Below are 288,358 nucleotides of genomic sequence, written 5' to 3' on the forward strand. Positions count from 1 at the left end.
AGTAACCTACCACTTACCTCCTGGTTGCACACAGCGTCTGCCCTCTCTCTTGGGATTCTACTCCGAGTTTTAATGCCTAAACTCAAATACAGGCCCAACAGTTTGCTTTTGTGGGGTTGCTCTGTGGAAGAGATGGTAAGAGGTCTTTTGGGAATGAACTGAATTGTACAGCAGCCAGAACTGTGAAACTGTTTCGTTTTCTTTTTTGAAAACTGCTACTCTCCTTTATGCAGCTGGCAGGTAACCATGTTCTTTAAAGTTCCCCATGCCCAAGGACAACACAGAGACAGAAAAAAACCCTGAAACAGCAGAGCTCACTACTGGTTCTAAAATAAAAGGTGGACAAGCGATTAGGGAGGAACAGACCACACTGAGAAAAACCCAAAATTGAGTTAATCCCAGTATTAAAGAAAAAAGAGTGTTATTTCCCCAACATTCTGGATGTTCTGAGCTACACCTTGGACTTCCCACTGCAATCACGGGGATTACTTACTGTACTACATGAGTAAGTATTCACCAGAGTAAATAATTATTTGGCATAAAATCGAAAGATCAGGCTTTTTACCAGACTGTGAAGGTATCTGCTTCAAAAATGCTTGCAGAGGAATATTCAGATTAGAAGTTATAAAGCATCAATAACATGGGCATGCACCTACGTGCCCTACTCAACTGATCTGTGTCTGCACATCCATTTAATCAGATGAGTATAGGGGTTCAATGCCAACGACAGCTGGGGAAGAAGAAATTCATTTCAGCCCCTGCCTGCAATCAAGCTCAGTTTGGAAATGGCACCTGTAACCTGGCAGTTGCCAAAAACTTCATCAGATGGGGCTTCTTCAGAAACAGGTCACATGGAGATCTCAAAGCTCAATTCCAAACACTCCAATACCTTTCGGAACACAACGACAGCTCTGGATTTGTGACAGTGTCTTGATAAAATGAAACAAAGTTTGTGGAGAAACATACAACCAATACTGAAAACCATGAACAGAACTTCAGCGTTTAGATTTGACAAATAAAAACTGTAACTACATTCATAAACCCCTAAATAGTAGGGTAAACATCTAATGCCATTGATATTGTGAGAATAGCAGAAAGTTGTGTTCTGCAGCTATGGGGTTTCCCATATCCATCTAATTTGTTATAACACTTATGACTGTTTCTGTACATTAATAATTTATTGATGATAATTCAAATTTTTCAGTTAACCTTTCAAAGTTTTTTCAGCTATTTTGGTCAGAAAATAGAAGATTCAACAATCTGTAGTCACATAATGAAAAAGACTAGTTTAATTTCAGATTTTCAAAAGGGTTCAAGCACAACTCATAAAAAGCCCGTTATTCTATTTGGATCCCAAATTTTTAGTCCACCTACCTGAGTAAAAAAATAATAAACCGGACTGGTAAGCAAACAACTCTGAAAGAGAATTACCTGTCTGTATCGTGGGACATTTTTTTTTTCCCATTCTTGGATCCCTGCTCAAAAAGACTTTGCTACAGAGCAAGTTATGCTGGAAAGTCAGAAGTTATCCCGATCAAGGCCCAACTCACACCGTTCTTTCATTTACCCAGAACAACATTTGAAATCTCTTGACACTGCAGACTGCAGCCACGACACACACACTACAGTCACCCTTCAGGAAGGGATGCTTCACCTTGGGCTTCCTTTTTTGGACTGAAGAACACCGGATAGCGAAATGCCGTTCTCTCGAAACCTACGTGTTACGTGGGGTTTCCTTTTTGTCAATTGAAAAAAAATAAATCACAAACTGTCTGAGGCGTTTTTCTCTGATAAAGACGACAAGCTGAATGAGGTATCATCAGGCTCTGGGGACGCGTGATTGAAATCCATTTCTTCTAGTTCAGGAGGTAAGTCTGAGAGCAGTGCCTGTAAGTGAAAAATATTACAACGCAATATTAATATGTGTTTTGCATCAGCATTAAACATCTGTTAAACATATAGTGAAAAAACTTTGTTGAGCTTTTCAGTGTTAGTATTGGATGGGAAAAAAAAAAAAAGTCAGTATTGATAGAAACTGAAAGGAAAAACATCGTCCAATATGACATATCTTATAACAACAATTCCAGAAGTAACTTATTTTAGAAACAGCTCAAAACAATTTTTCCCCCCTAAACTGGATGAAACCAAATGATCTATATTCATTTATTTTACTCAGATATTTTTAACATGCAAAAGCTTTAAAACATCTATACCCATGCTATACTGCGATCATGCAGGAGACAGAACTAGATGCTGCATACCAGTGACTTACTTATTTATCTCAAAAATTTCAAGTTTACTTTATATGCAGTTCACATGGTTTTATGAAAAAATTATGGAAAACAACCATAAGCCCAATTTACTTTGGATGTAGAAGTATTCTAAGTTTCTTTCTTGCAAGTTAGTTTCTACTTTTACCCCTTGAAAAATTGCAGATTGTAAAGGCAAAAGGAAAAACATAAAAGCAACAAAATCTCTTCCTAAATAAACGACAGAATGTTACTCATCCAAGGCACGATCCGCCCAAGCATTAAAAGAAGCGCTACGCATCAAATGCAGTGCAGCGAAACTGCAGAAGCCTGGCTTTTTTTCCAAGATCTCACATCTGAGATCTCCCGACAGACAAATCCCAGTCCCTCCGTGCACCCTGGTGCTCTGGTTGTCCTTGGATCAAAGTCACACTTCTCTGTCCCTGTCACCGCCTGTCTAGATGGCAAGACCTTCCCTTGTTTAAAGTTCAGCTTTTCTTTGTCTGTAAGATGTTCTGCTCTAATCAGAATTTGAGCCTCTGGGCACTATGAACAAAATCAAGGGAGTGACAGAGCACAAAATGACAAACACTTCAAGATTTACCTGCTGCTGCTCTTTATCATCTGATTTAATAGCAAGTATCAAACTCCGAGTGAACGTCTGTAGTTCAAAATACTTCTGTTTGTGGTTCTCCAACTCATTCTCAATGAACCGGACTTCTTCATTCTGTGGGGGAAAATTACATAAAATTCTGGAAATTATAAACAGTGCTGCATCACTTTAATGCCACCTGAACACACCTGTGTTAAAACTAAATGGTTTTAGTGAAAATGAGTACAAAGGTGTTTATTATGATTCCTGCCAAAACCAGTTATTACGTAAAGCCAGAAATTCTACAATTGTAGAATTACAGAACAGTTCACGTAGACTTTGGATATGAATAGAGGTTTTTGATAAAAGTAGCATCACGCTAAACTTGCAAATGTATTATATGACATCTAATTTCTCATTATCCTCCACAAGAAACATGTAACAGCAAATTATGTTACATGCAGACAAGGCATTTCAGAATTACTGACCATCATTAAAGCATTACAGACTTGAGCCAAAGTTTACACGAACCTTCTAAAAAAAAGCCCTGCTTTTTATTTTACAAGGGTGACCTCTAATTCCACTTTAAAAGAAAGAAAAACAAAGCCCAGGACTCTTCCTAGAAGTGATCTTGAACAGGCAGACAGCAACTAAATTCCTTTATTACAGCAGGACACTTGACAGAAGAAACAGGGAAAACCTGGTAATTCCTCAAAACTGCCACAAATTAAAATACAACACCCTCTAGTGCAGCTGACATGTATCTTGAAGTGCCAGCTCACCAACCTCCCCAACATCTTTCAGCTGTGGAATAAATAGGAATGTATTTACAAAATGAAGAAATATCAATAATGTGCAGGCTGTGGCTAAAAAGGCATTTTTCTAACCTTTGCATAAATACGTGTTACTGTACTTGCAAATCACTTAAGATAAAAATAACAAACTTCTTAATTAAAAATTCAGATTTGATAAGTACTTCAGTTTATTCCAAATATCTCCTCTCCAAAATTACTGATTAGCATGCAAGATCAAAACGCTAAATCTGTTGATCAGTGTAGAGCTAAAATTAACTTTCTCTGGTTATTTACCTTTGCAAAGATCATGTAACCTAAATAAACAGTTTGCTTTTCAAGATCAAAGTCATGGTGCATTTTTGCAAAAGGTGTCTGCATAGCAGCACCAAATGTGCATCCTTCATAAGATGATAATAATAATAATAATAATAATAATAATAATAACAACAATAATAACAATAATAATAATAATGATGTACACATACAGAAGTTGTTAGCAATGCACAATGCACACAGAAAATGAGCATGTAGGTTCACAGGTATTTCATGTGAAGTGTTGCATTTGCCAAGGGATATCAGAGGCAAGAAAAAAACCCACCCTTGCTTATGCAACCATATGATTAAATAGGTTAGCAGTTTTGCATACAAAACATTCCTTGATGGCTCGTTTTGGTGGCAGCAAATAATTACATAAGCAAATTTCAATAGTGAACTTATAAGATGGCATTTTGGTTTAATGGTGAAAATATATTTTTTTAATAACATAGAACTATGCTCTGATATTCGTGCTAACATCTGCTAGACTGGCTGTAATTCAACTTTAGTTGAAAAGGTGAGACTACATGATGAACTGGAAGGTCTGCAACAAGACTTTAAAAAATTTTTTTTTTTTAATTTCTTCCCCAGAAAATTTACATTTCTTCAGCCAAAGCATTGCTCACCATATTGTTTTAGGTTATAATAGCTCAGAGAATAAGAGAGAAATATTTGGGCTTTCATAAGAAAATTAACAATGCATTTCTTTCAGACAGAGACTTAAAAGTTGCCCATTTAGCAATGCATTATGCTCATCCAAAGAAGAAATTAAGATTTACACAGAACACACATAGGCACAAAGACTAATCACTAATGTCAAACAACAAACCAACAACCAAGGCTCTGCAGGACATGCTGCCACAACAAGCCTTTCACTGTGGTGACAGGTGACATTAAGAAAAGGTCATTCTCTCTCTGTATTTATCCCCCGCTGTCCTTACCAGGAAAACACCGCTTGAAGGAGTATTTTTTTGTTCTGAAAAGATGATCTATTTATGATTTTGGGAACTGATTATCATTAGTAGGACATACCTGTTTTCTAAGATAAAAAACCCATCAGCTACATAGGTAAAAACATGCTCAATATATAACACAAGACAGCAGCTGTCAGGTGTCCAACTTTCCTCCCTCCTACAACTCCTGCTTCGAGACACGACTTCTCAGATCCCCCGTTTTATAATATTCAAGGATTCCAGCTGTCATGTCCCTTCCCAGAGCTGGCAGCATCACACTGCACATCCAAGTGTGCTGTAACGCTCCCAAGAACACTTCTTGCACAAGAAAGAAGTTTTGGTTTAGAGGTGAAATAAGTTGTTCTGGGACACGTGGTAGGAGCTGCAGATGGCTCCAGCGAGAGGAATGTAACTGCTCTGTAAAAATGGGATTTTTCCTGCCTCCCTCTGGGTTGAAATACGGGTGATGTGTCTGTAAATAGGATGAGGAGACGTGACGGAGGGTGTGACGTGCCGTGCCGCACCACGGTGAGAGCAGAGCTGCAGGCTCCCACACGCCTTTGCTGAATTCCTCGCAGTTGCACCTGTCTGCGCTTTGTGGGAAGGATTATCTTGCTTAACATGATATAGCCTAATTACTCACCTTATAATCCAAAAGAGAACTCATTTGATCCACTTCAGAATTACTTATCATATCACTTTCTTCATCATCTATAATTTCTATTTTCTGAAACAGAAGTAAACGGTTCATTCCAAATATTTAAATGCATAGATTAGACAAACAAAAACCAGTCTGTATCTCAAACCAGCATGAAAAGGATGAAGGTAACAGGACCTTTTCCTTGCTCATGAGAAGTTCTGCCTCGTGGAGCCCCCGTTAGATGGCAATCATGCACCTCAGCCACGTGATCCAGGAGGAATCCACGGAAACCCTCCCTGCTCAGAGCTGCTGCCATGCTGACCGGGGCCGTTTACAGAGGAGCAGCTCTATCTCAGCCCACTTTTGGCATTAAGTTGCACATTAAATCTCATTACAGCCTGCAAAAAAGCTGCATTTCATCCTGTAAGGCTTTTGTTGAAGATCTCCTGCAGGGCGAAGGAGGCTGGGGAAGTTTATTCCTCTGGAGCAAAACAGACCCAGGCAAGTCCTGACCAACCTGCTTCTTTCGTAAAAAAAAAAGACATTTCCTAAAAAAAAAAAAAAAAAAAAGAGGTTTCCTTTGGCCTTCTCTGGCCATAGAGCAAGTCAAATGCCCTAACGAGAAGAGGACGCTGATATTAAGAACAGTTCCAAATGCGTCCATAGGGATATTTTCACTCAATTCTCAAAAAATTCTCAGGACCTTTTTATATTGGGTTTCTAAAGGCATCTCAAGCACAGTGTTAAAGGCAAAACTTAGTTGCTGTTTAGAACTTACAACCTCAAGTTTTAAAACATTCACTTTTAAGTATTTACAACTTGCGTGTTCTGTTTTCCTTCCCAACGGAAAGCCTTCTCATGTAAGAAAATGATCTTAAAAGATTATTCTGATAGGAGAAAACAAAAGTTTACACATTTTTAGTGCACCTATGAGATTTTAATTTTTATTCATACCTAAGCTAGATCTCAAAGGGATGGAATAAATCTGAATTAGATAGTGATAAGAACAGCATTTGGTTTACCAAGAACTCAAAAAGATAACTGCACAGATGAAACGAGAGATTTCACTAGAGTTTTGAGAGGGAAGCAGTGGTTGTGTAAGAAGAGAGGTGGTTTTGTTTTGGGTTTTTTTAACTATTTTTCTTTGTTTTGGCAGTCGTAAACATTTATGAGAGTGTATAATAAGTTAAAGCAATTTTAGTATGTTTTTTAGTATAATGTTTAATACAATGCAAGCAAGGTCACACACTGACAAGACATTTTGATGGTTAGTTCTTGACGTGTTATTTTAGAGGTTTCTTCTCTGCAGCCTGTGTGTGTGTCCTGTCAGCCTGCAGACCAGTCATCAGAAATTTCCTCCTAATCACCACGGAGAAACCCTTCAGGAGAGGGTAAAGTCTCTCACTTGTAGTACCCATCAAAATCACAAGTATGTGTTGAGGGTAGGAAGGGGAAACCACATTTTCTGTGTTTCAGTGCCTGACAAGCCAGCTGAAGTGATAATATTTCAAAGGCTTAATGTCATGAGGATCTGCTGCTGTATCGTACCCTGAGTAACACTGTGATTCAAATATTTTTGGTTTTAGACTCAGCTTGAGGAAAGAGTCTCTAAATAAATGCCAAACATTCACACTATCTTTCTTATAATGATACATTTTAAGACAGTAGGGAAGAGATTAGAATTTCAAATAAGAAAAGGGTATCTCTTATGCAAGTCCAATGTATGTTAGCCCAATTTTAACTGCATACATTTTAAAAATTTTGTTACAGTGTTTTCAGAACGGAGTATGAAAAAACTACTCTTATTTCGCCCCCCTCTTATTATATCAAATTCTACAATGCTGGAGTTTGGGCAGACTGGAGAACTGAATTTCTCAGGCATCCTCTTTGCAAACCTTTTACCTTTTGCCATTTTCCATTCTGCATCTCCACGGTACGTGCATCACCAGCCTGAGACTCCGCGTGACGGTATCTAAGGTCACAGCAGGCCACTCAGGTAAACAAAGGAAAGAGGCAGCTGCTCCTATTCAGGCAACCACAGAAAATATGGCCACGGGATTCCAGTTTACGCAAAAGATGCTCATGTATTACCAAAAGAAAGAAAATATTCTCTATATATAGAGGGAAGAGAATCTCCTGTTCGCTTTCCCACTTCAGGTTGTGTATGATTAATTAACACAAATGTTCTCGTTATGTTCTGAGCTATTGTTTAACCTCTGACTGCAAGAAGAGTGCAACTGGGAACTGGAACCATCACCTGTTCATTCTGCAGATAACTTTTAAGATAAAAATTACCCTACCACTTGGGGTCTTCTCTCCTCTTGCTCCTCTCCTTTCTTCTAATTTGAGAGAAGGCAGGCTAAACAAAGGGGATATATTGCATTATTTGCCGTGACTCCTCCCTCTGTCTTTCCTTCCTTGTCTCACCACAGGCAATTAAAAATAGCAAGAACAACTGTGTTTGACTCAATGTGAGTGAGAAAACAAGAAACACCTAAATAAGAAGATACCTGACTTTCTTAACAGTATACAAAACCATTTTCAATTATTATTCTGGGGGTTTTACTCTTGTTGTTTTGCTGTATCAGGTACTTAGAGAGCACTACCCAAGCATTGTGCTTTGCACTCCAGAAGAAGAACACTGGATTGTTGTAATACAGAAATCTGTATAATTCAGTTTCTACCAAATGTGCATAACTCTGTGGTTTAGTATTTTAGTACAGTTTCTTTTAGTGCTCAGCACACTCAGCCAAAGTTCTCACCTAGTAAAAAACACCAGTGTCAGACAATAACCGCAACAGTAGCAACTACGGAGGGTCACGTTAGTGGAAAAGGTATACGTACCACATTATCGGTAGATACTGGATTCTGGTCATCATCTTTGTGACCAATTTCTTCATTTTGAAGAGATTCATTTGTCTCTTCTGCAGAAATAAGTTAGTTTTTCAGATTTCATTAAACTTTTATGCTGAAGAAACATTAGTAGTCTTTACCACTAAATCTGTCACATCTACTAGATACAAAAGCAAAATCATATTATCAATGTCTATTCATAAAAAATACTTTATGTCTTATTAAAAAAGACATCATATCGCAAGTATTTCACGGCAAAGTCATGCCAATTGTTACTTGAAACAACAGAAAAACTATCAGTTACTGTACTGCAATATAACAAAACCTTCCTATTTTTAGGTTCAGGTCGGAATATTCAAAAGTGATGACCTTCACATCAGAGGTGTGCAGAACTTTTTTTTTTTTAATTAAAATAAATTACTACACAAAACATCCTGCATGCCCTGAAGTTATAGGGTACATATCAGAATCCCACCTCCTTGCAGACACCAATTAGTTTTAAACCAAAAGCTGATGGAGCAGATTATTTCATTCCTATACAGCAAAATATTTATTCCTAGTGAACCTCAGCTGCTGTCTTATGTATAAACAAAGTACACACTTGAGAACAGAGCCAATCTCATCCTAAAGTTTAAACCACAAGTACTAGATGATTCCATCAGGCCTATGGGCACTGTGAAAAAACCAAGAACGAAAACCCTATTCCTCCCTGTGATTGTGTTTCTCAGATTTACTTTAATATTCCACATTAATATACTGTTACGAAGAAAATGGTTGATAGAAACAGCAAATCAGGAAATAGAACACAGAGGCAAGACAGCTGTGATAAAAAACTTAATGTCATTAACAGTTAGGCTATTAATTGGAAAGAAACTCCTCCTAAGTTCTAGTAAAATTAGTTCTGAGGGCAGAGCTTGCACTGCAAGGGTCCAACACCTGAAGTGGAAAGGAGGAGCGCGGAGCGAAAGGGCAGGTGTTCACGTGGGACACTGACAGCGGGGACAGATACTGCAGGGGGATGAGATTTAACTGGGGATGACCAACACTTGCAAAGAGAGGATAATATTCAGGCCAGACTATACAGAGACAGTTAATAGTTTTAAATAACTTTTCTACCAGTTAAACACCTCTAAACTGAGCAAATTTGATCTCAAGTTTTTTCAAATAAATTTAATCTGCCACTGGTCATGACTTCAGAGGAAAATTTCTGCTGGCAGCAAAAGCAAATGGGTCCAAATGGGAAAACTGTAAAGGAGGGAGCAAAATACAACCCCGTCGTTATTCTGGGAGAGATGGAAGATGCTCCTCAGGGACTCCGCGACAGCCTGAAGCTCCAGCCACCAGTAACTCTGACTAGCACCACACGACTCCCTACAGCCCCTTCAACTCTTTACATACTCGTCCTCAGCTGATAGAAACTGGCACAGCCATAATGGCCTATACAGAGCTGTGTTCTTTTACACAAAGTATGCATTCAGTTAACATATATTTAAAAAAGATAAGGCATTATGAGAACTTTAATGCTTAATTTTGCATCAGAGTACAGCTTTTTTTTTTTAATATTTACACACTACATTTTAAAAGCAAGTGCCATCAACACTTTAATTAGGTGACTAAAAATATCCTTTCCTTGTCTTTGAGAGTGTGTGGTTTTTTGTGTTTTGTTTTTTTAATAAACTAGGACCAAAAGTTATAGTTCTCAAACATTAAAACAATCACATATCTGTGGCTGAATAGTCCACGTGATTACTGGTGGAAGTATTTTCCAGGAAGTTCACAATAAGCTGAGCTGCAGCAGTGAAACCTACTCCTTTGAACGGGAGAAAGGCATAGAAACAATTCTTGTAGTAGAATAAAGGAGTGAAAGTGGGATTCCTGGACGCTGTGGAAATTCTGTAGTTTTCTTGTACTTTCTTAAGCTTTGACTCTAATGTACTCAGTCTTACAGCCTTATTTCATGAAAGCCTCGTTGAATAAATGAGGTGTTATTCCTCACTTGAAGCTACAGAGACTTCTGACTCTTCCCCTGTCACCATTTTCTTTCAAGCAGATGTGACTAAATCAGTTCCTTCCACACCTCAGGCAAATTGAGGACTCTTAGATTCCGCATCTCACTTGGCTTTCAATCACTTGACCCATTTCTTTATCATCTTATTATCTTTACAGTAGAACATGACAAAGCTATCACGAATTCGTACCCAGCAGTTCTCCATTTTTCTAGTTCTTTAAATTGTTCAGACAAAATGACAAAATCAAGTCTGGCATATTAAGCTGCAACAGCATGCACTAGATCAGACTTTCTTTTAGTTTTGAGAGCAAAGGCTTTATTGATCTTTTCTAATCAGAAGCACTGGGAGCAATTAGCTGAGCTTGCGAGGCTGGTGAACATGCTGAACAGCAGCTCGTTGGCCCTGGGCCCCGAGCACTAACGAACCAGAGGGAAAGGGAGAGATCAATTTAATGTGGTCATGCGGTTCTGGGAGGTGGAGCGAAAGGGAATTAAGTCTGAGACAATTATCACCCAAGAACATGCAATTGACTGAGAACACCCAGGCACCCTGTATGCGCAGTTCTAAGGCTCCGCACGCTCCCCTGCTACTGACTTTGATCTTTTCTGTTGGTTTGTTCTCACTGGTCACAGACCAGACACGCAGCGCAGGCAGCTGATGGCAGGAGTTCTACTGCACTCTGACGTACTGCGGAGCTCTTTTAGCTCAAGACTAAGTCTGAGCTAATACATCTTCTGAATGTCTCTCATCAGTTTAATATCAGGAAAACTAACTACATAGCTCTGCTCAGCTCAAGGAGGGTTTGCACACATTTAGATGGGAATTGTTGGTGTGATTCAGGCAAACGGTAATGGATATTCACGCTGGCTGTGTAGAAATGGCTGGTTAACAGAGAGCATTTTTTAAAACCTGGGAAGTGAGACTCAGACATTTGTACTGTCTGTCCATCTCCCAGCTGCACTAGCAAATTGTCAACTTGTCATTTAACTTTGGATGAATCTGGCAGAAACAGAGGTCTTAAGATAAAAGGTTTCTGCAAACTTTGTGATAACAAAACCAAGAAGAATTCATACAGAGAGAAGAAAAAGACCAAACAGTACCTTCCATGTGGCCAAGGTAGATAATTGTGACTGGTAGACACTCTTTCAGATGTTTTTGAATGTGTACAACAGAGAATCCAAAGCATGCACACTGCACAAAATTAAAAATATATGCACAGTAGTAACTGCATTTTCAAATACCTTGTGAGCTTCCTTCAGATAAGCAGATTGATACTTCATCATTCCTATCATTATCATCCCCCACTTCAGTAGCAGTTTCCTCTCCTGGATTAAGTGCTGATTTAGAAACAAATTCAGATTGATCAGAGAAATCAGCAGGACCTCCTCTAGGGGGTGGGACCTCAATCCCCATTAAACGATATTTCCGTCTTCGATTCCCAATCCAAGTCTTGTAAGAGAAATAAACAGGAATGATATCAGAAACTATAACAAAGCAACAGGCCCACAACCAAGTGACATTAGCACATATATACTACAGGGACAAGAGTGTAGGCAGCAGTTCAAGGGAGGTGTTTCAAGTCTCAGCAAGAGAAGCTCTGACTGGATTCAAGAAAAAAAGAAAAAATAACGCTTTATAGTGAGGCACTGAGACAGTTTGTCCACAGGAGTCTTGGCATCTCCAGCCTTGGAGGTACTCAGCATTTTACTGGATAACATCCTGAGAAACTTGACCTAAGTCTGAAGCCAATCCTGCTCTAAATAAAGAGTGGGACTAGGTGACTTTGTCAGGTCTCTCCACACCTAAATTATTCAACGAATTTAAGATAAGATCTTGGATCCAGGTTCTGCCACTCTGCAGCTTCCACAAGAGGACTAAAGCATCCCGTAACGCAAGGAGCCCACCTGTTCTAGGACTGCCTACAGCAGGGAGGACATCATCCAGGGTGGCAGCTCTACATCACTACACTTTGATGACACAACATAACTTGGCAGAATTAAGTTCAGAGCAATATTATCCTTCAGCCCTCTTGGGTTGGAAGACAAGTCTTTAAGAAACGTTCCTTGCAGTGAGGTATATAAGAGCATTCCGTAAACAGCGGTGGGAGATGAAACAGGTCCAGGAAGGACCAAGGAACTTGGAAACCTGTTCATGATCAGATGGGTATGGATGCTTGAAGTTCATTTTACATCAATAAAACAGTCAGTCTCAAAAAGAGAAAAAAAAAATTCACATTCAAAATTCTCCAAGTGGATCTGTATAACTGTTAACTAACTTGTTTTGTCTGATAAAGAAAAGTCTACACTAAAAATTATTAAAAACTCAAACCAGAGTTTAAAATAATGTAGTGAGAATTGTCTGCAACTCTTCACCTCCTTCCTCCTTCCCTTCCTTTGCATTCCTCAGGCATTTGACTTCTCATCCAATTTCAATTCTCCTGAACAGCTCTTGTACCCAGACACTTTGTTCCATCCAAGTCAGTTCTCCACTGACACCCAAAATTCCTTCTCAAAGCCAGGAATTAATTTCTCTGCCAAGTGCTCTCCTCCCCTTCCACACCGCCTGAACCGCGGCAGGAGCGGCGCTGACAGCGCCGGCGGGACCATCCTCCTTGTGCCGGGACCTGACCACGTGCTGGCCCAGGAGGGAGAACGGTGGCCTTTGGTCACGGAAGGTGTCACCACCCAGAGCGGGCTGGTTACTGGGGTGACAAGTGTGTGCACCCCATGGTTGTTACTGGGTTCTGATGTACGCTCAGGGCTGCAATTTCTGCATTGCTGCAAATCCAACACATCTCTAAAAAGCACGGGCAGTTCCTGGTTTTGAAAACACACGATCATGGCATGGCAAAATGCACAGCCCTTCCAAAAGGTCTGTGTTCCATCAGAGTTTAGCAAAGACATTAAAATATTATAGCATTTTTTCTTTAAAGATACACTAAACAACATTACTCCGGCTTTATTTCAGAAATACCCGTGTTGTTTCTCTTCCCTATCACACTTTCTTTAACTACAGTTCTGACAGCACGAAAAAGTTTAGTAAAAAAGGTTTTGCTTATAATACCTTGATTATCAAATTAAAAAATTAAGACATTAACAGCAGTCCCAGCTACTAAAGACAGGTTCATGCTGTGCCAGCTTTGAAAAACAAAATATTTTTTAAAGCTGAATCTTTTTAACTAGCTAAAAGATGACATGCTTAACACTGTTTTTGGCATATCATTTTCACTGGGTGATATTTGCTTTTCCAGCTCGTTGACTCTCCTCTTTGAAGAATGCAAAACAGGTACAGAGAGAGCTACCTAGATAGTTTTGTGTGTTTTTTATACTTTGGGAAAAAAAAAAGAAAAAAACCCCACACAAGTGGCCCCTTCCAGACCCTTCATTTGTAGTTCTAGAAAAGCAGCATTTATCTGGACAAATCATGAATTTCCTTTAGGAAAGATAATAATAGGGAAAAATGAGGACATATATTTAATTGAATTAAAACAAGTGACGTGATATGTATATATAAATATTTTGCACAGTTATATAAGCTTACATAGATATAAAATGTTATTCTTTATATATTATATATATTTGTTCAAGTGTATTATCTGATGTATATATATTAATATATACTTATAGCTATTTCACATATGCTACTTTTTTTTTTTTACAGCACAAATGGAGGAAGAGTTGCTAGTTGCACACTACCCAGAATTCAAGGCACAGTGAAATCCAAAGGCAAGAAAGCACAAGAATTGCATGTGAAGAGCTGTTTACAGAAGCGTCCATCAGCCAAGCTGCCCTGGCTGTGCAGCAATGCTGCCCTTCACCGGAGCCTCCCTGCCGACTGCACCACTGCTGCGTCCTCACACTGACCTCCAGAGATCAGCCTTTCCTACTGAAGAAAATGCAGGTTGGCAGGTAAGGAGAGAGGCACGTTAAGCTGTGCCTATATAGATCCCAAAACAAATTTAGGACAGATCCCCCAGAGCACATGACAGAAAATCCCTGTCCTACAGCAGGGACACGCACACTGTGCCTCAGAGAAAGGACACCAGAGCACTGATGGTCACACACATCCTGTAACATTAATTCACCCTTACAGAGCAGCGGCTGGTGCTGGACCAACCTCCACCTAATTCTTGCTACAATTCCCACATCTGCCATGTAGCAGAACCAGAGGCAGAACAGATACTGGTAACACCACCAGCTACTATGAAGAAAATAATCTTCTTGTTCATTTGCGTGTGTATGTTCTAACATAGGTAATGCCAGAGAGTCTTCAGGAGTCGATCAGAGCCTAGTACACCTGCCCTGAAAACAAAAGCGTTTCAAGCAGATGCTATTGAAAGACGTGTATGGAACTTCACACTGTCATCCTGCGTGTGCCAATACAGGTGTTCTTAAGGGAACCAAGTAAGGGAGGTGAAGCACGAGCAGTCTTACTGTCCTGTGAATAGAGTATTTCACATCCAGGAGTCCACTTTGAGGTGCTGTCAGTGGAAACAGCTTCACCTTTCAGAAAGATAACTGAAGAGCTTGGAACATGTGGAGAAGCTTTGTTCTCTACAGAGAAAAGAGCAATTCTTTTCAGCCTCCAAAACTACAGTTTCGTTTTTTCATAATTCACATTTCTCAAGAAAACAAGCAAGTAAATAACCTGACTAGTGTTCAATACTGAAAGTAACTTTGGTCCCATTTATATATACTAATCCAAGAGAGACCTTCACAAAAGAAGAGTTCCAAATAAGGGCTCCACTTCCGTAGCAATGTCAGAATGGAAAGAAAGAGGTGGAAAAAACCAGGACAAATGCTGAAAGGACTAGTCACAATTGTCATGCCCATTTTGAGGGAAAGGAAGACTCCAACCACGTTTTTGTACTGACTGCAAAGACAGTTGGAGTGTTTTCCGAAGAATGGAAACACTCAGTGAATGAGACAGCCCCAGTTTGAGAGGGACAATGGATGTTCTGTAACTGGGAAGACAGTGGCAACAACTGATGCTGTACTCAACCTCCCAGCCTCTGGAAGAGTTCTCAGGAATCAGGTTGTCTACACCAAACCTGTACTTTCTAAGGCAATCCTTCCTCAACACCACCTATACAGACTATCAAAGTGACCCAGAATTCTTTGCAGTACGCTTTGCCCTATAGCACATCTCAACTCGGCTTCAAGACAGTCTGGTAAAATACTTTTTTCCTTTTTTTGAGCGTATTCTTTCGTATGTTTACAATGGCTTTTTCCTATAAGCATTAATGAGAAATATTTCCCCTGTATCTTCTTAGAAAGGCTTTTTTTTATATCTTAATAGCAATATAAATAGCACTTTTGAGGACATCCCTAAAAAATGTAACACTTTTACTTAAAATCTTATTCAAGTCCAAAGAGAATGTCAAACGGCTCGTAGTGCTACTTCTGCTGCTGATCAACAAGACTCTTACCTGAGGGCTTTCTTCTATATTTAGACTGCAGAAAGAGCAAGAGAGCACTTCCCAACATGGTCATTCATTATGTAATATGTGAAATCTATTTCAAGCTTCCTCATGAAATTTTTAAAGGCTTTCATCTGTCCTATTTTTGCTTCTGTGACAAGATAGGGGAAGACTCCAGATTTCTTACCCGCACTATTTCACAGTCAACATTTAATTCTGCAGCCACAGCTTCAATTTTCTCTCTGCAGACTGAGCCCAGGCTGGTCATGCCATTGTCCCAGTATTTCTTTAGGGTAGCTAAGTCTCGGTCACTAAATTGTGTGCGGTCCTGTAACTGTAAGATAAAAAAAAAATACTGTTAGATTTTAAAAAATTCTGCTTATGCTGTTCATTTGATTTCCAGAGGTCTTGCATACAGTAAGACACACACGTTATTTCCTGTCTCTATGGCTTTTCTTCTCTTTTAACTCTCCCTTAAGAATTAATTTTTTTAAAGTGTTTTTGGTTTTTTTTGTGTGGTTTGGGTTTTTTCTTTTTTTTTTTTTTTTTTTTTTTTTAATCCAGGGCATTACTGAGTTCCCTGGGATTTGCTTTAAAGGCAATGGCAGTGCTAACTCAAGTTTAAAGCACTACAGCTTTGTTTCTACTCCACCTGATTTTTAAATTTGTTTTATCTCAGTCTATAAGGCCTTCCTGAAAATGACTTTTCTTCTTCTTGTGCTGTTTACTCTCTCCACCCAATTTATGCAAATTATTCCTTAAGGCTTTTCAAGTTTCTCACCCTCCCCCATCTAAAGTTCTTTTATCTTACTGCAAACTACAATACATGCATAATTCAAAGGATTCTGAGTTCCTAAAGGGAATACTTTAATGTTTATTTGGTAAGCTTCAGAGTTTAAATTGGTTCCACTGTTTATTTGAGAGCTGCCTAAACTCAGTGTGTATATTTCTCAAAATACGTGATAGTGGATTACTGATATAAGAAGTAACACTGAGAAACAAATCCTAGACATCCTGTCACTCCTTAAGCTGTTGTGGGCACACAGCATCATTCGCCAGCAGAATTCACAAGCTTTATCAGAATTTTTTAGCCCAGAATTTTAACTAAAATCTAGTTTGTTTATATCAGCCGATGTTTGTCATCTCTCCTGCCATTAGGAGTACATAAATGCAACAATAAAGTCTGCACTAGGAAGTTGTAGCCACATGTGCTGAATTTGTAATTATTTTGACAGTTAAATCTTTTAAGACATAACAATGATATCAATATCTGAAATCTGGGTTTGCTTGTTTAAAAATTGTTAAAGGTTAGAATGACATAACTTTAAAATGGAGTAAAAAGACATTTTGCAGAACTAGAATAATTTGAAAATCTTATACAGTTACCAATTTCAATTTTTGTTAATCTTTAGAATACTGTCACCCTTGCAATCAGAATATTGTCATCCTTGCAATTTTCTTATTTTAAAAATTACTGTTTCTGGAAATGTTAGACGCACTGGAGTGTTTCCTTAACATACGAATATAAAATAGGGGTATCAAAACCTTGCCTCCTTAAAATAACCCCAGGTGGTCCAGTAAAAAACAAACAAACGAACGGTTATATTCAAATATGGTCCATTCCTAACTGTACCAGGCACTCAGATTTTTTGTTGGCTGTCATTTCACACATTCAAGTACAGAATTAGAGAGGCAGTGTCCCCTCCTGCCCACCAGCAGCTGGCGGTTCAGGTGGGGAGCCGGCTCCGCCACGCGTGCTGCCCACAGCAGCTCACACCAGGCGCACTCCCAGCCACGCTCCGGCCATTTGAACCTTTAACAAGTCCAGCTGGCACATTCCCAGGCTGCTCTCAGCTGAGCAGCAAGGGGCAGTAAGTGGCCTTCACCCCTGGAGCACCCTGCTGAGCATTCACCCTTCGCCGATGCTGGTTTTCCCTGAGCTCCTCCAACCTACAAGCCATTTTCAAAGAACGAAAGCATAGTTATCTCCTGAATCGCCATCTCCTTTTATAGCTGTTGGTAATACAGACTGTAACTTTGGAAAGCGATGGGAAGAGCTCGTTCTTGCTCTGCACAGGGAGAGGCAGCGAAGCGCTGAGGGAAGTCAGAAAGGAACGTGACAACAATACTCAAACCACACAGAGAAACAAGTCCTTCTGGCCTGGCCTGCCTTCCCGAACGCAGAAGGAGCTCAGGGCAACTTCACCTTCTAAAGTATACCAAGCATTTTTATAAATATCAATAAACAAGCAACATTTGCTGTTGGTTCTGGAGAGTTCATGCTGATAACACTGCTGCAACAACCCACCACTCACACAGCTTACTGCAATCTGCACTTACCAGGAAAACAAAATAGAAAATTTATTCATATTTAATATGCACAGCTTAAAGAAATCCCCTGGAGCGTGGGGTGGAAATTGCCCTGCCCCAGCAAGGGGCGAAATAAGAGACGCAAAACACAATATGTTTAATGTTACTTCAGTCGTACGGACGTAAAGACCCCAGTCAGTGGTGTCTTCTCTCACCTCATTTGTTGCAATGGGCAAATTAGAACAAAAACCAAAGAAAGTACAGGTGGTGCTGGAGTAACTTCAGATTTCTGCTTGCCACATGATTTTCCAGTTAGGTAAGAAAATGCACCTTCTTACTGAATGAATACAGTGCAAGAATACTCTAATTGAAAAGCTCTGTATTTGTGATAAAGGATCCCATGTTAGACAAAAGAGACACAATAACTGACTATAGACAGAGTTACCAAAGGGACAGTACTGCAGGAAGGGTGCAGTGGCTGCTCAACTTTTACTTACTAAATAAAAGGATTTTAAGTGGAGAAAGCAGTGTTTAGTAAAGCCACCTGGCCTTCAGAAATTTTACAGAAAGAAGCAGTGTGATGTCTTTTCCATTTTAGGTGGATATATATTAATTCCGATGATCTACTACAAATGTTTCAATAAAATTCTTATTAGATAAAACACCATTCAATGGTTTTCACCTCACAACTGCTATGTTATTTTGCTACAAGACAAGGGTTGCAGCGTCAGCCCCAACAGCTTAGATCAAAGATGATGTTTTAAAGTTAAGGGAACTCTCCTGTAGCTACATTCCCAAAGAAGTCTTTTGCAGCCACTTACTGTGGAAATGGAGGAGATGGCGGAGAATTTAAAGTTTTTGTTCTACCTCCTTGTCAAAAATAACCCCTAGTGTTTCAGGTGACAATATGTATTTTTACTTTTTTGTCACTGTTAGTACCACACCAGGTACTTGATCTTTGCACTTGTTCCTGAAGAGAATCATGCTGATACAGATTGCAGGTCAGAGAAGGAAATGAACAAGATTTTTCAGTCAACTGATATGAAAGAAAAAACAAAAAAACCACAACATGCACCACATGAAAGGGTCCAGAAAGCAGGAACAAAACCAAGGGGAAAGTCAAGTGCATGTAAACACAAGATGGTATGAAAAGCCAGGTCCCCCGCAGGGTTGAGGAGAGCAGCCTCACCAAGATGCCTGGCTCCGTTTTTGCCATTTTTTCCACCAAGATCAGCACCGAGTAACCTAATGAACACAGCCAAGGAAGCAGGAAGATGAAGATGAAAGCACCATCTTCAGGAAGGTACGTCTGGCAGCGAAGCGATGACGGTAATACAGCTCCACGGCCTCTCAGGGAGCACAGAGGAATATCCACCGTCACAGGCTCAAGGCTCAGCCCTTAGCTCACTAGATGTGAATAACACTTCAGCTTGTACAAAGTCTAGATCCAGATTACCTGCCTGTGTGTGACTGACTGTGCCATATGCCTTTGCTTGAATTTCTTAGGGAAATCACAAACTATATTCAATTACAGGATCATCCCCTTGACAAAGGTTATATGTAAATTCGACTCCTGCATTACAAGCTGCTCAAAAATTACATCCTGCTTTTAAAAAAGCCCATGACTTTTGTGAGAAAATAAAGCATAGAATTTTTACATTGAACATATAACTGCACTTCCATCAATTTAGTTAATAACTTCCTCATGCTCAGTATCATCAGAGGAACTGAGGAAACAAAAGAAAAATCTTACAGTCCTACAAATATCGTAACACTGATGGTTATGCATCAGTTAGCATAGGAAAAAATATCAAAAGATAATACTGAAGAGTGTCATATTTAGCTCGATACTTCCCATAGCTCAAGATGAGCCAGTAATTCAGTTCATATTTTTATTTCATTATAACAACTATGATAAATACAATTCTCATTTCCTCCCTTCAGAGCCATTGCTTGCTGATTCAAGGCTCAGCTTCACCCTCACAAATATTAACTGGTGAATTCTTTACATTTACCAGTTCTGTTGCCCACAGTTTGAAAGGCAGAGAAGCTGCTTCCAGCAGAAAACAGACTATCAACTGGCCATGGAGAGCAATCCTCGGGAGCAAATTGAATCAGCAGTTCCACCGAGCCCTGGGTTAAACCCTGCTTATCCCCTGACCTCTCAAGTGTAATAACAACATTCGTGTAAGAGATGACCCAGTTTATTACAGACATTCCTGGCACTTTGCCGAGTCTGTCATAATATCCCCCATGCGTGCAATATTTGTGGTGCAAATCTAGTGTCTATAATTGGTATGAATAATTGCATTGCAGTGGAGTGTCCTTATCCTGCCTTTTATCAGAGCCTGCTTTTTTAGATCCGTTTTTATGCATCAGTTGAAAATGTTTCAGGCCCCATGCACAAAAGCTATATGCAATGTTCAGATTATTAAAAAAAGTGAAAAAGTGAAAGAACTAGAGCCTTAATATAATGTAATAACTATTGCATTTATGCAGCAGCTTGGCACTGGACATCGTTAACAAAAGTTATGTTTATTTAAATTGCAGTGAAATCATATTAAATCAACAGTTCAGTTCTGATGCTCTGTGATGAAATGTTCCAAAGTAATGGCTATTTCTAGCAAACAAACCTCTCACAACAAATTTTAGTCACTACCGCTCACATGGAGAAACAGTAAATCTCACAGAGTAAGACTTTTTTTTTGTACATTTAAAAGGTTCTTTAAAGTTTAGTAAAAAATAAAACAGGACAAGCAGTGAGACTTAGCTCTGATACTCTCTGAAAATCCCAGTATGCCATAAACTGGAAGAACTTCTTCCTTAAAGTTACTCTAAATAAAGACGTCCAATCTCCTTGTGAGCCTGTCTGAGGCCAGCTTCATTAGATACCCACTCGTACACTGGAACTAATGAGTCCGTATCTGCATCTCCAGACTTTTCACGTTTTTAAAGCTCTCCACATTCCTCCACTCCCTCCGAGTCATCTCTTTTCAAGTGGGAAGAGATCTGGCCCATGTGGTTGTTCGCCATGTGGCTGTTCTGTGCCTTTGATCACTGTCACTGCTTCTCTGTTGTATTTTGGGAGGAATGGGAAGATCAGAAGTGTGCACAGCATTAAAGGTATGAACAAATCCTAGATCCTTCTAGACAAGCATTGTGTTATTTTGCTTTGTTCGTCATTCCTAACGATGCCAGCATTCAGCTCTCTGAACTGACACTACTTAATGTCTAACTCATTTTTTCAGAGGACTTCCAATTCATATCTCAGGATCTTATTTGTATGTAATATTAGTTATTTCTGAAGCAGACATTCTACATATGTTGCCCCTTTCCCATCTGCACCATTTATTGTTATTCTTACTTTTCAGTTTCTTATTTCTTGGTTGCATTTCCCATACATAAACTCTGAAGGTTTGTATTATCCTTTAACACTACCAGGATTTTTAACTTCATTAAAGCTACACCAGATTACACGTTCCTTCAGTCTGTGGTTTTGAGTTCAGGTTTCACAACCGCCACAAAGCCAACCCCATTTCAGTGGTTCCCAGTCTCCCGCTACAGACCCAGTCCTGCTGTCTTGGGTAGACCCTGATGCGCATTCAGTGTCGTTCCCCATGCAGTAATCAGAAGCATCTTTGAAAGATTTGTGCTTCCTCTGGAAGGCACACTGCACCTATTTCTACCCAGGAACACCCCAAAGACTCCCCGGCCAGACATGATTCTCCCCAGCAAAAAAAAAAAAAAAAAAAAAATAGAAGGCAGCTGGTATCTGTAACTACCGGAGCAATTCAGAGAGCTGGTTTCCAGACACTGCCTTTCCCCAAGTCTCGGCAGTTCTCATATCACATGAGCACGTGGGTACCCACCACAAGATACCTTCAGCCTTCTTAGGACAAAGATGTGTCAGCCTGAAGGCCCCGAGCAAAGCAAACAGTTAGGAGGGAGTTGCTACTGCCAGCATAGGGCAGAAGCTGCAGCAACAAGCTGCAGAAGGGGTTTGGAAAACAAACTGCAAACCAAATGGCATCTGAAGGCACCTTTAAACTATTACTGCTAATGTATTCTTAGTGCAAAAACTCTCAGCTTTCTGAAAGAGAGACTTTTTGTGTCTTTTCCCACTGGTTAGGTAAGCTTGGAATTCGCTCTGATGAAAGCAAGACTGATAAATATTTCATAGTACCACAGCTTGCAAAGAGCCGGAACTGCTTCAACACTCAGCCAAAATTACATCTATTCCGTTAATATGCATTTCTAAACCAAACACAGCTAAGAAGAAGAAAAAAGGAAAAAAATTAAAAAGATATATCAGTGCAAAAGAATAGCCTAGCCAAAAAAATTAAACTCTGAACTCCAGCCACTCCATAACTCCATGAACTCTCCACTCCATAATTTTCAAAACCAACCTCCAACCCACACAAACTAACACCTTGCTCATCTTCTTAAGATTCTGAACTAGTTTGTAAAATAGTGAATGCTCAGCTTCAAAGTAAACTGATTTTTAGACAGCAATTATCATGATTTTTACATAATCTATTAATGTCTTCCTCACACTAGAGTGGAAAGTCTGCTTTTCCAATTCCTGGACAGACATGACATTCTTTCCAGCCTGCAGGATCACAGCATACAATAAGCCTAGGTGATTTGTGGAACTTAGGTAAAGCATGTTATATATTAAAAAGATGTATTTTGTCCAAAATGATAAGACTTGAAGGACACTATTCAAGAAGGTATCAAAGCCATCACTACACCACAGTGCTGCTCTAGGTCTGGGGAAAATAGAAGCCCAGTGTTCCCTTGAAACCTTGCATGAACTAGCCCAGATGTTAACACGAAAGACAACTGAAGTTTCATTTAAAATCCCATCCAAAATACATACTGTACATTTAATGTGATTTACTATTCCTGCTTCTGAAGGGCAATAAGCAGAAATAATTGTAAGACCTTAATCTGCTATCTTCATGACTTCGTGTTTCAGGCTTCATATCAAAGGCACTAGAACTGTTGCTAACTAGAAATTAAAAAAAATAAAAAGAAGCAAAACCAAACCCCTGCTCTCCCTCCAAAATAAAACTTCGCAGCTAAGCCAGGCAGAGCTTACCTGGAGCCAAGACCTATATGGCCAATGCCACTGTGCTAAGACATCAGGTGACACACAAGCTAAGCATAGTTAGTATACTCAAGACTTAAATGCAAGGACAAAAGTGAAGATACTTTCCCCCTTTTAATTCTCTTTTAACCAGTATCTTCACTTCTGTTTTTGAATCCTTGTTATCCTTCCACCATCCTGTGAAAAACCAAAAATCAATGCAGTTGTAAAGGCCAATGCATTGCACACACGCCATGACAGAATACAGAACTCTGTAATTTCCAAAGACATTCTCATGAATAACTAAGAGGGCAATATTTCTAGACTAATATTCATTAACAGTCAGGATTACGTCATCTTACAGCATAGCTGAGCAGACTAGAAAGTGTTTCTGCAGAACTGCAGAGTTTTTATTTCTCTCTTGATGCAGTTGAAGGACAGGGCAAGGAAAACAAAACATCAAGGCAAAAGATTAAACATTCAGAGCATCTAAAAAACGATCTTCTCCATTTTAAACAAATACAGATTAGCCTTTTTACTGTTTGAATGGCAGTAATTGCCATAATCGCAGTCCTACAACTCTATCCATTCTATTTCTGTTCTCTCATGTTCTTTCTTCAAAAGAATTTCACATTTGAGACTGAAGTTTCCTAGGAAGAGCTTTTTCTCTTTTTGTTGTCTTACACCTGTGTGTATACAGCAGTTTTAGAATGCCAGCGCCTAAACTTGTCTCCTTAAGAAGGCTGATTGTGCATTCAAATCGGAGAAGGTACATCCACAGATCTGGAAACAGATGTTGCCAAACTGGACTCTATTAACCAGCGGTTTTTATGCATTTTATTGATTAAAATGACACAGGATTAAAGGTCTAAGGAAAAAAAAATCCATAATAACCATTCTTAATAAACAGGCACTTCCACATCCTCGAAGGTTTTGAACTTATTGCAGAAATTTGTTCTATAGCTTGTGTTAGCATGACCACGTGCCTCAATAACGGATCCTGTGCTAGAAGGCAGGGAACAGCATCGTATGGAATGACCGACAACAGGATTTGTATAAATTACTGGTTCCTCTGGGAGATGCTCTTATAAAGTGTCCTCTATATAGTCAGAAATAAACAATACTGCTAAAGTCTGCAGAAACTAGAGGTGTGCTACAGTTGAGACCTGGCAAAAATCCAAGAGAAAACATAATTAATACAATGGTCCTTTCATCCCTACTTATTCGGGAGATGCTACCAAACTCACAGCTTTTGAAGACTTAACAGAAGGACTAAAAACACCTAAAAAAAAGAAAAAATACTGGGTACAGCAGGAAGGAGAAGGCAAGGAAAGGTTCTTCCATTACTAAAGCAGCACGCGTTGACACTGCCAGTTCGGTGGTTTGGGGGGTTTGCTGGGATGAGCTCTGTCATCCCGATAGCTGTCTCCCTAGTTATTGCTTCTGATATAGCTGGACTAATACGTAACAGCCTCTTGAAAGCTTGGCTGTACCACCCACTTGGCAGGTTTAGGGTGTATTTTCATGGTAAGCAAGCAGAATCGACCTGCTCTTCAAAGAGAAGATTGCAGACTACTCATGAATGGAAATGCTGAACAAATGAAAGAGTTGGATAGAGGTATTTTCCTGACAAAACCTGTTTCTTACCTCGTATTATGCTTTGGAGTCATTTGTGAACTGAGGACACCAATGTGGCTGATTCTGCCTAATGTAAAATGACATTTTTGCGGATAAAATAAGATTTGAGAAAGTTACTATAGATAGCATGGACTGATTCTGTGCATGTGCACAGAGTAACTGTAGAGGGAGTTACTCTCTCAAGTATCTGCTTGTGTCTCTCAGTTAACAACAATTTCACTTTCATTATAAAAAATGTGTTCTGAGCTCTGAACTCTTTGTCCTTATCAAAACAGATGTTATATTGCAGTTAACAGCACAATTCACATACTTGACTCAGGATCATGACCTTGACCTGCTTTTAAAGATATACATCAATTTTATGGTAACTAAACCATTGTATCTGCAGAAAATGTTTGTATTAGTGAAAGTATTAATGGAAAAATAATGAAAGCCCCATACCACATAAACAGAATGGACATTTTCAAAAATACAGTTAGATAAACTTTTCATTCTATCACTTGATGCATTAGATATGTAAATGGAGATATACTCACTGCTCTTTTTCTGGAACAACCTGTAATCCAAGGCACAGTAAGGTTTCCTGAAATCTGTAGAGGAGAAGGGGGAAACAGAACAGAAAACAACAGCAGCTTAGGTTGCTATGATAGCTAAAACCGAGCAGCTTTCACAAGACTTCAATATTGTGCACTCAATTATGATAAGAATGTCTTTAAAACAGGTCAAGATTTAACAGCAAAACAAAGTCACAGACTTACTGTTGTAAGACTAAAACTCTAACGACTGTTTCTTTGGGTGAGGGTAAGATAACACATTGGCGACTTAGGTGTTTCTGTACTTTTGCTGTCTCAAAACTTGTGTTTCAGAACATAAGTTTGCACTTTCAATCTGTCACAAAACTGGTAAGATTAAGCAGACTGGAGTCAGCCAGGGCCAAGTGTCTGACAGAACTGCCATCATGTATTTTCCAATTATATCCATTAAACTTTCAGAAAAAAATACTATCACATTAGTAACTAGGCTATTCAACGTCAGATGTTAGGGATTTGCATATTAGCAGAAAAACTAGGAACTTAGGCTTGAGAAGGAAGAGGAAAAGGTATGAAGGGGAGGTTAGCTGCCTTGATTCCCATTGCTTCTCCATCATTCCCAGAGGTCAGACTTTATTGAATAACATTCTTGGACTCTTCTCCCTGGTCATCCGACATGTGTCACAACTTGGAATATTTTAGGCTTATTTAGAATTCCATACTCATCTTCTGCTGCAGACAAGCTATGCTTGGGAGATTAAACATAGTTCTTAAGAGATTAATCAATCTCAAATCATTACACGTCCTATACGTGGGAATAAGAAAAATCTGTGCGCTTCTGCTGACTGTATCCAACTATGCTAAAAGTTTTTGTATTTGGGAAGTGCTCTACCAATGAATCCTACAGCATGAGCATAGCCAAATATAGAATACCTGGTACAGTTTGTCTAGTGTGCAAGCACTTAATATACTTTTGTTCTTGAAGCTTTTAGTTGGAAGTGCTTGGAGGTTACCTAAGGTTAGGTGCTTCCTCATTACAGCACACAGCGGGTTGAGGAGGGCTAGAAATGAACACCCTCCCCTCCTAAGGGCAAGTCTACATCAGCTTTTGTGTCTAAAATATTCATTTCTTAGCTGCACACACATTTCAGAAACTCTGCACAAACAAGTTATGTCTATTACAATTCTGTAACCCCCACAACAGCATCGCCCACAGAAAGTGCTGTGAATGCGTCCTCAGTACCCACCCAGATAGCTTCCCTTCACCAATTTAAAGTGGGACTACAGAAGAAAGTGTTTTTCTAGGCGAGTAATGCAATCAGTCTGGCAGAGCATTAAAGGGTTACAAACATTACATTAAAGGAAGACAAACACACACAAGTTCTGACAGGTATGATGCCAAACACAATCACATTTATCTCAACAGAACTGCTTGAAAGACAACATGCACAGGAGTATTCTAAACTGGTTATATTAAAAAGGCACAACAGCTGGGGTTTTTTTGTTTGGGTTTATTTTTTGAGATGGACAGTTGTCCTGCATCCACAGGTGTAACTCCAGTCCTAGAGCACCAGCGATGGCTACTGTGAGTTGCAAAATGACAACCTGAAATTCCCGTCTCCGAAAAACTATTGTGTCTCAGAAACAGTAACTCTGGCAGATGCTAGACAAAATTCAAGGTATTGGAACACTCGTCTGTTGCCAGGTTCTCCCCACTCATGCAGCTGGAAGTATTTCATCCCAGAAATAAAGCAGAGGGATCACTATGGCAAAGGTAACTCCGCTTCTGTTACAAGAATGAGTGTCAGGAAAGATTTTGTCCAAGTGTCTCCAGAGAAGATCATGTGGCTTACCCTAGCAAAAAACTGCGCTTCCCAAAGTTAGCAAGAAAGTCCTCCTCTTGCCTTCAAAAGTCACCAGGGAAGAAAACAAATCACTTCAAAACATTAAAAAAAAAAAAAAAAAAAGAGCCCAATTTCTTTAAATAAAGCAAACTTGCAGCTCATTCATATAAAGCAGCATCCCTAAAGGGAATCTTAAAAAGAAATAAATATATATTATATTACGTCTATATCCCATTCTGATGTACTGGTTGCAAGGCTTAGGATTTTCCCTTGAAGAAGACAGGGCTAAATTAGATAACTGTGCTTCAGTGTGTATAACAAAGTAACTAAAAATACACATACTTTCAACAGTATTTTTGTCCCTTGGGGTTGGGGGGAAGAAACCAAGACTAAATCATGATTCAGCCTCAAGGACCATCAAGAATAGCCTCTCCAGTTCAATGTGCTTAAAGCCAAACTAAGAAAAGTAAGTAGGTTGAACAATTTGTTTACTGAAACTGCTCAGGCATTAAAATTGATCACTTTATTAAATTTACTCTTAAGTTACACTAACATGGATTAAATTAATGAGTAAGGAACCTATAACTAATTGCTAATTAGATACCAATGTATGACAGTAATTACTTCATCAAAACACAAATCACAGTCTTGACCTGGAAGAAGCATCTGCTTGGATGTTTAACTACTCCAGTAATCATGTAGCTCAGGTTTAATGTGTTTTTAAATTTAGGAAGATTTCCCTAAGTTTAAGGATTTTCATTCCTATGCTGATGGATAAATTAGCTAAACATGGGCAATAAAATTAACAGAAACTGGCTACATATGAAAGTGTCATCTTGCATAAGTTTAAAAGAATACAGACAGACCCGTTACAATAATCTACGTCTCTGGAAGTTTAAGATACAAATATTATTAAGCTATAAGTGTTTACATGAAATAGCAGTCGTACTGGATGTAATTTTAAGGGGAGGACTTGGGAGTGGGGGTTAAAGTAGTGCAGAACTAATGGTTTCGACAAAATTGGTTATCAGCCTAGCAGAGTACACTATTTGTTATACTGACTTCGAAAGCAGTAGGTGAAATTTTGTCAACGTGATGAAATGAGCATTGGAAGTGCCACTGTCATGCAGCAATAAGTAAATTAACAGCAACCTGCCCAGTTTTTCCAAGGTTTAAAACTCTAGAAGGACAAGGGATGACACAGGACAAGAGCTCCTTCAGTCCAAGGTGCATTCCCAAAGCCAAGACACACAGGGTGTCTGAGAGACAGGTGTGGAAGTCAAATGGGGTACAGATTATTCCTCGCTTATCAAAAAATGGGTACGCTACTATAACAGGGGAATAAAAACCAAACAACAAAAAAAGAGAGATCTCCCTGTTCTGATCCATATCACACCACACAGAAAAAATGTCACCTACCATGAACCGTTCTAGCTGCTTAAAAAGGCTCTGTCCCTACCCTCTAAAAATCCCAAATCAAAGATATTTAACTTTTCATTAAAAAATTCAAAAAAGTGGTAAGAAATAAATTTCATTGATATTTTTTCAAGAGTGAAATAAAGTACCAAGGGCACACAGGTGGAGGTATAAATAATATATTTCACTTCATTAAACTTATGAAAAATTTTCTTAACTCTATTGTATGCACTTTTGCAGCTTTACAAGCCCTTTACTGAAGAGATGTGCACATTTACAGCTTTTCTTCTCCTATGAAACTGAGATGTCAAAAGTAAACAGCACTTAATGAATTTTATAACTCAAGTGAGAACAGTAATAGGGAGAACAGGATACAAACAGCTCATCTGAAGTGCTCAGCTTACAAAAAGGCCATAAATAAGAATTGCCGATGTCCCATCTATTACATAGAATATACTCAAGAGTATATATGCTCCTTGAACCTCATGTTTACCAAGAAAAGCAATAATTCTGGTGAAAAGTGGCACTTCCTTGGACTAAAAAGCTTTCTTTCAAATCCTCACGACATAGGTGCACGTTAGAAAACAAACAAACAAACAAGCAAACCATAACACTTTGCAAAGTATTGTTCCCTACATTAGTCAGGAATGCACAAGAAAAGATGGTACGTTTACACGCTTCGCTTCCAGGATAAATTAAAAAAAGTAATTATAGGCAAATGCACAAAGGTAACACATGCAGTATCACAACCTGGCAGTCTTAAGACTTTTAACTCAGTGTCTCTAGACTATGCTGTGCCAGATGCCATAAAAATCCATGACCAAAAATCAATTTGGATGTGTCCTGCACAACTATCTCTCCTCTAGTTATAACAAAAAAGTTTTTTAAAAACTATGTCAGTGTTGTAGCTTCTGAACATCTTTTAGTTCTTCAATTATCTGTGTTTCCCCCTCTCAGTATCACTGAAGGGGTTCTATTACAGAATAAGGAAATCACGGAACTCAATGTAAACCTGATATTTGGATTAGACGCTGTGGAGAGGAAGAATGTTTGCTCACTTATTATCTCCCACCATCTTAACTACCTTGCAGGAGATCCCAACCCCTAACAGAAAACAGGCCCAAGACATTGGCAACTGGACAGGGGGTACAGGCAGCGCTGATGGAAGGGCTAATCCAAGGCGACGCTAATTAGGACAAGCAAATGTACAGCTCACAAATGACAGCATGAGCCCGTGTCCTGCCCTGTGCCGCATGCGAAGCGTATCTACAGAGGAACAATCAAGCATTAGAGAAGTTCCTTTTCCCTGGGATTCCTGTAGCAGAGACGTGGGCATGGACTCAAGAAAGTCTTCTAAACTTCTCCAGCACAAGGCTGTCGCTGTGACACGTGCTGGTGAGCCACATCAGGACAGCACAGGCCTGAGAACGCATCAGCGATCGTCAGGATGTTCCTCTTATAGCCAGAGTTTACCTGTTGAATCCATGAAGCCCACACAGACCTTCAATATATAACTACTCACTGCAGCCACATGCTCGGCTGCACAGGTAAGTGCTGCCACACTATAGTCCCACCTGCACTTGTGTTTACACAGGGGTTATCTCTATGGAAAGATGTAAATGGAGCACAGCCCACAGAAAGAGGAACCTATTGCTTATTAGTTGCAAACTTTCAAAGCAAACAGTACTTATCTGCAACCTTGTCTTTAAAGTTTGAAGGCAGAGATAAACTGACGGATTACCTGATAATTATTTTGGTTTTGTGACAGCCTCAGTTGACTTGAAGATGTAAAATGAGGAGAAAAGGTACTTCTTGATGGGTTACCACTGTTATATAACGTACTGGATGTTGTATGTAAGGAGGTCCGTGCAGGCAAGTGGTAGTCTCTGTTATGATACAGAATATTGTCAGGCACATCCCTGGCATTCGCCATCTGTGAACTACAGCTCATGTTTCTTCCTGGCCCAGACGAGGCTGCACTTTGGTTCTCTACTCGAACAGAACTGCTGCTTTCACAGTATCTTGAATAGCTTTGTATTTGCGCTCCCATGGATGCCAGCTCTTCTTCTCTAGCGTACTCGTCATCCACATCTCCAGTCTCCATCGCGATGGACAGACAGCTGCCCTCCACCGCGCAACGCTTCTGCATCGCACTCCCTCCCACAATTCGTTGAGGTTGATCTGTAACCGCCAGAGAAAACACTTCACGGATTTCCAGGTTTTGTGTGCTACAAGCAGGGTCCCTGGAATTAGCCCTTTGGCCAGGGGGCACATGCGACACGAGAGGTGCGTGTTCCGGTTTTTGTAACCGTTGACATCCCACAGGTTCAGCTTTACAGGGTCTGTGGCAGATCATGGGTTTCTGAGGTAACACCAACTCTGCGGTCTGGACTGAGGAACCGCCATAGCTTTTTTTAGTGTGACTATATATGGAGTTCGCAGAATTCAGTACGCTTGTTTGCCTAGATAAAATAATAGTCTTTTCCCCTACTAATAGGGAAGCATTTTTACAATGTGGTACTTGTCGTCCTAGAGGGATGTGGTGCTGCTGCTGAAACTCTGTATCACTTTTTCCTGGTAGCCGTGGAATAGAGGTTTTATGGATTTCCGCCATTGAAACGTTTGTCTGTTTGGTAGATCCTTGCCTACCAGATGAACTAGCGGGACTGTATATACCAGTAACTATCACATCATTATTAGAAGAGGTCCAAGAAGACTGCTGGCTTTGGGATCGAGCAATATTTACCACATTTCTAACAGCTGCTTCTGGAGGTACTGACGGAGTAGTAGGGACAGTCCCTGGGGGAGTGCCGCCAGATTCTACAGCACTCTTGCTGCTCATCTTCCTCCGCTTATTGCCAACCCACGTCTGCAAACAACAAACAACGACAACAAACACAAAACAAAGCATTAAATAAGCAGAAAAAAATAGGTAATTCCATTTTTAAGCAGATCTGATGAAATGCTAAGTGTTCAAGTTAAAGACCTAAATTTACAAATACGTAAATCATTTACTGATTATGCAGATTCTGAACAACACAGGGTGGAAATCCATTACTCTCATGCTTGGGATTCATACACTAATACACATGAGAACTCCAGTCTCAATTCCAAAGCCCCAGTTTCTCATAAATCCTGAAACTATATCATGCCTCCTGTCCTGAAGTTACTCTTAAGATTTATTTAATTGACATCCCTGTGACTAATTCCCCCAAATTTACGTTTTTAATATTTAGTACCTTGGGATGCAGAACCATCACTGAGGTATGTAACTGAACTTTTGCAACCAAGTAAACTGAGAGATATGACCTTCAAAGCTGCCTTGAAGAGAAAGTGCCAATTCTTGAATTTAGATGAGAGGAAGAAAAAGGAGGACTCTTTCTGTCAGACAATTACAAAACAATTTTGTGAAGTATTTAGACCTACGGACTAAGTTCTCCTCTGTCAGCTGCACAAATCAAGATCTGATGTCAAAACCCACTTTTCAAAGACACGGAGAGACCAGATTAGGACTACTGGGATTAGATTCCAACAGAAGTTTGCTATTATGGGCATTTCCAGAAGTGAAAATGATGGTATATGTTTTTGTGTAAAAGCAGGGGAAAAAAATGAAAAATGCCGGTACTACAGCAGTTGTGCGCAGGTTAAAGCATACTGCTGTTTTAAACACACAGGAAGCCTGTCCTGCAAGTAACACATTAAGATACAGCTGAAAGAACTGAAGGGGAAATATTAATTTCAGTATTTGAAGAAAAAGAGTTAATCTGGTGGAAGCACCACCCAACTGTTCCTGGCAGTTTTCACGATCAGAGAGACGAGGCCTGCTCAATTCTTTCACCATGGTATGTCTGTACTGAACATGAGGACCTAAGCGAGCAGCATGCACGTGCCAAAGAACAAAAAATAAGCTTTTGCATCTGCTTAAGCTGGTTATAAAAAAGATGAGATACACATATAGAGATACAAAGATACAGTTTTCTGCACCACTCCGGATATCATCTGCTGCACACCTAAAACTAAACCAAAACAAGGGCTCAACATTCAGCAACTCAAACCAGTTGATTTAATCAATAAACTTTCTGACCTCACAACAAGCAAACTGCACTGAGGACCTGTCTTGGGTTCCCATTTCATCATATGAAAGAAAGGAACACCTGCTAAGGAAGCAAACAGATTTCTCTGCAGGAAAATACACATCCCTGCCACACAGAAGTACGCTTAAGTTGCCATTCCATTCTATCCATTTTTGTTGTCAAATTTTATAAAATGTCTACTTTGAGGCATGATCTATTGCATGCAATCAAGTCTGTTATTAGCGATAATTTTTTTCTTCTCAAAAGCAAGTTTAAATACACAAATTATAGCCCTAGGTCTCAAGCTTCTTTCCTTTATTGCACAAAACAAATTTAGACAACCAAATTTATTTTTTTCTAATTTCTGCTCAGTCAGTAAACTTTCAAGAAAGAAACTAGAGATACTGCAAATTTTGGGCCAGGAAAAGAGATTTCAGCCCCAACCTTTCTAACCGTGTAATACTAAAATCTGGAGTTTTTCTCATGGTTTTCCTGAAAAGAAATTCATTCAAAAAAATCCAAATAATTTACTAGCAGTACTATTCACTTGGGATTAAAGCACAGTTTCATTAGGCAGCCCAAACCAGATGTGCCACAGCTAAGGAGTCCCATTCTCCTGATCACATCCCCAGTGTCTTGCTGCCACCATTTTTAACCAAAAGCACACACCTGAATGATCAATGAGTGCAACTCTTCAAAAGGCATAAAACTGACTTGGGAAAAAAAAAAAATAAGAAGAAAAGAACACACATTTTGGTGAGGTTAGCAAATTTAACTGGGTTACTCTGAAACTGAATAAATGCAAGAGAAGATCAGCACAAGACGACAGACAGGAGAGAATGAAGAGAGAAGGGAAGCAGTACAAAACCTCCCATTTTTAGCACTGTGAGACATTACCTAAGAGAAGAATTATGTGAAACTACACTCTTAGACTGAAAGGGTAGCTCCAAGTTGTTACCAGCTTGATGGTCATGGTATTAATTTGGGATGTGACAGAGCAGCCATTAAACACAAAATATCCTAAGAAAAGGGACATGAATCTTTGCTTCAATCAAGTTGCCCGACTGGTAAGTTTGGGGAGCACTTTCACTAACACTGGAAGCATCACTGAAATTCTTAACTTCTATTTAGGATGAGAAGATGTTCCCAGAAGAAAGCAAAAATCCAAATGCTAAGAACTTTACCTGGGATTTAAGAGACCCTGATTTTACATTCCCAGTTTGAATCAGGCAGAGCTGGAACTTCAGATTGTCCTGCAATCCAGATACACACACCAGAGCAGACTGTGCTTGGCCATTAGTTTTGACCAAAAGCTTCACCCTAAATCTGAATATCAAATCATAAATAGGACTTTTATATTTTCCAATCCAGCTCAAGATTGAAAAACTGGTTGTAGTTCTATGGCACAAAGGTATAGAAATCCTGATTTGGGGAACGAATATATTCATAGAGTTATGACATTTGAATTATAAGTCACATTTAGGGAATCCATGTTCTTATTACAGTCATATCTGCAAGCGCCAGCTGCAACTCAAGTATCATTTTGCTAGACATTGAGCAATGAAGTACTAATCTCTGCTCAAGAGTTTTATAGGAAAAAGAAAGAAAAAAAGAAGAAAAAAAAAAAGGGAGGGATTAGGAGAGGCAAAAAGGAGGAATGTACAGAAGAAAAAGGTAAGGTCATAGAAACACGTGACAAATGCTGGGTCTGTTTCCATTGCACTTCTCAAGTCAGGAGAAAGTACGTACTGCAAGTGAGCGCTCAGTAAGGAAAGAAAACTGAAGGAAAAAGGTCATGATACATTATCGCAGTAAAGGAAAGGGAAATATGAAGATGGAGAGTGAATGAAGACTACAAGTAGAAGAGAGACTGGCTGCCTCCTCTAGGGCCTTCAATCGAAATAAAAATAGAAACCCAGGCTCTGACTGCATCATCAGCATCCAGATTCTTGTTATATCTGTTTGTCTGTTGCATGGAGTCTGAATTTCTGGCTGACTTTCAGGACTTCTCAGCACCTAGAGCTGAGGAAGGAAGTTTTAATATTTCCAGAGTATTTTGAGGAAGGGGAAGCCTGGTAAGATTAGGGAGCAGAAGGGGTCATTACTGTCAATATATCACTGGTATACCACTTCAAAAAAGTCCTAGGCTAGTCTTACTTCTTCCTCTTCAGTGTCCAGTGTTGCAGCAGCTCCTGGTAGCTCCATCACCATTGTTATTTTTTCAGCTAACGCTTCATGATTTCTATTTCTGCTCCGAGACAACAGCCATTTTGCTGTCTAGTGTTTCACAAAGGGATTATTATTTCCCTTCCCATGGAATTCACAGACTTCGGAAGAGCTCCTGTTCACAGTAGTGACATTCTTCTTTTATAAGAAAAGAATGTACTCACTGTAAATAACCATGAGGGAGCACAACATTTATGATTATGATATGGAATACAAGTGAGACAGAGTATCAAAAGAAATCTTTCCACCATTATTCCCCCAAATACATTAGGTTATAGCAATTAGTTTAACTTAAGAATAGCTTCCTAAAAACATGACCTTTCTTTGATACAATACATTGCACAAGGTTTCTATACAGCAATCTAATCAGCAATTTAATAAAAAACAAACAAACCCCAAACCAAAATACCATCAACAAAAGACAAACAAGCAAAAAACCCAAACCAAACAAACATCAGTCACTCCCTGTGCAATCCAGGCCCCTGCTAAAAACAGCAATCATGTGAAGGCATTTCAGTGAAAACAAACTATAAACAAGCTCACTGGATAAAAATGAACATGTCACACAAGTGTACTGAAGTCTGATTTAAGACAAGGACGAAGTAAGAGGCTCCAGTCCTCTACAGAGATTTTACACAGAGAAATGAATGTGTGCAAGTTTAACATACAAATTTGGAAGGCCTCAGTACTTACCCTGACTACACTGAAGTCCAGTTTAGTTTCTTGTGCACACTGTAATATGAGCTGAAAGCAATTTTTACTTTGATTTGTCATTCCATTTTCATAATAACGCTGTAATATCCTTTGTTGTTCTACAGTAAATACAGAACGCAGATTCATCTAAAAATAAAAGAAGATACTCTGAAAATTTGTATAAAAACTGTAATACTTGTAGAATGCACAGGCTCTCATTTATGTTTGTTGTGATAAGGCTAAGTGTTGACTTGTTTTCTTTACCGAGTACTTTACCAACACTTTTACTTACTTTCCAAAAAAACCCTGTTACAGTCAATAATAGTGATTCCTTTGTGAGAGACTCAGGTTGAACAGGTGAACTACATGTTTGGAACAACACTGACAGCCTTTCATAAATAAATATCACATTGCGTTGCTAAGTCCAAGAGCCTCTAGTTTCAGACAAAGTTTCTCCCTTAAAAAAAAACAGGCATTAGGCAAAACAGAATAACACCAGCGGCTCCAACAATATCGGCAGGTTTGTTTCCCCTTCCCTGCCAAGAAAAGAGATAAAATTTGAGATAAAGCAAAGGTTTATCTGTTTGGCACGAGTAAAGTTTCCATGGCCTCTGAGTTCAGCAAATCCTGCACTCCCTTATGGCTGGTCATGCTACTCCTCTGCTGTGTCAGCAGCAGCGTTTCCCAGCTGCAAAGTCACAAAGATCAAGGACCAGGACTGGGGACAAACTCAAGGAAGAAAAAAAAAAAAAAAAAAAAAAAGAGAGACAGAAGGGCTTTAGGGCATTGTGGTTGTCCAGCCCACTGTGATGCTAGTGCAGTAGTATTAACATGGAGGGACCACCCAAATCCCGGCCTGTGTCTAGAAAGGTTCGAGCTACTGTGAAACTGTACCCTGAGGCTCTACATCAGGCTGGCTTGGAACAGGCAAACAGCTGAATGTTACCAAGTACAGAACAGACTCCCTAATCACAAACTGAAGTTTTACGCTCTTGTTATTTGGTCTATGCAGGCAAATATAATCCTCTGGTTATATATAAGAAAAGAGCTGCAGCACCACAGGATTCCAAGAACGGGGCCTTATTTTGTCCCAAACAGGAGGCTGCCAGCTGAGACAAGCCAAGTGCTGGCCAGGAAAAACCTGCATCAAACTTCGTGTCTTGGAAAGAAAAAACGTCACCAGCCACTAGTTATTTTTATCACTTTCAGCACATGTATCAAAATAATGCAGAACAAGCTAAAGAATAAGAAGCCATATCATCACCTTGCAGGAAAATAAAAGGAACAGGGGAACACTTTGTAGCTACCAAGCTTGTAGTTACTGTTTTTGGAAATTTCAGATGGAAAGAAGACTAGCAATATATTTAACCTTTGCACAAGAACTGCTTCAAGTTCAGAGCAAATAAAATTATTAAGTGCTCAAAAGCACGAGCAGACACCCAACTCCTTTCATATTATTATAATTGAGATCATTATCCTATGTAACGGTAACAGATATTAGACTTCAACAAGCCTCTATAAAGGAAAAGCACCATATACAACAGGACAACATCCGATTTCAGACTCCCTGCCCAAATCCACTCACTCACCACCTACTCATGTCACCAAACTCTCTCCTCTTCATCCCACTGTGATCAGGCAAACTCACTGATGTAGGGTGAAGATGAATATCCAGAATTTGGAGTACAATGCTTGTAGGCCAGAGCTCTCACTTCAGAGTTTACTTTCCTCTGTATGTCAACAGATGGTAGAAAAATCACTAACTACCCTGTTGTAAAAATTACAGTTTTCAATAATACTTAAAACAGAAGATGACTTTTCAATCACATTTTTAACTCTGTTCCTCATTCTTATCTACCCTCTCACTCCAGTGCATTAGTAAACGCAGCACTACCAGCTGCATTAGAAGTCAGGCTTTGCCCAAGTTGTGCCTCCCCCAGAATGTCTGTTCAGTCACAGTCAGAGCTGAGCAAAGGAGATTCTTGCTCTGAATACTGTTTAAAGAAATTTATAGCAAGCAACAGAGGAGACAATTATTAGCCCATTAACAAATCAATAAAGTTAATAAAAATCTACTTTATGAAATTAAGAGCAGACTTCAGATCTCCCATGTGGATATGCATGACAATGCAGCCACCAGCTGATTTATGCTACTCTTGAAGAACACGTGTTTGTGATTCTTCTTCCTCCTGCACAATTGGTAGGACCCAGCTTACACTTTTGTGTCTACTGTTCTTTCAGTACCAGTGGTCCTGTTTTATTTAGTTGAGATCAGTTCCCACAAATGACCTCATCAGAAATAGTTATAAACCTTCTATCTTTCCAGATCCAGATGATACCCATGATCCAATAGCTTCGGCATTTCTATACATAGGCTCAGCAAAAAGCAGCAAGCTCTGCAAACAGCTCATCAACTGCAATAAAGACTCCTCCAATTGCAAGATAATTTTCTCTTGATCTTCAGATAACCTCACATGCATTGCATGAGAGACTTGGCCTAGCTAAGCTCAAAAGAGGTCATGGTCTGGTTTAATAAACATCTCACTTTTGCATTTTCTTTTAATCATTTGTAAACTACACTTGCCAACCAAAACACTTATAAGATTCTTTAGTAACTTCTACCTTGAAGTCCAGTCAAGTGCACCTCAGATATTCTTACATTTTCTAATACGAGAGATCCCTGGCGCTCAGTGGAAATACATACAAACGAGAGAACTTACAAAGTGCTGACATTACTAAGTGTTACTACTACTATTAGTACCAAGGGAATCAGTAGATCATACACTTTCATAGTGGACTCAGTATTATTCAGAACAATCGCAGTACCTTCAAAGGAAATAAACTCCTTCTCCCCAACTTGTGTCTACAAAGCAGTCCAGTTTCTTTCAGGATTTCTCACCTTTGTCTTGAATTTCAGACTCCAAGTTAGAAATGGACATGGATTTTTATCATAATTTCATTTTGATCTTGACTTGCCAAACTCAGAAAACACGCATTTGAGCTTTTGGTAAGCCAGGTGTCCAGCTGGTTGGCAATACATTGGCACTGAAAAGAGAGTTTGTTACAAAAATGAACTCTGTGAAATTTACTAACTTCAGGCAAAGCAATATGCAAACTGAAATTCCATGAACAAGTCTTTTTTTCACTTCAATAAAAGATAGGGGTGGCAAAGCGGTATTTTTAAGGATTCGACACCTGCCCGTTCTGACAATAAATAATGCAGCTTTGGCCAAGTATGTTGCTGTCTACCTGACAGTGCAGAGAACAATCTATTACAAATGAAAAAGCAGTACTTCCTGCAACCCTGCTGTGTCTTAGGCCAACTAACATCATTTAACTTCACTCTGGCCTCCTACTCCTCAGCCTTTTGTAAACCTATCAAGACAGAGATGTTCTTCTTCAATCCCTTTCTAAACTGAATATTAAAAAAAAAAAGAAAATCACAGTAGCAGAAGAACCCCTTTGCTGTGTGTGGTGGTCCAGGAGATGTAAATGTAGTCCAAGTGCAATGTCAGGGGCTGGGGACACACGAGAGATGGAGTCTGGGAAGCGATGAGAACGAAGGCAGGAAATGCGTGCCCTTCAGTTTCTGCGCATGAGCCTCACGAAAGACAATCGCACCAACACACTGTGACCTGTCACGCTGACTCCTCCTCAGATGAGATGAAGGTTCTTCTTACAGCTCAACTTCTTCAGACTTCTTTAGCTGCTTGACCAGCTTTTTCCCCACAGTATCCACCCTCCTTCCCCTTCTGTGGCAGGAGCGAGCACAAGTGGAGAGGGGAGAATAAGGAAGAACTAAAGCCGAGTTTTCTTCTCACACAGAATATTTGCTTCATGAAACAGGTACTTGATGTAAGACTTAACCCACGTGTGTGCCTGAAATGCCCAGTCCTTCCACTCCAGTTACTTTATTCAACATCCAAAATTAACAATCTCTCCAGGGAGACCTGGTGAAGCCCAGACATGTATTTTTAGAAACTAGTGAAAACAACTTGGTGTCAAGGAGCACCACAAAAGAAAGAACAACAATAAGAAAATAGGAATAATGCTGTGTCAGTGAATTTATGTAAAAAGAAAATAAATTCAAGAGTTACTTAGCTGTTCTGCATTGACTACTTGAAAAATCTGGAGGCAAAAAAAGACAAAAAAAGCAGCACAAGAATGAAAAAAAAATACATTCTGTGGTGCGAATTCTGCCTGCAGTGTACAGCATTATAGCCTTAGTGTCAAAAAGTCTCTAAATATTAAGATTGCTGAACCAAGTAAACTTACTTGCAAGGTGAGTCTTCATAGAATACTACATTAATACTAATTAATCTAAAGGTAGGAAATAAAAATGATATTCCTCTCCATTCAAGCAGTAACAGAAACAAGTCTTGTATGTGAAAATTAATTAAAAAAAAAGAAAATTCACTCAGAGTACAAGTCACCACAAAGCAACTAAGTGTAGAAATCTTTACACGATGAAACACTATAAAACTGGTAGTGATTAACGCACAGTGATAAAGGGAACAAGCAGTTCCTGAGAGGTGGGTTTTTTTAGCCTCAGCACCAAACAAGCACTTGTTTGGAAAAAGGTTACCTTATAAAAGCCTGTAAGCCTACTACTGTTTTAGTCTGTCCATTCATAACAGGTACAATATGAAAATCAGCACACTCCTCAATTTCTTTTTTTTTTTTTTTTTTAATTTCTCTCCACAGTCCTCCATTGGTACAAATTAAAAAAAACTCTGCGCCAATATAAACCTGAGACAAAACTGTAACTAAAATAAGATACTACATACATAAATAAAACCAGACTGCAGCAGTGACGCTACTACTAGAGCTTTAGAAACCTGAACTGCACCAGCAATCACCTAATTCAGTTGCCATGTCCCAAATGCTCACGATTTTTTGCACACCCCAAACGGAAAGAAAACAACCAACCAGCCCCCAACTTATACACCATGTGTGGAGACACCGGATGTACATCAAGCAACAATGTTTAATAATCTGAATTTGTAGGTTACTGCCTCCTTCCTACACAGGCCAAAATAGTTACAATTACACGACTGTATTACACAGACCAGCTTGTAAAACTACATTTAAATATCTATGATTCACAATGCAGTTGCTTCCTTCTCCACTGCATATAGCATTTGTAACATTGTATTACAGTTCTACCTATAAAATTCAGCCTTTTATTAGGGACAAATTAAACAGCTCTCAGTAACTTAATAACATAATAACCTATGACCACAACCCCGCAGGCTTATGCAACCCATCCTGTTTTATTCATGCAACTGACACTTCTGACTTCAGCTGGATTAGCCACATTTTAACTTCGGCATGTACACAAGTGTTTGCAAGACCTATGTCAGAAAAAAAGAAAGTACTAAAATGCAGTTTTACTCTGCAAATGTAATCCGCTTCAACACTCCAGTTAGGAGGATAAAGAAGTACTTTTGGCTAGTTACATATGATCTTATTTATAATATCAGAAGCCCCATGCTAACCAAATGCAGGGGAACAGGGTTGGGGTTTCTTGTTGTTCCCCAGAATGGGGCAACCTCACGTACAACACAAGCACATCCAGAGGCCGAGACCTCTCCCGGCACCACCATCGCCCCACAAACCGCACAGCCGGTGCACTTCTTCCTCCTCATTCCCTTTCAAATACTTGAGGACTAAAACGTGACAGGAAAACGACACCCCATTCAAGTGCCACCATGACTGGCTGTGTTTGGCACTGAAATAGGGCCAACGCGGCCTTTGAGAGGCAGAAGTCCTGAGGGGAAACAAGGTTTGAACCGCTGTGTAACAACCCCCTACTGCTGTGCTTGTGTGGGGCCCGCAGGCCTCACACCATGAGGCAACGACAAGGTTTCCTCTTGCCTCTCCCCAGCGGCGCCCCCTCAAAGCCTTCAACTCCACCAGCGCAGCCTCAAGCCCTACCCCTGCACCGACCCGAGGGGCTCACAGCTCGGGGAAGAGGAAACACGAGATAAAACCCGCGCCGGTGACCGCCCCGGCCCCGCTGGGACCCCCCGGCGCTGCCGCCTCAGCCGCCGCGCGGGGCACGCGCAGCAGCGCGCACGCGCTCCCTCCAGCGGGCCCCCGCCCCACCCCGCTCACGCGGCGGCGGCGCGCGCAGGCGCAGTGCGGCCGAACGGGCGCAGGCGCAGACGGGCCCCGCTCCCCCCGCCCCCCCAACAGCGCGCCGTGGGCATGCGCACAGCGCCGCCAGCGGCCGCCCAGCGCCTGCTTGTGCGGGGCCCCCCCGGGGGAGGCGCAGTGCGCATGCGCGTCCGAGGCGGCTCGGCGGCCGCGAGCCCGCGCGGCCGCCCTCCCCCACCGCCGGGCCGCCGGTGCTGGGGCAGCACCAGCATCAGCAGCATCAGCAGCGCCAGCGCCCTCCTGCCCCCGCCCGCCGCGCCCCCTACGGCCGGGGACCCAGCCCCCCCGGGACAACTGATGCCCGCCCCCCGCCCCCGCGCGGCGCGCCGGGCTTACCGTGCTGTGCGGGGCTGGCGCGGGGGGCTCGGGGCTCCGGATTCAGCCGGTTTCGGCTGGGTCGGTCCCGGCGTCACACAATGAAATCAGCGCCTCCGATCATTAATTCTCATCATGATCGTGACGTCAGCGCAGACAGCGGCCAATGGCAGCGTGAGATCAGCGCCGGCCGGGACAGCGCTCGCCCCCGCCCCCCGCCCGGGGGGGCGCTCGCTGCGGGCCGAGGGGCCGCGCCGGGGAGGGCCGGGCGGGGGCAGCGCTGCCCCCGGCCCCTCAGCGGCGGGGCCGCCTCCTCAGCGCACAGCCCCGGCCTCCCTCACGGCCGCCGGGCTGTGCCGCCGTCCGCCCGGGGCAGCTCGGCCCCTCCCGCTCACCTGCCCCGGGGCGCTGCCGAGGTCAGCGGGCCGCCCCGCAGCCCCCCCGCAGGCAGGGAGCGGTGGGCGTGCGAAGGGATACCGGCGTTTTCAGAAGGAAATAAATTCATAGAATGTCCTGAGTTGGAAGGGACCCACCAGGGTCATCGAGTCCAACTCCTGCCTCTGTGCAGGACAATCCCAAAATTCACACCATGTGTCTGAGGGCGTTGTCCAAACGCTTCTTGACTAGTAAGCTAAATAAAATCTACAATGTTTTATAACCTTTTTATCGTGCTGCTCTCGGCAGGCAAGTAGGTGTGCCTGGTAAAATCTGAAAAGCTCCAGGAAGGGTCAGGATTTCAATTACTTGAAGCTCATGGCAGCCAAGAAATAAACTTTTTATTGCTTGGCGCGAATGCGTTTGGTCTCAGAAGAAAGGAAATGTCCATCTCTTCAGGTGGGCAGCACAGACTTGTACCCTCGTGGAGGTTGGACGCCTCCTCGCCTGTGTCTTCTCCACACTCTGTGGTTATACAAACACCACAACACAAACTACTACAGGCTCGTAACACTGTGTTACTACAGGAGTGCACAGTACAACCAGGTGTATTGGTGCCAGCCCTCTGTTAGGCTCGGTTTCCCATCCAAAAGGAAACCCCGTCAATGAACAAGCGAGAAGTTCGATACTATTCGTCTCTACTGACGGATTATGTGATGGAAATCATGTAAAATCATTATTTATTGCCTCAGCTGTAGGAGCACTAAGAAGTCTGAATCAGATTTGAGGCCTCATCGTGTTAATTACAAAGCCTCTAGATACGCCATGTCCCTATCCTGAATAGTTTACACTATAAATTGCAATGCTAAAATATTAAAACAGGCAATTAATTTTGTGTAATGACTTGAATCAGAACTACTGGTAAACATTTCTGCAGGACTGAAATAAAAGAATTGTTACTGGTTATTTTTAGGCAGGGAGGAGAAAAGTGCTCAATGCGTATGTGTATTTTAAAATTACGGTAAGTATATTGTTTAAAGGTTTTAAGACTGACTTCTGACATATTTAACTCTGTTTCTGGCCACCTGAAGTTTTTTCTATGGTTTTCCACGCAGCAGCAAGATGTGTTGAATGATGTCATCCACAAATAAAATACATCTTTCTAGAGCATCCCTTAGTAGTTGAATAGTAGTTCATGTTCTGTCGACATTGTAATTACATTTCCTTCACCACTCTGGAAAGTCAGTTGATCAATTAATAAAGCTTAATCTGAGCTAAAGATCTTGGATTACCGGAATCATTGCCGTAAAGTGCCAGTCTTAATGCACATCTCTCCTGGAGTAGCTGATGTTGAGATCTCCACCTACTTCTGGCAAATTTGGATAATATACCAGGTATATTGGTATGATATTTCCTTTATATCTCCCACAGTGATCATGTGGTGCAGAGGGAATTGGATGAAGGAGCTGGGCCAGCTGAAAAGATGATGTTTTTCTGGCTGGGACTGGTTACATACTGGCTCAGCCCGTTGGTGGAACTTGCCTGCTGCAGCACAGTTGCTCAGTCCAGCACAGAAAACCAGTGTGAGGAAGCAGCTGAGGATGAGGAGGAGGAGGAATCCCTTTGGGTAGCGGCCCCAAGAGTATTGGATTAGACATAGCGGTAAACACCCTGACTTTAATAACAGGAATTTATGGATGGTCCATGTGTTTTAAACCCTAAATCTTGTACTATGCGGCTTCTTCCCGTAAATATCTTGCCTTTCTCTGTGTGCTGTCCACACTCACCTTATAAAAATTAAATAGAGCGACCATAAAAACCCTACGCCACTTCTAGAGAAAATAGTGGTTTGGAATTCGTGATGGAATGACTCCAGAGAATTTTGGTACACTTTGTTCTTGCATTATCTGGGGATTGGGAGACAAAAATGGTGAGACAGTCTCTCTAAAATCCTTTGAAAAAGCTACACTGATGTTTGATAAAATATAGCTTATTAAACTCTTTTTAAATGTTGAATAATAGCAATATTTCAAGGGCTCTTATCTGACTCACAATGGGCTCACAGGTGCTTTTTTATAGTTTATATCAAAAAAGTGATAGAATCATTCTTAAAGGAGACATCAGGTGTGTATTTAAGTTATCAAAGAAAGCAGTGTGCAGACTTGTGACCACATAAAAGGTTTATAGATCACAGTAACAGGAATTTGTCTCAGGGTAAAAGGCAAGACTAAGAGCTTAAGAAACGTCTATATCCAGCAAGAAGAATATTGAAAGAAAAAAGAGGTAAAGTAAATGTGAAAAAATATATTCATGGTCATGGTAGGAGTGGGATGGAAGAAGTGTGCTCAATAATACATACTTTACAATACAGAAGAGTAAAATGAATGTATAGGTTAAAAACTCTGCTGCTGTTTGCAGCAGTGGAACAAGCTCCAGAAAGAACTTCACATTATTTACTTCCTTCCCTGATATTGCCTCTCAATGAGACAAACCTTGCAGGAAAAACCACGGCAGGATGAAAAAAACCAAATATTCCTCTACTGCAACCAGATCCACATGCTTTCTCATTCATTAATAACAGATTTAAATTAACAGGGGCTGGCAAATTGGTCCAGTGGTTTAAACAGTAGCCCGGGACGTAAAAGGACTCCTTACATGAGGGAATTAGCATCAAAGTGAGAGTCTCTGATGTAGCTTCTTTGTATTAGGTCATTAAACTAATTAGCTCAGCTTACTATTAGTTACTTAGCTCAGTATGGGTTACTGCTTCTGCATGGCAGAGAAAGCGTTTCTCAGAAATACCAGCACTGTGCGTGGGTATCGCCGGTTCACCGGCAGCACGGGGTGCGGCTGTCCCACCGTCCCCACGGGGGATGTGGAACAGGTCAAGAGCCCAATTTCCTATTCCACAGTTGGGAACTCAGCTATAAAATCACAGAATTCTTATCATGTACCAAGATCTTCCACCTTTTTCCAGCAGTTCATCCCATTTTCAGGTTTTTAGCAGATTGGGGAGGTAAGAGAGGTCTCTGTAACGATGCCCCAGAACAGAGGAGCTGACGTGTGACCCCAGGCGATGAACCTGAACAATTTTGGTCATGCAGTTTAGAGCAACGCCTGCTACTTCCATTTCTAGGCTTTCTGTTCAATCTAGAAAACACTAAGAAAGGCAATGAGGCAAAACCAATCCACTAAACAGAAGCTTCTCTTAGGACAGCTTCACTCAATTCATTATGCTGTTATTCTGGTGATGCCTTAGAGAAAAAATCTCAAAGCCAGACCTGAGGGTGACCTGACAGGTCAGTGGTGTTTTGGAGAAGGGTGAAAGCAGGGTGGAAAGGAGCACGAGGACTTCTCACCAGCAATTTGTGTTGCAATTTGGTGTGATGCTGCCTGATCTCATATGAGTAATTTGCCCGTGACATTGCTGTAAGGCATTAAATTGTGTAATTAAATAGCATCAGCCAAAAGAGCATCACCTCATTGGATCTGTCCCTTTGTCCCCAAAACAGAACAGCATTGAACTCATGCTTTGGTAACTGTATAGGAGAATCCAATCTTGAAAACTCTGCAGTTAATCTAAGTGCTTGAACATCCTCCCATAAGGAAATTTTTGCTCATATTCCTTCTGAATCTTCAATAAGTTAAACCCTCAGAAGAGATTTCCTAAACTTCAGGCTCAAGACTGACCAAAGCAAACCCTCTGCTAGCTCCTTCGTCAGAAAACTATAGTAAGAGTTTTCTGAGCAGAGTTCCTCAGCCAGTTCGGATGCTTTGTTTCCCCAGCTTCACTACAAGAACGTTGCATCTGACCATGCCAAAAGCCTGGCTAAAGTCAAGATATATAATATTTACAGCTTCACGTCTCCACAAGGCTCATTATTCTGTCATGACGGAAAGTTAGATCAGTTTGACGTTATTTATTCTTGTGAAATCCAAGTTGCCTGTTATTAATTTACTTGTTTCCATCAAAACGTGGATGCTGCTCTTTTCAGATTGCTGCTGTTGGCATTGCGCAAGCGTAGGTCGCTCCAAAACACAAGGCCTTTGGTTTAGTTGCTGGCTCTTCCACAGATTTCTTGCTTGATGAACACTTGAAATGACAACGATGCGATTTGTCTGTTTTACGGAAAGGTTGTAAAGACACATTAAAGATTGGGAGCCACAGGGGCGTAATGAAAGATCTGCTAAATCAGGAGGTTCCTTGTGAAATAGTGATGGAGGAAGGATAACACTATGTAAAACTTAGTAAAAACGTTAAGATGGAAAATTCCATGCAGCACCTTTTCTGCATCTAAGAACGCAGCCAAAATTAGTAGTCTTACGAGATTTACAAATTTTCTGTCTTCTTTGAACTTGGTTTTGCCACATTAATTAAAATTAGTTGTTAATCCTCACTCAGTGTATAAACAAAGCTCCCATAAACTGAATGTGCAAGTATGTCCCTTCTGCTAGTATGCAAAAACCAGCTGGTGCTTGTGGAAAAAAAATGCAAAAAGAGCCTGGTTGTGTATGTATTTTAGGGATTTGTTCCACTTTTTTATTTCTTGGCATATTTTTATGAAAATCAGGAGTGCTGTTTCCTTTCCTTTTCATTACCTTTGATAATTTTTCATACAGTCAACCATGAGAATTATGAATTTGAGGAACATATAAAAATGCTATACATCAAAATTTAAAAAAAAAGAGGGAGAAAATTATTGAATATTTATCTTCCACTCATTAATATTCCTAGCATAGAAAGTTTTATAGTACAAAGAAAAAGCTAAAATAATTCAAAATATAAAAATTAAAACAAAGCCAGTAAAGACAGGAGGAAGCAAAGAACCAGGGAGGGAACCCACCATTTTTTTTCCTGCCTATGCAATTGACCTGTTCTTAGAAGCCTTTACAAAGTAATCCCATATTCTCCTGGATTGTGATGCCTGTTGTACAGAATCCACCAGTTCACTGTTTCAGACTTCATTATCACAGACTTCCTGAAAGGAGGGGTATTTATTTTCTAAAGTAATAAAAACTTATACCCCACAACCAGTAAATCTTTTTGGAGCCGTTCTGTTTCCTTTAGCTGACTTGGCTTTCTTGGCTGTCCAGGCCAGGATGCAGCTGTGTTTTTATTTTGAGTGAACTCTTCAGAGTTTTATTGCTTTTCAGAACATTATAGAAACTTGCTCCATTCCTACGGTTTTCCTGTGTTTTTCCTATGGTAACATTCTCACAACTTTCCTTCTGCTGCTTGAAGTATCCTAAGTCCAATCTGGACATGCATGGAACAAAATGAGATGGGTACGGTTCTCACCTTGCTCATGCGGACGTCTGTTTGTGACAGCAAGTATCAGTATAGATGGCCTGGCAAATCCATACGGTCCCTCTTTCGGTAATTTAACACCCCACTACAAGCCCAAATTCAACTGATAAAGTGATTCACCTAAAGGTGATGCACAGCCAGTTCGTATTTCCCATGATTTTTTGGAAAAGCAACTGAGAAAATGTTGAGTTGGAATCTTCAGAGCATTTACTAGGTTAGGCAGTGCGCTCCTTTCGATTGGTTTAATATTTCTCCAGAGATTCAGGTTTTCCCGTTTGCTCAGGTCTCCCACAAGCACACATTCATCTGCTCCTTCTTTTCTAACTTTTGTGGTACATCCACTAAAGCTCATGCCTATCCCCCTTGTCACCGGCTCCTCACCTTTATTCTGTACCCCTGACTGCCTTGAAAGGGCCTGAAAAGTGTTTTTTCCCCCTCTAAAAATAGGATAAGCACAATGGTTGTTCTTAGTCCTTGGGAATAAAGGAAATATCCATCATCCACTAGTTTCTTCACACATTTCTCCCTGGTTCTGTTATCTTGTTTGAATTTAATCAAGCTGACTTTTCTCCTCTGTCACAAGCCAAAGTAGGGGAAAGAAATGAAATGATAGAATGTAGATTAGATCTGATTCTAAAAGATACTGTATCATAAAAACAAAGATGAAGACAAAAGCCATGAGATCAAGAATACAACTAAAATAGCAATACAAAGCATCCCATGTTCCTCAGTAGCTCCACATTCCTGTTGAAGAAGAAAGGTGAAAATCTGAGGGATTCAGAGGGGATTTTTTGAAGTGGAAGAGCAATGGTAAACCTGTTTACCACAATCAATTCCTGCAAGGAAAGCGGGGAACTAACTAAAGCAATATAAAACCCACTATGAGCCACTTGGACCTCTTGCTAAACCCGTATCCCTCACATGAACTACATGTGTTTCCAAAAGCATGCGATCAGCTAAAAATGCCAGTTCTGGCACCAGCAAATCTAAGAGCTGAGGAAATCCATGAGATGGTTTCCATTCGTGCTCAGTTGATCCATCTGTCAGTTTGCTGGTTAGGGTTCAACAGAAGGCAAAGCGTTGCAGCCTCGACTGCACAATCCCGTAATTCATAATGCAGTTCCTCCACAACTGTCCTATAAAGCATGCATTCCACACTATGAAAGAGCGCAATTTGTAGGCTGCAAAACAAAAGTGTTTAAATTCTTCCTGAATTGTCACTTCCTCAGTTTACAATTTTTTTTAACGTGAGAATAGCAGGAGTTTGGGGTTTTTTTCCTGGTCTATTGTAAAACACATTTTCAAGCTTAACTATTTCATGAAAATGATTTTCTTGTGAATATTTCTGAAAGCACAGCATGATTTCTGAGGTTTTGTGTGACCAAGTGTATCAGGTGAAGTGTCCTTCTGGGGAGAGAGCCATTGTCTTTTGTAGATAAAATATCCTGCTTTGTTCGATCCCATAGCATCACATATATTTTGCAAAAAGACTGTGTAAGATTAAATCTTGTCACAAACTGCTATCGCTCATTAGAAAATGATCCTATTAAGAAATATGTTTATGAAGTAACCTTCTGTCTCTCTTTCAGATAACAATAAAATTGAAGTATTGATGGTTTGATACCAAATAATTTCCCCTAATACTAACCCTGTCATTTTATCTACATACAGAAGAATTTGTTTAAATGCAAATTACTTGTTTCATGAAAGAAGACAATCATTTCAAAGCTTTGCGGGCGCTTTTCTATTAATCACTATTTGCTAAAACAACCTCTTTAAAGGAAATCCTCCTTGTGGTAGGACTACATTATTGTTTCCAATCTGTTTTACTTCCTCCACACACACAATCTTGTTTAATCTCAGTTCAGATAAAATGGAATGATGTAACATTAAAGGGAAGATTTTTTAAGAGGAGCGGAAGGTTATATACTTTTCCCAATCGCTGCATCTATCTACTGGCAATATAGTTTGTACTGTGGGGTTCCTAATAGATGCTGCTTCTTGAATAATGATATCCAGAAAATGCCTTTTTATCTCCCTGGAGTTAAGACAAGATGCCAAATCTTTTTGAGATAGAGGCCCAGCCACTGCCACACGTTTGTTATCATCAGGCAGTGCTGCTGTGGTGATGCACCTGAAAGCAGCATTTGGTGCAGAAATAGAGTCGTTTCCTTTTTAAAGCAAGATAATAATAGAAAAACACAGGATAAATGTGTTGGATCATATCAAAAGCCTTTTTAGCCTAATATCCTCTCCCCAACAATGCCTGGCAATAGATGTTTTGTGTTAAAGAACAGGAGTAACTCACATATGGAGTGATCATTTGTAATTCAAGCAATCAGTATTTTAGATGGCAGAAATACTGCATTTATTGTGGTTTAATGCACGAAAGATGAGCCGTGGGAATTTGAGTTTCCTGACAGCATCAATGTATTGCTTACCAGGGAATTTCCAGCTACGAAACCTTAATTAATATTAATCATCAGTGTTTATCAGTATCAATAACTAATCTTAATAGCTGTATTTTCCGATGATGAATATGTATTTCATTATGTATTTAATGCATTTCAGACGTTTGATTATAAAATAATAACATATTTTACACTCGCATGGACATTTTGATCCATTTTGTCCCCAAAGTCTTCTGCCTTAGGAATCCTGTCGCTTCATCCAAAACTATTATTCATCACTCATTCTCATTCCACCTTATTTTTTCCATATAGCAAATAGAATCAAAGGTCAGAAAAACACTGTTAAACTTGAGAAGTAATTCCCTATTTATGGGCTTCATGTTTTAATAATCTCATTAATGTAACCCTTTATTATCATATACATTTTAGGAGAATATTTTATAGTACTTGGAATGACTGTAAGTAAAAATAAGCAGCATTACATTGGTGGGTATGTCAGTGTCAGCAACAGTGAGTCGTGCTCTTTTATTCTGCAGTGAATAAAACCAGGGCAACTCTGCATTGCATTAAAGGGAGTCTTATTTACTGTCTATTTTGTTCTGAAAACTGACTTTTCCTAAATAAATGCAGACCTTCAAAAAACACACTAGCACATGCAGATGGTAATATGTGGAGATGGATGTGTAAACTGCTTCCTCTCCAGTGGCACATACAGCAACATGTGTAGTCAGGCCACTCTTAAATGCAACGGACACCTGTGGTTTGGAGTATTTTGCCCTTCCAGCATGTGCTCAAATGCAACATTTTTGAGTCAGAATAAGGTCAGCACCACCAATGCTCATGATCTCCTGCTGGTTAGTCAGCTCGTCCCTCAGTTTTTCCCTAAAAATACCAATAGAAAAGTCACACAAATGTGTATTTGTAATTAAGCATCCAACAACTTGGGTTATTTGAGTACATGTATGGATAGATGGATAGCACTGATTTATGTCAGTGTCTTAGCTCACCTGGAATGACTTGAAAAAACTCATTTAAAATAACAATTTTAATCCGAAAAGGTTCAATGGCACATAGAAAGAGCAGAAGGACTTACATACTCTTGCCTTTCTGAAATCTTTCTTCTCCCAACCCTGTGGCCCAGGACCCTTTGCCATCACCCCTCACAAGGCACCTCGGTCCTGGGTGTGAGACCCTGCCCTGTGGGGAGCACCCAGGCTCCTGGTCTCCAGGGAGCAGCCACCTCCACTGTGCCCTGACACATCATCTGAAGAGTAAAACAAGCTTTTTGATATAATATGGGGGAAAAAAATAGTAGCTGTTAGCAGTCTATTTCAATTAAGATCCAAGAGCAGAAGCAACCTGTCATGCTACGTAGCTGATGGATTTGCTTAGTGGGCCTAAATCACTGTGTTTATCTTGGATTCACAGCTAATGAAAGGGTGCAGCGTGCTGCAAGCCATGGAGCTTAAGGTCCATTAACTAATCAATTTCTAACTCTGGGAATTGAAAAAATGGAGAGTGAAGCAGTGGTCAGCACAATATCATACTTCTACAATTTCAGAGGAAACAGTTTTTCAACAGCAACATGTGAACTGGACCACAAAGGAGATGTCAAATATCACTTTGTTTGTGGGGTGATTAATGTCTTGAAGAACTAATGTGCTTTGGAAGCATAAAGCATGGAAATAAATAAATTAATAACGATTGTCATCCGTCAGATGTTGCAGGTACAGCCCAGCAAACGGTGTGTCCCTGATGCTTTGCAGTAAGAGAGATATCCTTTGTATGTCTTAAAAAAGCAGGTAGAAAGGTGGCTTTGTGCCATACTGCAAACATATTTTTCCCTGAGCTACTTGATATATCTACAGACATGGTTCGATATTGTGCAGGTATGTCATTGTAGCTTGCAAAAGCAGCAGCATAGCACCATTCCCAGGTTAATTAGCTGTGCCCTTCAGCAAGGATTAGGAAAGACTTGAAAGCTGCTAAAGCCAGGGAGGATTCAAGAAAAGCAAATAGCCCAACTTCTGTGGCAGACTCTATTGCCAGGGATTCAACTTAATCGGGATCTGTGTCAGCTGCATTGATAGGCCTTCATGTAAGTCATTTTATTTTAGGTAAACATTTGCAAATGAACTTTTTGTATTTATAGCGTCATTTGGGAAAGGAAAAAAAAAAAAAAAGGAATATCTTACCGGCAATATTGTTATCCGAACTCTACAGAAACATTTAGACCTTTCAAACTAAATGTCAAGTTGTTCCTATTGAGTCAAATTCTTGCAAATTTAACCTAATTAGCATAACCACTTTCCAAGTCAAACCAGGTCCTTATGCTTTGCTTAAGTGGTATTAATACGTGAATATATTCAGACTGACACAGCTCATCATTTTATGCCTGTAGGAAGAAAAGCAGAAGTTATGAGCCCAAAAGATTTTTTACTCCAGGCAACAAAATTCTTCATGGATATAAATGTAGCTTTACTATGATAATTTTTCATACATAATTATATTATTTTCCTAAGCCAACAAGAAAACATGATCCAGCTGAAATGACTGTAAGAGAAGGGCCACAACTGACTGGGAAGGAAAACTCAAATAGTAGTTACTGCTGTTTAACCACAAGACTGGCACAGCAAGCCCATAAAAGGTGAAGACTTGAGTTCTGGAAGATGGAAATTTGATTCTGTATTGTTTTCTAACATTAATCCTCTCCCTGTCACACGTGTATGGTGCAGAGACGGCTCCCTTAGGCTCTGGTTAAAACACTTTTCTCTCGGTTCCTGAAACAGAGAACTCTGAGACTTACTGAGCTCAGGCAGTGGGTAGGCAGGTGTGGTGCCACAAACACTTGCCCGGATTTTGCATCACTTTATAGGTGCTACACTGGCAGAGCTGTGCACAGAACACGAGGTTAAAATCAAGCCATATTTCAGAGCTATTAATGTGATACCACTAAAATTGTGCAAAGGGGAATGTTTGTTTTTAGCATAAATATTTTATTTCCCTGGGGAAGATTTCAAAGACATACATGTGTGGTAAGTTAAAGAATTTGAAAATACTATCTCAACAAACAGGGTCATAGCCTAGGCCAGCAGTGACCTGTCCTAAATCTCATCAAGGCTAATCATTTGGATTTGGTACAAAAAGGCAAAATCCTTCTGTCAGTCAGCAATATGACTAGACCATTGCTGGTTGCCAAAAACCCCATCAGTTTAGGAAAGACATCACACCACCGTTCTTATGAGACACACTGCTTGTGCAGACAAGTACTTAAAATCTCATTTTGTACTTATAAAATGTATTTGTGTTGAAATAAGTCTGTTGAAAAGTTTCAAATTATTCTTAAATGAAGGAGTTGAACCAAATGTCCTACTCATTTGAAATAAGAGGAGAAAGTAGCTTGTTTGTGCTGGCATAATGAGAGTAGAGATGAGCAAGCCTTTGGAAAATAAGTCTGCTTTGATATTTTTAGAAAATGTCATTTAACCAGGATACAGTACTCTATTTTTGAAATCTTGTCTCTGACAAATCCTGGCAAAATAGTAGATTAAAGTCAGATCGTGTGCCTGGAAAAACCAGCCAGCAGCTGGGTGACCAGCCAGTGGGCTGTTCAGATTCTTCTCGGCAGACGCTGCATCCTCCAGCACTGCGCCCGCTGGGTAAGTGTCCAGAACCTAAATATTCAAATATCTTTGCCCAGCTGTCAGCGTTGAACGTGTCCTCAGTAGCCACTTAACTTGTATCCATGGCTCACAATAAAAGCTTTAAAAAATTTAGATAGAAAACCATGCTTCCAGCTCCCAAATGATCTGTTTAAAATACTTGGGCAGCATTTAGATAAAATACATAGATAATATACAGTGCAATTACAAAAATAATTGCACTGATGAAATTAATTGCCATATAAAGTTTCCCTTTTCATTAGGTGTCTCCAACTATCGGCTGTGAAAGACTTTTTTCTTTTTGTGACAAGGTGACTTCAGCAATTGAGACTATGGGCTGAAGTATTGCCAAGGAGCCTTGCCAGTAAAACACCTGATTTGGCACATGTACAGATTTGAAATTAGATTTTTAATCTGAAGAGTTCTTTTTGAACATTTTCATTCTGTTTTATTTGGAGATTTGGAGTTGAAACAAAGGACTTGTCTTAGGTTTCTAAAACCTGTCCCTGATAGCTCTTTCCACAAAATTTGTTTAAGCATTTGAATGAATGTGAAACAAGCCCAGGCTAAATCTTGCCCAGTTAACTTGAATAAAGCAAGATTTGCAAAGAAACTCTGAGCCTATGGAGACAAAAGTATAGCAAATGGGAAACTAGGCAGTTATAAAATCACCAGAGGATCCTTTTATTCTTGAGATCACAGCTGGAAAGATTACCAGAATGTGGTTCACAATTCCTGCGGAGTTTCGTTGCCAGTGGTATTTTGATAGCAAAAAACCCCACAACTTTTGCAGTCTAGTATTATATATTTAGAATCTTAGGGAAAAAAAGCTTTCAACGAAGCTTTCAGCCTAAACTATTTTTAATCCTAGCTTTTTCTGTGAATAAATAAAAATATGAAAATTAATTGTGCTGTGAAAAAACACTAAAACAGCTTTTCCTCTAGGAGATTATAAATATCTGTATATATCGGCAGAATGTTAAATTAACATGAAAAATGTTATGCTAAGTTTCACGATGATGTAGTGTGAGAAAGCAGTGATACAACAAAATTGGTACGCTATATAAAAGGTGTAAGAACTTTCTTAGAAAGATACATGATTGTAGAAATACAGGCATTTATTAAAATGATATGATGCAAAAAAAGTGGGGGATGTGACACTTCATCAGTAAAATATGCAGGCAGCGTTAAACATAAGCAACTGTTTTAGTTTAGGATGCAATACGAATTTATAAATAATAGATGGAACTAGTATTAATAGTTTTAAGACAGATGAATGAAATCAATATTTTTTCTAACTCTTTCAAATTAATTTATGACAGCTGCACGGCTACTCCCCTTCACCAGAGAGCTAAGAAAATGTTAAATGGGTAGCTTATGTGATGAAAAGTTATTATCTCAAGATCAGCCTTGGAAGAACACGGATGAAAAGTGAGATAATATTGGAATATATGGCTTAAATTTTTAAACCTGAGGTTGGTGCTGCAGGTGTGAGAGATGATGCTGTCAGCCAGCACCTTTTATTCCTCTCTGCTGCTGCGACTGCTTGCGTGGCTTCAGATTCACATCACATGTCCCAAATCAAAAAGGAAATTGGTACCAAGTTCAAAGTCAGTGGGAACTGGGGTGATGAGCTGAGTCAAGCAGCAGGAGCTGTGGACTTAGCTAAACCTAGGGAGAAGTTTTTGAGCTACATTCATGATGTTTTATTTTAATCTCCCTAATAATAAAAAGCAGACCCAAGAAGGCAGGAGGGCTGGAAGCTGAAACCAGTCTGAAAACAGAGTGAAACAATCACTAAAATCATTGAGCTCTGCCAGACAGAAGGCACAGGGCCTTGTCTACAGGGGCTGTGAAATACGAGTCAAGTTCTTAACAGGTGTCTTGCCTGTCTCACCTTTTCACAGCCCTGGTTCGCAGTGCTAACCACCTACCGAGAGGTTTTGTAGCCGGAAATGTCTGCTGCTGCTACTGCACTGAACTTAAAAATAAAACCACAAATGACTCAAACTGCAGGAGATGTTTTCCTTCAGAGAAAACCTTTGCCCTGCAGCCATTGGGCTGAATTCGACTGGGAAACGAACAGAAGCTTGAGGAACAAAACCAGTAAAACTCAGTGACATGGGGAATTGCTGATGGACGTGTGATGGATGTGCAGGGCTCCAAGGGCAAGGCTCAGTCATGGTCATATCTGGGTTAAAAGAGTCTTAGCTCCTTTTTTAGGCTTGGGTATTTTGATACTTGCACCCATTAGGGAGCATTTCTAATTATTCTTATAGGCAAAACACAAGCCCCATTAAGACAAGAGCTGAAAATGCAGGTTGCTCTCACTCTGAAGAGTCTGTGAAAGAGAAGATGGTCTCCTCATGGAGACCTGAAAAAAAAAAAAAACAAACCTGTTCCGAGGACTTGGAGGACAGGGGTCCTAAGGAAACACTCAGTCATTTGGCTATCACCAGAAACTAGAGAGCATTTGAAGAATCGCTATAACTGCTGAAGACCCCTGAAACAAGGAAAGATGAAAAGGCTATTCCCAGATTTTAACGCCAGGGCTGGGGATGGTCTTTGTTGGCTGAAGAACATTTTGACGAGACTGTCCTCTGACATCTGGCTGCAGAGCGGTCAAGACACTTGACAGAACAGGGGAGACACCACGGATTGGGAGGAGCTGCAGATGCCTGGGGGATTCTAACACTTTTTGGTACAAACAAGGCTTCTGGACGTCAGGTCTTTATTTTGGAGCTGAGCTCACACAATTTGTGGCTGCAGGAGAGTGAGACGGCAATGAAAGCTGACCCTGAAGCACAAGCTACAGAGCTTTCCAGTTCTTGGTAATTAGTTTATACCTACCCCTGCTTGATTGGAGCATGTATTGTCACCTTCTAAAATGGTTTCAGGTTGTCCAAGTGCGTTTTTAAGAGAAAAGGAAAACATGACATTGTTTGCTTCCCAAGCTCTTTAAAAATAAACCTCCTATTGCATGTAAGAGAGAGCAGAGCTGTGTGGAATGGAGAGAACGGAGGAAGACTCTTGACAAGTGAATTACCGGGGGAGAACTGGTTGCTAATGCGACGGCTCCCAGTTAAGAGCAAAGAGCGTGTTGCTGGGATGTACCAGAAAACACGACAGGACATTTCACCGTCCTCTTCTTGGTCTCTTTAAATGCCAAAGCAAGTTAATTTGGGGAGACAGGCTGAAGGGAAGAGACCTTTTTATTCTGCATCCTCAGTGTTTTACTTATGTCCGTATATTGCTACAGAGAGGATCAAAACCTCCCAGCTCTGCGTTTAAACCCGATGTTTCATCCACCAGCCATTCACAGACTTATCAAGGGCAGTCTAGGAAGCTTCACGTATTAAATTCCCTGAAGTAAACATGGTGAAGGCTGCAGCAAATGTTTTGATGTTAGGTTAGTCTGGCAGGTATTACTGGCCTACATTAATTTTCTTTTTCTAGCTTCTAGGTTATTATATCTCTTTTTCTGTTCACAATATTAAGGCAACACAAAATTTGGCTCTACTCACGCGCGGGGAATATCTCCGTAGTCACTGCACAGCCAGTCCTCCAAGCAAATATTTAGTCTAACTAAACATCATGAATGAAGGAGCTATTGGAGTATAAAGTAGGAGCATAATCTCTGAGGTTTTAACCAAGGCATTACAAAGACCTAATAATAGCAGGGCTTTGCAGAGATGTTAAGATAAAGAAAAAGCCATCTTGAGAATGCCTTCAAGAAAAGCTTTGCCTGTCTCCAGCCACTTGGCAACGTGAAAGACAAGCCTGGACCGAAAATCACACAGAAAAATGAAGATGGCATAATAATCGTTGTTATAATTTTAGGAATCTGACATTCTCCTTGCCAGCACATCCTGAGTGACCCCATCAGATATCTCTGCAAGGCAAAATGACTCTTTTAATATTTAAGCCCACTTTCAAATATTTCTGTAAGGCAAATTTTACCATGTGATGATGGAGAAGAAGATAATGATGAAGTGCAGAATAATAAAATGTCTTTTCTCAGTGGAGTACTTCTCCACATCATTGGCTGGATTCCACACCAGTGCTCTCCTGTATGAACTTGGGCTTGTCTCTCCTCTGCCATCGGAGTGAGTGAGTGTCCCTCAAAGGCAAAATATTCCCATTTGCAATGTTGCTGGACTGGTTCCTTCAAACAATAAATGTTAAGCCTAATATACAGACCAAGTTCTCTGAACGCATGAGGAAAATCAACGGGCAGTTTTCTTTCAAAATCTGCTTTCCAGCCAGCAAATAATGAATAACAAGGGAACCTGGTATCAGTAGTTTGGAAGTTTTATTACTGTTGTCAAGTTTCCCATTATTATTGCTTTTTTCCAAAGTAATATGGTTTACCTAATGTAGTGAGAAGCAGATGGTTTATTGCTTATAAGTGGTTATATGACTCTTGCAGAGGAAGTATATTGAACACTTTTTCTGTTTTTATCAAACAAATATTTGCCATTTATTTACTAGAAGAAGGAGAAAGCCAAGTATAATTTAAATTGTATACAAATGAATATGGATATATAGGCAGGAAATGAAACATATCGTAGTAATAAATATTCTAGTATTTAGTTGTCTTAAAAGAAAAGATGCTAGAGTTAACAGCCACTCAGATTTTTGAATTCATAAGTGGAAATACTTTAGGGCCAAAAAGAGGAGTTATGAAAATGTAGTCTAATCTATATAATACCTACATAATACAGGCCATTGATCCATGTGTAATAATTTTGGCATCACACTGACAATTTCTGCTAAGATGGAACATATTTTGGAAAGAGATTGTCCAGTTTTGCCTTCAGAAATTCTCATGTTGACCCTGTGACTGTTGATACTATAAGCCCCGTGTTTTAGGAAAACCAGATTAAGATGGTGAATTCATTCTGGGCATAGAATTGTCCGCCCAATGCAACAGGATCCCCTCTGAATGTAACAAGCTGCACGCGAAACTCAAATAGACTTGCTGCGACATATTTTCCTGTTTCTCCTTAATTTAGTTACCCTATCCAGTCAATTCTGAATTTAGCAGAGCTTCATAGTTATTCTCAGAGGAATTCTTTGCAGAAAAATGATAACAAAGGATCTTTCTGCACTTTTTCCCTGTTTACCACCCTGATGATGGTAAACTGAAGGGATAAATCGTGCAGATGAGGCACCTGTATTACCTATCTCTCTAAAAGTTAAGCCTTACCCAAATATCTGTATCCTCGTGACGTTTACTCTTCTGCAGGAGGAAGCTGTGGCTGGTTCTGGTGGTACAAGTCTCTGTATCAAAGCATCTTTTTCCTTGAATGGCAGAAGCATATTTGACAGGCGCTTCTTCAAGGTACTTTCTTCTTGTATCCATCCTTTGAAGATTGTCACAGCGATTCTCAGGTTTGAGCGTCCCTCTCATTTGGGGCTGTTTGGAAGGCTGTAAACATGTTGGAGATATTAGCGAGCAGACAATCCTGTTTCCCTTAACATGCTCAGAAAAAAACATTCGCAGTCCCAGTCAAAGCAACACCTAGTTAATCTTCCATGGGAAAAAGTTATTCCTGTTGTGACTTTGCAGTGTCTTCACTGAAGTAAATGAATTTATATTAGGGAAGAAATACATTCTTTATGTTAATGTTTTTGGCATGATTTTAGATACATTTGAAATTTACACACCTGAGGTACATTTCAAACTCTGAATATGGCTGCAAAAAGTGATCATTTTTTTTCCAAGAGACATGTACTTTAGAGATTGCATCTTATAGAAACCACTATAGATATCAAGGAATTGCAACATACCTAAAGGGCAATTCCTGAAAAAAAAGAAAAAGAAAAAGAAAAGATGATATTATGATAAAACTGATGGTGAGATAAGGTGAAATTTGCATTGCCTCTGTCCATACTGTACATGTTTTGTGGCTAAATAGAGGATGTCGGTCTCAAAAGATGTCAGAACAGGAGCTTCTGTGAACACTAAAATACACTAAGAAAAAAGTGGTGCACAAAACCACTCAGCAATGTCAAGACATATTTCTCAGCAAGTGATTATGAAATAATTTCTCCATTATCCTGAAAAACTGAATATTTATTGCATTTTTGCGATGTTAGCCCTGATTTCCAAACCACGCGTTAAGGGTTTTTTAATACCAAATTAATGTAAGATATCATATGTTACCACTAACATACATTAATAAAACAGTTATATCACCTAATGGAGCATGAAAAATATATAAATTTTTAATGAAGCTCCATGTAAAAGCTGGAACAGTAGTGCAACGCCTCTGAGTGAATGGCAGAGAATGAGTGGATTTCTGTGAGGAAGAACAACAACAACAAAAAAGACCGACTATAAAGTGCTGTACCAATAAACATCAGCGGTAGAAATCAAGCGCTTGCTTCCTATTTCATAGAGCAGAAGAGGGGGAGGCGCGGCCTGTTGCGCGGAGCGCGGTCCCGCCTGAGGCGCTTCCCGCCTGAGGCGCTTCCCGCCCGAGCAGCTTCCCGCCCCGCAGCGCCCAGCGGCGCCAGCAGGTGGCGCCCCAGCACGGGGAAGGCCCGGCCCTCGGCAAATGGCGGCCCCGGGAGCCCCGCAGCGCCGGGCCGGGGAGGAGGGAGGATAAGGGCTAATGTGGACACACTTCCTTGCACCTGCTGGTGCATGTAATCTCATAGAATTGCTTTGGTTGGAAAAGACCGTTAAGGTCATTGAGTTCAAACGTTACCCAGTGCTGCCGAGTCCACCTCTAAAGCTTGTCCCTAAGGTCCTAGTCTACACATCTTTTGAACACACCAGGGAGGGTGACTCGATCACCGCCCTGGGCAGCCTGTTCCAGTGCTCAACAACCCTTTCTGGGAAGAAATTTTTCCTAATATCCAATCTAAACCCCCTCTAGTGCAACTTAAGGCAATTTCCTCTTGTCCTATCACTTGTTACCTGGGAGCAGAGCCCGACCGCCCCTGGCTCCAAGCTCCTTTCAGGCAGGTCAGAGATCAGAAGGTCTCCCCTCAGCTCCTGCTCTCCAGCTGAACCCCCAGCTCCCTCAGCCGCTCCCATTACACTTGTGCTCCAGCCCCTCACCAGCTCCGTTCCCTCCTCTGAGCTCGCTCCAGCACCTCAAGCACTTTCTTGGCGTGAGGGGCCCAAAACTGAACGCGGTGTTCAAGGTGTATGTTGGAGAAGATACAAGATATGGTCACTTAGTATATCCAACCTGTTTCAAAACCGGAAGGATGGATCTATTGTGTCACGCTAGCTGGGAGCTGGCAATGGTCGTCTCCTTCCCTCACAGCCCTCGTGTGGGCTGCTCAAAGCACAGGAGACCTCCAGCTCTTCCGAGCCCATATGAGGACAGCCAGAATCCAACCCTTCAGCTTGTAAACTCAGGTAACACGAAGATTTATAACTGAATAGGAATGTCCGTTGATGCCTATCACAAATGCAAGCTGGGGGTTTTGTTCCTCATAGCACAAGCTTTATTGCTCTCATACAAATTCACCACAGGCAGTTTTCTTGCCCTCCATCTTTGAAATGCAAGAGTCTTGAGAGTCAAGATGCAAAGAGGAGATTGTGTGAAAGCAGCATCAGGCAGAACCTAGCTTAGAATAAAACTGATCAAAACTAGTAATTGAGCTACATTCAAATTTTTCAAAAAGATTTTTTCCACAAAAAGCAGCTGTATAGGACATGAATATTGCATGATAAAAAACATTAATGACAACCAAGAGTTCAACAGTAATTTCCTTAGAGATTTTGCTTATATTTCCATTAATAATATAGATTATAAATGTCCTAAGTTAAAACATTAGATACCACTTTTTCAGGGGATTCATTACTTATTTAACCTGAAACATCATGCTTATGTTTTCCATAATGGCTATCAAATGGCAATGTCAAGATTTCCTTCAACTGACCTACTTGTAAAGGACTTAGTCCACTACATACACTTATTTCTTCATCAAAGAATGTGGGGATAATGGTTACCAAATGCAAACTGCAAGAAATATATGATTGCTCTAAGTGTTAGTATACTATGTTACCAGGTTTGACCATAATCATTAATTGCAAAGTTATCACTGGCCATGAAATACACAAGAACATATAACTGCCTCCCACGGTGACCATGAAAATACAGAGAATGATGGTTTAATTAGTAATCCCAGAGATACGAGGCAGTGCTTAAAAGCTAAAGAACTACCAGCATTATTGCTGTGAAGAAGGAGGGACTCAAAACCTTTCAACCAGTCTGTTCAGCCTTAGGCCTTTGCTGTCACAGATGATAGCAGTGGTTATGCCCTGAAATCACCAGATTATTTTATATAGGCCTTTGAGAACAGCGTTGCATCATATAGTGAAAGTTCTGTTTCCTTTCTCTGTTTCTTTGGTCTGATGCCTATGTAGACTTCAGTCAGAAAGTATTTCTCATTTACATGACCTAGATAGAATAATAGTGAGAAAGATGTTCCTTGATCTTTTTTTTTCTCTTGATTTGCTGTATTCAGCCTGGAAGAAAAACACAATCATGGGAATGCATTGTTTCTTTTATGTCGGTATTACGAAGCAATGCCAGGTAGATTGGGGGATAGATCTAGGCAGGAGCCTTGCAATAAATGGGTAGAAAAACACATCGAATAGCTTTAGGGATTACACAGTTTTGCTTATTCTTTAAGAAAGTTCCTTGTTTAGTGACTTTTCAAACCTGATTTGACTAGAGTGACCTAAAGCTGACAATAACTGCAAGCGAGGTGATTTAACTCTAGCACAGCTCTGTTCAGAACTGCGTCAGTAATAAGGATGATAGCTCAGTGCAATGGGCGCCTTATTCCATGATTGCTCCTTTCAGAGCCGTTACCTCAGCTGGAATATGGGAGAACCTGTATTAAAAAGGGCTATGAACTGACTTCAGCTGTGGTTACAGAAATAATCTGAACACATCTTGACTCCATTTGGCCTTATCTATTGCTCAGCCGTACCCATTACTGTGCTCCGTCACAGGCTCCTTTTCTGATCTAGACAAGGCTTCCCATGTTTCTGTGACACGTGTGTGTGAAATTAATCATTCTTGAAAAAGAACAAAGCAAGAAGCAGAGGAAATACCCAGGCACATCAACTGCCACAAGGCACATACTCATGAGATAAGTTAAAGCTCTGGGTTTAGAATGATTCGTGACAAACTACAGCTACGTGCACCAATCTTTGCAGTGGATAATGAAGCTGAATAAATCATCTGCTAAGGAATGAGAGTTACCATTTTTAACGACTTTAAATATTTTATTCCGAGAAGAAGAAAAAAAAGTAGGCAGTTGTTCAGAAGGTTGTAGATTCCCAAAAACCAGACAAACTGTGACTAGTAATAATAAAGAAAAACACAGGAGATTATCTAATAGTCAAGGTCTTTCAGCTAAATTATAGTTACTGCCTGAACTAGCACCATGGTGGTGAATAACAGTATGAATAAAGGAATATGCAAACCATCTTTCTGGTGAGGAGCCTCAGTAACAGTACATGAAAAAGTTTTTGAAAGTTCTCATTCTGAAAATGGAAGTACTGATTCCAAAAAGAATAGTTTTGGGCATCTTTTGTCATGTAAGGACAATTAAAATGAATGGCAGTATGCCCACTGACATTGATGGGCTTTGAATACAGGCTTATCCTCTTTCAAAAATATGTCAAAATATATCAAAAAAAGTCTGCCAGTCAAGCACGAGTAGGCAATGTGAGACAAAAGGGCGTTCACAGAATGTCTGTCAAATTACAGGAGTTAGGGAAATAGTCCAAACAATCAGGAATGAAGATTATTTCATGTAATTGTGTCCAAACACTAAATTCATCCACAGCATAACTTACCTTGAATTATTCCATGCCTACATTGAACTTAAAGTAATTTAAGAGAGATGATCATTGTGTGAAAAAGAATTTTAAGAAAGCATAGCCCCAAAACAAACAGCTTGTACAGGTTCCAATAGCTAATGGAAATATTTACTCTGCGTATCTCAGTTCTAGTCCACTATTGCCTGAAAAGAGAAGTACTGTGCATTTGAAATCTTTGTCATTAATATGTCTCTTTTAAACAGTTATTTAGACAGAAGTAAAGCTGCTGAAAGTGGTCTCCCAAAACTCATAGAGGGAGCTGACATGCTGTTCAGCTGGAAACAACCCTCTTGAAGGAGAACTGATGTGAATCCTTTTGTAAAGGAGATCTGTGCACTGAGCACTCAACATACATCACAGAATACTAATCACACTGCTTCCCAAAGCAAAATAAAATGAGAAAAGGATAGAGTGCATCACTGAGCTGAGAATGGTACATCTCTTTGGAGACGTTTCAGGTGAGGCAGGGGAAGGATGCCTGTCTGTATCCTCATTTATATAGACTTAAAGAAGAGCCCTGAAATGGTATAGCATAAATATTCCATTTGTGTTTTATGTTCCCCCCTGTGAGAAAGAGGGGACTGATCTTAGCTTGGGTAAATGAACCCAGGCCTAGTGAGGCAGACCTGGTAACAATATCATCATCTGCTTACCCCAACGCGCTGGTGGAACTCGGAGCAGTGCAGGAAGAAAAGGCACAGATGAAAGATAGCTGACAAGAAAGGTAGAGCTGCTTTGTTCTGTCTTTTTTTCTGGAATCAGAGTTTCTCCCCCTAAGGTAGAATAGCGGGGCTGCACAATGGATCAAACAGAAAACACGCGCCTCTTCAACCCCATGATGCAGAACTTGTGCCACATGAGGTGCGAAGAGTCACAAAAGGGTCCAAAAAACACTGTTTGGTACATCTCATTAAAATGTTTCACCTTCATCTTACGGAAGGGTAGTAAACTTCAGTATTAGGAATATTAAAAACATGTTTGTTCTTCCTAATGAAAGGGAGAGATTGACTAATGGTCCCAGTGCTTTAAATCAAAAGACTTGCTATACTTGTCTATATTAAAGTGCTGTAGTAGTAAAAATTGACTCTTCGATGCTGCCATTCTTTCGTTATAAAATAAACAGCTCATAGGAGGAAATATATTGACTCTGAATGTGGCCAGAAAAAAGAGTTTTCTTCCAACAGTTTTTTTCTTGGGTAAGACTTTTTCTACTGTGACATTCTGAATTACATGATTACATAGTATAAGACTCCAGCAACATTTTGTATTGTAAAGATGGAGATACTCAGCATTTTGCCAGATGCCAAGTGATATTCTGATATTTCTGTCTTCTCTTTAAACTGAGTGACAGTCAGCATATTCACACTGAAGCCAAGACAATCTGCTATCAACTTACAGTACCAATATTTTCCCCGATGAAGATCCCAGAGCTAGTCAGAATAAAGCTCCTTAAAACTCGGTGTCTGGAATAGCTCCAGCTTGGATTGCTTTCTGTGTAATATAATTTATTTTTGTGCCAGTCTAATAAGTAGATCAGCGGGCAGAGGCTGTGGTAAGTCAGTCTGTCCGTACTGCACCATTTCCCGGTCTGTGCTCCAGGGTGTTGCAGGCTGTGTGCAGTGGGGGAGGTGCCAGCGCTGATCAAGCAGTGTAATTTTATACATTACTGAATCAGTGCGGGAGAAACCTGGAGGGACAAAGCATCATCTTCTCTTTGGACTGCACTGTAAAAATCCTACAGCTCTCTTAGCCCAGCCATGCTCTGATACATTTTTTTTTCTCTCTCCTTTTTCTGATTTTGGTGTGAATGATAAAGTGATCTGATGATGGCTCTCGTTATGGAACCTATTAGCAAGTGGACGCCCAAGCAAGTAGTGGATTGGATGAAAGGTATGGTCATTTATTGTCATGTATTGTCTGTACTTTGGATCCTTGCAATTTAGGTATCTGCTCTTGTATTCTTTGTTTTGGGAAGAGTTTATTCAGTTTTAATAATCTGTATGCTGCTTTGCACAGTAGTTTTTAAAGACACAGCTGAAGAGAGAAGCTGTTTAAGCTGTGCAGCATGTTGCTGGGATTTCTGCCGAGAACTGAGTAGGGATCAAATGCATTTGTTGGTAAATGCAGGCATAAAGTGTTTATGTCTCGGCTCCTTTATGCATTGCACAGTGTAACGTTATTATGTTTGGTTGCTTTAAATTTGCCCTGATTAGCTCTGTTTTGCTCATATCAGGTGATCTGATGCAGTGGCTGTGCAGCACTTGTGTGTAGTTTAGGGTACCACAAGCAGCATGAGGTGCCAGTGGCTGGACTGGGGGCTTCTGCTCCTTTAGTGACATGTCCTGATTTGTTCAGGCTTCCCAGCCGCTCTTGCTCATGCCGCCGTTGTGTCCAGCGCATCTGTGTCCCTGAACCCGTCCCCGTCCCTCGCTGGCACCAGGGCTGAGCACGGCTTTGTCAGGGAAACTCTTTTCTTGATAACTTGACAGGAATGATGATTTCCATGCACATTCGCAGTTTCACAACACAGCCATGAGCTGTGACATGTTTTGCCTTACGATGCTCGGCTGTGCTGCAAACAGACTGGGTTGGATGGGAGGGTGAAGAATTGTTCGTGATGATAAGTGATGACAAATCTCTCCAGAGTGGGGAAAAAATGTATTTCCACAGTCGGATGCATTAGCATTTTTATATATTACTACTGATGAGCTGTCTGTCTTACAGAAAAATAATTTCTGCTCGAAGGGATCTCCATTATATAAGGAGAAGACATGCAAATTTTGTTTGTACCTTACTCATGGAAATTATTTTTGTAATGTGATTACTGAACTTACTGGAGGGTTGAATTGGATGCCCACTATAATATCCTTAAAGCTTTCAAAGTGTTGTGAGTAATAAGAGAATGGCTTAATTTCATTTTGCTGAAGTATGTCTTCATATTTAACTGAAATTGGGCTGTTTAGGTGCTCATCAGACACATTACGACTATGAGCAAACTGTTCTTTTACAAGCACACTCTATTATGAAGCTGATGGTATCTAAGGGAATGTGTGTAGTTTGTCAGGTGTTTGTGAACTCAGCTTAATTGGAAGGTCTTAAGCAGGTCATCAGGATAGATCCAGAAACCATTAGATATGGGATTGATTCCCATACTCCAATGTCATTACTTGAAGTCAATTCCTAATTTATGTGCAGAGGAGTTTTCTGATCCACACCTTTATTTTCAGTATGTAAAGATTTAAAAAGTGGACAGATCATTATGCTATTTTAGCTTATGACTTGAATTATAATGTAAATTAAATGTCAAAGTGTGTATAGTACTTGTTGCTGAATTTAAAAATGCTTCCTGCTACTTTTTTGTCCTTTTTCATGTAGACCAATTACATCTTGGGTAACATTAATCCATAACATGTGTAGTGCATAGCATGGGAAGCAAGAAGGTCATACAAATAAAAGGTTCAAACATATGGAGTTGCCTGTCAGTTAAATTTCTATACAAGGACTACGGACTGCATCCATAGGGACGGCTGGGGGAGAGCATTGCGAGCCGTGTGCCTCTGGGCTTCAACAAAAATAGGGATAGTGCAATGCACATTGAAGTATTCACAAGATTGGTATTTTCCTTGGTAACGAGTGCTACAGATCCACAAACAGTAAAGCTGCTTATTTGATGATCTTTACCATGCTAATATTACAACCCCCTTCTTTTTCATCCCAGTGTTTACCTTCCTAAATGTATATTTCAGTTGTAGCCGAAGAAAAGACCTAATGTACACAAATGGAAGCATAGCAGAATTAGTTTAAAGCTACTTGTGAATCCCTTACTTTACAAAGAAATGCCCAGTTGTGGCCACTGCTTACCTGTCATTTACGTATATTCTGTATGTCAGCTCCATTAGTTATAGTCATTCTGCTAAGTAGCTCTTAATGCATTAGAGGGGCTGAAGGTCTGCATGAGCGGTAATACTCCAGTGATAAGGTAGATTTTATGTATATCTGCTATACTGAAGAGTACACTACTTTGACAGTGTTAAAAAGTAAAGACATTTTAGAAATATTGCCGTGCTATGAATGTGGAATATCACCTTTGCTATAGAAAGCAACATGTTAATAAATGATCCCCTCTCTTGGGAACACATTCAACTGGAATTCAACTTGGGAACTGCACCTAATGGCATGGACAGTCTGAAAAGGCCATGCAGGTCTTTAGAAATTGATTCTTGAGGCTTATAGAGGATCTAGAAGTTAAGACTCTAGATACCTGCGTGTTAAAGAAATTGTCTTTATACAAAAATTTTTTGTAAAGCTTAGCAAACATGCACCAGAAGGCACTGTGGTTAAAAAAAGTTTTCAGAGGAGCAGAAAACATCAATTGTGAAGATATTTTTAACAAGAGTTTTTAGTCACTATTCTTTTTTTTTCCCAATTAAAAAAAAATTAGATTTCTCTAAATGGTTTTCACTTCAGAAAATGAGCAAGCATTTCTCCTGGTATGTGCCCATTTCTTACATAACTTAAACGTTTTCCTGGGGATATGTACTATGAACCCAAAAGGCACTTCAAGAGAAAGAACTTTGTCTTGCTCCAATTCCATTGTGGCACTGCTGGAAAACAAATAGTACCCATAAAGCTTGCAAGCACATCAATAGTTTTCAAACTTGCTCAGTTTTTCCCTTGATTAATTTTAACATACTAGCACAAGTAAGTGACAAACTACACTTCAATATTTCTGTGTGTAACACTTCTACCTGGAGACTTGGAATGCGTTTTGGCCCAGGAACCCTGAATTTACTGTGAAACTTGGTGATGCTTTGCAGTTGCAAACACATCGTCAGAGTGAGCGCTCGGAAGCCAAAGGCCATCTATTCTAATATGCGTGCACTATGGAAGGTAATCCCGTAAGGAATTTGTGGAATTTTGGGTGGCAGAGGGGCAGTATGATGACTCCTGATTCTTATTTGCACTTAGAATTAATAAAAGCATGATAGCTTGTGTGCTCATTTTAAGTGGAATTTAAAAGGTGTTCTCTGTACTTTCTCAAATAGCAGCATTTAAGATTTTGTACTTCCTAAGTGAAGCAGTTTGCAAGTAGGTCATTTAAAATGTGAACTCATTTACAGTGAAGTGACGCCTTGTTACAAATAAATACTAACTTTTCAAAACAATCCAACGAACTGAAATGAAACACAATGCAGTGAAACAGAGCTGTGACTTTCAGAGAATGGAATGTTAATAAACAGCTGAAAATTAAAATAGGAAGGCAGTTATTTCTTAAGTACCTGTAAGTAATAACTCCACATGGAATCAGTTATTCAAAGTCTTGGGGACTGACGGTGAGGTTTGTTTGCCAAAACAGCCTGCAGTGGAGGTTTCCCTCATAATAAATGCTCAGCTTCAGGTACTCATTTCACAACTGCAACTCGTTTTTTCCCCTTTAAATCTAGAATTTCGCCACTCTCAACAGGAGATGCAGACATGAAAAAATAATAATTAATTCAGTTGGTAAACTGATTAACTGTGCTGCACTGATCCTGTGCAGAATAATTATATATTTAGCTGAAGGGTTTTCCTTAGCATGTAATTCCCTGATTTCAAGCTGGCTCATAGAAGAGAAAGGAAAGGAGGGAGGGGGAGATGAGAGCGGGGAAGCTGATGACGTGAGTGGACTTGTTAGCATTCATGTCACACAGGGCTCCGGCAAACCCCTTCTCCGGCTTCTTTTGCTTTTCATTAGATCACTACCTGTTCTGTAGCACTATGTCATAACCAGGGAGTCTCCTCCATTTATGGAACGTAATGTATGAAATCTTAGAGTGTACTGGAGACACAGCTAAATGTTATGATCTACTGCAAAAGCAGCATTATAGGCACTGAGCTGGATGATACTTAGCTTTCTTGATCCCCCTTCGTGACCTTAGAATCCCATAATGCAAGAACTTGACTTCACAAGATACGATTTGAAGCTTGAGTAGATAAACTGGGTCATATCTTATTTAGAAAAATGCAGGTTTTATAACATCTTTTCAGTTCGTTCTGAAGACAAATAGGTTTTGAAGAGAACTGAGAGCCAGATGGCCTCAGAATTAATGTTGAATTTTCAGGCAGTTGTAAAGTAAAGCTTTCAACATTTTCCTTCTACTCTGAGCAATTCCAAAACTGAAACAAACAATTTACTGCAAATATATACCCATTCTGTCTTTACCAGCTTTTTACAAAAGGCCCATTCTTTTCAACCCAAGAGGTTAAGATACTAGACAGAGCTCAGAAGACTGGCAGGGTAACAAAGACCCGCTACCATCATCGCTTTTAATTCAACTTGTGTACCACTGGCAGCCTGATAGATAACGAAACACTTTGCTGAGTCCGTGACTCCATTTTCAGCCTTCCCAGTAAACACGCAGCCGTAGTTAGTGCCAGGACAAGCTGACCCACAAGCTGAGTAGCGTATTGTACAAAGACATCCATATCTCAAGTCCAGCTGTAGTATTCTATGGAAATTATTTGGCTGAGGTATTTCTGAATCCCCATCACTATTACCTCATTGTTACTAGGACCTTTTTGAGGACCAGTTAGAAACTGGTCTATATATCTTCCACGAACCGACTGGATTAGCACTGTCTTCATAAAAGATTTCAACAAAAATTACCAATTTAATGGTCTATATTTATTATCTGGAGACTTAGGGATCTATTCTAAAATTTCCCTATCTATAAAGCAGATACATTCAGACCTTTTAAGTAAATGTGATTCTTCTTGCAGAGAAAAATCTGAGCTGAATGAATGTCTCTCAAGTCATATTTATCCAGCGTAACTAATCTTCCAGGTCATTATGTAAAGAAATTTATTTTATTGTCTTGAACCTTAATATAGGCAGCCAGACACAATTCTGATGCATTGCTGTGTCTTGTAACCTTTCCATATGTTCTTAAGACACATTATGCAAAACCCCCAACTTTCTTCAGATTCTACCATTATGGGGAGAACAGAGTGGAAATGCAACTTCAGAAGAGATTTCTCCAAAGAAGAGAATTCTCCAAATCTCTGTTATTTCACAATGCATCATATTAGGAAGCAAAATTCAGAATAAATTGGATTCTGTGGGTGACACTTTCAGATCATGTTAAATGAGTCACTGAATGTCAAGAAACTGCAAAGATACTGGATCCTGCTGAGCAATAATATAATTCCATGGTTTCTTCCTAGACATAATCCTGACAAGGCTTTCTTGCCCTACTAAATCCAGAGTCTAAATTTTTCCTTGCTTTGGCAGGAATGACACCAACCCATGTGCCATAAAATCGAGAACTCTGGGTGTCACACTTCAGAATTACTTTTACAAGTCTCCTAAATGTTCACTGTGAGTTAGATGCTTCATGTGCTTGAGTAAAGAAATGTTCCTACCTAGTGAAATTTCCATACATCTCTTTCTGATGGGTTTAATGTCTTGCATTTCTATTTGTAATGAAGGAAGAAAACTCATGAGCCACAATAAATATTGCAATGCTTGCATATGCCAGGAAAGTAAAAAGTGTGTTACAGTTTGTCCTGAGGTGTTTTGCAAAATTATTTTAGCACCTACAAAGGTTTAAAAGCTAAAAAGGAAAAACTTGTCCTTTTACTGTCATTCTCTCTGAGAACAGCTGTCCTGCCATGCTGACAGAAATGGAGGTTGTGGTTCTGCTGGTGGAATTAGTGACATTAATTAAATGAAGCATTGTACTTAATAAACTATAGTAGTATAGAATATTGCTAAGCAATACATACATTCATCCTCTCCTCCAGAATAATTTTGTGGATATCTTCTAAATGCTTCTTTTGTAGTTCAGTCTTTTTACTAAACATGCAACTTTCCCCTGTTTCCTGATGCCATTGTAGGAATGACAGGAGTTGGAAAGATGGAGCTTCATGAGTTATCATTATAGGATTCGGAGAAAGGAAAAAAATTATAAGGTTGTATTTTTGAAGAGCTCTAGTGATGAATCAGAATGAAATTATTTCTGATTACCTAATACTCAAGCAGCTCCCAACAAGTATCCTTGTTGACCTTCTATAGTGATGCACTCAGAAGAATTCAAGTCTAATGCAATGTTTGGTTTTTCCTACTTGAATTCTCCAGCAATTGTTTTCCAGTAAAAATGAATTATAAAAAGACTGAGGTGCATGTCAGTTATAATGTAGGTGACATGTTTAAAATAAAAACGTAGCAGTCAGTAATTTTACAGAATACATTCAGCTTTATTCTCTACAAACATGCCCACCTTTTTCATTCATCCAAAGCCCAGAAAACCTCTATGGATCTCAGGAGTCCTCAAACAGAAATTGTGTCTTCTGTAACTATACTGAAACTACTACAGCTATAGAAAGGATTAGTTTGACACGTCTGCTTTTTACTTTACATGCAGAAGTACCTCTATTTAAGACAGACAGTAGTGTCATCAGTTCGACAACTCAGACACAGCAATTATCGCTTGAACGAAGAGCATGTTAGAGCTCTATCTCTCCACCAGCTTCCCCTGGTCTCTTTTTGTCTCTCTCCTCTTGTTTATCCTTATTATTATTTTTATTCTCTAGCAGTATGTTTCCTGCCTTTTTCATAATCAGGTAGAGAGTGAGCACCAGACTGCGAAGTAATTCATTCATTTTACGTTAAAAAATTTCTAACTCAACCCTTAAATATCTCAGAGAGAGTTGCAGTGATTTGGAAGTGAACTGCATTCAAAATCCAGAAGGCAATGAAGGGAGAGCAATAGGAGAAAAGAATGGAAGAAACAAAATAGGGATGATAAAATCTTTTTCTCCCTTTTCCCCAATATTCTCCAGTCAGTGTCCAGTCCTGTGCAGGAGTTTTTACTGTACTGTAGTACAGAGTTGGGGGATATGCAAAATAACACAAAGTTCAGCTGCTGTACCGTACTGTCTGTCCTGAAATGCAAATACTTCTACTTTTTCAAAAATTTATTTTCAAAATAACAAAAACATGTCCATACTAATCATTAGCAGATAACAAAAATGAAGTGAGGTATATCAGAAAGTTTTGATCTTAAGCTCAGCAAACTGGGGGTACTTCTGTATGTTGCAGATACATGCAATTCCATCAAAGTATTCTTTTATAAATAAATGGTCACCATTTCAACAGCGTCGGATGAATTTGAGCAAATTGAAAACCACCTGCCTAAAGAGCCTTAGCACAACTTCTGGTGGCTTTAAGGTGCAGCTGGGAGATGGTAAATATTGGTGTTTCATTGATTCTACATTGAAATCTCCTGTAAATATCAAGGATGCTTCTAACTTCTCTTTCAGAGAGTGAAATGTTGCTTCCCTGGAAGACACAGGGGAGGTGGTTCAAGAATGGGATCTGTTTATGTAATTCTTTGCAATGGGTAGGAACGTATCTTATACTAGAGAGGGATGTGCTGCAGTGGGCACATTCCTAAAACCAGGGAAGACATGTAGGCATCTGTTATTGATCACTCAGCATGAACAATGAGCTTGTGATGAAAATGGCCTAAATTACAGAACAGTAAGGAGATATTTTAATTGCTCATTGCCAAGAGATTTTAATTTTTCATTGCCAAGCCACACTGAGAATTTTCCTTAGTTATACAGAAAACAACTTTATGGTTTATAGAGGTAAAATACATTCAAAGCAGAGAAAAAACACTTTGAACCTTGTGTTTGAATCACATAGTTGGAGAGAACAGGCAATGTAAGAGAAGTTCAGAACGAATAGAAAAGTTTAGAATATTTGCTGCTTGAATGTCTTAAAAAGAAATGGATCCACTTAGTGCAGTAGCTCAAAGGTGCTGTATTTTCAAAAATAAATTTTGGAAAATGGAGAGAACTAGTGAATAATCGATCAAATATGCAAAAAAATGATTAATCGAAATCATAAACCAGGGAAATTATAACCATAAATAGAGAGGCAGGAAATTCTCTCGTGGGAAATAGAAAGGTAGATAAAGGATAAGTTTAAATAATTATAGTTTTCTTAGGAAAATGGAGGAAAACATTTCTTGAGACTTTCAAAAGTGGACTTAAAACCACTAGGAGATGTGCTAAGGAAACGGTCATGCACTGAAAGAAAGATGCACTGGGGGATCTTACGAGCTATTTCTTGTTTCTCTGATCATTATCAGTAGCTTTTGTGGTAGCAGCAGAAATCATTATTTGCATATCAGCAAGTGAGGAAATACTTTAACTAGAAACCAAATTGCTCAAATGATCATTCAATGAAAGTGTTTTAATTCAATCTCTGAATCATTCCAAAAACCATCAATATCACTTAGAATGTGAAAAAAAAGCTTTCCTATTCTCTGTTTATTGTGGGCTGCTCTTTGCATCTTCTCTCCACTGTGAAGTTCCATAGATTTTACAAGTCTAAAGGTAGTTTTGCAGTTATTTCAATAATAAGGTCACCTTTGTGAGGTCCTCTAGTGTTAAAATAGCGTGCTTTATTGTTAAAATATTATTTTTTATTTCTTATTTTCTTCTATGAAAAACTTTTTCAGTAAAAGGATGTTGATATATGAGGAATCCTGGCATTTGGATTGAATTAATTCCACATAACCCTTGGCATTTTTTCAAAGGCATTGGTTTTCAAAGGTATTTAAATACCCCATTAATGTCTTTGACAGGTCTCCAACTTTCATGTCATACGTCCAGGCAGAAATTCCATGTGAACCAAAGCTGTTTGGTTTTTCTATGTAATGTCAGGCTGCCCTGCTGATTGCAGAGTGTACAAAATGATTCACCCCAGTGTTTACTTTTTTATTTTAATATCAATGTCATACTTGATTTTAATAGCTGGAATTCCCATAAAATGATAGACAATTTTTCAATATTTGCTTGCGAACTGGTAAGCTGCCACGCGAAAGGACAATGCCACCAGCAAAATTAAACAGTATGGTTTGTTCTCATAATGAAGCAAACAAAAATGGCGAAAGAGCAGAGAGAAACAAACTGCATCCATGGTTAATCCTGGTAGGCATCCAGGCAAGCCTGAGTTCATATTATCTGTGCAAGCCACACCTGGGACTACTGTCCTCAAGCTGATGGGAAAGTTTCATGAAGAAGGCCACAATTATATACAAAATTCATAAATTATATAAAATACTAACACAATTATTGTAATTTTCGAGCAGTTCGAGATGTACCAGGATTAATTATGATGTGTCTATCAGACCATCGCTAATTCTTATGGAGCCAATGGCTTTCTCTACTTCACAGCTACCATCCCCAAAGCATGATAATGAAGCTCCATGACTAAGCATTCCCTAAAGGAAAACAGAATTTACATTTTTTGGTTTTGGTGCGCAGAAAGAATACAGATTTCTCAGAAAAAAAAAAAAGAGCCATTTAGTGGATATGTTAAAATATTGGCCTACTTCTTATTCTAAAAAAGTACATTTTGAAACAGGAACTGTGATTCTTTGGGGCGTTAAAAACAAACACGGTTTCTAGATTGCATCCAAGAAGTACAGAGGAGTTTGAAGGTAAGATATTTCATGCTCTTTCAATCTGAGGGTCATCCTACCACTTTCTGTAGGCAAGATTATTCAGTAAATTTGATTTACAAGTCTAGATGACCAGTTGTGCTCTGAGAGAAATTCACATGATGCCTCAGAGTTATTGGAAATTACATATTTGAAGAAAACTTGTGGTCTTCCCTTAAGGTCCATCCCACCATCTCTGTATCTGTACTAATCTTAGGAAAGGGACATTATCTGAGATATGTACTGAAAATGTAGACATTCAATAGTATTTATAGGTGATAGATGCACTATCATCTGTGTTGCTTTCAATCTGAATGACTGTCAGTACCACTTGTACAGTAAACCAGAACAAGAAGAGTGTGTTTCTTTATTAGTTTGAGCTCATATTAGTGGATCTTGCATACAGGTAAACCTGGTCCACAAGTCAGACTAGTAAATGAGACACAACTATGTAAAAATAAATCCATTATTACAGTGTAGCATTCTTTATACAGAAGTGTCAGTATATCTTGGAGACTGACTAATCTGGGTAAGGTAATAAAACTGATCAAGCGGTATAATTAGGAAATATTCTCAAGAGACATTTTAGATCACAGTACAGTTGTGCACCGCTATATTATCTTTATTCTCTCTCTTTTTTTTAAATTTAATATTCATAGTGATCTACCAAGAGTTCTCTCGACAGAACCAACTAGCAGCCAGCAAAGAAGCAATGTTTATTAAAGCCATGCTTATTTCCAATGTTCATTATCTTCTATTTTGCCTCTGTGCAATTTCTATTTCCAGCTCCTGTGTTTTAACTCATTGGTTTGACTAAAAAAATCGATAAACACTCACAGACAAGGAGGATACTAAAAGGAGTTGAAAAAAACCCTACCTAGGGAACTGTTGAAAGAGGATATAGTAGTCTAGTGCAGTTATGGGCAAATGCAAGTATGACTTCTGATAAAAAATACACGGGCAATTACACATCTGCAGTTGAAAAGTACTGCCTATATACAGATGCACTGGCACTGGTTTGCAGATACATCAGATTGGAAACACATACACTAATATAAAGTTAAATATGATGTTTATGATTCAGAAAATTATCATTTTTCTACATCTGTTTTAAACCAATTCATCATGGTGACATTTCTATTTTTTTGCTGATGAAAGTACATGTTCATGTGGTCTAAACTGGGTTTCCAAGAGACTTAGGTGATGGAAAGCTGTCAAAATGCTTTGAAAAACACTGTTAAAACTTGTACACTTGTCTGCTCTTATTGAAAGTGGGTAGGTAGATTGTACTGTCTGCTCTCACTGTTTGTGCTGGGTGGTTCACTTCTGCTTTAAACAACAATCACAGTTCAGTCCACAGCTGGCAATTCAGTTAAGGATAACATTGTCCTTGTGCAGCTTTTACAACAGAGTTTAAAACATCTGACATGAGAAACACGATGTAAATGTAGGATCATTATTAGCATCCTGCCTCTTGTGAGGTTCTTTTTCAACTCGTAACCAGGGACAGAGCAATATTTACTATAAAATAGTAATGGCAACCTGATAGACATTGTGGACTATTAACTTTTTTTAGGCTCTGGTGTGTCCGATATAGCAGTATTTCAACACAAAACTCTGCTGTTGCATGGTTCAGGGAATTTTTGGATTGCTAAAGGGAATGCCCACAGTGACAGACAGAGTTGGTAGGGACTGAAAGAGATATGAGAAGTTCAAGTCAAGTATGATGCCGATAAAGGTTCTGAGCTTTACAGGTAATAAGTATTTTGAGAGCAACAACTCTTAAAAGTGACAGGCAGACACGGTGAAATGCAGAGAAATGGCGGTTATTACTGGGAGTGTCTGTAGCACATACAAGTTCTAAAATTTCATTTTGGGTGCTTGCACTTTAGAATCACAATTGTTGTTCCACCATACAGGGAAACTGCTCCAGGACAGAAGATCTGGACGGCAATAGCTTCGTTGGAGAAACCACATCTTCCAGATGGAAGCGTTTTTTCTGCACATATATAACTCTGTGATGGTTTAACCCATCAGGGAGATGATCAACATTATTCTCATCCCAAATCCTAAACACAGCACAGAAGCCCATTAAACAAGGGGAAAATTTGAAGCCTCTTGTAAGTCATATTTTCTGTGTTTGGATTTGAAGTGGTGAGAATTAAAATAATGATCTTGACTATTATTATTAAGTAATATGAAATCGTTTGTCTGAAGGAATAAATACGATTGGGCCTGTGAAGGTTCAGACATCTGGTACAAGCGTATGGGTTGTGAATCATCAGTCAATTGTTACAAAAATACAAAATACAAAAATACAAAAATCTTTTAAATGATAGAATTGAGGCCTTCAGGAGGACTGCTCTGTGTAGTTCCCTCTTGAAGGAAAGCTCCTTACTGTCCCTGCTGTGCCTCGCAGCTCTCCAAAAGCATACGCAGTGCTTGTCAAGTTACAGACTTCACTTATTTTGAAACATGTTCAAAGTAGAAAATAACTTACATATCTTTTGTCAAAACTAATTTTCAGAAGATGTTTTATGTCACACTGATTTTTGTGTGGTAAATTGTCTTCTCCTCTAAATGTGTGTATGTTGTGGATCCATATTGTGCTGCAATGTCAAGACTTGGTATGAATTTGCTTAGTACAAACATAGTAATCTAAGTCTTGGTACAAAAGCTCAGGTGTATACCTAGGAAGTGTAAGAAGCCTAGTGAACAGGGGAAAAGGCAAATGAGGTGACGGTTCTGCCGTGGTCCCTGAGTCTTCCCTGCCGACCCTAGAGAGTCACTCCTGTGGCCACCCTTTCCACTCCTTGTGCACTTATGGAGCGACCTGCTTGGCCAAAGGAACAACCTCTTATTATGAGCACGTGCGGCATGAACATAACGAATCTTCATTCAGTAATCCGTATATCTGATGGTTTTTTACCTAATGATACTGTGTTGCGTTATCCCCAAGCCATGATGGAGGGAACCTTTGTGTTGTCTAAGGCCCAACAACCCTTACAGGTATCATTGATAGGTCACATACTAATTCATGCGCAAGTATTAACCAGGAATCATTTATGGAAACAAAATCACATAGTCCGGTCATCATAAGCCAAGTACTTTGTGAACCAGAGCCTATGGGAAAACATAATATTAATTCTCTATTCCTTTTTTAGTGTATTTGGTTTCATTTTTGATTTGTTAAGGTAAAACATCTTCACAATTTATTCAACAAGTATGACTTGCTGCAATCTTTGTTATGCTAGTAATTTAAGAAAAAAAGCCTTGGGCTGCATAGTGTTGAGAATGCCTGCTGTTTCGCAGGTAGCTGTCAGTTCAGCATAAGGAAATAGCTAATTATTTTTAGCAGGTCAGTCAGGAAGAAATCTGAAATTCTACAGAGCTGTTAGAAATCAGTGTCCATTGACTTTAGCTGCAATTTGCCACTGCAAAAATACGTGGCTGAAAAAGAATCTATCGGTAAAAAGGCGTACTGCCAATATTTAACAATGTAATCTTATCAAGCTTGACATTAAAGTAATGCATGCAAATTAGCTTCTTGATTTGCAGTAGGATGAGGCAGAAAAGGATGGTGAGGAAAACAAGATGATGTGAAAATAAATCAAAAGTATGTTGGTATATATCTTCTTGCTTGATGTAATAAAGTTTTTCTACAAGAAAAGTAGATAAGAATTATAGAAAACTTCTCAGACACAGGGCAAGAAATGCTAAGTAATTATCCTATGATTTATTCTGTAATATATTTTTAGAAAATATTTATTAATTTTAAAAGCCTTAAATTACACTTGGGGTTGTCAAATCCCTTGGAATTCAAAGGCACTTAAATACTACAGTCTATTTACTTATGGTAAAAAAAACGCTGCTAGATTAAAAACTCAAAAAAATCTATAAAAACATTAATTTCCTCTATCATGTGGTGCCAAAACAAATTTTAATAAAGTGAAATATTTTACTATCCAGTCTACTTTTTCCAGTGTTAAATACTTGGATATTTCATTTATTTTGAAGGGTGCAACAGGTTAGGTACTGTTACAATGGACTTTTTAGTAATGACAGCCTATATATAGAAACAACCCCCCGCTTATATAGAATGATGCCTCATTCTCCTCTCTCTCCCCGCAATGTAAAGCATTGGTACACTTTCACTACAAAACATTGTGTCCAACTGTGAATGGATTTGTGCTGCACTGCTTACAAAAACAATCTGGTTTGGAAACAAAAGGAATTCTCCCTTATTAAATGTAAAATAAAATCCACTTTAATTTTTCATATTGGGTAATTAAAACTACTTTATTCACCCACAGGTGACACTGAATGGCGCAGTCAGATCAGTGGGACTGCTTCTAGAACATGGTGCTGTTTAGTGTTTTACTGTGTCCTTGAAGGAACAAACTCAACAAATCAATAGCGTTTGGTGGAACTGAAGTGCCCCAATGGCAAAAACACTTTTTTATCTTTTTGAAAAAGAATTAAGGTAAAATTTGTAGACTTGCTGAGCCAAACTCTGCGAACTCCAACACCTATAGGCTTAGCTTGGCTGTAATCCCAAAACAATTTTGGGCAGAAATTCTTGACTCCAGCAAACTCTCATTTAATAGTGGCTTTACAGTTTTACTATTTTTTTTTCAGCTGTATTAGTTCACATTTTCACTGCTTCAAGAGAAGATCAGATCCTCAGAGTTAAACTTACAGGTTAAACTATGCATTAGGCACACTTTTGTTATTTAAATATATACTACCTGAACATTCCTCTTAGAAAGAAAAACTTTTTTTTTTCTTTTGAGTGTATAAATGGAGTTTTCCAAAAGTAACTACATTCTAAATATGCCTTAGGTTGCTCCGGTGTCAAAAGAGATGCAGACACAGCAAAAAAAGAGAGAAGTCAATTCAGTTAATAAAAATGATTAACTGTGCTGCATTGATTGTGGACTGACGACACAGTTTAAGGTTTTTCTGAGCTCGCAGTTCCCTTTATTCAAGTTGGCTTGAAAAAGGAGGGAGAATGGGAGGTACAGCAGGGGCGCTGGTGATGTGAATGGGCTTCTTTACATTCACATCACATGGGGCTCTGGCAAACCCCTTTCAATCTTTGTGCTTTTCATTAAATCACTACCTGCTTTGTAGCAGCTTTTTCCTACCAGCAGTTCTCTCCCATTTCCATAACACGAACGCGAGCGATGTGCAAAGTATCACCGTGGGATTGACATGCATACAGGCTTCTTTGATGTTATCCTTAAAAAAAATTTACATCAGCATGAAATTCGTAAAGGAGGAGGAAGAGCAGGATGAGGAAACATCAAATAAGACAATTCTGGAACATTGTGTTTGAACAGGCAACTCTTCTGGAAAGATATAGCTGGGTCTTTGTGATATACGTCATTACCCTGTAGAAAGTGTTGGCCTAGAAGGTTGATCCTTTTCAAAAACAGAAGATGCAAAGTTCAAACAAACATCGAAACAAACCAAAACAATCTTTCCTCAACCAGCATGTACGCTAAGCCAAGAAGCGTAGGCACCACCAGGGAGAATTACAGCAAAATGAAGAATATTCTGCCATAGAACCATTCAAAAGCTCTGTCATCATCTTTGTCAAAACTCTTTAGTCTTCCTTTTTAATACCCCCTTTTTGCAAGGAAATACTCCATTTTTAGGCAGAAAATTATTCTAACAGGACAGCACATCTCTTCAGCCAAACTGCCAGTATTTCTTTGTGCACTGAGAGTCTAACACGTCATCACAAATTCCAACCTTGAATTCTGAAACCAAAACAAGTATTTAATTACAGACTTTCATACATTTTGCCTGGGGTGCCAGCCTTTAGATGGCAGCAGTAACTGAAACCCTGGGGCCGTGGGGATGGGGAAAGGAGACACATTTGAGATCTTCCTGCCTCCTTTGAAGTGACACAGTTACACTGGTGGCAAAACAGAACCAGGAAATTTCATTCTCAGGGCAAGGATATCGGGTCGTCTTCATATTTCCAGTGAACAATATTTTTTCTCACCATCAAGAAGGTGAAAACCATGGTTTCTTTGGGCATTAATTATAGGTGTGGAACTTCCAGAAATAAAGCCATGGGTGATGTGCAAAAAACACAATTATTTCAGGGATATGTTGCTTAATATTGCTCAGAAACTTCCCACTTTTCTCATTCTCTTATCTCCCATCTTAAAATGTGGAAGCAGAGAACTATCTCTTCATAAACAGTCCTGCACTCAAAAATATTTGTTTTAGCAATTTAATAGATTAAGAATACTAACTTTCTTTTGAGTTCTGCACTGCACAGACCTTTAAGACAAAAAAAAACCCCTACACTAAGTGTTGGGCATTAGCTGAATACATAGAATTTTCTCATTTCTCTCTTGGTACTCTCTGCACTATAGATTTTAATTAGTTTATGGATATGTAGAAGGCACTGTTTTTTCGTGTGTTTCAGTTCAAAACAGGCTACCCATCCTAGCTCTTTTTAATTGAAAAAGTACATATAATATTTTTTCCTTTTGCTGTAATAAGTTTATTGGAAAAGACTGTCATTTCACACAGACTCTAGCTGTCTGTCCCACCATGTGATGATGCCTCTGAGTCAGAAGAAAACTCCAGGCAATCCCCAGCGTATCTTTGTAAGCTTTACGATACCTCTAATCACAGAACAGACTTTATAGGAATTTCCATCACATCTCTCCCTCTTGATTCTATTTTTTCCTCGCTGATGTCATCTCACATATTTCCTTCGCTCTTTGTAGGCAGCAGGGGAAAAGAAAAAGAAGAGCGAAAAATTCTTCTGTCACTTTTTTCCAGGTTTCTGCCATTTGTCAGCCCTTCCACTAATGGTTGTTACAAAATTAAAAGGCATAGTTAGAATGTGGAACACTAACATATTACATCTGAGTCAGAAAACTTTCACTTCAGTTTTGATTTTCTAACCAACTGCTCTATTTTAAGTGTTTCATCAGGAGAAAATGAAAGCAAGCAGTTAAGGGGGGGATAAAAAGGAATACAATTATAAGAAATTTGATTCTGTAAGACATTCTTTTTGTTGATTTTACACAGATAGACTTGCAAGGGCTCATTTCTCGGTACATTTTGTCTCAGAAGACTGAGTGCTTCGAACACGGGAAGCAGCATCCCAGCATCCCTAAATGCGAACTGATGTTTGTGTTCTCTTCCTAAAATGTCTGATCTTGCTCATCCTGAATTCAGAAGCTGAAATCAGTCTTCTTTGGAGATCAGCTGAAGCTGGATCCACTCTTGTGATTGCCAGTTCATGAAGGTCTTTGGAAATACACAAAAGTCCAGCCAAAGTCACACAATTTTTCCATTTTCTTGGACCAAGGCAAGAATGTCATCAAAAGCAAAGTCTGAATGAGAACAGAGCCTAATAAAAACGTGTGGTTGCTCTGATAGGCAAACACATAAATTATAAATGGGATCTCCACTTTGCAAAAGAGGATTGCTATTATAAGCGTCATAAAAGTGATACCGAGAAGCTCTAGGGAGCAACCAGAGCAGAAATCAATACCTGCAGCAAGTGGGCTTTTATGAAGGGAGCTGCTAAAAGAAATGACAGGAGGGTCACGAGGGGAGACCCAGTTAAACAACTGCTGTACAAAATAACTTGGCTGTGCTGAGAATCAGAAAAAAGTGGATTTCATATATCAGAGAACAGCACCTCTCAGAATTAGCACAGTACCTGGCCTATTGGAGTTGGACTTCTCTGGTGGTTCTTTTGGGCACTTGTGGTTGTCCCTTCTAAATAGATGACAACTAAGTGGAAGGTCAGATCAGAAAAAATGATAGAATATACTTTTCTGTAGAGGTTTTACAGATCCATCTTTTCCTAAATCTTAGAGGCTTCCAACTGACCATATCATTATCAATTCTGGAAGAAAGCCAACAGATTTGAAGGTAACCTTTGGTATAATTATAATCTGGTTGTATGCTCTTCTGTGAAACTCCGGCTGGGAAAAGAGTCTTTTTCCTTCAGATACATCTGGCGCACTGTTGTGGTCAGTAGCTTGTACTGTGTATCTACAACTTCTTCGCTGTGGTGTTAATCCTTGAATTAATTTGGTGCAATTACGAACATTTATTATACAATTCAAACAAGTACTCGAACAAGTACGTTCGAGTGTCAAACCTTTGCAGATGGGCTCACGAGCCTGAGTTTGGAGCATCTGGTTATCACTGTATTTTCAGCAGTTGTGGAATGAGCGTGGTTATTATTTGGTAATACATTTACTACAAAATACAGATGGTGAGATCCTCAACACAGGTTAGGGTCATCCAAGGGAAATATGTTCTGGAAGCTTTTCTGACTGCAGTCTTAATGTGAACTGGATCTTTAATTGCCTCATGTTTTGATGTTGTCAATTTTATGTAATGTATGTAGTCAAGAATGATACCAGAATTTGTATCTCTGTGAAATTGTCCTATAACTAATAATAGTCGCCAGAACCTTTTCTCCCTGACAGCTAACTTTAGCATTTTACAGCCTCCTAATATTTCTTGTTCATATTTAATTTCACAATTATGATTTGGCCAATTTTCAGAATATAGACTGTATCTTTTTGCATGAGAAATTACCTTTCTCACCAAAAGAACTTTACTCCAAAAAAATACCTGTGATTTAAGACTCTCCTGTGGCATTTGGCTCATCTGCCTGGAAAACAAAGGTTGGTTTTGCTTACAACTTAAATTCCCGGTAATCATGTTACCAGTTTGGCTTACAACTTAAATTCCCGGTAATCATGTTACCAGTTTAACTTTTACTGAATTAATTTCCATCTCAAAATCAGTCTTTTTTCCTTTTTATTATTTTGCTGATTGGTTGGTTGGTTTGGTTTGTTTGATTTTGTTTGTTTGGTTGGTGGTTTTTTGTGGTGTTTTGTTTTGTTTTTGAGCTTGTTCTGGCTGTTGGCAATAATTCAGTGATGCTTCAGACATTATTGTTTATTTTTTAAATACGTTTGTCCTTTAGGAAAAAGAAATTGAAGATACATCTCATTCTCTAAACATTGTAGGTCTAAATGTTAAGTATGACAGCTGAAAGACCTCTTTTTTTTAGTTTTATGCAGTTTAAATTTGAATTTATTTAGATGGTTCCTGACCAGTTAATTTGTTTTGACAGCTCTCAGGGTCACATTTAGTTTATCCCCATAGGTGCCTTGTCTGTAGGAGAATAAACTGCATTTGTCTCATCTACTTGCCTTTGATTTCTGTATTTGTATGAATGACTACAAAATCATAAGAAATATGTTATATAAAATGTAAAATAGATTACATTAAATGTTTGTACTTCCCTAAAGTGTTGCCCGAAAGATCCCTTGATGGACAACAGGACCACTGAGTCTAGCAAATGCTGAAAACTTCTGATGTTATTACACCCTTAAAGGGTGAACATATCTTCCTTTATTTTATAACTACTCTCAAATATTTTCATAAAGGGGTGTCCAATTTGCCTAAAATGGTGATACTGTGGCACTGTGGGACATCAAGTTACTCTGAAGAAAGAAAATGAGAAACCACATGGACTAATAGCAATCCAATTTAAATATGTGTAGGCAGAAAGTGTTATGCTTGCTCCTTAAAACTATTAAAACCCAAACTAAGCTGCAAGGTTATAGAAGATCTTTGAAAAACAAGTGCTTGAAGATAACATCTTCTAATATCACAGCTGTTTGTAAAGTAAAAGTAAATAATAAGTAGAGTTACAGGAGCCCAGACATCTCATGAAGCTTGTGCCAACAGAAAAAGGGTGACTAGAATGGACTGGGTCCACACAGTAACTTTGTAAAAATATATTCATATATTGATTAAAAGCAAAACAAAATGGACTGAAGTCGATTTACCATTCAAAGTGGTATTTTTGATACCGTGTATCTGGAGTCATTCAGCCACTGCACGCTGCAGCCTTTGCTGGTACTTCCAGCTGTGTTCTTCTGTACAAAAAGAAGTATCTTTCCCTACGACAAACTGCACATCAGCACACGCTATGTAAATCGCATCCACTTGAAAACCTCTTTCTACATGTAGGAATATTCAGCAAATCATCTCTTTTAATAATGGGTGTCTACAGCTGCCAAAGAGGTCTGTTATCGGTCAACGCTTGAAAGATTTCCCAGTGTCTGCAAAGAAGGACTCCATGAGTTTGAACATGAGTGTCGGTGACATTGGGAAATACAGTCAGAGTAGAACATAAATTCGAATTACATGACAAAAAAGGCTTTAGCTCATAGCCCTTCCAGCAGTTTTCTTTAAAACACTTCAAGAACCCAGCCAACTAGTGCTTCCATCTGTAGATAAGAAAAGCTGTAAAGAAGTTTAAGAAGTATGAGTCCCTGAAACTTGGTGGAGTTAAGGATCTTGCTTACACAGAAAACCTGACCTTAATCTCAAGTTCCCCCCAGCCACACACAAAGTGAACACCTTTCACTTGTAAGCTGGAAGCAAGAGCGTGTGGACTAAATGAAGGACAATCAGTTCATATCAAGATCACCGGGGCAAGCAAACCAGCCGGACTGCGCGCCTGCGTCTTCCAAGGAGAGGAAAAAAAGACACTCCAGAGGATTGATGTATCTGGCAGTTTTCCAGAATCAAGAAGCTAGTAAAAGGAGTAACATGTGCCAAAAAAGAGAACATTAGGTAAGTATTAAGAATATTAAAAGCAAGAGAAGCAGATGCGTAATGCGCGACTGTGGAGGCTTCAACGGGGGAACAGTGATGGATGAGATACTGAAAGCGTTGGCTGCAAAGGACAAAAAAAGCAGGTTCTTCTAATGAATCTTTAGGTTTGAAGGCTCTTTACAGGCTTTCTGCTATTCATACTAACACTGACGATACTGGTGAAAGCTTGAAATGAGACAAGGATATTCCCAGGGAAATGATACTGTCCTTTGGTTCATTTGTCTAGTACGTTAGTGGAGATGGAGAGTTATTGCAACCACTGACACAAAAGCGACAGCTATTACAGGCAACTGTAATATTTACATAAAATATCAAAGGGAGGAGTGGAAGCCCACAAAAGGAGGAAGGGAAGAGGTGGAGCTGCGGAGTCTACGCTGATCTTTTTTGTCGACTTTCCAGGTCCAATCAGTGAATGAATTCTGAACAGCCTGGAGTTCAGCAGAGGAAAGACTCATTGTCTTCTCTTAAGACTACAGAAAGAAAAGCATGCAGGCTGGCATCTCAAACATATTTCCATGAGAGATGCTGTGCACGAATTATAGGAACACACACCTACTAGACTTCATTTGGATCTTTTGGTCTGACTTGTTAAAGCTTTCACAGGTTATTTAAATTCAGCCCAATGGGTTACATGTGAAAATTGCTTGCAACAGCCCTGTCACATCATAGTGGCCAGTCTCAACATGAGGTAGTGGCCAGCATTCAGTAACCTGAGCAGGGCTGTGTGCCCGAAATGTGTTCCACAGGTAGCACTACCATTATTATGCATTATACCAATAGCTCTTCAGGATTTATACAATTATCAAGTTATTCAAATTAACTTTTTAAAATTAAGTCTACTGGAAATAAATGGGTCAATTATTTTATTTCATACCTCGTTGGCTTCAACTGTGTTTCTCTTGGTTTCTAAGGCAATTCATGAAGAGAGAAGTGTGGATGTTTTTGGCGATGGCGTGAGCACATGGGGCAGGACAGCTCAGGGGAAGGGCGGCGGGACAGGAAAATGAGCAAAAGTGGCATGACAGAGCCTCAGGTCAAGTGAGTCTGAGCTTCCCCGAGGCTTCCGCCTTGTGATTTGGGATTGAATTTTCAGGGAGGAAATTCAGACTTGTGTCTGAGGAGGAGGATGTGTATATATATATATATATATATACACATTAGCAGAAGGAATGCCAATGAAGCGTAAGGGCCTGAACTGTTCTCAAAATGAGTGGGGAGAGCAATGGAATGTGTGGAGGGGCTTGGACGTGGGCTGGAGCAGTGGGATGAGCCGCTGCTGCCAGTAATGTATACGTATGTGCCTATCTATTTGTATACTGTGCTAAATAGATTTATGATGGAGCCTGCTTAGGAGGAAATAATTGCAGCAAGTGTTTATGCGGGATGAACGCTCGCTGACATGAGTGGGTGTGACAAACAGATGCAATGTGGTGAGACTGAACACATATTTGTGCAAATCTGCGTGAACGAGATGCTGCTGTTGTTTTCCAAATATTGATGAGGAGCTGCTGAAATCAGAGTAGTCAGTCACATCGCTTTGTCTGTTGAGTTTCTGAAATGGAGCACAGATTGAGTAAGTACTGGCTGTTAAACAATAACAAACCCCGCACTCTCTTATAACCTCATCTGCACCTTGATTTCCTACCATAATCTTCTTCCCAACAGTTTTATATGCCTTCTGCCAAAAGGAGCAGCTCACTGAAGTACTTGTAATTTCTCTCTTGGATATTATAGACTAAAAAAATACCTATATTCAGCCCTAGTATATTTGGTATGTGTCTGTTTTTTCATAAATCAAGTATGAATAACTCTATAATTACCTAACGTCCTAAGAGAATGTAATGCAATAATATTCCAAATCACATTTTAAATTCCATCTTTGTTGTAAATTTTTGTGTATATAATTTTCTAGAAAATGATGATGTATATTCAAGTTAAAACCATATTATTTTTAGCTGTTGAGGAAAGCATTGGCCCATTATTTTCCCTTCCTTTTCTAGTTCCTCAGAATCTACATGCACTGCAGTTAGCCTTTTGTGATAAATAGCTCTGCAGAGAGTGAAAAGCTTGCTCATTTTCTCGGATTTCATCTGCAATCACCTCACAGTTGTTTGGCTGCAGGTGCAGGAACGTGGAGCCGGTTCCCCCTGCACTGCGTGGGCGGGAAAGCGGAGCCGCCGGACTCGCTGCGATCGTGGCTGTCGTCACTCAGGTCACCCCTCGCCATGGGATCTGCCATCGCCGTCCACCGCGCTCCTGATTCCGCGGCGCTCTCTGCAGCTTAATATGCGTGTGTTTGTGCAACTACTGATTTTTTGCTTCATTTCTGCTATCAGAACTCCCAATTACTCAGGGTAATTGAAAGGTGATTTTGTCTGGTGTTCTGGCAACATGGTGTGATATTGGAACAGATTTTAAAGTCATTTTCCCCTGGAAAAGTAATGACAGCTCTTGCAAATACAGAAGCTGTTGTAGAAGGTTTGAGGGAATTGAGCTGGAACCTGTGTCAGAAATGGGTTGTCAGTTTTGTTTCAACCTATATTGCAATTTCACTGTTTAGCTCAGATAAATTCGAATCAGATTCAGTCCATGCACACTGCCATTTTTGTTTCACAAATAGGTTTCTGCTTCCAAGACAGGATTTTTTTCCTTAAAAATAAATTAAGTATACTTCAAACATGAGAGCTTAGGAAACAATCATGTAGAAAACCAAGTATTTTTAAAGTGAGTTGGGTATTAATAGTCAGACATAAATCTCTTTTTAACTGTAACACGTAGTATAAATGTTCCAGGACTGACTCATACTTTGTATGCTCGCCAAGAATGACGTGAGTAAATATATCCCAAGGCCAGCTCTTTTCCTCTACCCTATTGTTAACTGGCATTTGATATATTAGAGCAGCATTCATCACAGCACTTCAGATAAGGTGCTGTCACGAGTCCAGTTATATTTATTTTAAATTTTTTTTCAGACTGTCTCTTTCAGCATTGTTTACAAACTGGAACATTTGACATGAAATAAAATAGTGCCATGAAATTTCAGGAAGGTGTTGTTATTACAGACACTCACTTAAAGTTTCCATGTTTTAGCATTTTTTCAGCCTATATATATTAATACCTCAGCAGTAGTGAGTTTTTGAAGGTGCAAATGCCATAGAGATTGAAAATAAGTTTACCTCATATTTAAGATCCAGAAGATAATTCAAGAGCACTGGTACTACTGTTCTTTGAAGTACTTGGGTTCCAGGAGCTAATCCTGGGCTGGGATTTAAAACGAGGTCTGAGAAAGACGCAACTACTTCACAGAGGCTTTTGGGGCAAGATGAGTGAAGTTGCATGTTTTAAGTTCCATTCATTATGTGGAAGTAAAACCAAAGCCGCATACCCGAAAGATTTAATTGTTAGAGAATTCGTAAAAGATTTTCTAAATTCAGCATTTCTAAAAGACTAGTTACAGCTTCAACATTCCTAGCATACTGTATGCAAGGCAATACTCTAGTAATTTGTTAGGTAAATTATTGGTACAACATCTCTAAAAAGTATTTATGAACAAAATGAAAGCAAGACCTTTGTAATTTCATTTTGAGATTATCGCAGTTCTGGTTTGGGTCATTTGAAAACAAGCAGTGGTTTTGTTTTGAGCATTTACTAAATGTAAAAAAAAAAAAAAAAGGGCAACGGAATGCCAGCATGTGAAAATAAAGTGTTTGAACCTTATATGTAATTCTTCTAAACTTCTGTTATTTCACAAGATAGTGAGATGGTAAATCCTACTAAACGCCACAAACCGTGATGTCAGTTCCCCAGTTACTGCAGCGGGTTTTCAGGTCTCTGGGCACCAGACAAGGAGCTTTTCTTCGCATCTCCAAAGCCCGAGCCGCACGGCCGAGCTGCGCCTTGAGCTGGGACGTGAATTCCTGGATCAATGGGTGGCAGCGCTTGGGAGCAGCTGGCAGCCAGTGTTCCAGCGTTGGACTGGAGGAGATTTGTCTAACACTCGAAAGGAGTCTTGGGCTGGGGGGAAAAAAAAAAGGGAAATGGGATCAAAAGCACGATATCTATTGTTTAAATAGGAGCTTCCGAGGCATACATATAGCAGGTTTTAAATATTAATCTTGTAGCCATTTTTTTTCTATGTAAGCAAAAAGTTTATATGTCAGAACTAAACAAACAAATAAGGGTCCAAATGAGTAAGGTGGAGGTTGGATAGGCAAGCTATTAATTTGATATTCATATGAGGGATAAAGGGCTATTTTACCGTAGGTCTTGGAATTTTAGAGGAACACGTTCCATTGGCCCAGTTTACATCCTGGTTGGAGCTGGAAGTTGTTCCTTTTTATACAGATAACTTTATCTGGATGTGATTTTTTTGTTATCTTGCTATAGAAAGGGGAATACGGAATTCGAGAGTGAATTTTGTAAGAAAATAACATTCTCAGGGGCTTGTATCAGCAGAAGTGTTTCCAGCATAAAATCCTGCTCTCTGCTGAAATTGATACATAAGTGAAAAAGCTGGGTCTGTATCAGAGCACCTGCCAAGAGTCCTACCAAGAATTTCTATTGCAGTATTTTTTTTTATTGGCGAAAGTGTATAACAAATAGCTGCTCAGGTCTTATCTGCAGATATTCGCTGATATTAGGTCTGAATTAGGGTTATATAGGATTTAAATGTTGCTCACAAAGTATTTCCAGATTTGGCTGTGTTGAAAATCTTCCAAACACAACACAAGGCAGATTCTTTACTGAGTCTCCAACCATGCTGCTCAGAGAAATAACTCTTACAAATCAATCTTCAATGGTGTACAAACTGTAAAGCTAAAATAGACAAATGTAACAGTTTAAAATGCTATAAAGAGTGTTGTTGACAATATCTACTTCTGATCATTTCAGCTTGAATATACTGTTTTTCTAAGGCTAGTCTTGGCATTAGGGATTGCTTTTGTCTTTTTTTAGTTTTGTTTTTTTGCTGTCATTTTTGGGGTTTTTTTATGTTTTTATTTTGTTTTTTAGCATTCCATAAGCAATCAGTGTAATGTAAATAAATGAAATGTCTGTAATGAAAACTGCAGCATAGTGCACACAAATCCAAAAATAATTTCAGATAAATCAGCAGCCAGCAAAGTTAACTGACCCGCAACAACTGGCTTGGTTCTGTCATTCTAGATGGATTTTAAGCTCACTCATTTTATTTCTAGGCTATGTTGGGAATTAAGACTGCAGCCTTGGTTTCCTTAGTCCTGAAGCAGAGTTCTCTACCACCTGAAGTAGAGGAAAGTTTTAGTAGCTTACAGTGGTAGTAGTTTTACATCTTTCCTATGCATTGATCTCTGGGAAGTAATTTTACTTTTTCTAATCAGAAAGTCATCCTCTTCCTCCGTGGCCATTTTTTGCCTCAACCCTAACGAATGACAACCAGCTCAGACAGTCCTGGTTGTGATGTTGTTCCAGTCCTGCCAGTGTGAAAAAAGAACGTCTATGGTCTCTCATGTGGAGTGAAAAATTAGTTTGAACAGCACAGTGGCTACAAGTTTCTCTTTCTTATTTGCTTGGCATCTTATTCTTACATTTTTGCATTCATATCTAACAGTATGAAAACATTTTAATTATTCAAGAGGTTCAGTGAACGCCAAGAGACTCAATGAAATCTAGTTTTGGAAGCCTAAAACTTTTTTTTTCTTTTTTTTTTAAATATTAAGAACAAAAAGCATCCAGTTATTAGCGTTCAGTGATTAGCACTTCATAAAACTTACAAATTTTATAGCATAAGCAGTTATATCCAATTTGTTCCTTCATAGTGAGCGAGGATCACCACATTGGCTCAGAAATTCAATACAGAGAGCCGAGCAAAACTCATTCCCAATCAGCAAAGTGTATTCCTGCTGATTTTTGTGTACGGGGTGGGGGGAATATTTTGGGGGAAAGAAGAATGAGAATAATCTGCAAATCCCTCAATGAAGGACAATTTAGCTGAATGTAAATATAAATATACACATTGTGCTGCTTGATAGCCACAGCAACAGTCCCAGATAACAAACCTGATTTAAAACATTAACTGATCGTTAGAAGCTTCATCAAGTAGGACCCTGAATGGCAGATGCTGACCTATATATTTTCTGAAAGATCTCTCAAACTTGCTCCCGGTGAGGGGATGGCGGTGATGCCTTAATGGCTTTGTGATTCCGGGAGTTATTCATGCTCCAGTTTTCCCCTCTATGTTCATGCCAGCTGTGCAGCACCAGCATTCTCTGATGGGGGTTTTGAACAACAAAATTTGTATAAATGTAGGTGTATTTGAAACAGAGTTCTATTAAAAGTCCCTAAACGGGAGGAAATGCATAATCTTTGTCTCATTTTTTTTTTAGTTTCTCAATAGATATAAACTGAGTGAACACAAAATTTAACTAATTTTCATGGATTATGGTAGTTTCTCTATAAATATATTAAAGTAACAAGGGAAATGGTTGAGTTTTGAGTAGTTATGCAATTGTTCCAGTTGGTACTTTTGCAGAGATGATTACAGAGAAATTCTAAATGAAATGTAAGTTTTTCCTAGTCTCTTTTTTACTTTTAGCTTCTTATTTGAGCAAATGTTCAGGCTGTTAAAGTAGTTTGAAACCAAACCAAAAATGTGAATTTTAGAGCACACTGCAAACTGTTTCAGATATGTGTTGGCTAGAGTCTGAAAGGCTTGAAAGAGGGTATTTGCTCATTTTAATGCATTTTCTGTGAGTGGACTTAGCCAGAACATAAAATATGAATTTAAAAATGTACTAAGATATGCAGAATATCAAGTAGAATAGTTCTACTTCTGCATGTTTTTTAAAATTCAAGCCATTTCTGGCAAAGCTATAGAAAACTGCTGAGTTTTGTTAAGGAAAGCAAATTACTTGGGCAGTCGTTGCAGGGAAAATGCGTAAAAATGAATACGGTTTATAAGCAGTATTTATACTGTTAACACTCAAAAATCACTCTTGCTAAAGTGTTATTAGCTGAATCAGACTTCCTTATTTTTTCAGTTAAGAGAGATTAATATATTTTCATTATTTGAGTTCTTGAATTACATGTGGGATCAGAATAAAGGCAAATAAACCTAGCACCCATTTTATGGTTTTGCCCCCACAGGAGAAAATATTCCTGAACCACATTTATTTGTTCCATTTTTTCTACATACTCAGAACATATTTTACCCACTATGAACTAGTATTCATACTACACATTGTTTCTCCTGCCTGCTGATAGATTTTTTCAGACCGTTTGGCTGTAAAACACGTAGTGTGGCTCATATTTGTCTGGGGTGAATGTAGGATTATGTATTTATTGCTACTGGAAACAACCATGTATTTCTTTTGCTGATAAAACTTTTAATTGTAGCCATCAGGCACCCTGTTCCCAATTTGGAAGTGTTTCTAGTTAAAAACATATGTTTAAAGATGCCTTGACTGCTTCCACTTCAGAAGCTGGAATAGAAACTTTCTAACTGTGTAAATACAACTGTCTTTGAGTTGCATGTAGACTTGTTTACTATGCCCATTCATTTTAAAATAAAATTTTATGATAGAAAGTTTACCTTTGCATATTTTTATTGTCGGCCTGATTAATGGAAATTATTGATTATGCTGTGGAAAGAGAAAAATTAAATGTTTCGTTATTGTGAATTATCTACTTTGACTTAAAAGCAGAAAAAAAAATGGTTGTAAAAATGGATTACCTGAAGGAAAAATTATTTTAGTGTTTTGTAGTGTGTAAGTGACACAAAGTTATATTTTACATAACAAAATAATTGAATTAATTAATTATTAATTAATACATGGCATTTATTACATACATTTATTATATACATTCCCTTGTTTCTGGTCAAGATGTGAGAACTGAAAAGATGGAATAATCTTGAAAAAAATATCATTCCTGGCATATAAATGTGATGAAATATTTGTATTTAATTCTACAGAAATACAGCAACTTGCAGTCATTGAGTAATCGCCAACCTAATGTTCATAGTTGCACCCCTCCCGAAGGGCTCTGTGAACGGGATTGCACTCAGGCTGATCGCATGTCCGCCGTTTTTAAAACAAAATCCCAAGCCTGTTGTCAATATGCTTAAATTTACCATGAAACTTTGGAATATTTTTAGAAGTCGGCATGTAGCAAAGTGTGAAGACTCTGGGAAATTTGATAATTTCAGAGGATTTGCGGGATCTGCAAGAAGAATCAGATGAAAGTAGTAGTGGGGAATTGGAGTCAGATGTAATGAAAGAATTTAGGAAGAAATAGCTTTATGGAAGGCTAGTGGGAAGTTATGAGTGAAAATAACAAATAGTGTGGGGAGCTTTGCCTTCACTTCAAAACCAGAGAAAGACGGGAGTCCTGTATAATTGGTATTTCATGGCGGCATTAAGTACCATTTTGGTTCTGAGTGCATGGCCAGCAGACATCTGCAGGCAATTTTGGCAAATTTGACTGACATTTGTGTCCCATGTCTGAGGAATTCTGCTGGACATCAGTTTTAATGCACAAGCTGTAAAACATTATACTTTGGAGAATTCCATGATTGTGTTTATGCAACATTTCCCACCAAAATAAGGAGCACTATATATAATTTACCAAGTGCCTCATTAGATATTATATTGCTCTTTTCTGTGCTTATTCAGACATGGAACCGAGCCTAGTTTTGTTTTGAATACAGTAAACTCTTTCATTTTCCTGCTGAGATATTGACTTTTTTTTTTTTTTAAAGCTGGCATGAAGTTAGTTTTAGGGATGTGGCTGTATTTCAGATGAATGCCATAAGCCAGTTTTAGATCTCTCTTTTAACATGGAAGTGTATTCAGGAAGTGTAAATAATGAGCTTGCTAATAATATAAGGGGAAGCTGATTCTCAGGCTGATATACCTACTTCTATTAAAAGTTTGAATTTAATTTTTGAAATCCTGTTTAATTATAAAAGATGACTTGCTGATGATAAAATCCCCCTATCAGATCAGCTGGAGAAATGTCAGCTGCAGCAGGAATGAAGGGCTGACCTTTCTCAGGTGCAGACCTTTGTCTCCATTAGGTGGTTCTGCCCAATCTCTTTTTGAGAGGATAAACTCTGGCTGTTTCTCCCCATGAGGGGTGGGTAGGGGGGCTGTTTTTTGGTGATAATGGGAACTGCTCAGGTGTTCCTTTTTAATTACTAAGTGGTTGCTTTGCTCAACTTACACCAGAGCATATAGAGGCTTGGAGTAAACAGACATAAACACCTATATTATAGAAATTTCAATTTCTAAGCTGGTTTAAGCACAAAGCTACTTTTGGTGTTATAAAGGGTACTTTATAAAGAGAATTTTTTTTTTTAATGTAATACTTTTAAAAAGTACCTGTTTCATTTCCAGCAGAGCACTACATATATATGACCATGAAGATACGTATATGACCGTAAAGATTGTACTGGTGAGTTTGAGAGCACTGAGGAATTAATTTTGTTTTCGGTGGGTGCTCAGATCTGTTCATAAGCAGAAGCCCTGTTTTATATGTTCTCCGAGCAGAAGAATATATAATTTTTGTGATGTTTAAAGATGGGAACAGGTATGTTGTGTTAAGTCTTGGATGAGATGTTCACTACAATTTTCTATTTTAAATGCTTTCAGTTATGTTTCATAGTCCTAGCTGATGAATAGTGTAAAGTAATTCTAAGAAATATTTTGGAAAAAAACTATGGAAATATCAGTTTGGTTTTGGTTAGTTGCAGCATCAGGGTTGAGTACTTTTGCAGGGTCTGGATGGATTTTGATAATTTTGATGCATACAAATAATATGTAATTTATTGTTATTTACAATTATTTTTTATCTCTTCAGTTTTGAAAGTGCATTTTTCAATATGCGTACCTTCACAGATTTATACCATAACACACGCTATTATAGAAAAATCTATTCCAGAATTTTTGAGATGTGAAATGGATAAATGTTCTTGATCACTGCGTTTTAGACTTGTATATGTTAGTTGCATATGCATTATCTAGTAGCATCCTTAAGCGAGAAACTAGCCTTAATAATACATTAAAATCATCAGGTATTTCAACTCAAAAATCTCTTAAACTTTCAGTTCTCTGTCTGAATAAAGTTCTCTGCTGCTTTGTACTCTAGTGACAGCATGCTATGTTAATTTTAACTCGTCACTACTAACTATGAGTTTGTAAGATCTGCTCTTTTGATCATATATGATACCTCTTTGATGTTACTGAAACTTTAGTGTTTGTAGAGAAGATATTTTAAATAACAACTTAAAAATGTAAGTTCCATTGAAAATGCCAGTTTTCAAAGCAGAGCGACTGCAGATTTAATTAAAAAGAGTAACTTCATTTTACCTGGGGCTATTGATTCACCGTGCCCTCCCTCACACAATAACCTGTTCAGCATCCAGTTCTGGGTAGGGATATTTTGCTTTGTTCGTGGGTTTTCTTTTTCCTTTAAGAACAAGAGTGTTCCCTACAGTTAAAGTCATTTACTGTGGGAGTTTTCTGGCTCATATCACGGTAGGAGCAAGAAAGGGGTCAGTAAATTTTGGTTGAAACATGAAACACTCAGCTACGGCCCTTCTCAAATATTTCCCGTTATTGTTTTTGATTGCGTGATGGAAGTTTTATTGTAACTTTGTTTTAAGATTTTGAATTAAGCTTGGGTTTTTGTGTGTGTGTGGACAAAGGGGGATAAAGCTCTGATTCATTACTGTGCTTGTTGATGCTTATGAAAGGTCATCTGTAAATAACTCTCTAATTATTGCAGCCTTCTGGCTGGTGTATGGTCTCCCTAGAACGTCACAGCTCTTTGATGCATTTCTTTATTTGGGGAAATCCCTTTTGAAGATCTGGGCCTCAATCCCAACCTCCCTGGAGCATGTGCTGAGCATTCTTGTCCATTTGTTAACACACCTTTTGCTGAAGCCTTGGACGTCTGACTGAGATAGTGTATGTAACTGGTCTTACTGGTTCTGTTGTTATTTCATAAACCTTTACTCTTTACCTACTTTTAGCCTCCTGAGAAAAATATCTGAAAGTCTCAGCTACTTTAGAGCAGAAAACTGGCATTCCCGATTCAGTGGTTGGTTCCTATTCGTTATTGCATTTTTATCTTGGTAGCAAACATGCACAGTTTGTGTTTTTAGCACTGAGGTTATGCATTTGAGATTAAATGGGTGAACAAAGAAGGCATAGCAATGAGACTTAGAGGATATTTGGCTTATAACTGGGGATACTCAAATAATTCAGCTAAAGAGAATGAGCAAGCACCCTTCCCAGCTTTTTCTCTTATTTAGAAAATTTGGATTTATTTTAAGTAACATCTGCCAATGACGTTTGGGTTTGGACATTTTTTGGGTTTTTTTATGGCCTATATAGTGCCAGCACTGCTACTTTTTAGATGCTTTTCTGCATATTAACTATGACATAATGGTGTTTTTCACAGATATTTCAGGTGAAGATTATTATTATCCATGCTTTAATTAAGAAGCTTGGATAGTAAACAATATTCTCACAAAAACTTAGTCACTCATGTTTTCACACAATATTAAACTTAATAGGTATTATGTAATTAAATTGAGTAATTAGTTACATAATTCAAAACTCAAAATTTAATTGTTTAACAAAAATCATTATCCCTCTCAGTAACAAGAGTGTAGCCATATTCCATTTTTTTCATATTTAGTACTTATTGTAATGCATAGATTTTTAGTATGTACATTAGCAAATCTCTGCTGAAGAGCAAAGATCATAATTTTACTGTTCAATGAACACATAAAATACAGTTTTATATATGTTTAGATGAATCTCATTTAAATTAGATTAATTAAATTCAGATTAATACAATTCAAGAAGTCCCCATCTCCCTGATTGTGCCAGGAACAACTGTATGGAGGGGGTTGCTGTGAAAGGAATCACTGTGCAAAATATGCCTCTCTCCCCTCATTTTCTTTCCACAGGGTTAATTTTAAGCCAGATCCTGTCATTAATCCTCTTTCCAACGTGGTTCTCTGCCCGTTCTTACCAGCTCAACAGATGGGGCGTGGATTCTGCAAGGAGGGAAGGGACCTTTTGAGTGATTTTGCTGATGGAGGAGAAAAAGTTGCATAGATTCTCTTGGAGGAAATATTCTTCAGAGTTTTTAAAATCATAGCATGACAATACCATTTTGAAAGAAAAAAAGTGTGGGTTTTTTGGGTTTTTTTCCTGCACTTGAGTTGTGGGACTATAGATAGTTATGTGCAACTCAGGCTTGTACAGATCCCCAGCTGTTGGAGCAAATTATTAGCGTAGCATAAACCTGTTAGAAAGCTGAGAGAAATGCCTCAATAAAATATCTAACGGGTTTTTTTAATACTAGGCTTCTTGCGTGCACAGATTGGTGTGGTCTGTACATCTATCTGAAATTTTTAAAGTACAGCAGAATTGCCTTTGATCACACCTCGCTGTAATGTTTGCTGCTTCTTGCTAAAGATGTGAATTGCCTTGTGCAGTTCAGCTTGTCAGCTTGATTTCTGCAGGATACCTGCAGCCTAATTAGAGCGAATTCAACAGATATTTAAGGACTCTGAATTCTGTAAAATTTTGTGCTTCGTCAGCAAATGAAAGTTCGAGTTAGTCTGTTTTGAAAAATCAAACTCCAGTCCTAACCTGATAGAAAGCTCTCTCTCAAAGTACCCTAAAACTGCATCACTCTAAGCAAATACTGGATTTATAGTGATCTCTATTTGACCAAAACAAAATCAACCAATCTCCCAAAAAAACACCCCCACAAAACCCATAAAGCCTTGCCCCCCAAAATAACCTGATTCCCCCATTCTGGAGTCTTGAAACAGTTGTTCATCATTTCTGTCTCAAGGGAATCTTGTTGCAGTGGGAGGAAATAATGTTCAGGGATCTTAAAATAAATCCAAATTATATTGGAAAGCACTGAAGAGAGTGTTGTTATTGTAATATTAAGACAATCTTGATGCCATACATACACTTTAACACTATGACGATTTATAAAACCTCATTCTCTTATTATTGTTTTTCCTTCCTTCACCTCTTTCATCATTTCTTCAAAAATAAATCACAGAGTATATTGAATAGAAGTCAGGTAGTTTGGATTATTTATCCATATAAGCTTAAAAAATGCTGAATGGGAGCAGATCCACATGGGCACTAAAACCCTGTAGTCTACTTGTAAGTAAACAGCACAAATACATTTCTGAGTCCAAATACTTATTCTGGCACTTGAAAATTATCTGAATTGGTAGTGATAAATTTGGTGGAGTAAGACAGTCTCTCTAAGATTCCCCTTTTCAAGGCCAAAGCTGCTCTTTGACATTTCAGGCTCCTGCAGGGCTCCCCAAAGTTGACTGAGTGTGGGGGGTTTGCACAGCTCAGAGCCTGCGAGGTTTGATTTCCATGGAATAGTGTTGCTGAAAGGGCAGACTGGGATCTACAAAAAGGTTGAATGTTAAGTCAGGGGAAAAAAATACGAAGATTCTTGGGTGAGCAAGGTGATGTTCATAAAAATATAATCGGAACCCCACAGAAACTTTGGAGCACTAGTGAGAGCACCGCACTTGCTGTTCAGCTCTTTTCTTATGCACCTGATATATTCTTCAGTTTCTTTTGGTTTTTCCTCACTCTGTTTTCTATTTTTTTTTTTCTAAAGCTTGCAGCAGTTGGCTTTATCGTCTTGCAGGTCTGCAGTGAGGAAAAACTGAAGTGGGTAACTACACACAGTATTTAAAAACAGTGATGATAAAATAATAATTATGTGATCAATAAATTATGAGAAGTACAGCTGATGAGATAACAAATCCAGTTAACAGTATTCTGAGATCACTGGTCAGGTTTGTACACTGTGTAAAATCTGGCACCCATCTGCCAAGTACTGTGCCTGGTAACTTGTTCTACTAATGCAAAATTTTCCAGAATGATACATTTGAAAAGATTAAGAAATGGAGTATCCATCATGTCTCCAGGTGCTTTTTCTTCTGTTTAATAACATTCACTGATGGGTTTTCAGTGTTCAGTTTGTTTGTTTTTTAAAGCAGCTAACTTCCATCTTTTTGTCTGGCTTCAACTTCCAGCCAGTCTTTCACTTCTGAAATTAAAGTGCTTCGTTCCTGATATTGTCTGTCTTTGAACAGGTACTAATGAATTGTAGCTGTATCACTTCAGTCTTCTTTTTTGCGAAGTTAAATGAATTGAGGAGATTATCTCACGATGTTCCTCTAAATCCGGTACCACTTTTATGCATCCTGTCTTTTTTTTTTAACATCCTAAAATTGTAGGCATCAAAACTGGGTGCAGTATCTAAGTACCACTTCACCTATGGTACATCACTCCCCTATTTCTGTCAGTATGTTCTTACCTATTTATCTACGGTTCACGTTATGTCTTTCACAACAAATTTATGTCCTGGGGCTTATATTAAGTTACTGGGCCATCTCAAGTCTTATTCAGAGTATCTGATTTCCCTGATGTGTGCCCCATTCTGAAGATACGTCTTACAGTTTGCGTTCCTGAATGTGTGAAATGTATTTGGCCATTTAAAAAATTGACTTATTTGAACGGGTCCAACTTAAGTGATCCGGCTTGTGCTGTACAGTTGCACTAACATCATCATTATTTACATTTTTACCAATTTTTCTGTCCTCTCTCCATTTTATTTGCAGTGATCTTATATTTAATACCAGCAGAATGTTTTTATGAAGGACAGAAAGAAATTGTGGTAGTTGCATGTCAAAAATTAGTCACCTGATAATGGACGTGAATAATGAAGATATATAAAAGCATGGTTCAAAGGAAGCAATGAAAACCTGAGGATTGATATTATATAATAATACAAGAAAGCAATTAAATGGAGTTCAAGAATGGTTTGCAATGCGAAAATGAGGATTTTCACTCTGCTGCAGAAGCAGAAAAGGTGTAAATACAGGATGTTGGAACTGGATATAAAAAGAAGAGGAGACTACAGTGTCTCATGTTATTAAGAGAGCAAAAAATATATGACAGACAATAACTGAAATTAGATATACCTTGGCCTACTTCTCTTTTAAAGATCCATTTCAACATCACCTTAGTACACTTTTTCTTTGTACAAACTTAAAATACATGGTGGGGAGGGGAGAAGAAAGAAAAAGAAAAAAATTAAACATGCTTCAGTCTCTTGGTGGTGGCAGCCTCAGCAATGCTGGGGCTCAGAAGTTTGGACTGTGAAGTCACTACCTTCCTATTTTGATAACTGGACATCATGTATTTTATAAGTTCAAAGTGTGTAATATAGGATCCAGTTTTATCTATGGCATTTTCTCAATTTTTCTCGATATACTTTCATTTTAAAAGAAAAAAAGGCAATCTCTTCACTCACTCTTGCTAACAGATTGATTATATTCTCTTCATAACCAAATTAGAAGGCTTTCTGCATTGTTGCTGAGATGCAATCACGGTTAGACAAGATTCTTTCCTAGAGGTGAAGCTTTGCATAATGTCTCAACAGCGTTATTATTCGACCAGGAATTCCCTGGCTTTCCTTTGGAAGTTAATGAGTTAGCCTGAATCGTGTGCCTGGGAGTGTGGTTGATTACAGAGCTGAAATAATTCTAATGGCTTCTCTTAGTCTGTTGGTAAAAGCAATTGCTGGCTGGTATTTTTACAGTAAACTCAGAGCTGTGAAATGTCATTTTTAAGAAATATTTTGCTTAAAATAACATTATGAAAATAATATACACAAAGAAATGGTGGCTTTCATGCTCTTCCATGATTTTGGCAGGCTATGTTTTGGAGACAATGACTTCGGGACCTTTACTTGGGAGAGACTTTTTGTGAAGGTTTAAAAATTACTTCCCTGAAGGGAAAATGATATGAAGCTGTAAATGCTTTCTAATATTGTAGATCACAGAAACTGGTTCAAAATATTTGTAAAAGACAAGGATGCACCTCTTAAAGATATGTGCATGAAGTTTTTTTGCGGCTGCTCTTACTGAGGCAAGCGGTGCGTTTTGACTCATGTATTTTGACTCTCAAAAAATGAGCAAATTTGGGGTTGTAGAGAACCAGGAATGAAAAGAAAGTGTTGGTTGGTTTGTTTGTTTTTGCTATTTCCTTTATTTCCACCTGGGAAAACCCAAGGAAAAGTATTTTTGAACTCCTGGATGGCTCTGACTTGCAGAAGTTATCAAGAGGAGATTGTGATGGAAAGCTGAGCACAGAGGACTTTGGAGCTTTTCTCACAGAATGCCACATATTTGACAGGAGGCTGAGAAGAATCTTTCTATGAAGATTCCACTTACATTAATAATACTTTGAATAATGGTGTGATGGCTGTAGGGCTCTCCCAGGTGATACCAGAGGGCTTATTATCCTATGGATACCTGAATTTTACTTTACCCTGTGTGGTGATTCTCTTTCAATTAGTCAGTTCCTTCCTTTTATTTATCAGTTATCAGCTGTTTATTAGGATACAGTATCAGAAGTTCTTTTTATATATGCGTGTATTTTCAGAGAAAGATAGCATTTCTCATCATGATAACATGAATTTGCACGTTATGAATTTCTTTTTATACTAGCAGTTCCTTGGCAAATTACAAGTTTCTAGCAAAACTGTATTTAGATGATCTGTAGACCATCATGGCTGCAGCAAAATACTGTCACCATCTCAGACACTATGTTGCTTTGAGTGCTAAATTTGCGCTATGATGCGGACGATGATCCTTCTTTCCTAGACAATATGTGCCTTTTGCTTAATAATTTGATAAATCAGAATTAGATGATAACTCAGATTTAGCCTTTGGTTTAAAGGCAGCATAGCCAACACAACCAGCAGTGCTACTTTGACCAATGCCTCTTAATGCCAGGGCCCACAAAATGCTGATAAGAGTTAATTGGCCTGACCAACCTCACCTGGGGCTCTCACCTGCCCATTGCCCAGGATCCTGGTGGGACCCCAGCCTTGGACCTTCAGTCCCTGCCCCAGCCACAGCGTATTAGTTTTGCTGGTCTCCAGCACAACCTTGGACCTGTGCCGTAGGTAGTTTTTCTCCTGGCTGGACCCTTTGGATGACGTACACTGTAATCTTGTCTCTTATCCTGTCTCCTTTTGGTCTTTACTGGCCTCTTAGGAGCTGTTCCGTGACTTGACTGTAACTGTTTACGGACCTTGTTACCAAGACCCAGTTCTGCCCGTTGTGTTTGGATGTTGGGCTCTGCACCTTGTTGGTGCTGGGATCCCCCTTGGTTCCCAGCTCACCTGCCCTGAGGGAGCAGTTGGCTCTCACTGCTCCCTGACACCTGGGGAAAATAGTAAAAGTCACCCTGAACTACAGCTCAGAATGAGGAAGAAGCTGTAGTTGTGTAGCACTTGTGCAGTTTAAAGGTTTGAAGATTACAGAATGACTTGAGATGAGCCATTTAAAGTTATCAAAACATAGCAGAAAAGTAATGAATATAACTGACAAATCTGTGTTTTCTTCACAGTGCTGTGATTCATATACATGCCAGTCAAGAAGTAAAAGGGTTTCTTAAATGTTCTCTCCTTCTTAGAAAAGTGTATTTTTTTTAATCCCAGGTTCATATCAGCAGCAGATGGTTCCCTCTGGAGTTTCACTTCGTGCTGCTCCCTGCACTGGCTGATGCTTCTGTCTAATCTTCCCAGAGACTTGGAGGAAGAAAGGACTTTGGGCTGGGGATTTCTTTACCCTCTTTACAAGCACAGTGTGCTATAGTGTCTTAGCATCTGTAGTTCTTCCGTCATGCAATCCAGTGCATGTTATATACTCATCATACCACCCTCTACCTGTGCCACCCTTTCCTGGTTTGCTTGCCGTATCATGCAGATATAGAATCCATCGCAGAGAAGTCGAATATATAATATAGAAATTGTAGTATATAAATAGTATATAAATAAAATCCCTATAGAAGATTTAATTTTAAATCATATTTGTGATTCTGTGGTGATTGCATCTTCATACATAGGCAGAGTTTTGAGGTATTTCCACATCTTTATTTCTCATGTGTTAACAGTAAAATCAAGTCACAAACCTCTGCAGCCTGAGTGCTGTGACTGTGGCCCATGTTTCACCTTTTGACTTGCAGTTTTCACGTTCTATTACATTTAGTTTTACTTCAGAATGTTACCTGCAAAGCCCCGGAGAGCTAGCGAGCAAAAAAAGCTCAACAACTTGGTTTGCAAAATTTCTGTTTAAAAGTAGGATTGTCTCCTTGCTTGCTGGAAAACTCAAGTACCAAGAGGTTGCTGAAAAGCAGGACCCTTTTAGCAAGGTCATTACTGTATGTGTTACCTGGAGGTTGACTTGCTCTCCATCAAGTGTTAGTATGAAGCATACATGTCTCTTGATATTTAAAGCAAAATTTAGAAACCTTTCAACAGCAGAGATTGGTATTACAGAGGAAATCAGTGACGTGGAGGAAATTGGTAATATGGAGAACTCCTGTGCTATTGCTTTTGTCCCTCTGTCCCCTTCCTCTCTCGTAGTTCTGTCATTAGAACAAAGAATTACAAAATAATCTCGGCATACATGTGGGAAGCTTCTTGACTGAATTTTAGGCTATCCTTTTTTTCCTATCTTTCCATTTTCGAACCTTGAAACTACCTATCCTGTGGTTTGCTAAGGAGGTTCCCAGCTTCCCTCTTCCCCTTTTTTCTTGAGCCTATTGCTCTGATAACACATTCCCTGGGAACCACTAATTCAGAAATGAAGTTGTATAGCTGAACCCTGAAATTACTTTAGAGATACAGAAATAAATGCAGGTACAAAATAATTGGTGCTTATGTGTTACAATGAATTAAGGGCTGTGGCAGGAGCCGACAGGTCACAGATGAGCTGTTATTAGATTTTCCTGCTGCAGTCATTTAATCCACTCATTTTTCATCCGTTAACAATAGAGCTGCGTTTTGATAACAACTTTAATTTGTCTGCTAATGATTCATTTCAGTACTTCAGTATCTACATCTATTTATGAAGCTGTGGCCTGTACACAGTACAGGAAAAATATTGAAAAAAGAGCATGATTGAGTTTAAGTGCAGTATTCATTATAACCATTTTACGAGTAATTGCCTAATTTGAGGATTATATGCTCCTCTGTTAAACTTTATACATAACATCATTTGCCTTTTGTCTGCTGAGTTGAAAATATAATGTAAAATAAATAACTCTTTACTGGAGGAGATCAGGAGGATATTCTTTACAGGAATTGTGTCTGGAGCATTGTCTGAAATGGAAGTGTTAGCAGACAGTTTATGCAACAAATTGGTGGACAATAAGAAATTGTTACAAGCTGTTTTACTAAAATAATCCTAAAAGTTCTAAAACCAAAACAAATAAAACACAACAAAGCCTCAAATGTGAGATAACTGATACATAATCTTTTATTCAGATATGTTCTAGTACCAGAGAGATGGCAATGGAGACAAGAATCTCTAAAAGGGATTATCAGGTGACTGTCATATACTGGAGACATAAATCTGATTTTCCTGCTATGCAGGTTTGGTAGAAACTCCTGTCAAGAATTAAAGTTACATGAATAAATAAGACACATTGGGAAGAATCAATATGGCTTTTATAAATGGACTCATGCCTCCAAATCTATGAGTTCCTTGTGGGAGCTGCCGAGGATGCGGATAATGGTGTCTTTGGTTGATGGTATTGCACATACATTTTCAGAATGATTCTATAGAGAAGATATCAAAATATTGGGGGAGAGGGGCGGGGAAGAGTTTTTGTGGATGAGTAGTCATTAAAAGCAGCAAAAAAAAGCTAGGCATAAGTGAAGTTTCAGTTTAATGCACTATAACCAACGTGATTACCTGAGTTTTGCACTATGTTAACATCTTCTGCTGGCTCCCAGAGGAGAGAGAGACTCCCCACCTAAGATGGACTTTGTCTGATGTAATAGGTAATTTTTCCCTCAGCACTGTAAGGTTCTCTTATTTTTTTATAAACCAAGGTTTGTTGCAGCTGAATGCTGATAGAATTCACTAAATAAGGACATAAATTTGTTTCCTTGCCTCATTCATGAAATATGCAAAAGGAGACTCTGTCCTTTGAAAACTGAGGTCTCCAGTTTGGTTTGCGGTACTGGATTGTTGCATGTTGTCCGTTAATGACTTAGGCAGGTTTTAGAAGAAAATGAAAGAATTCAGAGTGTGTGTAGTAAAAGGACATTTCAGACTCTTTGACACATCTGATAGGAGATTGCTACAAAGACAGAATTACAGATGAAATTAATCTGACATGACTGCTGTAATAACAGATGAGCATTAAAGAACATTCCCTCTTTGTAGCAGCAGAACATCTTTGCACAATGGCTGGGTCTCTACCAGTAGCGCTTCAGAATCTTCTCAACAGTACAGTCACTCTTTCCAAAATTCCTCTGGGCGTTCTGTCTCAATGTTACAGTTATAAATATCAGCTCTGACTTTAATTCATCATGTATAGGGGCCAAAAGAAACCCACGAGCAACCAAAGCAAAATAATCCAGCAGCCAAATCTACAAGTGTTTGTGTACTGATTATTTTTTTTAGTGTGTGAGACCCGAGGATCAACAAACTTTTGGGGGGGAAGAAATTTTGAAATCACCTTTACATAGCTCCTAAATTTTTTTTTTAGAAAACAACAATAAAACCTTAACACAACTGCCCATCTAATTATTGGTTACTTCCTGTAATTCTTCTTTGCACTCTGAAACCTCGCTATGTTTTTCCTTCCATGGCAAAGCTGAACACTTGAGCAAATGGTTTTGCACTTTCAGGTCTACTTTTGTTAATGCATTTGTGATATTTGTAGTCCTAATAGTTGTGTACGAAGTTTCACAGGCCTGAAAAAGGAGTGTATTATAGTTAAAGTCTGAGGTAATAGCAGATAATTTTCTGTTATATAAGAAGCCCTGCAAACTTGCTAGAAAAATGTGATAACTTGGGTAATCTGTTAAAATTGATAAATGTGACAATGCTCAATTTTACACTGTATTAACATAATGTGATCTGAAAAGTGCCTGGTTAACCCAGAAATTATGCTAGCAACTGAACTGGTAGTTGCGTATATGCTGAATTCAGTGGCAGTGAATTAAATATCTCCTAAGGCACTTGAAACCTGACAAGGCAGAGGATAATTCTTATGAAAGCTTGTATGAGCAGATGTAGCCAGAAAAGAGACCTGTCCCTGTGGGACACCTCACTTGTTATATACAACTGCACTTTATTATTTTCTTGTGTGTAGGTCTGTCATGAAGAAAAACCTGTAGCGCTTGAGATTCTGTCATTGTGTCCTCAGTGCTGCTGTTCCTCCTCTTCTTTCTTCCAAAAAAGTTTCTTCAGATGTAAACCCAGCAATTTCTGATAAATCTTGAATTGAAATCAGAATTCTGGTGAGTTAGGCAGAAAATGAGAGCACCCTCAATACAATTTTTTTTTAACTGAAAATGCAAAAGTGAAAAAATGCTGATGGAGCAGAATGTACGGCATAGAACATCTAGACACAATACCTGTAATTTTTCTGAGTGGTGCTGTGGTGAAGTTGTTCTACTGATTTGCTTTTGAACTTGGAGATCTTATTTGTCAAATAAAGAAAATCCAATATGGCATTCCAGACTTTCAAATAAAAAGAGCAAATAGAAAATAATGAAGGCAATCAGCTTTTACAGTGCACTTCAAGTCATTTGTATTTGTGGCAATATCTAAGCAGCATGGTTTTATCTGACAGGAATAAAGCTGATTATTAAGGAACCTTTGACAGATTTACAACAGAAAAGAAGGAAATCATCACAGATCTTTGCCTAATTTTAGTATGAGTAAATTGAAATATTGAAACTTTAGCTCTCAATTCACTTGATTTGTATTTCTCTTCCTCACCTCCCCATTTAGTGCTGTCAGGGAGTTATCTCTTGGTCACTAGAGTACTTGGGTTCTTCTCTTTTCCACTTCTCTTCCCTGCCTGCTCTCTGTTTTTTCCCGTCTAACTGATGACTCTCTGCGCAGTTAATAGTTCCCAGACGGCATGACCTGTTGTATTACTATATTTCATTCAATATCTACTCGTCTAGTTCTCAAAGTCACACAGTTCTGTTCAGACAATATTTCAGTCTTTCTATTGACACAGCTGTGTGTCAATGAAATATATTTATTGTTAATTTTGTTCATGAGCTCGCTTTGCCTGCTATGACTATGAAAGTGAAAAGGAGCAGTTTTGATGGAATGTGAAAGAAGACAAATTTAAAAAAAAAAAATGTGCAGGATGAAGAGGGAAATATGTCATGAGACTTGGAAGGTAAAGTGGTGGAGGAGCTATGAAGAGTTGGGTGGTGGATTTCCTGAGAGACTTCATGTTTTTTGAGAGAGAGGGAAACCAAGAGTGCTTAAGATCAAAAAGAACAGAGTAATTAAATGATAGTGAGAGTAAAAGTGAAAGAGAAAAGGTGTTTGTGTGTGAGAGAGAACTAGACCTTATGAACTGGAATTGGAACTGGGAGATAAGGTTAAATTTGAGGGAGTTTTTAATCAGTTTCTACTTTTAAGTTCAAGGTATAGGAGTAAATCCAGCAACATACAAATAAAATTGGTTTAAAAAGTTCTAAGCAGCCTTTGCCCACATTTTTACTATTCAATCTCTGTGGAGTAGTGGGGTGAAAGCTCAAAAATCTTCCTGGAAGTCAAACACGGAATGAAGAGCCTTTCAGCTGCAGCCTGATGCTCTTAAAGACATTGCAGTGACCTTTCACATCAATGCTCAGGTTCCTGCAGCTCTGAAAAGACTGTACTTGCCCTTGGGGTGGGTGTACAACTGGAAAATGAGGTGTCTCATTGTGGTGCACAGTTATGGAGATGTAGAAATGAAGAAGCAGTTTATATCTGTTCTGCATCCTGAAATGAGACCGAATCCAGAGTTTGCTCACCTTGTAGTCTGGTTTGGTTTTCAGTTCTAAAAACAGTGCTGAAATGCTTCATATATTTTTGAGAGGTCATAGTGTTGCTTCCTGAAACTTCTCAAAGTTTTTTTTTTCTTTTTTTTTTTTCCTGCCTTTGGATGCTGACTTTTCTGTTGACCCGTCTATTGATCAGAGATTTAAACTGTGCTGAGATATAGAGTCCTGCAGATCTACTGCAGCAAGAGAACTGGTTTTAGGAGAAATATGAAGATGGTTTGGGTTAAAATAACTGAAAGTCAAGGACTGACAAAACTTTCATGCCAGGGCATGACCAAATTTAGGAGAAATATAAACTAGAATTTATTTTTATGAACTTGTTAATAAAGCTTTTGAAGGGTGAATTTTGATGTGGTATTGGCATGCTGTTTTGCAGGGAAAAAAAATGGGAATGCAACATACTTGCAGAGTGGAATTAAAACAGTTTGGCAGGGAATAGAGTGGACTGCAAAAAGGGGCTGCAAATTATACGTCTGCATCATTACTGTGCTCTCAGCAGCCACTCAGCTGCACATTAGTAGAAATGGGAACAGCAATTGCAGGTTAGGAAATAGGAGTTGGAGCTGACATTGCAGGATGCAAATGGAATAAACAGAAGGATAGTCTAAAAACAGGTGCTGAGATAAAGAAATGGTAGTACAGAGGACTTAAACAAAAAAGACAAGGATGTTAAGATGGCATTTGCAAAATGAACAAGAGATGTGTGGGAAAACAAGAAGAGTTAAAGAGCAAGCGACAGAATGTGTGAATACATAATACATAGTCATTTGAATTTCTTGGCATGAAGAATGTGATAAAGATGTGGTAGACCGAGTGGATGTAATTTGCCATGTCTCATTTGCAATACTTGGTTGAATTTATTTTGATTATGAACACTCATGGACTAAAATGCATTAGTGGAACATGTGGCTTGAATGGTGATTATTGCAAATATTGAAAAATTATTTTCAAAAACCAAAGGGCAAAGTGTATGCCATAAATTTTTCTTTAGTCTTTCAGAGACAATGAAGATTGTGGTGCAGGATTAGGTGTTGTGTGTGTGTGTGTGTGCTCCCTTTCAGTTCTTGTTAGAGAGGGTTCAAATTTTTCCCAGTTAATTAAGCCCATGCATGAAAACTGTGAAAAGACACAGGGCCTGTTTCTAGTTCTCACACTGCTCTTCAGTGTGATTTCATGAAAATCACTTTACATGTCCTTGGTTCAGTTTTCCTACTTGTGAAATAGGGAATTATAATGAAATCTGATCTTTGCTTTAAAAAAAAAAGTGCTACATAAGGATAAGGCATTATTATTATTAATAATACATAAATAATATACATGTAACAATACATATACACAATACATACTACACCTTGTTCAGCAGGAAGGTGATTGTAGTGATTGTAACACTGGAAGTATATAAGTATATTCCAGTGTAGATATCTTTCCTTTTTTTTTTTTTTCTTTAGGTGAATTTGGGATCTCCCGTTGCTTTTTGTCTGTTGGACAGGCTTCAGATAAAAGACTTGTCATTTTGCCTAGGTTTAAAAAGATTAACAAAAGAGGTATCCATTCAGTGCTTCTGCCTGTCACTCACTTCTGAGAAGAGTTTTGTCAGAACTGTCTTGAAGAAATGAGGCAGTATCGGGAATATTTTGATCAATATTAGACTTTGAGCAGAAACAGTTTTCTGAGAAGCTGCTGGAGTGATGTATTTAGTTGGCTGGAAGTTACACATCAATATATATTCATTTTGAGAAATGAGATCCTCAACAAGGAGGGAGCTCTGAATTCTGACTGTATCCCTACCTAGGTTGGTTCACCTTCATGCATTTTTAATTAAAATTTTAAGATTCTCTCTGAAATAAATTTCAATATTCTCAAAGGGAATTTACTTCAGCCTGAAAACACTCCTCAAACCGATGTCTCCATGCAGCAGCAACTGATGCTTTGGAGGAGTAGCTTTGAAACATGTGCATGACTATAGAAGCCAAGTAAACACAGGTAAATTTAAAAAATAAAAGAGAGAATGGGAAGTGTCATCTTCGTGCTATCACCTGTTTCTAGTCCTTGGAAATGAAATTACCTTTCCCCAGCTGGCATAGCTGTGCACTGCCGTTTCACACAGATCTCTCTCTGACACCGAGACAAATTCAGCCTTTTTAAGTACAAGAGGAGTTGCATTGACTGTCGTCTTTTCTTCAGAAGCAACAGCTAAATTCAGCTCTTTGGGTTAAAAATGAGTAGTGTGAGAACATGGCAGATGGCTGCTTGCCTAAGAAGCTGTGGCTTGCGTTTGCTGAAAGAAATTGTAATGTGTTGGCATTCATTGTAATTCAGCTGAGCTGGGAGCCTGCCAGAATCAAATCAAAATGTGTTCACAGTATATCCAAAATACAGCACAACTGCCAAGTTTGTAGTAGCAAAATGTAACAACCTGTTTCAGAATGAAACATGAACATTTCCAAATATGCAAAATAAACTCATATGTTGCTTCCAGCCTAGAGTTACCACACCCTTTTAGGGTTTGATTAGGCATGTATACCTGAAAAAAGGAGGAAAAAAAAAAAGCCTTTTCCCTTGATAAGCTATGCCACTGGATTGCTTGTTCAAACATGTGGTTGACCACTTCAGTGGGTCTACCAGATCTGAAGGAGCTGTTGAGGGTGTGTCGTCATTGTGGGACACCTCTTCTGCCAGCACAGTGAACAGAGAATCTGTTTTTCTTTCTCTGAGTGGCATGAGTAAGAAAGAGTTCATGTCTATCTTTTGGATACCTGTGTGTCACGGACAAGCAGAAATGAATCATCATCTTGTTCAATCCTCATCTAAACCACCAGTATATAGCTCAGTACTTTGTATCTCAGCTTATACGCAAAATGCTGGTGACCTTGAGGTAATGACGTTTACTGATGCCCCAAAACTGAAGTTAGATTAGGTTAGTGCATTGTGTGTGTGTTTTTTGTCAGAGAGTGTTTTGTGCTAGAACTTCATGTTCCAAACTGCTATAGGGCTACTTACCCAGCTCTTTGGAGGCAATGACCACTGGTTCTTCTAAAATGGTGTCCTTCTGGCTCTGAAAGGAGAGGTGGATGTACCTGAGCACCTGCTTTTTGAAGGTCCGAATGTGCTCAATAATACAGCTCATGAAGAGAACATTCATTTAAGTACCACCAGTTATCAGTCTGGTCTCCAAGGATTTTTTCCTTCAGTTCTTGAAAAGCAGCTTCTTGACCTCTTGTCTTTCCACACGTAGAGCAAAATCTCTTTGGTTTCAATTCAGACACAGTGTACACACCAACCTGACCTTGCAAAGAGAGACTTGTCGAGGGAAAATGGAAATAGTAATTTCTTTCAGCTCTGTATCTCACACTCATGTCCCTTAGTAGAGCATCGACAAGTGTAAAACAGGCCACTTGCCCTTCTCTTGGCTCCTCACTGGCTGTAGTTCTTCCAAACTGACCCAACTCATCAGTCGTGGTCTGGGGGAACTTTTTCTTGTCCTGATCAGTACCTTCACTGTGTCAAATGTGACCAGTGTTCTCATCTTCCCATCTCCTGAGGGTTTTTTTTTTTTTTTCCTCAGTCAAATGAAAAGCCATGAATTTGAGTCCCTCAAAAGTTATATAGTATTTTCTTGTTTAAACTAATATTTATCTGCAATTTTAAAGAGTTTTATAATAAATTTCTGAAAATATTTTTAAAAGGTTGTGACAGAGAAGACAACATAGAGGTGATGAGACAAAATGAGAAATATTTTTAGCGATTATCTCTTTCTGGAACCAACAACCTACTAGTACTGAAAGGAATATAATCCCTTTACAGGCAGGTGTTGTTTAAATCGTGTCACTGCCTGTCCTAGAGTGGATGAGACATCAAGAGTGGTGCAATTGTCAGTACTGGAAAATGTAAACATGCTACCAAAAGGCATCATTATGGAGGAAATTGTAATAGCACATATGTATTTTATACCAGTATTGTAGGAGACATTAATTCTTGTAGAGGATTTTTCAAATTGGAAGAAGCCTTAAGTGAGGTATAAATCTTCTGTGTGATGTCCTTCCAGAAAGACATGGATTTTAATCTGAGAGATGGAATGGGACCATCTCCAAACCTTTGGCCATTGTGGACTCAATCATGCAACGTTCAGTGCACTCTGGCTTGGCTCCAACAATGCACTTAAGTTGGATTTGAATCGTGCAAATATTCCTGTGCAAATCAATTGGAGGATTAGCAATGCACAGGGAAGTGAGGCAGGCACTTAAGTTCTTTGGATCAAGGCCATGCTCACACAAATCATCGCTATAGTCCTTTCTATGATAAATAATGGCAGGTACCAAGAATAGGACCCTCCAAGAACAGGCCAGAATTAATTTAAAAAAATTATTTTTCAAATAACAGGGCGCTATGAGAAAATGTGCTTGATTCAGTGAGTTATACAGCCTGGCTGCTGTTTCATTTACGAAATTAAATATAAGATACATCTTAAGGAGATTTTCTGTAATTGTCAAGGATTTAACTGATGAGATCTTAATTCCTAGTGCAACATATCAGAGTTAACTTTCTATAACCTTACAGTTTCATCGACCTAGACTTCAATTTCCTTCTCTTCTCCATCTTATTTATATAAAAAGGACCAGCAGACCCATCAGAGACACTTGAGACTAAAACAATTTGTGCCTGTTTGGAAAAAAGACTAATTTGCTCTGCTCTGTTTGTAAAACATTTAAAAAAATTTTGCTACAGTAAATTGCAGCACTCTATTATCAGAGTAATCTTTCATTTACAAGCTTTTATATGTGGATGTAGTCGATCAAAGAGCTTGCTTTCTGGCAGTCCTGGTTTATATAGTTGTTTCTACCTCCACGCTGCTTGTGCCCCTGCAGCTCCTCCCTGCCCTGTCCCCTGGGAACGCGGGCTGTGGTTCCTGGATTGTAAACTGGACTGGAGAACATTTGCCTGCCAAGCAATAACCTTTTCTTCTTTTATTTTTTTTCTGGGCTATTGTTCAGACGGATCGGTTCTGCAGTTCAGCTCAATGTGCAGCCACAAAGACGTTTGGAGGTAGGAGCGAGAGGCAGAGGAGAACAGAAAATTGTCTGCTTTAGCAGCTGAATTTTCAAACCAAAGATGTTTCACACGCTGTTGCAAAAAAGGTTGAGCTTCCCTTCACCTCTGCATGCTTCATCTTCATTTTGCTGAAACAGGCTGATCCGATGCCCTGTGCTGCCATAAAATTACTAATGCAAAGAGGAGGGAGGAGGACAAGTTGTTGCCTCTTTTGGCAGCAGCACAGTCTGGACTTGGCTTAAGCCCATTATGGAGCTGCACCTTTAGGGACACTTTCCATTGGGAAAGACAAGAAATAATCATCTTTAGAAGTCTGGTTAACACATTAGATACTCAAAAAGTAAGAGCTGCTGAGAGGTAGTGAAAAAATGTAGTGGCTCAGTAGTAAGGTAGAGGTATGAAGTACAAGTTTTGCTAAAGAACAGAGAGAAACAAAGTGATTACTGTGCAAAAGTGTCTTGGTTGATCAGGGCAAGGATTTCTGGTGGTGAAACTGGAAACATTGAGAGAGTGAAGTGATTAAATTTGAAGCCCCAAACTTTAGTTCAATTTTTTGGTAGCGTATAAATTCTTCGAATCAGAAACTTGATTAGCAAGAATATCATGATACAGACATGGCAATACAGACTTATAACCAGTCTCCATCTGATTTTTTTGGTTTCGTATAGTCATATTGGAAAGAGAGAGACAAGATCATCAGATTGTTCTCTCTGCACTTAATTAATAATAATTTTTATTCTTTTTTTTTTTTCCAGAGGAGGAGCAATCAGAATAGCAATGAGCCTTTCTGACCCTTAGTAGTGAATTCACTTAGTGCAGTATAACTTACATGACTTGTAAAATAATATAGACCTTGAAGCCCTCTAGAGGAAATACTAATTTTTCATCCTGTCTCTGAAAATGACTAAACTAAGTCAAGGACATTGAATTTTTGTAAGTCATTTTTAACACAGTCACAGGTACTTTGTTTGTGTTTTTTGAGTTGGGATTTGCAACTTCATCATAGTGAACTAATAACATTGTTAGATGTGTCTTAAAGGACATCATAAATTGAATTTTTCCAGTCCCATTGATATGTTTTTAGGGAAAAGAAACACTGTGAATAGTACTGTCAATTATAAAGTTACTCAAGTTACATTCTCAAAAGTTGTTTATATGACAAAAGGATAATAAAGGGAAAATCCAAATTCAATCTTACTCAGCTACTGTGTTTGAGATCAAAATGACACTTTCTTGTTTCTGAAACTCTCTAAATTCTTAATTGGAGAGACCATGAACAAGGTTGGGGTACGATGGTAGAGGTGTCTTATCTAAAGAAGGTATCTTTATTAAAAAACCAAGAATCATGATATACCTTATATGTAAAATATGACATAATTACATGCACTTTCAAATTGAAAGTTATCAATAGTTTGTGCTTGCTTCGAGAAAATCATACACATAGCATTTAATTTCTCAAAGCTAAAAATTAAGTTTGTGGATTTTTTTTTCCTTAAGTTGTGCAATGTGAATAGTGCAACTCGAAATGATTTCACACAACAGAATCAACTTCTGTAATTATTTTTGTGTACTCATTTTGTTTTTTTTGGACTAGAATGAAGGTTTGGCTTGTAAGAATGGCTCCTACTGGTGTCCAAGTTTTGGGGGAGCGGGGTTGTGTGTGTGGGGAGGGCTGGTTGTTGTTCTTGGATCCCTGCTGAGCCAAAGGTGTGCGTCCTCTGGAACAGCAAACAATTCCAGCACCACAGTGACTAAAACTACTCATCAAATCCTCTTATGCCATAAAAATGCATCTGTGCTTCTGGCTGAAGCAAGTTGCTGCCCTTTACCTGTGGAATCCTCTTAACACAGGTGCTGAGCACTCATGTAAAAGCTTTAAGTGTTCTTTTTGCTTTTACTAATACATAGAAGTTGGAAAGAGAAAATCTCTTGGATCCAGGGCGTGCTGAGCTTTTTCCGTGTTTGCTGAGAGAGGTTGGAGTGGCCAGATTTACCTGTTAATGTACCAAGTGATACCACAGGAAAAAACAATTGTAACAATAGGTGACAACAATGAATTTTCACTGAGAATTAGTAATATCCTAAGAAATGGAGTTGCCTTTGTTTCATATTGTGTTTCTAGAAGTTCAGAAAAATGGCAATTTAGAAAAAGCTAATCACACAATGATTTCAAGAGAAAATGTTTTGTAATTATGGAAGTTGCATCTAGTTCACTCTTTCGACCTTTTAACATTATTTTAGCCTTTCCTGCTTTTTTTCTTATCACAGCTATTTTTTTTATACAGAAACCTGTAACTCCTGAATTTCTTTGTATACTCGCTTTCCCCAGTAACTTATTGTTTCTGGGGTACCCTGCCTGAGGTTCCCAGCTGTGTTATCTCAGGTTATGCTCAAAGACCAGAAGCCTGCGGCTCTGGTGTCAAAGTGTGGTGACGGGAACAAACCGCTTCTTAAGTGTGGCTTAAGGAGCTGACTAACCTCTAATGTCTTTCCATGTTGTGGTCTCTGGCATATATGAAAAATAAGCCAGAGTAAACCAGTGGAGACTTTTCTTTTTTGAGACTTTACTGGCAATGGCTGCTGGGGAATGTCATCAGAAATGTTATTTCATATTGTGCTACTTTTGCTGATATAAATTAATTTATCTTGCTCAGTTAATAGAATGTATTGCTCTGGCTTGTTGGGTCCGTGTTGTTAGTGAGTTAATACATTTACCTTTTCACCAAGAGCTCTAAATAGAGGATCTATGGACAGCTTTTATTACTGGCGCCTGACTACTATGTATCTCTTACTCCTTGTCTGAAGTCTTGAGAAAACAGCTTCAGTTCTTCCTGTATGAAGAACAGAAAAATAACCAGGATTGGTTCAAGAGCTGTGTTTTCTCTCATTTATTCTCTGGTAGAAGTGGGCTCTAAAGCTGCAACAGTGTTCAGGTCGAGATGGAAACCGCAGCCCTTCAGTCTGATCCTTCCTTGTCGAAGAGAATTAAATCTCAGGCGCTAGTCCTGACCTACGACCCTTTTTTGCGTGCTGCTGTGTGAAAGATTTAATCATTTTAAGCATATTGAAAAGTAATATTTCAAATCTCAGTGTGTGTGATATCCTGTGGTTTTGAAATGTTTTGTAATCACTTGATTTTTACCTTTTTGTACAGAATTACCAATAACTTTATAGGTTTGTTGGGCAGATTAATTTTTTTAATATGTTGAGTTGTAATCATATTTTATTCGTGGACTTCTGGCTATACAGTTCTTTAGATATATTAAAATTCTTACCAATTTCATGTTACTTCATAGAAGTATTTAATCTTGGATAAACTATGGCCAGATCAAATGGCAAAACATCTAGAATTCAGAATTAAAACACAAAATAATAGTGATTTAAGATGTAGCAATATTTTTCATCGTGTAGCTGAAGCCAGAGGCTTAATCTGTCTTAATCTGATACTGCATGAAAGTGGTCATGAATAAAAATTTCTAGCTCTCATTCTGTTCAATCACAACTATAATAAATTTGTCTGGCATCATCACAAATACTTAGAATAAAAATGGGTAAATGTAAGGAAAGAAAAGCTGCTTTCTTCAGTAGGATTTACAGTTTGATTTCTTCCTTTTGTGATTTCTTCCCATTTGCCTAGTTTTCTTGTTTCACACAGTTTGTATTGATAAAAATAAGAGTTCCTAGCATGGGAAGTTTGTTACAATTAATCACCAATTCCTGACTTATAGCCAAGCTAATCACAGATTACTAGAGCTAATTCCTCCAAACTGCTCAAGTAATGAACCTAATTTGAGATCACCCAGATTTGTAGATTCAACAGGACAACATGAGGAAGAGCTGTGCTCCTGATCCACAGGACTTTCCAAGTTGCCAACTGAGAGGTACTTTCACCAAAGTTTCTAAATATCCCTGAAAAAATCAAATCCTGGCCTTTTTTTTTTTTTACTTGCAGCAATCTGAAAGCAGATTTCCAATGATTTTTTGGCAGCCCTGTGAGGAATGGTTAAGCCTATCTTCTCCTAGGATTTGTATCTTGCAGGTGTTTAAACAGAATATCTGGGAATTTGGTCCTAGACTTATACCAGAAATCGTGTTGAGCAGGAATCTTATTTGTTTGGGCTTGTCAGTATAAATGTCTGCACTGGATTTGGCTGTTCTTTTGATAGCTAGGATTTCTAGTAAAATACGTCAGTGAAGAAGAATGAATATATTTTGGCACTGGAACATCTGTAGATCTTTTTGTTTGGTTCTTCTGTGTCAGCTCTGACCACTGCTCAGTTTTGCGAGCACGAGTACTCATTGACAGAACACGCTCTGCGGGTTCTGGCTGTCCTATTACAGGTTTACTTTCTTTAGGATATTTTGCAGCCATATATATGCCTCGGAAAATTTTGCTTTCTTTATACGTGTTTTGGCCAGGAAGTCACTGTTCCGAGGCATATGTGACACCGGGTGGTTTGCACTATGATTATGAACTGAATTTAATGCAGAGCCCTATTGCAAGCTTGTCAGAGATACTTCCAGCATAGGATTCATTTTACTGAACTTTAAATGTCTGCTACACGATTGTATGAATTTTGCCTGACAAATTACTATTTCTCTCTATTGATTAGTTGAGACAGACTTATCTGTCTCTTCAGTACTTTTTCTCTTCACGTTTTAGACAGGGCCAAGTGGGGCATAGCTCTATTACTTGTACAAAAACATGGTGTGATTGTTTTGTGTGGGGGCTCTTTTTTTTTTTTAATATGTATTGAACTGTAGATTTTTGAAGGTTAATCTGTGGTTAAGACTTTCCTGTGGGCAAGTGCAAGGTGGATAAATCATCAGAAGCCAGAGAAAGGAGCTTTCAGTTATCTTTATTTGTTCTAGTACTTTTGTGTTTATGATCAGTCCCTGCATTCAAGAACATGGTTAATGCTGTTCCTTCTTTATTAGAATTTCTGACCATTTCTAAAATGGAGACAACAGGGGTCTGAAATAAACTCAGCTCAATGTGCTTAGGCTCTAGTGAAGGAAATGATACTTGATTTTCCAATATTTTTCTTTCCACCTAAGAATAGTACCCTTTTATTGGAGGTGTTTGGTTTGTCTCTTTTTGTTTTTGTTTTGTTGTGTGGTTTGGGTGTGGTTTTTTGTTGTTTTTTGTTTTCCCATCAGTTTTGGCAGCAGATTAACAGTTACTGCAAAAACACCATCTTGGAAACAGAGAACTGGAACAGGTGCTCTGAATCACCTATGCCACTACCCTCCAATGCGGGGAGGCAAGAAGACAACCTTATATTAAAAAAGAGGAATGTGAAACCTGATTGCATCAATTATCCCCTTCTAAGCAACTCTACCCCTCGTGTGTGCAGGGTAGATGTTATCTCTTTTAACTGTCATTACTGAACCTAGAGATGCTCACCAGAGCTGTTCTGATACAGAGGTATTTGCTCTTTCATGATGAAGAGATTTTAGAATTTGATTATGCTGGTTCTGCATTTTGATTTGAGTATAAATCAAGAAGATTCTTCTAAATATGGGTATATTTTTGTCCTCTAATTTATTTTATAATGTCTTTGTAACTAATACTGAAAGTTATTTTTTAAATTTTGACATATATATTTCAGTATGTCTGGAATAATGGCTGGGATGATGATCAGATTTGCCATCTCAGCAAATAAGAGAGAAAACTAAGTGAAGAATTGTCAAATGTGGCTTTCTTATGGTGCAGCTTGAAAAGCTTGTATGTTGGCACTTGTGCCAGCTTAACCATCTGCTCTTCCATGCAGTGGGGTGTTCACCTCACCTGGAACAGGTAAAAATAGCTGGTAACAAAAGGAGGGATGTGACCATGGGGCAGTTTCTGAGCCAGTTCACTATGCAGCTGCATGTGTAAAATAAACCTAATGAGGCAGATTCAGGGTCCAAGTATTCTCAGCTTAGTCAGCCTGAGATGTAGAAGTGTTTAATCAAATAAATGGGAGGTAAGAAGTTGCCAGCTTTTGGAGGTTTGCTAGGGCTTCCAGATAATTCTTCAGCCATGCTGCTTCAGAAGTGACTGGAGGCTGTTGTTATATCTTTATCAAGGAGAAAATTAATGAGGCTAAGGGAAGACTTAAATTTTTATTAGCATGGGGAGCTAATAAAGACACTTGTGTTTCATCACTTTTATGGGAAATTCATCTGTAACAGCACCAGTGACATACCTCGAGGTTAAGATTCCTGTGAAATGTGACAGCAAGGAGCATGTTCTTCTGTCTGAAAATGTGAAACATTCTCTGAGCATGACACTTTTCTTCCAGAAACCTCTTTAATGTCAGGTCTAGTTCCAGCAAGCTTCTTGAAAGTGGTGTTTATTACTTCTGTGGTAATACTGCAGTTAAACACCACCTGTCAGTTTGTGAGGAAAAAGTTAGAATGTCTTCCTATTGTTCAGTCATAGGTAATGAAGGCAGAATTGTATGAAGTCATTTACTCCATGTATGTGAATGTCAATTTAAGGGTGGTGGCATATAATTAAATCAAATTTTATAAGTGCAGCAGTTTGTTCATTTGTAATTAACATTGCTTGACACATCCCCTTACAAAACCTTCTCGGATGCTCTGAACTCTTAAAATATTAATAATTTCAGTACAGCTCTTTTATTGACAATATAGTTATATTGGAAAAATGCTGCTGGAAAGAGCTTGTAGTTATAGACCCTGAGGTTATGGGAAAGCCTGTTGCTTTGGCCACACTAAAAAAAAAAAAATATATATAAATTAAATAAAGTTAGTGAGGATGTAGTACCCCCATTGGTTTTACATACGGGATAGAATTTGGGAGGATGGCTTGTGTTGCAGACATGCACAGGTGGCTGTGATGTTTGCCCTTACAGAGGAGGACGCTTTGGAGGTGAGCAAAACAAAAGAATATTCATATGCTTAGGAACGTGCAGCAGATTTTTAAATTTTTGAAAATTATGTCCCTTTTACCAAAGGCACTTGTGGCTGAGGAGATCTGTTATTGCAAGTGAAGCTCTGACCTGTTCTGAGGAGAGAAGAACTGAGGTCAGAAGCTTCCGTCTCCCTCAGCTCCTGCTCTCATGACTTCGCTTCCCTGCGGGCACGGAGGGGACAAAGCTGCTGAATTCATACAGAGAAAGTACAAGAATAGGGACAGTGCGGAAGGGGGAAAAAAATGTGACCCTGGAAATGGAAGCTGGCAGTCAGTGAAGGGAGTTGGAGATATACAGGGTTGTGCTAAGGGAAAAAACAAAGTTTTGTGGCAAGACTTGGACAATCTTACCCAGAGCTCTGAGGTGAATGGGAGAATTTACGTCCAGTAAAGTTCAATCCACTTGGAAGTCATCATTTTTAGTGTCAGCTGGTGTCTGGGAAATAGTCATTCAAAGCACCAATCCTGCTCTGGCTCCTGATGGATCTATAAAGTCAAGTAGCAGAAGTCTGCCTGTATTTGCATCTGAAACTTCCATCTGTATCTGGGTGAATGTTATAGTGATGCAGAGAAAACTCATCTGGGAAGCAACATTTAAATGCGTTATACTTGCACAGTCGAGTGTTTAAAGGTCATATAATGCCAGAATTGAGGGATTATTTTTTTCAGAATGGTCTTAATTCTTTCCTTTTTGTGCGTTTGTGCATTGATGCTGTCACTTGTGATTTTTAATGTAGTTTTTGTATGGAATTTTGTCATCTGGCTACTATACTACATATATACACAATACTGCTATAGATCAGTTTTGTAACAAGTAGGCTTAAAGGTACAAAATCCTGCATGATGCTTTCTAGATTTTAGGCTGTAAACTTTAGGAAAGTTTCCTTCTGAAATGCTCCAAGCTTGGTGTTTTAGAGTATTTTCAAACATATTCCCTTTGCCTTCTTCTGAATTGTTGCTGTATTAAGATCCTTTCCTCCTGGAAGGGTTTAAGAACGAACAGCTGATATTTGAGAGTCACCTTAGTGTGAACACGGTCCTGAGAATTACGCCTTTTCTTTATTTGGACCGAATGATTCTTAAAAAGTTCTTAATGTCATTGACAAAAATACCCACCTGATGATTTTTATTGCTACAAGTTATATGAGAACTGGAGAAGATCCACTGTGCTAAAGCCCAATGCAATAAATCAAAGAAGTTTTCTGATCAAGAACTCCCATGAATCAATGTGGTATTCAATAAAATTGCATTTAGGAGAAGGCATGTGTTCTCCACCTCCTTTTCTCTGTTAGTCAACCAGGCAGTTTCTTCCAGATCTTTCTAGCTTGCTGCTAAATAGTACTTTATATAGAAAACACCACTTGTGGCTTTTTTTAAAAAAAAAAAAAAAAAAAAAACAAAATGAACAAAAAGCTTTTTCATTTTCTGTAACAACTACTTAGACGGAGCCTGTAGATGCTGTTGAACACTGGATATATTTAAGCAGATCTGCATACATAAGCTGAAGGTTGTGAGAGGAGCAGAAGTTTGTGCTGCCTTCCCCAATTAATTAGATAATTTCCAGCACAGAAATGAGTTTCCTTTTTTTTAACAGCAAATACTTAATTTTCCGGACTTGCAAGTTGCTTTGCCTAGCAAGAGGAGCCACTGCTGGCATCATCAAGGTGTCTCAGCCCTGTTTATTTGGAAGGTCGTGTGTGGGGTCCCTTGCAAAAACCAGCAGGAATCAAACACTGTTTCTTTTCTTACAGTTCCAAATCTACTTTGGCAGTTTTCCTCTCTGTGCCTCTTCTCAAAGCACACGCAGTTTCTGGTTGTCTTTTACCTTTTTGTTCCTGTCTTTGCAGTGTTCCTGTCTTTTTTTTTTTTTTTAATCCTTGTCACCCGGAGGCAGGTTCAGTACAATCAGTTTTCTTTTGAATTATTAGATGACCCTGGTGGTTTACAGCTTGACTTGCACTCCTGAGCCGTAGGTGCTGCTGAGGGTGTGTTCCTGTTGAGCACTCTGGTCGTATTATATAAAATATCTGCCCTCACAAACAAGCACAGTCATCATTTGCATCTCTCTTCACTGAAGGACACAGCAGCTTTAGTGGTTTTCCTCCAACATCCAGCACTATGTTTGAAAATTGATTTTTGTCCCTGTTTTACTTTGATTTATTGGTTTTCACAAGCCACCATTCTGCAACCACAGAGATACGATTGTTGTACAGCTTTTATTAGTCAAATGAGATACATTAACAGGAATATTAATTTGCTCTTGGCAGACCAAAGCGTGATCCTTCTGAACAAACTGAGATCATTCCATCGACTTTCAGGTTTTGTCCTTTAGACCCAGATTCCACGGACGCTTGTATCTAAACCCCAAATTTGCTGTTGTGTATGAGCCTTTGTGCAGTTGTGATTTTAGTATTCTGCTATGTGCTTTTTATTTTTAAAATTATTTTAATTGGGAAAAAGTTAAATATTTTCTCAGATCCTTAATTAAAATGGGTTTGATTTTTTTTTTTTCTATATTCTATTTTTTGTCACCCCGCTGTGAGTGGACTCTCATGCCTCTCAGTGCCGAGCTACCAAAGTCCAGAGCGGTAAATGCATTTCCACTGAGCCATTCTTCTCTTTCATCCTAGACCCTAAAAGCAGAATGAGCAACATTGCGTTTTTATAACGGAGCGTATCATTGCATGTACCCTCTTCTGTCAGAAGAGTCACCTCCCGAGAGCAGCCGTGTTTGTGACAACTGAACTGGCGGGGACCTTCCCTGTCTGCCCTCCCGTCACCCCCGGCCCAGCCAGCTGCTGCGTCTTTTCCTCTGGGAGTAATGATGGAGTATGGACAAAACCATCCTTCGGGCAGGAATTTTTAGGATAGATTACAAAACCGGCATAGTTTATGATAAGTAACAAAATCCACTAAAATCCATGAAAAAGGAGAAGCAAATAGATGTTATTTATGGGGAGATTCATGAAAAATTGGAAATGACAGGCTTTTAAACTTGGAAGTTACTTTTATTTTGTGATGGATCACACTGAACAAAGTTATCGTCACCACACTGCTGCCCTGGCTGCATAATTTGTCCTCCTGCATGAAGAGCAACAACCTGTGCTTTTCCTGCTTTCAGCTTTATAGTAATTATTTTCAATATCTTTGTCGGAGAGAAAGGGACAGATCTTTACATAACGTGGCAACTATGTTTGTGCTTTTTGATGTAAAACAAACATGTTTGTTGGCATCAATGGAAAGATTCATTTTAATCTCAGTGGGCCTTATTGCCCACAATATGTACCATCTCTTTTGTGATGTTGGCTCTGAGTTAATACTTAAATCTGATTTTAGCTAGCTCTACAGAGAATTTTTTTATAACACGTTGGTTTGCTTTGTGGTTTTAATGATCCCTTTTTTCTCGATTGTGCAGTTCTTTTTCTGCCTGCTCTCCCTATTTTTTTTTTCCTGCTTCCTTTCTTTTTCACGTTTTCTTGATTTAGGCAATTTCTTACGTGCTTTATTTGCCAAATCAGAGTTTGTAGTCAACATAGCAGAGATGCCTGATTTTCCTCTGCTCTTTGAATAGAAAGAAACTCTTCCTTTCCGTGCAGATGGGATCAGCTTGCTTTTACTTAAAAATGGAAAGAGACAATATAGAAGATTTCTCATAATGGATGTTAAATCTCAGCTTTAAAATAAAGTGTACCTGTTTAAATACTTTTCCTTGAATTAATTTATTGCAAAATGACAGATATATCGGTTAGTTACAAACTGTACCCAAAAGAAGTAAGAATGCACAGAAACAGAACTGTTAAGCCTCTGTGTTTGTTGCCTAACTCTGACACTGTAACTTGGGAATAGTGGTTTAATTTTATTTACTTACATTAAAAAAACAGAGTTAATGCCCCTTACTACTTTATAGTTATGACTGTTAAGTAATTTAAGCCTTATCTGTAAACAGAAATTATATTGAAAATTGCATAAAGAGCACTAATGAGGCCTAAGTGGCTTGAGGAAATACATATTCCATTTGGCTTTGGTGAGTCAAAATGGTCTCATTCTGTACTTCTTCTAATTGCATCTTTGTTTTCATGCTAAAAACAATTATAGTCATGATAATAAAGAATGGAACTACTGCTGGCTAAATTCTTCATAACATCTCGGACTTATCAAACACAAAATTTTACATCACGAGAAAAGGAACAATGGAATACAATACCTAGTGCCTAGGTGGAAATAAAACCAGAGAGCAACGGACAAATATTTCCTTTTTTGTTTTTTTGCTGTGCGTTTATTAGATGCTGTCATGCTATGAGACAGCCTGGTCCTTTAATGATATATTTCTGTATTCTGTTGTCAACTGCTATACTGTTTGCACCATTAAGTAAACGTCTTCTAAAGGTGCCCTGGGGAGCTATTACAGAGCAGTATAAATAATACAAATTTCATATTTTGCTCTTCTGTCATACATTCTCTCTGGCATAAAGGCACGTTTAATACTTCTGGCTACAGTTTTTATAGGATGTCACGTTCTTTTGGTATTTTCTAAATATTTCTGAATACTACAAATGCTTATTTGTGGCCACTGCTACTAAAATTTTAAATTAATTTGATTCACATTTGTTCAAAATTTCATTTCTGGTATCAGTTTCAGTGACTTTTCTGATGACTTTTAGGCAAATAGTCCCTAAAGCAAATCTGGAAGGCACGGGTTTCAGAATTTGATCTGAAATTGTTTCTGAGAGTTGTTCTTGAACAAGCAGGGAAAAGAAACGTGTAACAGCTCTGAATCTCAAACATTAAATAAGAAGTGCAGAGCTTGCAGTAACCAGTTTTCAACCAATCCAAACTGAAACAAACATACCTACATAAAATTATTTGAAATCATTTTAAACCACACAAAAGTGCAGAGAAATAGTCTCCTGTTTGCAGACCAATCCTGAAAAGAGAAAAGGCTTAGGTATTAGTTACAAACTGCTGATTTGAGTCTAAAAGAAAAAAAAAAGTTGGACTTGAAAGAAAAAATGTAAAAATTGGCACTGGGTGCAGCAGAGTTTGTGTAGGTGGTTACTGAGCCTGAAAAAAACTCTCACTAATCAGTGATAGCCACACCGTATGACTTTGAAGAGTCCTACAAGAGGAACACCAGGAAGAATCTGTTTCTATTCATGAGCTAAACTTATATTTAGGTCTCTGTGACATCATAAGAAAAAGATTTTCTGTAATGTCACTCTCTGTGCTTCTTTGTCCTTCCCCCTGGCTCCCTAGTAAGTACCATGAAGGTTTAAAGTTAGTATGAAAATGCTTAAAAATGTCAAAATTAAATCTGTAATATAAACTTTTCTCTTTAGTATTATGCACTATTCTATGTAAGTTAAAGTATTTTTTGCACATTTTCCATAATAGATCTAGACAAGGAATTATACTTGTATTCCCAAGAAACTTCTATATTTATGAATTACAGAATTATGATTGTCTCCATTCTCTGAATGTGCATTGTTTTGTTTGTTTTTTTTCAATAGGCCTCGATGATTGTCTCCAACAATACATAAAAAATTTTGAAAGAGAGAAGATCAATGGCGAACAGCTGCTGCACATCACTCACCAGGAGCTGGAGGAACTGGGAGTCACACGCATTGGCCACCAAGAACTGATACTGGAAGCGGTTGATCTGCTTTGTGCATTGGTAAGGGATTTCTTGCATCACTCTCCTTAATAATATGGGTGTATAAATTTCCAAACCAAAATTGAAATAACGTAGACTGCATCCACAACTATATGCTTGTACATACACAGTGGCTTTGCTTCATTAAAGGACAGACATCCAGAGGCTTCTTTCTGCTGTAAAAAAACCCTGTATATGTAGATATATCTCCATCTTATGATTATACATGATGGTCTTTTAGCATTCTTCCTCTAAGTTTATTGGTCTTACATTCAAATACTGTTGACTAGCACTACTGACATCCATATGGTTCTGTAATTATATGCCATATGCCCTCGTATTTCACTGACATTTGCCACACTGTTCTAACCCAAGTAGACCTGAGTGTTTTAACCATGCCAGCCTTCAAAAGGATGGTACTAAGGAGCCAGAAGGTAATGCTAATTAGACTGGAAGATTGTTTAAAATGAGCTTTAAGATAAAGTCAATTTTAGAATTCCAATCTTATCTAAAGTGCAGATGTATGTCAATTTAGAGTGTTTTGGTTTGTGTCTGTATTGGGTTTTGTGTGTGTGTGGTGGTTGCGGTTTGGTTTTCTTTGTTCGTTTGTTTGGGTTTTTTAGTAACCTGCAAGCATCTAAATGTGGAAGAACACTGTTTTTCATATAACAGGTTATTCATTCAGTTAGCCTTGTAAGAAAGTCTTTGTCAGGAAATTATTTTTTTCCTCTCTTATTTAATTCCTACCAACTAATAAAATGTAGTGTATTAACTTAATTCTAATGAAAAAATAACTTATTGTAGGTGAACAGGCAAAAGGATATTGAAAATAAAGAAAAGTATAATAGTAAAATTATGAAGGTCCCAGTATTTTACTACTTTACCAGGTGTTCTGCTTTTTCACAAACTAGGTTATCCTGTGGGATTTGGATAAGATAAATTGTCTCCAACAGGGAAAGTGGCACTTAGCAGTACAATAGAAAACAAGTGGGAAAATGCACTTGATCTATGAAAAAACAAACAGTACAAAGTAATTTTTATTATGCATATGCTTCTTGGAAGTACCTCTAATTAGAAAACATACTTCATGTAGCTTGATATCTGTTATTACAAACTAACACATATGTCAAATCCAAGAAACACTTTTGGCCTTGATGCAGCCAGACATGTGAACTGGTGCGATCCACACAACCCAACAGACTGGGGTGTTTGGAACCTCAACACCCCGTGATGTTCCGTCAGCGTCAGCACAGTGTCGTGTCCTGACACCGCCAGAAATATCAGACCCGAGAAGTTTCCTCTGGACAAAGAATGCCCTTTGGTCAGGTGTGCCCATTAGGAGGAACCTTGCTGATTTTTTTTTTTTTTAAATTTTTTAACATTTTTTTAAATTCTTGTTTTTTTCTTTTTCTCACAAAGAAGCTGTACTTCTTTGGTGCTGCCCTGCTGGTCTGTAGTGCAGCTCTGCTCTCACTGTGTCTCTTGATTTTCTTTTTTCTTTCAAAGCAGAATGGGGATTTTCCAGCTCCTGGTGTCATTTATTTAGCCTCCTGCCTTTCAGCCTTTACTCTTCCTTTCTTACTCTGTCTCTCAAATGCCTGCTTTTTTTTTCTTTTTTTTCCCCCCTGCTTCTAATTTTTTATCTTGGTGCCCTTTCCATGTGCTTTCTGCTGAGCCGAGTCCCTGCTGCCTGCAGCTCTGCTCTTGGGGTTATTCTCTTGCTTCTGACATTTCTGCACAACACATTCTTCAATTCTTGCAGCTTCTGTCGAGCAAGAATCATGACTGAAAGTTTTGCAAGACTACACATAGTATCTATTTTTAATCTGTAATAACTTATAAGAATTTTAATCTGTGTAACCAAAAAGCATGATGAAGAATTCCTCTTAATTCTTTTAAATAATGTCAGAAAGTGAATGGTAGGAGATCTGATGCTGCCTTTATTAACACCTGAAATACACTTCTAAATATTACCATTTAGTTCTTGTTCTGTCCTAAATCTTGAAACATTAATAGATTATTGCACTAAAATCTGACTGCTGGTTAAGTGATCGGTGAAAACTGTGATTTGGCGTTCATCACTATAGTGGATTTTTAGACTAACTAGCCTAAAAAAACCATAGGGAAGACTTTATTTAAAAATAATTTTTAAAAACGGGGGAGGGGAATCTGTGTTTTGCTTGAGCTGATAAATGGGAACTAACATATAAAAAATTATTTGAATCGGAATGTCTTAAGGAGCATTCCATCTTACCCCTGATTTCCTGAGTCACATTATAAGCAAACTTAATACAGTTTATGGGCAGAGAGAATGCAGCCCCAGGCAGCAAGATGCTATAATAATGTATTAATGCGTTGTGTGTGTTTGTCTGTATGGACAGGGTACATAGAGGACAGTGTAAGTATATTTGTAGATTCATATATGCATATACTAAAAAAAAAAAAAAATCAAAACTTGTTATGAAACAAATTCAGGGCAAACATCAATTGAAAACACCTGGTCTAAAATTCCACAGTGTTCCCAGTCCCGTGCTGGCTGAGCACCCACATCCCATGCACACTCTGTGCTCTTCCCATCTGGATCACAGAGCCGCATTCCTCTTGATATCAATAAATGCCAGCACGACTTTGTACTCTGTGTATTATCCACTCACTGGCCCATGCCAATGAGCATTGATTTTTTTTTTTAATTTTTATTTTTTTTATTCCCCCCCTGCACCTAGATTTGTTAATAGATTTCTGATTGGCTATTGGCAGCGTCCAAGTGATGTGACCTATTTCTTCCAGGCAGTATTAGCAGCATGTTCTGCTGCATCTTCGCTAGCTGGGTTGTGTAACGCTTCAAGAGCAGCATCTCCAGTGTACTGTAGAAATCTCTCAGGTGTTCTTAGGCTTGGTGATGCATCAGGAATTCGGCTGCACGTTGGTCCTGGCTTTAGCTGCAGAAAAGCAATATGGCTTCGGGAAGCCACGAGAAATTGGTCTGTCTGAGCTCAAGCTCTTGGACCACGCTGGAAGTGCCGGTTGCGATGCTGTATTTTCCATCTGTGCTCCCTGAGGGTCTGGCCACCAGCCCACTGGTGGTTTTTTGGGGGGGGGCTGGGAAGCAGCTGTTGGGGTTACACATCAAAACCCAATGTCTCCGCTTCTGTCACAGTGAGGCAAACCGTTACACAGCGTATCCAGAAATGCTGACCCATCGTGAGGGTTCTATGTGCAAGAAAAATCAAAATAAAGGAGGCATCTCCCGTGGTTTTAATTCCCTGTCCTAAGCCACATATTAGCTAGACTCTCAAATGCAAATTATTAAAGGCAGGGAAGGTTTAGTTGTAGAATCTATCACATGTTTTCCCTTGATATGGTTTTATATCCACTTCTCACAAATAAGCATTAAAAAAAGCTGATAATGTCTTGGTTAATTGATTCAAACCACAATTTTATTTCTCAATAAAATCAGAAGAGATGTTACTAGTAAGTACAATCACAGATCATAATTTTTCCTTTGAACGAAATCTGAATTTAGAGCTTTCTTTAACTTCCCATTACACATGAGAATCTTATCTTTAAAAGATACTACACTGGAAGAAGACAACCTGCAGTTGGAAATAAAGAGGTATATCAAATACTTTTATTTTCCCCTGTTTACTTTTTTTACACCTGTGCATAACAGAAGTGGCAATATAGTGATATAGAAGTATATTTATTTTACCTTAAAAATAAAATAATTTAAAATGTTAGAATAATCTGGGTTTTGAAAGGATAAAATTAAAGTCCAAAAGGTGAGAGTATCTTTCATTGTAGGAGAGAAAATACTGGCACTTTCTTGGGATTGCTCCGGGTTGAATTTAAGTGCTATGAAAGGAGAAGTCATAGGTGAGCCATACTTTCAGCTTCAATTCTTTGCCTATTCTAGAAAGACATTTTTGAGTAGTGTTTTAATTATGAAGAAAATTGGGAATGATGGCTATGGGGAAAAAATTCTACCGTCAGTCCATTCTTACTAGTGTGGTCAGAAGCTGCTCTGCAATTATTTATTTGAAGTGACCTAAATAACATGTATGGACTTAAAAAGTGCAGGCCATTTAGAATTTGGACTGTAAATTTATTAAAGCTGAAATATGAATCTGGGTATGTATTGGAGGACTAGTTGCACAAAGGCTGACTCTGAAGGAGTAGTAGAGCCTGGGGAAAATAATTCTTTGATAGACAGTAGAATATATCAGAAAGGAGGAGTATTTTGAGGTCAACATGGGTTGCTGTTCAAACCTATGCAAGTAAATTTAATTTAATTAGGACAGTATTGGAGTCAGTATGTTGTTAAAACCCACACAAATTAAAATATAAACAGTCTAGTGGAAAGAAAGTCTTTGATAATGATTGGAAGAAAAATGAATGTAAAATGAAAAGCATGTTCAAATATAGATTGTATCTAAAGTAATTAAAAGCACTGTTAATTCATAGGCGTTCAGCTAGTGAAATTAGGCACTGTGCTGTGATAGCATTCAAGGAGAAATAAAGATTAGAACATTTCTCTCTCTGCAGTTACTGCAGAATTTAGCAATCCAAGCATGAGAGTTTTTCTACTAGGAGGCAAAATAAAGTCACCTGTGGGTCAACATGTTTATAACAACTGGAGTGAGTTTAATTTGCTCACATATTTACTCCTTTAAAAAAAACCAAACAAACTTGTGTGGGACACAGCTACCAAATATGTGCTTTTTTTCCCCTAATATTTTTCTAACATTTTCTTTATTAGGCATCTCCTGAACAAAATTGCAACATAATAGTATTTTATCGATCAGATGGAAAGCAGTTTGCAATAATTTATTTTACAGTATGCCATGCTGAAGATGAAGCAGCCAGTCTTCCATAGCTGTCTGTGTATTGATACACTTGTTTCTTCTGAATTAAAATTATTCAAGTTTTATTTAAATTAATACTATTTTTAATGGCTATACCTACTGTTATCTCTCTTGAGATCCTTTTCATTCTGCTGATACACTTGTTGATTTGTAAATATTGTGAGTATATTGGGAGGTATTTTTTCTCACTTTACCTGACATGTAATCAAGCTTCATTTTTAACAAATAATTCAATGTGGCAGATACTTATTTCCCCCCATATGTCAGAGGTTATTCAAAGGTAATTATTCTAGACTAAAATCTTCATTTCATATACATATCGATGCTTAAATAGTTGGAAATAAATCATTTTTATTTGAAATGGAATGCCATCTCAGTGAGAGATCAGGAGAGATTCCATCTCCTCAGTATAATGAGGAACAGGGCACATACATTATTTTTGTCTATACAAACATACATGTATCCAGAGAGCTTTATTAATCTCAATTGGAAAAGAATTTCAACTTTTGGCAGTCCAGTACTATTTATTATGCTGTGCCAAACCGCTGAATTAATAGTATAGAATGGATTAGTTAATTATTCCACATATTAGAGAGGATGTATCATCTTTTGCTTAGTCTAATTAGCTGTTTAATTATTTTTTTTAGACTTTCAAATCATGCAATTTGGAAAAATAAACTATTCTGAGGACTGTTTGTTTGTGTTTTATCTTTTTGAAGTCTGTTGCCAATTTTTGCATTTTTAAGAGTCTTTTAGGATCAGAACATTAAGGAAGATAATTAAGTTTGTACAAACAGTTCACAGTAGCCTCAAGTACTTTTGTTCACAGGTATCTTACACGTGTGTGCATAATTGTTTTGTTTTGTCAGGAAGGTGTATATACCAGAAATAGAATAGAAGTTGGCTATGTTTTACTCAAACTTCAGCTGCCTGCACACAGTCCAAAATGGAAAGAGTAGGAGTGAGTGGGCTGCAGGTCAGGTCAGTTCTAGTACGTCACATCTAATTCTTTTCCACAAGTAATGCATCCAATCTTTGTGGTATTAGTTATCTATTAATGACTTCAGATAAATTATTTTAGGCTGTAAGTATTTCTGTATTCTTCCTACTTAAGGCTGGGTTTATGTAAAGAAAAAAAAAAAAGGGGGTAAGATACAAATTTCCTGTATTGACTCCTATTTTAATTCCAGTTGCCTGTAGAGCAAGACGATGTTAACAGATTAATGAGAGGAAAGAGACTTTTTTTTCCTTTCTTTTTGACATAGTTGAAAGATTATCTCTTGTCACACAAGAATTGTTTTTCAGAAAATAGGGAGAGACAGGGTCCATTCACAGTGTTAAATCTGTCCCAAATGTTGTAACTTTCTTCTGAAAATGCATCTATTTCAGTAGCAGTGAGAATGAGGATCCTGACCCATTGCAGGCCAGACTGGTGAATATGCCACTGCAGGAACTACTGCAGGCTAGTGAAAAATCAATGTACTTATTTCCATTTATAAACTTCTTAAATAATCCATTACTACGTTCTATGACTGGTTATGTGTCTGGGTAAACTCAGTGGTATTCTGTCAAGTAATGTTTTATTCCTTTTCATAATATGAGTTACTGTTGCTCACTGGCAGAGAACAGCACACTGCAATATGTGCAATTAAGTCGTATCACTACTTATTAGGCCAATGCAGTGGCAGAAATTTATGCAAATGAATAGGTAGGCTAATTATACGGTGTTGAAATACCACGTGTCTGATGCTATAGACCAGGGCAGGAGGGAAAATACTGGCTGAAATGCAATACAAATCGTGTTGGTACACAGTATAATTTGTGTATATTTCTCTGGTTTAGGGGATGATAATGGTACATTCATTTCTGACATCATTTTGATTTCTTTTGAGGTTTGGATCTGGAAGACAATGTTTTTGTCTGTAATTTCAGCCCTTCTGGATGTTCGGTTCCTTTAAAGCTGATGATAGTGATCACAATTACCACTGCGGATAAGGAATGGGCATTTTCCCTGCGCAGTGGCAGAAGAAAAACCTACATAATAACACCCAGTTTCACTTCACGGTTGTTTCTGCTGAAACCAGCTGCTGTAACATTGCGTGTTACAGCATGAAGAGGGTGTTTATTGCTTCCTTTGCTTTGATTTCTTTGTGTTTCAGAGGCATCCTTCATTGCACAGTAGTCTAATTTGCTAAAACACAGTGCACACAGTGCACAGCAATAAGCAAGAGGCCAGATTCGAGTTTTAACCTTGTTCCCCTGCTGCCTTGCATCAATATTCTGAATTGCTCTGTGTCAGCTCTTGTGTCCCAAGCCGTGGACTAGCCAAGATTTGGATACTTGATTTGTCTGCAGCAATGTGGAGATACGCCGTGGTCTCCTAAGGATACTTACCTGGCCTTTGTGGACTAATTAGAATTGACATATCTAATTAAGTGATATGATTTATTACTTTCCCTAGAATTTCATTGTGAAGTGTGTGGAATAGCTGCTAGGGACATATGAATAAGTTGTGCAGCAGAGGACCCATGTCGTCTTTTTTAAATTGTTTTATTTCTAGACTAAAGGAATTAAAAAGAAAGATGCTTGTAATATTTTTGGTCCTGTGTCATGTCTTGCCTCATGATAAAATGTGTTGCTAGATTTCTACATTGCTTTTGAGAACATTAGGGTGTATTTGATTAAAGCTTGCCACAAAAGGAAATCTGATGAGAGATTCTCATCAAAGCTATGCAAACGTTCTCTGAGATAAAATAGTGATTCACACCTTTATTTTTCTATTTCTGCATTATATTTGTGGGAAACTTTGAGCTGAGAAAGGGTTGATGTTCTCTGAAATCCTTGAGGAACGTGGACATTTAATTTTTTTGCAAGACTGTAAGTACAGGAATAAGAGCCAAGTGTAGGAGTTGGTGTGATCAGGTGAAACTTTTTAGATTGCTCTTTTTTATTATAATACCAGTAGCAATGCTGTCATACAAACCCACATGTACTAAGTAGCTGTCATAGCCTTTTATTTTAAGAATCCCTGCTTTTATATAGAATGCCATAGGCTACAGAATATATTGTCTTCAGTAAATGTGATTTTCACGTAAGTGTTATGTCATGTGGTGCTTAACACTAAGCAACTGTGTCTTTCACTTGTGCAGAAGGGGACATTAATTTGGCATTTTTAGAGATTTATAGCCAAATTGTTTGGATTCATGTGAACATATAAAACAAAATTAGGTACAGTGAAACTTTTATGAAAAGTGGCTTAAGTAACTGAATCTTGACAAGAGCGTTTGGGTGAATACTCCGGATTTTGAGAGCTATGGAAATAACACTGATTGTGGACAGTGCAGAAACACTGGAAAAATTCATAAATCTAGTTTGACAAGTTGTCCTGGGATTTGTCTGCAGACTACACTGAAGGTTTTGTTAATTGTTTATAGGTACGTTAAATTTTGAAACTGATTAAACTTTTCTGTGGCTGAAGATGTCTGTGGTTCTGGGCAGCTCTGACAGGGTAATTCATGGTTCTTTTGCTCTTTATTGGCTGACATAAAACATAATTACTGGTGGTTGATGCAAATCCACATTAATTTACTGTGCTCAGATGTCTGCGTGTGCACTGACTTGTAAAAACAACTCATGTCAGTGGTTTAGATGGTCTTTATCCGTGTTTGAATTCTTCACACACAAGAGGAGGGGAAAGCGAGGGGTGGCAAAACCCAGCTGTTTAAATCCTGGGAACTTTTCAGTTCTGTCTGGTGTTGTCTTGTGTGTTTTGCACACTTGTTAGACCATTACAGACATAGGCTTCATGTTAAATATTTCTTACTGTTGACTTCAAATTACTGTGACGATAAACATGTCTGGAAATTGTTGGCCTGCTCTCGTCACGCAATTTTGAAAAGTTAGCGCTCCATTCAGTAAAGCGTAAAAATACAGATTTCCAAAGTATGCTGTGATTTCATAAAAATGCTGCTAAAACCATCCTTTTAATCCTATAATTAAGTATAAACAATATTATGAATATTTTAAATTAGGTTTGAATTTTTTTCTGAGGCTGTAGATATTTCACTGGAAATGGTTACATTTGTTGCTTATGTGTTTCGTTTGCAAAATGATCTTTCCCTTGCAGAAAGCAATAGATAACTTTTTCTTTAGGATTCTGATTTGAAATCTGTCCTGAGTGATCCAACCCACATTACACTGCACTGGTAGCAAGCACTTTCCCAAACTGGTATAATTTTTACATGGAACCACCAATTCTGCCAGAACTGAAGCTAAATGTCTGATCTAAGTGAACTAGTCAGTGTCAATGTTTTATTTCCAAAAGACAAGCCTATCATTTATTCTCTGAACTTTGAATAATTCACCACTGTTGAAAGTTCTGATTTTGTCTTATGTACTGAATCTCTTACCCTCTGTAATCTTGCATTTCTATCTTATATTTCATTTTAAAAGGTACTTTAAAAATGAAAATATTAGAATCCCTATGATTACCTGTGGGTTTTTTTACACAAAACTATGATTATTATAAAATAGCAAAAGTTAATCGATCACGAGGTTTTTAGTAACAAATAATACAGGTTTGATGTTGAACAGTGTGCTGCACATGTGCAACTTCATTAACTTTTGCCGAGAAAGAAGCAGCACGTGAATGAAGATTAGAGAGTACTGGCAAGGTATAGTATAGGCTTGAGATGTTTTGTCCATGACATAAAGCTGGTGGAGTTTCCCTGGATTGGCAAAAGGAAATCTTTTAGAAGGATTTGGGTGTAATTTAGGTACTTCTAAGAGAGACATGATGTTTGGACAGTTGTGGCGCACACTGGGAACCAGCATTTGCAGCGTGGTGAGCACTAACGTGGTCAATACTTGGTAGCAATTTTTAAGTCACCAGACCATGGTCTAATACATTTTTGGAGGTAATATCTCCTAGGTCATCCTTTGGTCTTGTTTATTTATCACAGTATCCCCAATCAGCATATTCTGCATCGCTTGTTTTGTACACATATGGAAGAGGTCAAGCCATCACAGATGTCTGGCTTATATAGGGTTTTTTAATTGAAGCCATATGCAGATCAGTCCTTACTTGGTACTGAGGGAAAGTAATTGGAAACAATTTACCTTGTGACGTGAAAAGAAGCCATAAAATAGCCAAACTGCCTTCATCCTCTCGGGTCTGGCTTTTGTGCTTATCAGAAAAGCGACGGTGCCACAGCTTTATCTTCCTACGGGTGTTTTTTTTCTGAAAGTTGCCATTGAAGCTGTTAAACATGCACAGATGTCAGCTTGACAAAGGACAAACGGTGTGTGGATGGTGCGGTATGTTCACCGTTTTATGTCAGTGTGTTTGCAAGAAGGTTTCATTATTTCATGCTGATGTAATATTAAGGTTTTGCTCAAAAAATATGAGAAAACATTAAATACATTTTGAAAGGGAGAAAACTTTTTAAATGCAAATTCACTTCCAGGGAGTTTAGATCTAAACTCGCTGTGAAGGCGGAGTTGAGCAGAAACTGTGAATTTAGAAGTACAGTGGGAGAGGAGTTACGAACAGCTCAGGGTGGTGCTCCTGGAGTTCAAAGCTGTAAAACATTCTCTTCCAGATAAAGTATTATTTTAAGCACAGGTTAGGATCAGGCTCTGCTGGTTCTGGAACTGAGGGTTTGTTGCTTCCACAGAAATAAATCTCCTGATGGTTCAGGGGTGGAAATGTCCATGCTCCACTTTACAGCTGAAATGAGACGTGAAATCTCCTTTCAGAGGGAATCTGTGCTTTTCAAAATTGCTGTTCTTAAAACTTTTGTGAGAATGAGTGTTAACTAAACAAATAGCTGTTTCAATGTTTTAGATGATTCCAAGCAAAAAGTAGAATATATAAACCAGCTGATCCCTGATATGTCTTTAGACAATTTCAATATAACAACTATCTTTTACGTCTGGAGCATATATTTTGATCTAGAAAATACAAAAGTTTGTTTTGACTGCATATTGCTTAATAAAAATCTTAAAACTATCATTCTGTAGTCCCTGCAACACACCTTCAGTTTTAGTTACAGTTTTAAATAGATATATTTCTGTTTAATAAACGAGAGAGATACCAAAGCATACTTATTTAGACTATTTAAAAACAGAAAAAAAAATGAAGTACTTGCTGAATGACTAATCTAAAGCCGTGAAGAAGAATATAAGAAAGCCTTAGAAGTTATGAAATAAATAAATGAGAAAATAAAATGAAGAGAAAAAGTATATGGAAAAAATGAAATTAAGATATTCCCTGAACATGGCCAGCAGACTCAGAGTGAGAGTGGCATGATCTTTAAAAATGTATTTGGGTGTATCACAAAGTGAGCATTCTGTATGCTGAAAAAAAGACCAGTGGCCCAAGTCATCTGGGACCAGATGTTGTGTCAAAGCATTTTTATTTGCGTAAAAGTCCCCTTCCTTTACTTGACACTATTATGGCAACAAGCAGTCTACATAATTGAATAGCAGATATCATGTTTTTACACATCTTAACACATCATCAATGTATTTTTTGCTTATGATGTGCTGGATCATATTGTGTGTCTTAAAAATACATTTTAAGAAAATATATACTTCTCTCGCTGATTAGCCTGACAGAGGTACTTGCGTATTTGATTTGTTTAATGTTGTAGGACATTTTTAATGCCTGTGCTGTGTATAATTAATTTACTTTTCTCATACTTCTTTGTATTTTAGATATTTGTACCATAGTAAGATTTTTCTCATCCTTGTACATAAGCAGAAACATTAAGATGTTCCAGCTTATTCAAGCTTAGCCAATTAGAGACAATATTTGGATATTACAGAATTTAAATCTCGTTGACTTCATTAGGATCAAGCAGGCCAAGGTGATTTTATGTAGCATGTTCAGAGACCTGTAGCAAGAGCCACAGCGGAAAAGCTACTTAAAAATGTTTAGGTGGGCGATAAGAACACCGGTTAATTCTTGATCATCTTAACAGTTTGTTCATAAAACCCGTCTCGTGTACAGTTTTAGCCTGGCATCTATTGGATCAAGTCTTGTCATAATGAGTGACCCTTCAGAGATGCCTGAACAGCAAATCTGCGTCGCGTGTCTGTGTCTGCTCTTGATCATCTTTCTTCCACAGTCCTTTCAAGACCCAGACCAGCCAGTTCCTCTTACCAGGTGTCCAGTCATTTGACTCTCAACACTCAAACATAATTAAAAAAAAAATTTAAATACTGTCATCTTAAAAAAAAATCTGTTTTGATGGCTGGACTGATGGTCTTTTTGAGTATGATTTTTTTTAAAGGAATTACTATCATGTTCTAATTCTTATCTGAAATCAGAAACACATGGACTTTTTCGATAAAATTGCTTTTCAAGGCACCTTAATTCACCTTAATTATGCTTGATTACATTTATCCATATCAATTACAATGGAAATGCTAAAGCTTCTCCTAGAAGTTAAAAATATAATGCAAATGACAAGTTTTAAAATAAGGTTAAAATATTTTAATCTTAGCACTATCTACTTAATGCGTCTATTTACAAGATAATGGGAAGGTCGATCTTAGAAGCACTGTGACAAGTTCCAAATTAGAGACTCGGGAGACAAGAAAGAATTGTGACACAATTTCCTCTGAAAGGTAGAGTAATTACGATGGAGGGGAGCACAGAGGGAGGAAAGCTGCGCATAGAAAAGCACTGTTTCAGCTAATGTACTCTAATTTGTTTTATGATCTTGCATATTTGCATAATATTAACATAGATATTAATAAATTCCATACTTTCACTTTTATGAAATGTCATTGTGTTCTGTGCACATAAACTAGATTATAATACTGTAGTCTGACTGTCATAATAAACTGATAGGCAAATGCTATTAAAGATAGTGAGAAGGATTGTTTTTATTGTATAGTGTTGCTAATTTCCTGATTCAGAATGAGAAGAGTTTTTAAAGAAAAAGCCAAAACAAATTTGAACAATGTTGTACCTGAACTGCAGTCCCCAGCCATTAAGATGGAATGCATTTTCTTAATACATTTTATAATGTGCAAAACAACAGGGGCTAGGATTTTTTATATTTTTACAATATATGATTTTTTTCCTTTCTCTAATGCAGAACAAAACAAACTTATTTAGTAAGCCAGACTTCTTTCACAATTTCAGAAATGGATCCTGGTAAATATCAAAATAGGTATAATTTTGTGTGTTAATATACTTTGGTGTGCAGTACAGCATCTCCTTGCTATACAGTAGCTGGAATGGCCATTATAATAGTAATTCCACTAGACATTTACTGCAGATCGATGAGTTAAACTGTGCACAAGTGGGGTCTGTGGTCAGACATCCTGAGAATTAGGTCATGTTCAGGTGCCTCCCTCCTTTCGTCACAGAGTCTGTGATTATGATCTTTACCCAATTAAAACACTACTGTGCCATGACAAGTCTGACACTACACCCAACATGGAGTTTCCTTAATGAAACTTGGTGCTTTTTTGATTTATTCTAACTTTCACTCGGTGTTGCCAAATCTTGCATTTTATTATAATCATTGTTCTTTTTCTAGCATTCAGGAAATGTGTTCAGTTTTAGGTTCTAATCTCTAGACCTGAACTTTTGTACTGAGTCATATGATCACTAGCGGGTTTTTAATTGGTTTTGGATGGAGGACTTTTCAGGCATCACGCGCAACTGCTTTTAAGTTAAGATTGGAGGTGGGTTTGATGGATGGGCTTATGTGATGGTGAAGGAACTGGCTGGATGGCCATGTCTGAAGAGTTAAAGTCAGTGTCTCGATGTCCAAGTGGAAACCAGTGACAAGTGGTGGCCTTCAAGGGTCTGTACTGGACTAGTACTGATCATAATAATGACATAGCAATGGTATCAAGTGTCAAAGGTGTAACTGTTAGCAGACTGCAAGTCAAGTATTTATTGTCTTTTTCCTATCTATATACCGCTCAAGCAGAACTTTCACACTACTAAATATAATACGTTAATTACAAGGTATAATTTATTCCTTCCTTCAGCTGAATTTGTCACCTCTGCTCACATAGAATACCAATCTACGTCTTTTAGCACTTTATCTGAAATCTGTAATAAATACTTAAAGTCGGTCATATTCTATGGAACTGAGGTTTAATACGTAATTTTAATTTAGTATTTTAAATGTTGCAGCAAAATTTGTTTTCTTGTTAAGATAACTTCGAAAGAAGGACTTTTGTGATTTACATGAAAAATTTTTTTTACCTCCTTTAGAAACAGCTACTCACATAAAGGCTATTTAGCTTGTAAATTCTTTTTAAAGAGGAAAACATGACACACCTGACTGAAACACAATGCCTCACATACTTTAACTTCATGCTGTTTTAATAACTTCAGTTTTAAAGTGACATAAAAATACCACTACAAAATATTAATACATCTACCTGATGAAATCAAAGAAATGTGTACAGAGACAAGTATTTTAGAATTAGGTTTCTATTGTGTTTTCTGTTAGCCTCTAAAAAAATACCTTCAGAGAGGAAATTTTTTTTTAAACTGTGTTTCGATGGTTCTCATTCTGTTGAAGTGTCAGAACTATTTATGCTAAAATCATAGTGTGTGATTAATTTTGGATCGTTGCTTCTATCAAACACACAGTGTTTGTCTGTTTTTATCCCTGAAGTGCTAAACGAATGTACGCTATCACCAACCCTGTAATTTCCACTGCGAAGCCGTGGCCTTTGCAGGAGAACGGATGCAGCGATGCAGACAGCCGGGAGATGTGGGATCCCATCTGCCATGTCGTGTTTTCCCAAAGCGGGTTACAAAAACCCGGAGCTGCTTTAGGGAATTTTCTGTCTTGGGGGCCCTGGGCGGATGGGTCGGGAGAGACCTCGTGTGGTGTGGGGTGCAGGTCCCTGGGGGGGACGGGGCTGGTGGGGACAAGTGGGCAGCCTGGAAGGGACCAGAGCAGCTTTCCCAGCAGAGGGGCAGCAGAGCATCCCCCAGAGCTGCAGCACATGTCACAAGTCTGCGATAACTTTAAGTCAATTTATATGTAATCTGAGAGCGGCTGGAAAACCAGCCTGTAGTGGGGAAGATGCGTCTGAAGATTGAGCTTTTAAATTAATTTCCCAAGCCTGCTCGCTGTACAATGGTGCTGGGACTCGGGAAGGTGGCACGGGAGCGGCTTTCTGTGGCACTTCACAAATCTGTCAGCTTGAAGCAACGGGGAAACTGAGCCCCGAGGAGTGGTGGTGGGTGCCCAGAGCCCAGGGAAGGCTGGGAGGGGAGCGGGGCAGGTTTGGGTGCTGGGACACAGTGGCACCTGAGGGGACAAAGGCGCATCCGCTCTGGGGCTTGTTCGGGCTCCTGAACCGTTGTGTGAAATGGAGACTGCAGCTGTGGCACAGCTGGAACAGACATTGTGGGCATTATTCGTGCGTGAAACCTAAAAATGGGAGTATAGCGTGATATTTAGATTGTGGTATTTTAAAAACCTTAATGCAGTGAATTTCATGTAAGATGCTTGAATTTCAGGCAGGGTCATTTCTGTTCATCTCCTCGGTCAGTTCTACTGCTCTGCACTTTTATTTCTCTGGAAATTGTGATGTTTTCAAAATATCACCTGCAGAAAAAGCTGTATATGCATCCATGTTTTTATACATATTTATACAAACATTACGCCAACTAATTACATGAATGGAAACATCAAGAAAAGCTACTATAATTAAAAATAAATCTGGTTTTAGGGTAAGTTAAAGTAATTACTTATGCAATACAAACTATTTAGCTAAAATTATATCCTGTGTCAAACACATTGCAATGAGCATACATTTTTCTACTTCTGTACTCCATGTTATAGCAAAACAATTTCATAATATTAGTATCTTATAGTATATAACTCTATATACTTATATACAGAGTTATATACTTATATACAGAGTTATATACTTATATACAACTCTGGTGGGTGTTTTTCCACAAAAGAAATAAACTTTTCTTATATTGCAGGTATTTCTTGTTCAGCTTGTGATCTTCAGGTGTTAGTGCTTGCAAAAGATTGATTGGCACTTTTTTCCATTGTACTTGTTATTTTTTACCTTACTTTGTGCTACAATAATTTGGCCAATTTTATCTTAGTAGCTAAATTTTTCACAGATAGTAGTTTTATTAGCATAAAAAGCTCATTTGTGATGTTATTACATGCAAGCAATAAGATACGAAAACACCCTAAGCCACAGCTGAAGATTTTTTTCATTCCACTTCTTTGAATATGTAAAAACCATGGGTATTATATTATCAGATGGATAAAAAATGTACCCAGTTTTCCCACTCTCTTTTAAAAACGGAAGTTCAGAGCAAAATGTGTGTACAAAACCAGCATTCTGTGATTCTTTGAGGTTTTTAGCTGGGATTGTGATACAGACGCAGAGCTGGAGGGTTCATTGTCACAGTGTATTTAGCTATTTCTGTGTCTTGGATTTATGATATCAGGGGGAATGAATATCTGTTTGGATGCAGATTTCCTATTTTCAAATTTCCCGTATGCATTTTTAACTACATGGAATATTCATAATGGATCTCTTGCATCATATCTTCCACTCTACAGCAGTAAAAACAACAGTCTTTTTCAGGTGGTTGAAGAAAAAAAAAAAAAATGTGGTATTCTCTTCTGTCTTCTGACTTCTAGTGCTTCTGACAACAGCCACCTGCTTTTTCTGTACTTAAAAAAAAAAAAAAAATCAGCTGCCAAAGGCCCGGGGTCATCTCTCCTGTCTCTTCCCTCTTGCCACCCCACAATAAACCTGATCTGCTGGAACACGGGAAACAAGCATCTGAAACTGAACAGCAGAGGGGAGCCAGGGGATGGCAAGAATCCTCGCTGATGGTTTGAAAATGAGAGAATTAGAGAATGAAACTGTGAAAACTAAAAACTGTGTTTTACATACAACAAACAGATTTATCCTGAAGCCTAAGTCGGTTGTACACCTCACTAACAAGTGTCACATTGAGCACAGCTTCCTCTTGGCACTATTGCTAATGATATCCTCTATAAGAAGTTTTTCTGGCCCTGATCTCACATTTGTGTTGAATTTCTACCTCTTGAATTCCTTCTTTCCAACTCCTGTCATCGAATTGGGCATCAGGAATTGCTGAGCTCTGACCTAAAATATACGACTGAATCAGTCTGTGGCTGAACAAATCAGATATTCTGTATGTAACTCTTTTTCTGTGAAGATATTCGTGCTACCATATGTTACACCCGGTGGATATACAGAATTTCTCACTGTTTGAATGGTGCTTTTATGTGAAGAAGTTTAAGTAAACATTTAATAATTTACCAGTCACATCTTCCTGTGTTGGAGATTTACTGTTACTTTGGCCCTTTCTCCCAGCAATTACCCTTTCTGCAATGTACCTATCAGGCCCATTTTACTGAAATGGAGAGTAGTTTCCTTTAGTCTGCTTTCTGTTCTTGTTAAGCAGTTTCATGACCCAGATTTTGTGATAATTTGATGAATTATGTGGCTAGACGGACAGTATTTGGTGTTGTTTTAACAGTCAGTATTCATTCTCTAAACCCGTATGTCCATTTCCACCTTAGCGTAATTTGGTAAAAATGACTATGCAACAACTTTAAGCACTGTGAAAGAAAAGCAGGGAAAAGAGCAAACCTTCCTGGGTGGTTTTTTCCCTACTGTTGGTATATGAAAAATAATCCTGCGTATGCAGATATGTGTTGCCTGGGCGCCTTCCTGTGTAACCTCATCTGGGTGTTCCTGCTCCAGCGGGGGACTGGGCTGGATGAGCTTTCGAGGTCCCTTCCAACCCCTGACATTCTGTGATTGTGTGCGTGTGCTAAATCAAACTCTGAGGGGAACCGAGCAGGTCGCTGGCTGGGAAAGGCATCCAGTAAATCCCCTTACTCGTCGTCTTGGCAGGAGTAGACGTTGAGAGCAAAGTAGAGCAGTGTAGGGAATTCCTACAGTGCTTTAATAAAAGAAAGATTAGCCACAAAAGATTATGTGAATTTGAGTGAATTATTTAATGTATTTGAGCTGGGTTATCTTTGTGCTTGTTACCTGGGTCTAAGTGGGGAACTGGTTTAGTGATAAAAGGACAGAGACCTGGCTGAAGGAATGTGGATAAAGGGAAAAGGGACTTGTGTGTTGAAAACTTTACTTAGATTCAAACACATCCCTCCCTCAGAATCGGCAGAATGGAAGAAAATCCATAACTGTCCTGTCCTTTTTCTCAGCCAATACTATTCCGAGTGTTTAGCCTCACAGTTTATTCACGTAGCTGACGACACACTGTTTCACTTAATTGTGTATCTTCTTGTTTCCCCTCAGAATTATGGTTTGGAGACTGAAAACCTGAGAACTCTGTCTCACAAGCTGAATGCCTCAGCCAAAAATCTTCAGAACTTCATAACGGGTAGAAGGAGGAGTGGCCATTACGATGGCAGGGCCTCCAGACGACTGCCAAATGATTTCCTTACCTCTGTAGTTGACCTGATTGGTGCTGCCAAGAACCTACTAGCCTGGCTGGACAGGTAATTTACTCTTCTTTTATCCTTTATGGACGAGAATAATTCTTTGGGTTGTTTTTGTTCGTTCTTTTTCTCTTCTATTCTTTTATTCTAATATTAAAATGGCAGTTCTGGAATTCTAGCTCTAAATTTTGTTTTGCAAATTTCTCAAATATTGCAGGCAAAATGTAGTACCCTTTTTGTCAGGAGGGTGGCGAAGTTTTTTCTAGTAATGTTTTCAGGTTCTTTTCAGCCTGATAGGATTTTGTGTGAAATTACTACTTTTGTGCTGTTCCAAGCTGACATCTCACTGCCACAAGTGGTAATATTGGTAATTTCAGAAAGAAAGGTAAGGATGTAAAGATTATGGAGTTTGAACTGTAGTTCAGCAATCAAAAGGACATGAAAAGCTGGAGTTGAGCAAATCAGTTCAGCAGTTTCAGAATAAATTATAGTACTTGTTTAGTCTGAAAATTAAATTTTCTCATTAGGTTTTTTTATCAAGAGTAGGATTGATGTATTAAGTACAGTTGTGTTGGTTAATGCTCAACAATCAACCACTTTTTTTTTCATTTATAAATTGAGAATTTGATTTAAAGTATCTATCTGAATAAATGTAGCTAAAATTTTGACTGTGGCAAGGCAGAACCCAAAACATAAAATAGCATCAGTTCTGTTTTTCTTTGGAGTTCTAGCAATGGATAGCTTTATCTTGGATCTGAATGCTCTCGAATGTATAAATGGCACATTAGAAATCACAGTGAGAGTGAATCACCCTCCTTTACAGGATTTGTATAATCCTGGTGACATCTTCCTAACCTAATGCCAGCAGTCATCTTCTCTCAGGCTATGACCTTGTCAGTTCTCATAAATTCGACTGGGGTCAGATTCAGCTAGAATTTGGAAAGCCTGAAGAAAATCCAAGTGAGCAGGAAGCTGTTAGTGACTGAGCAAGTGTTCCTTTGCTCTCTGAATTAAGGTGCTAACTGCTGCTGAAGAGGGATGTCGTACTAGAAATACTGTCTTTTCAATGAGCTGTACAAAGGAAATCCGGACTCTTCACAATTATTTGGAAGCTCCTATTTCCACTTTCTACAAGAATGATAACTTCTGATGTTCTGGCCAAAATCCAGTTTACGTCTTTCCTGCAGATGTTGTTTCTTGTTTCAAATGCATATTTTACAAGAGTCGTCTACCTTGCTGCTGGAGATTGTCATGATTAGGTGTTTCTTGTTTCTGTGTGTAGAACTGATCTCTAGATCACACATATCTGCTTATACTATAAACAGGAGTTATAATCCGAAATGCTGTAAAAACTTATCTGTCCTTTGTCACAGGTCCCCATTTGTCAGCGTGACAGAATATTCGCTGCTGAAAAACAACATCGTTCAACTGTGCCTGGAACTAACAACCATTGTGCAACAGGTAGGACTGGTTGTCTTCCCCTCTGAGTCCTCTTCACGCTACTGCTTAAAAATTGCAGTAGTAAAAATGTTGCTAAGCTTTTACTTCACTGGAAAAATTCTTTTAGCATTATCTCTCTGTTCTTTGTTTATTTTTCTTTCTCTGGGAGTGATGGGAAGATTTTTGGACTTTGATTATCCTGATATGCCTGGAGAGACTGAAGGACAGTGTGAAGTTAAAAGTAATACACTTTGCCTTGAGTGGAAAATTTCATGTCAGGTCATCTACCAACATGCAAGTGTTAAATAAAACAGCCATGGTGGGATAGAGCTTAACTACTGCTGTTTATTACAGATTAAAATATGGATGATCAAAAGTCTTTCAGGGACGAGCTCTTACATTAAATACAAATATATCCAGAACCTTTACTGTGGCTCCTTCACTTAAAGGAGAGACAGTTATATGAAAGCTGTTTAGTAATCAACATTAAATATTAATAATATTAAACAAATCAGATATGGAACAAATAAGGGTAGTAGTATTATCATCACTGAAATTCATTAATTAATTGTACTATAGTACAGTCCACAGGTACATAATATTAATTTATCTGGTCTGTAGTGCTACATAATGTACAAATAATAATAGTCTGGCCATGTCTGACCCTGAAGTAAGACGAGAGGTGACACAGGAGTGTAGAAAAATTGACCGGAAATCAGTTTTAGAAATAATTACAGCAAGATTCTCCTCTTGTGAGTGGCTAAAAATACTCATGAGACAAAATAGTGTTATTGGAACATGTGGAGAGGTTAGACAACAGGTGAGGCTGTCTTGGAGCGAAGCAAATGAGAAAGATGAAAGTTTGATAGGAGGGAAAGCAAGAAGGAAGCTCAGCTGAAGCTTTGGTTTTGTGAGCACCTTGGGCTGGCCCTGCCTCCAGCACACAGGGCTCCGGAATCTGCCTCTGTCCTGTGCTGGCAGTTTCTGTGGAACCTCACACCAGACTATCCATAGAATTCATTTAATTTAAAAGGCTTCCTGGAGTAGTAGCATTCTGCAAACTACTTTTTTTTCTCCTTTCCCCAGTTTAATTTTAATTCTTGGGGAAAAAAAGGACTAAGGCTGATAAATATCAGTCTTTATATCTTTATATTTCACGCTGTTATACTTAATTTATAATATTCAGCTTTATTCCTTTTAGAAATTTTGTCCTCTATGCATTTTTGTAGTGCAAAACAAAGATCATTTTTCTCTTTTCTTGGTTTAAAAATTCCTATGTAGGCATTTAATTATTTATGTATTGTTATTAAGCTTTCTCTTACAAAGTGTTTATAGCACTAAGCTATTTTTGATTTACAGACTAAGCACAATGAACCTCTCTACAGTATAAAAAGTTTGGATTCTGATTCTACCCTTCAGCTGATGTTGCACTTTGTGTGAGTTTGATTTTTTCTTTTTTTTTTTCCTTTTCTCTTTCTTTTTTTTTTTCCCCCCCCCTCTGGTCTTGGTGAAAATAGTATAATTTTGAATTGCTGTCTCCCTTTCTGTTGTTCATTTCACTGCTTTTGGCAGATTAAATTTATTTCTTCTCTGCCACTTTAGTTCTTTTTTTCAATTCTTCACTCCCAAAGCTGTCCTGCTTTTGACAACTTCAAAACAATCTTTCTTTTAGCATAAACTCCAAGACATTTCAAGACAAAAAATGTTTAGTTAGTTCTTCAGGTCAGTTACAAATCAAGTTTTGTTTTTTCCTTATCTTATTGTCAGATCTGGGTTGTTTGATAGTCGTCTATTAAGATCTTTTTACAGTATATCAAACTTAGCACCAGAAAGAGGAGATAAAACAAAATTATTCATAGGGAAACAGTTTTGCTGTTACTAAATTTGAGGAAAATTGATGTTAATGTGTGAAAGCAGAAAAAAAACCTAAACCAGAATTGCGGTCTTAACTGTAGGCTAAAATATGAATTGAAAGGCAAAACTAATAGAAACCTAGATCTCAGATCTTTTCAGATACTCCTTGTTTTATTAATTATATAAATTTCAGATATCTAATTTAGTGCAAAAATAGCAGTCAAGTGACGCATTTGGCACATTAAGCAAGGAACGTCTTCAACCTGCAGATTTGTTTTGTGCAAAATTCCCATGCTTTGTGTGCACAACTTACAGCTGCTGCGCAAGGTGAACTTCCTTCTAAATAGGGGGCACTACTATGCAATCTTAGTTTAATATAGACCCTGCTTATGGATCTTCTTGCTGGGATGTACTGTATGTATAACATCTGAGCGACACACTCTTGTATCTAACCAGGAAGGAGCTTTTTTAGCTTTTAGGTCATATTCTTTCTCTGTGTGAGTGTGAAGATGCGATCTTCATTTGAAATTTAAACCAAACAGATGAACTGAAATGTCGAGTATTATTGTTTACATACCATGTAAATGCTACGATAAATAAGCGGTCACTTGTTTACCTGTAAACAGTATCTTCTTGTACTGGTTGTAAGATCATTGATCTTTATTCTTTAGTCCTAGAGGAGTTTTAGACTTGTCCACTTCTGCTTGGGAATGTATTTTATTCTCAATTTTCATATCCCTCACAATCCTACCTTCACTAAAGTAAGTAGGGAAACCATAAAAGAGTAGCATTCTGCAGAAAGCTGCAATGTCCCATCAGAATGTGTTGGTGATAACGTGCAAAAAGAGGTGTTAGAACAGAGCACTGAAATGTTTGAGCTCCCTGTTGACTTCGTTTTGAAGTATAACTCAGCTTTGAGGTTGGCTACCTCTCACTTTTTGCTCTGAAAATGAATCCACCATGTTAACTTGACTGAATTTTGATTTGGCCATGGTCTAGTGCCAAGGCCAACCTGTGGAAAGGGTAACTGGAGTAACTGGGAAAGAATAGGTTTGGAATTTTGTTCGTAAAATGTAGCCATTGGTTAAATTTCCATTGAGTAGAAAGAGCTCACTAGTTTTAGTAGAAATTGGTTTTCTGAATATGTCAAAGATGTTTAAACCTGTGATATTAATAGATGCCTTTGACACATGCATTAAACTGTATGAACAAACATTCTCCAAAGAAGAAGTTTGTCTATGTCTTACCAGAGAACGTTAGCACAAGGCAGGCTACTTTTTTCCAACAAAAGCAAAACAAAATTTTGCTTGTTCTTCCCTTTACTAATGTGTAACTGACATCACTGAGATAAATTCAGAGACCATATCACAGACTTTTGCCCTATTTTTAGTCAAATACTTTGTGTTTAGGATGAAGCATATTTTTTTTTAAAGCTCTCTAGTTCATACTGCAATTGCTAGAAATTGTTGTTTCTTGGTAGATTCCTGTACCTGGTGTACTTTTTAAATGAGCCCTCCTCCGAGCAGGTGATTGGACTACATAACCTCCAGAGGTCCCTTCCACCTGAATTACCCTGTGATTCAGCAACTGCCTTTAAAAACCTGGGGGTTATTTTCAGTTTGAACTTTGCAGACTTCAGCTTTCAGCAGCTTAATCTTACTTTGCTTGCGTTTGCTAAACAACATTTTGTGATCAAACATCTGTTCACTGTTTTCTAAATATAGATTTTGATCGTCTTTACCTTAATTAAACCAAGTAAAATAAGTAACTTCACTGTATTTACCAGTGTATATTTACCTAATTTCAGAGCAATCTTGTTTTTTTAAATGTGTGAATTCCAGAAGAGAGTTTGATTTTTATGTATGCAAGCAATATAGTGTGAAATATAATTTTGTCATGTCCACCATGTCCAATGGCAAGCAACACAAGGTTTTAAGTTCTTTTCCAAGTTGCTTTTTTATAAGGTCTCTGTTTCTTTTCAGTACTAGGCTTAACTCATGCTGTTTTATTGTGCTAAGTTAATGAACTAAATATTTCACAAATATTAGTATTTTTATTTGTTAGTTAACTGTCCTCAAGACTTTTCGTAAAACATTCTTTATGGTATTTGCAATCTTCAGTAGTACTTGCATTTTTTCCTTTCGGAATTATAAACTAAAATTATGAATACAGTGTGGGTGAGCACAAGTCCTACTGACCTTTTCTCTTTGTGAATATTCAAAAGAATGCTGTTTTACTTGCTCAGGGTTAAGAAGGCGTACTGTGGCTTTGAAAGGTAGGATGTTCTGGTTAGTGCAGAAGCTGGCTTGTATATAACACTGCTGCTGTGATTATTTTTGTAATTCTTGTGTTTTACCATTTTACAGAGGGAAACCAGAACGCAGCTACTAATTTTTTTAAGGGTTTTTAAACTCTAAGAAAAAACATTTTTAACATGTCGTCTTGTCTATGGAGGATGTAGAAAGAATATCACTATAACTATTATTTATTTTCTAAGAAAAATAGACCAACATTCTATAAATGTTAGTCCTGGAAGATTTTTTATGAGGTCCATAGTGCATTGCTATTTATCAGAGAAAAATAAATCGCAATGATGTTATGACCTACATATCTTAATATTTTAGTATAATATTGCAAGTGCTTTCAACCTCTCAGTTAAACTAGTCTGATGTATTTAAAAAAAAAAAGGGCAATATGCATCTATTTTGGAAGGAATCCCAAAGCCATTAACATTTTAAATGCTAATGTGATCTTCAATGTGCAACATAAGTACAGCTGATGTTAATTCTGCTCTACAAAACAATAAAATTTCAGTCTTACTATATAAAAGTCCTATATTTTTGACCTGAAGTAATTAAGTTTGTTTAGAATGAAGCTCATATTGTATTTCTAGCACAGAAATTAAAGGAATAATTTAAAAAGGAGCATTAGCTCTGAAGTCAAGCTGTAAGCCCTGCTGTGATCATCTTGTTCTCTTGGTATTTGGAGGGTTAAAGGAGATGGTGAATGTGCTGTTAGATGTATGTAAACCTTGTAGGAAAAAGTGCCTTGGGCATTGCCAACCAAACTAACTAATTGAATTCTTTTTTTATGCTGTAGAAAATAACAGTATGAATACAGAAGAAACATCAAAGGGACACTTGACCGTGAAATACTAATATACATTCTTCTTTGTGTTCTTTGGCACTCACAATCTTCTGATTTTTACTTACTTATTCTGTAACAATATCCTTTAAACCGCATTCACTTAGAAATGATTTTTTCTGTGAAAGTGCCTGCCCTCCAAAATAAACATGACCCTTAGAGTTGAGGGTGGGAGAGTTACCTGTTGGGTACCAGGGCTGAGGTTTCCCCAAAGCAGCACCCAAGGGGGAAGGTTTGGGAGCTGGAGGTGGCTCCATGGAGGGGGCTCAGCCGAGGACTCGAGCTGCTGGGTGAGGAACCATAAAGAGAACGCCAAAAGCCGAGCAGATCACACAGCTAATCTGCTTCTGGAGTCGATAGAGTGAGGATGCTGCAATTATTTCCTGGGAAGTTTGAAGCAATTAGCTGTGGTTGCTGACACGGTCAGGTCCAGGAAAGAGGAAATCTTGAGAACTGTAGGGAATCTTAAGTCACCTGAGGGGATCTTTTTGGTATCTCAGTAAGCTAAATTTTACTTGAAAACTGATTCAAGGGAAAAAGACAAATAAACAAGACTTTAATTTATTTTTTTTAACTTGTCATCCTTAAAAATGTTCTGAAATCCCTGTCTTGCTTTGTAGAAAGCTTTTTTCCAATGTGAGATAGCATTTGGAGATATATTAGTTTCCCGTCTCCCTCCCCCCCTTTTTTTTTTGTTATTAACCATTAATTCACTTAGATGTAAATAACCAGCACCAGTATGGCATTATAAACAAGATTCCTGTGACAAACAAGGCGAGGATCCCGCCCTGCCTGGTCCTCAGCAAGTTTGGTGGTGGCATCTCCATCCTCTCCCTTGCGCGGCTCTGGGACTCTGGCAGCCACGGGATGGGGTCTCAGTCTCCCTGAACACAGGGAGATGCCGGGATACCTCAGAAATATTTTTTTATTTGGATTTTGTCGCAGAAAACACCCCTTTGATGACAGGGAGGTGTCACGGGTGGGTGCTTACCATGTAGGAGTGGGGTGTGACCAAGGTTTTTGGGGGGGTCTCTTCTAATCTCTGTCTGGCAAACTTGAGCTTTCTGTATTTTCCTTTTCATTTTGTTGTAGTAAACTGTAGCTTGAGAGCCTGTGTGGTGATTTGGTGTGCTGGCTGGCAGGAGGAGCCCTGGGGCCTCTCCAGTAGGAAAGGGTCTTGCCATGACCACGTCTTGCTTTATAGAGGACTGTACTGAGGAAATCTTCAAAGCATTAAATAGCGGTAGAGGCAATAGGTATCTTTTAGGAATTTGTATGCTTTGCTTTGTGAAAAGCAGCAAAAAATAGAGCAAACCAGTGTACCAGCGTAGACACACCATGTTTAACATCTTTAGTGTTGCGCTTGTTTTCAAAATATTCTGTTTACTCTTCCCACGCTTTATAATAGCACAGTCTACCTAGTGATAGGTCTGACTCAACTGTCTTCACCCCACAAGACTTGCAGAACAGCTGACAAACATTCTGCCTGCATCATTGAATTTCTGACATGCCAGATTAATTATATTCAATTACTTTTTTCTCACTATCATGAATCTGTCCCCTCTGCCTTACATTTATATTGTTGTTAGTATTGAGCACACGAGTTTAATGACTTTGAAGGGAAGACTAGATCCCTGAGGTTAAACAACCACAAGAGAAGTCAAGTTTTCTACAACTGTAAAGTAACCTTTTGGACATGACGAAATTCAAGAGATCATTTGTCTTTACAGGTACCTCTGTAAGAGACAGTTATCAGCATAGAGCCTTCTTTTCTTTCTCAATAGGAAATTTAAACAATGTGCATTAATTATCTTTGTTTTATTTTACCACAGGATTGTACAGTGTATGAAACAGAAAATAAAATTCTTCATGTGGTAAGTAATCTAAATATTCTGCTTTGGTATTCTCTAATTCTACCTCATCCACTTAAATCATTTAAAAAAAAAAAATTAAAGCTACCATAGGAAAATAAAGTTCCTTAATATTTGACACAACTTCTGATGAATATCAGTTGCTAAAACTTTGTTTTCATATATAAGATCAAATAGTTAAAAAGTTAAAAATTATTCTCAAGACCAGCAGAACATAGATCAGTTTGCATGCTTTGTGACCTCCTGTAACCTACTTGGTGCAAGTTTGTTGTACCTCCTACCAGCCAGACGAGTAGCTGCCCCAGTACTCTAGATTTAAGACTCCAAAGTGTCTTTTTTTGCATCAACATGAAGAAAGGGAGAGACACTACCCACACAATATTAATAAAATATTTTTCCCCCCAATATGATGTTTGTGGATTCTCTGAAGCTTGGAGGGTTATTGAGGATGAAGTAATTTACTTAAGAACCATTCCTACCAAGCCTTTTTACTCTTTCCTACATTGGAAGTCTTTCAAATGTAAGGCTTAAGAATCGGCTTGCTTCTGCTATTCCTTAATTTATGCCTGTTTATTTTAGTAGACAAGGTCACATACTCCCTCTCACTCTCCCTTTCCACACAGTTCCCTAGAGTAACACGCTCTGTTATACCCACAGTTAATTACAAATATATAATTATTGTTCTTAGATTGTTTCAGAAGCATCACAGCACTCTTACTACTGTAATACATGGAATTCCAGCAGTGGATCCATCAGACCTGGTGCATTACGAGCCGCACTGGTTGTCAGACTGAGAACTTTGTGCCTTCAGCACTCAAAAAATCTGATGATGGAGGGGAATGGAAGAATCTTATACAAAGCTATTGATTAGATACTTGCCTTAAAGTTCAAATACTTTGTATTTTCCTGGTACTGACACTAAAATCTTTTACTGACACTGAGATAGAGTTAAAACCTATGGTGAAAGGAAATCTCAAAGGATTTACAAGTTCAGATAAGCTTTTGACAAGTCTAACCAAGTGCCTGATTTTTTTTTACTTTTTTTTTTTTTAAAGCCTTTTACACATATTCTGCTTCCAGCAGGGATTAAAATTTGTTGTAAAATATTGATGTGCTGTTAAATTCAGAAAGCATGCAGTGACTTTGAGAAAAAAGCTTACTGTTGCAAACGAGGTTCTGAAAGGAACTTCTAAAAGCACCTGAAATCTTCTGGGATGTGGAGGGAGTGTGTGTGTGTATATAAATATATATATAGACATGCACACACATATATACATACCTTTTAACCCACTATTCTGAGTATGACTTCTAGAAATACATATTTAGCAGGAAGGTTACTTTTGACTTTTCTACCTGTTCTGGATGGAAGCCTGAAAAGGAAAAAACAAAAGAGAGAAAAGTTTCCATTTTTAAGTATTTCATAAGCTCAGCAGTGAAAGTGTGATGAACCTGAAAGAGCCTGGATCCCAAGGCAGCGGAACTTGTTTTAACTCGAGCAAAATCACTTGAAACTACCTGATCCAGCATCCATTCTATTTTTTATGCCCAAAATACTTCAGCATGTGTTAATGTATTGACAGTGCCATATCAGACATTACTTCCTGACCCGGTGCTGCTATTTGTAAATTCTGCTCAGTTGCTCCTATTTATTACTATCTCAGCCTTTACATTGTTTACTACTGGTGTCAGGTCTGTCTTGTATCTGCTGCTTTTAGAGCAAACTGATATTTGTAATTAGTATAATTTTCTCAAGTATTTTTGTGTTGCTAAAATCCTATATACTTTTTAATTAACTTTCTGAATCATGGGGAGATCTTAAAGGTTCATTCATAAGGATACATTTGATTGCAAACTTGTTTACTGTTTATTTTATTCTGAGGTTTATTTACTGTAAAAGTTTTGCATGTGACAACTGTGAAGTTAAAACACTACATCGGAAGGTAGAAAGTCTCTGGGATTTAGTCTGCATCTAAATTCTACATATGATCTTAAATGTTAAGGCATAAGACAAGGCCTCAGTTCAAAATCATAGTATTTTGATACATCAGTAATTCAAAGCTGGATGAAAGCAGATACTGACAGACAGGGTCAACCACCAGTTCATGTGTAGAACAGCTGCACAAAACATGTTTTGAGCAAGACAGTTTCCACCTCTCTGGTGGGAGAAGACAGGACCTAAAGATTTGTTTAGGGGTTCTGGCCCAAAGCTGAAGCTGCCACATACATTTCTGTGGTTTGGTGACCTCTCGATGCCATCATGCACACCTGAATGGGACACTTTGCATCTTGCAGCTGATACAAAAACACGAATGCCACATCCAGTGCTCTAGAGCGGTGCTTGGATTTCCAAATGATTAACTATACAGTGAATGGAAACATAATCAATAAATTGAGCCAGTTAATTTATTCATAGTGACAACTTTATTTGTTTAGCTTATATGTATACTGTCAAATGAGATATTAGAAATGCTTATGCTTTTGCAAATGCCTGAAATAAAACTTCCCTTAAGGGATTTGGCTATCATTTGCTATAACTAGGGAAAAAGAGAGTATATTCCTCAAAGGAAAATAGATGCATACAGCACAGCTTTGACCAGATGACCATTCTGAAATTCATCTAAATGAATGCTTTCACATTAGGTTCAAATATCTTTAGGCATAGTCTTTTTGAAGGAACGCTTTAAGCGACACCTGCAAATTTGGGAATAAATCCTGACATGTGAAGGCTCCCAGAGAGTGCAGATGAGTTCCTCTCTGACCCATGGCCCCACTCTTTGTCCTTGATGGCAGGTTTAATATGTCAGGATCGCTGTTACAGTCCACGCAATGGATGTTCGTGTGGATTGGCATTAAGATTTTGAGATCTTTAGCTGGGAGGCAGGAGAACCTGAAATTATTGCATAGTTGTAGTGATCTGGAATATCAGTCAAAGGCCGTGTTCAAAGATGCATAAGAATTTTACTTCAGGAAATTGATTAACTAAGGCATTTTCCTGCCACTGTAATTTTTAACAAAGGAAATCTTTTCTAGGTTGTATAATGCAGAATCCACCTAATTATCACTGTTGGTAGAGTTGATCTTATTATTTGGTAACCAAAATAAGTTATTAAATTGATGTGTAAGTCATTTATTTGTTTGATACTTCCCTTGACTTCTATTGTATTTATAATGATACATTATAACAACACAAAAGATGAAGTTCATCAGGTATTTTTTTCAAGTGCGTGTAGTTGGAGTGGAGAAGTTTAGAGTACAGATGTTCTCAGTGCACTGAAAATCTTCTGATCAGAGGAACTGTACATTCATGTACATTTTCTTGACATTTATGGATATCTTCTGCTCCTTTAACCCCTTGTTCTTGACTTTCATATACCTGTAGTTTTTATAATGCTAAGAAATAAAATTATCTATTTATTCTCAGGTAGTTCTCAGAATAGGAACTTCTTCACTAGTAGTTCGAGTTTAATATGAGGAATTATGTTGACTTGTTTTTCTTCGTAGTGTAAAACCTTGTCTGGGATTTGTGACCACATCATCTCGCTCTCATCTGATTCTCTGGTGTCACAATCAGCACATCTTGAGGTAGTTCATCTCACCAGCATTATGCCCAGTGAGGGTTTGGTAAGTAGCAAAGCAATTTAAAGTCTAGCTGTTAGAATATAGAATAAAAGCCTCAGTTCTTTAGGGTGATTTATTTTTTCTTTTTTTTTCCTTTTAATTCATCAATAAATCAAAATATATTTTCAGCAGTGTCCTACTTTTTTGGTGAGCTGAATCAGATTTCTGAAAGAGGTTTAATTAATATTTATCTAAATAAATGGATTGTATTTTTTTTAATTAAAACCCATTTTACCTAGTGCTTCCTGTGCAACTGGTAACTATATGAGCAGTTAAAGAAGTTGTAGTCCTTTGATAGCCATATTACAGATTTTGGAATGTACCAAAGTAATCTCCAAATGCAAACACATACAAATAAAATTAACTAAATATCATTAATTAATGTGCTTTGAAAATTATTAGTGCAAGATATGCTTCTTGGGTTTGCATAAAAATATTTATACGCCTCCCTAATGATTCAGTTCAACTAAAACTTTCAGAAGTACCATCCCAGAAACAAAATAAATCCCTTATATTCGTAAAGCGTTGCTCCCTGAGCAGACTAGTTAGATGTCTGCCGAACACCACAGCTGCTCTGCAGTACTAATGGGTCGCACCATTAAAATTTTCTGTAGAGATTGTAGTTTAATAACTATTTGGCTCACACTTTTAAGTATTGAAGTACCGTTATGTTTCTTGGACAAGGGATTTTTGTGCAGTTTTAGGGTTCGGTGGGTAAGATTTTTATCTCCCCTCCATAGTCCCCTGCGTTACGACAATTCTGATGCTGGTGGGCTGGAGGAGGACACGAACTGAGATCCTCAGAAAAGCCAGAGTGCGAGGTGTCACCGCAGGCACTGCGATGTTCTTGCACGTTCTCCTCAACAGACAGGCTACTTTTCCCAGTGCCATCTCTTATACTGTCTTCAGCTGCTTTCTGAGGATTTTTTTTTAAAATTACATTTATTTTCCCTATAAGAGGAGGAATCCAGGAATGTTGTTCCTGGGCTTGGAGGAAGCACTTGAAGGAGGATAAAAGGGGGAAGTGGGCAGAGAAATGGGTAGCCATGAGGCTCATCTGCAGAAAATTCTGGCATTGCAAATTAAAATACATTTGAGTGTCATTATACATATTGTGGTATGTTTCTCGTTTATAATTCAGTGTGATTTACAAATTTATTTTCATTTCTGTTGGTTTTGTATTATTTCAATATCTTACTCTTTGTTCTGACATTGAGTAGCAATGAACATCATCTGCAAATCCTGTCAAAGTTACAAAAGCATAATTATTTTGAGGTGTGCATATTGATTTGAGAATGAGGTATTTTAATAGCATGAGGAGTTTTGTATGACTATGTAAGATTACTTTGTTCTTAGACTGATTTAGTCAACAGAGAGCATTACAACAGCATAAACCACATTCAATTTGAATTTCATGGCATCACGGGTGCTGAGCCCAGTATGCAATCCTGAAGACAGATACCATTTGCTTGCTGTGCTGCTGCGTCCCAGTGGCCAAATACGTTCCCTTGGCGGCCCAGTTTGGTCTGATTTCTGGGTTGGTGCAGGGGTAGCCAGGAAATAACTGGTCAGTATCATTTACAGCTTAGCCACAAGTTTATAGCCACCCAAACTGCAGAAAGTGGGCACTGCTGACAGAGGACATGAGACAAATACTGCAATCAGAATTGCCTGTCGAGGTTTTCTTTTTATATTTTTTTTTAGATGAAGTGAAACCACGGTGAATGACTGAGTTTCTGTGCCTAATTGTGAAGGCGCTATAACATGTTAGGTTGGAAAGTTCCTTATGATCCATTTTGCTGAGACTGTGTTCTGTTTAGAAAAAAATATGAAAAAGGACTATAAATGGGAATAAAAGACAAATCATGTGAAAAGGGAAAGAAAACGTTAATCAGAATCAAATATAGAACATAGTAATGAATTACAAATGGCTTTCTCGTGATTGTATAGCAGTTTTTTTCCACAGGATCTCTGCTCCATTCAAGAGAAAAATGAGTGCTATTCACTGAATGGAAAGTATTCAGTGTTCCATTTTTATCCTTATCATTCAGTGTAGGGGTTGAGGTCTTATTTACCACACTTCAGCTAAGCTTCGCATTCCCTTGAGTTGCTAATTTCATTGTGAGGGTGTTTTTTATATGGGCTTACCGATTGCTTCACAGATGCCAAGTAATTCATCCGCACACTGTGAAAATGATATTGTAATTTTAGTTTTATAGATAGGAACCTAATGCACAGAGCAATTTGTGTCAAAATCACCAAAAATCTATTTTTCAGGAGAAGCTTATCGTCTGATTTTTCAGAACACTTGTTACCTTTATAGCCTAAGTTTAAAATACAGTCTTTTTGGTTTTAAGTGTAGCTAAGGTTTTCAGAGCTACTGAGAATTCTGGCTTCAGCTTTATTTAGGGTTGGCATCTAGAATTCAGTTATCGGGAATAATATTCAGTTGACTTAATAATGAGTCTTTCTCTGTTTTCAAAACTCCATTTGCCAACCTGCTTTTATTATATGCCTTCTGATTTCTTCACCAAATGAGCCAGAAATCCTATAGACATTGCATAAGCTTACCCACAGATGGAATTAATTTCCAGGTCCAAGTCCATACAGTTAGTACGTAGAGGCAGAACTCCTGCAGGGCTGTGTCTGTGCGTTCAATTGCTTAAATAAATTCTGGATCATAAAGCATTTTTGCAGAGGGACTGTATGTCATTTGATTGTGTACCTTCAGTTCTAGCATTTTCTAACTTTCTGTCCATACTTTTATGAGCTTAATAGTATTTCCTCTTTTTTTTCTCTCTCTCTAAAGTATCTTCTTTTTTCAGTCCACTTTATTGAAAATAGTCCTATCTCGCACGTTCTCCAGAACACACACTCTGCTGGTAGTTTCATGGCAGTTTGCTGGACAAAAGAACTTGTGTTGGGAAGCACACATTTTGGGTTCTGTTCCAAGTTCTGATGACTGTGTTTGCATCCTGATCTCCGCAGGCGTTTGCTGGTCTCCAGAAACATGCTGAGTTTTTTCCTCTCTCTTTCCATCCCTTCCTAAGCTGTACCAGTCACGTACAAATCAAATCGCTTTCTCCTTTTCCATGTATCGCCACTGAATTTTCAGTGGCAAATACTAAAACACCCTCCACATATTTTTCCACATATTTTCCATTTTTTAAGTAACTTTAAAGATTGTACAACACTTTTTCTCCTGAATTGTAGTACTGGGTAGGACAATACCATTGACATCTGAAGGGTACTGCATGATCAGCCTGAATGACATGTCTGGAAGGCAAAACTTTATTTCAAACTAACAACTTGACAAACTTGAAATAAACTCCTCTACTAAAACAGAATTAGACTGTGAGAATCAGTGTCAGTTCTGATTGTATTGGCAGAACAAGAACATGCATATGTAAGTTTTTATGGAATAGAATAAAATAACTTTAACTTCATGATTTGAGAAAATTCCTTTCCTTGGCTTTTAGTTTTTCAATTCTTTGAGTTATTTATGCTGTCAATTGTAGCATGACATAGAAAATTGGATCATTTTTATACTTAAAAATGCTTTTTACAAATAACTTTTCTTCCTGCTTAGAGAAAAATAGGTTTCCACTACAATAATTGTGGTAAATGAAACTACAGCGTGATTTAAATTTTTAGACACTGCACATGACTAGTCAGTATAAGGCAAGATTCATGTCAAAAACGTGATATTTGAAAGATCTACTCCCCCAGCATTTATTACGATTCAAAAGTCCATAGACCAAGTTCTGCATTTAGGAGTCCCAGAATTTCTGACAGAGGCAGGCTAAATGAACCAGGGTTTTATTTGAGATAATGGATATAAAGACCATTCATAGCACAGGAGCATGGAGGCTTTTTTGAAGTTTGGGTTTTTTTGTTTCCTCCTCTCGGATGATCAGAGATTGTCAGTAGCGGAAGATTTTTTCCATATTAGAGTCAGTATTATTTCAGACTAGAATTTTTTTTAATCTTCTGAATTTGTTGTGCTGTACCTATATTTAAAGATACTTCTGCGTAACATGCAACTTTAATCTTCTTTGAGATTAATGATTACTCTTAAGCAGGAGATTCTAAACAGGCAGTCTGTTGGGCTTTTATTGTTTGATTTTGTGTTTTCTGATGTCTGAGGAATGTTTTGCTTCTGGAATGCACTATCACTTTTATTCTGCTTCCATTCATTTTTTGCTGGTTTTTGTCTTGCGACTGAGCTTCCTACTGCTGATATAAACAGTGCAATCTGATACACTTAAGATATGCACTGCTTATATCCACAGTTTTGTTAATTTTTCTGCAAAAGGAACTTTTCTGGTTTCATTTAAGATTTTAAGGGAAGCAAATATTGTGGGAATAAACATTTTTTGTAAGATCAGCTGTATATCACTGCAGAGAAAAATAAAACAACACACATAGACAAGCTGTTAGATGCAAAGACCCTTTTTTATTCAGGATTATTCATCTATGTACCATACAGCTACCCTTTCAAATTGTACTTTTTTTTATGTGGAATCTGTAATTTATGGCGATGGAAGCTAATTTTCCATTTTTACAAGAAAGGAATTGCGAAAGAATACAAGAAGGAAAAGTAGAATATGAAGGCAGCTTTTTTGTGGAAAAACACATGGCTGTCCTAAAACCATTCATCTAATTAACTCAGGTTATTTTTAAAGTCTTACAGAAACCTGAAGAAGTTCCATCACACTTGACATATAAAGGTTCTAGTAGCTTAACTTTTTTGTGGTCCATGGGCTTCTATTTAGGTAGGATTTAGTAAAGGGACTATAAGAAGAATAAACATTTTTTCAGTGCAATGGTTCAGATAAATACATAGAGCTGTTATTATATTGTGTAGTGGCAAATAAATGCATATGCTTCTGTCCAAATTTGATAGTTAAAACAAGGTTAAAGGACCATTTTATGTGTGGGGCAAAAGATCAAGGAGTATGGTGGTTCCCTGGTAGCTTGTCAATAGCCAAGATGCAGGTTTGTGATGCTACAATTTTTTGTGTTTTAAAGGTAGAACCTAAGAGAGCTTAGTCTCTGCAAAATTCAAAGCTGTTCAAATATTGTCTGAAATATCCATGGATTAACCTGGGAATAGTTGTTGACACTTAAAAATACACTGTTGTCATTATAACCTGGTTAATTAACCTGATGACTCTGCAAGAAATTTTTCAAATAAATTCCACTTATAACTGGAAACACCATTTTCTGGGGAACACTCTCTTTAAACTGGGATTTTAAATGGCTGGTTTCTTCCCATATGTTTTCAAAGGTCAGATTTTAATTAAAACCCTCTAAGTCACTCTCTCATTAGGTAACAGTGACAGAGTTACTCAGGAATAGTCAGCTTCTTGATATAACTGCCTGTAAAACATTTCCTTGTTCTGTAGCAAGACTTTCTCCCAAGTGGGAAAAATGCACTTGGAGCTATTGTTTTATATATGATAGATATGTAAAAAATATATAAGTAATATATAAAATACCTTGCATTCTGGACTGTATAAAATAAAAAATAAATATAACTCTTTTTATATTTTTTAGATAACTGGAAACCGTGAAAGATTACATTTTAACACAGATATGTCAAGGAGATACAGTGCTACCGTAATGGTCAGCAAAAAACAATATCTTTCATTATTTTTCTTTTGGGAAAACAAAGATGAAATCTCTGTCTAGGATAGGTAACTATCTAGGCTATGAATCATTCACTGAAATTGTTTATTTTTATATATTTTGTTCTTAAAGTTTAATAGCTAAGATGAAAGAGCAGACAGCAAAATATAGGGTAATTCTCCGTGATTAGTCAGATTCTTACGTCTCTCAGATGACATATGTTAAGAGATAAAATTGTAATTTGATTTTTTTCCAAAAAAACATATAGCTTAATAAGAGACCAAGAATTTTATGAATAAATATGTGATCAAATTTAGCTAGAAGTTTAGAGCTGTGTTCCATTTTGGCCTTAAAAATCTTAGTCTATTGGTTTGTTGAGTGGGGAATGAATCTCTTCAAAACGAGTCGGGTGTTAGAACTGTGATATTAAAAGTGTGGCTGGAGAAGTGTTACCGAAGCCTGTTATGTGTTAGAATCACAGACTTCTGTGATGGATGCACAATGTTGTGTAACGTTCTGGCTAAAAGTTCACTGTGGAAATCCAGCATAACACATACTAGATGGATTTAGATATCTATTAAAGAATTTTAGTGGAGATTCAACATCCCATTTCCGATAAGAATCTTCAGGGATTTTCATGATCTAGTGCTCTGGTTTATGGCTTCCAGTTGGAGATGAGAAGGAGAATCAGATGTTTGTCAGTAACAGCCAAAGGTACGACAGACAACAGAATAGTGAACACTGATAAAATCAAGCCAATTAAGGCTATACTGGAAGAGTCCCCAGAAACTTCTTTTTTCCAACTAATCAAATTTTAGGACAGTGTTTTCGAGACTTCCAAAATCTAATTTAAACTTTTTTTTTAATAGATGAAATAGCTTAAAAGCAGGATTTAAGAAAGTTAAAACTTCCTGAAATTGAGTTAGTTTACCCTGAGGTAGAAGTCATATTTTCTCATGATGGAAAATGAAACCAGGTTACTCAGGGCCTCATTGCGTCAAGTTTTCATCATCTCCAAGTCCGAGATTCCACAGCTTTGCCAACCTCTCCAGTGCTTTATCATCCTCATGGTAAAATTGGAAAAAACAAACAAGCATACAAAACAACAACAAATAAATGTAAATATTCTTTTTTTAATTGAATTCCAACTTGTGTCCCTTGTTTCTCATCATCCCACTGTGTATTTCAAGAAGAATTTGGCTCTGTCCTCTCTATACCCTTCCAATTTAGGTTGTTGTAGAGAGCAATATGATCTTTGTAGTATTTTTACCTTTTTTTTTTTTTTCAATTATCATTTTATCTGGGGGCGAGAGGGGGTGTTTGTGTAAAAACCTAGCCTGAAGATCTTCACTAGTGTTCAGTAATCTGGTTTCTCTGAACAAAATGTTCTTTCCTGTTGCTGGAGGCTCTGAACTTCCACTTTGACAGCACAAGGTGATGCAGAGTTATTGAAAGAATTATGAATCAACAGTACCATGTACCAATTAGATTAATTAGATTTCAAAATGTGATGGATAACCATAGCATATGGAGAGATGTGAAGCTATGACCTTACTCCTGAAAGGCAAGACCACAGGCAGCTGAGTCTCACTTGACATGCCAGGCTCTGTGTGTGCATACAGCTGGGTAGGTATCTACTTTGGTTGTATCTCTATATCTTTTCAGTTGTCTCCTTGCAGCAGAATTCTTGCTGGGCTAATTACAAAGCTCCTGTTAGTTCACCAAGCTCATTTTTCTCCATAAATTGGCAACGTGAGCGCTGGCTCACGCCTCTTCCAAGTTAGGTTCTGCTTTCATTTTTATTGAATCAGTAACTCTCTGAAGACGGGGCAGTTAAGTTTAAAGACTATTCGTGTTCGTGGTTTCAGTTTCAATACTACTTTTATGTCACAAGTAATAAAAAGAGGTCATGTGAAATGTTCAAATACTGAATAGGCACAAGCTTTTATGCTGATGCTCAGTGTTGGATTCTATCCATAAAAAATTGTTTGGAATACTAAAAAACATTAAGTGAGAAAATTATGCTGTTTATAATGGATCTTGATACATATTTGTTTAACTGAGATTTGCGAATGTTAATTGACCATAGTTCCTTCCAGTCTGTTCAAATGTTATGGTCATTAAACTGGAATAAACATACTATTTTAATTATCATGCAAACATCATTTGTTTGTTTCTTACAAATATTAATTACCTTTCTTGCTCTTTTTTCAGGGAATGTATATCAAATCAACGTATGATGGACTACATGTAATCACAGGAACAACTGAAAATGTAGGCTTCCCTGTTCTAAAAGTCTTTTATCATGCACACTTGTATTTTCTGTATATCTGCAGTGCATTTGGTAATATGAAAACTTGCTTTAAATCAGATGACTTTTATTAATACTTTTTTCTTTATCTTTTCTCTACATATATTCTATTAGACTTGTAAAAACTTGGAACCCTTAAAAATAGACATAGGAAAATATCTATGATGAAGTGACTAATAACTAACAATATCATAAAATGAAAATCTTGAACTTTTGTCCTCAACAGCTCTTCAAATACACCTCTCTAATGGTGTTCACATATATGTTCTCTCTGGCACAAAAGTGGTTTCCTTTATATTAAGTAAATTTTTCTCATGTAAGAGCATCACTATTAGTCTAAAATAATAAAATGTTGAATTTAATTTTTGTTCTCTACCTTAGAACATGGGACAGTTCAGGTTCATACAAAAAAGGTATTTTTCTGTCAAAAGAATAGGAGAAATAATGTAATAGGGGAAAAAAAATATGCCTCGGGTGTTTATATTGACCAGAGTAGTCACAAAATTGCAGTTACTGATAAGTGTATCTTTCCTATGAGCAGCCCTTAATATGTACAGTCAGCTTTATGCAGTGACTAAATATTGTCATATAATAATGAATACTTTTTTTTCTAAGAGTTGCTTGCTTTCTTCTTAGAAGGGACAGGGTTTTTTTTTTTGTTTTAATCACCAAATTAATTCTAAAAGAATGTTAGAAAAATTGGACTTTTGAAGATGATGCCTGTCCTAGGATTGATTCACATAAAATGAGTAGCATTTCTATATATAAGCAATTCGTAAAATAAATTCTAAAATAATAAATGTTAAAATAGTTACAATATCATCTGTATGGGATGTAAGAAACATGGGTAGCAGAGAAAGATATTATTTTCAATATCAGATAGGTGTTAGAATAATCTTTGATAAACCAGAAAGTTTGTAAAACTAGCAGTAATTCCTGACAGGACTATCACTAACAAGGGAGAAGTTGTGGAAAGGAGCAAACAGATTTTGGTACGTGAACGGAAGAGAACAGATGATTTGACCATGTTAAAAACCCCAAGGTAGTTAACAATCCAAATGACTATTGTGTGAGGACATATAAAAAACTCTTTTATGAAAATATCCATTCCTGAAAGAACAATATTAGGATGAGTTAGGCACCATTGTATTTTCATATTTTCCATCATCTGTAGTAAAAATACAGAAAAGACCAAGAAAAATATATTATTACTGTTTTCGTTGTAGTCTTAGAAGTGTTAGGCAAATCTGAACCAAAAGCAACCAGAAATGTCACAGCACATAAATCAGTATGATCATAGAAAAACTAAACTGTGACAAGAATAATGAAGCAGCTTCTAAATATCCTTCTTGTAACTTGACTTACAAATCATAACTGCTGCAAACTAATTATTGTGATAGACTTTGTCATAGGACCTATCCCTTCTGTTTTTCACACAGTCATACTGTTTTCATTCCATCTTGGTTCTGCTTAATGGCGTATAGCTGGATAAATCACAAGTTTAGATTTTATAAAGCTAATGCTGAAATGATTTAATGGTGATACCCAAGGAACACAAAAATAGCACTGTGCAGCTAGACAAAGGTGTAAGTACTCACAGGCATACGTCACAGGTATGCTAGCCCATACGGGTAAGCTTCACAAGTGAGAATTTGTTCTACTTGATTTATATATATAGAGCAGTATCGCATAATACAGTTTTTGTCACTCAGTGCAAACCCGTGGAAAGCCTGATGATTTGTGTATCACAACTTAAAATTTGTTTGCTTGTTTATATTAACACCATTGGCAGCATTTAGAAGTCTTAAAATAACTATATGCATATCTTGGGTCCTGAAATCTATGAACGACCCATCTTGATTTTGTTGGAACAGATTTTGTTCACAGATTGAATTACTCATGCTATAATTAATCCACATTTTTACTGTAATTCTAATTCATTTTAGAAATATAACGCAGTTTGTAGGGAAAATATTTATATATTTATAACTGAAATTCACAGGAGGATTTAAATTGACTTAAATTTTTATTTTGACTAAACTTCAGATGTCAAAACTTTTTGATAAGGCACCACTAGAAGAAGTTGCTTTTTTGTTTTTGCTGAAAGTATAATCACATGTGCAGATAAACCAGCTTCAAAGACCTTTAATTTCTGGCATTTCAGCAAATTGCTTTTTCAATCCTTTTGAAGGGATAATTGACCTCAGAGCCAGTGTTTAATTTTAAAAGATAATAATTAGCTCAGCCTCATCAAAGTCAGGAAAGGAGCTAAAAAGAGAAAGAACCAGGCCTTTGCTTTTCCAGTTAACGTCAAGTGAAGTTAAACACCCTGGTGGTGTTGGAGTTTCCTGCTTGTTTTTCATTCACAGTTTAAAGAAACCAAGTTTGTATTCACATTGAATTCTAGAAATACCTTTCAGTTACATGTGTAGTCCTGTGCAAAAGAGCAGTCTGCCAGAATTCTGCAAGTTTCCACTAAAAGCAGAAAGTGACTTTGGAGCCAGGTAGTTTGTAGGTAAAATCCCATTTATTAGAGTGCAGAAGGATGCAGGTGGTGGGAGTTGGTATCTGGCTGTAATGACCAGGCACTCGAGCACCAGGTCTGGGCTCCCTGTGGCAGGAGACATGGAGCCCTTAGGAAAGAACAAGCAGAGATGGAGCAGGTGAGGAGCTGGAATGTAGATTGTATGGGGCAGGTTGGGCAGAGCAAGGCTGGGAATGAGCAAGCAGCTTGGAGTAGCACCTGGAGCACACTTGGAATCATGGTGGCAAACTGGCTCTTTGCCCTATTGGCTTGGTTTTCTTCCTAATTCCATAATTAATGGTGTCCCCTACTACTCTCCAGCAGCTGTGTAGACTGCAGACGCTGTGGGCTGGTCAGCAGGTGCTGACTATTGGAGAGGGATTTGACCTCCTCACAGATGAATCTCTTTGGCATTTTATTCAGAAGTAATTGCAGTCATTTTCTTCCCAGTGGTGATCTGGGTTTTGGTTGGATTGTTTCCTTTTGTCATTGTTCCCTTTATTTGTTTGTCTTATATTTTTAAACTCCATCCTCAAAAGGGATGGAAATGACAGATGGGATTTGTGGTTGGTGAAGAATGTCCAGCTGAAGAACTCTTGCCTGGTTCCTAGAAGTCTGGACTGGTACACAGTGAGGTCATGAACAGAAACTTCTACAAGTAAACTTTTTTCAGATGAATCTTTTCTTCCTTCGCATCTGTACCTGGCTGTTGAGCAGTGGGTAGTTTATGTTCTAGGCTGGCTCTAAAAGACATCCATGGATTGAACTAAGTTTTGATTAACATAACTCCTTTTCTGTGAGGAAATTCTTCAATATTAGAGCTATACCAGTCTCTGTAGCTGCAAGTGGCTTTTTTGTCTGCCTTTCTTAGCAGTCTGCTTTCTTGAACAGGGAACTTGAACAGTCACTCAAAGAGTATTTTTCTTTAAGCATTTCTGCATTGTTTGAGATTAGACAATCCATCCTCTCCTCTCTCTGACTCCATATCTAACAACTAGAATAACCATTCAAGCTTGCCCAAGCTTGTCTCCAGGCTGGTTTACTTCCTTCATAGCTAACTTCCACTGTGATTTACTTCTCAAGGTGACCTCTTGGCTCTTTAATTCTTTTCTGGTTATTTTCTCTTGAATTTTGAGTTAGTGTACTCTGTGTACTAGAAGACTCTTGTAAGCTAGTGCACAATGCAAGTAAGTTGCCCTGAGTTCTCAGTTCTTGCTGCTGCCTGCTCATCTCCTGCATGCCTCACAGTTTTGTCTCACAGACTTAAGATCTGGTTTCATTGAAGCATTTAAAATGGTTTGCTAGATAGCAGTTGACTATGTTCAAGTGGGTTTTCAATGGGTTTTAATCCATTTTAACATGATCAGAAGCTTTATTGAGGATAAGGGAGTTCTTCAGCTCAGCCATCCCGAAGTTATGTTGCTTCCTCCAGCATTCATTGTTTTAATTCCTGCTCTTCCCTCCCTCCTCCACACCCCTGATGTAAAGTTTATTATTATCTCTTGTCTTTAGTCTCCTGCTGACCAGTGTAAGAAAATCCATGCTGGTGATGAGGTGATCCAGGTCAACCATCAAACTGTGGTAAGTATTTTGGAAATTCTGCTCTGCAGGCTTTGCCTATTTCCACTGCTAAACAGGTAAAAATTCTTCTTAGAATGTAACTTTGCCAAACTAGATTTTATTTTTGTCTTTTAAAACATGATAACCACTACTCATTCTTTTAAGAAAAGGCACAAGTCGAGTCAGTAACCAGCCCAAAAGGATTAAGCCAAATTTGCATTTTGCACAGCTGCTGTTCAACATCATATTCATTCCATAAGATGATGCCAGGATATTTCACTGAAGTTCTTGAACTTCTCATTATGGATGTGCCAGCTAGTTTATTTTTTTCTCTCAAACAGTATTTTGCATTCTGTTTAATACAGGATTCAGATTAAAAAGGCAGAAGTGCTGTAACAGCCATATATTCTGAATCTGTTGGAGGAAAAAAAATGTAAAGACGATTAAAGTGTTGATAGAAAGCTGTCAGATTTTACTTTTGTGCATTCTTGCACGCAAATTTATTTTTAAGCAGATGAGCAGTTTTATAAAGTTAGTAAAACTATTGACCTGTTTAAAAACACATAAGCATGTGCATGCAGAAGTGTATGCAGAGCCTAAGGTATTGCGGTACATGATTTGCATATGTTTAAACGTGCTCACCATTGCATTTCTGTCACAGCTGTGTGCTGTATTGTGTACTGAATCTATATAAAACCAGGTTTTGTTTTATGTAGAAACGCAGGAATAATATGTTTCTGCAGCATGCAGAGAATTGTATCCTGGCTTAAAACACATGTGACTTGGCTGAAGAATCAATAATTTATTTCTTTATTAGATTGAATTATTTGTAATTGAGCTCTAAATGCCTATTAGAGTGTCTATCTAAAAGCCTATCAGAGCCTCATCCAAGTCTGAATGCTTATATTAATATTTTTCTTCCTGTTTGGTGATGACACTAGCTGCTGCCTCCTAAATGATGCTAATTCCAGTGTTGATGGTTACTGAAAAAAAATACAGTCAAATTTTTTCTCATTACTATCTTAAGTCATAGGGACTGTCTCTTTAAAAAAAAATAAAATTGTATGTTACAGAAGAATGGAAGCAGTGTTGCTGGAACTACAGGTGAAAGTAATACTTGTATTTATTACTTATGAGGCATTGTGACAATGACAATAATAACTTCCTAGAGCACTTATAATTTAGGCATTTAACTTTGTGTTGCTGAACCTCATCTCCAAACACACAGCAGCAAAATTAAGAAATCTGTCATTTGTGTGAGGTGGAAATATGAAAGCCTGACTATTAAAATCTTATGATTAAAGAGCAAATATTTTCTCTTGAAAAGCAGTATAACTTATTCATTTACGCTTTAAATGTTAATGCAGCATGCAGCTCTTATCTATATTAGAGAGGTTGCATGAGTTGTCATAGTTACAAATTGAAATACACATTAGACTGGCTTTCTCCATCAAACATACTCTTCAAGAGACAGATCTGATTTAATCTTTACTCCTGTAGGTTAAATCCTCTCATTGAGCTCCTCAAGAATTGGCTTTCTGGATAGCAACTCTTTCCATGTGTGTTATGACAACAGGTCCAAGGTGTTTGATACTTGTAATCCCTTTCCAGCTAAGGCCACAGTACCAACAGCTGAGCCAAGTGGCATTAAAATATCTTTTCCCCAAAAAAATCAAGTATTAATTATTCATTCCAAAGTTTATAACAAGACAAGAAAAGAGATAAATGGCAAGCTGTTTCTTTTGAAAATGTATTCTTCCTTTGAAATGGCTGGAAAAGTCTCATTCTGTCTTCGCTGTGATTTTGGGAAGTCAGACAGTAGTGTTTGTGTGTCTCGGGGTACATGTCCAACCCTCTTCTCCTCATAGATTGGAAGTTTTAATGTTTTAAGTATCTCTTTGATGTTCAAGTGTGCCCTTTAAGTTACTTCTGGTACATCTTGCTGCAGACTACACTTACCTATGTTCCTTGTTCACCCACATTATTGGAAGTCGTGATGATAAAGATCATGTGTATAATTACCATTATTTCCATTACTGGACTTGAATAATTCAGAGGCAACAGCTCATTCAACTTCTATGTAACTGATATTTTAATACTAGCAAGACCAACTCATAAAATGAGGTGTAACCCATTTGAAGTTAATGACGGGAGGTGGCTGAGTAACCTTGCAGAAGCAAGGCTTGCGTATCTGTGGTGGCCTCACAGGTTTTCCAGAGCTGTAAACTGTCTGGCTCACCAAGTGAGGAGCACAGATTTGCCCTCGCTGGAACCCAGCACTTCATCGTACAGCCTTGGACTCCACAGCTTAGCAAGAGCTAGTAGAAGTAAAATTGTCAAAGGGAATAACACAAAGCAGTTTGAAATGACACCTGACCGAAGTGAGCTTGTTGAGCTGCTTCATACTTCTCATTTCTCTTGCAATGTTCTCCAACCCTTTTTCTTGCCTGATAATTGGTAGGGCCATTTCTACCATTAGTTTGATTTCTGAACTGGAGATGAAGTGTTCATTTCTTCGCTGCTTCCTCCTTTCCTTTCATCACACTTTCATTCCATCTAAAACAAAATTGTAGCAATAGTTTGTGTTGGTTTATAACCAGTTATGATAGCTTGCATTTTCCCTTTACCTTGTTCTGGAGCTGAAAAAAGCAGGGTGTGTGTTTATTTTTCTAATGTATCATTTTGTTCAATTTATTTCATATCAAGCATTTAACGTTGCCCTGTGACAAGGCAAATTATTACATTTACTATACTAAATACTTCCTCAGTAGCAACAAATTTTTCAAGTAGATAGTTTATAATGGATGGAATCCATGGTCTCATGTTAGTTAAAGCATTAAAAGCCTGGGTGATAAAAATACAGCTGTTAGTGTTACTTCTCATTCCTCCTTTTACCTGTTCGTTGGTAAGGGAGGCTCCGTGCTCTCGTAAAACATACACGCAGGTTAAATTATACAATGTAAAGATGCAGAAATATACTTTCTTCAGATACTTGTGTGCTTCAGGGATACTGCGTCCCACAGATATTATCTTCGTTGTCCTAACAAAGACATTTTGTTAAGATTGAAGATTTTGTAGCATCTTGGTAGTCCATCAGGTATAAATCACATTCAACACAGTGTGTTTTGAAACCCAAACTTGATTTGTAGTCTAGATTTGTCTGGCGCAAACTTCCGCTCTTTTGATCTTGATATATTTTTATCTATTAGACCGGAGAACAGGTTTCTCATTTAGGTATTTTCAGGATGCAATCAAATTCGTGTCACACTTTTTTTTTTTGTAAGCTAGATAATTTGAGCACTTTCAGTTTGTCATCCTAATGTGTGACCCTCCTCAACAACCTCTTTGCATATTTAACACTGAGTTACAGAGCTGTATGAGACTACATGAATGTAGCCATTACTGACTCACTGCTTACTCTTTTTAACAGATTTTTATTCATTTTTTATTCATATATAGGAAAAAAGGAAACTAAGAGGACATTTTTATTTTATTTTTTTCCTTGAAAAACAAAACCTGTAATTTCAGTTTAAGTTTGACACTTTCCATCAATAAGTCCATTTTAAGAGAAGAATCATTAGCTGTTTTGAAACTGAGAGTTCAGAAATTATCAAAGGAGAGCAGCTTACAAATTGTATATTGCAACAATTGAAAGAGAGAAATAAAAGACTTACTACATGGAATTTGGTCTAACCAAGGAACACTCTGTAATATAAAGATCAAAGAAAAAATAATAGTACTGTAGGCAAGAAATTAATTAAATCAGGCGACTCTCCACTGGCTGTTAAAAATATTTTATTATTATCCAGTTTCTTTATTTGCTTTTCTGCTTGTCCCTGCTTATTAGCTTTTAATAGCATAAGAAACTTTAAAAATAAGTTATACATCCTAAATTACTGCCACACTAACTCTTTGTTTTCCCCTACACTAATACCAGGCACTAGTTCTGCCAGTGCCTTGTAGATTTTTACCTCCTCTCTTATAAAATTATACCAAAGTGCTGAATGTGCCACTGTATATTTATTTGATTGCAAACCTAATAATTACACCTTAGGTTCCACAGATAGTATATTTTCTGCTGCTCATTTGAAACAGTAAATTTCACATTGTCTTTTTTGTTGAGATGTTTTATATATGGGACATAATACTTTAGTAAGAGAATCGGGACTCTCATGCAGCGAAAATAGGGTAAAATTAAAGCTAAGATAGTAATTAGCCGAGAAACACTTGTTTCTTCCAATTTCCATGACAAGGATAGCATCAAATGTAGAGCAAAGAGAATAAAACCTCTCATAACAAATATCTAGGTGTATGCATATCCAGGATGGAAGCAAAGTTGAATAATTTACTGCCTAATCATCTACATCTCAGTTTACTGAAGAAACTGAAGATTTCAATTGCAAGTCCCTAAGTAAGGATTTTTAATTAATTGTCTGCTTTGGGATAACATTGTATGCTGGGGAAATGTAAGAGGGGGCAAAACTTCCTTGTCGTTACTATGCAATATTTGAAATGCAGCATAAATTTATGAGAAGTAAATTGTGTTAATGTTCGTTCTTTGATAATTTTTCAGACAACAGAAAGGTTGCAAATCCAAACAAATATTGATCCAACTGCCTGACCATCTGTAAAGTATTTGATCTACTTCTGTGTAGAAAACTGTTTGATAAACTAGGGAAAACTGACTTTTCAGAAAACTGAAGGTCATTTAATAGGACAGAGAGCAATAATAATGCTTTTAGTAATTCCTGTTGAAAGCTAGATGTTATTAAGGAGCAAGTGGCAAGACTCCAGAAGTCAGAATGTAGTAATTAATCCCAAATCAACTCGGCATCATAGAGGTGATGTGACTGAAAATGGCAAAGATGAACTTGGAATTAATTTGGAACATGTTTCCAGGAGAAAAAGAGTTTTAATGCCATTGTCTTGACCTTGGCAATATCTTGTCTGAAATACTGTATGATGTTCAGGCCATTTATAGTCGTCAAAGGTGTGAAGTTATACACAAAAATTAAAAAAGTGTAATGGGGGGAAAAAAGAAAATGCATCATCTGTCTGATATGAAGAGAATTGTTTTATGGATTTCAATACTTTTAACCCATCTGGCTAGGTCTGAGACAGAATTCTACTTTCTTAACAGACAGAGGCTGTATAGACCAGACAGAGAAATAATTGTTTAAGGTAAAAAACAGTGTTATGCAAGAGCAAACGTCCATGCAAACACCTGTAAGTAAATCCGAGGTAGAATTTGAAAAAGGTCTGCCTGGGATGGTGGCTGAAGAACTGATGGAAGTGTTACAGAAGAGTCAACAAGTGGATGTAGTCACCCAGAAGGGCTTTTGCATTTCCAACACCTTTGCTTTGTTGTGTAAGGTGTTTTCTTATCTCTAAATCGCTGTGGTTTTTAACTAATATAGTTGCATTTTCACACTTGATAAGGTTATTCTTTGGAATGATGGATGCTATATAAATTCATGATCAACAGCCTAATACCTTTTCAGACTATTCCTTGTCAAATTCCATACTTAAATTAACTGTGTCAAGTGCCCTGGCACAATGAAATAATTTCAGCACTAATTTATTGCTGTTAAGATTTTTATTGAATTAATATCCTAAATGTATGTTTGTTGAATTGTGAATTTGAGTCTTAGTGAGAGCTCATTTTAGATGGAGGTAAATCTGTAAATGTGGTGCCAGGTCACACCATCTGTTTTTCAGCACGCTGTTTGTTGTGAATTACAAGGAGGAAAAGGAAAAACAAAAACTAAACGGGAGATGTCATGAGAATTACAGCTGCTTCTCCCAAAAGATGTCGTTCTGTTTCCAAACAAACTGCCACATGTTACTTATTCTCAGGATTCTGCTTTTCAAAAAGAGGCTTAGTAATGTGTGTCTGCCAGATCTTGCATCTTTTGGGAACCTTGCTGTGTTTCTCAGTTAATGAGAATAACTGTCTAAGATAATGGGAGAACATTTGGTTTTCCATCATCAGTTATTGTTAGTAACAGTTAGGATATTAATAAGAAGAGTGAATCAGCTACAGGTGTTAATGATGAGCTTTCCATTCAGTGACAGAAAGTCTTATGATCTTCCAGCACATTTTTGTCTGATAATAATTTCTGATTTCCATGTTAATCAAACAAATTCCCTTGATTAATTCCCTAATGAGGCAAAGTGAATTATAGACAGAAAATATGAGAGGATGGTAGTCTGTTTCCTTTAAAAAAAAAAAAGTTTACACAAGCCTTTTATTTTTTTTTTTCAATGCAAATATGAAGAGAGGTCACACACTTGAGGTTCCCGTAAGTAGCCAGATGGCTTTGCTTATGTATTTGAGCAGCCTCGAGGGGAAACATCTGTCCTGGTTCACGTAAGGGTTACTGCACTCACAGCAGAATTACTTGTTTTCAGGTGGTGTGCTGTATAGCATGTACTAAATATTTAGAAAATACTATTCTGTACAATTGATTTCCAGATCAAACGCCTAACAAGGAAGTTCTTAAATTCCTGTTTATTGACTTATTAGTTAGAGCATTAACTAATTTTAAGTCAGTAAGTATCAAAGTTTCTCTGAGTCTATTCTTTTTACAAACTCTGTGCGTATCACTGCGGTACCAATTCTCATTACTGCCATCTGACTGTACTTTGGTTTTCCTTTGAGTTATGAAGTAAGACAACAGCAGGCATGGGGCTTTCCACATTCTAGGTTTTGTAGGCCCAGTTTATAAAGAGATAAGAAATAGTCCACTGTATTTCAATATGTTTAGCGGAGAACAATGCACCACGACTATAGTAGTAATGCTGTGCAAAGATGACATAATGACGTCCTTCTGAATTTGTTGATTTGAATGCAATGGGTATCCTAATTGCTTCAGTTTCATTTATTCAGGAAAATACAAAAACCATCACATCGGTCTTTTTTTTTTTCCCTCAAGTAGTCTAATTTTAATGTTAACTTTCATTACTGAGTGAAATACTGTAACCCATATTGTAGAATCTGGTTAACTGAATGTATATGCTAAAATTTTTAAAGGAGAAAAATACCCTTTTGTTGAATACTTCTTACCATAGCCAGAAGCTAGGGATTGCTATGAAAAACTGATTCCTTAAGAACAAATGTCAAAATCTGTCTCATGAACTGGTTTTCAACTAAGATTCTTAATCCACTGTAATGACTTCTATTTTTTTCAAGGATATTTTTAGTAATACAATTTATAATAACATGTCCAAATTCCTAAGAGCATTTTATCATAGCCTAGTAGTAATGACTGCAGACTGTTCTCTAATAGATCTTGGTATTTAATGGTTTTGTCATTAAGATTCTCATTGGAATAATTTATCATTAAATTAATTATTGATCATTTTTTTCTAAAAGGAGCTCATGGAACTCTAAAGATTTCAGCATTCTGAAATTACATCAATCTATAAAAATAAAAAAAAAGTTCATTTTTAATTCTATAATTGAGTAAAACATATATATATAGCCTCTGTCATTTTACAAACAAAGCACAAACTAGAAGAGTTCATTTGCAATGCAAGTTGACATATTTGCATTTGTTTGGCTGTGGCCTGCTTATAATTACTACCAATTTCTGGTTTCCTGTCCCAGGGCATTTTTAGCAAGTTTTCAATAGAACAGCAACATTAAAAATAGAGCTTTAAAAAGCTATTACAATCTTTTTTAGAATTACCACACGTATTGCCGTTCTTTCTGAGCCGAATGTTCACACTTGGGATCCTGGTTTCAGCCCGCAGTTGGAGACAGGCTAGAACCTCACGGGTTGTATCAGAACTTCTCTTCAGCCCTTATAAGAGGATTTTAATTGAAAGCTCTTCAAGGTTGCCTTGATTATTTTTCCTCCACCTTCATATGTAATCAGATATTATCTGCCTGTAAGAGGAAGTAATTATAAACTATACCTGATATAAAATGGCGATATATGTAGACTGCTCTGATTCTGAAATACATTTTTTCATGTTTTTTAAGAGAAGTGGGAATACACACTTTGGTCAGAAGAGCAATAATGATTAAAATGTTATAGGGAACTCTGACAAGTCAAACATAGTCAGAAAGCGTAGCAAATATAACTGCACGTAATAGTTGCAAGTACTTGTTCAGTTACTGCTCTTACATTCCTTAAGCTTTTCATTCTTAACTGTTGATTTTCAGGCTGCTGCAATTTGGCCTCAGTACAGTTGTGTCTGGAGAGCTGCTGTGCCAACACCGCATTCTATTATTTATATTATTATTTAATAATTCCTGTACAGTACAGATCTGCTTGACACTGGGGCTTAAGACTTGTGGTAGCTATAACATTTATGACAGGTCTTTACTGTGGTCATTTATTGCTGCTGTAAAAATCTGCCATGTTTGGAACAGCAAATGGACAGAGGAGTCTAACACAGGTGCAGGAGGCTCAGCTTTTCTGAGAAATAAAATGACTTGCGAAAAAATTTTTGGTGCAGGGCCGGATCCATACTTTGTTTAGCAGAACTATGGGTAGAAAGTAACCATCAGCGTTCAAATTAAAACCTGACTCACTCAAGTAAAGTTTTAAATAGGACATGATATTTAAAAGGGTAAGTGGGAATCTGTCCTGCACCTATTCACTTTCCTCGGGTCGCAAGTCTAGAAATCACGTGTGAAGAGAAGATGCAAATGAGTAAGGCTGGGAAAATCCTCCAAAGTCCTCCCTATAAATATGAATGCCTTGCTGTTCTCTGAAGCTCAGTGTGAACCAGTAACCTAATTGCCACTTGCAAGTGGTTACTCTCTCCAGTAATTCCTTTCCAGGTGGGCTTGTTCTTGTAATTTGAGTTATTTCGGCAAGATCCTTGGAGTATTTCCTGAAAATAGCATGATGAGGCTAACTGGAGGGAATAGGTCAGCCCTTGGGACCAGGGCTGAGCTTGGGTGTGCGTCACTCAGAGTCTGCTTTAGTTGTACCATTTTGCTGTGGAAGAGAGAGATCTCAATCTTTGTGGTATAAGCCTGGTTATCTAGATCAGGTCACAAGTATATTGACAAAAATACAAGCTTTAGAAGTGAATGTTAGCAAAGCCTATAAGCTTTGCAATATACTTCTGTCTATTGGTACTAATTCTATCAGTACTGTAATATTAAAGAAACTTCTTCAATACAAGTGTTACCCATGAAGTAGGGCAAACTAATTTGCCGTGAAGTACTAAGTAGTAGGAATTTCTTGTTTTATTCATAGTGAACAAGTGAATACATCAGTTGCATACAGGAAGGGCAAAAGGATTGCTGAATTGAGTCAAATTTATTCTCCTATTTAAACTAGTACAATTTCACTGATTCCAGTGGTGTAATTTGGAAGAAAGATTCGTTTACGTTTTGGGAAATGTGAATTTTTATGAATTTTATTTTCAGTTCTAAATTTACATATCTGATTTTTCTGATACCAGTTTTTGGTTTTTTCTTGTGTGCCTGTGGAAATACAGATAGAAATTCAGCAGCATTTAAATGTGTAAGAAGCTACTTTTATCATAAACATCTTTATATACCGTCATTTATATTATTATGCAGTTTTAAAACCTCTTCAATGATTTAGGATAGTAGGATACTGTAAATGTTCATTTAAAAAAATACTATAAAAATACATTTTCTGTTTTCATGTATAAACAGTTAATGGTGAATTCGTATTTTAAATAATAAAGAAGAATAAGAAATGTCTCTAAGTAGATTTTTGTGAGCAAAACATATAAAATCCTTTCAGTGCTAGTTTGTGATGTTCTTTTTTATGACTAAGTTTATATTTTATATTTTATATTTTATATAACTTGAGTTACTCAGCTCTGTCCTGGGGCTGTACAGATAAATCAAGTAAATTATAATTTATCTTCCATTAGGATCTTAAAGCTGTTACATATATGTTACGTATGTTGCCACGGGATAGTCTGTCCTCCTCAGCAGTGAATGCTTCAACTAAGGATCCAGACTGAAATTATTTTATGACTCCTAGTCCTCCTCATTTGATTTAAAATGTACAGTGATCTCACAAATTACTAAAAGGGAGAGAATGTTCACTTATGCCTTATTTTGTTGAGAAATGTAACTAAAAAAAAAAATCCAGCTTCAGCAGCATCATTTCAGTCCAACAGAAGCAATGTGACACAGTTTATAAAAACTGCTTATGTTTGCAAAGAGCAGGCTGTAACAGACCTCTTCGATTAATAGAAGATTTCCTTCACATTTAAAGTTAACTGGAAAGCTTTCAAAATTCAATTATGGCATTTTTCCTTAGGTTGGCTGGCAGTTAAAGAACCTGGTAAATGCCTTGCGAGAAGACCCAAACGGAGTGATTTTAACCTTGAAAAAACGTCCCCAGAATACCCTGGTTTCTGCTCCTGCCCTTCTGAAGAATGTGAGGTGGAAGCCTCTGGCGCTTCAGGTAAGAAGGCTCTTGCAACACTGCTGTCCTGGTAAATCCTTAATTCAAGGGAAAACATTAGCATTTTTCCTTCCAGTGAAAGGAACACAGGCATCTAAAAAGTCCCAAATTCCTTTGAAATAGTGTGCTGAGATAAGTTTTGTGGCAACACTAGATGTGTCAATAAGATGGTTTTCCTCCATTTTTCTGGTGAAGCTGGGAGCCAAAGGAATTTGTAGAGGGCAAAAACACTTACAGGTGCCACTATCGAAGGACAAGGCGGCCTGAGGTTCAGTCCTTTGCTTTGACCGGCAGAGGCAACATTGTCTCCTTGTGCCCGTTATTTCACAGTCCATCAAAACAACTTGTTTGTAATCAAGTGTGTTGGACCTTTTAAATTTCAGAAAAAATCTGCTTCTGTTTCACATCTCTCATCAAGTCTGAGTTTTTGGTAGCAGTGCTAATAGAAGCTCTTGTATTTTCTGTATACTTATTCCTTGAAAACCTGTTGATATAAAAAAAAATCAGTTGTGAATGTCACAGCCGGTTCTTCCCACAGCATCAACATTTGTAGTGGAAACTGACTCACTGTAAAAAGGCTGAACTCCAAATATCATTATTAAAGGAAAGTTTTTTGAGCAAGTTAGTAACTATGCATGTTTAAATTTAACGCTACAGAACGTTCTGTAATACGTTTATGCACTTCCATAATGTGGAAGCTTCAGAGTTGTTTCGTTTGGATCATACGACGCATGAAAGTGTTGCTGAATAATTTTTAAATGAGTGAAACAAAGCAAACCCTTCAAGCCTATCTGAGCATATTTCCTCCCTGCAGGGCACTGCTTGAATCTTTCGTTCCTCAAGTGCCCAGCTCCTCCACAGCAACTTCTCTTACGGAGTTTGCGTGATCTCTGCAGCTCAGTTCTGACCCCTGGGTTTCGCGCCATCGCTCCTTGCTCTCTGACTGCTTCTGGGGGAGATGCTGAACTCTTCAGATTTCTCCATCAGAAGCGTTCAGGAATAACATTCTTCTCTCTAGTAGATGATTGTGAACTTCATATGAAGCCTCCAGTGGCAGCAAAACAGAAATTGCATTTGCGACAGGGCTTTCATAGAGATCCTCTCATTATATTAGTACATTAAAGAGTCATAATTCACAAGCAGCACTAGTTCTGGAAGTTTTGTCAGTGTGAAAACCATATGTACTGTATACATGGCACGGCACTTTCCACAAAACATGCCAGTCTTTGTTGTGATAGATAAGTGAAAGTGCACTAAGCTATTTTTGTGGAATTATCAACAGTTTCTAATTTTGTGATGTGTCTTCTCCTGATGACCCAGCAGGCAGGAGCCTTTGAGCATCAAAGGATGCTGCAAGTGTCTTTCTCGCTAGGGTGAGGAATCTAAATAAAAATATAAATCACCTTGGAAAACAAAAAAAGCATTGCCAGTGTTACTTCTTAACAGTAGATTTTGTAATAAGATGTTGAAAACCAACTTCAGGTCTTTTTTAGCATCTTTAGGTCGTCTTTAGTCTTCATGCCACAGAGGTAAGCTCAAGTATCAGGACCTGGATATGTTTCAGGATGCAGTTTTTTGTTTTGCCTGTTTCCCGCAGTTCTCACCTGGACCTAGTATTATTTATTATTCTCATTAATGACTTGGAACTAGCGTGATTAAATTTCAAGATGATACCAAAACTTGTGTTTCCTGGACAGCTGACATAACAGCTTGATGCTGCTGAAAGCAGTGAGCTCACTTCCCTCTCCCCGCTCTTGGCTGCGGAATGTCCTCGCCTTTGTTTGGCTTCGGCATTTTTTAGAGTCTCTAGATCAGTTTAATTCACTGAATTGGTAGGAAGGCTTCTGGTTGGATTTATTTGGTTTTTTTTTCTGGAGTTTTCTACTGCTAATGGATTCAATTGGCTCTCACAGAACAGAGGCTGTCAGAGGCTATCGACGGATTTTCAGAAATAAGCAGAATACAGTCAGAAGGTTTTATACTTATGCAAAAATAACCAGTTGCATGAATGCAGGGTATAGAATGACCAGTTAAGCAACAACCTGTGGAAAAAGTCTCAGTTAAAGTAGATCAAAGCTGAAAACAATTCAGCAAATGTCACAGAAAAAAGGAGAACGTCTGTGGATGTGTTATATTTTATGCTTTGTTACATATATGGATACATATATATTGCTTCATGTGTTATTCCTCATGGTGTGTAAATATATGGATATGTATATGGATACATGTAACACATAGTGAAAAATAACACATGCAGAGCAATTCTTCCGTTCTGATTTAGTGTTGGTGAAAAACCACAACAAAAGCAGTACATAATTAGGGAAGGAACAAAGGAATTAGGGCCTAAGAACTTGAAATTCAGAGGCCAGAAATATTATTTGTTAATTCAGGTTGGTGCACAGCAGGAATTCTTAAAATAAGTTGTCATGTTTTCTATTATTGCTTAAGACACTTATAGGTGTTATTAATATTTTTCCCACAATAGTTATGTTTAAAATTATACCACATAGTGAATTTATGAAGCATTAATGATACAGAATCTGTGAATCCTTATAAAATTTATTTCTCGGTCTTATTGTAGTATTCCTTTGCTGTATATAGTTTCCCTTGATGCTTAATTAACAACAGCAGAATGTTGTTATAACATATGCTGAACATACAATTATCTTTCAGTGAGGCATCATGTCACTCATACCATTTTCTCATTTTGTCTCTAGTTGGCATTATGTGATATTAGATGACTATTTTCATTTTTAAACTCTGTTATTATCTTCCCACTCAATATAAAATGTTTCTTTCATCTGCAATGGCAAACAGTGCTCTGTTTTTCATAAAAGTGAGCAGACCAGAAAATTCACTCACACAAAATACAACATTTATTGTATTTTTTTCTTTTTATTTGCAGAAATTTTCTAATTGGGACAATCCTTCTTGTTACAACTACTTGATCCAGAACATTAAACTTTTTAAAATTCAGCTTGAGATATAGAATCTGTCAAGTGATATGACTAGTAAAGCTTATGTTGAGTGATAATTTTATAATAATTCTTACATAATAGAAAATACTTTTTGTGCTCTGCAACTTTTTAAGTATATTCAGAATAATTCTAGCTAAGTAGCTCATTTCAGATTTTGAAAACCATATGGATTTGGAGAGATGTTGCTTTGTACAGAAAGGAAATTCTGTAGCATCAGAATGGATGCTTGTAGAGCGAAAAAAGGAAAATAACAAGTTGGCATATACCACTTCTCGTATGCCACTCAAGTTAGGTCGTGGTTCATCGTTCAGGTACTGTACCCTCATAGAATTGCTCAGATGAACTCTGAAATTATGTGCTGCCCATTTACTTCACTATCTTGGTGAGAAAAATCTTGGGCAAGGAAAGGGTTGTTACACCTCAGACAAAGAAAATGCAGCAGTTGTGTCCTGTCCTCTTAAATGTCTTGGTGGAGATGGTGAACAGTCGTTTCCTTTTTGTCTTAATGCCACTCATGCTTTCAGCGACTTCTGCCATATTCACATGTATTTCATTGTGTTCTCTTGCTCTGAGGACAAAAATTAGTATTTACACATCAAAAAAGGTATAGGTGTCAAGTTTGAAAAGGTAAATGTGCCTGCTGTTCCACAGCACAACTATACCTATTTGTATTGTTGAACATTTGATTTTTCTGAACAGCAGCTTGTCCAAGAAGCAATTAGTAAACTGTATCACTAGCATGAACAAATCTATTCTGACAAAAAATATACACAGTAGGAATTTATATGGTGAAATGCAGTTACAAAGCCCTATTTTCCCTTACTGCAGGCAACCCATGTAGAAGAGTGTCGCCTGTGTGTTTTCTGTGAATTCGCCCATCAGGGCAATTCTGGAGGTTGAGTTTATTCCTTCAAGGGAGAAAGCAGAGACTCAGTTTCCCATCCTTAATTTTCATACCCCCCACAAAGGTGAGGGATGTCCATGTTCAGGCCTCTCGTCGCTGCACCCCTGGGCTTTCCCAGCCTCCTGCACCTTGTCCTGCTGCTTTTTGTAGGATACGTGGCAGCCATATGTTTATGGTTTTGAGCAGCACTTTTAAAATAGATGCAATATTTAATTATTCCAAATATTTGCAAAACGTAGGCTCAGAATTGCAGCAATGTGTTTTGTTTCTGAAACAGTTTGAATTTTTCTGTTTGGCAAACAATGGTTTCTGAGTGTTAAATGTTCTCTCTCAGTTTTATTCTGACGTTTCAGCATTGCTTAATCATTTTACTGATAATTAGGTATTCTCATTAAAAACTTTGAATAACATACAGCAGGTGCCTGAAGTGTCACTTTTCAGAAGTCTTCTATCAACAAACGTGTTTTCCTTGAGATTTCTTTCAACTGTGCGTGCATTTGCACAAACTTCAGCAAACATTCATTTGTACACACACAAAGTCAGCATAATCAGTATAAGTAATTTTAATGGACTTGAGATATAAGACTTCAAGAATTGGCTATGGCTAATTGGTAGTCCTGGTTGGGATTATATTTACCATTTATTAAAATTACATTTTTGGATTTTGTATGATATCTAAATACTGTTAAACTAATGTTTTAGTAATACGAAAAGACCCCTGTGCTATTTTGCAGATACCCAAACCCACTGAAATTCCATGCCTGATATCACAGATGTGCCTGGAGCTCAGAGTGAGGGAATACAGCTGTGCTACATTCACTCTGAGCTCCACATCATAGAAGAATTATGTTTGCTGGAATTATCTGAGTGATGATTTGGATGGGGTACGTCCATTGAGAAAGGGATAGAAACAGGTATTGTTCCGAAGACATAATGGCCAGAAAATTCTCGGAAAGCACTGAAGATGAGTGTTTTTCATAGAGACGGTAGAGAACATAAGCTGAGAGGGAGAAGGCAGGAGATGGCTCATCTGAGAACAGCCATGCGGCGCTGTATTTTTTTAAAAACTTGCAGCCCTTATACAGGGAAAGTGAACTTTGAGAGCACCTGTTTCGGCAAACTCGGCGGGTGAGCTCTCACAGTTGCCATTTGAAAAGGTGAGAAGGAGAGCCAGTATTGCCTTGGGGAGGAAGCGGGGAGGAACTCTCGGACCATTAGTTTTCAAACATATTTATTGTGAAATAGTGGGAGATGGATGAATTACAGTAAGCTTAGAAAAAAACAAAAGTATAATGCTTGTCTTCGGAAAGGGGAAATGCTGAGGAATTACGAGTCAGTCACTTAATATGCACAAACAGTTTGCGAGCACTTGGAAGATAAGAAGTGAGTGAAAACAACATGAATTTATTATGAGGAAATTATTAAACAGATTTAATGCTCTTATGTGAGCAGTTAAACTGGCCTGGTAGATAGGAGAGAAGCTGTATATCTTGCTCTGATATTAATACCTTTTCTCACGATGTTCTCACAAGTATGGCATAGAGAATTAAGGACATGGGGAAACTGAGATTGAATGGGTAGAGAATTACTGGATAATTTGCCTAACAAATAGCTGTTAATGGTTCCCTATCAAATAAAGGATGTATTATTCAACAGATAGGTGATACATTTGGTTTTGTTCCATGTTTTCCTGGCAACCTGAAGGATTTGCTTACTGAATTACAATAAATCTTCTACTGAAACCAACATTATGGTTATGAACACTTCGATTCAGTGCAAGTATTTCAGAGATCTGTAATTAATTTTTATATTAATGGTATTTAATAGCGGATGTCCCTTCTCCTTACATAAGTGATTTTCTGCATAGGTTAAAAATCTTATTTTGATTCAGAGTTTCAGATCTTTCAGTGAAATGGCTTTTAAATTACTTTCATTACTGGTGTTTCATCAGTTTCTTTCATAGCTAGTCCTGAACTCTTTGGTAAAATAGAGTTTCAGTAGACATCTTTTTGGAAGAAACGTCAGTAATCTGAAAAAATGACTAATCCAAAAAAAAAGGGGTCGAGATTCCTAAAATTACACACATTAACTTTGTTGTTACTAGTACAACAGAAAACATTAATTTGTTCTTCATATGCTTTTTTCTTTTTTCAAGCCTGTAATTCCAACCAGCCCAACAAGCAGTTCTACAACACCAACAAGTACGATGGGCATATCCTCAAAAATGGAGAACTCTGCGCTCCAGGATGTTTTCATTCTGTCTCCTATGTCAGGACTTTACGGCCCCAGGTATTTACATCCTAATGAACTCGAGGTTTTCAAAAACGCTTTGGCTGTCTCATAAAATGTTTAATTTCTCCATAATCTTCTGGCTCACTGTTTTTAGGGATGAAATTGGAATCATGTCTTGTGATGACATCAGCAAATTTGGAAAGTCTGGAATGAAAGGCTCTGAGTCTCCAAGCTATTTTCTGGAGCATGAAAGTGGGAAATACTACACCTTAATTGAAGGCGAAGGCCACCCTGTGGGCTCTGAGTATGAGAGAAGCCGAGGTACAGGAGTGCGGAGAAGAGAAAAAACACCCACTCACGGTAGGCTTGCTTTCTTTGACATTTTTAAATTGATGGAATTTACAAATTGTGCTATTAATACTGCAAAATCCTCAAATATTCTTTATTCGACCATGGTCTGTTGGCTCTGAATACTAGACAAAATTTTCCGTGAAGGAGTAATTAGTATAATAGCAAGCTAACATTCAGGATCTGGAGTGTGTAAGTTATTTATAGATTTATTCTGCAATGCATACTTAAAATTTTGAATTATATTTAAGTTAATATTATTTGAATATCTACCATCTTGATTTACTCAATTTCATTCACAAGCTCTTGGAGATTATTCTAGTTGCAATGATCTGGACTGTTAAACTTTAACGGAGGACCTGAAAAGACTTACAAGTGGTATGGAAGTACCTATAAAGATGTAAGAGCCTCCAAAATTCAGTGCCGTACTAAACAGATATAACTACATGAGTAGTATCTTACTATGCATTTTTTAATACTAGAAATATATGTCAAAATCTTAGAATGGGGGCTGCTTAAATATAAAAGATGCCATTAAAACAATAATAAACTCTGGTTTTATAGCGACATTTCATGTGTATGTAAGTTCATATCAGTGTACAGATATAAAAATGAGTGTGCTTCCATATGAGTGTATGTATCTAGATGAAGATATAAAAGGTACTACTGAAAATGAGTTGATTATTTTTTTTTTCTTATCTGTTAAAACTGTTTTGTTTGGTGAGTTTTAGAAGAATACTACTGAAATACAGCAGTGTACTCTCCATATATTTGTGGTGGTCTTATTTTCAAGGTAGTAAGTGCTAGGTTTTCTTTAAGTTTACAGGCTCAAGATAAAAAAATTTCTTTAAAAAAACCCAAACAACTAATTATATCTGATTTGAAAATGACATTTTTTCTGAACCTCAGAGAAATCAGTGACTCCTCCTTCTGATCCTAACCTTCTGTATGTGTAGGCTTTATCTTTTGGGATGTGTATAAATACATGTGATGCCATCACTCAGTACTTCATTCACCTACTCTGAGACTAAGGGTGTTTTTTCCTTTCTACCATTTTAATAGAAAAAATTTCCTAAATTTTTTTTGCCTTTGCTATCCAGGAAAGGGAAAACCTCTCACAAGCTCAGAGCAGTAAAGAAAATTGTGTCTGTGAAGAGCACAGGTAATAAACACACGCTGCAGTTCAAAGGAGATAATAGCAAAGGCAGTTACAGTGGAAGATCCAATAACTGCTGAAATGGAACACGGCTGGTGAAAAAAAAAATCTTTAAGCACTACAGGCACTGATTCTGCCTGTCTGCCAGGGAAGAGGGTAGTCTCTGGTGCAGGATTTGATATGATGGACGTTATTAAATGTAGTTTCCCGTGACTCTTTCAGTCATTAGTACTTTGAGACAATGCAGCTTTCTCTTCCCCGTTCTCAGACTGGGGAGTTCTCACCACCGTAAATGTTAGGAGAGGGCAACTGGTGGTCCCAGATGCCAAAACAGCTTTTGACAGTTAAGACATAAAAGCATTTTCCTCTGTCAATAAACATTTGCTGAGGTTTTCTCATCCTATGTGAGATATCTATGGTACAGTTCACACAAGTTACCTGGGTTAAGGTTTCGGCTGGAATCCCTTTTGGCTGAGATCAGCTGAGGAGTGGCAGTTTAGTGATTTCTCCTGCTGTTTCAAGCGCTGAGAGGGTAGAATTCAAGTCTGAAAACATGATGGCTGAAAGGATATTTCAAATTATGTCAAGCTGTAGTGATAGAGTGTGATAATCCATCGTAGCTAGGTTTTCCCAACAAAGGACGTCCAACTTGCCAAGTATTGGTCTGATGTTGTCCTCCTAGTAGTTTAAAAGAAATCTTTGCTTAAGTCCATCAAGTAGAGAGATTTTTTTTTTCCTGTCTTAGTATTTTGCTAACTACAGATGGATTTATGGTAAAAAAATGGCAAAACATCAATTGTAAAATGGACAGGATCATGTAAATATATACACTACCTTTTCAGAATAGGGAAGTTTTAATAGAGCTTTGATATTTGTAGGATGTTTTTAGTAACTTGTACAGCCATATGCTTGAAAGACCTGTAACACTGAAGAGTAGGATTCCATCTTAAGATTAGTAATATTCAGTCTTTATCTCCCTGATAAGTGACATCATTTTATAAGAAAATTAGAATGAAAGTTAAATCTTAACTGTGATTAAAATTGGAGCCAGATGGATGTATTTGGCTTGCTTTCATAGATTTATGCCGCATGATGACTTAAAATGTTTGGCTCTGTGCCTAAGCCCAGTAATATGCAAGACTTTCTCATGTTTGATAGACAGATCGGATTTTCTGTAACCGAAAATCTAGAAGGAATTAGATTTTGAAGTCTCGGGAATATGCTTTTGTTTCAAAAACAATTGTTAAACTAGAATATTTTAAACTACAGAGTAAATTAATCTGTCAATTAACAGACTTCCAAATCCAAATTTTGTTCTAGAAAAAATAAGATCTTTTGCACTTTTTGACTTAAAGATGTACATTCGAACCATCAAAGTGACAATATGTCTTTGGTGGAAAGAGAGGATTTATGATCGATCCAAAAAACTTTATGTGATGCTGGAACCAGATAGCCATGGGCAAAGCGAGGGAAAGAAAACTTCCAGAGTCTTTCACAACCTATCAGGCGCTTTCATTATTGGTTGGACTCACACAAACCGCAGTTCAGAAATTCCTGCCATGGACTTACCAGAATTAAAATGATTGTTAGAAACCAGCTTCTGTTGCAGCTAGTAGGTAGATGGATACTCAGGCAGATGAGACCCTCAGTATTAATAATATATGCAAAATGCAAGGAGGCAAATAAAAAGTCCGTTTTCTCAAATAATTTGTGAAAATTAAGCTTGTATCATTGCTGCATTTCTTCTCTTTACAGAAATAGTGCTAACTTTTGTTGTTTATCTTCAATTGTTATGTGCATTCTTATTTTAATATTTTTCTTTTTTGTTTTGTTGGGGTTTTTTTTAATTTATAAACTTGTTTCTCAATCTTTGCCATATTACTGATTCTTCCTTGTGTTTGATTTGTTGGTTTTTTTTTTCTTAAGTAATATTGTGCTTCTCAGACCAAATTTGAGATCAGGAGTTGAATAATACATTTATAGTAGTTTCAGCTGTTAGGCAGAGTGGGAGACTTACATATATTTTCCATCCAAGTAGTTATTCTTCCAATTTTCAGAAAATCATGTTATCCAGAAGCATACTTGTCTTATATACCTGTTTGTTCTTAAATCCTCCTAACATTTTAGTAGCTAAAAAGCTTCTATTTTGGAAAAATGGTGAATTAAAAAACCATATTAGCATACAAATGATCCACAGAAAATACTTTGTCACTCTAACCAACCTGGGGAAATTGATAATGAAAAAGAAACTCTTGTTCACATATAAATTATATAATTATCCTAGAAATGGTATCAAACTACTTTAAAAAATTGCTTGAATGCTAAAGAAATACAATAAATTTAGTCAGCTGGCACATGAAAAAAGGAATCTCTGGCTTTATGGGTCAGACAGAACTTAACCCACAATCTAGAGGGTGCGTTTCTGTGTTTTGTGACAATAATGCACACTGACAAGGCCAAAGTGCTCATGCTTTATAGTCAGTTTTTGGTAGTATTTCTTGTTTAATGGCCTGCAACCATGTTCTCCTCACCCTGTAGTAGCGAATGAATGCTGCGCATTCATATCTTGCAGCCAATAGTGCCATAAAATCATATTCATTAAAACTTTAGCGTCTGAATCTTCTTTTTGGTTGTTGTTACCAAACTGCACTCCATGTTTTCTTTTTAAGGCATTTGAAATTAATGTTCCTTGAAACCATGAGATCCCCTCGTTACTTTACCGTGTGATTTTCCAGGTCAGATAGGTCTTACTGTTTAACTGATAGATATGTGGTGTTTTATTTGTATTAATAATATTTCTAGTTTTACAAAAGCATATTAGTCCATTTAAAAACTGCGTGTTTATTCCAAAACATGTGTTTAATGAGTGAGCAAGTTTTTACAGGACAGAGTTTAAAAATAAATTTGTAATCTGCTGTACAATAACAAGTAATTTCACCCAGGTCAGTGATACTTTCCTTCAGGTCGGTATAGTGAAGAGGAGAACCTGGCATCGTGATGTTTAATTGATCCTGAATGCTACAATTCAGTAACGTCTGAGTGCTGCTAAAAAGGGTTCCCCTGAAGGGTCATGTCATGCCTCTAATTGATAGGCAGTACTTACTCTGCAGCCTTCTATTTTGAATCCCCCCAAATTATATTGTTTCATCTTGAATTGTTTCCAGGAGATTTAAGGCCTGTTTCTATGCCCACTGAGTACAGTTGGATAGGGGAGTCAAAAGAACAAAACATGTACAAGAGGGGAAGCAGAGGTGAGTATTTTTTTTTCTCTGCTGTTCTCCAAGATTTTTTTCTTAGTTACTTAAGAAGCATGAAAAGATGATCACAGGAACCAAATCTATTTTTCTCGAGTGCCACGGAGAATACAAAAGAGCCTGTTTACTATCTGGTTTTTTTGTTTCTATTTCTGAAAATTGAGAAGTTTATTACTATAAAGAAACGTAAACTTCAAGGGAAAAGGGACATAATATCCAGAGATACCTTAATAGCAATCAGTTCTTAACCTTCACAGTTCTAGAAAACAATAAGTGATGTTATAGATGTAAGATAATGTCCTTTGAGACACATTTTGATTGGTATGGATGAATATTTGAAACCAGAGTCAGCAATTGTACTGTCACTGTTCAGACCAGCAGTCCTGATCATTTCCATTTCTATTGATTTCAGTGGAAATTATGAACTTTGAAGAAGCATGGTGATAGCAAAGTTCTTTTTCTCCTTTTTTTCCCCTCTTCTGGAAAGTGATTATAAGACTATTCTTTGAATATGCAAATATGTTTATTATTATGCCGATTGTTAAAGATTCTTAAATACTATTTTTCAGAATCTTTTAGGCACAGTGTAGGTAGCTGAGAGGAGTTCAACTTGACTGCTTATAATACAACAAAATTTAATTATACTCTTAAAAATTAATACAGGGTTTTAAACTAACTATTTCAGTAATCTTCCATTTCAAGAGAAAAATGAATTTCATTTAAGGCACAAGCCTTTTCTGATTTATTCCAAATCTGTTGATTAGTTAGTGCAAGCCCTTGCAATTCACTTGACTATTTCCAGTTTAACAGTTCCAGCTGATGATCTTTGACCTTCCACTGAAACTTTTGGCTGTATTTATATTTCCTTTGTTACAAGTCATACAATGTGGACCAATTTCACACTATCTGTCACGCAAGGACCTGGGTTTGCATCATCATCTTTCCTGGGGCATAGGTTTTCTGCTGAATACTTAGTTTGCTCTTGTTTGCAGAGGAAAGAGCCTCACATGAAGTGGGGAATTAACAAAGCTGACAATAAAGATGCAGCCAAAATGGTTCTCTCTTTGTTTCCTTATACTAATATTTCTTTTTTTCTTTCTTTTCCCTCCAACAACTGACTCTGAGAATTCACTCCTGCGGTATCTGAGTGATGACAAGATACTGGTTATCCAAGAAGAACCTTTGACACAAAAAGACACCAAAAGGGACACAGGTCGTAGGTCAAGAAAAAAGGGCAAAACCACAAGTAATCCAAACTACCCTATTAGTCCATCTGTGTTGACATCTACTATTAATGTTAGGCTTGAACCTGGACAGCAAGATGTCTTGAATTTCTCACTCGCAGAAAACAATACTGTTCCACTTTATCATGTAAGTACATAACAAAAAACGTTAGATATAAAGTACATGGGGAAAACACTAAAATGTTTTCCTTTTAGGATTGATACAGGTATAAAGGCACATGCTTGTAGTTCATGTTTTAATATTGTATTTTATAGTCCAAGAAAGTTGCTTAATGTCAGTATCATGATTAGCTTTCACATAAAACCAATCTAGACAGAACAGAAAAATGCAAAACAACCACCATTTGCTATCAGATGTTTTAAGCAAAATAGTGCTCTTAATTACTCATTCTCACTGAGTTTAGTTTAATTTTACCATATTCTTCTTTCAAAGGTTCATAAGGATCTCATACTCATCCTTGGGTAATAATTATAGATTAGTTTATATGCTTTAATATTTCCACTTCAATCACTATGTCTTATAAAAATAGACAAGCTTAATGGAATTACCGTTTATTTCAATTGCAATACCAAGGCCACAAGCTAGTGATGTGAATTTAATACATTCGGACTAATATTTTGGACTCAAAACTATGGAGACTATGTAAATCCTTGGATGAACGACTGGCCAGTTCTTGTAGCCACCATGAAAAAGCACTAGGTTCTCATGACTGTCAGCTAGTGCAGAATTTCGCTGCACTGATTTGGATGTCCTGGAATCATCAGTAGCCTTTCAGAGATCAGTCCTCAGTGTTCATGCTTCGTATGCGTATACTGCCTTTTATAGAGGCATTCTTAAATTTTGCTCATGGTCCTACCATTTGGGAGCGGACTGTTCTGTTCTCATGACAAGGAGCAGTAGCTTCATAGTATTTTGTGCTCAAACCTTCATATCTTCAGAACAGTTTTTTACTGACAAGAAAAACCCCCTATTTCCTCCCCAGATTTGATACGAAAGGTTTTCAAGGTGTATTTATTTTCTACTCATGGTGAATTTCCTCCTAGAAAGACATACGAGAAAAAGCAGGGTTTGTAGCAAGTTTCTTTGGATTTTTTTTGTACTTGGGGCTGTTACTTGGTGTTTCTTGCTCTAAGCAAAATCTTGGGAGATGATTGTACTTGCATCAAGTCTGAGACCTGAGTAATGTTCACCTAAGAGGATACGTTTGAAATATAGCCAGCCATTCATCTCCATTGCTGCAAGCTATCAGCATTTGATAGTCTGAAGACCAGATACCTTTTTCTGTCTTCAGGAAATTTGTTTCACTTTTCTATGCCACTTGAAGTTAGCATTTTTTTGAAAGGGTAGAAAGTCTTCTTCCCCAACTTCAGAGAAAGTCAAGTAGTTTATAAAACAAATAATGTGATTGTTTACCAGGAGATGTTTCTTCTCTCGATAAACTCTTACAGAAATTATCAGGATCACAAAGTCAAAGAAAAGGATTTTAAATCCAGATGAAAAAGCTGTAGCTAGTTTACTAGGATGAACGAGACAATTATTACGCAAGTCTGCAGAAAAACAATATTTCATAACTTGGTAGATTAATCAACTGTTTTTAGTTACTTTTTGGAGGAGTATTGATTGTCTGTTGACTCACCTGACTTCTGAAGAAAGGGAATTGGACATAGGAAGTAAGATGCAAGTTGCACCCTTTAAATTAATGGTTGTTGGTTAAGTTCCCAGAGTCAGATCTGTTGCCACAATATTTATTTTTCATCATCAGTGCAACCTCTGTTTAAAGTTCCAAGGCAAAATAAATTTTCTGGCAAATGTGAAATAAAAGTTGCTGTTCAATTTGGTTAAACCAGAATTTAACACTTGGAGTTCATTAAGAAATCACTGAATTGAATCAGATCCGCTGTCCTAACCTACAATGACAAAAGTCATAACTGCAGGGGAAAGTATGAGGAGGCAGATGTTGGGCAACAATCTCACCAAAGGAGTCAGAAGTTGATAATCTTGAAGTGGATATCCTTTCAAAAATAAAAATGGCAGTTCTCTTGAAGATTATGCGCCACATATTCACCACAATTGCAGAACTGAAGTTATATTACCTTGTATGATTTCCATTCTGTCATATGAGCTTTGTGTTCTCTATAGCAGTTTGCAAATCACTCTATACAGAAAAACAAGTTGTTGCACATTGTAGAAATATTATTTGGTCTCAAAAGGCAATTTTAAGTTACTTTTGTCAACTCTCTTCTGATTATAGGTTACAGTGACTAGGAGCAGTTCTTCATTCTGTGGCTTTCCTTGTGTATGAAAAGAAATGCAACTATCTGAAACAGATATGATAAATATGAATTCTAATATGATATTGTATGATAATAAATATGAAAAAAACCTAATGACATAATCTGTCAACTCTAAATGGCCTGAAGGAAATGCAGGAAACTGGAACAAGGTGATATCATGGGAGGATGCAGCAACACGGGTAGACCAACATGCAGTGGTTGGTCAACCCAAAAAGTCAGTGCAGTACCTGTTGCAGAAACTCTATTATAATGTGCAGTAATTACAGAGGACATGTGTAAAGTGATTATTCATGGACTGACAGAGTAGTGTAAGTTCTTTTATCATCACAGATTTTCTGAACAACATTAGACACAGACCTTTGCCATCCTTCAGGAGATAGTCATAGGAATCAGAATATCTCAGGCGCTTATTCAACTGCCTCTGAATATGCAAGAGGAACTGAGTCGACAAATGTACAAGAGTTTCTGATGGAGGTCTTGAGGGTTCTTGCCGGTACAGAATCATTCGTATTAACATCTTTCCACTTTGAATACTGAAAGAATTCTGTAAAGCAAAGCAAAAAATTGTTTGGCATATCTATCCTGAAAGATAGCTACTCAGAATGAAAATTTTAAATATCAAAGAATATTTAATGGCACTTTGATATCCAAAAGGAAGAGCAAAATAACAGATAGTTGTGTTCCTAGGTAGAAACTTAGGTTTTAAGTAGATCATTTCCCTAATACCTAAAGGTGTTATCAGGACTTTCATGAGCATTCTGATATATTTAATTTGGATAATGTGATCTTATCCTGTGAAGAATTCATTCTACAACAAGACTAAGGTTAATCAAAACTTTACCTAGCCAAATTACCATAAACCAGCTTTTGCTACTTTTGTATTAAAAAAAAAAAAAAAATATATATATATTTGTCTGAGGGCATCTTACCTTTCCTTGCTTTTCTAGTCTGTTTTGTTTTTTCTCAGCTGTCAGGAGGCAGTACTGTCAGATGATAAAACTGGTTTGGTTTTGTTGTTGTTGTTTTTCTTGAAAGTCAATACTGCAGAACAGTTATAATCAAATTGCCATTAATTCCTCTATGCTTAACACATGCCCAGAACAACTTTTGGATATAGATCTAAATTTCAACCCAAGTAAATGCTTTGGAAAGTGGAGATCATGATGTTAAATAGCATCTTAATCGGCTTAAGTAAAGGGAAGGTGATACTATCTTGTAAACACACAAGTACACACAAGTAGGGCATGATGGAAAGAGAAATTGAGAAACAGACTGTCACTTAGCCATTGCTTTATTTTCTAAAAAAAAAAAAAAAAAAGAAAAAAAATTAGTCACTTAACAGTAGTTTAAATTATCAGACACAGACATAAGAAGTTTTAGAAAATTGGTAATTGCATAGATTCACCACTAGATTAATGCTTTGGAAGGAATGTTAATTTGGAACCTAAAATTAAACAATTAGACTGATTTCGTAAGTTGCTGTGAGGGTACAGATTTACTATATAAAATGGATATTGAGGTAATGCGATATTGGCAGCATGCCCAGGATATAAAATGATGCATCAAGCTATGTTGCAGTCAAGAAACACTGCCCCTTTTCAGGATATGTTTGTAACTCTAAGTTAATTGATGTGCAGTTCTGTGATGTGTGTCAGAATCTGAGGAAGAATCAATTACAATTAACAAGGCTGTTACAATTAATTATTAATTAACAAAGTATTTCTTAGAACATGACTTCCTATGTTTACTAATGCTTCGCTTCTGAAGTGGTATTGTTTACCAGATTAAGCCTAAAAATTGAGGCATATGTAAATATCACAGAAGTTATATCCATTATACGTTGCTGAAATAGACTATTGGAATAGGCTCTGGGCTTACAGGAATGGAGTTCAAATCTGCATATGTTTTTATTTTGTATTACCAGAGCTCACTCTGAAAAAAGTTAACTTAACAAGTTCATTCTGCGTTTTTTCCCATAAAACAAAACACAAAAACGCTTGAATGGAAAACACTTCCCTTTCAACTGATGTTTCAGATACTTAAAAACTCCAGCAAACTGTGTTTTCTGCTGCTCAGTTACAGTTTGCGCTATGGGAACCAGCTTCTGTCTAAAAGGAATATTGGAGTTCTTATTCCAGACCCCGTCTGAAAATCCACAATGTTGAGCTTTGCGGTTTTACTGCCTCAGGTTTGCATGAGTTTCTGAAGCTCTGAAATTTAATTTGCTGGCTACTACATTAAATTCTCAAATAAGATAATGATCTCTCATCTGGTTTTACTTGGCAATAAATGTTCTGGGCCTATTATCTACAAAGTAATTGGGTATTTTGTTTTGTAGTGTCATATATTAAGAAATTGGGTTATAAACTATTGAATCATCTTATTTTTTTTGTGAATTAGAATCCAGTGTGTAGAACAGACTTAATTTTTAATGAATTTTAAGATAGATTCTTTCATTTGGATACTCCCTACATAGCAAAAAAAGAAATAAATAATGGCTGCTTTAGGGTAGTCATTGAGAATGTTATGGCAGCAGTCACTTTTTATTTTAAAGATTACTTGAAGCATTGTAGTAGTTTAGGTTTAGTCATCGTTTCACGACACTTGTTTAACTTGCTTTTTATTTTCTTCCTGCTGCTCCCGCGAAGTTGCTAATGCATGCCTTTTAGCCCAGAATGATGGAAATGCTATTTAAATGTTCCTGGAGCTGCAGAAGGCAGCTTGACAAATGACATAAAGTTTAATGGTACATGCTGAGAACTAAAATGTGTGCAAAACCAATATAGGTCTGGTTTTTCTGTAATGCATGCGTGCTGGGATGTGCCAGATGTTCCAGACACTTTTTTGGGATGATAAGCAATCTGAGTACTACTGTGATAAGTAAAATAATTAAGATAGTCTGGGGCAATCATATGTATTCAGCTCCGTAGAACTGAAGGAGGAGTCTTTTATTGCCAATTTTGTAGGAAAAGTGCTCGTATTTTATTTTCCTTCCTGGTTTTGCAGGAAGAAACGAAACTGTGCCATCAAGGATGAGAATTACTTTCTTGAGTTTTATTTCCTTTCTCAGTGGCTGAATAAATTCTATCTTTGCTTTTTATTTATGTACCTGTAATACAGCAAACCTTCTTTCTCTACCTTGCAGGTATGTTGAAAAATCGCTCTGAGGATGATTAAGTGGAATCTAGCTGTTCAGAAGAGCTAATAGAAGTCTTTCTAGCTTCTGTGGCTTCAAACCGATTCTGTTTGATTATATTGATTATAAGTTTATTTTGCATTTGTACTGTACCATAAGTGTTTACATGTATCTAGCTAGGACTGTAAGACAGAGTCCTCCATAGCAATGTCCAGTAATATATTTATTTACAGTTCTGTTCAGACATGATTCTCAAAACTACACTCTTAATCTCTAAATAGTTCAACAGGGAAATGGCATTTTACAGTACAAGAGAAAATATAAGGAAATAAACTATGGCTGTCCTTGGTTTCTATGAATAACACTTATTTGCAGTAAAGAGAAGCAAGAAGGCAATTGGATTTGTGTTGGGTTTTAGTCCTGAGCAATTAATTACATAAAGTTCTGTCATATAATGAAAAGTTTTGCCTGTGAGTTCCACTGCACTAAGGAAGCGAAATTGCCATTAAATCTGAACTTTTGGTACCCTTTCTACTCAGCCTATTATGCAAAATGAAAACCATGTATAGGCTCTCTAAGTTAGACCCAACTTAGCTCATGTGTCTGCACAGCACAAGCCAACGCTGGTTTCAGATGTACCTTTTCAGATCCAGAAGCACCCTAGAAATCGGTTGAGCTTACTCCTGAAATATTATAATACTATATCGATATGCTATATATGTATATAACACTGTGCTGCACCTGGATCCAGGTGCGGCGGGTCCATCTGTCCCTGCAGAGCGCTGTGCAGCCGGGGAGCTCAGCCCAGGTGGAGCGTCTGCTTTACTTGTTGCCGGACCTGTTTGGGCTGCAGTCGCACAGGATTTCGGGAGAGGGCCTGGAATTGTGTGTTGAACAGCCTGCAGTGGTCAGGGCTGAGGTGTTTGTACTGGCCTGTGACACCCGCTTCAGCAATTCAACCCTGAGACAAGCTGCTTGTTTCCAAAGGGTTGGGCTACCTTGTTTGTTTTGAATTCTTTAAACTGATAGTTACATTAGGATGCTTTACAGCAAAGCAAATATGAGGCTGTCATTATCCAAACATACACAGTGTTTTCATGAGTAATTTTGCTGTATTCGAGCATATTTAAATTATGTTCTTCTGCAGTCTTCAGACACTAAAAACTACCAATGAATGTTAGCATGTGAAGCATTCATTAACCCACTGTGCCCTCGTATGTAAATTGCAATTTGTAAAGTGTTCTGGAGTCCTTTGCCTCCAGAAAGTCACAATAGACCTAACATTTACTGTATTATATTATTTTAGCAACTAAATTTCTGGCTTGTTTTTATTATTTCTCAGCCTACCAAAAAATGTATTTTATTTCCAATTTTGTATATGTAGTCTAAAGATAAACTTGACAGCTGGATTTATACGAGTCAGCGTTTGTTAATAAGTGTTAGCTACAACTGGTATTATTGCTACCATAATTGTAATATTTATTATCCAGAAGAATGCACCAAATGCAAATTGGTCGGCTCTTTTAAGCTTCTCAGTTTTTCATGTGAAAACACTAAAACGTCACTGTACCTTTTATTAAATAGCATTAAACTCTACCTTGTAATTTTTCTGTGATGAAATAGAATTCTATTCTCTAAACTTCAGTGGATACTTAAGTGAATGTCCACTTTAGGTGCTATACATCTTGTATAAAATTAAGATTGTTAGTTTACAACATGGAATGATTGTTCATTCCATAAAACTCAGTAGTTCTAGATAGTTCATTGAAAGGAAAAGAAAGGAAAAGAAGCATATCATCTGTCTGTTCCAGAAATATATGTGTTTTGTAAAAAACCAAATATCTTTACAAGTTAATATGCTGGTTTTCTTTGACAAAAAAATATAAAACCCATGCATTTCTTTGGAACACAGTATTCTTAGTTTTTGAAGAAAAGAAGAACTTTGTTTTTTGAGGGGATGTGTGGATATTTTTGTTTGGCTGGTTTTTACACTTTTGATGTTCAGATTAAACCTCCCTTAATTTTTTTTAACGTCCCTTAAATTAAAAGAGTGGATTGATGAGGATAAAGGCAGTGTTCAGTCAACATAAAATGCAGTTTATCCCATTGCTGTGATTTGTCCTTTTGGACCATTTTTTGCTTTACTACATGAGATACATTTTGTTAGCTGCAGGACAGTCTTCCTTTAGATACTCTTTTAGAATATTTCTAACCTCATGTATAGTTTGGCATAGCTTCTCTTTTAGATGTAACATTTTCCAAAAAATGGAACTTCCATTTTTAAAAATTTTGCTGCTTTCTCTGTTACCTACTGTGTGCTGACATAACGTTCATAATGTACCACATAATTAAAAATTCCGCGTGGATATTTTTCTTCTGTCGTTAGCTAATTTTCTCACTTGTCATCTTGTTTTTTTCAGCATAAAAACTGAGTACCTCTGAACTATACGTGGATGCAGCTTGCATGAGATTATTTCCTGTGTCTATTATCTCTCCCTTCAACGAGAGTGGAAGAAAAACCTCAAAGGCTGCTTTCGTTTTTAGCTGAGCACAATAATTTTGCAAGTGTATTCGATGGGTTAAACATCAGCTCACTGAGCTAGAGAGAAAAGTAAAGCCCCTGGCAGCAAGGCGACTGTTTCACTTTTGAACAAACATAATGTAAGGAAATGCTCAGGATAATGAATAAGTGAGTTAAGGAAGCAGGAGAAGAAATCACTTTTGTAGGGAATTCAACATCTGAGTATAGAAGAATAGAAGACAGTATTTTATAACAAAGGTAAAAAAATAATTTTTGCATCTGAATTAAAGACATATCTCGATGGAATTAATAGATTGTATTTGACCATTGAGATTACAAAGTCTTAAAATCAAACTATTCTAGTCTCAGAGACCAGAATATTTTAGTCTCTTCCACCAGTAAGCAACAAATAAACAATGAGTTTTGAATGTTTTCACACTATTTCTGCAGTTCAGGTTTCTTTCGTTTTCTGTGACTTATGTGCATTCTTTACTACTTTGGAGAAAATTTTTCTTTTTATTATGAAATCCTGACTCAAGGAAACAATTTTTTTGTTATTAGAAATTTCAGTTAAACAGCAGTTTCTACAGAATTTGCTTTGGGAGAAGATCGTCAGATCTGCTTGTTAGACTGCATAGGCCTTATTGTCCTTTCTTTTCTACTTGTGCAAGTCAGAAGTAGATCCACTAAAATCCCTAGAGCTACATAAATGTGAGACTGACTCTAAAGAAGGCTGATAGGTGCCAGTGACCTGAATTTCACAGAATTTGTGCTTTATAGACTGTGACAGCATGACAAGACTTGTGCCTCCTGAGCCTCCCACATGTCTACTAGTCATGAAAGTGGCCTTTTAGTAAGATGAAGTAAAGTTTTAGTCAGAGATCAAGGATACAGCAATTTGCCTTAACAGGAACATAACACTGTTGAGAACCACCCGCTCAAATAAAAGATTTATAGGGTTGCTGAAATTGCAGATAGTCTACTCCATGTAAGTCATTGTCGATGTTGTATCTGTGCATATAATTACAATTGCACAAGGGAGTTAATTAGCGCTATATGTACACATGTATAGAAATGCCAGTGTGGGGTTTTTCCATATAAACTGTCATAAATCCTGTTATAAGGTTGGTATTTCAAGCTAGGAACTAGATTGTACTTCAATGATACCTTCTTTGGGGATAAAAATTCAGTCAAGTATAAAGTCATACATATGTATGTGTACGTAAATCTGTAGTAATCCCTAGTGTCCATACTGGTTATAATATGTAAGTCATTAATGAGTTGGTCAGGAGCACAGCTTTTTTCTTAATTTAGTAAGTATTGATAAAACAAGGTCATAAATACGTTTTGTTGCTAGCATTGTAATTATATTTAAAATCTTTCAAGTACTTATATCAGCTGTTTTTTCCCTCTCTGTATTCATACAGATATTCTTTTTTGCTCTCTTCTAAAAGCAGTGAACTAACAATCAGTTACAATTTGTGTAATTTAGCAGTAGGTAAATGGTTAACTCACTTTTTCCAAGTATTGTAGAAACATTGTAAAATTTCCCTAGTACGGACTACTCTTTAGTTAACTAGATTAGATTTTTCAATATCTTCAAAAACTAATGCTCACTAATGCAAAAAAAATTAGTGGGTGGTGTTGAAAGAAAGACCTGTTAATAAAACATGGGGCTTTTTTTTGAGAAGTACATTTCACTCTGGTATGTCTTTTTCAGTCTAATATATGCAAGTTCACGATATCCAAACAGTTTATAGTTGTACTAATGGAATATATCTGACCAAAAGGAATCTCAGAACCATGATCCAAGGTGATCAGCCCTGATGTAGCTGGTTTTTGTGCATTTGTTCAGAAGGAAATAAGTAACCGGGCTAGTTCTGTAGTGGTATTGAAAATTTGTACTACAGGTGATGAAAATATGATGGCCAGCCCAGTGTAAACAGCTTTGTCCCATTTGGGAGAGACAGTGAATAAACCCTGATGTGGAAAACACTTTGCTTTTACTTTGAGAGCAGAAAAGAAAGGCCTCTCCTAATTAAGAAATAGAATGGGAAACACTTGAACTGGCTAAATTATTTTTTCCCACTTTTAGTTGCTAAAACTAGAAACACTAGAAGCCAGAGGGACAGGAGAAGAAAACCTTTGAGCCTTCTAGTATGAATAAGTTTTATTTTTATAACAGTGTCATAGGTAGTGCTGCTGTCAAAGTTCTTTTACTCGGTTGGCCACACAATATTTTCTAGGCTGTCCACAGAATTTTCAGGGATGATCAGATTGGTTCATTCATATTTCATAGTGCACTGACAGAAGCAGAAATCTGACCTTTATGCAGCATTTTACTGAAGCTCTTCAAACAGATATTTTGCTGTAGATGTATGCTGTTGTCTCCTACATTCTGCTTCAAGAAAATATGAATATTTCTACGTGGTATATTTTCATTTTTGTAGGGTCTTTAAACTAGATTTCGGTGTATTCTAAGGGGGATTAAGTTTCTTTTAGCTCTCAGGAAAGCCTGTTATAGTCTTGTGTACTCAGTTACTCAACGGGGAGCTTCTGCCTTTGCCTGGCTTCAGCAAAACATGTGGGAGAACTCCCTGTTTTTATGTGTAGGGGCAAAATTTCATTACTTTTCATCAGCTAAGTTCTCTTATTTGAACGGTAACAATCTTTGATACTCCCATTTGCTAGGATATTTTAGCTGAATTAATTCCCAGAACAAGTAAAAGGCTTTTTTTTTTTTTAGTAGTAAATAGTATTTAATGCAGCAACACGAGTTACTTGTAAAATATGTAGCATCCTAATTCTTACAGCAGGTAAGAGACAGGAAAGCCTAAGTGAAAACTTTTAAGTCTGCTCCATTTATGTGGCGTTGTAGATAGTTTTGCCGTGACATGTTCTCTGGCCTGTGTGTGGGTTGAGTGCGGCAACGTTTTATTCAGAACACAAGCACGTCACAGAACGTACCAGCTGCAAAATCGGGCAGAGCGCTCACTATTCTTCATTTTCAGCCCTAGGATCGTTACAATAATCATTATGAAACTTCAGGTACTGTTTTAGTGATCCACTTTTGACTATGTGTAGGCTGTCAGTACCTTCATGTGCTTGATGGTTTGGAAATAAATCTTTGCCATTAATAATCCTAGTGTGTGTTCAACGTGTTCCAGCAGCAGGCTGATTCTCCTTTGGATATAAGGAACATTTTGGATAACAGGAATGCTTAAGAGAAAAGAAGAAAAAGTAGTGGTGTAGAGCAACATGATCCTGCTCTGGGGGAAATGTCTTTCTGATCTTAGGTTAGATAACTAGTCTAATCTTAACAGGTGCAAGCAGGTGACAAACAAGGCTCCTCAGATGTTTTAATATTCCTGTAGTATCATCAATCCCCTCCAAAGTTATTAGTTTTTACGAGGGTAACTTGATCATTAATGGCTTGTGGGTTTTTTTGCCTGCTTCAAGTGGCAAATCATCTGTTATCTATAGTAGAAAGGGCATGGTAAAAGACACTAAATGATTCTGTGTGTGGACATAACGGGATACGTGAAGGAAGGAGGCGGCAAATGGTGTATTTGTCCCCTGAACATTTTACAGCTTTCTGAGAAGCGCGTGGTGCTAGAACATCCCCGCGTTGCAGCCGTGTGGTTGCGCGGATCCAGCAGACTTCCTGCCGTCTACGCCTGCAACGTGCAGCGCAGTTTGTTCTCTAAGTCATGTGTGATTAGATATCCTACAGGGTGCCTAAAGTTGTGAGATTAAAACACAAATATTATACTTCCAAAAAACAACCTGTTTCCTATTTGATTATTCAGAAAGCATGCAATCAAAGATTTTTCAAGTGCAGTTTTCTGTGTTTGTAGAAAAATACACATTAAACCTCAGAGGAATAACCAGTGTAGCATATCAAGTTAGGTAAAGCTATGTTAGTATGGTATTAAAGAAAGTTTTGACAACAGGTTCATCATTGCTCTTAAAATCTTCTGCAGTTCATTCTTCTGAAATTCTGTATTCTATATTGTAATATTTGTCCTTTACACTTCAACGAACTCCCTTTCAAATATTAACAATTTTGCACCCATTGATATTCTAACAAATTTTTAGCTCACTTCTTATCTTAAACAGCTTTGATCACAATTATCCAGCAGCTGAAACTTTAAGTGCAGATGTAAGTTGCTTTAAATATGATTTTTTTATAGTGAAATAACATTTAGTTAGAAACTGAAACAAATTTTCCATTTCCTTTTCCTTAGATGTACAGAATGATTACTGTGGTTTACGCCTGTGACTTCTTTCGCTGCAGACACTGCTAGGTTGAGTGCATGAAGGAAGTATAGTCTTTAGTCGTGCTTAACGCTATTTGTTTTTCTTCTACAGAGAGCAGGGGAAACAGTCAGTGGAGATACTGAAAGGTAATTATTTCTGTGATTCTGTATTTAAATATATACATAATCTATCTATGAATTACATTCGCTTGTTTACTTTTAGAAATTTAGTTGCAATATTTGAGGGATACATTTTCAATGTTCAGCGATACTAGCTTTAATAACATCTAGTAAATGCCATATCTTTCATTTGCTAGCATCAAATATAAATAAAGATTACAAAGGTTGAAAAATATTTCAGATATAACTTTATTAAAAATTACAGGGTGGGGGGAATCATACTACTACAAAGTAGATGATGTTTCCTCCCATTTTTTTTCTTTACCTTTTAAAATGTAGTATTTCAGAATCACTCTGAGGATGAAAAGTATAATGCATGCCCAGTTTGTCCCTTACAGTTGAATTGAATCAACTAATTCTAATGAATAAAATAGTGATTTTTGTCTTTCTTTCCTTTGCAGTTTATCTGATGAAGTATGTTCCTATTCTAGTTGCACCCAATAAGTCATATTAAAAGAATAAGTTTGAAATAACAGATACTTGGGCACCATAGAACATCATAATTTAGCCTAATTTGAATCTGTTAATATGGCTAATTATTGGGTTTTACATCTTTTCATCCTGTATGTGGCCTAAACCTATTTAAGAAACTAAAGCATGCATTGAATATAAAATAATTAATTACAGTTCAAGTGCTACCACCAATCTAAAGGATTTACAATTGATGATGATTTTTTTCAGTGGTATAAACTCCATTACAGCTAGAAGTCTTAGGTGCAACCACATTAGCTGTTGATCACCAAACACAAGTCACTTTGTACCTAATTTTTCAGGATTCTCAGCATTTTGAGCTCTTACACCGCAGTTCATTTCAAAGGCAGTTGTAACAGTCAGAATTTAGGGATGTTTCCACAAACACAGGGTGCTGTGCGTGTTTAAAATGGCATTTAGCAGAACCGAGTAGCGCTGCTATCACAGGTCAAAGTGAGGTAAAGATGGAGTTAAAAATATTTTTTTCTAGGGCAAAATTCTATTTCATTTCATAAAAGACAGCCTTGTCTCTCCATTGCCACCATTGTAGTAGTTCATTACTTCCTCGTCCATTAACTCAACTAAAAATTGATTCTTATTTTTGCAATAAAGTATAGTCCCGCTTGGTGTTTAGTCCCAATTCAGAGCCATAGCAGCATCCAACTTCTATGGGGCAGGGGCTACCCGGGGGGGAAAAAGTGTCTCATTGTCAGTCTCTTTTTAAGTAACAACTGGATTTCGCCTTTTGGTCTTACCTCTTATATTGGAGTATTTAGCACTTTTTTCTGTAAATCTTATGTCTTCGCTGTTTTCACTTAGTCTCTCAGCTCTGTCATGCCAGGTCCTGTTGCCCCGTTCTACCCTCACTCTTGTTTCTCCTTAATTTTTATCACTCTCTCCCTCAGGTCTTACCTGACTTTCTGCTGCAGAAAGAAATTACAGACCAAAAAAAGTCATACTTCTCACCCTTTTTTGTCTTCCTTCTCCACACCCATAGTTCCTTGCAGTCACAAGGAAGAATTGCAGAGGAATGTTACTCTTTCCAGAGCAAAGCATGAAAAATTATTCTGAATGGGTTGCACTTGCTCAGTTTGGCAGGGACGTTACCATCCAGATGGAACATCTTTGGTGGACAGGACACAAGTCTCTACAGGACATCTGCCAAGAGATGTTTTCCAGGGACATACGGCTTGATGAAATTTTGGCAAACTTTCATAGCAAAAGGCTATTCTTTTATATCCTTTTATAGAATGACTCTCCCTTTCGTAATCCTTCTCCCACATATTTTAAATTTCAGGTCCAAAACATGACCATATTATATCTTTTCAATATGTTGAAAAATGTTTATAAAAGAGGCAGAATTATTACCTCTTGCTCCTAATAACCTTCTTTCAAGTGGCTTAAATTACCTAAAATAAAAATACCTCAGCTTACAATCAGCTGAGATGGGCACTGGTAGAAAGTCTTAGTCGCATATAGTTAGGTTGTGGGGAGCTGGAAACAAACTCTGTAGACAGATTCACATATTTGGATGAAATAGCTTTGTCTGCATTAACTGTACAGTTGACTGTGCAATTTCTGTGACATAATTTCATCCTTTTTTTAAAAAGCAAAAAAAAAAAAGCCTAAAAGCAGAAGAAAGATGCTTCTTGCAGGTAGTAGAATGTGCCACCAGCTGCAGGGAATATTTGCCAAAAACACTAGCAGCTGTGTGAGAAACTTGAGACTACAGAATGTTACTATGAATATCTAACTTTCTAAACTCTTCAAATGAGTCGAATGTAAAGCAAGTCTAGCAGCTTTTTTTTTTTTTCAGCCTTGAACAGAACAAAAGCCAGGTATTTCTGCATCACAACACTGGTTTCTTCCGAACTCCTTCGGCACATCCACATCATGTGTTTGGCCCAGCACTATGCACAGGGCTGGACTTTCACCATCCGTGCACACTCGTTATAAGATACTGTCCATTCACATGGTAAATGCTGCCTCTGCCTGACCAACGCAGAAAATCTGAGCTCTACTGTTAAGCACTCTTGTGGCTGGAAAAGTAGGGCAGCCACAGGCAGGTTGCGACTCTTCACTTCCAAGCAGGTGCCATGATTTCAGAAATTACACTCTGCAACTGGGAGGAGAAACACTAAATGTGTATGAGTGTGTTCTGAGGTTTTAGGAAAGTAAACTAAACACTTCCGGAAGAAACAGCTGATCTATTTTCCTTTTTATCAGGCTCTTCTTGGTGACAACCAATGATAGGACAAAGGGCAATGGGTACAAACTGGAACACAGGAGGTTCCACTTAAATATGAGAAGAAACTTCTTCCCGGTGAGGGTGCCAGAGCCTGGCCCAGGCTGCCCAGGGAGGTTGTGGAGTCTCCTTCTCTGCAGACATTCCAACCCGCCTGGACACCTTCCTGTGTAACCTCATCTGGGTGTTCCTGCTCCGGCGGGGGGATTGGGCTGGAGGAGCTTTCGAGGTCCCTTCCGATCCCTGACGTTCTGTGGTTCTGTGAAGCAGTTTACCCTCCTTGTTATTGTTTCACAAATGAGAAGGTGGTAATGGGCATCGAACATGTAGTGGTTGCTGCAGCTTTTCTGCAAACAAACATCTGACTCTATGTTTAGCAGTGTTCACTGTGCTCTTTCATCTTCATTTTACTTTAGGAGAAATTTTTTTCTAGTAATAAGAAAGCTTGACACCTGCAGGTTCCAGACACATGTGCGTAATGTAACCATGATGCCATTCCGGAAACCGTGGGGTTGAAAATCTTCCTCCACGTAGCCAACCACGCAGGCCTGCAAGGGAAACGGAGGGCAGAAAAGAATTGTACCATTCATGCATTGCGCAACTGCTTGTTGAATAAACAGGTTTTGTGACTATTTGCACTTAGTTTCCACATGAAAATACTGCTCAGGTTCTTTTTCGTAACACATTTTGTCTTTGTAACTGTTAATGCTTAAAATCTGTTTCAATCCTGTCCACAGTGGCATGCTTTGGAATTATTTTTTTTTTTTTAGTTGTGGTTAATGATGGGAGGTAAGAAGAGAGAAATATTTTGAAAATAACTTTTAGTGTAGACATTGTTTTATCAGCTTTGCATGTACTGATACACCTGTGCAGCAGCGACTGCAGAACTGTCCAGATGCATCTGAGCTTACTGGCCGATGTTTGAAGTATCAACAGCCTGTAGCGCAGTGCTGAGCTGGTAGCTGAGCCAGATGGAACTGAGAAGGGACTCAATAATTAATTTGCACTGAGAATTTACTTGTTGTGATAAGAATATGTTACATAAACTACGGAGGTTTTAATAACCTAAATATAAATCATGAATCCAGGCAAGGTGGTTAAAAATGCATTCCTGTGACCAGGTAGATAAATCCAAATTCCTACGTATGTGTTCTTGTGAACCAGCCATAAGAAATTTCATATAAGGTACAATTCTTTTCCACATGACTATATTTTCTAAAATGTTGGTCTAGGCCATTATAACCATATTGTTGCACATGCCTTTCCCCTCCCTTAATTTTTTTCCCTTTCACTTCTGTAACAACTATTTTCCTTAGAAGAAAGGTGAGGAATAACTCAACCAAATGTGATACAGATTATTTGAACCAGAAAGACAGCGTACTAAGATTTCTCTGTGTCTGAACTAATTTGTTGTGTCACTTTCACACAGAGAGTTTTCTTATCTAAAGAGAAGAAAAGGTCAGCATTTCTTCTTCTGTGATCTGCAGACCTGAATATTTGATGAATAATTAGATTTGGGGAGGAGTATTTGATAGACACAAAATTTTAAAAACAACCAAATAAAAGAAATTAAGCTCGTATGTTAGAGGACCTGTTCCTGACGTTTCAGAAGATTCCAGCTTTTAAGCAACTTTCAAAAGCCTGACTGCAGACTGCCAATGGTCTGTGTGTCCTAAGACTTTAGTCCCTAGAGGGGAGGAATTGTTTTGGTTGCTTTTGAATCTTAGCTGATCAGGGTCGAGTATTTGAATCGAATTCAAGTGATTGAATCACAACCAGATATTCTCAGACTGATGTGTTCTTAAGAATGGTTTATGTTTCTTGATAATATTAGCACTGTTCATGGAAAATAATAGTTAAATTTCCAAAGGGTCTCTTGTTTTAAGTGCTGTGTTTTAAATAACTTTGGTATGTGATTATATCTGTAAGTATAGACTTGGAAATGCGTAGAGTGCGTGTGTATATGCACTACTTATTCAGATTATTTTTTTCCGTAGTTGTCTGACACCGTTCCTCCTCTCTGTCCTAGATATGCAAGTTCTGCCATTGACCGTCAAGGAAGCACATCCATGAGGAAGGTAATGATCTATAAATGTACTTAAAAAGAAAAAAAATCCCCAACAGTTCAATTCATTGTCATATTCTTAAAAGGGACCTCTGGAGGGAAGGTGGCCCCGAAGGTAAAGAAAATTTTAAAAACTCTTATAATATTTAAATAGTATAAATACTATGATAAGGAGATAGAGGACTAAGATTTTTTCCAAAGATTTTTCAAATATTTTTATGGTACCAATTTTGAAGGCCTTAAATTGAAACTATCTAGACATTATTACTTAGTATTTTGCAAATATTTCATACAAAAGACAAACAACAGAACCTTCATTTATAGAATGCCTATTTCTTCATTGCGACTTAGTGCTTTTTTCACTAGGTAGGTGCTAAGTAACTTTTGCAAGTTGTCAGATGTCGTTCTGCCTCCTGAATACATACAAAGTGAAGCTAAAGACCAGTGACAACAGTGGAAGATGTAGGACTGAATTTCCTGCGGTTTGTGAAAACCTGCAGTTGTGTTTATTGATCTGCCAGCCCCTCACTTGCCTCAGACCTCGGGCTGCTCCCGATATCCTGGTCCTGCAAATAATCTGATACAAAGAATTGGAGGAAATTAGCGCTATGTGCTCTGCGACTTGTGTACTTTGCTACTGAATGCACCGATGGCTGTTTGGAACTTGTTAATGGTTTTCATTAAAAACTCCTGAGGCTCAAACAGCAGAGACACACGCAGCCAGGTTGGCACTAACAAGCTCGGTTCCGTCATCCTGACAGGTCACTCAATCTCCAGTCTCCGGGGCATTTTTTTAAATGCAGGATAGATTTTCCTTCGGTGATCTTGTGACAGCACTCCTACTACTACCCTGTGATTATGTTGAGGTCTCATTAATTTAGCTTCATGTAGCACAGATTCAGTTCTATCACACTTGGCTGTTGTTGGTTTTTTTTCTCCACCATGGTGTTCTGCTTGTTGGGCTGGGAGGGCATGTCTTTGGTTTAACATTTGACTTCGTGTTGTGGTTTTGCGATGAGAACTTAAACGCTGACAACCACAGTATGTTCTCTCTGTTTCCCGTAGCAACTCTGAGTCATTTTGAAGTTAAAAGTTCTGACTGTTTTCTTAGTGTTTACCACAAAGTTAATTATATAATAGCTCCTTTATCTCTCAGAATATGAAGCTTGAATTTTCTAAGTTAGCAGTACTAATTAAGTACTGATTCCTAAGGTATTGCAAGCAGTTCACTTTCTCTAGTTTTCTTGCTTTGAAACCATTGTATGTGTGCAGAAACAAAACATAGTAAAACTAATTAACTTTTGTTTTTAGAAGAGCTAATATTTTCAGCTCTATTTGATTTGTTGTGCTTGTCTTTTCATTATTTTGGAAACTTTTATATTGAATGATGCATACCAGTTTCTGGTGAGTATCCTAATGCATATATCCTCCAGTTTTTCCATTTTTCTTGCAGATCTTAAAATTTAATCACATGTGAAAACTGTAGTTTAATTATAGGGTTTTATTTTGTCACTATATTTTTTTTGCCTAAATTGTGGACAAATGGGGTGATCTCTGTTTCAGAAACTGATACTTGCTCTGTCCTAATGCATTTTTATACAGAAAGTGGAACACTGAATTCACAGTCACCACAGAACTCCAGCTGGTACAGTATAACTGACCAGTACTGCTGCTGTGGCTTACAGTACATCAACTAAAAACTAACCAAACAAACAAAAAAAACAAACCAAAACCAAAAAACAATGTTGCTGTGCATCTCTAACACTTTCTCACAGACTTACTTTTGGTTTTCATTTTCTGACTGTTTTTTACTACGTTTCCTATAGCACAGGAGCAAGCATTAATCTTTGTCTTCTTTAGTGCTTCAAACAAAGAGATAGATTTGCAGCTGTCAAGTAAATGGAGAATATGTACAGTCTTACAGTGATACGATGCATATACACTCACAGAGCTTGTCACCTGTTAGAATCACAATATTTTGGGGAAGGATTAATACTGTGACTGAGTGGGGGAACAGGCTGAGATAAACCCAGCACAGAAAGCTGCTGTTCTCCGGGCCAGCTCTCTCAGGAGCCAGGAACTGCTGATTTCTGCAAGTCCCTAGAAAATGTCCATGCTGCTCAATGCTGTAAACTGGTGGAATTGCAGAGGGTTGCACGCAGGTCTGTGCATGTGCAAAACACCTCTGCCCTCCTCCACTTGCATTTAAGATAAAACTTTGCCTCTCCAATAGCTGGAGTCCTGTTTTCAGCTGTTGTTTTTCCATAGCGCTTAAGCTGTAATCCTTTGTTAGCCTAAATATTAATTTCAATTATTTTTATTTTAATTATAGCCCTCAGCTCTTTCATATTTTAACATTGTGACATTTAAACGCTTATTTAACACTCCATACCACAGTCGTTAATAAGGACTTTGTGGCGTGTGTTCGCTTTTTGGGCGAGGAGCTGCGGGTGATCTCTGGAGAAGGGACTTGCCTGTGCTCACACCGCCGGTTACGGTAGCACAGAGATGTCCCTGCCACGTTCCGAGGTGCCTTCTTCTGAGCCCTCTACTGAGCTGACTTTACCTGGCACAAAGGGAAAATCCAGAAAATTTAAAAGATGGCCCTTCCTATGCTAACCTTTGTCTGGATCTCCTGGTTTTTCTACTGGTAACAGCAGCTGCAACTTGGTCACGTTGACCTGTCATTTTCCTCCTAACATTTCCACGTTTGAGGTAAATCCTTACTATCTTTTGAGTATTATCCCTGTTTTCAAAAGGTTTAAATAATGAGTTGCTTTTAGGTTGTTCTTAAGAACCTGTAACAATTTTATAATGCAGCCATGAAAGAATTTTTTTTTTTTTCCCCCACCAACCTAACAAATTTGTTTCCTGTGGTTGGAAATAATTAAAGAACATGACTTCAACATGTCATTGAGGATGACTTTACACATTAACTATATAATGTTTGTGGTGGATATTTCTTTTTGAATGAATATTTTTGTAACTATCTCATGTATATTTACAACAAATTTCAAGTACCATTGACTTTATTAGGTCATTCATATGAGTTTATGTCCTTAGTTTTCAAACTATTGCATAACCATTCATGCAAAGAATCCTTAATGATTTGATTGCAATTGTAATTAATAACTGAAAAAATGGGATTTTAATTTGCAGATTTAGCACTGTGGTGTTTTCATTATGAAGTTTATAACAGTAGTAAAAGAAAAACGAGAAAAATGGGATCCTATGATAACTAACCCTAAGATAACCATGGAGATGGTAGTTAATGCTGGCTGTTTCATGTTGCTACTATTACCTGCATTGGTTTTTCATGATTATTTTTTTTTCCTTACAGTCATTCCATTACGCTTCCCTCAGGGTAAAAAGCAGAAAATGGTCAAAAGGTAACTTCTTTGAGCTAACATTTGAAACTAGAAAATGAGACTTCTCTGATAATAAGTGATCTGGATCAAACGCCAAAGTTCAGCCTAATTCAAATGTTTATAAATTTGACAGTAAACATCAAAGTAAAATACCAAAAAAAAACCCCAAATAAATGCATTACAAGGTATAATATTGTTAGACTTGGCAAAATTTCCTCTGACTTAAGCAGAAGAAAGGTAGCATCTGTGTATTCTGCCATTTGCTTCTGCTCTCTTTCATTATCCATGGCCTATTTGAAACTGTTAAAACAATGAACATATGAAAAATATTTACAGCATAATAAATTCATATGAAAGTAAATGGCCAGAGAGCTCTTTTTATTCTGTTTGTTGATTTAGTCTCCTATCTATGAAAATTTTTCTTTTCTTATACAATAAGGTTTTAATACTTTTAAACCTGACCAGGACACAGCACAGTATCTTATTCTAAAAGGAATGAAGTATTAAGAATTTGGTCGTGGAATGTGGCAGAACCAAGGATGGTGTTCTGCAGTTTTCTAAATTTCTTCACTGTTTCACAACTTTAGGACAAATATAATTCTTGTAACAATATAAACATTATTTTGTCACAGAAAAATGTGTAATATTTTAAGGAAATTTCCTACAGAGTCTTTTTCAGGAAAAATGATACCATAATAAAGAGGGGGAAAAAAGTGTTCTTATTGATATTTACAAGGCACACTAAAATTTTAAGTCTTTCAATTAGGATTTATTGAAATAACAATGACAAAATCCTGGTGCTGTGCCTTTAAACAGGATGCAATTAGGTTAAAATATTGTTCAGTTAAATTCAGAATAGAAGAAATCTAAACATGTATTTTTATGGAGGTGGATGATTTTTCTTTTTTATTTGATATAAATATTGACCATACAAATTGAGTTTAAAATTTCCCAGAATTTGACAGGCCTTCTTTTGCTAAAAGCAGTAACAGAAGATACGCAGAAGAAGTTGTGTTTACATCTGTGTACAGATTACATGATACTCTGAATTTCAGATTGAAGGCTCAAGGAATACAGTTTTACTTTGGAATGATGATACCCATCTTAATCAGATAAAAATGAACCCTCTTGATATTAAATAAAACATTTCATAAAACAGGCCTTTTTGTTTCGTACTCGTGCTGGAACTAAAATAGCAGAGCATTGTTGAATTTGGAAATTGTTCATTCAAACTCCTCTCCCTGAAACTGGAGAGCATTTGGCTTGAAGGATTTTTAATTAAAAATCAGTGGTGTATTTATATTCAGTGAGATGCCTCACACTATTGTTGTGTTCTCAGGGAGCTCTCTGACGAGCGGGAGCAGAAGACGGATTTCCTGCAAAGACTTGGGGCACGGAGACTGCGAAGGCTGGCTCTGGAAGAAAAAAGATGCCAAAGGTTATTTCACACAGAAATGGAAGAAATACTGGTTTATTCTGAAGGATTCATCCTTGTACTGGTACACAAACCAGAATGTAAGTATAGCCTATATTTGGAGAAAGCCCAAGTTAAACCTTAAGCTTTATAATTCTTTTGAATAAAGACTTTTTACTACATGGTAGGATATGTTAGTGGCCTGCCACTTTAATTGCCAGGCCTGGATCACTGAAGCTGGAAATATTTCAGTTGAAATTATTTTTTAAAGTCTCCGAATTCCATGCCCCAATAGATGTTCATGGCACTCTTAAAGAAATTAATATGTCGGTAGTTAACACTTTTCCACAGGTGTTATTCATTTGGACTAACACAGCGTTCACACGCAGTGTGGGAAGATCTGTACACCATAACCATTCCCGTTAGTTCAGCATTATGGGAAGCGGACGTGAAAAATCTGAATTCGTAGATGTCTTTATCTGAACGTTATTTTTATGCAGATGTTCCTCTTGCTTTTTGCTGAATTAAGTCTGGAGTTTGCAGTTTCTCGTGTGTACAGCACTGCTCTTGGCAAAATGTTATTGAAAGTCACTGGGCCTACGCTTGTGCAATCTGCATATCTGTAGGAAAAAATAAGGGAGGAGAGAAGCCAAAAATCTTTAGACTGCTGTTCTTCCATTGGTATACATTGAGCCTTAGTGCCCAATCTAAACTGCGTACAGCCCGCTTTGATTACTGATATATTAGTATGTATTTTCCATTTTCTTCAAAAGGACAATTTTACTAATATAATTATTCTCAGTTTTATTATTTCCCTGTCTGCCCCAAGCAGTATTGTTTCAGGTTTTGTGTTGTACATTTTGTTTGTGTGTCACAGTTACATGCAAGGTGGTTATCACTGTGTGTCCCACTGATTTTCAGTCTGTTGTTTACAGCCAAGCCATAATTCATAGTACACTTGCTAATGCTTTTCAAAAATCTGACCGGTGTTAATATGTCTCCTTGCTTTTCCTGGTAAATTACTTCAAAAGAAGCAAAAAGTGGCAAGCGATGCTTCCTAGTTATTACTTTTGCATTTAATCACTGGTGAGCTCGCTGTAGGAATCTCCTCAGTTATTAGTAGCAGAGCAGATGGTCTGCACAACCGTGACTTTAAGAGAAAGCATCCACAAAACAGTTTTAAAATGTAGAGTATATGATGAAGAAACTGAGAATTCTTCTCTGTAGTTGTTAATGTCTTTAAATGCTACTTTAGCTGCTGTATTTGGTGCTGAAAGGCTGTCTGTAATCCTCAGCAAAGGGGAATCAGAATGACTGCAACTCCTTTAAGAAACTGTCGGTTTAGTTACTTCATAAAAATTATTGGCATTGTATGGTGAAGTAAATACATTTTTATAAATAAAAACATTATGGGGAATATGTTCAGTATTTCAATTGATTGGTTGGTTGTTCTTAGTGTAAGACCCAAATGGCCACTGCTCACTTCTCTCTTCTTTAACTCCATGTTCTTCTTCACCATCATTTTTTCTTCTCTTTTGATAGGATGAAAAAGCAGAAGGATTCATTAGTTTACCTGAGTTCAGAATAGATAGAGCAATTGAATGCAGAAGAAAACAGTAAGTAATGTGTCAATTATGTTTATAAATTAAGGGATCACTCTTCGAAGTATACTATATGTAGTTCTGAAAATTTGTAAAGCCTGGGGTAGGAAGTTACACAGAGAACCTTGAAAGCTGTGAATAATACATAATAGATCCTTTTAAGCTTTAGAGTTTGTCTTTATTGTAAAAGATACAATTTAATGTAAATTCCATAAACTCTTACAAAGAATTGGATAATTCTTTGATCAGCTTTCCAGATCAGTTACAACTTCAGTTAGCAAGGTAAAGTAAAGCAAAAAATAATGAATATGTTAGCCAAGAGATGAAACTTTCTTATGTTCAGTATGGTCGAGTGTGCAAGAAAAAGTTTCCATAGGAAGTACCATAAAAAAAAAAAATCATAGAAAAGGATAGTGAATATAATCTCCATTCCCTCCTTTATGGGGGAAGCTTGCTTCCCCAATATTGTGTTATTCTCAACTGCTAAAATATTTAGGTTCCATGTGCAAAATGAACATTGCATTATTGCTACTACTGCGTTATGCTCCTAGTAAAAAGCATATGCTGAGCTTTACCCCCCTTAAGGCATATTTAATAACGGAGACTCATTGGAAATGGCTTGGAAGCAGCGCTGGGATTGGAATTCATAGCTGTCCAACAGAAGGTTTAACAGAACAATCCTAATGCTTTGAGACCAGCCGGTATCTCTTGAATTATTTGCATGTGTCTTCTGTATGCTGCATTGGGATTTTTGAAATTCACTGCTATGAGGAGCTACACAGAATGGCATTAAAGATACTCTCTAACTAAAGCTTTCCTAATTATAACTAAGTATGCTGATGTGTTTTTGTGTGCTTTTCCAATGACTAAATGCAGTTTTGGTCTCAGGAATACGAGTCTTACTACTATGAACAAGTGTACAATAAAAATACTGAAGATATGAATTACAAAAGAGACAACTCATCAGAAAATCAAACCTCTTCAATTGCTTGTTCTTTTCTGGAGGTATTATCACTGTCTGTCTGAGAATTAGAAGACGTTGCATTTATACTTCTATTACTCCTTTCAACTGAGTGTATCCCTGTAGAAATTAAACATGAACTAAGCACTATAAATTCCTCTAAGGAATAAGTAGATATTAATAATGATATTGAAAAAAAATAGAGGAAAAATAGTACTCTTTTGTTAAAATATAAAACACTTAGCAAATTTCAGTGAATTAACCAAAATCAAACAGAAGGTCACTGTGCACAGCAAGAAATAGCTTCCAGAGCTTTGCTTGAAGTATTTGAACACATTTCCTCAGAACATTCTTAGAGAACAAACTCTGTAGGGTATATGCAAAGGAAAAAAGTCCGATTAACTAAAACTTTGCACACTACTGAAAAATGAGTACCTTCAGGCTTTGGATCCTTTCAAACAGAGGTAAAAATATAATGAAGACATTAATAGTATTCCCTGTGTTCGCTGAGATGAATTTCCCTTTGATTTCTTTCTTCACACACTATCATTTATATACTTTCATCATCAGAAAAACTACACCTTACACTGGCCACTATTTTACCTGCTCCTCTGAAAACTGCAGAGAAAGTAAATCCCGTGTTATGCTCACATTTCAGTATATCCCTTTTGACCCAGCATATTCTGGAAAAGTTCTCTTCTCTCTGCTAAACTAAGGGAATCATCTCAGTTGGTATTTTCTTGCCTCCTTTTCAGAGAGGTAGTGAAAGACCAGTTATTGCTTCTTTCTGGTTTAGGATATCATCTTCATTTAATAGTGGGGTTTTAGTAGGTCCTGGAATGTAACCTGAAATTTATTACAAGCTTGAAATCTGAAAAAATAAATCTGGTTGGTTTTTTTAGTCACTTCTATATGATTGAGTCCATTTTAATGTTAATGCAAATGTTAATAAAGCAGGTACCTTGAGAGATAATAAGGACAGGGGGAAAAAAAATTCGTTCTTAAATTTTTATTATTATTTTTGGTAGGTTCATTTGGTTTTAAATTAAAATGGCCTGAAAAGTACATGTAGTATTTTAGTGCTTAAAGAAGTCCAGCTAAAATCGCAGAGTTAGTTTTCTTTCAGCTCTCTCAAAAGCAAAACTAAGAACATTTTGGGGCTCAGCTTGGATTTCCCCTCAAATTTCTGTTATTTTCAGAGCCATCAATGTGAAATGTTCAAACCTGATGGAACAAAAGAATTTGAAGTCTTACTAGAGTAATTAATAGATCTGTGTTTTCCACAGTTCTGTCTGATGGAAAACGTTGTTTTATAGAATGACTGTCACTGGTGCCCACAGTATCCGTGGAATGAAATAGCCTTAAGAAAGCTTTCACAAGAATATATAGTAACTGAATGCATTATTCTGTATGGTTTAATGATTTGCCTCACTAACGCATTTAATGAAGATACCCTGATTATTATACAAATCATGGCATTATCTGAGACTGGTTTAGCTCTCCAGGCTATATTTGGATGTAGAATGACCTTGTCCTTGTGAGAGGAGGTTTCTTGCCTTCACAGTGAGAAACTTGCCATTGCTTTTATGCAATACCTGCATCTTCATGATTAAAAATGATAATACTGTATTAGAAATCTTAGTTATTTAAGTTTGTGTGATGTGGCATGACATCAATATCATGTTATTTTTTAAGACACTGGTAATTATAATGCACCATGATGAAGTTGATCCACAAGACTAAAAATTAATGGAACTATGTTTATAAGATCCCACTGGATCTGTTGTTTGTAAATAGAGAAGGACTCTTGGGCAACGTGTTGGTCGGAGGTCGCCTTGGGTATAGTGATCATGAAATAATTGAGTTTACTATCCTTGGAGAAGTTAGAAGGGTGTTGGTCTCTTCTCCCAAGTAGCAAGTGTTAGCACAAGAGGAAATTGCCTCAAGTTGCACCAGGGGAGGTTTAGGTTGGATGTTAGGAAAAAATTCTTCCCAGAAAGGCTTGTCAGGCATTGGAACAGGCTGCCCAGGGAAGTGGTGGAGTCACCATCCCTGGAGGGGTTTAAAAGGCGTTTTGACGAGGTTCTTAGGGACATGGATAAGTGCTAGAGTTAGGTTATGGTTGGACTCAATGATCCTGAGGATCTCTTCCAATTGAAATGATTCTATGATTCTGTGATTAATTACTGTTAACTAATACTTTGCCTGAACTTTAAAAAATCTCCACCTACTGAAAATTTTCATTGCATAATTCATGCAAATTTAGGTCTTAAATTTATGAGATCATATGCCATACAGTTGGCACTTCATATTGAAACTGTGCAGTCAGAATTCCATATAAAATGTCATTGATATAGTATCAGCAGACATGAAGTTATATCCTAAAAGTTGCTACAGTTTCAGTAAATTTGATTACTTCTTCTGGAACGGACTCGAAGGTTTTGGGAGACAGCAAAGCAAACCTGAGGGACCAGCAGGCCCCGCAGGGAAGCTTCCTGCGCTGCGTTGGCTGCTAAGCAGCCAAAAGGTGAAAAAAGTGATTATTCCCTTCTGCTTGGTGCTCGTCGCACCACAACTGGATTATTGCATCCAGTTTGCAGCCCTCCAGAACAAGCCAAAGGTTAAAATACATGTATCATTCTTCTGCATTATTCGTATTTGTCCATAGATCTAGAATTATCTCCCTGGAGACTTTTCTGTAGTTCTTAATGCTCATGTATCTAAATGATTCCATAATAATAATCTTTGTGACAAACAGAACTGCCAAACATTTAAATCAAAAGTTTCCACAGAATTGGGATCTCTATTTCATAACAATAAAGACCTGTTTTCTTCAGCACATGTAAATATATAACAGTGCAACACATTATTGCAGCTGTAAGTGCTCACCACTGCAGTAAATTATCAGAATATCAGGCAAAAAATATATTAAGGAACATTCATGTAGTGACTAATTATTAAATGTGCCCGCTGTGACTTAGCAGCACAGGAGAACTCCTTTGCATAAGTAGGAAGACCTGCAGCATTTAACTGATTTACCCTTGAAAAGATTCTTGCTCTTTCTGTATTTTATGACACATTCAGGAATTCTGTAACTGAGACAGGAGTCCTACAGAAAATAGCCTTATCTGTCACATAATCCTGATTCACCTTTCCAGCAAGTCCACTCTGTACCTTAATTGAGGTAGGATTCCTGCAAGAAGGTAATATTCAAATACATAATCATATATTGTATCACATTACAAGAGCATAGTGGAGCCAAATTTAAGTTGTTTATCACTCTGACTTATTTTAACTTCTAAAAGGTTGACTTTGAAACCCCAATATTGGCATTTTAATGCATTTAAGTATGTAAATTTCCCATCTAGGAAAATAATCCTATTTACAAGCAGAGACTCTATCATGTGATATTCTAACAGGATTAATCAAGAGGATTAGAATCTTTAGATCCACCACATTATCCTCTCCAATTTGAGCCGATACTTAAATCTCAGAACTGGGAGATGGTTGGGCAAATAGAACGCTACAAAATGGAGATGTGGCACAGAGCATGCTGACATCTCAGCAAAAAATACATCCGTGAAGAGAGTGGGTCATGCTTAGTATAACAATGCAGGAGTATTTGTTTAGTAACGACTTTCTATTTTGAGTATTAAGAATTAAGTTCTGTAAAGGACTTCTGTACGCAGGTATTGTGTTTGTTAATTACTGTATAATTAACAATGTGTCATGTACCACTCTAGTATACGTGTGTGTGCATAAAGACATATACAAAACTATTTCACGTTTCTTATCCACAGCCAGATATCATCTGTTTTGCTAGAGCAGTTGGAGTGGCTGGTACTCAGCTGGCATAAGAGGAGTAAAAAGTTCTACATGAAGAAGGAGACTAAGCATGATAAGAATATTTGACACTAAAATGATATTATACTAATTGGGTAAAAGAAATCATAAACTTAATCAGAGTATACTTAAAACTATAGTTATGTAATGATCGAAAACCTCTTGCACTGAAATCTTAAAATTCAGTAGGTATAATTAACAAGCCTATGCCATCTAGTGGGCATCAAAAAAGTTTCCGCCTATTCAGGATTTCCCATTTACTCTCTATTTTCATTTGCAAAATACAAGTACGTAGGGAGATGAGGATCTGCAGTTGAAATTCTCAATGTCCAGATGCCAAACGATACTTAAATACCTCTCTAGTCTTCTTTTACGGAATTAAGATCTTTTATGATGACCATCTGTGCCAAGGTAAACTTAACATACTTCAAATCTCATGAGAAAGGAAATGGCACATAAATACAGCTCTGCTGTTAGCTTGGTCTTCTGTAGAACTTTTGCTAGTAAAGCCTGTTGCTGGACACATTTGTATTAATAATATATATAAGAAAATCAGTGGGCCCAAGTGAAGCTTCTTCAGCTTTCATTTCTGTCTCTGAAAATTGCAATTAATCATAGTAATCAATAAAACACTCATTTGTATTTAAGCTGTTAATAGTAGAAACTTTGCATTACAGGTTTTTCATAATGCCATGTGTAATGATTCCTAATCTAATTCTTACATCTGCTAATTACCATATAAATGTTGGTATTTTGCGTAAATGTTATGAATGATAGTGTGAGGCGTTTTTAACATTTGCCAACTAATCAAAATAATAGTCTTTAATGCTCTGAGTTTGTGGTTTCCTTGACAGCAAGACTTCTTTTAATTATATTCACACAAAAAAATGTAAAAAATATTATTATTGTTCTTAGCAGTTTTCAAATAACTGCTCAACTGAGGAAGAACTTAGAGATTATACCATATAAAAGCATTAATAAGAGGCTTTTTTATGTGAACTATAATCACCCAGCCTGTCAGATGTTGAGCTTGGTTATACCTCACGCCTATAGTCTGACTAGAGACAACTCAACGTAGTGATGTCTGTAAATACCCAGCCTAAAGTGAGAATCAGACTTTGTCTCATTAAATTGGTAACAGAGGATGGAATTACATTGGCCAAGGGACTGGTGAAGGAATTTAAGTTGGAGGAAGGAGAAGGAATATTTGCAGTGCCCAGAGCAATGTCACTCTTAGAGCCACCTTTTGTCACCTGCTATTCGGTACCTCAGGTCAGTGTAGCCAAGAATGTTGTGTACTATACTACTAATATTGTAGTAGTTACACAAGCAAAACAGTGCCAACTTTAAAAATTAAGTTAAAATTGTTGTGATATGCTTTTGGAACTATTCCAGTGATTTCTAATTTAAGTTGCACTTGTCAAATAACTTCATTCTATAAATTAAACTTTGCATAAATTTAAAATCTCTAAGAGAGTGGGCAGGGGAACCACAAACAACTAGGACTTCTTGAATCAAAAGCTATCTGTGAGAACAAACTGCAATAGCAGTGAAATACTTAGAATTGACTGTGAACTATAATGTAAAAATAAACATAAGGTTTAAATTTAAATATTGGCAATTCTGTTTTTTGTTAGGTGGAAGGCAAGCATTAACTATTAATGACTTGTGTTGATTATAGGAAAAATATAGCAAAGATTAGTAGATTGAGATGGAAAGTACTTGGGATATGGTTGGTTTTAGAGTAACTTGACAAAGCAGTTCCTGTAACTAGAAGTGACTATTTAGAGTTAAGACTATCTAAGGAACTTTTTTACTATCTACTTCCAAACTAAGCAAACCTGCCACTTATACTCCCTAGAACTTTCCATATTGCTTCTGTTAAACTCAAATTGAATGAAGATTATAATTAAGGATTAAAAATATATTGTATCAAATTTAGAAAACATTATTTTATTTAAGTTTATTCAAGAGATCTTACGGTCTTATGGCATTTGTATTTTAAATATCATCCCCAGTTGAATGCAATTACTGGCTCGTTATTCATCTCTCTATTCCTTCTCCTTCTCATTTATGAATGTAAAATAAAATTTGGATGAATTCATTTTCATCTTCAGAATCAAAGTTACAATAAAGATATGAGACAGTTGTAACGCATAAGTTGGCAGTCCTCTATATTTCTTTGAGTAAGACATGAAACAGTCATCTAAATATATGAGAAGAGGTGGTGGGATCAGACTCTTATATCTTTAGCTGATCTTTGGAATAAAACTAACAGATACTCCATAAGACTTCCAAATTCAGCCAAGAAATTTTCAGGTGTGTCGACTCAATGTTATTGAAAGGATTTACATTTCGAAGTCATTCAAGGCCTTTACAAAGTATCAGGCTCACAAATGTATTATAGATGTACTCAGATTGGTCGGAATCCACCTGTAAGTTTATCCGGCAAGAATCAGACTGAAAATTCAAAATGTATTTGAAACCTGTAGCATGCTGAAAAATCATAGAGCAGGTCAGTCTTATGTATTTGTAGACAAACTGAAATAAAAGGATTTTTTTTCTATTCTTTGTACTTATTTTATAGTGCCTTCAAAGCATGCCACCCCAAAATAAAGAGCTTCTACTTTGCAACAGACTGCCTTGAAGAAATGAATAGGTAAGCTATGTTTCTTCTTTATCATGGTATATTCTTTATCATGGTACTCCAATAATTGAAAATAATAGTTCATCTCACATAGAAATAAGACTCTCGGAGCTTGATGTGATGCTGATTGACAGTGTTCTCAGTACTTAGTCCTCTATTAATTTCAGTATATACATTACATTGTGTGGCTCAGTTTGCTGAAATTTTCTGTCATGCCACATGTCACAATTCTGCAAAGGGGTGTTAGTGACATCAGTTGTGTTGGTCTCACCTATGTTTATCAGAATTTGTGTTTGTTAATGGGCATAAAGTGTATCACACTTCTAATTTTTTGTTGATCAATAAATGCTAGAAATAATGTGGCACAAATGTTCTGGTATATAAAAACAATGCATACTACCAAAGCTCATACTTAAAAGTACACCCACATGATAAGATATTGTAAAGTCAGCTCTACTGACAATCCACAGTAACATGACATGTCATGACCTAAAACCAGAGAAAAGCAATGTGAAGCATTTTTTAACAGGAATCGAACTGATGAGATGCATTTATTTTCTGTGCCAGAATTTAAAAAAAAAAAAAAAGTCCCCCCTCCAAAAAAAACCTGAAACTCAACAACAACACAAACCCCAGTAGTAATTCATTTTATTCATCCCATCACTATCCCAACCAGAGGGTAGCACAGTTCAGCTGTTGGCATCGCTGCGTGTCCTCAGGTGTGCTGGGAGGACATTCGGAACTCGGCTGGACACGGCCCTGGACACCCTGACCCAACATCGAGGCTGGCCCTGCTGTGGGTGGGCTGGGGGACTAGGTGACCTCCCGAGATCTCTTCTACCCTAAATTACCCTCTGCTTCTATTTTGTGATTGAGCGATGAAGGCAGAGGTTAGATAAAGGTGGGGAGGTACCTTTGATGCTCAAAGGCAGAGTCAAATATTCTACCTCCTCCTGTTACTTTGGTAATTTGTTTATTTCCAGCTGAGATAAAAAGCAAGGGCACACGGGACAATGTTACCATACTTCAAAGTCTTCCCTGGCGTAGACTGCCGAAGCTTTGAGATTTAGTTAGTTCTTTCTGTTCGCAGACTTGGACACAACTATCTCAGGATAAAGCTGAGAATATTCTTTGGAATAATAATGTCTAAAAATTATGTTTAAATGGAACGTTTATATTCTGTGGCTTACATGGCCCTTCAAGAAAACCTGTATTGATGTAGAAGACTGGCTGCATGAGAACAGTTCAGGCTAGTTCATCATCCACTGATGACGATGATGAGGTTCAGTCCTCAGGAGTATCTTGCTGTGGCTAGCTGCCATTTACAGGATATAAATTTGCTGAAAAATATTTTTCCAATGTTAATAGTGTTCCATTGTTCAGTTGTGTAATGTGACTGAGATTTGTTTTGCCCCAAAACCGACGTGAGGATCTTCTGCTATTTTTAGCTAAGCCTGGTCTCTCCCATGATTTTAGCCACTTGGATAGCTGTGATTTGCTGAAGTGGCATTGATCATATCTTTCTATTATGCCATAAAATGTTCCGACTCAAGGAAAACCAGGAAGCCTTGACATACATTCAATAAACTGCTCTTACAATATTCATTGATTTTGGTACACCGGGGAGCGAGGAGGCTGTCTGCGTGACAGTTTACTGCCTCTGCGCGGAGTCGCAGCTGGAAAGGTGCCAGGATGGATTTTCATATCACGCTGCCATGTTAGTCTGGAATTTATGAGAGACATTTTCCTGACTTTTGAGTCTGCTTCCCAGGGGAAAAGACAAAAGGTGAACTTCCTCTTGAAGTAATTTTTTTGGCAGTGTTTTTCATTCAGAAATGCTGTTCCTGTAGAGTAATTGTAATTCTCTCCCCAGCCCAAATGATGGATGACTGTGCTGCCTCTGTAAAATCCCCGGGCATCCCCTGCAGCATTTAACATGCTTCCTGGAGTTCCTTTTCACAGAAACCCTGTGCAAAATTTGAAATGAGAAACAAGATTCATAGATGAAAAATGCACTTAAAATACTAATTTCAAAAATCTCTGTCTTCCCAGCAAATTGCTAGCCATGTTATCTGAGGAAATAGGGCAAATACTCTGCATGGTCTCTCACATTCCTGCTGTCACCACAAAATTTAACTGGATTTTCCATGCTGACAGAAGGATAGATCTTTCACGCTGAAAAGTAAAGGAGTTCTAATCTGGACAGGAACATAGCATTTCATTATTCGCTATGACAGGAAATTATACCCTTTCTTCAATCGCATTTACCACCAGTTTTTGTTTTTAACAGCTATTTTTATGGTTTCTAACTTCAGATTCGCTGTTTAATAATTTTTTCCACTCCAGAATATTTTAATCTGCCTTTAATACCGCATTGCCATTGAAAGAGTTGTACACCAATAGGTAGTAATTGATTTGTATGTGGCAGATAGAGTTACTCTGCAGCTGAATTTTGCCTGCTGTGTTGCACGGTGCAGACAGACTTCGGTTTGCAAAATTAATGCTCATGCTGTTTTGTCAGGTCTTACATGAGCATAGTTGTGTTCTTAGAAATGAATTAATAATGAAATAGATGAGCTCATCTTTCGCTTGCCACGGTCACGGGGCGCTCCAAGCTTGTTAAAGGCCTTATTTCCCAGAAGTGCTTCATCTATTACCATATCGTGCATAACCTGTTTATGGCTTTAATACTCCTAAGGAAAGTAGCACTGAATTTAATATTCAGTTGTTTTACGATATCTACTTTATTTAAAACTTTCATGTGATTGAAGTATGCAGTGCATTTACAATTTCCTCATGGACTCCAAATATTAAATTAAAAAAAATAGTTTCTATTTTAGGCTGAATAATTCGATCACATTTGATTTGAATAACTGGGTTAACTTTGCAATGTTAATAACTCTCATAAATCTTTTGCATTCATTCCAAAAATAGAACCAATATCTGCTACTCACTGAAACAGAATGATGATTGATTTTGTAGGGGTCACTTCCAATATTTTCCAAGTAAAGACCTGAAAGGTTCTAACATAATATTTCCCTTTACTTCGATTTGCAGTTTGCTTTAATATGAATTAAATCTCTATTGAGTATAAGCAAATTTCAGGGTGCGTATCCTGTGTATTTTTATGTAGGGAACATAACCAAGTTACTCAAGGGTCTCCCTAAACCATCCCATTCATGGCTGAAGTTCATTCAGCTGTCTTCCTTAAATTTGTCACATGTCAGTCCCCTTGACAGATCTTGGCCAACTCAGATGGTGGGCCAGTATTAGGGCATCTTTCACACTGTTAATTTACTTTATAACTAAAAATTTCAGACATACACCCCTGTTAGGGATGTCCCCACTTAAACAAGAGTTCTTGGAGAAGTGAGCAGGAGGGTAATCATGTTAGACCTGTCTGTCCTAATTTAACTGTTCTTTAATAAATAGAGATGAATAAATTATTTAAGAGCTCTTACTCCCCAGTCCCTTAGCTGATGAAAAGCAAGGAGAGAATTATGCAGGATATGAAAGGCACTTTTCAATCAGAAATCCCTGAAATGGAGCTTCCCAATGGTGGTGTAAGTGTAAGTAAACATCAACAGCAGGTTTTCCCCTTCTTCCTTTAGATTCCTAGAAACTTGTTTCAAATCCAGGAAAAATAGTCCATGCCCGAGGCCACTTCACTCCTCTAATTCATTGTTCTCACATAAAAGCTCACAAGTTGCAGCACAGGTAAAACAATTTTCTGATCAGAATTAGCTGCAGGCCCTGGAGACTGGATGAAACCATGATGTGAATGGTGGGGAGAATACTACACTAGAAAGTCCTGGTACAGAGCTGCGAGTCTTCAAAATCTGCTTTTCTTGCCTAGCCACCTAACTCCTCCTTTCTCCAATTTATGGACCACTTACTATAGACTTGTGAACTACCATATCCCCCTCAATACCGCTGATTTATAGCATTACACTGAAGCAGTTCAAAGGAGTTTGCAATACACAACTGCAATTATCCAACACGCAATCCAAATGAGCATTCAGGTGTGAATTCATCCCTAACACGCTGGAGTTAGGATTTGCGGTGGCTTTCTGTACTAGTTGACATTACAAAATTAACTGAATCAAATTCTGCTGTAAATAATACCATTGTGAATTGGTGTAGTCTTCTGGGAGTCAAACAGTTCAACTGCATTCAATACAGCAGATTTTGTGATTACAGTGCTGTAACTCAGTAATAAGTGCACATGCATTACAGTCACATATCATGATGTTATAGTGGAGATACTAAGTTACCACTGCAAAATCTGAAGTTTTTAGTAATAGAAATAAGTAATAGATGTAATTAAATAAGTCAGGTATTTAGCAGTATTGTTATTATAAAGTTATTGTACATATATTCTCTGTAATAAACAGTTATATTTATACAAGAAGATGCTATTTTACTTATTACCGGAAGGGCAATTTATTTCAGAAGTAGCGAACTTTTTTGTCCATCATTGACCAGGACCGGGGGGAGGGGGAAAAAAAGTGCATTTGGTTGACAGAATGAGGTTAAAACAACAATAACAAAACACAAACAAACAAAAACTCCTCCTCCTGTGAATTACACAAAGTAGATGCACATGCAAAGAGGGTATAAATTGCCACGTTTCACTTGTCAACTCTTAAGCTCTCTGGGGCTTTTTTCATATTTTTCCAGCCTGACAAATCTAAGACGACAATGCATTAAACAAGATCAAGACAGTCAGGTCAAATTATCAAATCAGAGTGTGCTTACGGTTTATCCCATGAATGATTTTACTTAACAAATTCCAGCAACTGTGACAAACAAAGTACTAGAAATACAGGCTGCTGAGAGCTGATATATTCGGAGAGATGAGCCCATTGAGGAGACTCTGCTCGGTGTTTTATTTCACTGTGACACATCAGTTAGTTACATTTTTGGGCTTCTCTTGTGCTGAGAAAAATTAAGGCATCGTTTTTGCCCTAACTATTACAGGAACAGGAACCTTTATTCTGTCAAATCAATATATTACCTGTACAACCTTAGAAAATAGTGAAAATAATGTATGTTAGGAGCTAAAACAGGAAACATATTGATTTTTCAGGTGTCCACTAAGAAAGACTGGTCAGAAAGAAGCCAGCTTAAATACAAAATGAATTCTAAATATAACTCTGTATTGCAAAAAATTTTACAGGGAATTCTGGAATCCAATTATCCCACTGATGTAAAAAAATATAATACAAAGGTTTTAATCAGAAATTAAATATAAATTGAACTGAATAAATGTGATGTATGAAACAGATGGTTCAAGGGAATCTATATTTTAATAGACTTAAAAATAACTTGATTAAGTCAAATTTGACTTCCACTTCCATTCCTTTTTTTGCCTTATAACCAAGTGTAGATGCAATCTCAAAAGCAAAGACAGACATATTCCTGCTCTGAAACATTTATAATACAAACCCGAGATGATGTACAAGTGCAACGATTAATTGATGAAAAGATGCAAGACAGACAGGAAATACATAACTATTTATTTATTCTATCCTTTAATGCCTTGGTATTTCATTGGTTTCATTTTAAGGGAAGATTTAACAGAAAGAAATAGTGAACACAGACCCTTTCTTGGATTTATCTATTGTCAGGATATGCCCGTTATTTACTTTTTCACCTGAATTAAATACTTTCTTCAATCTACCAGCCATCTGGTATATGCAAAAAGTTTATCCAGCATTGAGGATATTAGCAAGTAAAACTGATTTGACCCACAGAAACTCACTACTTCCTGACCTGCTCTCTGTGGATTTATGGAACAGTTTTAATTATAACCCTAAAAATAAGTCTTTGACCTATTTTTTTTTTTAATGGCTATCTTCTTGACTTTGGTTTTTATTCTCCTGCACTGAATGTCATAGTTCTCTCAAATGTATGATAACTGAGATTGTCCAAGTTGGTTTGGTTTTCTCACTTGCGCTGTTTCACTGCAGACTGTAGAAAGGAACAGCTAAGGGGGTGAAGGCTGATCCGCTATGAAAACTCCTGTGGCCTTCAATCCCAGAACCTCACAGGGACCTTGGACTTGGCTCACCACCGTACTCAGCAGCACTAAATTATAACAGTCAGCAAACAGAAATTTACTGCATTTATACCATGAGTGGTGGCATATTCTTGTTTTTCATGCAGTGTGTTAGGACAGCAAAGCGAAAAGAAATTGTTTCCCTGCTGTTTGATCCACTTTAAGGTTGCTCCAGTGTTTTTATTACACGATCAGTAAGAGAATGTGCTCCTGACTCTGGACAATTCAATTTCAAGGATGTCTCACTCTTCAGTAGCAAGTTTTGATTATTGTCACAGCTATTTAGTTCATCACTGCCCTCGGTGCCTTTGCAACCATCACTTGCCAGGCCCGGGGACAGAATCTGACTCTTGGAAGAAGCTCTGGGCTGTAATCCCTGGTACCAGCCAGAATTATCTCAGTAAATTTAACTGAACTTCCTACCATGCAGCTCTATTTCATCCTGAAGCAATGGCAACAGTGCCTGTTTGTAGGCAACATAATTAACTAAAGCCAAGTCTGACTTCTTTAGCATTTAAACTATTGAGACAAAGTACAAAACTTACTAATGTATTTAGATGACTTTACTTGAGGATTACCTTTCCCTGCATTTGGTTCATTGAGGTACAGGCAATAAAAAGTAAAGAATACGCTTCTTGGTCCCTTCTAAGTTGTTATATCTTATGGAGATGTTGTAGCAGAGTATCCTTGGGGTATTCAGCACAGATCTATGTGCATCACAGTTAATTTCTACCTCAGATGCAAACCCTGTGGTTCCTTGGGTGACTTCCTCAAACTTGGTGAAATGTGCTGTTTAAGTTGTTTAATTATTGAAAGAAAAGAGATGTTGAAATTATCAAATAATCTGGGGAGATGTCTCCAAATTGTGCCTCATGGGACCAAGATACATCGAGATGTACATGTAAGTTTTCTATACACGTAACTGCCAGAATATCTCATGTCTTTTTGTGATCACATGGAATTCAAAGAGCTATTAGGGGAACAGCTCTATAAACCAAATCAGGCAAATGATCTCCTGGGTTTTCTTCACTATTGCTGCTTGTCAGATGTCACATAGTCTTGCACCACCTGACCTTCAATTAAACATGCACTCGTCGATCCCTCGGGGAGTCCCATTCTGACACAGATTCCCGTTGTCTTCCTGAAGCCTTGACGTTTGCCTACGAGGCATTAATGCAGCATTCAGAACCAAATGGCTGAATTTCCAAGCTTTCCACAGAGAACTTTTTATAACCTTCACTGCCTGTTTTCTTAAAAATGACAGTGGTTTGCTCATCAAGTAAATTCACCGAATTTACGTGGTGTTCCTTTTGAACAGTTTGCATTTCCTTGAAAAAAAACCTGTGAACTGTAAGAAAAGGATCTGTAACCTCAGCACTTCTATAAGTCCTGATTAACCTCAAAAACATTCACCCGTGCTTTTTTAAAAAACACAAAACCTAAAATTGAGATTCTTTTTCTTTTGTCAGGAGAGATTTTATCATTATAAGCCACTGAATGTCATCAGATAACCCTTTTTGTTGTCTTCACAAAGAGCTGAGTCTAAATTGCAGTAAATGAAGTAACAAAGTACTTGTAATTATAGCAGGCAATCTTCATGCCCTTTGAAAGAGAAAAACCTGAGCAGTCTTAGGGAGATTTCTTTCTGCTAATTCCAGATTTGGACATCAAAGCCATATGAGTAAAGCTGATACTCTGTCTATGCTAAGAATATCTGTGTTCTCTTGAAGGTTAATAGTAACATTTTGACTATTATCTATATACACTTCCAAGATTTAAAACCTTCAAATTAACAATGAGCAGCAAGATAAATTTGGCAATAAATTTAAGACAATATAAGTTTCCAAGTGCCAACCACCAAAATGGCTGACTCTGGTTTAGCTTTGAAAATGGTAATGAGTCCTAATTTATCATTGGTGCTTAAGCAGAACCTTCGTTGAAGTCGCTGAGGCATTCCGCTTAATTGCCAAAGGCATATGGGAAAGTATGACTAAAGCTGTTTTGCTCCAATACTAATGAGTTTAGAAATTCAGGAACAACTATTGAAAAAACAGCGAATACAAATGCCTAATAATGAGCGAGGGGATGATGTCATTTCAATTACGGCAATAACGAATGTGCCTTTCAAGAGCAGCAAATGTCAAGTGATCAGCTGTTTGAATGAAATTACACTGATGCGCGCTGTAGAAAAGCTTTTCAGTGAACCTGTTAATACATTTTGAATTTACTTCATGATAAAGGTGAGTTATTGGCATGCTGATACAAAGTGTCTCTGGAAGCAGACTGAACCCTGCAGCTGATCTTGGTAAAAACTAATCATTTCCACTGCTGTCTCCAGTTTGCTGACTTCTTTTTTACTAGTGAAAGGCAAAGCAATATTATTGTATAATTCTTTATATTTTCAATTTTGCAAGTAAATTAAACCCTATAACAATTCCCTGTAAGAAGTAAATGTCGTTGTCCCCTTTGGACACTTAGGAAAGTCATAAGATATGTAGAACGATTTGCTGAAGGCTACACGATGAGTCAGTGTTATATCCAGTGTTCCAGATGAAGATCATGGCTCTGAGCAGCTGCAGAGCGTTGTGTAGAGCAGATCGATACATCCTGAACTCTGCGCTATTTTTAGTGGAGAGCTCTCTCTTCATTTTCTGCCTCCTTGCTGTCTATACCATCTTCCATATATTGTGCTATTAGACCAATAATACATGCACCTGTGTCCCTAGAAGCTTTTATTCTGTTCTATTACAAGCGGGAAAGAATTACACCGAATAGTTTTCTTGTTTTAATCTGCAAAAAACTTGTCCTTATGACACGGTGTGCATTGTTTACTAACATCTGTCCTGAAATCCTTGAAAGATGTTTTGTCAGCATACAATTCATCAATCAAAACCATCATTATTAACAAATGTTATGTGGAAATGTTAAAAAAGGGGCTGCTTCTAGAAAACACTGACATGCAATACCCTAGCAAATTAATGACTGTAAATAACCTAGTCACTTAAGGCAATACTTAAGAATGCATCGCAATCATTACAGATGTCTATTAACAGGGCTTTTTTCTTTGGTTATGTTTCTTTGTTGATGAAAATAAGCTGACTCTTGATTTTCCATTTGCTGAATATTAAGAAGTGAATTTCCTCTCTACGTCTTAGTTTCCTTTTTTCCTGTCTTTCAATTATATATTGTATAAACATCCAGTAATCTTGCATAAAGAAAACTCTGAAAGTATTTTCCCAAAACTAAACTATAATATCTTCCTAATGAATCAAAGAAACTTATTTTTTATCAAACTAATTAATTCAGGGACAAGGAAAGAAACCAAAACATCGGATATAAAATGCAAATATTGAAGTACTTTCAATTTGCCAAGTCTTGTTTTAGAAAGCTAAGATTCTGTATTTTAAAAAATCAAAGGAAAATAATGTTGATATCACAGCTAAACAAACCTAAACATTTATACCACCAGTATCATGAATCTAGCAGACTAGCAGATAACCAGTGGAACACGGTCATAGCCTGTTTCAGTTTTTTGAGTATACAAATTAAATATAAGTTGTTTCCTAATATGGGTTTTCATACAATTATTACCATAACACTACTTAATTTTATAGTATTTTGGCAATTCAGGCAAGTTCTTGAAATTAGTAGAAGTAGCAATCGAAATAAGTGCAATCTGCTCCTTTAGGTAATGTCTCTGGAAACCATCCCACACAAATAGTTTCAGATGCAGCTTAGAGAGGGGTTTGATTCTGCTAAGGTGGAGACAGAGCTGGACGTTCTCTGTCCTACACAGACTATTCTAAAAACTTTGTTTAGCATCTCAGTCGGTATACCTCGCTCTTTCTTGATGATATAAGGAAGATTGATGTCATGATTCTTCAGGTTTCTGGGCAGCAGAATAAAATGCAATGAGTCTGATATTCCAGCATCAAACACGCTCCAGCAGATGCGAACAGAAGACCAGAACTACATCTGCATTGTGTTATATATGAACTGGAACAGCCTCGCTTAAAACTATTAACCACTGAACACATCTGAATCATGATTTTAACAGCCTGAACGGCGCTCAATTTTTGGACTGAGCATCATCTCTGACTTTTCCGAACGTTAAGAATGTGTATGCCCTCACATTTACACTACGTGTTCCTCTAAAATATCTCTCTTCCTCATTTTTCATTGTTCTATTAGATGGATGAATCGTTTGGGTCTCGCAGCGATTGGTTACACCCCTGATGACAAGGACATTCATCCAGATGAAGGTAACGCTTCAGAAATTGTCATTAGAAGAGAGCGGAGTGCACATATGGTCGTTATTTGAACAAAGAGACATCATAACTAACATATTTGTTAACATATGTGCCATATCTTTTAAAATATCAGTTTTCCTAAGAATACATATCCTTTAAGAACTCTTAACGTATCAATATTCATTTGTGCCACCACCAAAGAAAATATTTTCAAACGAGCAATGAAGAGAATGCCAGGTTCAGGGTGGGGAATGTCCCAGGTCAGAGCCATCTGGTGCCATCGTCACCCCAGAGCAAGTGAAGACACCGCAAGCACAGGTCAACCTGCACTTCCGAACCGTTTCTGCAGCTCCTGAGCTCCGGTGCCAGCCTTGCCTTTTCACCATCACCCATGGTGGAACCTGTTATGCTAATGCAGTTAATTTAAACATTGGGGCTCGGCTCTACTTCACCATCGAGAACGAAGTTGCACTTTGAAAGCGTGTGACCAGAAGCCATTTTTACGCACAGCAGGAGCTGGGTGCCCAACCTGCTTGAAAGTTCTTCCACGTATCTGTGTATCTTAGGTACCAGACATATTCACAAATGTGTTCTTACCTTTGTACGCTGATGATATTTTTAAAATATGGGACTCCCTTTCTTGTGGAAAAGCTCACGAGTGACCCCGGGATGTTTTGCCAGCAGATTACTGGAGTGAAAGCGACCAGGACGACACCGAGGGCTCCCTAACCCTGAAGCAGGAAGGCTCTTCCACTCTGGGTGACACCTACCACCGAACACCCTCAGTGAGTTATAGATATTGCATTTGACAGTAGGTTACCAAAAATACCTGTGTGCCTTGATTTGCCTTTCCCGTGTTTTGGAATATTTAATTATCATAAAGGCACAACAAAGGCTTCGTTGTAAGAACGAAATCACTGCTGATCCTCAGGAGCTGAATGTTTCCGCAACAAGCCAATGATAAGGGCAGGAGAGGTAAATGTCTCCTTACATAGATGTGTCATATGACATGGTTTGTGGGATTTGGGAGACTACAGCTAATAATACAAACAGAATATGCAAATGTTGACTTTACTGCAGAATATGGAAAGAATGTGGTGGATGGGATAGTTGGTATTAACCGAGACTGTTTCGCAAGTACAAATATTGGATACTGGATGCTAGAGATTAAGACCAGATCACATTCATGCAGTAATCATGTTTTAGTACAAACATTTTTTTAAGAACGTATCTTTAGAGACAGGGTTTTTTTTTTTACAGTATGAGGCATTTTGTACAATACCATAGTAGAGACAATATTTTCTGTTAGTATCATACGACGTTCAATAGCGGACAAAAGTGCTTCTATTATATTGTGTACAGACAGGTTTGGGTAACTGAGGGGAAAAAAAACCCCAAACATTTTGTATATGAAGAGGCTCTAGTAGCAAATACGAACGTTTCTATTATACGGAACATAGGCTGTGATAATTATTTTGTTTCTAAGCGCAGATAGGACTGTTCTCTATTTTTCTTTCAGATTTTTCTGCAACGTGAATGACATGATCCTCACACAGCCAGAACCAAAGAAAGAGTGACTGAGACAACAGCATCACATGGGTGAAGTTCAGACTGATTTTCACCCATGTGATGCTGTTTTATCAACTGGGAAACAGGTTAAGCCCCTCCCTTTCTGTTTTTCCACTTTTTTGCCTTTCTTTTTGTTTTTGAATTAAAATTATTTGAAGACCAAGCAGAATAACTTAAATAATTTGAGAAGTTCAGCAGTCCCCCTGAAATTCAAAAATCTTCCTGGGTGCTGAAGTTGGTTTATTTTTGGGTTTTTTTTGGGTTTTTTTCTGTTTGGCTGGATTCTTGTCCCCTGGAAAAAAAAAAAAAAAAAAAAAGCAAACCCAATTATGGTTTCTTTTGGGGCCTTTCATGTCTTGAGAGCAAACTGCTGGACTGAGTGTAAACTGGACAGGTCTTCAGGAAACCTGTACCAGTATTACACTGTTCTTTCCAGCAGGAGCTGCTCATGGGCAGAGAATGTGCAAAACAAGAATAGGGAGTGGTTAAAACATAGCACCTGCATAAAAGTTCTCAATGCTAATTATGTTCTGTTTGCAGAGGTTCATATTGTGACATACCAAAACACACACATCGGTCCATTTTATTAGTATGTATCGTATAATGTTCTATAGTAATTCTCTTGGGTCTGTTCAAAACATTGTCTTACAACCAGATGGTTTTGTATCTTTTCAGGTGAATTCTTCCAGTCCATTCCCTGAAGCCCAACATGGTCGACACTTTTCAAGTGAATCAACGTATTCTCATTCTTCTGCCGAGGATTCTCGACAAGACGTAGCGGGAAGCACACACTCGTCAGGGTGCAGGCCTCCCTACCGAGAACGACGCTCGTGGCAGGACCTGATCGAGACGCCGTTAACCAGTTCAGGGCTCCATTTCCTCCAGACTGTTCCTCCTGAGGCGGAGTACATGGGTGGCCGGCCCGGAATGTCACCGGACAGACGAAGACAAGCAACGCTACCAGTACAAAGATGTCACAATTATGAGCAGGACGGGCCTTTCCCTTTGGTGGAATGTCCAAGGGGACACAGCGCTCACAGCCGGCCACAGAAGCAACGTAGTCAAAGTCTTCCCCGAAACAGAGACGTCAGGGGTAAGGGACGTGTAAGGTCCATAGAAGGAACAGATGACAAGCCAGAAGAGAAAGTTCCGCTTAGAAGGCATAATAGTTTCTGTGCAGAAGGTAAGATTTTGGAGACATTCTGGTCCTCTTTACTGCCATTGAAAGCCAGGGCGATATTGCCATTATTGTCAGCAAGGTTTTTGTGGTTGAACTGTTATATGTTGGCAAATTCATCAGTCACTGCACAGGAGTTTGCACTTCAAATGCTTGGATGTAGGTAGCTTTGGGGCTGATTAAAATGCTCGTTTTATCAAAAAAAAATTGGAAGAACGTGTTATAGAGTTACTTTATACATTAATTTTCATTACTGCTTGCTGGTTTTAGAGACTTCATCTGAATGATTAGATTCGTCCTTAGGTTTCTTTACCTATTTTCTTCCAGAAAACATAAAAGAAATTGGAGAAAATACAGATGGTCTGCAAGAGCTATATAAATCTCTGGAACAAGCTAGTTTGTCAGCTTTCGGAGAGCAGCGTCCTTCCACCAAGCAGGAGTTCCGCAAGTCTTTTGTAAAGCGATGTAATGATCCAGTTATCAATGAAAAGCTTCACCACATCAGAGTTCTCAAGAGCACTTTAAAAGTAAGGCTTTATCATTAATTTTGTGCATAAGCAATAAAAACTAGTCAAAGTATAATCTGTTAATGCTTTCCATGGATGAGCCTTTCTTTGTAGCTCTAGAATTAAGTTCTAAAGAAACTAAAAATACTCGAAAGCAAGTATGTTCCAGTTTAAGGAAAAAAAAACCAACAACACACAATAATTATTTGTCCTTCTTTATAGACATCTGGTAGAAAGTGCCAAGGACTAAGCTGCTAAACAGTTTAAGCTGTAATAGTTCCTGAATATGGGTAAAAGATTCAAGCGTCCATAGTAGTTTCCTTACCCCTTTGCATGAAAATGAAAGAAGAAATAAAGTGACGAAATACAAAATATAGCATAAATTTCATTTTGATATGTACTGTGTCTTTCTGGAATTTGATAGGCGAAGGAAGGGGACCTCACAGTTATCAACAGCCTTCTGGATGATCCCAACTTAACGTCAAAGAAGTTTAAAGATTGGAAACTAAAGAACTATGAGTTTTTCCTGGACATTTGTGAGTACAGTGCTGCTGTGAAATCTCAAAACGGAGCCTCTGAACTTGCAACCTCAGCACCTATGCTGACACACACACACTCGTTCATTGAAACTCACGTCTGACAAGACTCGTATCCTGAAAAATTGCTGGGTGCCGTGAAAAATTGAAAAAGACAAACACTGTAATATTTATTGATAAAGTACTCAGCAGTACTGTAAATAAGTTGGGTAAGAGAATAGTGCCACAGGATGCCTACTACATTGCATGATAAGACAATATTATTCTTCATGATTTTTTTTTGTTTGCTATTATCAACCGATGTCCGTATCAAGCTCTGCATTAGAAAGAAGCAGTGCAGAAGTGTGACTGAAAATAAATACCAGTATATTTAAAGTACTGTACTAAAACTAAGCTTATAGTATGAGCTCCTACAATCATTTTATATATTTAGATATATAGAAAGACATATCTATGTATATAAAATGTAACACGGTAGTTGACATTTACTTTTTAAAATGCCCTAAAGTTCACATTTTCACACATTTTTTCTTGAGAAAAATGTAAAATGAAAACAAAGATACACTGGCCACTCTTAGAGATGAACATTTATTTTTGCAACATTTCCAGGTAGTGACCATCTTTGCAAATAAAAGGACAGAGTTATCAAAATGTAAACTCGATCCCTATGGTGTGCCTTAAAATGTACACTGTACATCTAGCAAATAGATCCCAATCTGGCCCTATGGGCATACTGTACATGCCATTTAGGTACTGTGTTTGTAACATACTGTGCCTGCCTTTTAAATGAATGCATAGAAGCAAGCAGGTATGGCACAGAAGTTGAGATATGAGTAGAACAATGTTGGTTGTTCACTAATGCTGCAACTTAAACTGATTTTAGTATAATTTGAAGTATTTCATGGTGAAAGAAAAACTTCTGCGCTGAATATGGTACGTACTGCAGGTTTTCATAGTTTCTTCACTGTGAATTTAAGTCACACAGGACTGTGAGTCACAAAATTCAAAAAAGCTCTGATGCTTCAAGGATAGGAATTAAGTTTAAAAAAATCCTGAACTAATCAATTAAATTCTCCAATAGACTGACATCTAGAGCTGAGTAAATTATTCAAAATTACATAATGTCTGGCAATAATTTTTAACTGTTAGTAGTACATTAGCAAGTAGGTGAAGTTACTCAATACATCATTTGAAAACCAACCTGTACTGATTGGTTTGGGAAGACACACAAGTCACATAGTGTATTTCACTTCCTTGCCTGGATGCGAATGATTTCTGAGAATCAGATTTTAGAGAAAATGCTTGTATTCTTGGGGGAAAAAAAAAAAAAATTGCTCTGAATGCTCCTGAACATAAATTTCACACACCCGTTCACGATTTCCTTTCACTATGCTTGCTTGCATATTTCTAGAAAGCAGAACAAAGGGGATGTGGATACAGTTGAAGACAATTCACTTAAACACAGATATTCACCAATCATTTTTTCACAAGATAAGCCTAGTCATCTCTCATACATCAAGAACTGTAAAATTCATACAGTTCACTATAATATAGGAAAAAAAATTATTTCCATGAGGTCCTAGTATCCAGGAAGAGAGGTAATTATTCCTAAAGCCAGAACTGGGTGACATTCTCCTGTTCAGCCTCCACAAAGCGGCTGTGGTGGGCTGGCCCACCACAACACACTCACTCCCACTCCTCAACAGGACAAGGGGAGAAAATATATAAAAATATTTATATGATTTTAAAATAGCTTTCAAAAAGGATATCAAATGCCACTGTATTATAACTCAAGACAGAAATGACAATTGTCCACCAAGCATATTCAATGAAGTCCCTGGTGAACAAAGAAACAAGATATTTCTCTTCTAAAATGCTACTTATAGATACATCTGAAAATGACAAACATCATTAGGAAGACATATTTCTCAAAAATAACACAAATAGTAAGGAAAATAGACAATCTCAATTTTCATTTCTGAAAGTAAAAAAATACATTTCTGAAATATGAGATAAAAAGTTGAGAGATAATACTTTTGCTTAGCTTATTTTTCAAATCTTACAATGTCATGAATTCCTATTCTCTGAAATTCTCAGAGTCATGAGTCTGTATTCTGCTCTTGAAAGCAGTTCTCATCAAATGTGATTTACACTGAATAGTGAAGATAAATTATCCAAGAGATTCATATGGTGAACTGAGATACACTGGAGAAATTTCCTATAATGGGGTTAAGATCAACTGGGAGAAAAGTTTGCAAGATTGTCTAGCATTGCTTATGCCTTAGAGCAAGCAAAATCTGATTGTTAAATTAAGCAATACAAATACTTTATTCTTCCAGAAACACCAGCTGGCATTTGAAAATAATTTCACAAGACTTCCATCATACTTCTTGCATGTGTACTCAACCCCATACGACAGCCCTTCTCTCCCCACCATTAGTTTCTTCTTTCTGGATCGAGGTACTAATCAAGCTGTACTACAGAAAATAATGTACAAAGTCACCATGGCACAATTATTTGGTATTTCATGACCTTTGAAATAGCTGGAATGCAAAGTGCAATACAGATATCATATTTGAAAATGCATGCACCAAATCCTGCTCACATATTAAAATATGTCAAATTCTCCTGGACCAAAAGGTACTTAAACACACTGCACAAGGCAGCTGAAATTATTATGGTGGTTTTGATCAGATGCTTTTAAATGAGAAATATGAGAAAAAATGAGAAAAAAAGTGAGAAAAAAAAAAAGAGTAAGATTGCTGTTGAATTCATCAAGGGAACTATAGAGCACCAGTACAATACATTTATTAACTTACTAGACTTTCTGCCTGAATACTTAGATAAAACTTGGTTCTTAACATACAGAACTACAGAAAGAGATTTTTTGGGATGTGCTTTATTTATCCGTATCATATTAATGAGGAGAACAAAGAAAATTCTTGTATCTCTTATCTTTTTCTCAAGTAACACAAATCAGACCTAAGACCATCACATACCATATTCCCCATATTCTTTCATCAGGTAGTCTTGTCCTCCAAAATAATAAAAGCACTATTTTTTTTGCAAAAACATAGTGGTACTTATGACCAAGGTGATATACCTGGGGGCTGTTTACATCCTGGTAAACCACGGCTCTTGGCCTCTTGGAGTGGGACAGCTCTGCCAGGTGGAGCTTTTTCTTGATATTTCTCCAAGGGTTTGGAAAAACTCTTCATGCAATTGGGGCCAAAGGGCTTCCAAAGAGGATTGTCTGAAACAATCCTTGGCCTTGCCAGAACGCTGGCCTAAGGCAAGGTCCAGCACAACTGATCAGCAGAACTTAAGCCCCATCTGCGACACCTGTCAGCTGCCCCCAAAACTGTAATACAAAGGTGCCTATCACACAAATTTATTTACTGTTTAAACACTAAATCTGTTAGCATAAGCAAATCTTGTGTCTCTACAGCGATCCTGACTCCCGTCTCTGGACCCAGTCCTAGAGAGATTCTGCTTAAGAGAGCATGGGCTTGTTGGTATTACTGGGCCTCAGCCCTGAAAATACTGGTTATAGTACAGCCGAGTTCCTGTAGTGTCACGTTAGAGAAATAAGTTGGTAACTTGGTCTCATAAAGGACTTTTAATTTTTTCTTTAGTTTTCACAATAGGGAAATGGTGAATTCCTAGTGAAGGCAGAAGGGTGCAGGTTGTAACAAACGCCTTTTTGCTTGGAGTGTAGGTTTGTAGATTTTCCACATATCACATGCCTTAGACCATTGATCTTAAAATCACCATCTTCTCTGTTGCCAAATTATGTTTATTTACCAATAGTACAAAAAATGGGTAATAACGGGAAAAACCGAAGAAGCAATATTATCTGATTAATTTACATCAATTAGAAAAAGTTCTTTTTCTTCTCAAATGTTTCCCTCATTAAAGCTGAGGTTCAGAGGAGCTTTTTCAGACAAGCTACTCTTATCCCAGATGAATCCCCACTGTGCGGCTGAGGCTCTCAATGGGCGTTAACTGGGCATGTGTCTGCAAATCAAATGGAAATGGAAAATACATTATTATTTCAACTGACACTAGTAAATCATATTTTCTTAGTTGATTTTTAAAATTATTTTCTTTACTCCTGTTACATGTAAGCATAACGTTGTACTTCTGATCAGATCCATTCACTAATGTGTAGGCAGGCAACTCTATTCTTGGTATAACTAATAGACGGAGAAGCTTTTTTAAAGCCTAGTTTCTGCGTTTTACAGTTTATACCATACTTCAGCATTCAGAAGGAGGATTACAAATAATATCATTTAAGCTTTTACCAGTTTTTGAGATAGCTGATATACTACTGGGACCTACTCTTAATAAAAGTATTAAAAAATTCAGACAGAAACTGCCTGTCGTTATCTTCAGGCAAAGAACCATATTCATTCTTAATGCAGGCCGGACAGCTTTATTCTATCAGACATATACAAGTATTAAAAGTGACAATTAGGGACTTTGCTGTATGCATTAATGCCACTGTATGAGCAGTATTTGAAAGAAAGGAATGTTGTAAAAATGATAAAAAAGTCGACAAACTGTTGTTTGACCAGCTAGGCCCTCTAGCTTCTGTCCTCACATTTCTAGAATAGTGTTCATTCTCAGGCATTGGTGAGGGTATCAATACAGATCTTTTTACTAACTGTAAATGCATCTGTCCGAATGCTGCAGATTAAATAAGGATGCCATAATATACATATTAACTCTATTGCATCTTTTTCACTAGCAACCATGAAACAAATATGTCTTAACAAATCTTGTTCACTGGCCAAAATATCAGTAAGACCCTGTTACTAGTTAAGACTTCTGTTTTACTGAGAAACAAGGATTTCAGCTTAAAAATCTGAAAAGAAAACAGGTTAGGATATAAGAGAAATGCACTAGTATTAATAAACTTTTTACATTTGACACATACTGTATTACAAAGAAAATATCCTTGTAAGACCATTACTTGCTGGGCCATAGGTGACTTCTGTCTAGTTTACTAAAGTAGCTAATAAAACTTGTATAGAGAGCCTTTTTTAGATAATGCTTAATGTATGAAAATGTATGACACCCTTGTACTATGGCTTGCACTTTACTTGCATTAAACTGTGAAGTAGGCTGTAGTCATGTCTTTGTATATTCAGGGGTTGAAATACCAAAGCGCTAGAGTATCGTCCTGCTGGTGTTCAACCTGTACTGTTCATTAAATCAGAACATGCTGACACAACGTGTATTTTGAAAACCCCACTAACTTAAAATCTTTAGCAAATAACGCTATGGGGTCTCCATGGTCTTTGTTTCTTTGTAAATATAAACATTCTTACTGTTTCGGTAGCAATAGGAGGTTATAAACCAAACTTTCACTAGGACTGTTTTCAACAACAAAGAAATCTATAGCGCCTTGTATAAAAATCATGGAGACTCCATGACCTACGGGCATTTTTTGTTTACAAGCAGTCTGTATATATGTATTAGAGGCAGAACTGTTATTTATCACAAAGTTATGTTGTGGTTGATTCTTTCTTAAATAAATACGTGTTTTCTGTCATTATGAAAAATAAGTATTTTACAGACACCTTGAAAAGTTTGAAGTGTCAAAGCTTCAAATATTAGTAACCTTCCATGTTTCAGCCTTGTTTTTTCTAACCAGCTGTGAGATGAACTGAGAGGCAATGGCAAACCGCCTGTCCACGCCAGGGCAAGTGTTGGAGTTATATCACAGTTCAGGAGCGTTCTGCAGCTTTTCTATAATCGCCGTTTCGCTCAAGCGCTTTAATGAGCAGATGCTCTACCGGTACCGTAGCAAAGCGCCTCAGTTCATTGATGCTACAGAGAGAGAGAGAATTAACTGCTCTAGACCAATACAGGTAAAACGAGGTTTCAACCCCTGGATAATACAGTATTTCTTCAGTTTCACGACAATATTTTTAATTTTATACTTGTCTATGTTGAGAGATGATCCAATAGTTTCTATAGGCAATGAACGTTAGGTTTCTTTTTTCCCTCTTTTCAGATGAGTTCTGTGTGAATTACTGTAACCGGCTGCGTTTTTTCTATCACGGATTAACTTGTTAACTTTTTGTGTGTCTACAACGAAAATTTATGAATGGAAAACTTCACTGTGTGTTGCTCACTGGGCAGATACCTCATGGTACATTGCACAGACGTGTAAGTTGTAAGTTGCACTGCAACATTAAAAAAGGAACATATTGCTCTTTTTTCAAAGATATTAACTTATTTAAGAGATATAGTCTGTACATTATTAAAAAAAAAAAAAAAAGAACATTTATTCTTCCTAAATTCAAACAAAGCTTTTGTTTTGGGGGGGGGAAGGTTGTAAACTTTAGTTGTAAATTTGGACTTCAATAAACGAATTATCTGCACTTAAATCTTGTGCTTTTCTGTGTGTGTTAGTGACTGTTAATTAGGGGAGGTGAGGGAACGGCAGCACTTGCCGCTTCCGCCAGCTCCCGCGCTCTCCCTCAGGGGGCACCCGCCGGGCGTGGCTGCGCGCCTCAGGCCCCGCACTCGGTGCCGCCCGCCGGGCCTGCCTGGGCGCCTCAGGCCCCGCACTCGGTGCCGCCCGCCGGGCGCACCGGGCCTGCCTGGGCGCCTCAGGCCCCGCACTCGGTGCCACTCGCCCGCCCGGCTCGTTCCCGCCCCGCGGAGGGGCCGGGCGGTCCGGCGGGGACGCAGCGCCCGCCCCTTCCCGCTCGCCGTACGGGGCTGTCCCCAACATGGCGGCCAAGGTGAGTGCCGCCTGGCGGGGGGGAGGCCGCTGCTGCGGCGGTTCCCTCGGCCCGGGCTGCCCCTCCCGCTCTGGGGCACCCACGGGCTCGGGGGAGCCGGAGGACGCCCCGTGGGGCCTCTTGCCCCTCGGGAGCTCCGGACAGCGCTCCCCCCGCGTCAGAGCCGGCGCGGGCCGCTGAAGCGGCTGCTCCGGTCGCGGGGAGCCCTGGGGGTAGCGGGTGGGCCCGGCGTGCTGGGCACCGCCTTGGGGGGCGTTACCTCAGCGCTTCCCGCGCCGAACCACCGCCCCGCTCCAGCGCGGGGGTGAGGGGCCGGGGTCGCTCCGAGCGGGGGCGGCCCCGCAGCCTCGGGGGCTCGGGTGGAGCAGGGTGGGAAAGTAAGAGGTGTCGGTGTTGCTTTCTCCGTTGCAGAACTTGAGGTGGAAAGAGCTGGCTAAAGAAAGCAGTTAAGTTGTACAGCAGCGGATAAAATAAGTATTTATCTCCCGGTTGTTCTCACAGCTTCTGAAACACCTTCCCTTCCTTACTCGAGAGATGAAATATCAAGATACTGGTTTGGTACTGGCATTGTGAAGTGTGGTAGTGTTATAGCACCACTGAAAACAGGGATGTTAAAATCGCGCTGTTACGATCTAACAGGGTCCCGAGTATCTAAAATATCTTTAATTGTAGAGATAATGTAGTGTCTTTAAACAGGGGAAAATGTGCCTGTAATGAGCCAGGCTTTCGCTCAAATATTTAGTCAGGTTTTCCAGTTTTCGTAGTCAAATAGATGAATATGTTGCTCTTCATGTTCGCTTTTGTGAAGCGTTTAAAATGTGTATGTATCTGCAAAGAAAAAGGATTACGCAGATGAGGACAGCCAAAGGGATGAAAGTGAAGCATTTTAGCACAGTTTGTTATGACACAACCACCTGAAAGAAGAAACCATGTTTGTATTTGCTGTATGCCTGGATGGTCCTGAAGTGGTGTAGTTTAGTACCTAAATAGGAGTGATTCAGTGCCTTTGGTGAAGTGGTGAGACTTCGTGTTCTTTATTATTTACTCTGAAAAATTAATAGAGTTTTATTCTTCTGAAGTTTTCACTCCTTGGGTTACCATCTGGCAGACAGATTTTCAAAACAAATTCATGGAGTATCAGTAAGTTGAAGTGGAAGGATGCTCCATTGCGCTCGCGTGTGGTTTTTTGGGGGTTTTTTTGTAGTTCTCATTAGAGACTTAGAAATAAATACATACCCAAATTAAAATACTGGATTGACGCTAGAAGCTTCTAACAACTGTCACGTCTCATATAACTTCTGGGAAAAATAAAATACTCTAAGTAGACATCAAACTCTCGTGACCAAACCTATGTTTCTTTAATTCACTTGCAACCATACAGGATTCAAAAGCGTAAGCAGGTGGTTCTTAATTCCAGTAATTGCTATGTATCTGTGTGTACTGTTGACATGCGGTTATTCCAAACAGACAGGAGTTGAAATGTTCTCTCAACTGGAAAGGAGATGACATTTTGTCTGATGTCGTGGAGAATTCCTGTAAATAAAACTGAGGTGCTTTTTTACTGAAACAAGAATCATTCATTGACTTGGAGTATCTGCATGTTGAATTGATTAGGGCTTAATTTACCTTAAGGGATGATGGAAGCATCACCATGGCTTTGGACACAAAATCGTGATATTTTAGACACAACTGTTGTTGTCAGTGATTTCTAGCTTTTGTAGGCATTGTAACTTGAGAAAATCTTTGTATAAGACAGAAGTTGTTTCTAAAACGTATGGTATTTTAAAAGTGACTTGTTTAATCTCATATTTGATCAAACACAGCAGAATAGTAAAATCCAGGCTTTACTGGAGTGAGATTTTTATTTCTGCATTAAGAGTCCCTTTTTTGTTGTCTGTCCTAGGTGGCAAAGCTGGCAGCTGTTTCTTCTGCTCTGCCCTTTGCCTGTATCACTGTATATGCAGCTGCAGAAAAGGAATCAAAAGTTCAGCTGGTGAACCCACATCAGGTAAGAATCTTACAGTTTGTTGGTCTTCAAAGTAACACTAGAAGAATCTGCACAATACCATGTCTTTCCGTTGAATTCTATCACCCAGTAAATAAAATACATAGCTAAGTAATGTGCGATGATAAGAATTCCCTCCTAAATAACTGACCACTGTAGCACAAATAAACCACAAACTGTTACAGTAGCAAGTTGGTCAAGTTTTATCTAATTTTCATTATTACATTATTTCCATACTGAATCCAGAAAAGGTAAAAAGGGTGTAATACTTACTGATAATGATAGTCTTTTTCTATTGTACACATTCTAATAATACATTGCATCTTTTAACTATTCTTGCTCATGCTTTTTCCGAAAAAAAGATATTTTTATCGTACTCAGTAATTCTACTTATTAGAACCTATGCAATACTTTCCGTTTTCATTTCTGAAGAATTAATCTGTAGTCACACTTATGTAAAGTAAGTTTGTCAATATTAAAGAGCAGAATTTGAGATAGGGGGTTTGTTTGCTGTGATGGGAACACTAAGGATTTGCAGTCTTGAAAAAAGCTGTTCAGTGTAAACACTAACCAGTGTACAAAACTACCTCCCCGCAGTACAGTTATGCTTTTCTTTCCAGCTTCCTATTTATTGTCCACCACCTCTGAAATCAAAATACATTGAAGAACAGCCCGGTCACTTGCAGAAGCAACTTTCTTCAGTAAGACAGACAACTGGCCGCTATATTGGATGGTGCAGGGTAAGAAATATTAATAACTGCCTCCAAAGTTTCCTACAATTCCTGGCAACGCTAGACCAAAACACTGAAAAACCAGCATACTTCACTCTGGAGTATTTTTGCAGTTCCTTATAATTTGAGATGCAAAACTGAACCCTTCTCTCATTTTTCTTACTGTGCTTATAACGGGGAACACGTGTGTTCTCCCTGTTTTCCGAATCAAAAGGCAGCGAGATAAATAGGTCTCCTTCAGTCAATGCTAAACTGGATCTAGGCCAACCCGCAATGTCAGGTTCAGAAATATGTCTTGGTTCACTTTACAGCAAGAGTTATGTAGGTAAGTTGTTTCTAGCAGAACCTGATGGCGTGGAGGAGTCTGAAATTCCAGGTACAGACCATGGAGTGGCAGAGCTGCTTCCAAAGGGCAAGCTGAAAGACCCATTTAGGTACTTTAGGAAAGACAAACTGCATGTATCCAAAGTAACTGTTAAAGCAGACTATTGCTAACTAGTCATAAAAATACCTCACAGCTCTGTTATGGAATATTGTAGGCATAGAAGAAAATGTCATACCTGTCACCATTCTCTTAACTGCTGATAAATGACAACTTTTCCCTGGCTGTTGTTAGTATAAGAAATTTTATGCTTGTATTTTTCTTTTACAAACGAAGTAGACCTTATTATTTGAAAAAGGCAAAGAAATCAAAATGTATTCCTGTATTTTCTGTAAATTTCAGTTCCATTGATCTGTGAAAATGTTGTCAGTGACTGTGTAACTGAAATGAATTAGTTAAACTCTTTATCAAACCTTTCCTTAATCATCGAGTGTTTCTGAGACTGGCTGGCAGTGACCTCTGGTGGTACAAATTCTGTGTTACTGCAAACAAATTATTTTGGTGAAATAACTCAAGATGACATTGTTTTTCATTAACCTCCTAAAGAATGTGTATTTACTCAATTTATTTAGCAATATGAGGACAATGATACTAATTATAGGCTAGAAGAAGCTTATTTTCTGGATAAAGAAAAACTTGTAATTAAATAAACTGCCAAATTTGAAGGGAGTAATGCAAACTAATTGAGAACAGATCTTAGACCAAATCAATATTGCTTATCTTTAGCAAAACTGAGCACCGTTTTTACAAACTAAAAGACATAGTTTTACTGGGTAAGTCTCTCTAGGGAAGAGGAGATTGGATTTGATAATTGAGTTTTCATATGTTGTAGAGTTGGGGTCCAAATGTTTTGCTACCCTAGAGTTTTGTTCCTGAGCTGTCAATTTTGAAAGTGATCTTACTATATTAAAGAGATTTTTTTAAATGAAATATGGAGGAAAGTCTTAAAAATATAAATATGGTCGTGAAAAAGGGGATAGATCTCAGTGCAGCCAATGCAGAAAGTCACGGATCTGATTTGGTTTCAGTTACATAATATTTCTTTGTCTCATTGTGCTGAGCCATATGTATCAAATGAGTAGTTTTGTACTGAAAACATCTACTTTTGCTAAGATTTGACTTTTTTTTTTTTAGGATGCTTTTGTTTTTGTTAAAAATGGAATAATGGATACAATTCAATTTGGAAAAGGTAGGCAAGTTGCGTATTCCTGAGTTGAGCACATTCTGGTTTTTTTCCTTGTGACTTAGAAAGATGGTTGAGACAACAAATTCTGGTTCCAGGAGAGAGCAAAAAGGGGAATAGTATACTGGGAGATTACAAAATATGCGTCGTCGTATTTCATCTGTATTAACTCACAGTAAACTTAAAACTATGCTTTTCTTTTCCTTTATTAAGGACTAACACTTTACAAAACACAAAAAAAGTATCTTAGTAAAAAAATGGTTAATTTTACTGTATTTTGAGGACCGCGATTGTTGTTCTAGCACAGACTGCAGAGTGTGCACCTGGAAAATAAGACATCTTCATTCATTAACAAAAAATCTAGTCTTAGACTGGTTTTGGGTTTGGATATTCATAATTTCACTTCCATCTCTATTTCTTAAGTGGAAAAGAAAATAAAAGGATTAAAATTAAATTGCTGTGCTTCTTTTTGTGTCTTCTTTTTTTTAATTCTAAGATGCTTATGTTTACCTGAAGAATCCACCACCAGAATTTCTTCCCAAAGTTGGTGTAATTACAATATCAGGCTTAGCTGGCATCGTGCTGGCAAGAAAAGGTAGGGGTTTTTTTCTTATTTTCATTGTTGCTGTGTTGAATATGTAGCAGGTAGTAGTTTTAATGTTTAAAAGACTGCTGAAAAATAGGCAAAAACGTATGTAACTAGTATTAAAAAACAATCCTTCCTGACAAATTGAAGCGATGTTATTAAATACTTCTTCTAGAAGCTGGCTAAGACCTAATAGACAGAGCAGGATTATATAGTCATTTTTATTGGTGGAATCAACAGAAATTGAAAGTGCTTTGAAAGAAAATTGAACTTGTTTTGAGTTTATTTATTATGGGTTTTCAAAAACAGTGTATTTACGGGAGGAAATTGGAGACAAATTAACAGGTAGGGTTACTGAATACAGTGAAAATTAAGGGAATTTAGAGGGAAGATGCTAAAGAATGTTGGCATTTGCTTAAGAGGTACAAGAGAATTCAGCTCGGAAGGCAATTTTTCACAATAGTGGGAAATCTAATTTGGGATTATTCCTGATTCAAGAAACCAGTCTTCAGAATATCAGTATCTCCTGCAAACCTGACTGTACTAAACTGTAATCACACTCTGTTCTCTGCTCCAGCTGTTACGGGGTTAAGTTTGATGTAAACAATAGTTAGGGGTTAAACAATTGCATTCAATTCATACAGCTGCTTAGTTTTACTTTTCAATAGTGTCTAATTATTTGAAATATTTGGCTTTATACAGATTCTAGATTCAAGAAAATTGCTTATCCATTGGGACTTACAACTTTAGGAATTTCTGTTTGTTACCCAGCTCAGTCAGTGGTCATTGCTAAGGTAAGTTTACTTGCATTTTAATATTGAATTAACAGTTAATTTAGTCATAGCATTCCCATTTCACTTAATTCAAGTGTCGTGCATCTAGGAGTCAGAATACACGTGCATCTTCATTAAAACATGTAATGCATCACAGGTGTTAATCACATAGCTGTAAGTATGAATAAAATGACTGAATTTGAAAATGCAGTTGTATAGCCTCTCAAGTTTTAATCCTTATTTCTCAAATAAATGAAGATATTTTTTAATTTACTTTTATTTCAGCAGATAAAATAAAAGCCTTGCTGAACTTGATAGATAAGCAATTTGAGATACTGTACAATTGCGTCTCTTGTTAGAATTCCTTGTTTCCCGATTATGTCACCTTGCAGTTGTCTACCTGAGCAAAATATGTCCTGGCTGTTTATCTTGAAAAGCAGAACTATACTTAGTATTTTGTATGCAAGAACTGTTTGCACACAGTAATTTTCTACACAAAAAGTGAATTGAAAAGCAGGATATAAAGTTTATACATCTCTTCCTTCTCTATAGTTTTCCAGTGTTTCCCTGTTTAGAAAAGCACATATTGCTTCATAAGAATTCTGCATAGTTCCTTGATGAACTTTGTATTTATTGTTTCAAAACTGCACTTTTGTGTCAAATTGGTGAGATAGGAAAATAGGGGTTTTAGGCGTGTTTGGTTCTGAGGCTTCTCTGTCTTTTAGTTAAATGATCCGATTTAAGTTTTGACAGAAAGATTTATGGAACATTATCCTGAAATCTGATTGAAAAAAAAACCAACCACCAAACACCTACTATTGAATCTCTAACTTTCCATCCTGATGAATCGGTTGTTACTGTTACTAATTTTAGTGGGATGTTTTTCTTTGGGATTTTTGTTCTTCCAGAGTACTTCGGAAGATATCTCAAAGACCTGTACTGTGATTAAAATCTTTGGGTGATCTTATATCACTGAACTAATCTGTTGGTTTTGTCTTATATGCACATCAATGAGGGTTATGGTTTCTCCAGAGCCAGCGCGATTTCTTGGCTCATTTATTGTAAGATGTAAATGTCAGGGCTGGGAGATAGAGAGTTGGAAAAGAATGCTACGCTGTCCCTTACAACCTGTCTCAGGCAGCTAAATCCTTGGTTTTTATCTGCTTAAATTATGTTTCACCTTTTGCACAGTTGTTTGTATTTGCAGCTGTGAAGTGTTGTGTTTCTACAGAGCATTTGTAAAGGGACTCCATAGTTATCGCTGTGTTACAAAGTTACTTTTCGAAAATAGAAGGATTTGGCAGTTGGGAAAGCAAAGCACTACTCACTGACATGGGCCAGGGCATGTCGGGGATTTTTCCTTTTGCGTTACTGTTTTTGATAATTTCCAAGAGACTCAGACAAATTTGGAACCTTTAAAGCTGCTGTACCAGTCTATGGTGCAAATATTGCCAAAACACTGTTTGCTGATCAGACTTTGGTTTCATTTTTAGTAGGTGGATGTAGCATGTGGATGTAGCATGTGGATGCTACCTGTGGATTTCTCATACCAGTTTAAACATTATTTAGGATTTGCTTGATGTAAGAGAAATATGTGCTAGATCTTGAAAAGCAGATGATTAGAATGTCTTAGTATGGGGTTAAGCATGTCCTCATGCAAAGAAGATGCATTTCATTTGAAGAGTCTGTGTATCTTAGTACTTTTAAAGCTGTTGTTTAATTACGTTTTTCTGAAAAAACAGGTAACAGGGAAAAAGTTATTTTCTGCAAGCCATCAAACCTATGAAGCTGTGCGATCACTGTGGGCAAAAAAGGAAGATGTCACCAAGGTAGGCTTCCTGAAGTAATGACTAACTCAGAAATTCAAAGGATGGAAGAAGTAAATGAGAATGTCAAGTACTATTCTGCTGATACTGTTTAGGATTACTGATTGCATTAAGTGAGGCACAAAAACCCCTCTGATATTTTGTAAATTCAGTGTTTCACGTCATATTTGTTATACCTTTCAGACACTGATTTTTTTTGCTCTTTTTAAAGAAAATGAAAGTTTCTCAGTTATATTAACATTTAGAAGTCTTTTGCTTTAAATCTATGGTCATTATTTGTATGCAGTCCTCGCCTTGTATTTCCACTGAGTGCAAATTGCATTCTGAATTTTGAAAACGAGATTCAGATAAATGTAGTTAAAATGAAAGCAAAACAAGAATTGTGGTAAAGACAGCTTCTATTATATTTTTTTTGGCCTGGGTGAAGCCTGTTCCCAAACCAATGTATTATTTTTGATTACTAAGATGTTACTATGATTTGTCTTTCCATCTTCTGTTAACTAAGGGTAGCAAGTGTTCTGTGAATACTAAATGCTATTTCAGTCTTGTGTGAGACTGTAGGTTCCTCATCTGTAAATGAACAGAGACTTCCTTGTGAAGGGTCTCAGGTAAAAGCACAGTGTCAGACTGAAGTAAACTTCCTTCCATGTGTATTTGAAGTTACTGTATCTGAACTGTGGGGTTCTTTCATGCATTTTTTTTTCCAGCCATGTCCCTTGCATGCAGCTGACTTCAACATTGCCAGTTGAATATCGTTGTATGATGTCATATCTGAAAGTAATTTCATGAAAGATAAGCTTTCAGACTTGAAATCTTTATTTTGCAATAATGTTTTAAGCATATAGCCATGTGCATTTTTTTTTAATTAATGTTTGGTTCACAGCTGCCACAGGAGTCAAAATCAGTTGCCCAAGAAGATAAGAAAACCAAAGACATTTCTAGTACAAAACCTGAGTCTGCTATTGAGTCAAGATCATTCAACAGAACAGAGTTTTCTCCAGTAGAGTCTTGGAGTAATAAAGACCCAGTGCCTTCATCAGGTGAAGTAAAAATGTCAAGTGTTATCTCAGGGCAACACACAAATCCAATTCAAATTCTGATTTACTTGACTTAATTTTGTAGTTACCCTTGCTTTAACATGGAGCAGACTGTCATAGCACAAACTGTCAATATACACCTCAGAGCCTCAGGGAGGTGATAATTTTCTCACTGTGGACTCTGTCACAGTATCAGAATTCTTGTATATCTGTTGTTCGTTCTCAATAATGTTTTCTTTCATTCCGGATGGCGTGGACTGCATATTGTTACCAATGAGATGGTATCATCAAGTATTTCTGTTAAATACCTACTTTAAATTATCTGTTATCAGAATACCATAAGTACAATTTAAAGGATTACTGCTGGATTTTTGTGAGAACAGCTGATTTGAATTACAGTTCATTTCGCTGTATGGGTTCTTTATCTTCAGATCTTGGTAAAAGAGGAATGCGTGATTTTATTTTGTTAGGTTTTCTGCAGTGGTGTTCTTCGTGCATCTAAAGTACTTGAGATAATCGACTAGATCGTGTAACAGCATACGTAACATACAAATATTTTCATAGGCCAATTGCTAAGATAAATAGTGGAATTACCTGTTAAAGTATAACTAAATTTGTTTTTAAATATTGTTATATTTTGTAGGGAAAAATTCTGAATTTTACTCATCACTTAAACTTGCTTACTTTTTATTGTGTTCTTTAGCACAATGTTTATTTTTCTGGAAAGCAAGCAGAACATATTTGGATAGGATTTTAATATTTTTTTTTCTTTCACTAGAATATACCTTTGCACCTGTATTTTTCCTGATTTGGTTCGTGGAATACTTTAATCTGTTTTTATTGTACATTAGCTTCAGGCCACATTATCTTTAATGCTTTTATGTATTAGAGAGTAGGAGGAAGACCTGCTCTCCATCCACTGCTCTATGCTAATAATTACAACGTGCCTTCATCATCCTGTATCACTTACATAGTTTTAATGAGAACATACGTATCTTGATCATTTGTGTTTGGTAATGCAAAAATAATCAAAATGTGTCAATAAGCTTTTTTTCCCCACAGCTCAAATATGTATATATATATATTTCAATTACATTTCTTTAATATCTCTAACAGGAAGAGTGAAGACACCAAAGTTTAAGCCTGATCCAAAGCTTGTGGACCACGGTCAGTCCAGCCCAGAAGATGTGGACATGTACAGTACTAGAAGTTAAGACAAATCTGCTTACAAGTCTTTGCAAAGTATTACAGATAAGGGGGAGGGAAGAAGGAAAGGAGTAATCATTACAATACACACTCTGTGAGGTATAATTTAATCAGGTATTTTCTTATATCCCAGTTTGTAGTATTGACCATCATAATTCTGTTTAGTGAATAGTTTGTTTCTCATTACTTATAAGCAGTGAGGATTCACTCGTTGTGGTGTCATTAGTGAGACACTGGGAAAATGAGATTTGTCAGTGTCTTCTCACAATGAAGTTTCTCTGTGCCAAGCTTGTTAATGTCACTTCAAAAGGATATTTGAAAATGTAAACATAGCTCCATAGGGCTGGGATATTCATTGATCTAAAAGAAGGTGGCGATGGGTGGGGTTTGCAGAGCCTTCTTTTGTCTTTTTTCTTTCAGCTCTGGACTGAAGTGTAACATCTTGTTGGTCCGAGTACCCTTAAAAGTTGGTTGTTGTATGTTACAAATAACATTAGCTTTAACACTTGTATAAACGAGTCACCTTTTTTTTCATTGCAAAGTCATTTGATGTTGTTTGTCTCTTTCACAAAGGTAAATGGAAGCAACTTCTTGTCCTGCATGCTTCTTGTGTATTTAAATTTCACTTAAGTTGGGAAAAACACACATACTCTAAGACATCCTTTATAGACTATGCATTACTTTTCACATACTTCTACTACTTTGAGGAATTGTATGCAAATTGCTTAATCCAGGAAACTGATACTGTTTCACTTTATATAGAATGCATTAGCAGTATTAAGGAAGTTGGAAACCTCCTGTAGTTTTGAGGTTTAAAGTGCTGACAGATACTAAAAATGCAGAATAGGCAGCCAACTTTTTCTTCCCAGAAGTTTGTATGCAATACCCATTGATCTTGGTAGGATTTCTGTGACATTCTGTCTCTTTCCATAAGAACAACATGAGAAATTGACTAAGTTTTGTAGGATGAAACTTTCAAACACTGTTTTTATCATTGTGTATTTCGCTCCCCTTCTATTCATCCTCCATTTCTCTTCAAAAAACACCCTTATAAGGGTTGGAATAGATCTGGTAGTCTTCCTTGAACACAGTGCGACTTGTTATCAGTACACAATGATAATCACCTGCTGCCCAGAGGTAATCTCATCTGTGTCTACTGTGGCACTTCCCTAATACATAAACTGCAGAGGGACACTGTGCTGGTAGTTTGTCCTTTGATCTGTTGAATTCTATTATCTTTCAATTAATGAAAACATGTGCTTTGTTGTGAAGTTGGGGGGGTGGTGACCGGGCATGGAACAAGGACAAATTGTGCAAACATAGTTTGGTTGGAACTTAAACCTGAAAAGAAATGCTGCTTCATGTGGATGTGTTCTCAGCACTGGGATGCGAAGGGATATTTGCTCCTGTTCTGCATAAGAAGAGGTTTCACAATCTGGTTCCGTCTTCTAAGGCCACTAATGCAAAGCAGGTGTCTCTGCATTGTGGGCAGAGTATTCCTGGTGTCACGGTGGGACTAGCAGAAGCTGTGAGGAGGTTCTGCACAATGGTGCAAATCGTGAATGAGCAAAAGAGTAAGTAAGGCTTTTATGACGAGTCAGAAATAGTGAAGTATTGATATTTTGGAGTCCAAATTTCAGGCAAAGTGGTGGGCTTTGTTATACAGAGTCCAACAGAAGGTGAAGTCAGTGAATGTCAAGTTTAAAGGAGAATTCTATCAGTTAAACTTGCTTGGGACAGATGACTTAGAATTTAATGTGTTTTGTTTCTGTAATCATCTCTTAAGGCCCAGGAAACTGTCAGAATTCAGGCAGCAATTGAGCGATATTAACTTAATCTTCACAGAGCTCCTGGACAAGACACATTTAGTGTTCCATCACAGAGAGAGAAGTAGAAAAATTAGATGGCTGGGCTTCATATACCATTTCCAGGGAAACAGAAGAAGACATAAGGCAGGAAGTGAAAATGAAATTATCATTTTCAAACCCAAGAGTGGATGGCAGAAATTGTATTATCTGTCTCCCTTTGATCAGATTCTGGGTAAAAAACATAAAAGAAAAAACATCTGCTCTACTCCTAAGTTCTATTTAAATTCTAATTCATGTCCTTCAAATGATAAGCTACCACAACAAGTCAACTAGAAAGGTAAGATGATGCGGGTTTGCAAGGATGTTGTAGGGGTTTACTCTGGTGCCATTTTTAGGTACATAGTGCAAAACGATGCACATGAATTAGTCTGGGAGCAGGGAGAGAAGTTGCCTTGGACACTTGTGAAGGAACAAGAGTTGGTCTGGTCCGGTCCTTTCCGTACTTTAAGGGCATTACCACTCAAATCTCTTGCGACAGATGAAAGTGTCTGGTCTGCAGGAAGTACACTGGACACCTCAGTGGTTAGACAGTCAAGAATTAGATGTTTCATACAAGCAGTTTGTGTTACAAGCCCTGATTTTACAGGAAGTTCGTGCTGTAAGTAGACATGATACACAAAACTGTCGTTAGGCTGTATTTCAGTAACAAATCACTCTGTAGGGCAAAATTGCAATAGAACTATGCCTCAGAGTCAAATTGTCATTCAGAAGTCTTAGATTTTCTGGGAGATGATAACTTAAAATTGTTGCTCCCACCCATTCTGATGAACAAGCAGTATGAGGAATACGGTTCTAGAGCAGATAAAATGGTGTCCCTGTGCTGGGTTGGTTCTTGTTGGTGGACGAGAGGAGTGACCTGGTGCAGATCTGTTCCAGGACGGGGTTCGCCTGCTACTTTAGCTTTTTAACTAACTGCTACTTAGTTTAGTTTTTTTTGTCAGTTGAGAGGAAAAAACTAAACTAAACTTTCTTATTCTTTTCTACAGGATAAGGTAATGTTTTGTTTGTTTCTCTATCAGCAGTTTTTGTTTAATATCCCTACATGGTTGAAAAGCTGGGACTAAAATTAGAGACTTGGGTTTTGGCACTGAAACAGATATAGCTAAATACAACTGTTTCCCTATCTGCAGCCAAAGAAAACAGGGCAAAAAAAAGTATGAAAAGTTTTGTATCCTGTGTAGGTGTGTTCTCTGTTTTCAGAAAGACAGTAATCAATCTCTGAGTTTAAATTGTCTGTCCTAGATCATAGATGTATTAGTAGTGGGAAAGAATTTTTTAGTAAAACCTGGAATATATTATAATAGTTCTTTGCTGGCATAAACTTCTGTGAGAGTCAGTCATGTGAAACACATGATGAGAGAAATTTCTAAAGGTACCAAAGAAGATGCAGGTTATTATAGAGAAGTTTGGGGTGTATTTGCTGAAATGAAGGCAGCCCAAGTCACATTACTCATCTGCTCTTGTACAAGTATTGGAATGGTGACTGTGAATCTTTATTACTCCACTGCCAGTTTGTGAAGTGTTTCTTTGTCAGGTCTAACGAGGTGCCTGCCCTCTGCAGTTCACACATCTAAACCTCCATGTTTCATACAATACTCTGCAAATGGCTTGTTCCAGGTCACTCCAAGGAACTGTAGCCACATCTCTGTGTTCATAATTTATCGTAAAGGTGCTATGCAATGGCTTTAAAAAAGCAAATCCAAATCTACATTATGCTATGCTTATGAGTCCTCACTTTAAATATACGTGCCTGACTTGATCTCTTTAAGATTTCAGATCCAGTATGTTAGCCTGTTAAACAATGAAGAATTAACATAAGTACATGGGAAAAGGTGCATTGTAAGACATAGATTTATTATTTTACAGTGAAACACTTTGAAATGCCTCTCAAATGAATCATTAACAGTCACTTAAAAGTTTCTTTCATAATGCAATAACACAGTAACATAATAAAAGTAAGAATGTGTACTGTAATTTTTATATGATTTAAGTTATATATTTGTGAAAAATCCAATGTCTTAAAGAAATGGGTCACATGATATTTTGTAATATATAAATAGTTTTAATGCATGTTTTTTATTTATGGTCAATTGTATTCGTATATAGAAATTTGGAACTTGTTGATTTTTTTTATTTACATAAACCTGATTGTGATACTTTATTTTGTCATATTATTGTGAAGCACCTGAAAATAAAGAGCGATAAGATACTTTTTAAAAATTAAGTTTAACTTCTGTATGTTGTCTCATCTGTAGGGCAAATTGTCAATTCCTTTTCCCTAAAGTACATTTAAGAAGTTAGTTGGCAAACATGACTAAGTCACACCTGTTTCACTAATGTTGGGGAAAAAACTTCACCCCTGAAGTACTGAAAAGTCCATTCCTGGAAGAAATCACCGAAGTAACATCCAGGACATGTTAATGCTCAGCATTCAGTTGTTTGTGTGTCTTAAAAGTTGACAAGTGCTTCCATTTTCTTTTCTTGGTAATTTCTTCTGAAGATTGCTGTAGCTCAGAACTTGGAATAAAGGCGGCTTTTATCCACACTGGAGGAATGACACGTATTGTTAAAAGAACGAGGCAGATAGCAAATATATTTCCCTCAGTATGGCTCCATGATAATCTTCCAGGTAAAGTAATTTGCCAATCCAAGAGTCATAAATAATTTAATACATGCTGTAATCCACAGCGTAACGCCTTAAAAGAAGAAAAATTGTGTGAATAAGTACTGTGGCTGTTTTAATGGCAGATTATCATTGTGATTCTTGAATAACTTAGGAAACCTTGTGAGGATTTTTTAATGCATCTGTATAGCTACCTTGTGAAAGTTTGGAGTGTTTCTGCATCGCATTCATAAACAGAAAATGTATTTTAAATCTAAAAAGAAAGTGGGGTCTTACAAAGTCTATGCTTTTTTAAAAGTAGCATTAGTGTGCACTAGATTGTGTGTAGTTTTTATTCTAAATTGCAGGATTCTAAGAGGCAAAGCTCAGGTACGTGCTGACAGTAAGCTACAATCAAGAAAGACCGTAATTTAAAACGTTCTGGAAGTTATCACATCATTTGTATTACAATGGTATTGATGGGCTCTTCTTGTAGACCTGAGCAAGAGTTCAAACCAAACTGAAATGCTAAGGAGAAGGAAATCTGAAAGTTAGAAAATCCTGGTTTTACACTATTTTTTTAAATTTTATTTTTTAAAGTCTCGTGGGCAGATCTATTTTGTGTTGTAAAAAATGAGTGTATCAGTACATGCTAATAAGGTGGAGAAGGAGAAAAGAAAGGAGAGGGAAATGGAAGTTCCATCACTGCCTCGAAAGTGGTGAAAGGAAGGTGCGTTTGCGGGTTCTGAGTTGGAACACCATTAATCCAGGTCGTAGAATCATAGAAGGTGCAATAAGTTCTGTGCCCTTTCGTTGATGGGCTGTAGGATGTTGTTTTTACCAAAACTACTGAAGGAAATGCCTTGCTGGGATCAGGTAATAGGTCTAAACTGAGGCTATCGTGGGTGTGAGTGTTGGTAACACTTTAGGCTTTATTTGTAGCAGTCCTAACATCGATATTTCTGGGATCTCTGGTAAAGCAGTCTGCTGGCAGCACTGAGAATCTGTTTTATTGTCTGCTGTAAAATTAAGTACTGTTGGGTTTTCAGCCAAAGCAGGATTATTTCAGGGATTAGCCAGGCATTGATTTTTACAGATCCTTATTTATCCTTTGAAAGGTAAAGGTTAAAGTTTACCTTTTGCCGTTAATCTAAGTACATTTGGCATGTTTCCATAAGCACTTAGTTCCTGCCAAATGAAGAAGTCCATGTTGGGATTTTATCAGTTACGGAGAAATTTCGAGCGCACCATCCTAAAAATCAATGCTTGTGCTAACTTAAACGTCGACGCAGTCGATCTTTCACAGACTTCCTTTGGATGGATCCCCATTTATTCCTGTGTAAGTTCTTCAGGGTAATGAGTCAGTCACATAGAGACCATGGCTGATTCAGAATCGTGTTGCAGAGTGAATGTTGGGAATTTATTTAAAAAAAGGGAAAAAAAAGGTAAGATGACAGTTTGACAGTTTGGGAGTGTGCTGTGGTGTCAGTGTTTGTTGCTATTCATCCTTACCGGAAGAGTATTTTCTGTTATTTTCTCAGGAATCAAGATTGCAAAAGAGAAAAGTTAATCAACAAAACTTAATGGTAGGTGCATACAATTACGGGATTCCTTTTAATCAACATTTTTATACTCTTTATCCATGTCTTTGATATGTCTTTAAAAACCATGTATATTCAAGGACCTTTGTCTTCAAAAACATTAAAAGTTTGTTGTCTGTAAAAGGTAACCCTAAAAGTAGAACAGATAAACGCTTGGGACAAACACCTTAGTGTGTTGAAACTTAAGCAAAGTTTTCCTTTAACAACGTTATGTATTCAAAAATTCAGAAATAGCAGGATTAATGAGACATTTTTATGGAACTACCCAGTTGTCATAAAATAAAATATGCTGGGTAAGTTGTGTCTGTTCTAGGTTAATTAGTAATTATTTATAGAGAAGGATGCTATAAAACAAGCTCAAAATCTGTGATGCTTGACTTGCTACAGTAAATAACAGCAGCAGAAAGGAGAGTGGATGCTGCTAGCAAAAACTGGAACATGTTTTACCACTGTCGCCTTCAGGATGTCCGCTCTTGAAGTCCTGCTTTTCGTTCTGTTCGTGGCCAGCGATTCCCTGAGCGCACAAGAAGCTTTAGAATGTGAGACGTGGTTGCATTTGGGGTTTGTAGCCGGTCAGGGCAGGGCTGTGTGTGTCACCTGCCTGGCTGACCCCTGGCAGCGCCACTGCGGCATCGCAGCCCCACGGGTACAGCTTCTCAGGAGATCCGCCGTGTGGTTCACATAGAGTTCATTTTTAAATCATGGGAAAACAATGAGAATGTTGAGAGCTTTGTGTGACAGCTGCTTACCTGTGTCTGCTGTTGTGGAGTGTCTCATAGTTCTTGAGCTCTGTACTGCCAGGAGCATGGTGGGATTTCACACAGACGTAGGTGTGCGTTTGCTTTCAGCTGTTATTCTGTACCTCTATACATTAAAAAGATTGCAATACAACTAAAATACTGGGTGTTCTGGTAGTTTTGAATCATTTTGAGTCAACCTATCAATGTCAAAAGGATGTATTTTAAATGAGTAAGATGGTTTGGTTCTTTTTCAGTAGGAAGAAATAGTCGGTATATGCGTTAAAAAAAAAATATGCATTCTTTTTACAGCAAGTGTTTTTTAGAATTTTTTATTCAGATGAACAGGGAGAAAATCATCAGTAATTAAGAGCATGGCAATCAGAATGCATTGGGAAAAACAAAGGTTATTTCAAATGAGAAGGTAAGTCATAAGGAATTATCTCTGATTCTCTTAGAATATACAGTTATTGGTCAGGATTTTTTTTTTTCTGGGAAGATTTCCTACAGATTTTATTTAGTTATTTTTTCATTACCTCTGTTCTTTACCTGGTAGCTAGCAGTTACTAGTAATTAGATATCACAAACTTGATAGTGATGTAAACCAGCTGCAGTTATGATTTTTCTAATAGAGTTTTGGTTTGTGATTCGAGGAATTTTTTTCATGCTACTTTAGCCTTTAAATTGCCAAAAAAAGTTACTGCTTTAAGGATAACTTTGCATTTATATAGACTGCAGTCTATATAATGAATTTTATTTGTTACAGATCGTATGGGTAGCTAAAAAACTTTAGTGCTGTTTATCTCCTAGATAACATGGTGCCAAATACTATGAGTGATTTTTTAAGTTGTTCTGCATAACATATGATTTATATTTAGGTTGTCTTGGAAAATGCTCCAATGTTGATGCCCTTTTGAGAGAAAGCAGTACAATATATGTAAATAGGTTTGTACGAATGCAAGTCTTGATCAGTGTGTAATCATTTAGTTTTATCTCTGGTTAACAGTAAATGTTGGATCAGATTGTCGTGGGCAGTGGGGAGGAAGGAGGTTTCCATCTTTTGTTGAGATAAAGGCTGCTCATAGCATCGTCTCTCTAGCTAATAATGCAGTAGTCATGAGTTTGCTAATCCACCTGTCGGCGGTGTAAAACCCTTCTTAAAATAGCAAAACAGTAACAGCCCCGCTGCTCTGACACTGCTTGCTTCCTCTCGGCTGCTGAGCGGGCTCAGAGGATCTGCTCTGAGAGCTCTGCCAGTTCTTTCTGGCTTTATTCTAAATGTGAAAAGTTATGCAAAATTCTGCTCAGCTGTGTTGGCTGGTTTGGGTTTTTCTGAGTACCACAGCAGTGCTTGACCTTGCAATGCACAGTCCGGATCTTAATTTTCTCTCTCCGTGTCTCCAGTGGTGTCTTGCCATTGCTTGTTTGCTTGTACACCATAGGTGAAGATTTCAGGTTCCTCTCCATAAATCACAGACTTCAGTGGCTTTGCACCAGAATCTGGGTCAGCTTGTAGCTCGCTGTATGGATGATGAGTACAGCATTCAGTCCGAGTCCCGCACAGGAGAGAAACAGCAAAGAATGACAGATTTGAGTGCCAACCATGGTGCCTTTTGCTGCCTAATTATGGCTGCTGATGGGGAGGTTATTTTTAGACAGCTGTATGCCCGCGAAGTGCTGTAAGCACTCATCTTCTGCAGCGTAATTTACAGCTCAGTTCACACAGTAAAAGGGATGGAGGAGAACTGACATTAACGCAAAACAAATCCTTTTGTAGACCAAAATAAGGAACGATCCCAATGCAGAACACACAGAAAGATTTTCTTAGAGGGTTTGAATCTCAAATGGATTTCATGGTTTTTAGCCTTTACCAGCAACCCAGAGATGACACCTAGTGGAATTCAGATACAACCACACTTAAATTATGTGATAGAAATCATAATAATACAAGCCATACAATTTACTGGCTAACTGGAAGACGGGCACAAAACCTCAGCAAAGTGATTTAACTAGGTAAACCTTCATTTCTTAAATAATTTCAGAATTTCAAAGGTACAAGTCAGTGGAAATTAAGATGTACTACCGTCAACGAAGTATGTCATATGAAACTTGAAATTTCTGATGTAATTAGAAATACAGCCCACTAACAGTATGTTACTGTATTAATAATTAAATAAGTATTTACTTTGTTTTCATTTAGAGCCAACTGCACTGGAGCTGAAGACTTCATGGCCTGCTGGTGTAGTACAGACAACTTCTGTCCTACTGATATTTCTTGTCAATGTAAAAATGAAAAACCTTTTTGCAGATAGGTTCTGAGATTGGTTAGTGGGTTCCCTGAGGGGTCCTGGTGTTGACCCCAACATCACAGGATCTGTATCTCAGGCTATGATGGGGTGAGCTGTGTTGAGTGCACCCTGTGTCTTTGCTTGGATCTGCCTGTTGCTGTCCAGATCTTGGAAACAAACATGGTGGCACTTTCAGCCTCATTTTCCCACAGGGCTGAATGAACCTCAGATTGCTGCCAGGCTTCATTTCAAGTCAGGGCAGACTTCTTGCCCGCATACTTTTTTTATTGTACTGGAAATAAGTCTGTTTATCTTTGTTTCTTCTCACCTTTTTGCAGAAATAAGGATGTTTCCCACCTCTCTTGTTGGTGTCCGGTCAAAACACCTGTGCAATTGTGGGGGTCCTAGAGCAGTGTTTGGAGGGGCTTGGGGACCAAAGCCTCTGCGTGTGTCCTCTGCTTTCGTTTCTGCCTGCGAGCCCAGAGCCCTCTTAGCCCCATGAAACAGAAACCCCCTCTTATGCAGCTGTGGGTGTAGCCCTGTTGCAGAGAAACTCCCGCCCAGGGAGGGAGCACCCACAGGCCCTTTGGTCTCCCCGTGGATTTTCCCTCGTGTAGGTGTCCCGTCTCTTCCCACAGAGCTGGGACCCTTTGCCTTTTCCCTGTCCTGTGGTGGTTAGCCCCATGGCACAGCTGAAAGTGTGAGCACACGGTCCTGCGTGGTGAGAAGCCACCTCCCCACGGATGTGAGCCCCACGCCTCGCCCTGCTGCGTGTGCTCAAGGCTTCGCTATTGCCTGAGAAGCCCTTCCAGGGCCCTATCTCTGCCCACGAAGGACAAGGGCAGAGGCTGGAGCCTTACGGCACGTCCATCCTCCGCTGCGGGGAGGACATTATGGCCGTGCTGCTCGGGTCGTGTTCCCTCACCTTCCACCGTGCTGGGCACCCCAGGGACCCCGGGAGGACACCGCAGCAGTTCGAGTGGCTGTAGACTTTGTGCCGGCTTGTGTGTGCTCTTTGGGAGGAGCTGCCTTCCCAGACAGGGCTGCGGGGGAGCAGCCGGGGCAGGACGCCCAGCTCCGGGTACCCAGCCGGGCTCTGCCCGGCCGTGCCGGGGGGAGAGCAGCCCGCGGGGCTGTGGCCACAGCCCCCCCGAGGTGTGCAACCGTCCCCGGGGTGCCGGGAGCTCCGGACACGGGGCTGGACGGGGCGGGCACACCTCCCGCCGGGGCCGCCCCGTCGGTGCCGCAGGTGCGGCGGGCGCGGCGTCTTTAAGAAGGCGGCACCGCCCCCGCTCTGCCCCTCCCGCCGCTGCTGCCGGGAGGCGCCGGCCGGAGCCGCTGCAGGTACTGGGGGGGGCCGGGGAGTCTTGGGGCTGGCGCCGGACGCCGCCGGTAGTGAAGAGCCCGGGGCCCGGCCCGCGCCCGCCTCGTCCCCGGGCGGCGCCGCGGCGCGGTGCGGGGGCGGGAAGGTCCCTCCCGCCGTGCTCAGCAGCGGCCGCTTCCAGCCGCCATCCGTCTCCCGGCGCGCCGGTGCCGCCGCCTCGGGCACGGAGCGGGGGGCGCGGCTCTGCCCTCCTCCGCCGGGGCCGGAGCTGCCGCGGCCGCCCGGGGTCGGGTTGTCAGCGCCTGCGGGCCGGATCCTGCTCCCCCCGCTGCTCCGGGTGCGCGTCCCCACCCCGGCCGCTCTGCGTGGGGAAGAGCAGCTTTCCGAGCCCGGGGTGCGTTTGTGGCTGCAGCAGCCCGGGGCAGCTCCTTCTGCCCCGGGGGTGCTGGGCGCCAGCCCCGGTCCCACGGAGCCGGCTGAGGTCAGCGGGGCTGGCAGGCGGCCGACAGCCCAGCCCGCAGCAGCGCCGTGCCCTGGGCAGGGCCGCGGAGGCGGCGGGGCGGGCTGGGTGCGGGCGCCCGGGGCACCGGCTGCGCCCAGGCGGTGTCTTGGGCGCAGTGCTGCGGGCTGGGGGCGGCAGCCTGTCCTGTCCTCGGGGCGCAGGCAGGGGGCAGCCGGCTGAGGTGGGCTGAGGTGGGGCTGCGAGCCCGCGGTGCGGCTGCCGCGCTAAGCGGCTGGTTTGCTCCCAGCACGGACGCGTCCGGCTGCTTCTGGCGAGGGTGGGCGATCCCGGGCGGAGCCATGTCCGAGGCTGTGGATCTGTCCTTCTTGTCGGATGCGGAGAGGGATTTGATCCTACAAGTCCTGCAGCGTGATGAGGAGCTCCGCAAAGCAGAGGAAAGGCGAATCAGGTGAGGATGTGGCCGGGCCAGGCAGGGCGCTTGCTGGTTTCCCCGCTTGGCTCCAGAAGCGGCTGGGGCGGCTCTGACGGCTCCCGGTTTTGGGGTCCGAGCAGGCGCCTGAAGAACGAGCTGCTGGAGATCCGGCGCAAGGGAGCCAAGCGGGGCAGCCAGCGCTACAGCGAGCGGACGTGTGCCCGCTGCCAGCAGAGTCTGGGTCGTGTCAGCCCCAAGGCCAACACCTGCCGGGGCTGCAACCACTTGGTGTGTCGGGACTGCCGTTCCTACAGCCCCAACGGCTCCTGGCGCTGCAAAGTCTGCACCAAGGAGGCGTGAGTACCCAGGGACAAGTGGCGAGGACTCTGCACACCCCTCGTGTTCTCTTCCTCCTCCTGGTCACCCCAGCTTGATGCCGTATGGCCAACCTTTCTTAGCCCAGCTGGTCTTCTCCAGCACAGGGCAGCCGTCTCTGCTGTCAGTTCCCAGGGTGGGTACTTGTAGCTGGGTGATGGAGAACTGGGTTGTGCTCCATGCTTGGTCTCCTTCATGCCTACCCTGCTCTTTTTCCTCCCTTCCTTGACTCTGGCATACCGCCTTGGTCCTCACACAGCCTGTGTTTCAAGCACCCCAGGTTTCTTCCCTCTTGACCTTCCCTGTTCCACAAAGCCTATCTCACTCTTGTGTTTGGGGACGTAGCTGGGCCTGTCTTCTACCTAGTGCATCGTCCCTGCTGAGCCACTTGCCAAGCATGCCCGTGGTGCCTGTGCTCTCCTTGGCTGCGGCAGCACCAAGGGTGGCAGTAGGGCACAGGGAGCAGCCCCCCACTGCCCCTCACTGTCCCCCACTGCCCTCCTGTCATGCAGCGAGCTGAAGAAGACAACGGGTGACTGGTTCTATGACCAGAGGGTCAACCGCTTTGCCAACCGCCTGGGCAGTGACATGGTGCGGCTGTCCCTGCGGCACAGGTCGGCAGGTAAGGATGCCACAGTGACACCTTCTCCCGCAGCCCAGCCCCCTGGGATGCTCCAGCTTCCCCTGGTGCTCCTCTGCCCAGTGTGGAGCTGCCTGGGAGCAGCTCTTGCTCCAGCCAGTGGACTCAGAGCAGCGGTCCTCCTGGTGCCTCTCTCCTTCCAGCCAGCAAAAGGGAGACTGTAGGACAAACCCTCCTCCAGAAAGCCCAGCTCAGTGAGCCCAAAGGCTCCTCCACAGCCTGGCAGCAGAGCCCCCCAGCACCCCAGGAGGGGCCCAGGTGAGGGTCCCTGCCACCTCTCCAGCTCTGGGCACCGGCCCCCATCTGCTGCAGGGACAGGAGGGACGCTGCAGCCCTGTTTGGATCATTGGTGGTGCAGCAGATGTCTCTCAGACCGGCCTTCTTGCCAAACAGGACATACCTGTGGTTTTGTTTGTCTGCAGTTTGTTTCCGGATGTCTCAGACCCTCCAGATGGCAAAAGCGACACAGAGTCCATGGAAAACATGAGCCTGGATGGCTACAGACCTAGTCCTGGTGGTGTGGGGGGCAGGTGAGGGGCTCCTTTTGGGGGGACCTGGGCAGGTTGTGCGTGGCAAGGCTGGCCTGGCAGAGGATGAGGACCTTTGTGTGAAGTGTGTTTTGCTCTGTTCAGCTTCCTTGCCTAGTGAGGGAGAGCTGGCTCCTCTGGCTGGGCTGAAACCTGGCCGTGCACAGGCAGGTCCTCTGCCCCGCAGGCTGGAGTGCTCTGCAGAGCTTGTGTGGTTCCGAGGAGCTTGAGGGGAGGTGGTGCCTCCCAGCTGTGCTCTTGGCCTGGGACAGACCTTTCTGTTTCCTCTGCAGGAGAAACTCCCTGGAGAGAGCTGCCCCTCCCAGAGGTGGAAAACAGGTTGCTGCACCAGCAGGACCTGCTGCCTCCAGCCTGACCCTCCCTCTCCGCTCCAAAACCACGCTCTCTGACGGACGAGTGCGTGCTGCTGCTCCGGCAGGCTCAGCCCTGTCCTGGGGCGTGGGGCTGGGAGTCGTGCGGGGTGCGCAGCCCTGCGCTGCTCTGAAGGGACCCTTCCTCCCAAGGATGCCGCCGTGGGGACCTGCAGCAGCAGCTTGGTGGATGAGCATGGAACCATATTCAAGAAGAATCCCCGGCGGGTGGTGAGGCCCGCGGGTGAGAGCTGCTTGGGTGCAGGGGGGACTTGGGTGCCAGCCTGGTGTTGGGGGGCAGCTGCTTCTCCCTGGGTTTTCGGTGCAGGTGGGAGAGGCTGGGGCAGCCTCTTGCTTGAGGGAGCAGCAGGGCTCTGCCAGTCCTGCACCGTGCCGCTGCCTCCTGCCTCACCACCTCTCGTGCAGACTACACCAAGTCGGTGATCGACCTGCGCCTGGAGAACCTCGTAGGGGAAGGTGGCTCTTTGGGGGATCGCAGCAAGTCAGTCCCTGGCCTCAATGTGGAGCTGGTGAGACCCTCGGTGGAGGAGCTGCCTGGCTGGCCGTGCCCTGGTGCTCCCCGTGCAGGCAGTTGATGAGCCTCTTCTTGTAGGAGGAGGAGGAGGAGGACATCGATAACCTGGTGGAGATCCATCGCCAGAGAGTGGCCCGGGGCAGCATGCGCAGCGGCGCCTCCTCGGTGGGTCCCTGCAGCGTGGCCGTGCTCTGCTCTGCTCTGCTCTGGGAAGACATGATGGAGAAGGGCAGCGGCGACAGGTTGGGTGGGAGGGAGGCAGAGTGGGCAGCTGCTGGGGTATGGGGCCAAGAGTTTGGGGTGAGGGGGCTTCCTCGCCTTGAAAAGAATCGAAATGTGGAGACCCAGCTGTCTTCCAGGGAGCTCGGCAGCCATCTCCAGCCATGGAGAGGTGAGAGAGGGGCTGGGGAGGTAGCAGAGGAGGTGTGGGGAGTAGCCTTGCTGCGGACGAAGAGGGACCCACCAAGCGATGCTGCCCTGGCTCAGCCCTGCTGTGTCTTCCAGAGCACACTGGGGAGCATGGTCAGCATCTACAGCGAGGCCGGCGACTTTGGCAACGTTGCGGTCACCGGGGGAATCTCCTTTTCCCTGAGCTACGAGCAGAAGACACAGACCTTGTTCATTCACGTGAAGGAGTGTCGCCAGCTGGCCTATGGGGACGAGGGCAAGAAGCGCTCCAACCCGTGAGAGCTGGGGTTGGGCGGCCAGTGGCATCGCTGGTGGTGCTCAGCTGGGTTGTGGGGTGCCCACCAGAGATGGGAGCTGTGAGTGGGGGTGGGTCTTGGGGAGGCAGGAGGTCTGGGGTTGTCCTGGGGGGTGACGGGGAGTTAGTTGTGGGGAGACCCTGGTGAAATGCTCCCTGCAGGTATGTGAAGACCTACCTCCTGCCCGACAAATCCCGACAAGGGAAACGCAAGACGACCATCAAACGCAACACCATCAACCCCCAGTACAACGAGCTGCTGAAGGTGAGTGGGGATGGTCTGGGGCCTGGCACGCACTTGGCCCAGGGGATGCTGCTGGAGCAAAGCAGGGGATGGATGGGCTCCAAGCCCTGGGGTGGGGGCTCTGCAGAGGCTCCATGTCCAGACACAGCACCCTGGAAGCTGGAAAAAGCCACTGCCAGGCTGGGTTGCTGCTCAGATGGGGCTGTGGTGTCAAGCCCCAGGTGCCCTGGTAGAGGCACAGCTGCAGATGCAAATCTGTGTGTCTCAGCCTACATTCCTGGCACCTGTGGCACCACCCAGAGCAGGGGCCTTCTGCTTCCTCTGGGCATTGTTTTCCATGGAAAAGGCTCCTGGGCCATTGCAGACAGGTTACGGCGGTGGGAAGGAGGGCAGCAGGGCTGCAGAGGCTGAGATAAGGCAGTTCTGGGCTCCAGGGCAGAAGCACTTGGCGCTGCCCACCACGGTCCCTGCTGTGGCCACCACCAGGTGGTGGGAAGGGCTGGCTCTGCCCCCGAGCCTGGCAGCGCATTGCTGAGGCCAGGTGCTCTCTGGACAGGAGGGAATGGGGAGCTGTGGTTTGGTGTCCAGGCTCCCTCAGCCCCGCGTTTGCCGAGGTCTCGCGCTCTGACCACCTGAAGCTTGGTGGGTTGGCAGAACTTCACTTGTGGGATGGCTGGGTGCCATGAGTCCTGGTCCTGGCTCTACATGGGCTCTGAGGACGGCTTGTCCAGAGAGTCTGGGCTCCTGGACCACTGCCCCAGGGCTCTGAGGTTTCAGCAGGCTTTGGAAGGAGGATGAACAGTCTCCTGCATGCATCCATCGCTCCTCAAATCTGTCTTCTCTACTGTCCGAGAGCTGTGGCTGATGGTGTGTATAAAGCCTGTCCCCTGCCTGGTGCTGCCTGCTCACCACTGGTTTTCCTGTCTCTCTTCCCAGTACGAGATTAACAAGTCCCTCCTGCTTGCGAGGACGCTGCAGTTCTCGGTCTGGCACCACGACCGCTTTGGCCGAAACACGTTCCTGGGTGAGGTGGAGGTCCCGCTGGACGCCTGGAACTTCGAGAGCCAGCTGGAGGAGTTTCTGCCCCTGCACGGCAAGGTGCTGGCCCGGCCACCCCAGTCCTCCCTTACCCAGCCCTGCCAGGGGGGTGGCCCTCTGTGGGCAGAGCGGTACAGAGACCTGGTCTGAGAGCTGCCAAAAGGCTTGTGCTAAATCAAATCTTTGGAGAAATGAAGACTCTGGAAGCAGACAGCAGTAGTAAAAAAGGGCAGATCTTCTGCCTTGAGCCTAGCTTCCCTCCTCCTCTGTAAGTTCACTACGTGATGCTGCAGGACTTGTCTCTGCCTCGTCAGGGATTTTCGTTCTGCTTGCTTGATTGCTCTGAGAGCACAGCTCTTCCCAGCTCCCTGCCCCGGCCAGGAGGAACTGGAGAAACAGGGAAACAAGGGAGGGAGATGGCTGTGGCATCATGCTGCGGGCTGCAGGGATGGGCAGCGAGGGCCTTCCTGCAGCTCAATGGCAGCAGCAGTTGCTGCTGCTGGGATGAAGTCTGGTTCTTTAGATTAACTCGTACTGTGGGCTCAGCCCTCCGTGTTGCTGTGGTTTGAGCAGCTTGTGGTCCTAAATAGAGTTTCCTAAGGGAAGTGATTGAGCCAAAGTAGGATCCCAAAGGAGCTGGTCTGAGTCTGAGCTGGTAATACTGGGGAGGGACTGCAGGCATCCGTGCCAGCTAAACCACCTCTAGGAGAAGCCTTTGGCCCAGCCTGGGGAGGTGATGCACGCAGAAGAGCCCATCACCATGTCTGCTTTGGCTTCTCCAGCACTTTTTGAGAAGTCTTGCCTCTTTGCAGATTGGGACAGATGCTGCTGGTCTCCACCAGTACAAGGGAGAGCTGGTTGTCTCCATGAAGTACATCCCATCTTCCAAGCATCCTGGGGCTGGGAATGACAGGAAGGGTGAGTGATGGAGCTCCAGGATCTCTGTATAGGCTGCAGGACCTGCTCGTGGCCAGGCGAGATGAGTCTGGGGGGTGCTTCTTGGGGGGTGCCACTGCAGCCTTCTCTGCAGCACCTACAAGGCTGCTGTGGCTCAGGGCAGACCTGGCTGTCCTCAGCTGGCCCAGTAGTCCCAGTGCTTTTCTGGGGCTGCACAATGCCGGACCATTGGGCCTTGCATGAAGCAATTGTGTGCCTTCATCTCAGCAGGCAGGGCCAGGAAGGGAGGAGGCAGGAGGAGATACAAGCTCCGGATCTGTGCCCGCCTCTGCCGTGAAGGCTGTTCAGCAGGACTTTTCTAGAAGTTAGTGGTGGTGCAAATTAAGGTTGATTAATTCTTGTTGTGTTGGGTTTTTCCCAGGCAAAACAGGGGAAGGCGGTGAGCTCCAGGTCTGGATCAAAGAAGCCAAGAACCTCACGGCTGCTAAATCGGGGGGGACATCAGACAGCTTTGTCAAAGGGTGAGTGTGGGTTCTGGTGCAGGGGGCAGTGAAGGCACTGTCCTCCCTGGCTGCTGCCACAAGGACCTGGGATAGGGAAGGGTCTCTCTGCTATCTGCCACATGCTGCCTGCTTTGGTACCCTGAAAGTCTCCATCTGCCCAGAGCCAAGATGCTCCTGGTAGCAAACGCGCTCCTGGGTTTTGCTTTGTTGAGCGGTCGTGTTGGGAAGCTGTGTGCAGGGCAGGGCTCCAGCTGCTGTCAGATCATCTTCCCAGAGGTCACCAAGCCACCAGGCAGCATGGCTGGGGGTGAGCAGGCTCCAGTCCTTGTCCCCTCCCCTCCTTAGACTGCTTGCAGTCTGCTGAGTGGCTTTTCAGGAGCTGGGGAAGAGACCCAGCCCGTTGCAGACCATTGTGGCTCTTCTTGGGCCATGTCAGAGAAGGTGCGCTCCAGACCAGGTCCTGGGGTGCCGAGGTGCCCCAGTCCCTGGGCCAGAAGGCAGTTGCACGTTTGCTGCTAACCAAAGGGGCTGCCTCCCCCAGCTACCTCCTGCCACACAAAACCAAAGCCTCCAAGAGGAAGACACCTGTGGTGAAGAAGACCCTGAACCCTCATTACAACCACACTTTTGTCTACAACGGCATCAACCCTGAGGATCTGCAGCACATCTGCCTGGAGCTGACGGTTTGGGATCGGGAGCCGCTGTCCAGCAACGACTTCCTCGGGGGTGTCCGTCTCGGGGTGGGCAATGGTGAGGAGCCCTGGGGTCCTATCAAACCCTGGGGACAAGCAGCCTTGCTTGGGGCTGCCTCACTTGTGGGCAGGAGGCTGCTCCGGCACCCACTTCTGCCCACGTCCATCCTTTCTCCCAGGCATGAGCAATGGGCAGGCTGTGGACTGGATGGACTCCACGGGCGAAGAGCTGAACCTGTGGCAGAAGATGTGCCAGTACCCAGGCTCCTGGGCCGAAGGGACGCTCCAGCTCCGCTCCACCATGGCCAAGATGAGGCCATAGGCTGCAGCACTGGCACCGGGATTCAGAGGAGGGCTGGCACCGCTGCTCGAGAGCTGCACAGCCTGGCAGGGCTGCCAAACATGGTTATTTTTTTGCTTATACTTTAATAAACATAACTTCCTCTAAACAGGCTTGGGCAGAAAGTCTTCTTGCCCTTGCTTCGTTTAAAGGTTTTCCTTTTGTCTTAGGCTTTGCACCAAATTTCAGGCTGAAATAGAGTTCTTGTGGACCCTTCCTTCTTCCCCTCCAGGCAAAACACTTTGAACTGGGGCGGGGGGGGGGGGGTTTCCTTCTTTTTTTTTTTTTCTTCTTCTTTCCATTCTTCTTTTTCCCATCCTCTCTGTTTCATAGTCTGCTCCCTCCTTGTCTGTTCCACCCTCCTCCCCCAAGATGCTGCCAGCTCCAGGACAGGGCATCCCTGCACAGCCCAGCCCCAGCCCTGGCTGCGGGGCCGGGATGGAGCCCTGTGGGGTCAGCCAGGGGTGGCTGGGGGCAGCGGCCCCCAGAAAGGATTGGTTTCCCAGGGCTTGCCCTCTGTGATGACTTCTGTACAAATTTATTTATTTCAAGTTAATATTCTACTGCCAAAATAGTTCCCAGGAAGGGTTGCCCTGTGGCTGGTGGAAGGGGAAGCGAGGGGTAGGGGGGAATGGATGCTACTGGCTTTGCTGAGCGTGGGGCAGTTTGCTTTTAGTAAAGGCCTCCTGGCAGCTCCGGCAGGACCCTGGCAGCAGTGCCTGCCTGGCAGAGCTGACCCCAGGTTGGGGGGAGCAGGTTCAGGTTGCGCACAGGGTGAGGATGGTCACAGGGAGAGTGAAGCTACTGCATGAGAGGCTGTTGTGCTGTTCTCTGCCTGTCCTGTCTGCTCTCCCCTGCTCTGGCAGCCCAGCGTTGGGGTCTCTTCTCCCCCCCTTGCCCTGAGGTTTGAGCACAGGGGCTCTGGCATCTCCTGCCATGGTCCCAGCTGGGCTTGAGCCATCCCACCCCACAGCCGGAGGCTGCTCCTGGCTGCTGGGCAGTGGGGATGCTGCTGGCACCTGGTCCCTGTTCACCTTTCTGTGCCAGAGCAGCTGGAGAGGGGTTCCCCTTCCCCTGGAGGTCCTCAGCACCCTGGTCTTCCTCTACGGTGGGCGACTAGATAAGCAGAAAGGAAGGTGTCTGTCCTCTGAGGCTGGTGGCGGCGGAGGCGGGGGTTTCACTCGCAGGGGTCCCCGCTCTGCGCCCGCTGTTCCGCCTCCCGCTCGCTCAGCAGGTAGGTGTCGATGAAGATGAAGAGCTCATCAGGGCTGACGGGGGAGATGTAGCGCTCACGATCGATGCCCGCCTTGTCCAGCAGCACCGCGTTGAAGTGGGAGCGGGTGAGGTGCAGGAACTGCCTGGGGGTGCAGGAGAGAGCTGCTGGTCAGGGCTGGGGGGGCTGAGCCTGCCTACCCCATGCAACCCAGGTCCTCCGGGATGGTGGCTCCCAGCTCTTCCTCAGGGCTGTGAGCTCTTCCTCAGGGTCTGGTGATGCTCTATTTGGGGGTGTCCCCACATTGCACAAGCCCCTCTGATGCAGCAGGAAGGGGCTGTCTACAAACCCAGCTGCAGCCTCCTGCTTTGCCAGAGGAGTCCCCATCCCCTGTCCCCTCACACAGACACTCGGCTCTCCAGGACAGCCCCCCCATCCACCCTACCTGAGTTCCTCGATGAGGCTGAGAGACAGCTGGTGCTCTCGGATGCGTCCCACCTCATGCGGGGGCTGCCCCACCAGCTCCACGGTGGTGACATGACGCAAGTCCAGCCCGCAGGCAGCTTGCTGTGGAGAGAGGGGCTGGTGAGAGGGTGCTGAGGGAGGGTGGTGTGGGAAGGGGGGCGGTGGGACCGTCTCCTCACCTGCAACATGGAGATCTGCATCTTGTAGTAGCGGTTAGAGGGGTCAGGAGCTGAGATGACGAGGAGGCGGCGTTTCTCGTTGAACTGGTCCAGCAGGCTGGCGGCTGAGTTCACGGCTGTGTTGATCTGCATGGCTGGGGCGAGAGGTCAGCGTGTGGGGAGATGCCATTTCCACCCCCCACCCCCAATCACCCCTTCCCCACCCCGTTGCCCTACTGGGCAGCATCCACTCTGAGCACCGGGCATCCCTGCGGGCAGGTCCCCCCTGTCCCACACCACTTACGTGCACAGAGGGGCTGGGAGCCCGTCCACTGCTGGGTGGACTGGCAGACGCGCAGGGAGGTGCCCTGGCGCTCGTAGCCCCCGTCACACAGGTACTCGCAGGTTGCACCGTAGTTGTTGCCGTCGGAGGTGCAGGAGATGTAGCCGTTCTGGGGAGGCTTCAGGACAGGGCAGCGCCTCACTGCGAAGGGCGAGGTGGGTGAGGGCTGGGGGTGATGGGGCACAGCCCCAGCTGTGGGGTGCAGAGCCTGGAGCTGGTGGGGGGCACCCAGCAGCCCCAGGGGATCCTGCTTCACCTTGGACACGGACGCTGAACTTGCAGCTGGCTCGGTTGTACGCCTGGTCGTAGGCAGTGTAGCGGATCACATGCTCTCCTTCGGAGAATTCTGAGCCGGGCTCTGGGCCCCGCAGCATGACCCTGCACCCAGCAGATGGGTGTCTCCATCGGGGCCCTGGGAGGGAGCACCCAGCCTGGCCCCCAGCCCTTGCCGCCGGTGCCAGCAGTGCCTCCATGCTCACCTCTTGATGATGCCATCGGCAGAGTCCTTCACACGGGGGGCGTCCCAGTAGACGGTGGCAGTCAGCTTGCCGGGCTCAGCTATCCGCTCCCGGGAGTCCGGGCAGCGGATCTTGGGAGGCTCCAAATCTGCCCACAGGGAGGAGAGGGAGTGGGGGAACCCACGGGGGCTGGGCTACCAGAGCTGGGCACCATCCCTGGTGCTCAGTGACTCCAGGGATGCTGTGCACAGCCTGGGCACACCAGAATGCCAGCACAGAGTGACCCAATCCCAGACCAACGTGCCCTGCGCCAGCCCCTGCTTCAGGACTAACAGCACCTTGGGGAGCAGCAGGGACAGGGGTCCCAGGGACAGGGGGTGCAGGAGCCAGTACTGGCAATGGCCAGGTCGGATGTGGGGGTGATACCTGTAGGCACCCCAGGGATGGAGGGTGGCCTGCCCTTGCGTGCCCCAGCAGCGTGGGGCTGGGAGGACGGTAGGGCAAGAATTTACCTACACAGATTGGCTCGCTCCCGCTCCAGCGCCCGTCCTCCATGCAGATGCGGCTCCGGTCACCCTCCAGCTGGTAGCCAGGCAGGCAGGTGTAGTCACAGCGGGAATCCATCTGCACGCCGGCCGAGCACACGTAGGTGCCCCGCAGCACGGCCGGCAGCACGTGGCACCGGATTTCTGGGGTGGAGAGAGCAAAGACGGGAGGGAAGCGGCTGCCCAGCCATGCTAGCGGGCAGAGCACCGGCTGCCACAGGTGCCCGCGGGGATGCCGGTGAGCCGCTGGTGGGGCACACTCACGTCGGCAGTACGCCATCCCGGACCAGTGGCGGCTGGGCAGGCACTGGACAGTGCTGGGACCCACCAGCCGGTAGCCGCGGGCGCAGCTCAGCTCGCAGCGCGTCCCCAGGCTGCTGCGGTAGGAGCCCCCCCGGGGCGAGTAGCAGGTGGCCTCTCCGCGGTGGATGTTGAGCGTGGCACACCACTGGGGCACTGGGGGAGAGAAGGGAGGTGAGGGGGATGCCTAGCTCTGCCATGACTCAGTTTCCCCACGAGGACCTGAGGGATAGGCTCAGGTGCCATTACCTCGGCGGTAGTCCAGGGCAGGATCGGGAGGGGCTTCTTCCACATACACTTCATTGGCGTGGCTCTCAGCTGTGTAATAGCCAGACCCTGGGGAGGAGGAGATAGACAAGGGGGCTGCGTGATGGTTCATGGCAGCAGCAGCACCCAGGTGACAATGTCTCCTTGGGCAGCTGCATCCTCCAACCTCAAAACATCCCACGACTCCCCAGTGAGTGTTCACACCCCCCAGCAGACTCTGTCCTGCTGGTCTTGGGGCTCCCCTCAAGGGTTAAGCTGGGAAGACAGCAAGCCCAGTCCCCTGCGACATGATGTGCGCTGGCACCAGCCCGCAGACTAAACAGTGGCAGGAGCAGCCGTGGTTACGGAAGGAAATGAGGGCTGGCGCAGAGTGGGCTGGCACTGACCCCTGGCTTCGTGCTGCCGAGAAGTTCTCCTTCCACTGTTCCCGTGGCACCGTCCCTGCCACCGGCTGTCCCGAGGGAAGGAAGAAGCTGCTCTCTCCTGCCCATCCCAGCAGAGCTCCTGGCCAAGAGGGGCTGGGGAGGATGCATCCCCTCTCACACCAGGGACGATGAAGCTGCTGGAGGGGCTTGGCTGGAGCTGCTGGCCCCACACCATTCGTGCTGTGCAGAGGGGCCCCTGACCCCATCGATGGGGGAGGATATAATTGCACCATTCTTGCAGGCCACCTTCTGTCCCACACCATGTCCCCATGGGAGCAGCAGGCAGGGAGGGAGCCGACCAGGGGCAGAGGGCTGGCGTCCTTCCCGCGGCCCCTCGGCACAGTGGCGTCTCAGCCGGCTGCGGCATTCCCCAGCACTGAGCTCACGTTTCCGCCGTGTTTCCGCCAGCCCCCGCCAGCGCTGCCCCCTCCTCGCTTCCAGCTCACCCCACCGTGCTCCCCGCTCCGGCACGGCGGGGAGGCTCAGCCCGGGAGGGGACCCCGGGTGAAGCAGCAGCCCCAGCACGGCTGCACTCATCTCCCGTTCCCCCTGCTACCCGTTTTGGGAAGGGGATATCCACCCAGGCTGATCCAAACAGCAGCCCTGCCGTCATGGGAGGAAACTGCATTACAAATCTTTCCAACATGAACTTTACTACAGAGCAGCTCCCCAACGCTTCCCACAAGCTCTGTTAAGTCACCCACTCGTTTCCACAAAGCTTTTCATTCTGATGCCGTTCCCATGCTGCCATGGCTGCCTTGGGGAGTGGAGGGACCTGGGACGAGCCCAGGGCTGGCACACATGAGGCTGGCAGTGGGGATGTGCCAGAGACCAAGGAATGCTTCTCAGAGGGGCTGCCAAGCCCCCGCCAGGACAGTGGGGATATGGTATGCTCTATCCCCACAGGCAGATGTGCCATTAATTGCGATGTTCCCTTTTCGTGCAGGCACTGCCCTTTCTTCTCTCCTGGGGCTAGCTTGCAGCTTTGCCTGTGCTGGGCAGGAGCATCCCCAGCCAGCTGTGCTGGCAGCGGGACCAGGGGCCAGGGACAGGAGCACGGAACGGGGAACCACCCCCAAACGGGGTAAAGGCTTTTGATCCTTGACCCGGCTGCTCGGCTGCAGGGGGGTTTGGATCTGAGCGCTCTGTCCAGGCAAACATCTGCCGGCCGATGGCCCCCGCGGGAGCAGGGAATCAGCGGAAAAGCTGCGCTCCCGCAGGCAGGGGCGTGATGGAGAGGCTGGTTTTCGGCTTCTCTCGGAATGCCTCCCAGCACCCCCCTCCACTCCTCCCCATACCCCACAGTGCAACCCCGCAGGCACCCCATACCCCATAGGCACCGATGCTCTCCCCAGCACCGCCGTACCAGGGCATCCCCTCCTTCCCTTTCTCCCCGCCGTGAGCCCCCCGTTGGGAGAAGGACCCTGACTGCTGCCATCCCCGGGGAGCCCCGCTGTGCCCATACAACCCCAGCTCTCACCTTCGTGCCACGTGGATGACACCAGCCTGGCGAGGACAACCAGCAGGACGGGGGCCGCCTCCTGCACCATGCCGGGGGCCGGGGGGGCCGGGGGCCGGCCAGCCCGCCTGCCGTACTCGGTCCGGGGGCAGCCGCGAACCCCAGTGAGGACGGAGAGGGGGCTGAAAACAGGACAACGACCCCCTCCGTTGCCTTGTAACTGCACAGACGCCTGACCGTCCTGCCTGTCCTTGCTGCCTGTGCTGAGCAAACCTACTTTTCCCTTCTGCTGCCCGTCCTCAACATTCAAAAGGCGTGAGTCAGGCCCAAAGTGATGAGATTGTCAAAAATAATAAATCCCAGGATCACCCGTTTTCCAATGCACCTCCTGCTTGTCCGAGGCTTTAAAAGGTTGTGAGATTTTTTTCTTTGCAAGCAGAAGATCCAAGAGCCTGTTTTGACACAGGAGAGAGCTGAGCCGAGCCTTTGCCAGCCCTGCCGGGCTCCAGGAATGAGGATCCTGAGGGGCCGAGGACAAAACCGCAGGAACCAGGACCCTTTTTCCACCTCCTGCCAGGAGGGAGGGAGAGACCTTGCTGCAGACGGCAGGCTCCGAAACTCATCCAGAGGCAAGTGCTTCCAGCTGTTTTCCAGCTGAACTTCAGTCCCTGCGAGGCAGAGGTAATAAAACGCATTCGTTAGGACCCACCACCCCACGTCCCATGGGGTCGGGTGGGAGTGGACACAGGAGCTGGCGCCACCCGGGATTTTGGCTCTGGCGCACAGGACTGCATGGGTGAGGAGAGACAAGGGATGAACCTGGCATGGACAGGTAGGAGAGTTGGCTCAGCGTGGGGGTGGCGGGGCGGAAACATGCTGCCTGAATGCACTAATTATGTGTCGGCCAGGCCGGTAAGCACACTAATTAATAACACAGCTGTCCTGAGCAGGAGAGGGCTGCCGGGAGGCCACTGCGGGGTGATGCTGCCTAGGCTGAAGGAGGAAGGCTGTGGGGAACGCTGGCCCGCGAGCCTGCAGCCCCCCGCAGCCTGGGGGGGCCCGAAGGAGGGCACAGGGTGCTCGCCCCATGGTGGGCAGGATGCCCATCGCCTGCTGGCATGGCGGCTGTGCCATGTGCCGGGGCACAGGGTGACTGCCCTACCCTCGCCGGTCCTTGTTCTGCAGGGGGACACCTCCTGGGCACGGACTGGGGGGCCACGACGGGCCGGAGCTGCTGGGGCAGCAGGGCAGGGACTGGGTGGCGTGGAACAGGGAGAGGTGGCACCGCGCAGGCAGGAGCTGGCAAGGAACAGGCAGGCGGTGGCACCGTGCAGGCAGAAGGTGACGCGGAACAGACACGCGGTGGCACCGCGCAGGTAGAAGGTGACACGGAACAGACACGCGGTGGCACCGCGCAGGTAGAAGGTGACGCGGAACAGACAGGCGGTGGCACGGGGCAGGTAGAAGGTGACGCGGAACAGACACGCGGTGACACCGCGCAGGTAGAAGGTGACGCGGAACAGACACGCGGTGACACCGCGCAGGTAGAAGGTGACGCGGAACAGACAGGCGGTGGCACCGCGCAGGTAGAAGGTGACGCGGAACAGGCAGGCGGTGGCACTGGGCAGGTAGAAGGGGACGCGGAACAGGCAGGGGGCGCCTTCGCTGGGCGGAGCGACGCGCCTTCGGGCTCACTCGGCCATTTCCGTGAGCGCTCGGCAACTACCGCCTCCGCTCGGGCTCCTCCGGCCGGGCCGGGCGGGGCGGGGGCGCGGCGGGGCCCGTCCCGGCAGGAGCGGCCCGTGTCGGCCATGGCGTCCCCGTCGCGGCGGCTGCAGACGAAGCCGGTGATCACCTGTCTCAAGAGCGTCCTGCTCACCTACACCTTCGTCTTCTGGGTGAGCGCCGGGCCGCGACCGCCCCGCCCTGTCCCGGCCCCACGACGTGTCGCGGGCGCGCCGCCCTGTCGCGACAGTCACGAGCCACAGCGGCTTTTCCCTCTCCCCAGGTGTCGGGAATCGTGCTGCTGGCCGTGGGCGTCTGGGGCAGGGTGAGCCTGGCCGTCTACTTCTCCCTGCTGGACGAGAAGGCCACCAATGTCCCCTTCGTCCTGGTGGGCGCTGGCACCGTCGTCGTCCTCCTGGGCACCTTTGGCTGCTTCGCCACCTGCCGCGGCAGCACCTGGATGCTCAAGCTGGTGAGTGGCCCCGGATGGGGTGGGATGGGGTCCCATCCCCTCCTGACCCACCCTAACCTGTCCTGACCCATCCGGACATGTCCCATCCCACCCCATCTCATCCCATCCTACCCAATCCCACCTACCGCATCCCACCCTTTCTGCCCGCAGTACGCCATGCTCCTGTCCCTCATCTTCCTCATCGTCCTGGTGGCCGCCGTCGTGGGCTTCGTCTTCAGGCACGAGGTGAGTCTGGGCGACCGCTGCTGTCTCCCAATGCTGCAGAGCGAGTTTTCTGCTGGTTTTAACCCAAGCAGATGTTGCTGGAGGCACGGAGGTGCTGCTGGCAGCGGTGCTCAGTTTAGCTAAAATGAGGTTAAAACAACCTGAAGAGCAGCTTGGTCCCTGTAAGGACCCATAAGGTCCCCGTAAGGACAAGGCTGGGCACAGCGTACACCCAGCAGAGCATGCTGCCCCTCTGCCAGAACAGGCAAAGTAAGCCTGGACTTTAATTTCTGGCTTTGATCTATCTTCTGCAATAATTCTTGTAACTAAAGCTACTCCGAGGACTCCTGGAGCAGCCTGCTTGCGGGGAGAGCTGGCACCGTGTGAGATCCTTGTTATTACACACAGCATCCCTGCCGCCACAGCGCAGCCCAGCCTGCCCTTTAATACAGCGTTTAATTGCCTGGGTGGCCAGGGGAATGTCTGGTGGCCATGGCCAGAGTCATTCCTGCCGTCGCTGAGAGGTGACTAATGCGGGACCATGGGTCCCAAAGCGCGGGAGGGGACGGCACTGCTGCAGAGGCCTCTCTCTTGCAGATTAAAACCAACTTTGAGAGTAACCTCAACCTGGCCTTGAGGGACTACAATGTGACCGCGGATCGGCACAGCGAGGCCGTCGACACCATTCAGAGAACTGTGAGTGCCGTGGGCTGGCAGGTGGTTGGGGGGTCGTCCCCTGGGACCCCCTGTGGTATCAGCGTCCCCGTCGTGGTGCTGGGGGGTCCTTTTGCACCATGGGCTTTTGAGTTTGGGAGGAGATGCTGGTGAGATGGGGGCAGTTCCTAGAGAAGTGAGGGTAGGGGGGCTGGGGGAGCAGTGGTAGGACTGAGGGGATCAGTACCCTGGTGTGATTGTGCTTCCCAAACCTGCTTCCCCCTCCAGCTGCACTGCTGCGGGGTGCAGAACTACTCGGACTGGGAGAGGACTGAGTACTTCACCCAGAGGGGCATCCCCCGGAGCTGCTGCAAGAGCCAGGATGACTGCTCAGAGGAGGATCTGAAGGACGTGAGAAGAGCCAAGTCGAAAGTGTTTGTGGATGTAAGTTAAGCTCAGAAAAACCCCCTGCCAGTCCTGGAGGTGGGGAGCGCAGAGCTGGTGGGTGGAGAAGGACTTGCTCTTCTCTGGGAGGCTTGGAAGGAGAACTGCTCTCTCCATGCAGACACCTTGTGGTCCTGGTATCCCCCTGGATTGGAAGGTGTGGAGGAATGAGCCTTCCCTCATGTCTGAGGTCTGCCCCACCTCTTCCTTGGAGGTTCAGGACCAGCCGGACCCAAGTATTTGTGCTCAGGGCCGTGTGTTTGGGGCAAAGGATGAATAAGGAGGTAATTCCCCAGTAAAGTTAGTTTCGGCAGCGCTGGCATCTCTCGTCAGCCGTGCAAAGTCCTGACCCCTTGGTGAGCACAGATGACCTCATCCGGCAGAGACGGCCGAGTGATGCAAGGAGCGTTCCTCTGATGAGTCACCTTGCTCAACCCAAGGCTCCCGTTGGGAGCAGCCCAAGGGCAGCGCTGCCCTTGATAACGCCGCTGGGCTGGGAGGCTGGCTGGCAGCGCTGACAGGGAAATGACTTTGCCGAGGCCAGGCAGGAGGGTGGCAGCCAGAAACCCTCAGCTGCCTGCACAGGAGCATCTTTCCCTGCAGCTGCCGGTGCTCTGGGGGGTGCTGGGTTGTGCTCAGGGGGGGTAAAAAGCACTGGACCCACGTACTTGCTTTTCCTCCTCTGCAGGGTTGTTTTTTCCTGGTAACGTCAACGATGGAGTCAAAAATGAGCGTTGTGGCTGGCATCTCCTTTGGCATCGCGTGCTTCCAGGTAACTCTCCCTTGCTGGCTGGCACAGGAGGAGTGCAGAGTGAAGCTAGTGTGTGTCTCCAGAGGTATTTAATTTCTGTGAGTCTAGTGTGCATACAAAAGGCATGGCCTGTTTCAGCCAGGGAGAAACAGCTATTCTGCACATTCCCCTTGGGTTTAATCTCACCACTGTACGGTCTCCAGTCTCTTAAAACCAGGGCTGAAGCACCAGCTCTGTTTCCTTGAGCCCAGGTTATTTGAGAAGAGCTCCTGTCTGAAACAACCAATTTCAAGAAAACCCAAACGGAGGCTGTGCTGCGCTGGGCAAGCTTCCTGCGTTTGCTGTTGGCCAGGATCAAATCGCGCCTTTCCTTTTCCTACCCACTGACCTTCCTTTTTATCAGGGAGGTATTTTGGCATCTCTTCTGCATGGCTGGGACACTGTGAGTGCCTGCAGATCACAGCTTACACTGGCAGCTCACACCCCACGTGCTGCCTTACCCTACGATTGCTTCCTTCCCTTCTTGCTCCCCAACCTCTCCTTTCCTTTATCCTGCAGGGCATTTCCTGCAGGAGCCGCAGCAGCGGCTTTATCCCGGCAGGAACCGAGAGGCCCCTGCCCCCAGCTCCGCTGCGCTGGGCACGCTGACGCCACGGTGGGGTTTCCCAATGCACTGTAGTGGGACCTGCAGGATGCACAGCCAACCCTTTTTTAGCTAGTTTGTGAGAGCTTGCTGGGTGCTGAGCAGCTGTGGAGCAAGCTCAGTTGGCCTTGACTTTGGAGGGGCTTGAATTCACCCTCCCCTTGGTCCGGCATGCAGAGCTTCAAGACGCTGCTGGCCAGGACCACCAGCTGACCACATCGGCATGGGGAGAAGCAGCCCTGCCAAGATATTTCTCCTGTAATGAGTGTGTCGCCGTGTGTTTCCCGTAACGGATGCGCTGCACTAGGGGAGAGGCGGGAGCCAACAGCCCCTGGCTGCGGCTTGTGCTACCAAGTGCTTTCGGTTGTGGCTGGGAGAGCCTGAGAGCTGGAGCTGCTCCGCTGCGCCCAGCTGCTCGCCCCAATCCCCTCCTCAGTCCGGCTGCGCTCACCGTGAGGTCACCAAGACGTGACTGACACGCAAACGGTGAGCTGCATGCTCCAAGCTGTGAAATTATCTTGGCTGATGCCAGGTTTGGGAATTATAACCTGTTCCTGGCTTTTATTGCCTTTAAAGCAAGCCTTGCTGTGTCGTGTGGCGAGCTGGGGCCTATCATACAAATGTGCCTCTAACTTCACTGGTGTAGGTCAAACTCCTTCAGGATCTGGCCCTAAATGTCTGTACAGGGGCCAGGAGGCCACATTGTGATAACAGTAGCGTGTCCTTCAGATGCTGATGTGAAAACAGCAACCTTGCTTCCCGGCCGTCTTTGCAACAGGGAGAGGTGGCTACTGTTCTCTAGTGACTGCTTAATTGGCTGTGACGCTCCTGATATCTGTGTAATCTCCAAAATTACCATGAAACACTAAATGCTTCATGAAGCAAAATGTAACAGGGTGGGATGTGGAGCATTTCTTGTGAGGAGCTTGTTTGGCTGGTGCCTGCCAGGATCCTCCGCTTCAGCCACTCTCAGTTACACTGAAGCAGAGCATGGCTGCCCGTGTCGTGGTTTATAAATCCCAGTGTTCATGTTTGGAATTTATGAAACTGATGTTCTGGAGCAATTTTTCAGGCATTTCCCCTAAATCACTGCAACCTGGTTTTGGCTACCTCTGATGTGTTTTTCTTTTTTTCTTTTTCAGTTGGTTGGCATCGTTCTCGCCTGCTGCCTGTCCCAATACATCACGAACAACCAGTATGAGATGGTGTAGCTGTGGTCAGGTACGTCTGCCCAGCGATGTGAGCTTGGTGCGCTGCCTCTGCATCCCGGGCTGCTGCCCGGTCAGCACAGCAGCAGGTACCACTTTTGGGGCTGTGTGGGGATAGAGGGGACCTGCAAGACCATGTCTGCTCCATCATTTTAAGCTATGTATAAATCCAGCCCTGTCAACACTTTGCCTTGTGCATTCCAGGGTGTGCTCTCTGCAGCCAGGGAGGATGCCACCACCTCCAGTTTTCCTCTGGACTCTGCTTCCTGAAATCTTCCTTTGAACTGACTGATCTTCTTCTCAACTAGCTCATAGAAACAAGCGCAGCAGCTGTCCTGGTGCGCTCAGGGACTTGTCCTAACACTACTCTGCTGTGCCACCGTGTGGGATAATTAGTGTAGCTGCAGTGGTTACAGCAAACGTGCTCCGCCGGGCACTGCAGCCCCTGGCTCTTTCCTCGGCGCTGCGCTCGAGTGCTGTGCCGAAGCCGACCGTGCTGGAAGCCCCGTGGGACTCCCAGTGCTCATCTCCAGTGCCTTCATTCAGAAAGTGATGCTTTCCCTCAGCTCAGGCAACCCCTCAATATCCCCTCGCTCTCCGGACACAGTTGCTCTCGAGATGGGGCTATTGCCCCATTAAAACACAGCCCTGTCTGCCTGAAGCCCTTGGCTCAGCAAGGTCTCGGCTTGTTGCCAAGCTTTCTCTCATCCCTGGGTTTTATATACTTTTTTATAGTTGTACTTTTAAAAGTACAGGCTGTAGTGATTCTTCGTAAGCTGTAGTGAGGTTTGGTGATGTAGCTCCTGGTGCCTTTACCTTGGTAGGTGTCCTTGCACCGAGTCAGCTGTGACTTGATTGTCAGTATTATATGCTGCTTTAACTCATTTTATGTATCGAGTAGAATTCTTTTGTCCTGAGACACAATAAATATTAAGATATTTTACTCTATTAAACTGCCTTGGCTTTTCATCTCCTGGAAGTTTCTCTGCTCAGGTCACTGCAAACAGCAGCAAGAGCCCCGGAAGGCAATCCACTCACCCCAGGCCAGCTGTAACCTCTAGACCATTACAGCTCACAGTTCTCCAGTGTTCACTGGTGCACTTGTGCTTACAAATACCTTCTGTAATTGAATTTTCTTCGTAACAGCGGTTGGGTAACAGTGCTGAAGCAGAAGGCCAGCAGCCGGGTGGGTTTGTTCAGCCCCATGCAAACATGTGCATCCTCCGCTGACCACCGCTCACTCAGAGCAAAGGGCAGTGCTGCTGGAGCTTGCTGGCATCCCCAGCCTCTCTCCGGGGCAAAAAACATGGAGTTAAGCTTCTGTGTTTGTTTGGTGCTGCTGGTCTTTAGGCTATTTGACCAGCAAGCCTTTGCCTTACGGAACGTAATGCGGCAGTGGCGCAGTGAAGCTCCTCTCATACCCGGCGTGTCAAAGCTGCTGGGAGCAGCTGGGACCTTGGAGTGGGAGCTGGAACCTGGGTCTGGCCTTAGCACCATGGCCACAAGCAGAGGAAGGCTGTCAGGGGGTGCACAGGGTTTAAGCAGGGGTTAACATGCTCTTAACCCTCAGCACACAGGCAGTGTCCTGCTCAGGGCAACTGCAGTGTCAAGGATTTTCTTTTTCCCTCCCACAGCTCAGATTTTGCCCATTCGTTGGTCACAGCTGGGGACAGCTGATGGCACTGGGGTCCTCGGCGCCTCCGCTCCCTCTGGCTTTGGCTGCTGGTTCCCCAGGAGCTCTCGTGCCTGTTTCTGCCTCTGCCTTGCCCGCACGCTGTCACGCTGCACATCGCTCCTGAGGGGCCTGGTGGCACCCCTGAGCTGTCACCAATAACTACTGAACACATCGGAACACGCTGGTACGGAGACTTGGGACGTGCTGAACAACGACCAGTGCTGTCAGGGAGCAAATTAGGGACCTCCGCACGTTCCCGGCGAGGCGAGCGCCGGCAGTCCCGGTACCTGAGTTATGGATGCTCGTGACGAGGCAGCCAAGCAATTAGATCACTTCTCAAGACCCATTAAGCATCACAGACTGAGACTAAAACGACTTTCCATTTTCTTTGCAATTGCTCATACAAGACATTTATTGTTCGCCTCTCGCTGCTTGGCGTGGTGACGATGCACTCGAGCACGGCCTCCCCCAGCCCCGCGGGGGATGCGGGGAGGGGGACAGGCAGTGAGGCTGCCGCAGCCGGGGGGCTGGCACGCTCACCAGCAATTAATCAGGTAAGGACGTGCACATCAGCTGCGTCAGGATGCATCTGGACGGGGGGTGGTGCGGCAGGCGGGTGCAGGGCAGCACCCGAGCGCCAGATGGGTGGGTGCTACACCCTGCCCAGCATCCGCGCGATCCACCAGTTGCAGGGCATGATGATGCGGCAGATGACCCTCCCACCCTGGTAGCAGTAGGGGTACGGGTAGTAGCCCAGGAGGGGCTCGCAGACCCGCCGGCAGTAGCGGTTGGCGCGGCGGCACTGGGCGCAGCAGTAGCCTCGCTCGTCCCACAGCGGGTGGAACTCCAGCCCGTTCTCTGACTGCGGGAAAAGCCAGTGTCAGTGAAGGGGGACACGTGGAGAGGGAGGGGGACATGTGGCCAGGGTACCCTGGGAAGGCAGCCAGGACACCCCAGGAGCATGGACAAGACATCCTGGAGGGCAACCTGGGCACCCCAGAAACATGGCCCAAGAACCCTAGCAACATGGCCAGGGCGCTCCAGAAGCATGGACAGGACATCCCAAGGAGCACAGTTAGGGCATCCCAGGAACATGACGAGGACACCCCAGAAACACAAGCAGGACACCCCACGAGCATGGCCAGACCACCCTAGGAACATGACCAGGACACCTCAGAAGCATGGACAGGACATCCCAGGATCATGTCCAGGACACCCCCAGGGTGCGATTCCCCGCACTCACGTAGTCGTTGACGGGCAGGTCCTCCTCGGTGAGCTGCCGTGCCCGACGCTTGGGCCCTGACTGCGCATCCTTCTCCACCTCGTGTTCGCTCTCCCCGTCCAACCAGCTCTGGTTGTTCACGAGCAGCTCGGGGTCCTCTTCTTCTGTCCCTTCAAGGTCGGCCAGCTCAGGAGCTACGGGAAGAGCCCAGACATTAACAGTGAGGGAGCAAGGGGACAAATGCAGCAACAGGCATTAATGTCTCTACCAAAATTTGATTCTATGGTACAAGAAGAAGAGGAAACCACTCCAACCTGAGCAACTGCACCAGCGAACCAGCTGTGCTCCATTGCCTCCTACTTTCACCAAGCTTGGGTGAAGGGCTGTAGGAGACAACATGCAGGAGGAGAGGGCAGAGAAGACATGGCTTATCCCTTCCCTATGCTCATGGGTGTTGGGTGCCCATGGGTGGTGTTGGCACCCCCTGCACAGGGCTGCAGGTGCAGAGAAGCATGTCCTCATAGAATCACAGAACAGTCTGCCTTGGAAGGGACCTTCACAGCCCATCCAGTCCGACCCCTGCCATGAGCAGGGACATCTGCACCAGCTCAGGTTGCTCAGAGCCCCGTCCAGCCTGGCCCGGGATGTCTCCAGGGATGGTTCATCCACCACCTCTCTGGGCAACCTGGGCCAGGGTCTCACCACCCTCATTGTAAAAAATTTTTTCTTCACGTCTAACCTGAATCTCCCCTCCTTTAGTTTAAAACCATTACCCCTTGTCCTATCATAACAGGCCCCGCTAAAAAGTCTATCCCCATCTTTCCTATAGTCCCCTTTTTTATAGGCCCTTTTGGTGGGCTCTGCTGCTACAGGGGGGGATTTGTAGACCATCAGCAAGTCAATGTGATTTAGAGCAGATTATACTCAGCTGCAGCACCTGTTGGTGACTCAGGTAAGACCCACCCTGACACTAATTTTCTTTGCAGCAAGGTTTAACAGCAGGGACCAAGGAAGCAGAAGGGGGACAGCAGCCTCCCTCTGCATCGGGAATCTCTGATACCCACTTGCTCCCAGGACCATTGATGGCCATGAGCTGCCTGTCACCCTGGGGGGCAGCAGAACAGAGGAAGTTTTCTCGGTAAGAGTTTTTAAACTAGCTCATTCAGAGAGAAGTGGGTTAGAGAGAGCAGGTAATTATGCCGGCAGATCTCCGAGGCCACAACCTCTGCAAGGGCTGTGCAGCGAGCAGCTGGAGGTGGCAACCCCGTTGTGTGATTTAGATGCAGATGTCTGCTCAAGCTCTGATGTTCATGCAGTGACGAGAATTTAGGCGTCCCAGTTTCCAGCAGTGCTGGTTTCTTTGCAGGTACAAAGGGTTTGGGTTGGCGGGGTTTTTTTGGATTTTTTTTTTTTTTTCCTTGTTATGAGGAGGGTGGCTACTCTGCCAAGTGCAGGGCAGTGGGGAGCCAGCAGAGACGAGCACTCTGCAGAGAGAAACTTCAGCCCCTGCTATTACATTGGCCAAGTTCTCTTGTGGTCATGGCCAACATTGTGTTCATGTTTGCGATGTACAATGAGGCAGGAACAGGTTTCCACCATGTTGTATTGGGGCAAATGGCAGTGGGGACATGGGCAGGTGGCAGGGCTGGTCCTGGCGAAGGGATTAATGAGCACTTCGAGGAGGAAGTGGCTCCCTGTACCTGCTATTGGCGTTGGATGGATCCAGTAGATGGTCACGTTTCTGCAGATGTCAAAAATTTTGGAGCTTTTCAGGAACTCCTTGTTCTGAATGGGCTTTTCCCCAGGCACCCAGACCACGGACTGCTCAAAGTAGGTGCTCGTGATTTCTTCTCCCTGAAAGAAGAGTGAGATTTCACTCCGGCGTGGTGAGACACCCTTTCCCCACTGCTGGCTGCTTCTTCTCTTCTTGGCTAACCCAGAGGCACCTCTCCCCTCCCAGAGAGCAGCTGGACTTCATCTACCTTGGATGGTGGTGCTTGCTTGGATGCAGGTGCAACACCCCACTGGTCCTCATGGAGGGACACCCATCATGAGCCTTGTCTGTCCTGTCCGCTCTCAGCCAACACCACCCTGCTTTCTCCTCCCTCTGTTCATCATGCTCCAAGAGCCTTCTCCTGTGCAGTCCCCACCATCTGGAAGAGCCTTCTGGAGTGCCCCAGCTCATTTAAAACCCAAGATTAAAACATCTCCCCTCTGCTTTGCTCTTACTACTTAATTTGTCTCTCCTTCTGCTACTGATTTTGTGATCGAACACTTTAATTTATTCCTCACAGAAATTCTTTGCACGGCCGTATTCTGTAATTTATACCACATGTCTCTGCTGTTGCATTAGTCCATGGTGTGTTTTGGCAGGCACTTAGGGAGGGAGATATATAAAGATTATTGGATGTGTCTGTGCTGAGCTTTCTGCCAAGGAGACGTTGTGTAAGTTGGTGGTGGTAGCCCACAGAGCTAGCCGGCAAATGGCATTTTTCTCTCCAGAAGGTGTCTAGAGCTGTATTTCTTTTTTATAGAGTTTTTCCGTATGGCTTTGGGAAGTCTGAGGAAAGCGCCAACACAACCTGACCAGCCTGAGTTGGTTTTGGGGTGTCTGGTGAAAGCTGGGGGGTTGGGCAGGTGCTGCCTGAAGAACCTGGCAGCGCTGGGAAGAGATGACTAGAGCTTAAATCTATG

At 39.8% G+C, this 288,358-nt stretch overlaps 7 protein-coding genes across 11 annotated transcripts in view; 4 read left to right on the forward strand and 3 right to left on the reverse strand.

The window, feature by feature from the left end:
* Positions 1 to 1,163: 1,163 nt before the first annotated feature.
* Positions 1,164 to 42,244, reverse strand: HDX (highly divergent homeobox). 2 transcript variants are annotated; one of them, XM_065643621.1, is made up of 10 exons: positions 42,139 to 42,244; positions 35,644 to 35,790; positions 30,393 to 31,520; positions 25,398 to 25,451; positions 16,012 to 16,158; positions 11,647 to 11,854; positions 8,388 to 8,467; positions 5,547 to 5,630; positions 2,854 to 2,976; positions 1,164 to 1,887 (listed from the first exon to the last, which is right to left on the reverse strand). In XM_065643621.1, exons 2-10 carry the CDS (start codon positions 35,788 to 35,790, stop codon positions 1,762 to 1,764), a joined length of 2,097 nt encoding a protein of 698 aa, XP_065499693.1. In that variant the 5' UTR covers positions 42,139 to 42,244; the 3' UTR covers positions 1,164 to 1,761. The 2 variants fall into 2 exon arrangements, with proteins under 2 accessions (XP_065499693.1, XP_065499694.1); XM_065643622.1 differs by lacking the exon at positions 42,139 to 42,244 and adding an exon at positions 37,233 to 37,280.
* Positions 42,245 to 64,635: 22,391 nt separating this feature from the next.
* Positions 64,636 to 236,490, forward strand: LOC135993388 (connector enhancer of kinase suppressor of ras 2-like). Its single transcript, XM_065643217.1, has 25 exons — positions 64,636 to 64,676; positions 65,552 to 65,625; positions 126,327 to 126,490; positions 144,658 to 144,860; positions 146,174 to 146,261; positions 153,071 to 153,112; positions 156,611 to 156,730; positions 164,573 to 164,632; positions 168,706 to 168,774; positions 179,019 to 179,165; positions 185,203 to 185,336; positions 185,434 to 185,639; positions 189,948 to 190,033; positions 191,154 to 191,408; positions 203,605 to 203,639; positions 208,418 to 208,466; positions 211,794 to 211,842; positions 213,161 to 213,336; positions 214,778 to 214,851; positions 222,228 to 222,299; positions 232,540 to 232,610; positions 233,280 to 233,383; positions 234,843 to 235,350; positions 235,672 to 235,871; positions 236,275 to 236,490. Exons 1-25 carry the CDS (start codon positions 64,651 to 64,653, stop codon positions 236,488 to 236,490), a joined length of 3,228 nt encoding a protein of 1,075 aa, XP_065499289.1. The 5' UTR covers positions 64,636 to 64,650.
* Positions 236,491 to 243,092: 6,602 nt separating this feature from the next.
* APOOL (apolipoprotein O like) lies at positions 243,093 to 256,757 on the forward strand. The gene is made up of 9 exons (XM_065643630.1): positions 243,093 to 243,144; positions 245,048 to 245,152; positions 245,770 to 245,889; positions 247,397 to 247,451; positions 247,942 to 248,040; positions 248,734 to 248,825; positions 250,547 to 250,633; positions 251,514 to 251,670; positions 252,784 to 256,757. Exons 1-9 carry the CDS (start codon positions 243,133 to 243,135, stop codon positions 252,879 to 252,881), a joined length of 825 nt encoding a protein of 274 aa, XP_065499702.1. The 5' UTR covers positions 243,093 to 243,132; the 3' UTR covers positions 252,882 to 256,757.
* Positions 256,758 to 263,267: 6,510 nt separating this feature from the next.
* On the forward strand, positions 263,268 to 271,194 carry SYTL4 (synaptotagmin like 4). Of its 4 annotated transcripts, none has more exons than XM_065643152.1 (17): positions 263,268 to 263,313; positions 264,043 to 264,204; positions 264,309 to 264,524; positions 265,056 to 265,165; positions 265,327 to 265,441; positions 265,606 to 265,713; positions 266,004 to 266,127; positions 266,235 to 266,325; positions 266,508 to 266,611; positions 266,695 to 266,781; positions 267,121 to 267,299; positions 267,482 to 267,584; positions 268,500 to 268,661; positions 269,414 to 269,519; positions 269,920 to 270,019; positions 270,543 to 270,751; positions 270,873 to 271,194. In XM_065643152.1, exons 2-17 carry the CDS (start codon positions 264,095 to 264,097, stop codon positions 271,013 to 271,015), a joined length of 2,067 nt encoding a protein of 688 aa, XP_065499224.1. In that variant the 5' UTR covers positions 263,268 to 263,313; positions 264,043 to 264,094; the 3' UTR covers positions 271,016 to 271,194. The 4 variants fall into 4 exon arrangements, with proteins under 4 accessions (XP_065499224.1, XP_065499227.1, XP_065499225.1 ...); XM_065643155.1 differs by having other exon boundaries at positions 266,698 to 266,781; XM_065643153.1 differs by lacking the exon at positions 263,268 to 263,313 and adding an exon at positions 263,524 to 263,687.
* A 396-nt stretch (positions 271,195 to 271,590) lies between these two features.
* Positions 271,591 to 277,306, reverse strand: SRPX2 (sushi repeat containing protein X-linked 2). Its single transcript, XM_065643258.1, has 10 exons — positions 276,688 to 277,306; positions 274,765 to 274,851; positions 274,480 to 274,671; positions 274,183 to 274,359; positions 273,692 to 273,818; positions 273,469 to 273,590; positions 273,174 to 273,353; positions 272,891 to 273,024; positions 272,692 to 272,813; positions 271,591 to 272,391 (listed from the first exon to the last, which is right to left on the reverse strand). Exons 1-10 carry the CDS (start codon positions 276,755 to 276,757, stop codon positions 272,211 to 272,213), a joined length of 1,392 nt encoding a protein of 463 aa, XP_065499330.1. The 5' UTR covers positions 276,758 to 277,306; the 3' UTR covers positions 271,591 to 272,210.
* Positions 277,307 to 278,425: 1,119 nt separating this feature from the next.
* On the forward strand, positions 278,426 to 283,684 carry TSPAN6 (tetraspanin 6). Its single transcript, XM_065643416.1, has 8 exons — positions 278,426 to 278,564; positions 278,675 to 278,863; positions 279,014 to 279,088; positions 279,665 to 279,763; positions 280,010 to 280,165; positions 280,854 to 280,937; positions 282,702 to 282,780; positions 282,972 to 283,684. The coding sequence occupies exons 1-7, from the start codon at positions 278,478 to 278,480 to the stop codon at positions 282,768 to 282,770; spliced, it is 759 nt and encodes a 252-aa protein (XP_065499488.1). The 5' UTR covers positions 278,426 to 278,477; the 3' UTR covers positions 282,771 to 282,780; positions 282,972 to 283,684.
* Positions 283,685 to 284,821: 1,137 nt separating this feature from the next.
* Positions 284,822 to 288,358, reverse strand: part of TNMD (tenomodulin) — a 9,799-nt gene continuing 6,262 nt past the window's right edge. Inside the window, exons 5-7 of the mRNA XM_065643412.1 lie at positions 287,365 to 287,518; positions 285,686 to 285,858; positions 284,822 to 285,304 (exon numbers count right to left, since the gene is read on the reverse strand). Of these exons, the coding sequence (XP_065499484.1) occupies positions 285,095 to 285,304; positions 285,686 to 285,858; positions 287,365 to 287,518 (537 nt within the window). The 3' untranslated portion in view covers positions 284,822 to 285,094. The remainder of the gene's footprint in view (positions 285,305 to 285,685; positions 285,859 to 287,364; positions 287,519 to 288,358) is intronic.

This window comes from Caloenas nicobarica, chromosome 12 (assembly GCF_036013445.1).
Source record: "Caloenas nicobarica isolate bCalNic1 chromosome 12, bCalNic1.hap1, whole genome shotgun sequence".
NCBI lineage: Eukaryota > Metazoa > Chordata > Aves > Columbiformes > Columbidae > Caloenas > Caloenas nicobarica.

What these genes read in the sequence shown, in the direction of transcription:
- HDX (XM_065643621.1), bottom strand. Translation starts at nt 35,790, where the DNA reads ATGAATCTGCGTTCTGTATTTACTGTAGAACAACAAAGGATATTACAG. An exon ending in TGGACTTCAGTGTAGTCAGG is followed by an intron (nt 31,521 to 35,643) that starts GTAAGTACTGAG and finishes TGTTGTTTGCAG; the next exon opens with ACGTGGGTTGGCAATAAGCG. An exon ending in CAGTATCTACCGATAATGTG is followed by an intron (nt 5,631 to 8,387) that starts GTACGTATACCT and finishes CTTCTGTTTCAG; the next exon opens with AAAATAGAAATTATAGATGA.
- LOC135993388 (XM_065643217.1), top strand. Translation starts at nt 64,651, where the DNA reads ATGTTTCACCTTCATCTTACGGAAGG. An exon ending in TTATGCCCAGTGAGGGTTTG is followed by an intron (nt 156,731 to 164,572) that starts GTAAGTAGCAAA and finishes CTCTTTTTTCAG; the next exon opens with GGAATGTATATCAAATCAAC. An exon ending in GGAAGCCTCTGGCGCTTCAG is followed by an intron (nt 179,166 to 185,202) that starts GTAAGAAGGCTC and finishes TCTTTTTTCAAG; the next exon opens with CCTGTAATTCCAACCAGCCC.
- APOOL (XM_065643630.1), top strand. An exon ending in GCTATATTGGATGGTGCAGG is followed by an intron (nt 245,890 to 247,396) that starts GTAAGAAATATT and finishes TTTTTTTTTTAG; the next exon opens with GATGCTTTTGTTTTTGTTAA. An exon ending in AGTCAGTGGTCATTGCTAAG is followed by an intron (nt 248,826 to 250,546) that starts GTAAGTTTACTT and finishes CTGAAAAAACAG; the next exon opens with GTAACAGGGAAAAAGTTATT.
- SYTL4 (XM_065643152.1), top strand. Translation starts at nt 264,095, where the DNA reads ATGTCCGAGGCTGTGGATCTGTCCTTCTTGTCGGATGCGGAGAGGGAT. An exon ending in GCACCCCAGGAGGGGCCCAG is followed by an intron (nt 265,442 to 265,605) that starts GTGAGGGTCCCT and finishes GTTTGTCTGCAG; the next exon opens with TTTGTTTCCGGATGTCTCAG. An exon ending in AGTACAACGAGCTGCTGAAG is followed by an intron (nt 267,585 to 268,499) that starts GTGAGTGGGGAT and finishes CTCTCTTCCCAG; the next exon opens with TACGAGATTAACAAGTCCCT.
- SRPX2 (XM_065643258.1), bottom strand. Translation starts at nt 276,757, where the DNA reads ATGGTGCAGGAGGCGGCCCCCGTCCTGCTGGTTGTCCTCGCCAGGCTG. An exon ending in TGCCCTGGACTACCGCCGAG is followed by an intron (nt 274,672 to 274,764) that starts GTAATGGCACCT and finishes TCTCTCCCCCAG; the next exon opens with TGCCCCAGTGGTGTGCCACG. An exon ending in GAGCGAGCCAATCTGTGTAG is followed by an intron (nt 273,819 to 274,182) that starts GTAAATTCTTGC and finishes CCCTGTGGGCAG; the next exon opens with ATTTGGAGCCTCCCAAGATC.
- TSPAN6 (XM_065643416.1), top strand. Translation starts at nt 278,478, where the DNA reads ATGGCGTCCCCGTCGCGGCGGCTGCAGACGAAGCCGGTGATCACCTGT. An exon ending in TCGACACCATTCAGAGAACT is followed by an intron (nt 279,764 to 280,009) that starts GTGAGTGCCGTG and finishes TTCCCCCTCCAG; the next exon opens with CTGCACTGCTGCGGGGTGCA. An exon ending in TTGGCATCGCGTGCTTCCAG is followed by an intron (nt 280,938 to 282,701) that starts GTAACTCTCCCT and finishes TTTCTTTTTCAG; the next exon opens with TTGGTTGGCATCGTTCTCGC.